The 211,583-nt window shown below is 49.3% G+C and overlaps 8 protein-coding genes across 8 annotated transcripts; 6 read left to right on the forward strand and 2 right to left on the reverse strand.

Moving 5' to 3' along the window:
* Positions 1-1,786: 1,786 nt before the first annotated feature.
* On the reverse strand, positions 1,787-24,979 carry CCNI (cyclin I). The gene is made up of 7 exons (XM_058803018.1): positions 24,639-24,979; positions 12,986-13,142; positions 7,598-7,732; positions 5,247-5,321; positions 4,945-5,085; positions 3,940-4,170; positions 1,787-3,382 (listed from the first exon to the last, which is right to left on the reverse strand). The coding sequence occupies exons 2-7, from the start codon at positions 13,097-13,099 to the stop codon at positions 2,921-2,923; spliced, it is 1,158 nt and encodes a 385-aa protein (XP_058659001.1). The 5' UTR covers positions 13,100-13,142; positions 24,639-24,979; the 3' UTR covers positions 1,787-2,920.
* An 8,658-nt stretch (positions 24,980-33,637) lies between these two features.
* On the forward strand, positions 33,638-40,113 carry CCNG2 (cyclin G2). The gene is made up of 7 exons (XM_058803356.1): positions 33,638-34,007; positions 34,953-35,090; positions 35,823-36,073; positions 36,225-36,303; positions 36,385-36,483; positions 37,566-37,771; positions 38,270-40,113. Exons 1-7 carry the CDS (start codon positions 33,897-33,899, stop codon positions 38,400-38,402), a joined length of 1,017 nt encoding a protein of 338 aa, XP_058659339.1. The 5' UTR covers positions 33,638-33,896; the 3' UTR covers positions 38,403-40,113.
* A 6,294-nt stretch (positions 40,114-46,407) lies between these two features.
* Positions 46,408-66,185, forward strand: LOC131557098 (interleukin-8-like). Its single transcript, XM_058804130.1, has 5 exons — positions 46,408-46,606; positions 64,176-64,269; positions 64,524-64,653; positions 65,164-65,247; positions 65,731-66,185. The coding sequence occupies exons 2-5, from the start codon at positions 64,206-64,208 to the stop codon at positions 65,738-65,740; spliced, it is 288 nt and encodes a 95-aa protein (XP_058660113.1). The 5' UTR covers positions 46,408-46,606; positions 64,176-64,205; the 3' UTR covers positions 65,741-66,185.
* Positions 66,186-67,133: 948 nt separating this feature from the next.
* LOC131557251 (C-X-C motif chemokine 5-like) lies at positions 67,134-67,926 on the forward strand. Its single transcript, XM_058804321.1, has 4 exons — positions 67,134-67,152; positions 67,259-67,388; positions 67,539-67,622; positions 67,705-67,926. The coding sequence occupies exons 1-4, from the start codon at positions 67,134-67,136 to the stop codon at positions 67,727-67,729; spliced, it is 258 nt and encodes an 85-aa protein (XP_058660304.1). The 3' UTR covers positions 67,730-67,926.
* Positions 67,927-68,240: 314 nt separating this feature from the next.
* On the forward strand, positions 68,241-69,651 carry LOC131557122 (interleukin-8-like). Its single transcript, XM_058804162.1, is given in 5 exon segments — positions 68,241-68,318; positions 68,777-68,912; positions 69,172-69,255; positions 69,363-69,407; positions 69,409-69,651. Coding segments are annotated over 5 exon segments (441 nt in total). The 5' UTR covers positions 68,241-68,245; the 3' UTR covers positions 69,512-69,651.
* A 1,434-nt stretch (positions 69,652-71,085) lies between these two features.
* CNOT6L (CCR4-NOT transcription complex subunit 6 like) lies at positions 71,086-91,666 on the reverse strand. Its single transcript, XM_058803116.1, has 12 exons — positions 91,600-91,666; positions 78,831-78,952; positions 78,538-78,724; positions 78,066-78,151; positions 77,638-77,727; positions 76,789-76,857; positions 76,378-76,535; positions 75,854-76,008; positions 75,442-75,593; positions 74,507-74,731; positions 73,843-74,045; positions 71,086-73,746 (listed from the first exon to the last, which is right to left on the reverse strand). Exons 2-12 carry the CDS (start codon positions 78,940-78,942, stop codon positions 73,534-73,536), a joined length of 1,650 nt encoding a protein of 549 aa, XP_058659099.1. The 5' UTR covers positions 78,943-78,952; positions 91,600-91,666; the 3' UTR covers positions 71,086-73,533.
* A 245-nt stretch (positions 91,667-91,911) lies between these two features.
* MRPL1 (mitochondrial ribosomal protein L1) lies at positions 91,912-98,513 on the forward strand. The gene is made up of 10 exons (XM_058803914.1): positions 91,912-92,155; positions 92,286-93,524; positions 93,668-93,776; positions 94,363-94,618; positions 94,802-94,885; positions 95,436-95,507; positions 95,693-95,804; positions 96,230-96,330; positions 97,529-97,610; positions 98,249-98,513. The coding sequence occupies exons 2-10, from the start codon at positions 93,491-93,493 to the stop codon at positions 98,410-98,412; spliced, it is 1,014 nt and encodes a 337-aa protein (XP_058659897.1). The 5' UTR covers positions 91,912-92,155; positions 92,286-93,490; the 3' UTR covers positions 98,413-98,513.
* Positions 98,514-102,720: 4,207 nt separating this feature from the next.
* Positions 102,721-208,194, forward strand: FRAS1 (Fraser extracellular matrix complex subunit 1). The gene is made up of 73 exons (XM_058803272.1): positions 102,721-102,891; positions 105,279-105,310; positions 135,052-135,159; positions 136,465-136,557; positions 137,728-137,887; positions 138,391-138,524; positions 140,976-141,059; positions 141,656-141,757; positions 141,853-142,044; positions 145,226-145,315; positions 146,094-146,241; positions 147,999-148,142; positions 148,428-148,562; positions 153,233-153,376; positions 154,670-154,810; positions 155,244-155,384; positions 156,161-156,334; positions 157,943-158,083; positions 159,589-159,732; positions 165,392-165,544; positions 167,099-167,245; positions 170,027-170,173; positions 170,805-170,945; positions 171,035-171,175; positions 171,410-171,557; positions 171,897-172,157; positions 173,389-173,473; positions 175,157-175,471; positions 177,743-177,896; positions 179,607-179,785; positions 180,627-180,743; positions 182,541-182,655; positions 183,091-183,228; positions 183,412-183,444; positions 184,430-184,561; positions 184,827-184,952; positions 185,324-185,571; positions 186,740-186,888; positions 187,098-187,251; positions 188,145-188,280; positions 188,564-188,760; positions 189,088-189,241; positions 189,560-189,823; positions 189,932-190,120; positions 190,545-190,664; positions 191,084-191,263; positions 192,951-193,075; positions 193,517-193,657; positions 194,169-194,399; positions 194,671-194,784; positions 195,790-195,940; positions 196,403-196,562; positions 196,802-196,964; positions 197,176-197,422; positions 197,939-198,283; positions 198,525-198,685; positions 199,063-199,210; positions 199,307-199,512; positions 199,962-200,118; positions 200,633-200,833; positions 201,405-201,592; positions 201,740-202,015; positions 202,144-202,376; positions 202,662-202,822; positions 203,491-203,705; positions 204,709-204,859; positions 205,127-205,234; positions 205,391-205,550; positions 205,888-206,004; positions 206,096-206,262; positions 206,571-206,776; positions 207,070-207,216; positions 207,607-208,194. Exons 1-73 carry the CDS (start codon positions 102,798-102,800, stop codon positions 208,180-208,182), a joined length of 11,979 nt encoding a protein of 3,992 aa, XP_058659255.1. The 5' UTR covers positions 102,721-102,797; the 3' UTR covers positions 208,183-208,194.
* Positions 208,195-211,583: the final 3,389 nt, after the last annotated feature.

Consider the following 211,583-nt stretch of genomic DNA (forward strand, 5'->3'; position numbering starts at 1 on the left):
GTGTGCTGCTGCAGAGGATCCATGCTCTCATGTCTGGAGGGCAAATCCTTCAGGGGTGCTGGGGGCAGCAGCACCGTGTGTCAGGGTGAGCTGGGATGGCAGCTGCAGGCTTGGGAACACGCAGCAGCGCTCTGGCGGGGAGTGGCTGCTGTGTCGGGGGAGCTGCCTGGGCTTGGGGCACTGAGCAAGTGCTTGGGTTTGGGAATGCAGTGGCTTTATCCCACTGCTCCTGTGGGAGATGCTGGGCTCCTGGCCTGCACTGCTCTGCTGCTCCTGGGGCACAGACCTCGTGTTGGCATCTTGGGCTGCTCCATGACATGAAGCACTGGGGTGCTGTGAGCTTTGTGGGAAGGTCATGAATGTGAGGAGTGAAGGGCATGAGGGAATGTTTCCTGTGGGAAACAAGGAGCCCTGGCAGTGCTCCAGTGCAGGCCTGTGCTCCAGCAGTGGGAGCAGCATAGCAGCCAGCCTGCTGCTGAAGGTGGTGGGGCTGGAGGGGGCAGCTGCTGCACCTGCTCCCGGGAAGAGCAAAAACAACAAGATGCTGTCAGGTGCCACAGCCAGGGATGCACCAAGCATCCAGGGCACATGCCAGGACAGCAGGACACTGCAGAGATGGCTCATCTGGACCAGGGTCAGGGTTTGTGCACAGCACCAAGGAAATAAAACGTGTCTGTCTCTGCAGCCCACTGGGACTGGGGCATGCTGTGTTTGGGACTGGGGAGAGGGAAAGCTGCCTCAGCAGCCAGGGACACTTGAGTCCTGCTTCCCTGGGCTGGCCAAGTCAGCACTGTGGCTTGGCCGGCATCAGGCAGCACAAGGAGGCCAGGAATGGTTTGGGGCAGTTTTGGGAGAGCCACAGTGATGCTGTTAATTGGGTGTGTTTTGGAAGGCAGAGCTCTGCCCTCAAGGCTGGCACGAGCTGGGGCACTGCATGACCTGTTCCTGTCCTGTGGCTTTGGGAGTGGGAAACAGTGATAAGGACACATTTACCTTCCCAGAGTGACACACAGCCATGGCTGCCGCACACCTGGGACAGCAAACTGCCCCAGAGGCACCCAAATATCTCGAGGCCCAGCTCCCCTCCTTGCTGTTCCAGCCAGGTCCCTGCCAGCTGGCACAGGCTCCCTGCTCCCACCCTCATGCCAGCTTCTCTCCCTGGGCTGGAAAGAGCGTGGCGAGGGGAGATGCCAGTGTCATTTAACTGGGAAAGATGTGTAACATGGCATGAGCTGGAAGCAGGGAGCCCAGAACTGGGCTGCATTGTGCTTTACTTGGGGATGTGCTTGTGACACCTTGAGCCTGCTCAGCAGCCTGGCTTTGGAAAACTGAGCCGTGGGATGAGGTGGTCAGGGACTGAAAATTCTGTAAGGATGGCAGGAAGCGCTGGAAGGGAAGGAAGACACACACCCTGCTGAGAAATGTGGGCTTGAGGGGGAATTTTTGAGCTGTGGCAGGAAGAAGCCAGACCCAAGGGAAGGTATCACGGTGGACTGCTGCAGTAAGGTGGCACCTTGGAAGGCAGGGAGCAGGAGGGGCTCCAGGACAGGGACATGGAGCAGCATCCCAGCCAGGCACTCAGCCTGGAGTGAGGAGCACCAGAGGCAGGGCCAAAGCCGGAACTGCGGGAGAGGCAGTGAGTTCGTGCTGGGTGCCTCCCCTGGCTGCCCAGCACCTCTCCTGTCACCTTTCCAGGGGTCTGGCACAGAGCAGCTCCCTGGCAAGCTCTAGGTAAAGCCAAGCCAGGTCTTGGGTGAAAAGCACAACACCAGAGTGGGAATCCAGGACAACTTTCTTTATTGCTACCAGAAGGCTTTCATCAGTACAATGGCTCTGGTTACAATACCTTCCTCAGGGCTGTGGAGAGAGCTTACAGTTGGGACAGGGTGTTCTGAGAACAGGGTGTCACACGGAGGAGACGCGTTACAGGGCAGACTCTTGGTTAGAAGTTGCATGAACACAAAACTCAAGGGTTGGGGTGTTTTGTTTTGGTTCTGTGCCTGATGATGACACATTCCAAACCTCAGGTGTCCACAGCTGCCCCGGCACCTCACCCAGCAGTGCTGGGGAATGTGCAGGGAGAACCGGGCTCTGCACAATTCAAGGGTTACATCTGATGGAGAGAACCAAGCCTTGGTGAGAATCCACACTCAGTGCTACACAGCAAGAAAAAAATAGTTTCATTCTAGTGATGCATAAGCCAGTAACTGCTTTCTGTGTTGGGACAGACAAAATGGTGTAACAGGGAGAAGTCCCTGTGCAAGACACAGAGCACCTTCACACTCCTGCGGGAATTACTGAAGTGTGGACCAGCTTGCAAGCATTGGTTTGGGTTTTTTCCCTGCCTAATCTTTTGTTTAAATCCAGTTTTTCAATATTATCACATTTCAACACCCAGCTATTAATGAAAGAGGTTTTCTGTTTAGAAGGGCAAAAGAAAGCTGTGGTGGAGGTGGGGCAGGACAGAATGTCATGCACAAGACTGGCTGAGAACTAAAAGAGGAGCAGGCAGAAAGGGAGCAAGGAGAGGGTGGGAATGGGATCAGAGAGGCATTAGTTGGTTGGGAAACCCAGGACAGCTCCGCAGGGCTGATGTGTGAGCTCTCGGATGTGGAGAATGGGTTACAACACACAGGAGCAGAAAAACAGTGGAACCGACAACACTAGAAAGGAACAGGTTTTTGCTACTTTTTTTGTTTGGTTTTTGGGTCTTTTTTTAGATTTTTATACTTTTTTGTGTTTTTAAGTGCTTAAATAGTGGAACTATAATTAGCCGCACAAGAAATAAAATTCAAAAAAAGGGTCGGGATTTTTTTTTCCTGGTTTTCTTTTGGCTCCCTTCAGTTCAGCCTGACAAGGTACGGCCCCTTCTCACCCCGCTGAGGCCACGGGCTGCCAGGTCCCGTGGTGGCACCGGCAGCTACATGACAGACACCGGCTGCAGAGGGGGACAGGGGGACACGCTGCCCTCCTGCCGCGAGACGTCGGCGCCGCAAACGGAGCCCATGTTCTCCAGGGCCACCGCCTCCGGAGCCAGCTCTTCGTTGTACAGGCGCTTGATGCCGTCGTAGAAGTCGTCCACTTCCATCTCTTCCACCTTGCGCTTGGCAGAGCCTGCCTTGCAGCTGCCGGCGGGGGCGGGCGGGCGCGGGCAGAGCGCGGCTGTAGCTGAGACGGGCGCTTCTGGCCGGCCGTTGTCCTGGGACAAACCCGGCCCTGGGACAGAGGAGGGCTGGCGGTGGAACGCTCCTCTGTTACAGGTCACCAGGGTCTGCTGGAGGGGACTGTAGACATATACAGAGTTGGGCAGCAGAGAAGGCTGCAGAGTGGAAAGGTGATGTGCCACCAGCTCCCGGCAGTGGATCAGCTGCGAGCTGTCCATCTGGGAAGACAAGCAAAGGTACCGCGGCTGTGGGATCACTGGCAGGGTGAGGAGAGGACATGGGCTCCCAGCGCCCTGGCCACCTGTGTGCCTGACTTGCCAACTACCACGGTGACTTCCCAAGATACACCCCTGCTCCTTCCTGCACCTTGTGGGACTCGTGGGGGGGAGCAGGCAGAATTTTGAGATATTGAAGGATTTCACTGCCTCTTGTTAGCAGCTGAGTGTGCTCCCAGAGTACCTGCAAAGTTCCCTGTATGCTGTGAATGAATGGAAGAGCCACTAACAAGTGGAATTGTTCCCCGATGTGTTTTCTCCTGGTGCAGTAATGGCCCGTGTGTATCAGGGTACATGGCTCCTGCCCCTGTCACACAGTGGAGGCGGTCAGGACTGAGACCTGGCAGCACTGTCCCTCCAGGCTGAGGCCCAGCCATCCCCACAGGAGCAGAACAGCAGGCAGCCATCGGCAGCAAGGAACCACAGAGCCCCAGCTGGCCAGCAGCACCGAGCAGGATGTGCCCCCGCCCCTCCCCGCTCTGTGCACGCTCCCTCCTCACCTGTGCCTTCTGGAGCAGCTCGATGATGAGAGCCAGCCAGTCGGGGAGCAGCTTCTCCAGCTCCAGGCTGACGATGGCCAGCGCCAGCATGGAGCCCTTGAACTGCAGCAGCTGGAAACAGGCCATGCAGTGCAGCAGCTGCTTGGTCAGCGCCGCCACGTGCTGCGAGGGGCTGGGCGTGGGCAGCAGGGCCAGGAGCTGCGGCCTGCTGGACACCGCCACGGCGTGGAACTGCGGGACACAAGCACAGGGGGCAGCTGGCAGCGCTGGCCGGGCTGTGGCACACCTGGGAACAGTCTGCACACACAGGGATGCTCCAGCCTGACCCTGGAGCCAACTTCTGCCCCACGGGGAAAAACCCACCGTGCCAACCCACCAAAGCTTGACACGGCCTTTCTGGTGGGACCTGCCTGGGCACCAGGCTCTAGGGCTCTGCAAAAGGCCTTCCATACACCCTTCTCTCTCCAGTGCACGTGTGGCATTTGGGGGTCTTAGACAAACTCCTCACGGAAGGAGTGAGGATAAAATTCCACAGAGAACCTCAGGACCTCCCTTGATCTCCTCTCATGTGTGGATCTGGCTCTTGGCCGTGCAGATCTGGAGCAGGCATGGATCTACACTCACAGCCCACCCTTGGGGCTGTCTCCATGGCTGTACTCCTTGTTTCCCTGCTGCCTGGTGTTTAGCTTTGAGGAAAACCAGTGGCAGTGAAGAGTTAGGGGCACAATTTCCAGGAGCTGTGAATCTGTGGCTAAACACACCCCAGACCAAGACCCAAGGGTGAGACAGCAGGCTAACGTTTTGGATATTGCACTTCAAGAGTGACAAGTCTCCTCTGGAATTCCCTGGCAAGGCATTTTCTTTCAGAAACTACAGGTACAGAGGAATTCCAAATATACCCCAAGGTCTTTGTTCCCCTACAGGTACAATTTTTGTCTAGGTGCTTCTTGACACATTACCTGCGCTGACAGACACCAGGAAGAACACTAATAGCCCTTTACTTACAATATGAAGGAAATCCAGTGGCGTTGCCATGTGAAGATCCCAGTTCAGTTTATCCAGGATGATCTTCTCCATTCTGCGAATCTCAGCTGGAGAACAACCACAAAAGCTATCCCGAGCCAACACCTTCAGTACTGGAATCCTCTGCAAAAGCCAAGGCAGAAAAAAAAAACGAGAGAACCAGTCATTAGAGAAATCACACCAAATGCTTGTTCCTGTCCTGGCAAGTGGCAGCCACCAGGAGCAAGCAAAGGCAGGGATGGGAGGGCACAGTCCAACAATGCCACGGTAGGAAGAACAGTTACCTCATCTTCTTCAATGGTCTTTGCAGCGAGGAAGAAGCAGCTGATTGCAATACAGTTCAAGTACTTGGGACGGGCCTGTGGGACAGGAGAGCAGAGAGGGCTCTGTGTCAGTGTGATGCAGCAATGATGTCCTGATCCTTCTGCTGGGGCATCCCAAGCCCCAGGTCTCCTCCTGGATGTGCGGGCTGACCTCTGGCTGCGCCCTGGCACTGGCAATCTGGGCCAAGCACAAATCCCTGCTCTGTGACGTCAGACAGGGCACGGATCTGCCAGCCCTGTGACCCACGTGGGCAGCACTGGACTGGAAAGAGCTCGGGTTTAGGCATGCAGCACAGCAGGCAAAGAGAAAATCCTGAGGGGAGCTTGTCCCCTCACAGAAAAGCCACTTCACCTGCTGCAGCAGAGCTCTGCTCCGAGTGCTGCTGTGGGTCACACACGAATGGGAAGGGAAATGGGAATTGGAAAACACTACCTTTGCCTGGGAAAGTATAACTCGGGAAAACTTTTTAAAAAACCCTTGTGAAATTACAAGTGGTAATTTCACACTACAGTTCCCAAAATTGTGGCCCAGGGATTAGTGAGGGAGAGCTGGTCCTTTCCACAAGATGTTATTTAGACAAGGTAAGAGGAATTTGGAGGGGAAAGGGGGATTTTTTGTGAGCTTTGTACATGTGACCACGTCGACAAGGAGCTTCACTCCCACTGGCAGTGTAACAGCCACTGGCCATGGCCACATCCCGCAGAGTGGCTGGGGCTGGAAAGGCAGAGGCTGTTGCTAAACCCTGGCACAGCTGCGGAGCCATGAGCAGCTCCTGGCAGCTGAGCTCTCCTGCCTGTGGTCAGAGATGCTCAAGGCAAAGGGAAATGAAAATCCTGCACTCGCACCCTGCACTTGTGCATGCAGGTGTCCAAGGGAATGAACTCCCTAAGAGCAGAACTGGGACTGGGCCCTGCCAGGGGTCCTGTGCAGTGAGATACAGCAACACTGCTGGCTCTGGGGAACAGCCAGTCCCTGCAATCCCCAAGTCTGTTCCCGCGGAAGGGACTGGTGTTCATAATAAAATCCCACAGAGAGGCCCCTGGTCAAACACCAGGAGTTCAGCTGCATCAGAGGAATAAGCTTTGTGGGAGAGGAAAACTGGGGAGGGAGCACAAAGCCCCAGAGCTCACCCAGGCCAAACCCCTTTCCACCTTCCCACTCACTGCCCAAAGCACACGGTGGGCTCTGGACTCACAGTCCCACGCTTTCTGTACAGACTCCTTGGCTGCTCCAACTTGCTGGAAGAAAACCTGCACTTGAGGCCATTGGCTCCTGAGGGATCTAAACATTAGCCACCTCAGCATTTCAGTAAATCAGCTTCTTTAGATTCTTAAAAATAGTAACTTCCATGGCTTGCATGAAAACACGATCAATATTTATTAGTATTTAAGGGCTGAGTTAATGACTGATGTCACTTGTGTTCTACCAAAGTCTCTCACATGGGAAAGCAAGGGCACAGGCTTGGAATGCATCCTCCAGTTGCCATTTCCTGGGGGATATTGCTTACCCAGCAGGGTGGTGCTGTGGGCTGAGACACGTGCAGATGAGACCATGGACTGCTGAGCATGGAATGTAACTCAGCAAACGTGGTAAGAAAGAAACTTCCAGAGCCTGACTTCACAGCTGCAGGCCAGGGCTTCCAGCTCGGAGCACACTGTGTTTGGTCACTTGGCAGGTGCAAAGCACAGCCTGGCTAAGGGGGCAGAGGGGCAGCAGGGCCCACTTGCAGGGATCCCAAATGTTTTTCCCCCTTTTAAAAGCAGTTTCTATGGAGGAACAGCGTGAAACCCAAAGGGGCTCATCCATTCCAGCTGGGTTCAGCACAGCAGGAGGGCACAGCTGTCACATGGACAGCCTGCACCTCTGTCTGCTTCCCTTTTTCCTTCCCACCTTTTGGACTTCAGTCCAAGATGGAGTCCATCAGGCTGTAGAGCAGCTTGGTAAGGAACTACTCCTCCGAAAGCCACTGTCTGTATTTCAACCTTCTTCACCCATTTTCTTTTCCCCCCCAGTTCCCTGCACCACCATCCTTGGCAGGCTCAAACCTCTCCTCAGTTTTTTTCCTAGCAGGTGCCCCAGCATTTTGGGGTGGTACAAAGGGGAGGAATGCAGCCATGGAGGTGAGCAGGGCCTGTCCCTGGTGCTGCTGGCCTGGGGCTTGTGGCACTGCCTTTGCCTTCCTGAGGCAGCCCAGGCACTGTGGGGCAGGGAGAAGGGGGAAGGAAGCGCTTCCGTCCGGCCGCACCGCTCGGACTGCGCACACCAAGCACGCGCCGTGTCTGTTCCTGCCCGTGCAGCTGCAGATATTTACCTTTACTGCTGCTAAAAACCTGTCCAAGAGGCTGATGGCCAGGGCGAGCGTTTCTGGGTAAAGGTGGAACTGGTACTTGAGCTTGGCCAGCCACTGGATGACCTCATCCCTCTGCCTTGGAGAAATGGCTACATCCTGGGGGAGAGAAAGGATCAAAGGTTTTACCTCTGCAGGAGTGACTCGGCACAGAACAAAGCCTCCTTTGCAAAGGGGGAGCCTGGAGCCAGCCCCAGTCACCACTCTGTCCCTGCAGTTACTTATCCCATCCCAAAAACCTGCCCTGGAAAAGACAACTTTCCTTACAGCAATCTCAAACCTCACTCCAGTGTCACTGTCCTCTCTTCTGGGGAAAAGAGGATGGGTGACTTGTAGTTTGTCAAGCACTGGCAGCCTCAGCTTCAGAGTAGTTCCCAAAAATTTATTATTTATTTAGTGTTTTTTAACCTGCTCAGAACTATGTGGGTGCACAGCAATTCCCAACTGGAACAAAGCCCCCCTTGCCAACAGCAGAGTGGAGGGACTCTGGGGTTTTGTGGGGAAAGGTTTCTTATTTTCTTCAAATCATGGGGTTTTTTTTAGCTCAGTACTTGTTATAATAAAGAAAACTGCAAACATCTGACACAAGGCTCTCAGGGAACTGGGAAGGGGGAGGCAGCAGCTACAGCCTCACCTGCAGTTTGGGTTTGGTGTTTGGTTTGGGTGTTTGGCCCACGTCTCCCCATCGATCTGTTTGGAGAGCAGCTAAATTTCAACCACACGCACAGCTCAGTCACTGACACCAAATCCTTCCCCGTGACCCAGTTCAGAAGTATCTCCAGCTTTCCTAGAGCCTTTCACATCACCTAAGGAACTGTCTGGGCTCGCTCCAGTGGGGATTATTGGGGATGAGCAGCCCAGATGTGTCCAGAAGCACAAAAAGCTGAGCTGTAACTGCCCCCAGTAATGCCATGAGGGCAAAGCAGCAGGAATTTGGGAAAAACCACCCCAACACTGATACCAAATAAAGACTTCAGGCTACATCTGCCACTGGATCACCTATGTGTACCTTGCACTGACCATGAGAGCGTCCCATGTCACCAGCACTGCCTGCTGCTGCTCCACATGGGCCCCTGCTCTCAGCTCTGCTCAGCCACAGCCTGGCCCTTGAGGAAGAAGTACCTGCTCTTTTCTTCAAGGAACACTGGTTCTTCCTGAAATCACTGATGCAGTTCCAGGGTGAAATGTGAGCCCCCTGGGGGCAGGAGGGCCCAGGAGCACAGTGAACACACCACACACCAGGAGAGTTACTGAACGCTCTGCTGCAGGTGCTCCTGAGAGTGGAAGGGGACCTGGGCTGTACCTGGGGGGAGGAAAGGGGAATGCTCGAGGAGGGGGTGGAAACGGCACCTGTGGTGTTCCTGCTGGGGAGGGAGGGAGGGAGGGCTCTGCCTCAGCAGCCTGGGGGATTTCAACACCACCACCCCCCCCCCCGGTCCTTCCATCCCTGGTAAATCCCATTGCTGCTCGATCCCACCTGAACAGGCAGCAGCTTCCACAGCTCTCAGTGGCCTCTGTCCTGGCTGGGTGCTGTTGCCCTGTGCCTGCCAAGGCTGAAGGTGAGGTCTTCTCCGAAAAACAGCATAGCTGGGAAGAGTAAAGACTCTCCCTCTGTGCTGCCTCTTCTCCCCAGCCCTCCAAGACCTGGCCTTGGATCCTGCTGCCCTTTGTGGGCAGCCCAAAGGCACCATTTCACTGAGGGAGCACACAGTGCCTGCAGGGCCCGGCCTTCTGTGCAAAGGGAGGAGCGTCTGACCCAAACCCAGAGCGTAGCTGGGATGGAAATCAAACCAAGCACAGCCCCACAGTGCCTGGGGGAGCAAGGAGAACTGCAAAGCATCCTCAGCTCGGTGCATGCCCAGCACAAGGCTGGCTCCAAAATGCACCTGGCTCCCTAAGAACCATCTGGGGAAGCAAAGGAAAGGAGGGAAAGGAGAGGAGTCTCCAGCTCTTTCTGGAACCCTACAAGAGGAATGTCTACTCCAGACCCTATGTGCAGATAAAGGAGCAGGAGGATGGGAGCACAATTCCCTCCCAGGTGAGTTTAAGCACCAGGAGAGGTTGCTACAGCCTGGTTCAGGGGACAGGCAGCAGGAGTGAGAACTGGTGCTCCTGCCCCCACAAACCCTGCTGCCGCTCCATGCAGGGTGAGGAGCTTCCCACACAAACACCAGGCTCTATCCCTGTCTCTCAGAGGTGTCCCTGTGACACCCTCAGAACACAAATAACAAAATGCAGCACAGGAAAATTAATTAAGCAGCGAGGTCACTGATCCTTAGTTAATTGAAACGAAAAGCAAAACTGAGACACTCTGGGGGCTGAAAGTGAGGAAGTCCCTTTGGGTGGAAAGCGAAGGTTCCTCCTTGGGGCAGAAGTACTTTCTGTGTGTCATCCCTGCTCCAGACAGGAGAACCAGGGGCCAAAACATGGTTGCTCCTGGAGAGCAAGCACAAAGCAAATCATTTCTAGGGATGCTGATCTCTCCCATACCTTGAGACTTATGGAATATGTAGGCTAAAATAAATATTATCTGTGAACTCCAACATGACTCTGTTTTACTGCTGCCTAATTGAGAGAAAACACCTCAGCTGATAATCTTCTCCTTCATGTCTCCTGTCCCAGACAGGTGTTCTGCTCTTTCACCATTTGTGTTGCTGCCTGGTCCCTGTGGGTCCCTGGGGCCTCCTGGGCAGTGAGCAGGTGACCTTTATTAGGATTGGAAATAAACTGAGCTCTCTGAATTCCTCAGGAGGTACAGAGAACAAACGGGGAGACAGAGTGAGCCAAAACAGGAAAGAAAGGAGGCATGACACAAGTGACACTCTCTTTCTAAAAAACATAAATTCAGAAGTCTTCACTGATGCCCCTCTCAGTCACAAAGTTACTCTGTAACAGGCAAAAATCAACCTTTGACCACTCTTTACGGCTCCATTTCTCAAGCCTTAATCCCAAGAACACTCCTGAATGTCACCTGCATCTCATATAACACATGGAGGGGGGGAAGGCAAGGGGAACCAGAAGGGAAAACATCCAAATCCATTCAGAAGCAGGAGGAGGTTCCAGACTCAGCCCACTGTTTTTTTATGCTGAAAAGACCTTTGTGAGATGTGGCTTTGGTATGCTGCACATACCCAGAACACTGGTCTGCATTTCAAGGAGGGAGTAGGACTTTTTAGACAAGTACAAACAAAACAGAGGGATCAGGTACATTAAATCACCAGGAACCAAGTCCCCAACAGATTCTGCACCCCATCCTAAAAGAGAAAGTCTTCCTGCTTCTTCAGCTGTGGGTTTCTTTCTTCCTGTCAAAGACCTCACTGTTCAGGCTTTAAACACCAGAACCAAAAATGTCTTCTAAAGAGTCAAAACAGAAAGTTTACTCCCCAAAAAAACCTCCCTAGAGTCTCCAGTCAGATCACTGGATGTCTGCAGTGGATTCAACGTTTTGCCACTGGCAAAGCAGGTGAGTCCATTAAAGCTCCGTGCAGCTGCTGAACCCTTAGAGCAGGCAATGGGAAGTTCCACACTCTGGCTCGGGCTGCCAGATCTGATCCACAGAAGGATGCAGATTTCCCCATTGCCACGGGAAATGAACAACACTGTCATGCAAGGGAGGTTTTAGGCTGCTGCAGCTGCTTTCAGAAGAAGGCAGTGGATGGTAGGGAATGTGACCTTCTCCCAGATATACAGAAAACAGGACAATTCACATTGCACATCCGTGCCTGCACCATGGCCAAAGTGAAGGCTGGGGGAACACAGGACAGTTGGACAAGCTGGGTGTCCTGAAGCACAGGAACAGAGGGCAATGTGTGCTTACATACAGGAGTGATCTCAGCTGCTCCGTGGCCTCCCAAGTCCGGGTTTCCCCCCAGCAGGCAGCTGTGTTTATGCTCTCCTCTCCCTCTGACCTTCCTACACCTCACACTCACACACGCAGCTTCCACTCCCAGTTAGTGATCCCATACTGCTAGAAAACATTTAGTGGCACAGCACTGATAATGTCACTGTCTGAGCTGGCATGCAGGAAAACAGAAAGCAAAAGGTTACATCAAGACAAGAGTTTTGGGAGTGGAAATTCCAGGAGCAAGGAAAAGCACAGAGGAGGAATTGCTGGGAAGTCTGCCTGAGGCAGGTGGTGGTTTCTGAGCCACCAGAACCAACTTGACCAAGGCAGAAATGCAGGTGCCTCATCCCCATGAAATCCTCACCCATCAATCTGGTTTGGTTACACTCGAGTCCCTACCCTATCTTGTTATCCTGTAATCTTATCTCCCTGCAGTATAATCACCCCAGGAGTACAGCCAGCAGGGAATGACAGGCTGGTTTACCATAAGCCAGAGTCTGTACATGCCTCAAGACAGCCACAGCTACAACACACTCCACACCTCTGACAGCCAGATCACTTGTTTGGAAACCGAAACGGGGATTAACCAAACGAATACTGAGGCCCTTCAAATGTATGTTCTCCTGCCCAAGAGCAGCAGCAGCTCCTTAGCCAGACAGAGAAAAAACAAACACGACAGGGATTAGCTCTGATGGCAGCTGACTTACCTGTGTGAACGTCTCGTGGGGTGCAGCAACAGCAAGCCTGGATCCTGGCCCTCAGTGTGCTTACTTCAGCCCAACCCGGCAACAAAGGGCCAGAAATTCTGTCACCACGTCCTCACATTCCACATTTTGTTTCAGACAGAACTTTGTGGTGTGCACAGGTGTTTGTGAGTGCTCAGGTGAGACAGAGCCACCTCCCAAAGGAGCACAAACCCACTTTGGGCTGGGTGAGGCCATGAGCAGCCTGGTCCAACCTCCCTGCAGGCCAAGAGGGAGCCTGGACTATGAGCCCCCGTGGGCTCTTCCAGCCTGAATTTTCCTCCAGTCCTGTGAGAACACTGCTCACTGCAACAGGCCAGTGCCTGGCTCTGCTCCCTTGACATGAGCTTGCACCCTGCTCTATAAATAGCCCTGCTGGACTCCGTGGGGCTCTTCCTGGAGCACGCATCAGATCAATGCTGCCATTAGTGAATTACTCCAAGAAAATGAACCTGCTTTTAGGAACTGTTGCAGAGTTGGTGCCCAGCAAACAGAGGTGCTAATAATCCACACAGTTTGCAAAATGAATTTAATCAGGACAATGTGTGTGTGCCTAACAGACACCTAATGCCATGTGCTGTGCAGTGCTCTGCACCCCTGGGCCAGGTGTGTCCATCCAGTAAAGAGGGAATCCCTTCCTTCAGAGGCTGATTCCCCAGGTGTCAGGAAATCTGACTGCTCCTGAACACCTCCAGTCCCACACCACCCCTCCATGGACAGTGTCCTGCCTCTGCTGGCATGCATGATGTGAAGGACAGACATTACCTGATTGGGCTGAATTTTCGGCACATGTGCTTTCCACATTTGAGCTTCCCTAGAGATTGCCATCTCCAGAAGGAGAGACAACCTCTGGCTCTCCAGGGGTCCTGAAAACTTCATGGTGACCCTTGGATCCACCTGCCACCCAGCTGGATACAGCTACCTGCAAAACCAAAGACAGCTTGGTGAAACACTGGGCTGTGCCTGTCCAGGCAAAAGGCAGTGAGAGGCGAATAAAGCTGCAGGAAATGGAACTATTGCCCTGGCCCCGGCACAGCCTCACTCACAGGAACATCCTGTCAAAAAACTTGTCTATTACACATGGAAACCAAAGCAGAGACAAGGCTTTTGTCCTTTATTTCTTTAAAGACAACAGATTGCACCGCCTGCTCTCAGATGGAGAAGATGATCTGATGGAAAGGGTTATTTAGGTAGTAGCTTTGAGACTGCCTACCAGCACCATGGCTGCAGATTTTTGACAGTGTTAACTCACTTAGGCAAAACAGGGAAATGGTAAATGAAGGGTAAATCCATGGGAAAGTTATTGAAACTTCTGATTCTTTGCAGGAGACCTTGTGCAATCCCCCCAAGGTGGATACTGGCCAAACACTAACCAGGCATTTTCATGTGAATACAACAGTCCAGGCTGTACTTACAGGAAATAAGCAAGGTGCTGACTCTGAAAAAATAAACAGAATCCACAGGGAAAACAATCCCTTATTATAAATAACAACAAAAGCGGCTCCGAGCAAATGAAAATTCAAGGTGCTTTCCCAGAGCTAAAGGAAACCTTGAAGATCAAGACTGACAGAGAACAACTGCTATTCTTTACTCACACAAACTGCACCAGGTATAAACCACACTGTAGTCCCACTTAAGAGCCCAGAAGGTATCAAGTGGCAAATTAATGTCAGGGCCCTCTGTCCTGAACAGGGACCCTTCCACATGAGATTTTTATGTAACAAACCCTGCTCCATTAACAAGGGACAGCCTGTACTGGCTTGGAGATGTCCAGGTGTCACTGAATAGGCAGAACACCTTGGAACCAGGAGAGCTGAAAAGGACCCCTAAAGCTCTGTGGTGTGTCTCTTCTCACCAGCCCCCAAACGGCCACTGTGGGCTGAAAAATCCCTGTCAAAAGTTCCTCTCCTGCCCAGAGGGAGACTCTGCCTGGGGAAGTGAAACTCCAGAACCTCCAACCACAGCTTCTTTACATGCATTTACTTGATTTTGCATGAGTTTTTTAAAACCTGGGGCTGATCCTGAGGACACTCAGTGTAAATGGGGCTGAAGGGGAAACAGGGACACAGAGTCACAGCCTCCCCTCCAGCTCCTGCCCTTGGAGGCTTCATTAGCATCTCTTGAGCCTCCCATCAGAGCTACAGCTTTCCCTGTGGCCAGTTCCCAAAGGCTGGATCCCTCAGCACCTCATGGCCAAGCTGTGGCAGGCACTGCACCAGCTGGGCCGTGGCAAGGGTGGGAGCAGACCCACGGCAGAGGCTGAGGCTGGGAGCAGTGCTGAGAGCCGGGGGACCGGGGGCAGCTCGCTCCACACTCATCAGGAAAAAAGCAGGAGCTTTATTTAGCCCGGCCATGGCTCCTCCTATGAAATATTGATGGTCCTTCCTTGGTTTTGCAGGAAGGAGAGAGTAATTAGCCAACCCCCAAATCACTGGAGACAACACAGGGAAAAATTTCAGGCTGTTTTCTTCTGTTGTGACTGATAAACATTCTCAGCGTGTTTACAACACAAATGGGTTTCACAGCCTCTGGAAGCAGACAAGATCTCTTAGTTACCCTGATCCCTCTGGGGTGGCTGAGGTGGCTGTCCCTGTCCCAGCAGAGAGCTCAGTGTCCCTGGAGCCAGGACACACCCAGGGCCTTGCAAGGGGCACCTTTAGTGAGCGCTACAGCCAACTGCTCTCCGGTTGCCAAGGGCAAAAGAGAGGGGAAAATAACCTTTCCTTTGTGAACTAGGGCCCTCATTCAATTGAGGCTGAGGCACAATAACCTTTATAAGGGAAAAAGGAGGAATGACGTGCTTGAAAGTTTCCCTTGGAGCAAGAGGGTGCAGTTTTCCAGCAGAGAGCACAGCCGGGAGGCTGGCCAAGCACCCCGGGGCTGAATCCAGTTTGCATCTCCATTTACATAGCTCTCCATCAGATAAATGCTGCCTTTGGAAAAAAACGCCAGCAGGACTGTGTGCAGCCTTCCCAAAACACAAGGGAGCTCAGGCAGAGCAGGCTCTGAGAGCATGAGGAACAGCAGGGCTGGCACAGCTTCCCAAAATCCAGCACAGGGAGCTCCATGGGCTCTGCTCTCTGCCCAGCTCAGGACTCGAGCAGCCCAGAAAAGCGACAGCAGCTGAACTGGAGAAGCCTTGGGTGGGGCAGGGCCAGCAGGAGGCCTGAGCCTGCCCCCACACCGAACATTTCCTCCAGGCAGAAACTTCCCGCGTTTTCCTGCAACCCAGCCCAAGGCACCCACGGCTGCAGAACGGTCCAAGCCGGGACAGTCACCATGACCTAACTCACCCCGGCCTCCTGCTGCTTTCCCTGATTTACAATTAACCTTTAGCTCCAGGATGCTGCATTTTTGGGCTTGGGGCTTTTTCCCTTGTGGTTACTTTGGGAGTTTTTCAACCACTGTTCAAACAGTTCCTAAAGTTCCTGATCTTCACTGGAAGGTCATCTGGCTGAGCTGAAACCTCTTAAAGTTTAACAGTTGGGGAGCTAATAAAGGAGAAGTGAGCCCAGTGAAGGGACTGGCTTTGACGCCTCCTGTGAGGAGCTGCAAGTCAGATCTTGCTCCGAAATCAGAGGGTCAAAACTTTGGTGTGAGGTTTTCACTTGTGAGAGGCATCAAAAAGCACCTCCTTATCCACAGTAAACACCGAGCTGGTCCATAAAATAAAATCTCTCATCTCCAAAAGGTCTCACTTTGGTCCAAGTTTATGGCTACCTTGACTCAAATAAATGCTTTTCAGCTTCCCAGGGGATATTTTAGGCTGCCAAGTGCTGCAGGCTACAGTTTCCAAAAGCAGTTTCTGCAGGAATAGGGGCGGACAAGTCCCTGACCAAATAACCAAATAACACTTCATGGTTTGGGGGGTGCATTTGTGTGGGATGCAAAAGAGAGGAGGTTTTTTATTTTTAGGCTTTGTATTCACTCACAGTGCCTATAAAAAGTGCCTCTGGCACACAAAAGATGCTGCTCCAGGAACACACCATCCACTAGAAGAACAAGCTCCTAACACAGCTCCTGATTTTCTGCCCCCAGTTGCAATTTAACTGTCCTCATACAACTGAATTACAAACAGGACCACTGAAATAATTCAGTAACAAAATCCTCCTTGGTTCCGATTGTGGCTTGTTGTCTGTTTGCTGCAGGGGAGTTTGTTTGTTTGCTTTTTTTGCACAGCTCATTTTGTAAACAACAAACAAGACCTCTAGGGCTAGACAGGCCAAACCCCACTATGTCTGCTGTGCGCATCAACCCAGGTGGGTGCTCTGAACAAGGGGAGTCATTCCCGTAGAGCTGGAGCACCACACAAATTTCTGCAGACCTCGTATTTTCAGGGGCCAGCAGCCAAATCTGCTTCTGCTTCAGCAAACAGCAATAAAACCTCACAGATGACCTGCACACAGATTTTTCTGGGCAGTGAGGGGAAGGCAAAGCAGAAGGAAGAGAGGAGGAGACTGAATTCCTCAGAGCTCCAGCCAGCCATCTGTGATTTCAAAGGATCCAAGCCTACTGCTAGCAGAAATGTCTGACTGCAAGTTGTGATTAGAAATTTCAAAGCTGTGGCCGGGGGCTGGGATGGGTGTTAATTTTAGTACCTGGGGCTTTCTCTCAGCTTAACTCTTTCCTCGTGCCCTGGCAGTGAGGCAGTCTGGGACTCCGTGCTGGCCAGAGGGAAATGCCAAAGCACAGCCTGAGGTGACAGCAATAAATGAGCAGATGACCAGCGTGGGTTCAAATCAACTGGTTTGGGACGTACAAAACAAATGGCCAATGAAAACAGCTCGACAGTGTTGTGAGACAACAACAATTATGCAGGCTGAATGGCTGGGAAAAGTAGGTTTGGGAATAGAATTCCAAATGTTAACACCTAAGTGAGCAAGTCAGTTTGAAGGAACACAGTGCCTTCTGGTCACATAGCAGAAGCAGTCAGAATTCTCCCTACCGAGGGCCTGCAGGGGCTCTCACACCTTTAACCAGCAGCTCCTGTGAGCCCTGCCCCAGCCCAAAGTGGGAGAGAGGCAATTTTCTGGAGGCTGGCACAGGAACAGGCCCTTGCCACTCGCCTGTGTGACTCAGCCCGAGCTGCCTCCCACAACCTGGTACGCAGGCAAGGCTCTGAGGTATTTTGGCAGCATCGCTCAGGCGGGCTCTGTACATCACACGCTCGCCACTGCTTTTCCTCCAACCAGATTTTTCCTGGGAGTGCAAATAAAGCTGACCTCATTTTAGTGCCACTTTTCCAAACAGATGAATTTTTCCAAACATTTTAAAGGAACCTGCCAGCTCAAACCATGGGTCGAACAGGGAATGCAGAGCAGTGTTTTGATGGGAGGGAGGGGAGGGGGTTTTACACCTTGTTTTGAAACAGAAATCCCAGGGTCCATTTAGCAGCTAGGAAGGAGAAGCCCTCTGGAAAAGTGTTGCTCCATAAATGGGACCACTTCTAAGAGATCTCTGCTCCACTTCACTCCCCCAGCCTTGTGACTGACACCAGGGGTTTGCTGTTTACAGGAAACTTAAAATGATATTTTCCAAAGTAGGAACTTTTAAAAAACAAGGTAGAAGATGAACTCCTGACTCAACTTTCAGACAATGGCACCATTCTTCCCTCCTGAGAGATGGGTGTGCTGCTAGACCCATGTCCACCCCACTCCCTGTGCTAATGGCTCTGGCAGGAAGGGCCAGAGCAGGATGAGGAGGAGGAGGTTTGCATTTCATTTTTTGTCTGGCTACTGCCAAGATGAGCCCATTCAAGCAGCCTTTGCCCAGAAAGGTCTTTGGTCAGTAACAGCTTAAATATTCCATGCCACAGCTTTCAAGTGGTGTAAACAGGCTGCTTTAATCCCAGCTCTTTTCCCTGCTGTGGCAGCAACAGACCAAGCAAACTCAGGATAAAAGGGAAACTCAGGATTCAGCCCCAGGAGAACAGTTCCAGCTGCAGAACGTATGTGTTGATACAAAAAAGGAGATGAAACTCTACATATTTCCGTGAGTTCAGCTCCAAGATTTTGGTTTATTTGAACCTAAAAATGAACAGAGATGTAAATTCCTTTTACAGAAATCCTTTTACAGGTTTACAGAAATCAGCCACAGGATAGATTTCAGAAGGAATGGGCCCTGCTATTGTTTGGCAGCAGAGTTTGTCCCAAGGCTCAGGAACAGGTCAGGAATGGGATCCTTTATTGTGTGAACTGGGGTGTCACGTCAAGGACAGTCAGCCCTCGCCTGGGACAGTCACAGGGGTCACATGGCAAAAAGACTGTGCCATCCTCTTGTTCAGAACTGAAGCACCAGACAGAGTAAAGCAAAGAGTAAGGAGTGTTTGCTGAAATGACCCCCATTAATTTCATGCTTTTTCCACTGTAAATGACAGATAAATCCGAGACAGCAATGGCTGAGCCTTGTACAAATTCCCTGTGCACCCCTGGCAAAGGAATGAGCAGCTCACACAGGCAACTGACCATGGTTTGCTTGGCAGCCTCTGGGTTCTGCTCAGGGACTCTCTGGATCTTTTGGGGACAAGCTTCAGGACTACTGGGCAACACCTGAGACCCTCTGAGGAACCTGAGGGGGCTGCTGGTGCTGAGCAACTGAACCGGGAGGCTGAAGGAACCCCAGCAGCTCCCCAGGAGCATCACCAGCTGCCCAGCGTTAGGGAGAGCCCAGCAGCACCTGGGCTGAGTCTGAGTAAGAGAGCTGAGGCAGCAGCAGCTGAGCCTTTTACCAGAGCTGCTGTGGAGGGTGAATCTGGCAGCCCTGCTCCAGGATAACCAGTCTCAGGCATGGTGGTGGCACCTCAAGTGGCCATTTCTCCCCAGGGACTTGGTCCTGCAGAAGGTCTGGCTGCCTTGGAAGAGCCATGGTGCTGGCTGAAGGAGTTTTGGGAGGAAGTGAGCAGGCTGCACAACAGCAGAGTTTCATGGGATACAGACGGGATTTTCTCTGGGACTGGCAGCTTGCAGAGCCTCAAGCCCATCTGCACCAGAGAAGCAGTCAGTGCCTGCCCCCACCATGGAGGTAAGTGAAGTGTCTGGGGACAAGGGGAAGGGTGGCAGTGGGTCACTGCTGGCACTGAAAGGAAACTTTCTGCCCCACCTCAACCTATTTGTCACTACAAAATAGGTTCAAAGTGCGTGCGGTGAGATGACAGGAAGGCATCAAAAAATAACAACAAATGCTGCCTAAGTGGGGTCCCCTTCAGCATTTGCATGTAAGTGTGGCCAAGTCTAAGAGTTTCCATTCTGGAGAAGTCCCCCACACCCTTCCTGGCAGGGAGAAAGCACTGAGGTGTGGGGAGCTAACAAGGAGAGCTGTGTGCAGCTGAAAGGACACAGGCTGTGATCACAGAGCTGGGCTGGGATGGCTCCCGTGACCTGTGAGTGCTGCAGAGCAGGGACACAGCTCCATGGCAAAGAGGAGATGCTGGTGCCCTGGTCCCTGTGGGGACTCCCCATGACTGTGAGCTGTGCAGGCAGAGCACAGGGATACACCCTGGATACAGGGGTTCCACAGGACCCCCACCCTCCTACAAAGAGGGGCCTGTTGGGATTGGGAGGGTCAGAGGCTGCCTTGGCTGCAGTGACTGTGGCAGAGTGGAGGCAGCTGGGGATGAGGGCACACAAAGCCAAAGCCCAGCTGAACTGTGTTTGGCAAGCTATGGGGGAAACTCAAGGGGCCTGAGTACTTGGGTAGGAAGAGGAAGGCCAAGGAAAGTCTGGGCAGGCTGCTGGCTGGAAGCAGGGTCAGGATAAGCAGACAGTGAGGTGGACTGCAAAGTGGCTGCACAATTGTGTCCAGAGGGTGGCAATCAGTGACCTCTGCTTACTGTGAGGGTGATAGGGCTTTGGCTGGGCGGCTCAGGGAGGCTGTGGAGTTTCCATCCTTGGAGGCATTGAAAGAGTGCTTGGACATGGTGCAGAACAACTGGTTTTAGGAGGCCCTGCTCAGGCTGGAGTATCAGATAAATTGACCTTGAGAGGTACTTTGCAGCCTCAAGCACTTGGGGATCCCAAGGGGTAAAGGCTCAAAGCAGCCCAGAGCAGCTTGTCTGTTCTTCAGGCAGCAGGAAGGCTTTAAAATTAAAAAAAAAGGGGCAAACCAAACCTGGCATTATGTAATGTCTCACTGGTAGCCTCCTCAAAGCAACACATGCAGGGCATGATTCACTTCTCCCACCACCAGTGTAACTTGGTATAAATCAACAGTGACTTGAAGGAAGTCACTCCAAGGAAAACCAGGCTCACAAAGTAGGAGGGAGAGCAGTAATTTCACAAAACAGGGCCAGAGGCTTTCAAGCCCATAAAAACTAACTCTCTAGAGGCAAGGGCCAACAGGCATTGGGAATTGAAATCATCATGCAGCACCTTTTGAGTAATAGAATCCCCTGAAACCAAATAAACACAATGCCTCTGCGCGCAAAAGCACAGAGGCAGGATTCAGCAGTACCTCTGTGTGTCTGTCTGTCTGTCGGCAGCAGTCAGTCATTAACATCAATGAGCAGTGATAAAACCAAACAAGTTTATACCCAGTTCAACAGCCACATCCAAAAAATGTCTCACTACCATGGCTTGATTCCTCTTGACAACAACAAAAGAGAATTTTGTCTGAAAGTCTAAGTGCTCACCAAGGCCAATATTTTGCTTTGTAGATTCTGACTGGCTTCAGGATAAATTAGTGATTACAGCTAATATCAGGATACAGTGTGAGGCAGTAAAAAGAGATAATTAGGAGGAAATGAGGAATTATCTGCTGTTGAAACAATAGATCAATTATGAGGTACAGCACAGTAGCTGCAGAGCAGCATTCTTGTGCTCTGAGGGTACTGCCTCCTCTTTCTCATCAACCAAGGAGAACCCACAGTTATAAAGCTTAATTATCCTCCAGGAGCTCGAGCTCGCTGACTAATTAGCCTCTTGTTGAGACAATGCAGGAAAGGATACAATTCCAATTGTCCGCTAAAATGGCACGGCACAGTCCTGGCTCTTCCCTGCCTCTTCATCCCTCCTGTCCTATCAGAGCCCTGATATAACCACAGTCCTGACCAACCCAAAACCAGCCCTGAGCCTGAAATAAACTAAAGCCAGACAGGGGAGCTCTGAGAGGGGGGGACAGACGAAGGGGGGAGGAAGCAGAGTGTCTGAGGCAGCGTGTACAGCAGCTGGAGTTGTGTGAATCCCGCTCTGCTCCTGGCACTGCGTGCACGGACACCCGCACAGGGCTCCCACAAACGGGGACTCAGCTGCATGGCTGCAGTTAGGAGCATGTCAACACCAAGATTTACAGTCAGAATTATTTAAAAATCTGAAGGTTTTAGGAGCCAGGTTCTTGTCTAACAGACCACTGTAGTCAAGTCACCCCAGCCAAGAAACGGGGTCTTGCTGTGTGCAGTGAAAAAGCACCAAAAAGGGCCAAGAGCCTCTGGCAGATGGGTTCATCCAGCAGCTCCCAGCACCCTGGCAAAGGTGTTTGGTGTCTGGGCTGCTGAGCAATATGGAATATCTGCAGCAACATGTTATTGATGAGTGAGCTTTTAGAGGAGTTTATGGCACAGCAAGTGCAAATACCCACTGTGCTTAATGAATGTGCGTTGGTAATACTGGCAGTCAGCAAACACACAGGAAGGGAAAATGTCACACCACATCTGCCTGGTACAGACACTGGGGACACCTGAGATTTCCTTCCATTCAATGGCTTCACTGTGCTCCTCTGGCTTTGGAGAATAGTTTCTGTGAGAATGCAGTGCAATAATAGCTATTCTCCCCTTAACATCCACCTCCTGGATGGCCAGCTGGCTTTCCTGCTGCTTCCCTGAGCATGCTGCTGAAAAGGCTCTGGTCAGTAGCTCCTCGAGCCCCACAAAGTGATGGCAGCAGGGGAAAAAAGGCAAATACAGGCAGGTTCCTGGGCAAGTCAGCACTGCAGGGGAGGAATTCTGATCCCACAGCTGTGTTACACTCCATCTGGAGATGTAGGTCTTGTTCACTCACAGTCTGGTCCAGGCTCAGGCAGTCGAGTCCTAAGGTTATCATGTGGCACTCAAAATACGATGCTCAGTTTTCCTGAGGCCACTGGTCCAGCCTGACCTTTTTAAAATTCCTCAGTGTGGCATAAACTGCAGATGTTTTTATCTATCCTTCCTATCACTCAGTGCAAATGGATAACTAACACTGCTGTGCTGCTGGACTTTATTTGCTAAATATAAAAAGTGCCTTGTAAAATCACAGTGATTAGACCTGTGCATACAAATGTTGCCCAAAATTCAGTTCAGCATCAGGTCAGCACTAATTAGTGCTTTAACCACGGCATGGCTGCAGGTGTGCACGGGAAAGGCTCCCAGCAGGCCCTGAGGGAAGGCACCATGCACCCCAGGGATGCTGCTGGAGGTCTCCCTTCAGTCCCTGCACCAGAGAGGCTGAGGCAGGTGAGCACAGAAAGGCTGAGAATGGAAAATCAAAGGGGCTGTAATTACAGGGAAGATGCTCAAAGCTTTACAAAGCTGTAAACACTTGGACAAGAAGCTTCTCCCAGGACAGTGACAGGAGCAAAGACAGCAGCACTGAGCAGTGTCCTGCTTGGACTGAGCCCTGATTAAACTGATAAATGTAGGTAGGTATTACTGGAACCACCTGAAAACAGGACAACAACTCGTTCACTCACAGACAATGACTGCACCAGGGGTCACTGTAAGATGGGAGACAGGTCTGGAAGCAGGGAAGCACAGCTCCCCAGAGCCAGGCAGAGCAGAGCAGTGCAGCTCCTGCCCCCAGCACGGGCTGCAGCCCTGTGACACCCCAAACACGGAGCAGCAGCACAGCCTGGCCCCGCTGGCACCCAGCAAGGAGGGCTTCGTGTGGATGGGCTCTCACCAGAGCCAGTCAGTGTTTGTAACCAGGGTCCCTGAGCAAACCAAGTGCAGGGCTGGGGAATACACAACAGACACAGCAAAAGCAGCAGCTAGGATCAGTCCTGCCACATCAAAATGGGCCTAAGTTCTACGCAGGGGTGAAGGATAATTAAAACTCTGTGTGTGTGTATCTATATACACACACCCCCCCCCCCCATGTGAAAGTTCAGTTCCTGCTGGGGAGAAGCCAAAAACTCAGCTTCCCACATCCCACGCCGAGGTCTGTGTAGGCACTGATGAGAACGAGCCGTCCTCCTGCCCCACGAGCCAGCCAAACTACTTGAAAACCAAATCTGAATTGTGTGCAGGGATATAAAATCCAACCCTGGAGACAAGGAAAAGGGGCCACGATTTGGTTTTTGAGAGGCTGCCTCACCTTGCCTGACCTGGGCTCCTGGTGCCACTCCTGCAGCAAAAGGGCAGATGCTCCCCTTTCCCAATTGTGTCATGCATCTTGCTCAGTTTAAACATTTTATTTTAAAAAAACTCACCCTTCTGTCTTTAAAAAGGGCTGTGCCACATACGTGCTGGTGCAGCACACCACAGAAAGCAATGTCTAGGAGCAGACAAAGGCTGGTGCTGAAATAATTTTTAAATTCAGGCTTGAATCAGCCTGCCATGTAAGATCCTTTTTTTTAAGAGTGGTAAAATGAGGGATTGTTTCTTTTTCCCTCCTTCACAGGAGAGCAGGTTTTTTCTGTGTTCAATGGATAAGTTTTCACGGGAATTTTTTCTGTCACTATGCTTTCTACCATAGGCACAAAAACCCACGGCGATCTCATTCCCTCCAGTTTCCCCCGCTCGAGATGGATTCAGAGCACACAACGCTGCTCTTCCTTCAGGGAAACTTCGTCCATCGCAGCTGGGAGAGCTAAGAGGGAAGTGGGGAGAGAGTGCAGCCCATCTCTGCAAATGAACTATGCGGAGACAAGCCAACAAAACCCAGAACCAGGAGGCCTACAGGGAAGCAAGAGAGACAGACTCTTCTTCAGGTACTGTACTGATAAGACAAGGAGTAATGGGTGCAGATTGAAAGAGGGTTAATTTACGTTCGGTATTCTGAAGAAACTCTTTACTACGACGGTGGTGAGACACTGGAACAGGTTGCCCAAGGGAGGCTGTAAATGTCCGAACCCTGAAAGAGTTCCAAACCAGGTTGGACAGGGCTTGGAAGAATCTGATCACCTGGAGGGGTCCTGCCCACGGCAGAGGGACTGCGAATACGTCATCTTTAAGGTGCGTTCCGACACCTTACCAATCTCTGATTGCAAATGCCGTGCGTCGCGCTGAGACCAGAGTCACACCTGGGGCAGAGATGCGCTGCTGAGACCCTGGAGGGGACGGGACAGGCACCCGCCGGGCACCGCACCCGCACGGGCACACAAAGCACCGCTGGCAGGATGCTTGGAGCGCTTTACTTTGCGCCTGTATAATCAGCGCGTTTGCAACTATGGCGTCGCCCAGCACACCCCTCACACCCCCGATCCCCCCAGTCCCCTTCCCGGCTCTCACCTCCCCTGCGCGACGGCGGGGTGCCCGGCGGGGCCCGGCCATCAGCACCCCATGGCGGGGCGGCGGCGCCGGGGCTCCTCGGCGGCGCTTCAGCACCGTGCGGGGCCCATGGCCGGGGCGGCGGCGGCCGGCGGGCTCCTCATGTCGCCATGACGGGAGCGGGAAGGGTGAGGGGGAAACTAAGGGGGCGGGGGGGGTGGGGGGAGTTAGGCCGCCACCGCCGCGCGGGAGGGAGGGAGGGGGGGTTAAATTAAAATAAAATAAAATAAAAACGAAAAGGGAGGGGAGGGGAGCGAGAGGCAGCCCGCAGCCAGCCGCTTCCCGGGGGGTTCGGGGAGGGGAAGGGGAGGGGGAGAAAGAAGCGCCGGTGAGGCGGCGCGACCGCCTCTCAGTGCGTAACCGCCGCGCCTCAGCGCCGCCGGCCGCGGACAAAGCCCCGCGTTAGAGATGCGGGAGGCCGGCGGTGGCTGGAGGCGGCTCCCCCTTCCCCGTTCTCCCCTCCCGGTTCACCCCTCCCGGTTCTCCCTTCGGCCCGGTGGCCCTTAGGGGGAGCGGGAGGGCGCGGGGAGGACGGGACAACGGGGACTCTTTTCCTTGGCGGAAGCATCGCGCGGTAGTGTCGGATCATGCGGCGGGCTCTGTGAGGGCGCTGTGGGGGGGACTCCGGGCAGAGCCGGGGACCGTCGGTAAAGTGGCGTTTAAAGCAGCGGCGAAGCGACGGCAAAAGGTGTTTGTTTATAAGTTAATTGCAAGCAAGCCCCGAGCTGTGCCGATCCTAGGCGAAAGTGTCATGGTCTCGCCTGTTCCTTGCGCATCCCCGGTCTCCCAGCCTGTGTGTGCTAGAACAGAGCTGCCTGTGTTAGCCCTGGTGATCTCTTGTTTACTGAGCTGCAAAATATAAATAGGGATTTGCCCTGGGCTTCATTTATTTCCTTAGGCCTTCCCCGGCACAGAGGCCTGCAGCACTGTCCCTTTCCTTGTCGTTTCCAACCTGTCCGGCATTCCCACTGACAGCACAAGATGCCCGAAGTGTGGAAGCTGAGCCGTTGTCACACAGCTCCGTTTATTCCCTGAGACCTGGAAGCTTTTGAGTGTTTAAATCCTTTTGTAACCTAAGCTTTTTTTTTTTTTTTTTTTTTTTTTTTTTTTTTTTTTTTTTTTTTTTAAATGGGTTTGGGGCTGCGTTACAATACTGTACAGCAAAGACCAGGAAAAGAATAAATACTTGGCATGCAAATCCTGGCACGGTGATGAGTGTCAGAATCTTGCCGCACCACCAGCAGTTGAAATGAGGAGATAAAAGCAAGAAGTTCAGAGCAAAGGCAAATTGTTTTCTTTAAACTCCTTCCAGTATCTGTAGTTATTGGCTGTTCAGACAGTGCACAAAGGAGGATTTCCTCCGGAGATAATAAGCACAGTGACATATATCATCGAGGGAGAACATAGATTTTTTTTTTCTATTCATTTTCCAGCAAATTAACTCTGAAGCAGTTCGCTAAAAAATCATCCATCTCGAGCTTTTTTTAACCCCTTCCCTAGTAACATATAAGACTGAAATTAGAGTCTATTTTTGCTGCAGCAGCTCTTCTATGCTCAGGGTAAACTGTTCTTCAAATCCAAGCCTGCCATGTGCTGCTCCCTTCCATTTTTATTAATTTTTATCTTGAAAAAGACTATGAATTTTAGAAGGTGTAGAGAAGGGCAAGTCCTGCTGGAATTTTATCTCGCTTTCACAATCCCATTCTAGGTCTTCTGGGTCTTGTTGCCTAAGAGTCAGTGTTTCAGAAGTCTGTAAAGCTGTGGCAGCTTTCCCAAATCCCAGTGGTAGTTTGAGACAGTGACCACAACCAAGGGATTTAGCAGGATGGAGCATGAACTCCATGTGTTTGCAGGGAGAGATGGAAAGAGGCAATAGGGCTTTGTGTTGACAACAAAGGCAAGGGTTAGATGGGATTTTAGAAGGAATCCTGTGAGGGTGCTGAGGCCCTGGCACAGGTTACCCGGAGAAGCTGTGGCTGCCCCTGGATCCCTGGCAGTGTGCAAGGCCAGGTTGGACAGGGCTTGGAGCAGCCTGGGACAGTGGAAGGTGTCCCTGCCCATGGCAGGGGGTAGGACTGGAATGATCTGTAAGGTCTCTGCCAGCCAGGGATGCAAAGGTGAATGGTGATTTTCATACCCACCCAATCTAGGTGCACTCAAAGTTCAGCTCAGGGAGTTCAAATCACACAGCAGCCTCAGAGCAAGGGGAAACTCACCTTGGTGCCAGGCAGCTTGTGAGGCTACATTAAAATAGTTTAAGCTCCAAGAAATGAAGGAGCCATTTGAATATCCCAAGGGGCTGGAAGCATGCAGGCTTACAAAAATAACTTGTAAAAAAAATAAAAATAACAGCTGAACTGTTTGGGTTCAGCTGGTCAAGTTCCCTCTGTGACAGAGCACGTCCAGTGATCCTTGCAGTTACCACTGTGGCTGTGCTCTGACTCCAGCCATTACGTAACTTATCTATATTTATTGCCAACCTGTGATCCTTCAAGTAGCAAGCAGGCTTTGATCAGCCCAGAGGAGACAGTTTTGATGTTGGTTGAAGAAACAAAGCCTTAAAAAAAAAAAAAAAAAAAGGGAAACAGACTCTGCAGGTTTCTCGATTTTCCAGAAAGAAAGTTAAACTCTGTTTTCTTTGTGAGAGGGACAGCTTGCAAATGTGGAATGCTGGGGAAAGCAGCAGAAGGAAACGAGGAGAACCCTAAAAACATGGTTTGTGGTGAAATTACCTGACAAGGCTTTGCTCAGCTTCCAGGGAGTAAGTGCTTGTCAAGGAAAAATTTTCAGCACAAAGGAATTCTCCCAGGGGAATGAAATGGGGTTTGAACACTGAACTGTCTCGTCTCTGTGAAAACTGAACTATACAAAATCACTAGTAGTTCTTGGAAAACCTTCACCTTTTTCTTTGGGCAATGAATCAATCGATGGAATGCTGATTTTCCAAGTGAGCAGTGTGAAAATCAGTATATACAAATTATTAGGCTCTTCCACCTCATGAGTACATCAGCTGTTCTTGTTCCTACAGGCAATAATTAGCTGCACTTTGGGGAAAAAAAAAATTAACACCCCCCCCCCCCCCCAAACTGGTATTGCTGAAGAATGTGGCAAAGGAAAAAAGGAAACTAGATGCAGGCTCCTTCTTTTCTTGGAGCTCAAGCTTAGCTTTCCAGCACAGCTGTTAAGGAAGGCTGTTGGCCTTGGAAAGCACCATCAGTGGAAGGACAGGAGTGTCAGGTCCAGTGGAACATCTCCACAAAGGCCCCTCAGGACTTTGTGTAGCTGTTCCCACCCTGCTCTTCCTCCCAGCAGGAATTTCAATTATTTACTAGGAAAACAAACCCTTCTCTTTGAGCTGCACAAGATTCTCTTCCTATCTGTTCCCAGCATGGAGCTCCCCAAAACACCAGGACACAGTTCTGCTTTCATCCAGAACAGTCAGATACATGCTCACATTTAGCAAATGAAGCACCTCTTTCACCTCACTCAGTGATTAATTCGGAGAGGGGAGCTGCAGACACTAAATTAACCTTTTTACCTGATTTAGTTTTACTAAATAAACAGCCCCATAATGTAATTTTCTCAACCAGAGCTGCTATTTTCTGCTGTTTGCTTTGCTATTTGGAACGTGTTCTGTTCCAGCTCTATTTCATTGAACTTGGTGACAGCAGTATCTTCAGACTGTCCCCTTCACCCTGGGGATGCCACCAGTAAATCCATCATTCTTCCCAGAAAATAGATTATTAACTGGAAACACATGTCAGAACGTGCAAGAATACCAGCAGTGACACAAATGTGCCTCCTCCTTTCAGCATTCCCAGTTTTACCTCTTTAGTTTTTGCAGAGTGGTGTCATTGAATACAGCTTTTATTCCATTTCCCCCTTCCAAAACATAAAAATTCCTTGATTTTCTCCGTTTTTAAAAGGCAGTTCATGTTGATTACCTGGCCGTGGCTATGCTTTCTTGTCCAGATCAATATTTCTCACCGGATGTTTTGTGTCCTGGCGAGTTGATAACCTTACAAAAAGATCAGAGTTGCTGTGATGGGTGTGGATGTGCCTTTCCCAACGGGCCATTTGCACTTCTCTGTGTGGATGAGGATCACGTTTGCTGTTGGTGCCTCTGAGAAAGTGTGTCTGGGTGATTTCTTCTGGCAGGGAGCAGCAGCGTGTGAGTGAGACGTGCCTGGATGCAGTATCCTGCCACAGAGCTATGCTGGCAATGTTCCTGCAGCTGTTCCTTGGGAAACATCTGTGGGGCTGGCCTGGAGCTTGGTGCATCTCCCTTCACCCCTCTCAGAGCAGCTGGGCTTTGGAAAGCAAGGGGGAAATGGGATATTCCTTACTGGCACAGAGTCCTCAAGACTTGCAGAATTCCAGTGCCTGTTATTTCAGTAGGAACAACTGATCCACCCGACTGAAACTTTTCACATTTACAGCTGGGAAAACCCTTCCATCTGTGATATCTGTGTTTGTGTTGGCTGATAAAGAGAATTATGTACTGGCTGATGCCATCTCATAATTAGTGATTGTCCCTGTGCAAAGTATAGAAGACATTGTCCCAAGATCTCAATTTTAGCAAAGGACATACAAGAATTTAACACAGCCTGGGAAAGGAGGATTTTGTGAGATAATTAAGGGCTTCTCATCTTTTCTGGAAAATGGAAAGTTAAATCAGAAAATAAGTGTTAAATCATAAAATAAATTTACAATACCTGGTCCTTAGAGCTGAATGCTTCCTAGTAAATCATTTTACTCAGCAGTTGCCTAGTTCTACAGGCAGGAAGGTGACTGCCTTTATTTTTTTCCTTGGTTTAACTTTTAATGACTAATTTAAATTCCATTTATGCAGAATCGCTGTGATTTCGAAAACGCCTCCTGAAATTATGCAGAACCACCTTTCTAAAAAAAAAAAAAAAAAAAAAAAAAAAAAACCAACAAAACTTTCCAAAGCCTTAAGTACAACGCTGCCTAGAATTATCCTGTCAATTAAATAAAAGAACCCACTTAAAGACTTGGAATTTCCTTCAAGAATCAGGGTTTTAGCACTGCATGCAATTTAGTTTTTAGCTGTGCTTTACAAGTTTTATGCCAGCTACTGGGAATAAGAACATTTTCCAAGAAAGAAACTGTTTCCCAGTAGATTTTTGGACTTCTCTCTTTTAGGAAACTCATCCTGGGAGTCTTGTCCCAGGACTGTGGTGCAGCTGTGCTGGTATAAGGGCTCTTATTTAAATAAGGCAGTTATTTTCAGTAAACAAAGTATGTGCTATTAGTACATGGTAGATTTCTTTAAATTATAACAGAGATTCTGTCTGAAACTTACTAAGTTACCACAGATTTGTGTTTGGGTCTTGTCAGCTCAAAATACTTTGTGCTCTGAGTTTTCTGAGCAAACAGGCTGGGTCTCTCTTTTCTGCCCCCTCCCTTCCTTTTTCCAGCAGCTGCTTGGAACTTGGGGTGTAGTCTCTGGGAGAGGCACTGTCACTGCTCCTCTCTGCGTTTGTCCAGTGAATCTCTTCCCTAACACCAAGCTCCGTGTAATCTCTTACTGGGATGCCTTGCTCTCCTTTGGTCTCACAGGCAGCAAGCAATAAATCTGAATAAATTAATTTCTTTGTGAATGCTGAACTCGATTTCCAGGAGCACCAGGTGAGAGGTGTGGAATTACACTCCTGTGGGCAGACAGGGGCTGGACCAGAGGGAACACTGCTCCATGGCTACTGGAGGATCAAATGCCACTTTCCCTCAGGGGCTGCTGTCTGGGGAACAAGGTTTAAACTCTGACAGATTTATGGATCATTTCATCTGCTAGACTCGTTCCTTCCAAAGGGCCTGGTGAGGGGAAGCCCATGCCAAGGTTTTGATAGCTTTTATCCCCTAGGCACTGATCCCATTGCTCTTGGAGCAACAGCACCTGTGAATTGTTTCTCAGTGTGTGTACAGGTGGAGCCTTGATGGATGTTTTCTGATATGTGTGTTTTGTACAAAAACACCACTCTGAGACTCCTGCCTTGCAGGTGTGAGCAGTGCTGCTGTCCTCCACACCGGCATAATGGGGTGTGGAGCACTATAAGGGACACTGGGATTCATTTGAGGCTGTAAATCGGTGCAGCTCTTTGCATAAGTGGCTCAAGGGAACTGTTGCTCAAGTGACCCCCGCTTTTCCTCCGTGGGTGTCCAGAGTGGGCAGACAATGGCTGTGTCTGGAGCGTTAATTACTCTGTGTCCCTTAATCACCACGGTTTGTAATCCTATTGCAGTGTGGAAATCCACATGCCACAGGGCCCAATCAACACCTCTGTGTCATCCCCTGCCACTCAACACACAGCTCCCAGCCACCCAGAACCATTCCTGGGGAGTGCTTTGGGCATGCCTGGACAAGTTTTGCCAGGCCATTTTAGCAGATAGTTTAGCCAGGCTGGCCACAACAATCCCTGTTCAATAGGATGTGCATCTTTGGGTTCCCAAAGAATGTCAGGAAGGAACTGCTGCTCTGTAAAGCGTGTTACAGAAGAGGTAAATTGTGTTTCCTCAGAATGCTGGAAACGTTTCTTGTTCTCCCCCCACATTCTCACTCCCCTGAATCCCAAATAAATGCCACATTGAAGGAAAATTATTCCTTGAATAAGGGGAAAAATAGAAAAGAACAACAGATTTTGTTCGCTGACCTCAGCATGACTCCTCCTTTGCCTACAACACTCCATTGTTCTGCCAGGTCCAGGCAGCACAGGGAGCAGACTCATTTTCTCTGGTTTTAATCCCAAAGGTGCAGTCCATCACTTATATTAAGGATCCTTGGGGTTTGGTTGTTTTGTTTTTTGGTTGGGTTTTTTTTTTTTCCTTGATCCTACTGAGCTGTTTTCAACAAGTGAGTTAATACTGAGGAACAAAGATGGGGCAGGAATCCCTCTCTCCTAATCTGGGAAATGAGCCATGGTCTGGTAAGAAATTCCCCCCTTAGGCTACATGAGATATGAGGGATACTTTTTCAGAGTGTTCTATGAGGTTTAAATTAGTAAAAGGGAAGGAATGTATGTGTTCAAGCAGGTATCTGTACTGGTACTTTTGGAGCTGTCATGCTCTGTGCTTACACAATGAACCCTTTTGTCCTTTTAGGTAAACTGGAACATGTGGTGCTTTCCTACAGCAGCTGGAGAAGGAAGAACATCCCTACTCCATCTCTGTGACAGCAAGATGCACTTTGGAATGTGGGGAAGAAAAGAAAGGGAGCAACTGCTAGGGGGATTTTAATACCAGAGACTGGAGCTGAGACATCCCATAAACATTACCTGAAAGATGTCACTGCATGCAGCTGGCTGGAAGTCAGTTCCATTAGCAGCAATTGTTCAGTCTGGAGCAGGTCCATGTCTCAAACAGCTTTTATCCTCCCCAGAAATCAGTCTGTGTGATGGGAGGGATGGTCAGGTATATCTGCTGGTAGCTACAGGAACTCCAGCCCACGTCAGGAACATCCTGAGGAAAAGTCGAGCATGTTTACAGCGATCTCAGAGTCGCTGGCATCAAAATAAATTTGAGGGAAGTGTTGGCCATCATCACTGGCACTGCAGACAGGGACTGTGCCTTGAAGTAGAGCTTGGCAGAGCCCAGCACTGCTGATGGCTCGGTGGAGAAGGCGGATTTACTTTTCCAGCCTGTGACATTTCATAAACATTTTCTGTTTGTTGGAGCTGTGGAACCTCACGAGGTCAAACCCAGCACTAATCTGTCAGAGTTACCTCCCCAGACTTTTGTCTCCAGTGTGTATACACATCCAATCGCTGCACTTTGGGATTGTCCCGGGACATTTATCCCTTTGTGTTTATCCATGAGCACGTTGGAACAGCCCCACAAAGCCTCCAGAAGATATTTATTTTGTTTTTTCTGGTCCTGAGGACTCCATTAAGCAGAGGAGCCCTTTGATTCAGCCTTTGACTTTGGGGGTTGATCCACCACCTCCTTCCTGACCCACTGGGGCTTCGATTCATTCCACAGGAAGGGAAGTTTGGAAGTGCGCATCCCAAAACCACTGCAACACCGAGCTGCACAGAAATCTCTCGGTCTGAAGTAAGACACGGAGGGGTTTTAAATCCAGACGGGTCTTTGAGAACCCTCAAGGAACAACATGAGGAGAGTCCCACAGAGTTACATGGAGAGTTTGATCCATGAGGGCTGAGCATCCTCAGGCTGCTCCAGTCAGCTCAGCGTTCATCTTTATCCTGATTCGGGATACGGGAGCTCTGTGGGACAGGCGGTGTGGGGACAAGGGAGGGCTGAGGAACAGGCGGTGTGGGGACACGGGAGGGCCGTGGGGACACGGGAACGCCGTGGGACAGGCGCTGTGGGGACACGGGAGCGCTGTGGGACTGAGGGCGAGCGCTGCCACCCTCTCCTCCCCCCTCCATCGCCTCAGGGCGCGCGCGCGCGGGCTCGTCGCGGTTGCCAGGGCTCGGAGCACTGGGCGGGGTGGAGGCAGAACTCGGCTGGCCAATCAGGACAGACCCCGCCTCGGGCGGTGGCCAATCGTCGCAAGTAAACAACACTCCCCTCCGCGAGGCGGGGAAGGGGCGGGGCGAGCGGCTCCGCCGGCCAATCAGAGGCCGGAAACCGCGGGCCAATCCCAGCGCGCGAGGATTTGGGCGGTCTTTTCAAAACGGATGAGGAGCCGCTGGTGTCTCTTTAAAGGCGTGATGCGTCCCTCGCTGTGTTCCTCCGCGCGGCCTCCCCGCCCCACTGCAGCAGCGCGGTGCCGCTCCGATCCCCGCTGTGCTGGAGCTCCGCGGTCCGGCCGTGCCCTCCCCGGACCTCGGAGACCAGTTGGGGCGCCCTCGGGCCGCGTGAGTGGGGGGTGGACTATTTGTCTTCCGTGATCCGCCTCACCGGCGGGGATCGCTCCGCGCGGGACAACAGAAGCCGTGGGCGGGGACGCGGCGCCGCCATCTTGGAGCGGGGCCGGGGCCGGGGCCGGGGCGGAGGGGAGCGGCTGGGGATGGTGCCGTGACAGTGCCGTGACTCCCCGCGGGGGTCCAGGCCGCCCTGCCTGGATGCGGGGTCAGCGGCCGAGCCCACCCCCGTCCGCGCGGTGACGGGAGCCGGGCTCGCCTCCCCCTCCCCGAGCGGTGAAGGGCTGCGGGGGGGGCCCGGTGTCCCCTCGGCCCCGGCCTGCGGGGCCCATTTGTTTCCCTGCTGCGGAGGGGAAGGAGGCGAAGGGAAGGGAAGATGAGCAGCGAGGCGCTGTGGCTTTTTAAGCAGCTGAACCTCCATCTGGAGCTGGAGGGGAGGTTCCAGCCCCGCGAGAAGGGACTCAGCCTCATCGAGGGCGCCGCCGAGGTGGGTCAGGGTGTCGGGGGGCTCCTCTGGGCTGCACGAAAATTTCAGAGAAAATTCCGGCTAATGGAATTTAAAGCGCGCTAACTGCGGAAAGTTAATTCTTTTCTCTGTATGCGCCGCTTGCCTTTTGTTTTAATTTTGTATTCGTCTGTAGGTATTAACGTTACCTTATCCAAGCGCTGTGACCTGCAGGGCAAGGCGTTTAGTACTTTAGGTGTTTAGTATTTATTGTTTAAACTTGGAGCGAGCGCGGGAGCGAGAGGTTGTGTATTGTTACCGTCAGGAGAGCTTCCTGCCGCTGCAGGGGAGGTGGGATGTAACAAACAGGGGACCCACTGGCTTTTCATTGGCGCTGTCTGGGGAAATGAACCCAGAACCGTTCAATGCTGAGCAGCAAAATGTAAATAGACCATAAACGTCTCCGCGTTAACGACCAAAGTTCCTTACTGAGTTCGGGGCAGGCTTATTATGTGCCTTCGGGTGCATATGAGTTCTTTGGGAATAGCCTTAATATTTAAAAACAAAAAAAAAAATCCCTGAGATAAGTCTGCTTGTTTGTTGTGAAAGCAGAGCTGTTGCTTAAATATTGACATGCAAGGCAGAGAGCTGTGTGGTCATTTTTAAGGGCGGGAGTCACTGTGTATGCCTGCAGTTGGTGACTTATTTAAGTCTTAAATGTGTCTTAAAAGAAGCAAGTGGAGAGCAGGAGATGTGGTTATGCTGGCTGTTGCACCAGTGAGGCTCAGGACCTGGCTGTACTCTCTGAACCGCGGGTGTGATTTGAGTCCAAAGTGTCTAAATTTATTTTCTTTTCAATTCAAGTGAAATAAAGTATTTAAGGAAAAGTTTGCTCCTGTTTGAGCTAAATAAAAGGCTCTTTAGGGAGTGAGGCACGGCGATTGCTGCTGCCACAGAATAATTCTGAGTTTGCCTCTCTTGCCATAGAATGAGAACGCTCTGTGTCCAAGACAAAGGAATGCCAAGGTGGAAGATCTTTGGAGTCTGACCAACTTCTTTGGATTTGCAACTGAAACGTTTGTTTTGGCTGTCAACATTCTGGACAGATTCTTGGCTCTTATGAAGGTATGAGTGTGGCTCTTGATTCAGCAGCAGCTCTGAGGTCTCCTTTGTGAACCTGCAGTTGAGTGCAGTTCCTTTCACCCCTAAGGACAAGTAGCAGCTTGATTTACTTCCTCTAATAACTCTGTAACCATCACCATGCAGGTGTCTGAGACAGGAGGAATTAAGGGAAACAAGCCAGGAAGTGTTAGAGGCTGTCTCTGGGCGCTGAGCTAAAGCTTAGCTTAGCATTGGGACCGACACCAAGTGATCATTTCCTGCTTGGTTGTGCTGCTTTAAGGCAGGAAGCTTGGACTGAAAGCAGTTCCTCATTATTAGATCAGCAGAGAAAACGAAGTTGCATCACTTCTCTGGTCAGGCTGGCCTTGAAGTGGCACGGAATGTACAGCGGTAGAGGGGAGAGGAGAGCAAGGGCAGGAACAAGCTGTGGAGGGATGGGGCTGCCCAGAACAGGCTCAGACTGGATTTGTGTGGGCTGGGCGAGCACTGCCGCTCGGAGGAGCAGGGAATTGCAGTTCCCACCGCGATGTATTTGTGTCCTGGTGGGGAACAACCTGAGGAGAGGCTGCTCAGCTGTGGGACTTGACTTGCTCAGCCCCAGTGGCGTTTGCTCCAGCTCAAGTGAGGGGACTGCTGATGGCTGGGGCAGGAGCAGGAGCTGGCCAGCATGGGGTTTGGTGGAGATGATTCCAGACACACTTGGTGATGCCTCATGGCTCTTCCTGTGGTTTTCAGGTGAAACCCAAGCATTTGTCTTGCATTGGAGTTTGCTGCATGCAGCTGGCCGCCCGTGTGGTGGAGGAGGAATGCAACATCCCGTCTGCTCACGAGATCATCCGCATCAGCCAATGTAAATGCACTGTGTCCGACCTGAAACGGATGGAAAAGATAATTTCAGAAAAGTTGCACTTTGAATTTAAAGCTACTACTGCCTTAACCTTCTTGCACTTGTACCATACTATTGTACTCTGTCATACCTCAGAAAGGTGAGCTGGTGGTGTTTGCTGAGCCCCTGTTAATCCTCTCTGAGATGATTGCAGCCTTGGCTGTAGAGGAGGCAGCTCCTCAGTTCTTGCTTCCTGGTGAGGGAATGCTTGTTCATGCAGACCCTTCCTTCTTCTCTTGGATGTCTCACAGGAAAGAAGTGTTGAATCTGGACAAGTTGGAAGCACAGCTAAAAGCTTGCAACTGCCGTCTGGTGTTCTCTAAAGCAAAAGTGAGTAGAAGCAGTTGCTTGTAGCTGCTGAGTGGGTTTGTGGTGGCTGTGGTGCTGAGTGCTGTTTCCTGGTCCTTTCAGCCATCTGTCCTGGCCTTGTGCCTTCTCACTCTGGAAGTTCAGACTCTGAAATCTGTTGAGCTCTTGGAGATCCTTCTGCGTGTTCAAAAGCATTCGAAGGTGAGTGTTCTCAGCGGGTTGTTTGGGCTGACATTGTTAATGATGGGTGATGTTGCATTTAGGGTCCCTTAAATGCATCCCTAAATGTGTCTTTACAGGGTCTGTTTGGCTGAAAGAAGCAATTAAAAAATAAGCTTAAATGTATAAAATCAGAGGAACTGCTGACCCAGTGTGTATTCAATGCATGCTTTAACAGGCAGCTGATGGAACTTCTACGGCTCTGGCTGTGTGGTCTGGGGAAACTTCCAGTCTGTTCTGGGGCTGCAGGGCTGCTTATTCTTTTACCTGAATAATTAAACCTGGGGGTACTATTATTATTATCATCATCATCATCACCATCACCTGAGGATTTTCTCCCTGGATGGAGGTCAGGCACTGAACAGGTTTCCCCCCCAGGGAATGGGCACAGCATGAGCCTGGCACAGCTCAAGGAGCATTTCGACAATGCCCTTGGGTACAGGGTGGAATTGGTGGGTTTGTCCTGTGCAGGGTCAGGAGTCGAACTCCATGATGCTTGTGGATTTCTTCTAGCTCAGGATATCCTATGAACTAAAATGGTTTCATGGCCTCTAGCTGTGTGCTGCCTGCCTTGATGGCCTAGAAGCGGCTTTTCACTCTTGCAGTCAGATGGAACAACCCCAGTTTCTTAAGGGATAAAAGTAGTTCCTTAAAGTACTATATTATTCTATTTTAAAATGGTGGTTTAAAGTTTTTTCTTCTGTTTTAAAGCAGTTTAAACAACTTCACTTCGATTTGAAAATGGAATTTTAAAAAACTTTTATTCCATTTTAAAATAGAATAACCTTTTTCATTTTTCCTTTGGAAGCAATAAAGAAAATGGTAACAAGGACTGACAGGCAAACTGTCAGCCTAACTCCACCTTGAGCAGGGACTTGTCTGGAAGGTGTGTAGGAGTTGGTAGCTCACCTTTAAAAGCAACTTTGACAAAGGTATCACAGTTATGACTCACTTCTGTTTGACTGATATTTTTTCCCAAGAAGGTAAAATGGAGGCAGGAGTTATCCTTAGAGCCTATATGTTATGGACTAACTAACTTCTGGGTTTTGGGTTTTTATTTTCAGATAAGTGATAGTGACCTACTTTACTGGAGGGAGCTGGTCTCTAAATGCCTGGCAGATTATTCTTCTCCTGAATGCTGCAAGCCTGATCACAAAAAACTGGTTTGGATTGTTTCGAGGCGCACAGCCCAAAACCTACAGAACAGTTACTACAGTGTTCCTGAGCTGCCAACGATCCCAGAGGGTGCATGTTTCAATGGAAGTGAGAGGTGGGTAACTCTTGGCTGCTTCATTTGTGGGGAATTCTCCTTTTCCTCTATGTAACTATAGAGGAATTAATTGCTGCTGCTTGGGAAATAACAAAGTGCTAGCTCTGACAGTATTGCTGGGCTTGGAATATGCCTTCAGCACATGGAGGGAAGGGGGAGATGTCATTGTTCAGAGCTTCTTGGCTGGGTGGGGGGAGGCACTATTGGGTTTCAGGAAGGCTTGCAAGGGTTTTCAGTCCCCAGAAGGAATTGATGCTTGCTGCCTGGAAAACTGGCTGCTTGCTCGGTAGGGTGGTGTTGGCATCAGGAGGATTGTGCCTTGTTAGGATTTCAGCTTTAGGAGCCCTAAGGAGCTTTAGGCTGAGCAGCATTTATTTAGATGCAGGATGTTGCTGCTAGCAACACAAAGTGTGCAAGAAACGCCAGGATTGAGGAGTGCTTTGCCACTTTGCAGGGGCTGTGCTTTGTTAAAATTACCTTTCCCACTGTTCCTTCTAGTGAAGACTCCTGTGAAGACATGAGCAGCGGGGAAGAAAGCCTTAGCAGCTCTCCTCCGAGTGATCTGGAAGGCACCTTCTTCTTTGAACTCAAACCTAAACCCAAGTGGCAAACTCTCAGCTGTGGCTCTTAGCATTGAGTCTGGATTGTATTAGGCTGAAGTGTTGAATGCACCATAGAGTCTTTTGGCAATAATAAATGAGGTGGTGATCTGTAAACTGTATTAAGGCAAAACTTGCAGTGGTATATCAATGCTTTGAATGCCTGCCTTGGTTTTTTGTTGTTGTAATTTTAAGGAATTAAAAAAAAAAAAAGTAATTCAGGTCCCCAGATCAGCAAAAAAAGAAAAAAAAGTTGTTGTACAGTTCTGTTGTCAACAGCCATGAATGTAGTTCTGTACCTGGTGGTCCAAAACGCTCAGCAGCTCAATACCTGAGCTGATTTCAGGGTCTTGTCTGAGAAGCATGGAGCAAGAGTGACAAGCTTTCCTGAAGGTTAAATGGGAAGCACTTGGTTGATGGAAGAAACTTGCTCCATGGGTTCAGTCAAGCAAGGGAGGGGCCCAAGAGGAACTGTGCAGGTGTTGTCCTGGGATGTTCTCGAGATTCCACATGACAGAATCCCAAGCTTGGCTTGATTTCAGTGTTGACCCTGCTTGGAGCAGGAGATTGGACTGCAGTCCCTCTCGAGGACACCTCCACTCCTTCTGGGAGTGGTGTCCTGGGGTTAGATCCAAGTGGCTGGGTGGGTTACAGGGAGCATGTATGTGTGTACATAGTGCCAGGCTGGAATGGTTTACTCTCCAATGGGCCCAACACTGAAACTGCTTTTCCTTTTCAGCAGGGTCTTGAGTTGTGTGCTCCAAGTAGCAATTTTTGAAGCTTGGCTTTTATAAACTTCAGGGATCCCTATTTCACACCAGGAGTATGTGTGGTAAGCAGGAGGTTTCTAGTCAATATAGTTTTCACTTTGAGGTAGTATAAATTGTGTGGCCAGGAGTAATTCCATGTTTTCTTTAGTACGGATGTTTTTACACTGAAATTCACATAGTATACTTCAGTGTGTTTGAAATCCTAACATGTCAATCCATGCTATTAGCTTAGACTTCTTAACTTGGTAAGCCTTGCTAAGTCTACATTCCCCTGAATATTTAACCCTTGTAGTTGTTTTTCAGTATATTCATGTTATTGATTGAGTCATAATCAGACTTGTTTGCATGCTGATGTAAAGCAGTTAGTGCAGGAGAAGTGGAAATTACGCAGTAAAATATCAGGTAAATGTGATGGTGAAGTAGTTAATGTAATGGTTTTTCTTCTGAACTTTGTTATCAAAGCACAAGTTCCAGTCTAATTGTGTTTCTCCCTGGTGAGGACATAGCTAAAGCAGACTAAAGTAGCTCAGAGTAACGGTGTGAGGTGTGGTGGTGCCAAAGTAGAAATGAAGGAGCAAACAAGCTAAAAGCTGTTTCCTAGGTGCCAGCGTTGCTTTAGAAAGGTAAGAGTGATGCTGTAAGTCCATAACTGTTATGTGGTTTCAGTTTTCTAAAAACACACAAAAGTTTACAAAAAGTGTATATGAAAATGTAAATTTAAAAAAATGTACAGAAAAAAAATTTAAAACAAAAAAAGAGCAGAAAATACTGTATTTTTTTACATTGTATGTAACTTTTTGTAGGTCTGTGGCATGTAGATAGTAATTTATTGTGTACTCTGTATGATACAAATAATGTACCTCTGAAGACTTCTTGCTGCAAGTCTCTGCTCACTTCAGGAGTGCTTGGGTAAGGAACCTACTGAGTCTTGTTTCAGTTGAGAACAAAAATAAACCAAGTGCTCTGTTTGTTACCTGCTGTGGCAGTCGGTTCCTTGAAGCTTTTGGCTTCGTTTTTTTTTTTTTTTTTTTTTTTTTTTGTGCTGTGCAGGGTGTGTGATCCCACAGCTGGGTTCCAGCTTTCCCAGGAGTTGTGGCAAGAACAAGGGGAGACTGCACAGCACTGGATGGAAATCTCACCTCAGCATGAGGTATTCCATGCTCATTGGCACATCCAGAGCTCCTGCCACGGGTTAAGGGTCATTCCAGCTCTGGGTTCTGCAGGAATTGTCCTTGCTGCTGTTTTTTTGCAGTGCAGCCTGGTCACCACACCTGGAGATGCCACTTGGGTCCCCTCAGCACGGCACCCTCCTGGCTCGGGAGTCGGCTGGAGCGCGTGCACCGCGTGGGTGAGCTTGGGGCAGGGTGGGAAGCCACGGGCTGTGTCCTGGGCTTGCTCAGCTTGGGTGTGCCATCCAGCCCCTTTCATGTCTGTTCCATGTGGAGAAATGGGCTTGGGAGAAGGTTGTGGGCTTCACTTCTGTGGCTGGAATGATGGAGGCTCAACTTTGATTCTGCCAGGGCAGGTGGCTGTGGATCTCCCCGAGGAGGTTTGCCTGGCTTCCCCCAGAGAGCGGGGATTTTGGTGGTTGGCTTGTTTGTAATAGCAGAGGTGTGCATGGCTTGTAGGTGCTGTTTGGGGCTTGTGGTCACGGGGGTTTAAATGCCTGCTCATTTTCATAACTGCTCTGTCAGTAAGACTGGTTTGGGTGAGGGCTGAGAGGGCTCAAAGGCAATGGTTTTGTGGGGAAGCCATCCCCTGAAATAACTCCTGCCTGTGTCCACTTCCTGGGATGTTGCTTCCTGTGCTGCTGAACCTATTGGAAGCATAATGCTGAAAGTTCACACAGGTTTCTGAGAGCATCTTGAAATGTCATCCTGCTGCTCTCCTCTGGCTGGACTGGGCCACAAGGGATCTGTAGTGGAAGCACTTTTGTTCCTGGTGAGTTGTCATTGCATAATTAAATAATTCTAACAATGGCCTTTTAAACAGGAAACTTGACTTCCCCACCACTTGATGACATATGACAAGTGACACTCAGCAATAAAGTGTTCAGAATAAATCAGTGCATTCAGACCCTGGTCCTTAACAGCTCCCCTTTTTTTTCCTGATGGAATAAGGAGGATATTCCTGCCAGAGCTTAGAGCACTCTGAATTTAGAGCAGCATGCACTAAAGAGCTCTCTTTGGCTCTCTCTAGGCCATCTCTTTGCTTGGACTAACAGGTGAGTGAGTTATTTTGTGATCCCACTTGGCTGTCAGGGCTTTGGAGCTCAGCAAAATGGGAATCAGTAAATGCTGGCACATATATAGTGTTATTTATCTTAAAATACATGTTGCAGCTGTGGGGTGTCACATGGCTACGCTTTGTGGTGTAAGCCTGTGGCTGGTGTAGTGCATCTCCTGAAAGCAGAAAGTTGCCATAACAACTGAATGAAATCAATTAGAGTAATAAGCAATTAAAATCTCATCCTTAATGTTGCATAAACATAGCATTTCGCTCATGAATTATTAGTGCTCTTGCCTCTAGACCTGTACATTCTGGTTCTGATTTGCAATCTCAACCATTTTTGAATTAATGAAGCGTTTAATTTCTCCTTCAAAGAGTGCTGGTGGGTTTTTTTTTTTTGGCCATGGCAAGTAGGTGGTTCATCAGGGACGTGAACACTGTTAAACTCCTAAATGGAGGAAACGTTTGTGATGGGATTTTTGGAGTGCTCAGCACTGGCTTTGTTTCTACCCAGTGAAGTCAAGAAGGAGAAGAGTAGCCTGTGGTCTAGGGAAATTTAGGTCCTGGGCCTATGTGGAGGGATAGAATGTAAGAAAATAAAGATAGTGCAGAAGGCAGTCTCACCCTGAGGAGCTGCAGCCGTTCTAATCACCAAAGATCAAGAACAGGCCTGCCCTTAACAGGCCACAGCTGTGTCCAGTAAGAAGATGAGTGCTACAAAAGGGTGGGTTAGCTGGGTGAGGGGAGAGCTGGAGTTGGTTGGCTGTGCTGTGAAGGAGGAGCCAGTGCTGCGAGGAGGAGGGGCTGTCCGTGAGAAACCACAGAGAAGGTATGGGACTTTTGCAATAAGATGACAACAGGCCTAGGAAGACAAAGGCAGATCCTTCTTCTGTTCCCCACTTCCTCCTTGGCCTAGGAAGACAAAGGCAGATCCTTCTTCTGTTCCCCACTTCCTCCTTGGCCTAGGAAGACAAAGGCAGATCCTTCTTCTGTTCCCCACTTCCTCCTTGACCTTCTGTGTATTCCTGAGCCTCTTGCTTCCTTTGTTCCCTTTGTAGAACAAAGCCAGGAATAGTTCCTTGCTGTAGTGCTCAGTTCTCAAGGATAAATCAGCTTAAACCAGGGAGTGGCAGAGCTGTTGTGGAAAGGTGTGAGGGCCTGTGGGGAAGCAGGGTTTGCTGACTGTTGGCTTTGCAAGGGCCTGTAGGCTTGTTCTGCAAGAATTTTGTGTGGCTGGGGGTCAAATGTTTCAAAGGTAAGAGTGCAGTTTATAATCCAGAGTCTCCAAGGAACTTAGGAAAACATGTCTATTTAGACCACTAGCTAAATAGTGGTCCTGTCATGTGCAGTGGCTGAGTCAGGGATTTAGGAAGCCTTTGACATCCAGAGCTCAATTATTAACTGGTAGGGAGCAAAAGCACTGGAGGTGATCCCTGGTTTTCTTCTGGCAGGATGACAGAAGCCAAGGCCAGTGGTCTGAGGGTTTGTGCCACAGATGATCTGAAGGTGGGTGTGGTGTCTGTGCCAGCTCCTTGCCCAAGATACTGGCACAGTGCATCCACAGGTTATCTGTGTGGTGCCTTGTGCTTTCCTCAGCTTTTATTGTTCCATTGAATGTAATCCTGCTGCTTTTATCCTGCCTGGGCAATCAGGAAAGGGCCCACACTGAGTGCTGTAAATGCAGCGTGAGCTGAGAAATTAAACAGGGTCTCCTTGAAGGAATTTGGGTTTTTTTTCTGGTCCCAGGATGTGCACTTGGACTGTTTACCTCCACAGCCTCCAACTGGCACTGGAATAGCTGGTGGAGTATTCTTACAAGCCCAGGCTGGGATTCACTCCTGCACTGTCTGATTCCCTGTTTTCAGCATGTTTTCTTTAACCCCAAGCAGGTGGTGATGTGTTCTCCTCTGATCCATGTGCAGGGACACTCTGTGGCTCCTAGTGCCTGTGAAAACACGGATTTCTGCTCCAGAGGGAAAAACCTGTGCACTTACTGTGCTGGGCAGTGAGGAGGGCACAGTCATAGGACGTGTCCAGTGCTTTTTCCACAGTTAGCTGAGTGCTGGGCAGCTATTGCAGCTGTTAACCAGTGTGTAATTCTCAATGTAAGAGATTGGGATGCTTTGGATTTCAGTGGGAAGCAGCTGAAGGCTTGCTTGACTGTCAAAGTCCTATTTAGGCTGTATTGAGGTACATTTTAGTGGTGTTCATCTGGAAATGTGCAGTACTGCCACACTTTTTGGGGAGAGACTTGGTGGAGAATTTACTGACTGCCTTACTCTGTTTAACAGCCTTTGCCCACAGTTGCCATGGAAGCCTTGCCTTCTGTCTGCCCTTGGGATTCATCCCTGAACAAAAGGTCCACCTGGAGTCACAGGGCTGCACTCTTCCTATAAAGCCTTGCCTCCTCAGAGGCTGAGAGCCCTGCTGGCTCTGCTCATAAATCATTTTCTGCTTCGCTGGGGTCAAAGCTTTTATGTTACTCTTCCTTCAGATCCTTCCAGGCCCATCTTTCAGATGCTGCAGCGTGTGGGGCATTTCAGCCTGCACTGGCCATGGCTCGATATTGCTGCTCTGGGATCAGTTTATATCTTTTGACAGCAGGGAACAACTGATTTTAATAGGCAGTAGTAGGTGACAATGCTCTGTCAGCCCTCAACTGATGCCCTGAGTGCCTTGTTACATAAAAGGCAGATAAAATGCTTTGTGAAATGTCTTGCTTCTTGGGGGTGTTGGGTCCTCAGCCCTGAGGATCAAAGTCCTTTTTCAAGTGGCTGACATCAGCATGCACTTTGTGTCCTTCCTCTTGTCCCTGCCTCAAACCCAGCCTCAAGAGAAGTGTGTGTCTGCCGTGGAAATTCACCCAGCTCGATGAAGCTGCTTTCCCACCAGCTTGGAAATCCCCTCACACCTGCATGCCAGGTTGGGCCTGGTCATTTGCCAGGCTCAGTCTAGGGCTGTCACCTTGGCTGTGGAATAGGGAAGGGCTGGATTAGTCCTTCTGTTGTTGTGTCACTCAGGGATAGCAGGATTCACTTTTTCTGGAAAGGCTGAGGTAAGGAACTACACAGGCAGGCTTTTGCCACAGATCTTTCAACACATTCACACTAAATCTTTAATCTGGACCACATCCATTCTGTGCTCCAGCTGCCAGTCCGCCTCCTGGGATCCTGGAAACACCTTGTCCAGGCTGGCAGGTCACCTGTCACCTCCACCAGTAACCTGGACTGGGGTCCAGTTGTATAGTTGCAGTTGGAGCAGGGATTGCTCCTCCAACAAGATGCCTGCAGGTATGGAATTCCTTGATAAGTGCTGCTCAGCTAAGACTGATGAAGTTCCCAGCAGAGGGCATTTAGGAAGGCTGTTTGGATGGCCAGACTGGAGCACCATTTTTCCTGCTGTGTGCAGAGAGGGTGATGCTTCCAGTCACTGCACACCTCCACCTAGCTCTACTTTCTGAAGAGATTTATGAGCTCCAAAATTCATGTCTTGCACATCTTCCCTTATCCCAAAGGGAAGGCTTTGGATGTAAAATACCTAATCAACACCTGAGTTTTGCAAATGGTAGCTTCAGCAAGTTCTCTTTAGTCACAGGTTTTTGGAAACAAGCAAGCAAAGCTGTCCTGTCTTCCTGTGAAATGAAAACGAAGTCAGAATGCTCCTGGACTTCAGGAAGTCTGAAATTCAAATCTGCACTTGTAGCTTGGGCCTGTGTCTTGATTTCCATTTCAGAAGTGGAAATACCCTGCTGTAGATTGAGCCAGGAGTAATTGGCCAGACCTTGTGTCTTAACAGAAAGTTTTGAGCAGACAAGATAGAAGGAAAGATCACAGAGTGTGACATGGGGGATCTCTGACCATTTTATCTCTAGTCACAAGCATTTTTAGAGCTGACTGGCAGTGCTGGTTGTACGTGCAGGGAGGAGGATCTGGGCTGGAGCATGATTTCCAGGGAATGGGGGATTAGGAGAAACCACCTCCTATCCCTTACCAAAGGCAGAGAAAGAGAGATTCTCTGAGTGTAGGACTTTATCATTAAAGGCCTGAAAAGAAACTATTCCAAACACATTTGGAAGGGTACCTGAGCGTGATGGCTTCTTTGAACCTTGTGAGAGCATTTCCATGCCCTCCTGGGGAAAAGGAACCTCCCTGCCAGATAAATCATCTGGGACAGAGGTTTTCAAGTGCAGCCTGCAGGCTGCTGGAGGCTTGACAAGCCTCTACGTGCAGCCTGTCAGGGGATTTGTTTTAAACCAAGGCATTGTGTTTATATGGGGTATTTATGGCACTGTGGGTGAGGGAGATGTGGCACAGGCCTGGCCACATCCCCCCTGATGAAGAGGGGGGCTGTCAATGGGGCTAATCCTGTGGGAGGGCTTTTCCTAGCAAGAACCTGCTACAGCTTTCTTTAGGTGTGAATAAGGGCAGGTTGAATCTTTCTCAGTGCCTACTGAGAGTTGTAATGATATTTCTGAACTCTGTTTCTGGCTGCATCTGTCCTGGGGAACTGCCCCAAAGTGGCTGGAATAGTGAGGAACCCCCTCTTTTGCAGTGTGCATCCTGTTTGTAACAGTTAAAAACAAGCTTGGAGCTGCATCTTTTGTGTGCAAATAGGAACAACTCAAAAAAGTCTGGCTGCAGAGCCCCTTCAGCCCTCAGGGCTGTGTGAAATGGGTCACTGGAAGTGTGGAAGCAGAATGAAAGGAAAGTAAAGCCTGTTAATCCTGGGGTTTTTGGCTCCTTGGGCATAAATTTAATGTTAAACTGCTTTCTGACTTCAGGGATTGGCATGTGCTGAAAAGCTTTGGTACAAAGAGGGGAGAGAGCAGCAAGGCAGAAATGAAAGGGTACTCCTGTGCCTCTGAAAGCAGCAGTGATTTTACTAAAACATTTTGAGAAGGCATGGCAGAAGCCTCTAGGAAAGGACTCTGAGGCTAAAATGTCAGTAACTTGTCTTCTCATTAGCTCAAATGATTTCCACCTGCCTCCTCTCAGCAGGCAGTTGAGGAGGGCAGGGAAAGAAGGTGGTTCTCAGGTGGGGATGGTTTGCAAGGAATCAGGCAGCACGGTCATTGCCAGCTGCCCTTGCAGTGAGCTTCCTGCTGCTTGTGGGAGCCCCAGGGAGCACAACCACCTCTGTCAGCAGAGAGGCCTGGGGGGACAGTGTGGCTCCAGAGGTGACATGGCTCCTCCTGCACTGCTCCTCTCACAGCTGCTGACGTGGCCACACTTCTCTCTGTAAGTACACATGGTTTTTCTAATTGTTTTGCTGTGGTTATCCGGTGGCCCCTGTTGAATTGCAACAGGAATTTGTTTGTTCGTAGCAATATGTGCCTTGGCCTCACCTTGTTTCAGGGGCAGGGAGCAGTCTCTATGTGCACAGTGTTTCTCCTGGCCAGGTGTTGCTTGGAAAAACACAGGCTGGTTGGTGTCAGTGCCACTTCTCATGGAAGCAGTTGAGTTGGAATTCACTCTTTGTTAGAGTTCTGTGCCAAGCAATTTTCCGAATGGTTAAAAAGGTGGTCTTAAGGGAAGGGTTTGTTTTCTCTAATGGATTTGGAATGTGGAGAGCAGTTGTTAGCCTGTAATGAACAGCCTTTTGGGTTTCTTGTGTCTTGTTTTTTCTGGTTTGTTCTTTCTGGGGAGAGGTGTAAGATTTTGTGTGCCTGACCAGTCTTGTCATGCTGGAAGTAGAAGGATAATGAGAGAATGACTGGAGGAAGGAGCAGAGCCAGGATTCTGCTTTTTCCATGCAAACTTTCCCTTTGTGTTTTTGAAATAGCCTGCCTTTCTCAGTGAAACACTGTCTGCAGAACAGAGGGTTAGGACAGCATTTTTATTTCCATTTTAAATGCTTGTAACTTGCTGTGGAAGTTCATTTCATCCCTGGAAATGTGCAAAGCCAGGTTGGATGGGGCCTGGAGCAACCTGGGATAGTGGAAGGTGTCCCTGCCCATGGCAGGGGGTGGAAGTGGATGGGGTTTAAGTCCCTTCCCACACAAACCAGTCTGTGACTCTATGTGCAGGTGGCTGCAGCTGGCCTGCAGTGACCCTGAAATGCAAGAATTTACTCTGCTTACGTGCACCTCAAGAGAAGGTTTTTTCTGTAGGTGTGGCAGTAACGTGGGCTTGAGGCTGGGCAGGAGGATGACTAACCTTAGGAGAGGCTGGGGAGGGAAGGGGTGAGCGTGCTGCTGTTCATGCAAACACGCTGATAGCCGAGCACTGAGAAAAGAGGGTAGAAAGGGAGGGAACAGCAGCAGGGAACAGCAGCCGGGCAGGGCGGATGGCTGTGGTGTCACCAGCGAGGAGGCGGGGCGGGTGGCCCGGGAGCTGCCACGGACGCGTGGTTGGATGCGCACACTCACCTGGATTGCCCCGCTCTCAGGGAGGGCAGCTGGGCGGGGCTGGGAGGACGTGTCAGGAGATCTGCGGGGACTGTGACCTCCTGCACGTCTTCACGTGTCCGGTGGCTGCAAGGCAGGACGCAGCAGCCTTCCTCTCCCTGCCTACAGCTGGAGTGGCAAAAATACCTCGATGGCATTTAGCACCGTGACCTTTGAACGCTTCCACAGGCTGACCCAAGAGCAGAGACAACGCTTTGGGTGAGGCAGGGTGTTGAAGTGAGGGGGAGAACGACCATTGTGCATCGAACTCCGAATTTATTGATCGATCAGTCACTTTAAATAACAGTGTTAACGAACTTCATGCATATTCCAAAATACAGCTTTATGATAGGCTAAGAGAGAAAACTCTAACCACTCCTTTTGTTTTACAATACCGTTGATTGTTTACATCAAACAAAATCAGTGTTCTCACTGTGATACGAACGGTTCTCAAAACTTCCATAACTGTTCCCAGGGTGCCATCTTTTCCCAGAGAGGATGTTACCTTTGTTATGGGAAGACTGCCTGAGAACCTTATTGTTTATACAATGATGCCCGAGAGAGACTAATTGTTTATAGAAGTCAGGCTGGGAACTGCTTTGAAACTGCTTCACAGCTACCTGTTACTTTTCTCTCAGTTGCATGGCTTCGTGGCCTTTTTCTTTAAGCCATGCTTGAACTAAACTCCCGACATTTCCCCCGTCTTTTTCTTTAAAAGAAAGGAGGTTAGTTTGCCACATTTTCTCTATCATCCTACTAACCATCTTTTGGATACAGCTACAGAAACAAGGCAAGATAAGCAAAAGCAATAAGAGTACACCTAATATCCCTATAGCATATTTTACAAGGTTTCTTAGCCATGGTCCCAATCCTAAACTTTTAAGCCACTCATCAATACCCAATCCTTCTTCTTCCTTAAGGCTGTTAAGCCCTAGTCATAGCTCCTTTAACTTAGCATGAATAGATACAGAATGATCAGATAAGTTCATGCAACACATCCCTTCAAACTCTTCACACCCATGGCCTTGTGCTAATAATAAGAAATCTATAGCAGCTCTATTTTGTAGAACAGCGTGATTAACACTTTGTACATCTGAAGTTAACATATCTAATATCTGTGAAGTTTTATTTAGTTCACCCTTAGCCCAACACCCTATTTGTTTTGCTAGAGTCATGGCTTTGCTTGCAGCACCCCATGGTAGGAGAGCTGGAACAATCACTTGTTTAAATCTACTCCAGAACCATGGATCCCCCACTGGACTACAGTCCAAGTCATGTAAGCTGCGCCCTTGCCTGCTTGTCTTATGACTTAATTGCATTAACACAAATATATTAGGGTGGAATAGTGATAACTTGCCTAAATAACAAGGTCCACCCTGAGGTTGGGCTGGTATTCCATTCCAGGCTCTATCTCCACAAACCAGAAATATTCCTGTAGGTAATTTCTTAGGTGTCATGATGCTAGAGCCTTTAAAATGGCTGTAGAGTTGTTTAGACACTATGTTTGGCTTTAGAGCTGAATCCAGAGTAGCCCATGTTTGTTTATATGGATTCATCTTTTGAGGATTAGAATAATCAAAGCTAAACCATCCACTGTTGGAAGTGCTGGTCATGCTAGCATTTGCACTTCCAAAAAGCTCCAACTCCTCAGGTGGAGAATGCAAAGGAGTATTAAGTGATTGAATTAACAGACATTGTTGGTAGCCATCACCCTGACTGGCAGTATACCCTTTCTGTGCAGGCAATTTAATATTTACCATATTGTGCATACATAAAGCACGATTATTAATAAGACTGCAGAATTCTTGAGGAGACGATACTGGCAATGCTGAGACAAAGCGACGACTGATTAATCTGTCTAGCAAGTGTTATTCATACATTATCTCTAGGTTGATTAAACTGTATTACCCTTAATTCTTCAGCTACCACTACACCTAGCAATATAACAAAAGTAAACCTCATTTTTCTGTTTTTACTTTGACCTTTTTTTTCTTATCAGTTTTTAACCTTTAACCCTTTTCAAAATACACTGTACCTCCCACCGATAATAAGCCAAGATTTTCTGCTCATGTGATTCATAAAGATCTAAAGCTGAGGCAGTGTTTAGTCCTGATTCGTTCGGTAGAGCCCACTCCCAATTATGTTCCCAGTTATGTCTATGATTACAGGTATCACACCATAAACGAAAAAGTGACAACTGATCCACCCAAAAGGTCTCATCACAACCTCCACAACACAGTGCAACCCAAGCAGCACAATGTGGGCTGTGACATTCAAGGCAGTTCTCTTTTGCCGGTCCTTTTATATGGAAAGATGATAATTCAATAATGTCAATCAGTTCCCTGGTCGTCCGGCAACATCGTTTTATCCCAAAGGGTTAAAACCACCCTCAGCTGAGCCACAATGTAGGGCCTTATCAGGCATTGCACGGTAGGTGGTAATTGGACTAAGAAAAGAAAGCTGTTAGCTGTTTTCATTTATGTAAACCTGGAGAGGAGGTGAAAGGCAAGTCTGAAAACGATCCTTTCTGTCCTTGAGATTTTCACATCCACCTCTTCCCTGGGTTTCTCAAAAATGTTCAAAATCAGTTTTATAGTCTGTAATCCTTTAGTCATTTGGCTGAAATGGTATCAGCTGGGTAATTCTCAGTCCTTTGTTGATTTGGAGTGGTGAGAAAGTAGTATGCACTTGAAGCACTTAAAATACTTAACTTAGCAGACTTATTTTCAAATTAATAGAACTTAACTGGCTTCAAAATTCTATGGGCTAACTGTGCTACACTCTTTGCAACATAAGAATAGGCAATTCTAATAACTAAATAGTATTTTCAGCTAGCAAGGTTTCTCTGATGTTCACAACAACACTTTGAACACAAGTCATAAAACAAACACCTATCGTAAAAGCATAAATCTATCTAACATCACTTAAACTTAATAGCACTTATACTTAAAATACTTAAAATATTTAAACTTAATAGAACTTAACATTACTTAAACTTATCTTTACTTAAACTTAATAGAATTTTAAATCAACAGAACTTACATGTAAAATCTCTTAATTCTAACAAAACTATAACAAAATTTAACTGATTTTAGACTTATTTGTAAATAATGTAAGATCAAACTTAACAGAATCTAACTTATCTTAAACCTAATATGATTTAACCTTAACAGACCTCGAACTTAACAGCAAATAAACTTAACAAACTTAACCTTAATAGTATTTAGCATTTAATTTAACTTAAACTACTTAATAACAGATAAAACTTACTATAGACATAAAATATAGCATTTACTATAACTTACTTACAGGCCTGATTCTAAAATATTAAGCTAAAATAACTTTGTTCACGTGTTTGCTATAGCATTTCTATATCAAAAAGCACACTCACAACATCTCACTCATACAATCAGTCTAACATATCTTAACATTTTTAACTTTTCAAAATATAATTCTAGAGTCTGATGTTCCACTGACTGAGCCATCTGGGCTTCTGATGTTAAAGTCTCTGCCAATACAGGTGATTTCAAGACAGCATAACCAATGCCAAGCCAAACCGGCCGAAATTTGACCCATGCATACAGTACGCTGATTCCTGTTTCAGTCTCTGCCAGGAAGAACTAAAGTGCCTTTAACTTTCCTTGTTTACCATCACTTGTTTCTTAATTTCAACAGGGATCTTTTCCTTTTGTTGACAAAAGTTACATCCATTAGGCTGTTAGGTCTTAAACTGAAGCTTTTGCCGGCTGTGGGGGGAGGGAGAAACGCTCCCGCTGCAAAAAGCGCTCCAGTCCCGCGGTGCGTGTGTCGGAGCGGGCGAAAACCCCCCCTGCGCTGGGCTCTTTGTTTACTCGCCGGCAGGCTGACTCTGCTGCAGGCACCGCTGCACCCGTGGCTCCCCCCGCGGCAGCTTCGCTCTCCCCCCGCGGTGGCTTCGCTCTCCCCCCGCGGTGGCTTCGCTCTCCCCCCGCGGTGGCTTCGCTCTCTCCCGGGGCGGCGCGCCTCGGCTCCCGCGGCGGCGGCTCCGCTCTCCCCGCCGCTGCCTCCGCTCCCGCCGCTATAGCGCAGCGTTTTAGGCGGTCTCTCACCGCGGCTGCTCCCCATGGCAGAGCGCCCGTGCCGAGTTCAGAGTAGCACAGACTTGGAAGCGCCACGAGCTGCGGCCGCTGTCTTGCACTCAGAGAGATAGTAAAACAGTGCACCATATATCACTCGCCATGGCCTGCTTAGCTTCTTGGCAGTTTTACCACTCTCTAAAGCAGCCTCTGACAATAAATCACCAAATTCACGCAATTCCGTTAACTCGTAAACTGTGTGGGGACTCACAAAGATTCCCCGTTCCAGACCATAAGCCAAAAGACCTTGCAATCCTTCCATAAGTCTATTCCCTTAATTTGCCTGTTTTGCAAAAACATAATAAAAAGTTCATACGCGGCTTGTCTTTCCATACCTCTTTTTAAGTGCGCACTTTCACCTAGCAGCGTTTTCCCAGACTTCTGCCGCACGTATCAGCTGGACCCATCCAATATGGTCGCCAGGGCACGGCGCGTATCGGCGGTTTTCTTTTTTCCTCCGCTTTAATTTCGCGCTTATTGCCGCTCCCGCTGCTTCGGAGCCTGAACCAGTCCTCACTTATCCTTTGGTGTTCGCAATCCCCGTGGTGGCCGCGATCGTCGTGTCCGCTATCACGTCCGGGTGTCACCAATTTGTTGAAGTGAGGGGGAGAACGACCATTGTGCATCGAACTCCGAATTTATTGATCGATCAGTCACTTTAAATAACAGTGTTAACGAACTTCATGCATATTCCAAAATACAGCTTTATGATAGGCTAAGAGAGAAAACTCTAACCACTCCTTTTGTTTTACAATACCGTTGATTGTTTACATCAAACAAAATCAGTGTTCTCACTGTGATACGAACGGTTCTCAAAACTTCCATAACTGTTCCCAGGGTGCCATCTTTTCCCAGAGAGGATGTTACCTTTGTTATGGGAAGACTGCCTGAGAACCTTATTGTTTATACAATGATGCCCGAGAGAGACTAATTGTTTATAGAAGTCAGGCTGGGAACTGCTTTGAAACTGCTTCACAGCTACCTGTTACTTTTCTCTCAGTTGCATGGCTTCGTGGCCTTTTTCTTTAAGCCATGCTTGAACTAAACTCCCGACATTTCCCCCGTCTTTTTCTTTAAAAGAAAGGAGGTTAGTTTGCCACATTTTCTCTATCATCCTACTAACCATCTTTTGGATACAGCTACAGAAACAAGGCAAGATAAGCAAAAGCAATAAGAGTACACCTAATATCCCTATAGCATATTTTACAAGGTTTCTTAGCCATGGTCCCAATCCTAAACTTTTAAGCCACTCATCAATACCCAATCCTTCTTCTTCCTTAAGGCTGTTAAGCCCTAGTCATAGCTCCTTTAACTTAGCATGAATAGATACAGAATGATCAGATAAGTTCATGCAACACATCCCTTCAAACTCTTCACACCCATGGCCTTGTGCTAATAATAAGAAATCTATAGCAGCTCTATTTTGTAGAACAGCGTGATTAACACTTTGTACATCTGAAGTTAACATATCTAATATCTGTGAAGTTTTATTTAGTTCACCCTTAGCCCAACACCCTATTTGTTTTGCTAGAGTCATGGCTTTGCTTGCAGCACCCCATGGTAGGAGAGCTGGAACAATCACTTGTTTAAATCTACTCCAGAACCATGGATCCCCCACTGGACTACAGTCCAAGTCATGTAAGCTGCGCCCTTGCCTGCTTGTCTTATGACTTAATTGCATTAACACAAATATATTAGGGTGGAATAGTGATAACTTGCCTAAATAACAAGGTCCACCCTGAGGTTGGGCTGGTATTCCATTCCAGGCTCTATCTCCACAAACCAGAAATATTCCTGTAGGTAATTTCTTAGGTGTCATGATGCTAGAGCCTTTAAAATGGCTGTAGAGTTGTTTAGACACTATGTTTGGCTTTAGAGCTGAATCCAGAGTAGCCCATGTTTGTTTATATGGATTCATCTTTTGAGGATTAGAATAATCAAAGCTAAACCATCCACTGTTGGAAGTGCTGGTCATGCTAGCATTTGCACTTCCAAAAAGCTCCAACTCCTCAGGTGGAGAATGCAAAGGAGTATTAAGTGATTGAATTAACAGACATTGTTGGTAGCCATCACCCTGACTGGCAGTATACCCTTTCTGTGCAGGCAATTTAATATTTACCATATTGTGCATACATAAAGCACGATTATTAATAAGACTGCAGAATTCTTGAGGAGACGATACTGGCAATGCTGAGACAAAGCGACGACTGATTAATCTGTCTAGCAAGTGTTATTCATACATTATCTCTAGGTTGATTAAACTGTATTACCCTTAATTCTTCAGCTACCACTACACCTAGCAATATAACAAAAGTAAACCTCATTTTTCTGTTTTTACTTTGACCTTTTTTTTCTTATCAGTTTTTAACCTTTAACCCTTTTCAAAATACACTGTACCTCCCACCGATAATAAGCCAAGATTTTCTGCTCATGTGATTCATAAAGATCTAAAGCTGAGGCAGTGTTTAGTCCTGATTCGTTCGGTAGAGCCCACTCCCAATTATGTTCCCAGTTATGTCTATGATTACAGGTATCACACCATAAACGAAAAAGTGACAACTGATCCACCCAAAAGGTCTCATCACAACCTCCACAACACAGTGCAACCCAAGCAGCACAATGTGGGCTGTGACATTCAAGGCAGTTCTCTTTTGCCGGTCCTTTTATATGGAAAGATGATAATTCAATAATGTCAATCAGTTCCCTGGTCGTCCGGCAACATCGTTTTATCCCAAAGGGTTAAAACCACCCTCAGCTGAGCCACAATGTAGGGCCTTATCAGGCATTGCACGGTAGGTGGTAATTGGACTAAGAAAAGAAAGCTGTTAGCTGTTTTCATTTATGTAAACCTGGAGAGGAGGTGAAAGGCAAGTCTGAAAACGATCCTTTCTGTCCTTGAGATTTTCACATCCACCTCTTCCCTGGGTTTCTCAAAAATGTTCAAAATCAGTTTTATAGTCTGTAATCCTTTAGTCATTTGGCTGAAATGGTATCAGCTGGGTAATTCTCAGTCCTTTGTTGATTTGGAGTGGTGAGAAAGTAGTATGCACTTGAAGCACTTAAAATACTTAACTTAGCAGACTTATTTTCAAATTAATAGAACTTAACTGGCTTCAAAATTCTATGGGCTAACTGTGCTACACTCTTTGCAACATAAGAATAGGCAATTCTAATAACTAAATAGTATTTTCAGCTAGCAAGGTTTCTCTGATGTTCACAACAACACTTTGAACACAAGTCATAAAACAAACACCTATCGTAAAAGCATAAATCTATCTAACATCACTTAAACTTAATAGCACTTATACTTAAAATACTTAAAATATTTAAACTTAATAGAACTTAACATTACTTAAACTTATCTTTACTTAAACTTAATAGAATTTTAAATCAACAGAACTTACATGTAAAATCTCTTAATTCTAACAAAACTATAACAAAATTTAACTGATTTTAGACTTATTTGTAAATAATGTAAGATCAAACTTAACAGAATCTAACTTATCTTAAACCTAATATGATTTAACCTTAACAGACCTCGAACTTAACAGCAAATAAACTTAACAAACTTAACCTTAATAGTATTTAGCATTTAATTTAACTTAAACTACTTAATAACAGATAAAACTTACTATAGACATAAAATATAGCATTTACTATAACTTACTTACAGGCCTGATTCTAAAATATTAAGCTAAAATAACTTTGTTCACGTGTTTGCTATAGCATTTCTATATCAAAAAGCACACTCACAACATCTCACTCATACAATCAGTCTAACATATCTTAACATTTTTAACTTTTCAAAATATAATTCTAGAGTCTGATGTTCCACTGACTGAGCCATCTGGGCTTCTGATGTTAAAGTCTCTGCCAATACAGGTGATTTCAAGACAGCATAACCAATGCCAAGCCAAACCGGCCGAAATTTGACCCATGCATACAGTACGCTGATTCCTGTTTCAGTCTCTGCCAGGAAGAACTAAAGTGCCTTTAACTTTCCTTGTTTACCATCACTTGTTTCTTAATTTCAACAGGGATCTTTTCCTTTTGTTGACAAAAGTTACATCCATTAGGCTGTTAGGTCTTAAACTGAAGCTTTTGCCGGCTGTGGGGGGAGGGAGAAACGCTCCCGCTGCAAAAAGCGCTCCAGTCCCGCGGTGCGTGTGTCGGAGCGGGCGAAAACCCCCCCTGCGCTGGGCTCTTTGTTTACTCGCCGGCAGGCTGACTCTGCTGCAGGCACCGCTGCACCCGTGGCTCCCCCCGCGGCAGCTTCGCTCTCCCCCCGCGGTGGCTTCGCTCTCCCCCCGCGGTGGCTTCGCTCTCCCCCCGCGGTGGCTTCGCTCTCTCCCGGGGCGGCGCGCCTCGGCTCCCGCGGCGGCGGCTCCGCTCTCCCCGCCGCTGCCTCCGCTCCCGCCGCTATAGCGCAGCGTTTTAGGCGGTCTCTCACCGCGGCTGCTCCCCATGGCAGAGCGCCCGTGCCGAGTTCAGAGTAGCACAGACTTGGAAGCGCCACGAGCTGCGGCCGCTGTCTTGCACTCAGAGAGATAGTAAAACAGTGCACCATATATCACTCGCCATGGCCTGCTTAGCTTCTTGGCAGTTTTACCACTCTCTAAAGCAGCCTCTGACAATAAATCACCAAATTCACGCAATTCCGTTAACTCGTAAACTGTGTGGGGACTCACAAAGATTCCCCGTTCCAGACCATAAGCCAAAAGACCTTGCAATCCTTCCATAAGTCTATTCCCTTAATTTGCCTGTTTTGCAAAAACATAATAAAAAGTTCATACGCGGCTTGTCTTTCCATACCTCTTTTTAAGTGCGCACTTTCACCTAGCAGCGTTTTCCCAGACTTCTGCCGCACGTATCAGCTGGACCCATCCAATATGGTCGCCAGGGCACGGCGCGTATCGGCGGTTTTCTTTTTTCCTCCGCTTTAATTTCGCGCTTATTGCCGCTCCCGCTGCTTCGGAGCCTGAACCAGTCCTCACTTATCCTTTGGTGTTCGCAATCCCCGTGGTGGCCGCGATCGTCGTGTCCGCTATCACGTCCGGGTGTCACCAATTTGTTGAAGTGAGGGGGAGAACGACCATTGTGCATCGAACTCCGAATTTATTGATCGATCAGTCACTTTAAATAACAGTGTTAACGAACTTCATGCATATTCCAAAATACAGCTTTATGATAGGCTAACAGAGAAAACTCTAACCACTCCTTTTGTTTTACAATACCGTTGATTGTTTACATCAAACAAAATCAGTGTTCTCACTGTGATACGAACGGTTCTCAAAACTTCCATAACTGTTCCCAGGGTGCCATCTTTTCCCAGAGAGGATGTTACCTTTGTTATGGGAAGACTGCCTGAGAACCTTATTGTTTATACAATGATGCCTGAGAGAGACTAATTGTTTATAGAAGTCAGGCTGGGAACTGCTTTGAAACTGCTTCACAGCTACCTGTTACTTTTCTCTCAGTTGCATGGCTTCGTGGCCTTTTTCTTTAAGCCATGCTTGAACTAAACTCCCGACAGCAGGGCTCGATGGAAATGTGCTGTGAATCACCCTCTTGTGTTCCTGTTGGTCTCTCACTCCCAGGCATGTGAATTTGGGGCATCATTTCCTTTAGCATGACGAATTCAGCTGGGGAGGGCCCATTGCTGTTGCCTCCAAAGGCTGGATAAGTGTTGAAGCAGTGGGATAGACTTAAAGCATTGGTTTACATTGGCTGTAGTTTCCCAAATATTAAAATTCCCGGCTTCTGAAGGTGTTTTGCTTGGAAATGCATTTTGTCCACATTCCCTGCAGAGCTCTGCACTCCCTGGGGAGCAGCTGAATGCCCTCCAGTCCCGTGGGGTGACTTTCCCAGTATCACTCCCCTCCAGCTGGAATGATAACCAGTCATACCAGGCAGGAAAAACCAGGTTCAGGGTGGCTGGGGCATAACTGTCAGACAGGCTGCTTCTATCTGCCACTCTCCAGGGCATGCATGAACCCTGGGGGAAGTGCTCCCTCTTTGCCCAGGCTCTCCATCCTTCATCTTTTCTCTCTGGAGCTCTGACACTGCAGGCTGGCACCCGTGTTAGCACTTGCTGTGCTGGGCTGAATGTGTCTATGGGATACAAAACCCCAGGAGAAATAGCAGATGTTTGCCCTGCACTCTCCTAAACTTGGATCCCACTGTTGCTCCTCTTCGGGATTCAGTGGAGAGACCCCAACTGTGTGCTTTGCCAGGATTTAACCACAAACAGTGCAATCACACCCTCAAGAGATAGAAGCAGGCAGCCTGTGCTCTGCTTGTCCAGCTGCTCCAGCCGTGGTGTTTGTGGGTTTGTGTGGCACTCAACAGCTTCCAGCTGTTCCCAGGTGTGCAGCTGGACAGTGTCAAGCTCCTGTCTCTGCTTAGCATTGCTTAACCTCCAGCTTTCCAGCTGGGAATAGGGCCAGGGTGCACAGGCTGGAAAGGCACAGCACATCAGCCTGTATCCTCATGCCTCTGGCAAAACTCTAGGTATGCTAACAACTTGTCTCTGACCTTGGGAAAGCAGGAGTGGTGTGGATTTCATGCAGTCCCTGGCCATGCAGGAGGAAGCAGGCAGCTCTCTGTGCTCCTCAGCTCTGAGGGTGATCCATGCAGCATCTTCCTCAAGGTCCCTTTACATTGCTGCAGGGTCTGCGGGGTCTAACCTGCATTTCTGGATTTCCAGCATGCCTCTCCCCACCCAAAAACCTCCCCTAAACTCTGCTTTGCTGCAGAACATCAAGACAAGCTAGTTTTGCTACTGCTCTTGCCTGGGAATTGGGCAAAGAGCACCAGCATGTGTGTTTTGGGAGAGGAGGAAGCCCTTCTTTGACTTCAGCTCTTGCCTCGTCTGTCCTTCCCCTGGTCTGCGTTCTGGTGGTTCAGAAATGCTTCTGAAAGCTGCCTTTCAGGAAAAAAACAAAAAGCCCGCTGAGGTGAGAGCAGGCAGGTGTAGCACTGGAATGATGTTCGTTCCTTTCTTCTGTACAGTCAGTTAACCTGGATTGTGATCCTCTGCCGGGATCTGCGTGCTTGGGCAGATCCAGTTTTTCCTTGTCCGGCTGCTCTCTGTGACGGCGGTGTCTGCTGCCCCCTAGTGGTCCCGGCTCTGAGCCTGCATGCACTGCAAAATGAGAACCTAGCTGGCGCATATATATATATATATATATATATATATATATATATATATATATATATATATATATATATATATATATAAAATATGTATATATAAAATATATATGTATATAAATAAAATTCTATAAAAATATATTAAATATATATATATAAATAAATGTGTATGTATGTTTTAGATTTAGTTTTACACAACATCCTCCTGCCACAGCAAGTCTAAACCTTGTAACATCCACAATACCAGCATTTAAGCTGCCCTCGTTCCCCCAGCCCTAACCTAGAGGCAAGTCCCTCATTTTGTTGTGCTTAGGTTATAGTGGGAAACATCTTTCCAAGTGCCTTCCTTGTACTCCACACGGCCAGAACTGGTGGGTGAAATGCTCACTCCTGGCTGCCTCAAAGACCATGGGAATGTGGGGTATGGATGGCAGGGCAGATACCCCAAAAGCCTCAGCAATGTTCTGTATCTAAGCCAAGGCTGTGCCCTGGGACAGATGTGAGTCTTGAGGCCTTGCTGGTTTTCAGGGTGTGTGTGGTAGGTGACAGGCAAGATAAAAGCTGAGCAAAGATCAAAGTGGGTTTCATGGCTTGGTGCTCTTGGTTTCACTTTCATGTGTCTCCTGGAGCCTTTCTTCTCTCCCTTTCATCTCCCTCTGCGTTTCTACCTGGCAGGGCGCAGCTTGGTGACCTCCCAGCCTGGGACACGCTCCGGCCACCTTTCTTGCAGCCCCCAAATCTGGGCAGTGCTGGATGGCTTTAGCCTAAGAGGACTCCTTTCAGTATCAATTCTTTCAGCTGCTGAGATTTACATCCTTTGCAGAAGTTGGACTGGAGTTTCTCAGTCTCTTCTGGCAGCATCTCTGGGTGTGAGTGCTGATTCAGGGGTGCTGGTTCCAAGAGAAAAGTTGACAAGGGGCTTTCCAAAAGGGAGGGCTGCTCATTTCATTGGTATTGCAGCTTCCTTCTCAGTGAAGACGTGGATTTCCCCTCCTTGCTGTGTGCACTTCTACTTGCTGCTGGAGAACAGCAGCTCTTGGCTTGTTTGGGGTTTTTCCCAATAGAAAAATATCTACTCCTATGGTGTCTTGTGGGTGAAATGTCGGGAAAACATCTTCCCCAAGGGAAAAATTGGGGAGGCACTTGGCAAGAAGAGATGGGGCCTCAAAACATTAAGTGGACATTAATGAAAGTAACAACCCTAGGTGTAAGCCCAGGATGCATGGTCTAGTTTGGGTCCATTTCTGGTGTGTTTTTACCTTGTGTGTGGTTGAGGAGAGAAGCACTGTTTTCTGTGGATGGGCTGCTGTCTTCTGACATAACCAGCAGAAAATGGGTCAAGGCCATGTTAAGCTCTACCAGATATAGTAGTTACGGGTTATTCTGCAAGTAATGTGGAGACAACTAAATTATGGGCTCAACTAAGATGGAAACCACAAATAATTGGAAAAACATAAAATGCTGAACTGGACTCTAACCAAACTTGTAGCTGCATTTATCAAGATATCAGTCTTCAAGGGGAAGGGGAGGAGACTTTGCCATAACACTCCTGGAGAGCCAGGGCTGTTGTCAAGTGATTGCCTGAAGGTGCTGCCCAGTAGGAATAACTCAGCTCCAGCAATGGCAGCCTTTGAGTTCAGCACAAACTTCCCAGCTTGTGAAGCTTGGGCTGGATGTAGCTGGAGGAGTTTTGGTTTTGTGAATAGACCTGGAATGCTTCTTCCCTAGCCCCAGAAGGAAGTGCTCAAAGCCAGAGGCCTTCCTCCATCCAGCGGGGATGTGTAGAACGCCACATCGTGCCATTGACACGAGGGCAGCAAGGCCAAGTCGCCAGGCACGGCTCACTTAGAACACCCCCAGCTGCTGTTCCTTGGCTCCCTCCTGGCCCAGGATGAAGGTTTCCCTCCTCATCCCCTTGCTCCATGGTTGAGCCCTCGCTGTCCCAGGGTGCCCTGATGCAAATGGCCAACGGCGCCTGAGGGCCCGGCGGCACCTGTGGCGTCTAGACCGGTTCCTGTGCCCACATGCAAATTGTGGGGAGCCAGCTGAGCCACGTGGCCCTGGTGACACTTTCTGGGAAAGTCCTTGGCTGCCATTCCTGCCTGACATCCTCTGTGCCAGGCAGAAGTGGCACTGAGGAGTAGCGGTGCTCCTGTGCTCAGTTTTGGGTTTGTTTTGGAGTGACTCGGGCAGGAAACCAGTGGAGAGCTCTGGAGCAGCACGGGGGTGCTGGGGTGTTCCTCATGGTGCTTTTCTAGCAGCAAGGATGGGCTGCCACAGAGGTCTGGGGGTTTCCTCCTGCGCTTACTCGGTGCCGTTTGCGTCTCTAGGGTGGCCAGGACTTCCCAGAAACTGTCCCCTTGGGTCTGTGCATCCCTGTTTTTGCATTGCTGTCCTTTCAGCAGTAGAAAGCTGCTCCCCAGAGGTCCCCATGATGGACCAGGGAGGCAGTTATGTTTAGGTTTCTTAAGTGTTTAGGTTTTTTAGGATTTAGGTTTCTTAAGTGTTCTGTAATTTCTCTTGTTCTTGCTCCTAGCCTTGCTCCATCTTCCTTATCCAATCCCTTTCAAAGCTGCCCTTCTTTAGCCCTCAGCACACCAAATACTTGGAAAGATGCCAGAGCAGGTTTCTCATGTGCTTGTAGTGGTGTCATGACACCACTGCTGTCTCCAAAAATGGCCCAAACTCACAATTTTGTCCCCTTGCATCAGCAGCAAGTCATGCATCTTCACTTGAAGGCAGCAAGTAAGAGTGAGCTCGATGTGCTGTTCACCCAGCCTAATTTTGGACTGATTTCGTTAGGTTTTGGCTAATTCTGGTGCTGTCATGTTGACACTGAAATGTGTGTGGGTTTCAGGTTTCTCAGGTTTGGGCAGGAAGCATCTTTATCTTTGAAGCAGGTGATGGACCACAAACCACAGTGGTGAAGATTCACTGCACTTGGGGTTTTTGGGGGATAATTTAAAAAAACCCCACAGGTTGGGTTTTTTTTTTTCTCTCCTGCAAGGAGCTCTGAGTGAGTTATGGGCAAAGGAGGAGTAAGCTGAAAAATCACTTTCTCTGAAGTGATTCTCTTTGAGAGGTTTGTTTGCTGCAGATGTTTGTGATGCAGCCTCTTGTGAGTCCTCCCTGAAGGGCTGGAGAGCTGCATCTCCTTGGCACTGACGTCAGAGTTGGGTTTCTGCCCATCCTGGTAAACATGGAAAAGGTTTTCCCTGTGGCCTTTAGGTGCTGCTTGCACCACTTCTTTGGAGGGCTCTGATTTAGGAAGGATTAAAAAGTATTACAGGTGTAAGAAATATTACAAAAATCCAGTGAGAATTAGATAAAAAATGACTAAAATCAAAGTCTTGCCTGCACAGGGGCAGCTGCTGCAGAAAACAGAGAAGCTGTGAGGGTGCTTTGGATGTGTTTCAGTTGAGGCTGGCCTGGATGATGCCACACATCCCTACTTGAGGGCCACTCTTCTGAATTCCTGGCATCCAGGAAGCAGTCAGCTTAAATGCAGACATGGCTCACATCCTCCCCCTGCTTCTCCCTTTGCAGAATTACCACTTGTGCAGAAATATCTGCCACCACCATGGCTGTGGCATTTCCTTCTGAGAAACCAGCCCAGTGCTCATCACTTACATCTTTCTTATCCAGCACAGCACTGTGTCTGCTACCCTGGCCATTCACACAGCCTCCCAAAGTCCATCCAGCTGATGCTTCTGGAGCTCCTGCTTCTTTCCAGGGTGGGCAGGAGGTGGCCACAAATCAGGGACAGGATCTGGCTCATCTTGCTCTGTCTGTTGCATGTGTCCAAGGATAATTTTCTTCTTGTACCAATTTCATTAAGCACTGCCACGAATGCTGCTGGATTCCTCCAGTGCTGAAAGTGCAGCAGCTGAATGGTCCAGCTCCATCTTTTCTGGGGAAAGTTGCTTTCACTTCTCTTGTTTTTTCCCAGTTCTAAAAAGCAGGACCATTTTATAGTTAGGAACTTCAGAAAGATTTTCAGATGTCTTTTATGCCTTCATAGCAGTTTGCATAGGTGACCAGTCATCTCTCTGCTAATATGCTGCCTTTCCCACCATTTTTTCTAAGAGACTCCTGCCACAACCCAGCAAAACCAGTCCTTAGTTGTGTTCCTTCTAATAAGTCTCTGCAAGGAAATTGAGAACTCTGGAAGTGTTAAAGAAAACCCAGTTTTAAGGTCATCTCCTCTTCCACTGCTGTGACAGCAAGGCACCCATTCTTTCTGTAGGATTTTGGGAATAGCTCGTGGAAATTGTCCCTGGCCTCTCTGTGATCCTGGTGTACAGGGAGTTAAACTCCCCACTCATCTCTTGCACTTCACAAAACTTTTGGACCTATCTCAGAGGAAAAACCCAAGATTTTCAAAGAGAGATGTGTAGCTTGAATGAAAGACTTTAAAAAAAATATTTACTATTTTGGTAACAGCTATATAAAATGCTGATGTGATTTGAAAGTTCCAAATGACAACATTATCACACAGCCACATCTCTTTTCTTGAGGCCTCTTCCTTCCTCCTTGCCTCGCCACATATCCCCTTCCCCTTTTGCTTCCCGGCTGGTGACTTCAGTGAATTTATTTAGGGCAAAGCCCGCATCCCACCAACACCTGAGGGCACAGGGTGCTCCTGTGGCCATCCTGGGTGAGTTACTCGCCCAGCCAAGTGTGAAATTTGAAGGATTTGAATGCAAGCATAGGGCAGGGAGATCATGATTGTTTTTCCTTGGCACAGCGTGAGGCGTTTTTGCTGATGAGAGAGGCGGCAAAAATAGCGTGGGGAAGATATAGCCCCAAGAAAGAAATATGTAAATGTCTGAGTATGCTAAAATCCCCCCTGCTTAGTCAGGGGCTTGGGCTCTGCTTTCATTCTGGGCTTTTTTTTGTGGCTGAGGGGTAAATGCTCAAGGGAGTGAAGGGTTATGTGGGGGGGATGTGTGGGGAATCCAAACGTTGCACTGCGTCCCAATGGCTGGTTTTAGTTAAAAATATTGACACTGAGCTTCTGGGCTCTCTGTGGGGAGCATGTGAGAAATGAACTGTGTGTCTCTGCTGGCCGGGTGTGACTGCTGAACTGTGAACTCTGTACCCGTGTCGGGGCGTGACCCTCCCTGATAAATAGGGCTGTTTGTGCTCCTGCAGAGCATCTGTGGGGCTGAGCCTTCCCTGAGGATGGGAGCCCCCCTGCTCCCTTGGCTGCTGCTGCTGCTGCTGGTGTCCCACTCTGCCCACACAGGTGAGCTCCGGTGCCTTTGCTGGCATCATCCTGTACCCAGAGCCACTGGGGAGCTTGGCATCCTCCTGCCTGTTTGGTGAGGGCTTGCCTTGTTGTTTGCCAGGGAAAAAGCACCAGCATCCTTTGCAGGGCTCTGGTTCAGCTTTTGGGAGCGGTGTGGGAGCAGGGAACCGAGCAGGTGCAGGTGGCAGCCTCTCACTGTGGTCCCTGTCAGCCTGTCTGTGCCTGTAGCTGCCACCTTCTCTGTCTCTCAGCCATCCTGGAGGTGAACGGGAACCTGAGCTGTAGGTGTGCCAAGACAACCTCGGAATACATCAGTCCCAAGAAATACGAGAGCATTGAGATAAGGCCCGTGGGCAGCAGCTGCAGGCGCACGGAGATCATGTAAGTGCCGGGGGCTCCTCTGCTGCCACCATCCCGCTTCTGGAATCTAAACCTTTCCAAAAGCGCCACCTGCTTCCTGGCTGAAAAACGTCAGGGGCAGAAATGCGGATCCCCAGGGCCTAAAGGAATCTCTCCAGCAGGGGAAAGCGTGGTTTCCTCGAGCTGGAGCAGGGGTGTTTGCAGCCTGGAGGAAGCACTTCCTCCGACACTGAGGCAGCATGAGCCATAACAAGTTTTCCCAGATTTTTCTAGCTGCTTGGTGTTGATACATTTGTAAATCTCAAGAAAAAATTCTTGGAGCAATGTTCAGGGCTTCAAGTGTCTGCTCCATGTAGGAATGTGTTGCACCTTGCTTGTTCCCAGCCATGCTGTGGCTTTCTCTGTCTCTGGCAGCTGTCTACAATTGTTGGTACTGTGAGCAAAATGTGACTCTTCCCCATCAGCTCTGGCTGCTTGAATCCCTGCCTTTGGAGGGGACAGGAATGCTCAGTAACTCTCCTTGCATTTCAGCATTAAGTTAAGAACCTCTGGGAAGGTGTGTGTGAATCCCGAAGTCCCCTGGGTGAAGAAGCTGCTGAAGCGCATTGCCAGCACGTAAGTTGTTGGGTGGAAACTCCTTTGGCTCAGGTGTCCCTGGACAGCATCCCAGTACACGGTTCTGGGAGGCTCTCGTGGGCCCAGGAGCTCTGGGAGAGCTGCTGCTGTCCAAAGGACCCTCTTCCAAAGCAATGAGGGGCAACACTTTGCTGTGCAAAGCAGTGTTCAGCCCCACATGACCCATCTGTGGGTCGTGCTGCCCCTGGCTTACACACTGCAAGTGCTGCATTTAGATTTGGGGGAGCAGCACGTGGGGAGCAGTGGCAGGAGCAGGGTTTGCTCGTGGCTGGTGCAGCAGTGTGATGATGCTGGGAAAGCTGCCCTGCTGTGTGGTGCCTGTGCTGGGTTTGTGGCCATCCTGGCAAGCGATGCCTGCCCTGGGGAAACAGCAGCGATTTCCCTCGGCTGGGGCAGGAGCTTCCTCTCCCAGACCCCATTTTCTCTGTGTTCACACCTTTCTCCTCTTTCTGCTTTTCACAGGAAGAAATAAAAGGTTTTCTGCTAAGGAAGTTGGTGCCCAGAGCCCCGAGGCAGGTTGGCAGATGATGCCCAGGTGTGCAGACCTGACTGCTCCTCACTTTGCCCTGTGTTCCTCCCCTTCCCAAAAGCCCCACATGTGGCTCTGGTGGCAGTGGCTGTGGGGAGGGGGCCTCACTGCTGGCCCCAGCCCTGTGGCAGGTTTGGGGGGAAGTTCTCCCCTGCTCTTGGTCCCTGGATCAGCGTGAATATGAATCCTTCATTTATTTAGTTGCCTGTGGACTGTGAAACTGTTCCCTGTCAGGGGCTGCTCCTGCTTCTTTAAGAATGACTTTGTGACTTTTTCCATGTGTAGTGCTCGGCAACAGAGTGTGTGTCTGAGGCTTGTGTGGCACAGCGTGGCATGTCCTGTTCTGGAAGCTCAAGTCCAATAAAATGCAGGATTTTTCTTTCTGTTGTATTTTCTCTGGATCTCCTAGCTTTGAAGCTGTGTATGACATAGAATCATAGGACAGCTTGGATTAGAAGTAACCTCAAAGCCCATCCAGTCCCACCTGCTGCCATGGACAGGGACACCTTTCACTATCACAGGTTGTTTCAGGCCCTGTCCAACCTGATGTTAGACACTTCCAGGGGTCCAGGGGCAGCCACAGCTTGTCTGGGCACCCTGTGCCAGGGCCTGCCCACCCTCACAGGGAAAAATTTCCCCCGACTATCCCATCTAACCCTGTCCTCAGGCATTATGAAGCTATCCCCTCTTGTCAGGGGTCCCTCCCATCATAACCTGTTATCTCCCCTGGTGGTGATTTGAGGGCACAATGTTGGTGGTAGGGTGATGGGACACTCCAGCCGAAGTGCTCCACATCCAAGTGATGGAGCTGGGATTTATAGGTGGCTGTTTTAAAAACCAGTCCAGGCCAGTAAGGAAATATGTCAGGAATGAAGGTGAGTGTCTTGGCAGAGTTTTGGGGTAAAAAAAATCAAAAGCAAATGTCACTAGGGCACTGCTGGGTTGTACCTTGCAGGGGGACAAGGTGGCTGTAGGAGAAATGAGTAATACCTGATCGTGCAGGACAGAAAAGCACCCCAAAAAGCCTCCAGACTGGTGGGGCTGTGTGTGCTGAGAACAAAGTTGGAGGAAACGACCAAGAAAGGAAGGGGAAAGCAGAGCCAGTTTCGGGAAGCCAGGCCCCCTGCTGAGCCCCAAGGCACTTTTATCTGCAATTGCAGACTCAGCAGCGACCCTGGGGCCTCCTGTGCCCCTTTACTTCTCCTATTTCCCACTCAAATAGAGGGATGCTGCGGGGCCCGGGCTGGGGCTGGCATGGCTGTGCGGGCAGCCCTGCTGTTGGCCGTGCTGCTGCTGTCCCACCGCCCTGGGGACACAGGTGAGCCTGCCCTGCCCCATGCGTGGCCCTGGGCGTCGTGGGGGCTGCGAGGCTGGCCGGGTTTGGGCTGGGTGATGCAGGAGATGCATTGTCCGGGGAGGCTTTTGGGGTTTTGTGTGAGCCATGGCCGTGTGGTCCCCCAGCAATCCTGGAAGCCAACGGCAACCTGAGCTGCCGCTGCCTCAAGAGAACGCGAGCCTTCATCCCTCCCGAGATGTACAGCAGCATCGAGGTGTGGCCCGTGGGGAGCAGCTGCCGGCGCCCCGAGGTAGTGTAAGTGCTCCCAGGGCTGTGTGCCCTCTGCCCTGCCTGTCCTCCCGGACCTGCTGTGGTTTGGTGCTCATTGTCCTTGTGACAGGGGTGGGAGGCTCAGCTGTCTGCAGGAGGGGAAGTGTTGTGTCTGAAAGGCCGTGTGTTTTCCAGGATTACGCTCAAGAGCCTGAAGAGGGTCTGTGTGGATCCTGACATGCCGTGGATGAGGAAACTCTTGCAGGACCTTCCTCACCTGTAAGCTTCCCTTTCCCTCTGAGCACCAGGGGCATCCCGTGGGAACCTCTCTTCACACATGCTCCCCTTCTGCTTTTGGCAGGAGGAAGAAGAAGGCTCCCCGCTGAGGAAGCTGCCACGAGAGGCATGGCCAGATGTGCTGGGCCCAAAACTGCCTCCCTTTCCCATCCTGCTGTTGCCTTACCCCAGTCCAGAGGGAAGCATGCTGCTGCCTGAGCCCCTTTTAATGCCTTTAAACCCTTAAAAATGCCCATCCCTGCTTCCAGCCTCTCCCCATCCCGTAGCCATGTGCTGCGAGTCCCTTTTGGCCGTGACCCAGCAGGCCCAATAAAGGTGGCAGCCCGCTGTCCCTGTCCCTTGCCTCCCTTCACGTGGCATGCCAGGGGTTGGGGTGCTCGGGGTGGGAGGCATGGGGGGCAGCAGCCTTTGGCCAAAACCAGGTTTGAGGAGGTGGCCGCGGCATTTTCTGCTTTTTGTAGTGGAGGGGCAGGAACAGGCCCCGTGTAGCAGGAGGAAGCAGGGAAGTCTCCTCCCCCCCTCCCCAGAGGGGGTTGTGAAATCCCCCCTGGGGCGAGGGGCTGGCTATAAAGCGGCCCTGGCACAGCTCGGGGAGGGCAGTGAGGATGCGGCTGCTGCTGGCCCTGGCCCTGGCACTGGCGCTGGCCCTGCTCCTGAGCAGCCTGGTGCCAGTGGGCGGTGAGTCCCTTCAGGTTCTGTCCATCCATGGCCCCTCCAAGCGCCTGGACAGGGGTACTGGGTGTCCAGATGGGGCTGAGCATGGGTTTTATTTACTAAGCTTTCAGTTTTGGTTCTTGCCTATCTTTGAGCTTGTCTTCTAAATCCTGTGGCTAAGCTGGAGGGGGTACTGGGGGTGGAGAGGGGGGGTTTGCCTCTTGGGTTTAAACTGCTTCTCTTCCAGACCCCCACGAAATTCGAGTGCTCGGTGGGTGGGCAGTGGGTTTATTTCATAAAATGCTGGCTAAGTTTTCCAACCCTGCAGCTAAACCCCTTCCATATACAGGACAAGAAGCTTTGAGGCTGTGCTGGGAGGGATTAGCCCTGCTGGGTGTCAGGGATGGGATGGGAAGGGATGGGATGGGATATGCCTCCCCCTCGGGGGCCCGAGAGCTGGTGTGGGCTGCCCTGGAGTACAGGTCTGTCACTGGAGAGCCTGCTGACCAACATGAGGTGCAAGTGCATCAAATCCACTGCCCACGTCATCAACCTGGGGCTGATCCTCACCATCCACGTTACCCCGCCGGGCATTCACTGCAGGAGGAAGGAGGTCATGTAAGTGCAAAGCCTGGGAACCAATCCCTGCCAATTGCTCCTTTGTGTACTGGTGCAGAAGTATGTGGAGGGGGGAAGCCCATAAATGTCGGGGTGACTCTTGGTCCCAGTTTCAAGGGTGTCCCTCCCTGCGTGGCTCAAGGTTATCAGGTCAGGGCCCCAAAATGTTCATGCTGAGGGAGCAGGGGCGTTTTCTCTGTGGGTTAGAAAAGCTTTGGGGAAGGGACATGCATGGGGTGAGGGGCTCATGGCCTTACAGCCTCACCCTGAAGAAGAACAGGCAGGTGTGCGTGACCCCCGAGGCGCCCTGGATCCAGCTGCTCATCCACAAGCTGATGCAGAGGTAGGCGATGCCCAGAGGCTGGAAAACACATAGCCAACACCTTTGCAGGACCATCCCTTTCCCCTGACTCTCCTGGTTTCCTTTCTTTCCCTCCACAAACTCTCCAGGAATGGCATCAAGAAAGCGCTGCCACGGCTGCGGCGGGAGGCACCTCCCCTCGGAGACCTCCGCCCCGTCCTTCCCACTGGCCACATCCCAGGAATCCATGGTTATGAATCCCTCGTGGGACAGGAATGACACAGCCACCCTGCCCTGAGACACGCTGGGCCGAGTGGCACAACGCTGGCCCTTCTCTGCTCCTGGGTTTTGGCTGAGCAGGAGCCTTTCCCTGCTTTCCCCTCAGGCACCCTCTGCTTCCTTCCCTTTCGGGTGCCTGCGCTGTTCCCACACGCAATCACAGCCCATCGCGGTGGCAGCAATAAAAGGATGAATGTGCTCCCCCTCCCTGGCTGTGGCAGCTCTTTCTGCCTGGATTTGGGTAAAAATTGGGATTTTTGGAGTGGGGAGTTAAGGCTGGACTGTGGCACCGTGAAGCCTTTGGCTGCCTTGCCGAGGACACTTCTGCTCCAGGAGTCGGTGCCTTTTCCTGACAGCTCCTGGCAGGAGCAGGTAATTGCAGGAGTTGGATATGGTCTGCTGCTGGCTCCTGGCTGTGGAAACACAGAAATGGGAAATTTCCCAGTGACTGGCTGAGGCTTTCTGTGGAGTCCCATTTCCCAGCCTGGCACAGCAGTCAGTGTGCCTCGGCCACACGCACTGAGGTGACACAGGTGTGACTTGTGACCTGTGCAGGATTATCCCTGTTTGCAGTCTGGCTTGGCCATTCTGGGAGGACATGTTTAAGGTCTGCAGGAATCAAATTTGTGTTGCCCGCCCACCCCACTTGATGCCAGTAATGTGTCCCTGGGCAAGCTGGGAAACGCCCACCCAGGCTCTGTATCTCCCTTCTTCCTGCCCTGTGCTCCTCAGGAACCACAGCAGGGATAAGAATGGTTGCAAAAGGGCTGTCTGTTGACTCCAAAAGGATGTGGTGGGAAGAAACCAGTGGATGTTTAGCCTTATCCAATGTGAGTGAGCAATATCCCATCTGCACAATGACCAAAAAAAAAAAAAAAAAGTAATTTTTAAAGGGAAGAAAAATGTAGCAGTTCAGGGTTTGATGACCTCCCTTTCCCCAGCTGCCCGAAGGTCCAGGGCAAGCAGTGTTTCCTCCCGCCAGAGGCCCCCAGGTCCCCAGATGTGAAGCAAAGCTGCTATTCCCATGAGGCAGGGCGTGAATCCCCCCAGAACTGTAGTGTAAGCTTGCCCGGGAGTGACCCTGCAGCTGCCCCTGCTCCACGTGCACTTCCACCTTCTCAGAGATGGGACCTCCTGCCTGCAAAGGCAGCACACAAGAAAAAAATCTGACTTAAAACCCCCTGAGCTCTCAAAGCAACCACTGCAAGGTGGTGTGGGAGCCTCCAAAGAGGATGGACGGACCCCAAGCACTGGGATCACTCTCACCTTCACCATTCCCACAGGGAAGGGTTGTGCCAAACCTGAATCTAGAGGTTTATGATCGCCACCTAAAATTATTTCTAACTGAAGTGGGTTCTTGGCTGATGCTTGGCAGAGAGGATTAATATGTGAGTGGTCCCCACCAGGTTCTCTTGGGATCTGGGTTACCTTGGAACACCAAAGGGTGAGGGGGAGGAGTGTGCGTGACCAAACTTGTGGAAGGTTCAGTCTCCTTGCAGTGAAAGAAGGAAGCAGAAATATTCAGCTGCATTGTACAAAATTCTCTTTTTTTATATATATATATATATGTATATATATACACACACACAAAACCCCGTAATCGGACAGATTCACCAGATTGAGTTTTTTTAAAAAGTTGCTTGTAGAAGGGTGTTGGATTTTGTTTTCTCTGCTGGCTTTAGGCAGCGCTGTTGCTGGGGAGTGGACACCAGGCACCGTGTTTGGGAAGCAAACAGAGGCAGTGAGCAGCAGGGAAGGACCTGGAGCCTTTTTTCCAGGTATTGCCTGCAACATGTTGGGAACCGAGGCCGGGAAAAAAAGCACCATCCCCTCACTGCTCCTGCTGGGAAGGGAAAACCAGGAGGAAGCCACACAGGAGAGGCAGGTAAACATATGCATTGACTGAAACATGAACAAAACTGGGTTTTTTTGTGCAATGTCTGTTAAAAAAACATTTTGTGTTAAAAACCATGTGGCGTGATGAGCGTTGGGAAGTGCAGCAGAGAAAATCCAGTGGAACACCTTGGTGCAACAGAACACTTCCATGGCTAGAAACCCAAAGGAAATCCAGCAGAAGCAGCTTACAACATTTGCCAAGGTTTGGGTTTTCCCATCCTCTTCCACCCCCACATTACAAAACATTGGTGCTGGGTTTGGATTTTTATTACTAAATGGGCTCCTCTGCAGTTCATAGACAGTCACAGGCGAATTGGAAATTCCATTTTGTACAAACAGCTCCAAAAATACTGGGAGTGAAGTATGGTTAGGAAACACTGCTCACGCTGGGACCACTGTGCCTGGAGGAACAGGGGGAGCAGAGCATCCCCCCCTCCCCAAAAAACATACAGCAGCTGAATACAGAAAGGTAATGTCCACAGAATTAAGTTTTTCATGCTATTCTACTTTCCAGTGCTCTCCAATCCATGTGCTATGGCCAGGTAGGGAATGCTGAGGTATATTCCAACAGAGATACCTGCACCCAGAGGAAAATCCATCTCTGGAAAGGGATTTTTTTCCCCCCTTTTTTTTTTTTTTTTTTGGTTTTGGTTTTTTGTTTGTTTGTTTGTTTGTTTTGTTTGTTTTTGGTTTTGCACAAAGCAAGTGCTATGCAGGACTTTCCCCCATTGCTTCCAATTGATCCCAGGCCATAGATGACACCCCCATTTTTTAGGCACTTTTCCAAGGGAGTTGTCACTTTGCTGAACCCATTTTTGCCTTCTGGCCTACTCCACCCCCTCCCTGGCCCCTAGTCAGAGTCAGGGAATAGTTTCTCCTCTAAGTCAAATTGATTTTTTTCCCCCTATGGAAAATTTCCTGTGTATAAAATGACAAAGGAAATGTTTAATTAAAGAGGAGCAGCCTGACTTGGCAGTTTTGCAAGACAGAAGATGGCTCTTTTGTATTTAAAACTAATTTCACAATTCAAATTGGACTTTTTTTGAAGTATATGAATGAGACATAAATATAGGCTTATCAATCTGCTTAAAAATTTCATTCACATCATGGAAAATGCTTTTCATTTATTAAAAATATCACATTTGGAGACTAGAAACAGTAAAGTGCATGAAAAGTTTCAAATAGAAATTCAAGAAAATCTTATAGCAGCAAAAAAGCAGAATAAAGAAAAACTTAAAAACACAGACACGACCTTTTCCTATCACTTGCCTTTCTTTTAAACATTAAGCAGCCAAACAACTTGGTTTTTTTTTTTTTTGTTTGTTTTTTTTTTTTCTCCAGAAAATTGCATCGTGTTTAATGCCTCTTGAGGCACAAGGTTTTGAACTGGCCACCCAGAGCATTAAAAGGAAAGAAAACAAGGATTTCTAACACATCCAAAGAGCATTAACATTTGGGAAGGAACCAGCAGGTTTTTACTTCAGCCCTGACTGACAACAGCTCCCAAACAAATTGGAACCAGGAGGATTTAGAGCTTGAATTTGATCACAGATACTTGGCTATCTTTGGTTTTCTGATAGTACTGAGATGAGGGGCAGGGCCATGCTGCCAATCGTTTATAGTCAGGTAATTAAGTGCTTTGATAATGTGCAAAATTTATGTTGAATGCAGAGTTGAGTCTCCATTTTGGATTTGAACAAACAGTATTTCTAACATTCTTCCTACAATACAAGCATCTCTAGTTTTGTTTTTCTTTCTCCTAAAAGGTTGGCTCAATTTGCCACATTCTGGAAAAAAGCATTACCTTGAAATATGTTAAATGCAAGTTTTTTACATCTCTTTTGTCCATTTAGAAGTGCAGCTTCCTACTGAAAAGAAAAAGCCAGTTTAAAGTAAAATAAAAAAAAAACCAAAACACAAACAAAAATTAAATTAAAAACAGGGAAATAATACTTTGGGGAATAATACTTTGGTTCCAGCCCTAGTGCCAAATGATACCGACGTGCACCAAAATGTGCAAAAATCTCTTCTCAAACACATAAGGAAAGGAGCTCGAAGAAGCAGCTGAAGGTTGGCCATACTTCACTCCTATCTAGAGGGATTTACAAGTGTACAGGTCCGTGGGGCGGGCGGGAGCTGCACTCACTACCTGCGGGAGGGCAGGTGCACGCCGTTCACCAGCGGCAGCAGCGGCGGCTGCAGCTCCAGCTGCGTCAGCAGCGAGAAGTGGTCCGAGGGGATGTGCGGGTGCGGGCACCCCGTGATGTTGTTGTCCACCAGCCACTGAGGGTCCAAAGGGCCCAGCACTCCCAGCACGTTCATGTGAGTGTTGGAGTAGAAAATGTAGTCAATCACACCCTGCGGAGAGAGGGAGGGAGCGTGGTGAGGGCAGGGCCCGCCCTCGCTAACCCCGGGGCAGCCGAGGTCAGGGAGCCGAGCGGGAGCGGGGCTTACTTTGAAGTCGAAAGTGTAATTGGTGTAAGGCATCAGGTTGTTCTCGTAGGCGCTCTTGAGCTGGAAGCCGTGCGTGATCCTGCCCTCCGAGGCTCCGTTCTTGCCGTTGCCGCTGAAGTTCATCAGACACTCGTTGTAACGCAGCTCCTTGAAGTCCTTGTGGTTGTCAGCTACGATGCCATTGCTCAGGTATTCCACTACACCTGTGGGCAAGGGGAAGGGTTTAGGGAGCTGCTTTGAAAGCCAGCTTTGGGATATTAAAAACCAGAAGGCCACCAAGGCACCATGAGTTCAGAGTTAGCAAAGCAACCCAAACCCCCCTCATTGGAAAGTCTTCATCAGGAACTCACTTCTTTCCTACTAATTGCTGCTTCAGGCATGGGTGTTTATGTAATGATTTATTTAAGATCTAATTGTGCCTTTCTACACTTCTGCAGGTGCAGCCAGCTCTCCTGGAGTGTCTAGCTGAGCATGAAAAGCAGGCAACTCAGCCGGAGGACTCACAGTCTCTTCAGCCAGATTTCCAAAGGCAGCAGTTCCTAGGAAAGCTTTCATACATGCCTTCCCTGGGCAGTGCAAACAACCCCCTCACCTTCAGAAGAGAAAGCGGACCTGAACGTTCTAAGAAGGTAAGTTAAAAGTCAGGCCTAAAAGCCAGCCTTACCTGAGTCAGGCAGTGAGTTGAGATCTGCACACAGCACCAGGGGGATAGAGTTGGGATCTGCTGTTGGGCTACTGGGCCTGCTCGAGGCTTTCTCCAGGATGTTTTTCAGTTCTGAGACAAACATCATGGTCTGGATGAGTTTCACATCTGAGTACTCGGGGTCCCAGTGCATGTGGGCATTGGCCACAATGAGCAGCTGCTTGTCCACGTGAAGCGATTTCATACCTGGACAAACAATGTTAGCAGTGAGAGGTTCTGTGTTCCTCCTTGTGCATACTCGGGGTGTAGCTCCTCAGAGCTCAGACACAGCAGCAGATGGGTGTGTTTTCATTGCTTAAACCTGCTGAAATGCCTGTAAACAGCCCAGGGAGCTCCTTCCAGCCTCCTCTGAAGCCATGAAAACCCCAGCCATGGAGACAGAGGAGGGTGACAGAGCCATGGGGACACAGCAGCTACCTGTGTTGGAATTGTCTGCTGCATCTCATCAAACTTAATGAAAATGTAACAGTCAATCAAGAGGCAGGAAAAGATACCTGATAATCTCCTCCTTCCACATCAGTACATTAGCACTGACATCTAATCACTGGGGGAGGGTGGAAGGAGTCAATCCAGGGGAGGAAAAGAGAGTTGAAAATAGAAGTTGAACATTGTTGCCAACTACTGGTAAGAGCAAATGTGTGTAAACACATTGACCTTGGGAAAGCTGAGCTGCTCAAGCAGAAAGTAACAGAGTAAGTAAGCAGGGATAGAAACCTGAAAGGAGAAAAACAAATGCTGGGCTGTGAGCACAGCCAGACCATGTCATCTCTGCCTGTCTGAGCCACCATGGGCTGGGTTTGGCTGCACTACCATTCGGAACAGCGTGGATTACCTAGGAATAACTCATGCCTGTCCCTGGAACTAAGTAGCAGTGAGGACACCACAGTCATACTCACTTGCTCCAAATAATTCCTTGTGCACCTCCAGCACCACGGCAACCCCGATGTTGTCCTTGGTCATCACTCTGTTCAACATGGCTTCTGAGCCCTCCGAGTTGGCCATGGCCACCTGGTTGAACTCCACCGTGTGCTTCTGCACCAGAGTGAACCTGGGCAAGGAGGGGAGAAACACAGTGAGCAGCTGTGACACAGCCCCTGTGGCAATGTCCCCATCTGAAAAACATCCCTGTCTGTTCTCACAGGCTCCCCCTCTTCCAAACCACTGGGCACAACCTGAGAGCTGCGTTCTTCTTTTGCAGTGAAAACTCCGAGAGTTTTCACTCTCAGGCTTTGGGAAGCTTCCATCCTAAAGACTGGGAGCTGTTCTGAGGTTTAAGTGTAAATTTTGGAAGCTGCTGCTGCCCCTTACTTTTCTGTTTTGAAGAATATGGCGCAGCCATCCACATGCTTTTTCTCCTGCTCCGACATGATTTTGGCACGTGACTTTGGAGAAAAGAATCCGTCATATCCCCGTTCTTTCAGGGCTGGCAGGAAAAGGGTGAAGTATTGCTCCGTTTCCACTTCCTGCAATTGTACACAAACACCTCAGGCTAAAGAAGTGAAGGAAACCCTTCCTTGTGCCTGCCCAGGCTTGCAGGCAGAAAAGCTGCACAATCCATGTCCCTTCCTAGACCAATGGCCTGCTGGGAATGGATGTACATTCCTGCATTCCCTGGAATCCCTCCCACAGGCAAAGTGAGAGGTGTATTTTGGATAGCAGCAGACCACACCTGGTGTGTTTGACACTGGAATATGGATATACAGCTTGCATTGGGAAGACCTGGAATTTGCTATCGAGCAGGTGACTATGGTGCTCCCAAGGGAACATTTAATCCTAAAGCTGGAGGTTCAGGTTTGCTGTTTCTGATGGAAAATGTAGTTATGTTTTACTACCTGAAGACTGATGATGTCTGCATCACAGTTGACGATTTCTTCCATGATTCCCTTTTTCCTGTACTCCCAATTGAGTGCCCAGGACGGGCAGTAGCCATAGAGCTGCCGGGTGGCGTACTTATCACACAACACATTGTAACACATGACTGTAAATGAAGCTGCAAAGAGAGAGAGAAAAGGAAAGGTTGTCAGCCTCTGGAGATTGTCTCTTTGGCTTGGACAAGAGTGACAAAGCCCAGCGTGGAAAAGAAATGCCCAGCATCCCATTCAAATGGCAAAAATGGTATTTACAGCACAGCCATATGGTAATTTTTCTAGTACAAATGAACAAATTGCTGTTTTCACTCTGATCCAGGAAAATGAAGTCCAAGGTAAGTTTCCCAGTGTGTCACCTTGTGAACACAGATTTACCTGAGGGCAGAATTTGGTCTCGTTCTTTTAAAGTAATCCATGGCCTTGGAGGCAGCTGCTCTGGGTGAACTGCAAAAAAATTAAACCAATGATTAATTCAGAGTTTCTATTTGTAAGTTACAGTTCCCAAGTCAAAGTGATGACTGAACAATAATGTGTTTTGCATCCCCAACTCCCCGAGTCTTCAGGGGGGGCAAAAATCATTTAAATGAGTAGCTCTAGTAAGAGAAAAAATGTAATTTGTAAGATTGGTGACTATTTCTGTCTCTTCTTCTCAGATTTAGAAGCACAACCAAAATAAGTGAATACTGAAACATTGAATAATCTGCTGAAGAAGGAGGGTAAACCCTGGCATGGTTCAGCCATCCCTTCTCCAAGAACCTTGCCCTGCATCCATCGTTCCTGCAGTGCCTGAACCTGGGAGACATTGAGTGGCAAAGCAGAAGGCTCAGTTACAGAACCACAAAGCAGGACTCAGGTCAGGTACTGGATGTTCTTAATGGCTTCCGTGTTTCTTGAGCTAAATTTGACCTTCGGCTCGCATTCAAATGATTATTTCTGGTGGGGAGAACCAAAATGGCTTCAGCAAGGCAGACTTTGCCCTTGGCTGGTAATTGAAGGGTTTCAAACAGAACAGAGAGAACATTTGGCTGTAACACAGGAGACCCTTAGACAGTACAATCAGCCTCTTCCACTGGGGCTGAGGGTGTGTTTTGGGATATGACTGGAGCCACCAGACGAAAACACTGTGGCAGGGAAGGAATACTCTCCCTGCAGTGGTTCAGAGTCTTGTTTTAACAGCAAATGCTACTTTTAAAGCCTTTTTGCACCAGATCCCTGGGGCTGTACCTGCTAGATTGTCAAGCATGTAGTTCAGTAGCTTTCGGGTTCCGTCTGGATCCTGGTAGAGGCTGAGAATATCTTGGGATAAAGGATTGCCTGTCAACAGCACAAAACAACAGCAGGGGGATCAGCTGCCTGCCTTTCTTGAGGCTTTCCACCCAAAGAAAATTTCCCAGAATGAGAACAGACAAATTAACCCAGCAGGTTAAAGGGTTTATTTCCCTGACTGCAGATTTGAAATGAGCTCCTAAGGAAGTTTAGCAGCACTAAGAAAGAGAAGCATTGTTCCCCCAACTGCCTGGTCATTTTTGCTACCAACTTAATGCTTAAAATAACCTGTAAGAAAACCCTGAGGTAACAGAGGAAGGTTTTGAGGCCAGCCCCCCTCAGGATTCCCGAGAACTCGTAGGAATATAGAATTGGGAAGAGCTCACCTTTTAAACCCAGGGTTTGCAGCTGGAAGAGCCGTCCAAGTTCATAAGGCAAAACCCGTAACAGATTGTTATTTAAAAGCAATTCCCTGCAGCAAATGCAAAAACACTCTGGGTGAGGATTACTGCAGAACAAACTCCTAAGGTGCTGTACACTGCTCATCCTCAAAGAGAACACTTTTCACCCTGAATTTTATTATGGAAAGATATGCCAATCTTCCCATGTCAGAGCAGGACTGAAATAGATTCATTAGGGGGGAAAAGGCCACAAAGCCCAAGATGAAACCAGGGATGGAAACAGTGATATATCAACAATCAGTGAACCCAAAAGTAATTATTAGAACCAAAGCTCTGCACCAGCCTGGAGTTTTTCAGGATTATTTGAAATAACAGGCACAGGAAAAAAACTGAAACTCTCGGTCCCAATCCCACGCCAGAGATTTGTTGGAAAGTTAACCAGAATAATTCCCCTCACCTGAGAGACACCATGTTTCCTAGTTCTGCTGGTAAACTTCTGAGTTTGTTGGATGACAGATCCAGGTAAACCAGATTGTGAAGCTTGGCAATATCAGGTGGAATGCGAGTAAGGTTGTTGTCATTGAGGTGCAGAGCAGTCAGGTGTGTCAGCGACCACAGCGATGTGCTTAAGCTCCGCACTCTCCCTGCAAGAGCAAAGCAAGGAGCTTAAACCTCTTCAGTCTGGACCCCCTCTGGATCTGGAGTGGCCTGGGGCACCAGCTCTGGGAATTTAAACCCCAACCAACTCACCCGAGATCTCTAGTTCAGCCCAGTGCGACTTCTTCCCGTTGGCCACCTCTTCCGCCGACATGATGGTGTAAATTCTGCGAGGATCTGGAGGATCATATTTTTCCTTTGGCATCCCTGTTAGTCTGAAACACCATCACAACTGTTACTGCACAGCATTCCTTCCTTTCTGTCCTGCCAGGAGCTGACCTTTCCCAGGATACCCTGCAACACCACAGGGTTTATGCACAATACCAGAGTTTATAGCAGTTTACCAATGGCAATGGTAAATACCAGAGTTTATGCACAACAACTGTGGGGCTGCCAAGCAGGGCTCACACCTGGGCAGAATCCCAGGATGGAGAAGAGCATTTCATCCTAGGAAGTTGGGGTTTCTGCAGTCACCTGCTGGGTTTCCCAGTTTATCCCCCATAACCCACAGAGTTTTTTGCTGTGTGCAGAGCCTGCAGACAAGATCAGAAACATTCTGCTGTTCCTGGATTGCTCCCTCCTGTAGCTTCCATAGGGAACCAAGGATTGAAGGGAAGGCTCTTAACTTCAGCTTACAAAGTCCCACTTCTCCACTGCACTGCACTCCATCCAGTTCATGGCTCAGAATTGCAGTCTGAGGGGGAATTAGCTCCATTTTCCCACTAACTATCCAGCTTTTGTGTTCTGTCTTTTTCATCCTCGGCATCAGTGAAGACCTTTGTATTCCTAATAGCCCAGGAGCCACAAAAAGAGCTCAGGTAAAGCTCCCATTTAGCTGTTCTGGGGCACAAAGGGCTCCAGCCCAGTGCAAAATGTGAATATCAGAAGCCTAAGGAAGAGCCTGTGCACGCCAAATTCATCCAGCTGTCCTGACTGTCAGCTCTGATGTCCCATTCAAGAACCATCCACTTGCCAGGGGACACAGGGAGAGGTTTTATTCCATGCCTCCCTAGGCTGTTGTGCTGGGCAGGACTCTGTGTGTGATTTAAAAACACCAGTTTGCTGCTGGCTGATCTTCTCCTCCCCAGACACACAAAATGCACGAGCCTTGATTTCGTACAATTCCAAAGCAGCTGCTCCAGAGGATGCAGCTCTTCCCTCATACAGACTCTCCTCCAGCCAGCTGCAGTAGCTGGGAAGTTCTTCAAACAGCTCCAACTTGAATCTCAGGTAACAAGCTGAGGGTTCTGTTCAGCAAGTCCAGCTAGCCCAAGATGCCACTTTCCCTCTCTGAGGGTCAAGTCCTGCAGTGTTTTCCAGCTGATGCTGACAGCCAGACCAGCGTTCTGGCACGGGGCAGGAGCTGGCAGGGCTGTCCCCTGCCAAGGCTCTCACTCACAGGGCTGCTGCTTCCTTCCCTGACCAGGGCCCAAGGGAACTGCAGGGGCACATGTGAGCCCCACATCTATTTATAGCCCCCTGTGATGTCCAGGCGAGGTCACACGGCCAGCAGAGCTATGGGATAAGAGGATTCTGTGCTCACACTGCCTGGCATGGGGCCATGAAGGGAACCAGTTACTTAAGGACAAGGGATTACACCTGGAATCCTTCCATCTTTGCTCCAGAACCCCAAAATCACAACAGCCTTTCCCCCCCAGCACGAGCAGGCTGCGCTTTGGGAGTGCCAAATCTCTGGTGCTTTGCATTTTGCTGGATTTATCTTCGCTCTTCAAGTGCTGGTGTGAAAGTGGGGAGCACTCAGACAGACTCCTCACAGCCACAAGAGCCCCATTCCACCTGCCCTTGCTGCTGCATCTGTCAGATCTCAAACTGATCTGTACCTCTACGGCACCTGGACCCAAGACACAGAGAACTTCGCTGTCCAAACCCAGGATTTGGGTGAGTGCTCTGTGATGAAGTCCTTAAAACCACGGTGCTGAGACCACCTGAGCCACACCCTGCCCATCCACAGCAGCCCAGAGATGCCCACTGAGCCCCTGAGACCATCTGAGAGCTCCAGGAGTGCTCCCTGGCAGGGCACCCAAAGAAATGATGTTGAAATGCCATTGCAGAGCCATGTGTGGCCATCAGGGGCCTGCAGAGGAGTGAGCCCTGAGCTGGGAGGCAAAGGACATCACATTTTTCAGCTATTAGTCACTTGAATATTGCTTTGAAATCGTGGTGAGTCAAACAGGCAGCAGTGTCATTGCCACAGTTACAGAAAGGGGAAAACAAACCTAAATCAAATGCGCTTTTTTTCTCCTCCTGCATCACAGCAACATTGAGCAAGACTTCAAAGTCACCATGTGTAATTTTGTTCTTAGGCAAAAAATGGATTCTGCCCAACTCCTGCCATTCCTATCTCCCACTCTACCTGTCCTGAAACTAAAATAATATCCAGAAATCCCAACCTGGTTTTGCTCAGTCTTCAGGGAGCTGCACTGAGTTCCCTGGATATGTTAACTCCAAAATCCAATGTGCATCAGTGCAAATTTTGGCAGGCCTTTCTCCTAAAGGCTCCCCTTGGAAAACTTCTGAAGCTACTAAAACTTGCTCTCTGCTACAGATCCAGCCCTGATTTTGTGTAAATTAAACACAGAATCTCTTCCTCATTTTGTGTAAATTACAGAAAACCCAGAGAGGAGGACATCAGCGCATTAGTAAGAATAATATTTATAAACTCTGGGGGTTCCTAATGGAATTCTGTGGGTCCAAAAAAACCCAGAGGGGACTGGCAGAGCAGGATTCTTCAGCTGCAACTCTAAATGTGGTCCTGGGTGAGCCTAAGCTGCTCTCTGAGGTGGATATAAAAAGGGCCAGGGGCAGGTACTGTGTTCCCACCAGTAAGTCTGTGCCTGCCTTTTCCTTGGACTTTTGGGCTTTTATGCTGTTTTATTTGCTGGGCTGTTTTTGTATGTATGTATGAGGCATGCAAATGACTATCATTTAAAGCCTGGAGAAAAGAAATGAGTACTGGAACACTACTGAAGGTGTGAGGAGTGTCAGAAAGCAAAGGCTGAGTTACTGGGCTGCAGCAGAGGCTTTAATATGAAGAAATGTTTTTTGGGCAGCAAACAACAGGAGCTTCTGGGTTTCAGACACACAGTCCCTTCCCCAAAGGGTGCAGAAGATGCACTGGTTAAATGACAGTGCCCATAAAGTGTTTTGTTCAAGTTGTTTGATACCTCAGTGCCTCAGAGAGGAGGCAAGTGGAGAAGAGCTGTGCCTGCCTCCTGCTGCAGCCCTGTGTTCATGGATGTTGGGCACAGCTCCACCCTCGCCTGCAGCCCAGTGACATTCCTTGTGACTCTTTCCTTTTCCCCCCAGCCTCTGTACATGGGTGAGTCAAGCTGCCAAAGCATGTTGGAAGCAATCCAGCAGGCAGGCCTGAGTGGCTCTTCCTTCCTGTGAGCACAGCTGAGTGTCCATGCCCTCCCATCTGCTGATCCCTCCCAGCAATGAGCCACGCTGTGGCTGGCAGGGCATGCACGTGTGTGCACACACGTTGTCCAAGGCTGGGAGCTGGGAACAGCACCCTTTGGATCTCTTCATCCCCATGGCCATTCCTCTGCTTGGGAATCAGGCCTGAGTGGCTGCACAGGCTGCTCGTCTGCACTGCTCTGCTTTTAGGGGAATGGGACAAAGTCTCCCCATTTTGGCCTCCCCGAGGAGAAGAGAAGCACAGCCAATACCACAAACACAAAAACTGGATTTCCTCCTCTGTGGGGCAGGAAAACCAGGTGATTGTTCAGGGGTATGGGAAGGGCATTCAAAGAGACCTGCCAATACTGCAGTATGTACAGATGTGTCAGCTTAAGGTAAACTATTTGCTATATCCCTATATACAGCATCTAGTGGGTATAAATCAGCAAGAAAATATTGGAGAATGGGGAATTCTCATGGTCCTTGGCGTGGATCTGAGCTTTTGTCATGGTGCTTTCCTGTAGGACTGTGTCCAACCACCTCTGTGTACACTGCCTCTGCCAGGAATTCAAGGAGCACCCTGAGTCTGCCCTCCCAGGTACTGTGTCTTTCCAGCTTCTTACTCCAAGTACCCTGACTGGGGATAGAGATTAGCAGGGAATCAAATGTAAATGCCTCATCATGTTTTTTTTTAATTGTAAAAACCCAAACAATTAAAAAACCATGTTTGAGGAGATTTGAAAGAATCCCTGAGGGAAGTGTGACACAGAGCACAAGGAAATTCAAGTTGAGACTAGGGAAAGGCAAGAGGTAAGCAGAAACCTCCAGCTGTAAATTTAGTGGTGCTGGGGTCCCAGGGGGCTCCAGGTTATCTCTCTGAGCCCAGAGAAGCACAGACAAGTCATAGAAGCAAACAGCAAAAGCCAAGGGGAGGGGTGGGAAGGGAGGGAAGGAGCTGTATTTGATTAATTCCAGAGCCAACTGGCACTCACTTGATGGAAATGCTAATTCTCCCACTGACATACACCCACCAGTTATTCCCCTCATCTCCTCTAAACGAAGCAGGCTTTTCTTAAATCACAGGTAATACAAGCACATCCAGGTTTCCACCCTTCCTCTTCCTCCATGTCACACCCCTACTTACAGGACCAGCTGAACTATTTACTGCATGGAAATCCTCCACAGCATTACACAGCTGCTTTTTATTGTTGTGCTTGGTTAAGAGTCAGTCCTCCCTCCAAAGGAACAGTTCCTCCCTGCTGGGAGCAGCCTGTTACCTCTCAGGGTGTGCATGACAACTCCTGGAACCCACACCAGGTCTGCAGGTGCATTTTACACTTGGTGCTTCCAGAGCAGCTCTTGGAGCAAGCACAGGGCAGGCTGCTCCCCAAAATAAGGCTCTGCTTACCAAAAATGCATGCAAGGGGCCACTGTAGGGCAAGAAGTGTTCCTGGCAGCCAGCCTGTAAATAAATGTCATCAGAAGCCCCCAAAGGGCTGCTTTAAGCAGTGTGCTTGTTTATTTACACAACTATCTTGCACTGTTTCAGAGAAATGACCCATTTGCAATGCTGCTCCATCCCCTGGGGAGTGCTGGGCTTCTAATGAGATCCAGGACAGAGTGGCTTAAAGGATTAGGAGCTGAAGTCACCAGGAGTCTGGGGAATGAAGAAGCCAGTGCTGGATCAAGACAAAACACCGTCCTGGGCTGTGGGCATGGCAGAGAAGCAGCCAAGGATGGCTGCAGCTCAAAGCAGGAGGTTTTCCTGGGACTGGGGAGACAGAAAACCCCAAAGAGCACGAGTGCTGTGAGCTGGGAGTGCCTGGTGTGCCAGTGTCCCTCTGGGCCAGGAGGGGAAGGGCTGCTCTACTGACAAGGCTGATCTGACACCCGTGCAGTCAGTCACTCAGAAATGACACACAGAGCCTGCTCAGGCACTGTGCCTCACTCAGCTCCTCAAGATCAATACCTGGAGAGGAGTCAGCTATTGACCTGGCTCTTGAGCAAAACTCCACAGGAATTATGAATCCATGCACACTGAGGTCTTCTCAATGAACCAAGCTTAAGATACAGCTGGAACCATCAATACCCTTTCATCCTTCAAAGCAAAGTTTGTGCTAGGAGAAAAGAAATGAGATTATTTCCATGGCCAAGGTGTCATCTTCTCTTTTCAGTGGGAGACTGCCAGCACTTCCACAAAATAAGCAAAGCCCAGCAACAGTTCAGTTACTCTCCCTCAACAATCCAAAGAAAATGTGCCACTGAAAAACTCAATTCAAACAGCTTTAGGGTTACAAGGCTTGCCTTGTTCAACCACAGGTAAGTTTGGATGAGTCAAAGCTCAAGGTTTTAAAAGGAAGGAGGAGAAAAAGGGGAAAAAAAAAGCCAAAGGAAAAAGCACACACTGATAGTGGAAATATTTTGCAATCACTGGCACAATAAATGAGCCTTTTCAGTCTGAACAGGGCCCAGGATGCTCTACAGTGCTCAGAGTAGCTGGGCTTGTATGCTCAGAGAAGAGAGAAGGGATCTGTTAAACCCCCCCAGTTTATAGGAGTAAACCCTCTTCTCCAGAGGGTGTGTTTAAATGTACTTTACATTTTTAAAAAAAGTTTGCCTAATAGCCTGAGCAAAGCATACTATTTGAATATTGAAAGATAGTTCAGCTGCTTCTGTACCTGATTATCCCAGTCTTTCCCATGAGCATTTCCAACTTACTTAAACTTCCAACCAGAATCCCACACCGGTTTGGGTTGGAAGGGACCTTTAAGCCCATCCAGTTCCACCTCTGCTGTGGGCAGGGACACCTTCCAGTGTCCCAGGCTGCTCCAAGCCCTGTCCAGCCTGGCCCTGGGCACTGCCAGGGATGCAGGGGCAGGCACAGCTTCCCTGGGTAACCTCTCCTCAGCTTGTGTGGGCTCCTCTGTGCAGCCATGTGCAGGGATTTCACCCAAAGCCAGGGAATACCTTTGGCAAGTTTCGTTGCAGCTTTTCAAGCAGGTTGGTTTTCTGGTATTTCTGAACATGCAGGTGAGAGGTTAATTACAGAGCTCTCTGAAAGGAAGCTGAAGAAGACAAATGCAGTCCAAGGCCTGGTGCTACCTCCCCTGCTGTCCAGAAGTGGAGAGTAAAGGAAGAGCACAGACACAGTGGGTAGGTAAGGAGTCAGGAATGCTGGAGCCTTGTTGACAGCCTGAGGTTTTCAAGCAGGTAATTTGCCAAGCAGAAAATACTTGTGAGTTATACTCATCTCCCCATGTCCAGGGCTGTTTTGTTCAGACCTGCAGCTGCCATGAAATAAATGGCCAATGACTTAAAACTGAATTATTCCCCCTTTACCTGCACAGGAAGTACCTGGGGGTTCCTAGAGCAGGCAGAAAAACACCTTGCAGAAAAACACCTAGACTCAAACCTCCTGGTCTGTCCACAGGTCTCAAAATACTCCACAGATGTGCTTCTCTCATGCACTCCAAACATTCCTAGTTCCTCTGGTGCACTCCACTGCTTCCCTGTCTTTTGCTCCAGACTGAGGAGGAAGAGGAAGAGGCTCCTTGCACAGGTACAAACATGTCCCTGGAGACTGACCTGCTCCCAGTGGCAAGATATGACTTGGATGGGGGAAAAAAAAAGGCAAGCCCAGCTCTTCCTGGCACCTGGCAATGTTCTGGTATGTGAGAAGTCATCTGGCCCTGCTTTCCTTTTGCTTTCTTAACCTTCCAGAACAAAAAGGGATTCAAGGAAAGGCGTTCACATGTGGGAATTTTTGCCTGGGCAGCCGTTCATCCTGTGCTAGATCCTTCCCACTGCCAGGGCCAGTTGTAAAATAATGCAACACAAGAAGCAGAAATTGAATTTTGAGCTATAGGGGAAGCAGGAAGAGCAAAGGATATTCTCCACATGTCAAGGCTGACTCAGGATAAAGAACTTTTTTTTGGTCTCATACACACCCCTTGTGATCTCACACAGGATGGGGATATCCAGCAAAGCACACAAAGTATGCTCCCTGCTTTCCCCCTTCCTCAGTTTTCCTGTGAGCATCCTATGGAGAAAAAAGAGCTACAAATCTGCAGAAGGAAGGCTTCAGCCCTCTCTTTAGATGGTCCTTAAATCCAGAGCCTTTTGAAAGGGCCTTTAGATTGATTTCTTAGGAAGGAAAAAAAAAAAAAAAAGAAAGCAAAACTAATTTGTGATTAGAAGGCACAAAGATGTTCACTCAGATGGAAGCATTCCTGAAAAGCGAGGGGAAAACCACCCAAGCAATTCATTCAGCTGCCCTAAAGGGTAAACAGCAAACTTGAACACCAGCCACAAATCCTGATTATTATTAACAGCTTGACCAAAAGCTTATGGGTTTTGTACTTTCTTTTGTAGTCCTGGAATCTGATGAACTTAAAAAAATGTGTTTGACACCAGAGCAAGGAGGAGGCTGCCTCTGCAGCAACACAAGGCTAAACATTCCTCCCTCTCCTGCAGCCTGACATGCTGCCTCAGCCCAGGAACTTTTTCTGCCTTTAAAAAATCATGTAAAATGTTTAATTGGGCCTTCCCTTCCAGGCCATTGGAAGCAGCAGTGTGGGGAGCTGTTGGCCTGGAGAGCTGATTGTGGAAGGGCCAGGATGAAGGAGCTTTGCTTTGCATTCCTGTTCCCAACACAGCCTCTGCAGAGCACAGGTGGGTGCAGAACCTGGCAAGGGGAAAGGCCCACGGGATGAGAGCTGCCTCCATAAAAATTCCTGCTGCTCCTGGCTGGGGGCACAAGAGGTTTCCCTTTATGCTTTGTTTAGGGTGTAAGGAATAATCCAGATTCAAATCAACAGGGATGGTGGCAGGGTGTTCTGAAGGATTTGTCTCTTCATGTCTGAAATTTCCCAACCCTCCAGCTGCAAGTGGGGGGAACCCAAAACCAAACTCCTGCTGAAGGGAAAATTTTAATTTAGAACATGCATTTACACCCCAGCCTTCATATCCTGCAAATCTGCATTTGGAGTCTCACAGCCCTTTTATTCACAATTTTTCTGTCTTTCTCAGAAAAACCACCAAGCTCCTCCCCAGCCAGGCAAGCAGAATGGGGAAGACAGCACATCCCACCCAGGTGAATGCTGAGCATAAACGGTGCTGTGCAGTCCCAAACAGCACTAATGACTGCCCTCAGGAAATGCCAGAGCAGGGGTGAGCACACAACACCTACAAACTGCAGGTCAATTACTCCCAACAGCTCACTGGGCTTCTCTTCCCTCCCCTGGTGTGGGTGCAGCTCCCAAAACCCCTGTGCTGGCTGACTGCACCTGACTTGGAGCTACAATTGCTCGGAGCTGCTTTTTGTTGGTCCTGGAGCATTTTTCTAAGTGCTGGTTGAACATCTGCCCCTCCAAGGGATAAAATGTGCTCCCTGTAGGACAGCACACAGAGCATTTCTGCCTGTCTTTAATTCTGTTTGCCATGACCACCTGCCCAGTTGCTTCCTGGTGGTGGCTGAACACTCCAAAAGCTACATCTCTGTAAGGAGATGTCCAAGAGACTGCAAAAATTGTTCTCCTAAACAGGATTCTAGGAAGATTTTCTTCCAGTGCTCCCTTTTACTCAGAGTAACTTCAGTTTGGTTGTTGTTTTGGGCAGAGTGTGAATTTTTTTTTTTTTCTCTCGTTTTCAACTTGGAGAGAGGAATTTTGTCCCACACAGCAGCCCCCCAGTCAGGCTCAGCACCTTGCCATTGGAGGTGGGTGTCACGTAGCCCTTTTGTGAATTTACTGAGCTGCCAGCAATGCCAGTCAGCAAGTTCAGCTAAAGGCCTTCCATGGCGCTCTCTGCATCCAGCCCCGAGATCTGAAGGCACAAATGGGACCAGAAAATCCTGGGCATGTCAAGTTCTTTTTGCCCTTTCCTGCCAGACACTTCAGTTTACTTGAATTTGAACTTTTTGGGGTGGTCTTGTGGTGGGAAGTTTGATGACAGCCCCGAGGTGCACAAAAGACAGGGAAGGAGAGCAGCAGAATTCCAGAAACATTGTCACCACGTAGGGATCTTGATAAATAAACCTCCTTTTTTGCTGTTGTTTTTTGTTTTTAAATCACTAAAGGTGAGATGGAGAAGCTGCACAGACAAATCACGGGAAACCCAAAGAATTAATCAGAAGGTGAGGTTACACCACACTGTCACTGTAACGAGCACCCAAGCCCTGATTACAGCTTGCCACCAAGAGAACCACAGAATCTGGACAAAAAAAAATATTACAAGAGGCTTAGCATTTAATGCTCTAAAGCACTAAATCCACAGCAAATCCTCCTGAATCTAAATATGCCTAAGACATATTTTAACTTATTTTTTAAAGTTTTCACAAATGCCATCTTATGCTCCCAAAAAACTAAGCTCCACTGTTACTTCTGCTTTCTCAGTAGTCTGCGAATCAGGTTACAATCCTGTGCTTCGAGTGCCCTTTTGGCACTCCCCAAACCTCTTCCCACTAAACAGTAAGCAAGTAAAAAGTAAGCACTTATTTGGATTTATCTCCCCTTTTAAGCCCAAGTAACCCAAAAGTGTCCAGCAGATTAGAGCTGATAAAAGCAGAATTTTTGGGGGTGATTCAAGAAAGTTTGCCTGGAAATTATGCAAGTTACTGATGGCTAATTTTACCACCTAAAACCTCGGGGAGGGTTTTAATAAGAAGAAACACATCCCTCCATTTGTGCACACTGGCTCAAACAAAAAGGCCAGTGGCTGCTGTGATCTACCTAACTCTAAGTTTTAATTCTTAGTAGTTTAGATTTAAATTAAGTAGAGGCTTACCCAGTGTGGAAATTAATTAATTTTTCTCCACTGTTGCTTTTTCATTCTCCTAATAGAGTCCACACACATACCTTGGGATCACTTTCTGGCTTTTGTTCTCCCAGGACTGGTGTGAAAGCTAAACTTGGTCAAAACCACGACTGCTAATGGGAAACAACAAAATGCTCCCACAGAATGGAAGTTTTATCCCATGGAAAGAGAACAGCCAACAAGAGAATTCCCACTGCAAATGTGATGGGGCTCCTACAGGTTCTGGATGGGAAGAGGATGGTAAATACACCTGGAGCAGCCTTCCATTTCTCTCCCCTTTCCTTCCCAGGCAGGCAGATCCATGGAAGGAGCACTGCTCCCAGGGCTGGGGAGAAGCACTCTGGAGGCAAGGCAAACAAGCTCTATCAGTGAGAGTGCACTTGTGCAGATAATTGTGCTCCTCCTGCAGCTGGGCTGCTGCTGGCACTGCTCTGGCACTCATGCTCCGGCACAGCACACACAGAGCTGTGCCGGCAGGAGCTCGTCCTGCTGGGTGGGAAACTCCACAGCCACTGCAAAGTTCTGCCTTCCCCATGCTGCAGCCAGGGTGAGTCTGTCCAGCAGGCTGCTGGTGGGGAGTCTCAGCCCTGACACGTTAGGGACTGGCCCTCCAAGGGTGCCACAAAACTAAACTCTGCACAGGAACACCTATGGGCTGCTTACACTGAGTTTTGTCCTTCAGTTAAACGCACAAATGAAAGGAGAAAGAGCCCCTGTAGGAAGAGATAAAAGGGAATAAATTAAATTGTGCTGTACTTCAGCACTCAGAGCAGCCCCTGCTTTTAATAGTAAGGAGGGAACAAAACTGAAAGTGTTTAGCAGGGTTTGTTTAGCAGACAGCAGAGCACTGCAGAGTTTCCACTGCTCTGTGAAACCCTACAGGCACACTGCAAGGGAGCTTTTGGAGTCACCTCCAGTCTCCTCGGCAGGAGATCTGGTGTCTGGGCTGGAGCTCCAACACAAGTTGTGTTTGGGTGAGCCGACCCCATGCTGCAGGCTGGATCACTGTTCCAGAGCACGGAGCAGTGAGGTGCCAGCAGTGCACGCTGTCCACCTGCTCCAGAGCCAAATTCTGCAGCCAGGCTGGAAACACCTTCCTCGGTGGGCAGGGAGCAGGGCTCCGTCCAGGACAGGCTGTGGGACAAAGCAAAACTCAGTGTCCTGCCAGCCTGGATCTGCTGGGAGGCACCACAGCAGTGTCCAGGGATGCTGCCCTCCAGGACAGGGATGTGTGGCAGGACCACTTCCTTGTTTTTCACAGAAATTAAATCCCTGACAGGCCGTGCTCCGCCTTCACCAGAGCTCTGTGGCCCTCCAAACAGGGATACGGGATGATACAATGATTCTAGGAATTCCCTGGGTTGAGAGGAATAATGTGCTAATTTTTTTTTTCTTTTTAAAAATAAGCACGTTGCCATCATTTTCATTATCAGCCATGTCTACACACCATGAACAACTCCTGGGTGGGTGTTTGCCCCTCTGGGTTAGCTCTGAGTTTTGTGGGTGAGCGTCACATTTTAATTGTAAAAAATTCCCTGCTTAACCAAGGCCGTGTAAAATCTTTATCAGCACGGTAACTCAGGAGAAGTTGTACCTCCCCAAAATAAATACTCAGCCTATTCAAAGTTTCCAAAAGGGCCCGATAAAAGCCATTGGTCTAAAGATTTCCAGAAGGTCAGAAAAAATGTGGCGTGGCTGGGAGCAACAGAGCCCTCCACCACCACATTGAACAGGAGCACTGCAGCTTAACAAGCGAGCCCCAGACTGGAACCAAACTCAGTGCTCAAGTGCGTGCTTTCATTTGCGAGCACCACGCCTGGGCTGGCAGCCCAGGTTTTACTGCACTCCTGTCACCCTCCTCCTCCCACGGAACTGCTGCGGACCACGGGGAAAAGGTGGCGAGACCAGCATCTCCCCAAAACACCCTAAGCCCTAAAGTACCCTCACCCCAAAGACACCGTCACCCCAAACACGCTGGGGTCACCCACAGTGCCAGGCCGAGATGCCATCACGGCACGTGGCGGGGATTGGGGCCAAGCCTTGGCCCCGTGGCCGGGATTCGCCCTACGGCCACGCACCACCCTCCAGCCCCGGTCTCCTCACGGCTGGGATCAGTCCCGGGGCTGAGGTTCACCTCCAGGCTGGGATTCACCCACAGCTGGGGCTCACTCCATGGTCGGGATTTACCCCATGGCCGGAATTTACCCCACAGCTGGGGCTCACCCAATGGCCGGGGTTTACCCCACGGCAGGGATCTGCCCCGTCGATGGGGCTCACCTCACGGCCAGGGTTCACACCGGGGCCCGGCTTCACCCCACGACCGGGATTAGCCCCAGGGCCACGGCTCATCCCACGGCCGGGATCCGTCCCCCCGCGCCGGGAATCGGCCCCACGAGCACGGCTCTCCCCACGGCCGCCCCCCCCGGCTCCGAGGCGAGCGCGGCATCCCCTCGGGCAGCTCCGGCTCCGGTGGCAGCGCGGCCGCGGGCTCCGGGGCTGCTCGGCGGTGCCGATCGCCATCTCCCCGCGACGGGGGCTGCGCCCGCACCCCCCGCACCCGCGGCCCGGCCGCGCCGCTGCCGGCGGGGCCCGACATGGCGGCGGGGCCGCTCCCGCCCGCTCTCACCTGCATGCGGCGCGGCGGGGCGGCGGGGCCGGCGGCGGCGCGGCGGGGCGGGCGCACACGACATGCGGGCGGCGGCCCGCGGGCAGCGGGGACGGAGCCGCGGGGCCCGGGCGGCAGCGGCAGCGGCGGCGACGGCGGCGAGGAGGAGGAAGGAGAGGAAGAGGAGCAGGAGCGGCGGCCGGGGCGCGCAGGGCGGAGGAGACGGGGGCGGGCGCGGGGAGGCGGCGGCGGGCGGTGCCGAGGCCGCGGCGGGGGGAGCGCGGGCACTCGCGGGGCCGTGTCAGCGATCACGGAGCGGCTCCGGTGGGGGCACGAAGGAACCCGCCGCCCCCTTTATCCCCTCGTTTCCCCTCCTGTTCCCCCCTCGGTTTCACAGCCGCGGTGGGAGAAGGAAGGGACGCCTGGGAATGCGGGGCGAACGGCGGGGATTTGAGTGTGCGGGCATCTGCTCGGTGTCTGCCACCTCTGTTTCTCCTCCTCCAGGCAGTGGGGTTTATTGGGCGCCCAAGCGTCGGTGGCACGGATCCTCGTGGGCAGCCGGAGCAGGGAAGTGCAGGTAAAAAAAATTTAAAAAATTAAAAAGCACCAGGGAGTGTTTGAGGAAGCAACAAGCGGTCGGGGGAGCACAGGGAGGGACAAGAGATCAGGCTCTGGGGCTTTTAATTGGAATTTGCTTTCTGCTGCAGCTGCCCGAGGTGATGCTGGACCCAAGAAGTTCATTGTTGGCTGGAGAGCGGGAAGGGCCTCAGCGATGGATCAGGGGCTGTTGGTAGGAAACAGACTTTGGGGAGAGTGAGGTGTTTGTAATGGGTGAGCATTATCTGCGAGCCCGTGTATCTCCAGAAATCCGTGCTCCATCCATGCTCCAGGCAGAGACCTGCTGGGTAAAAGGCCAGAGGCTCACAGGGGACTGAGGGACAAGGGACAATGCCAAGTACCTGTCCAAAATAATTTCATTTTACCCCTGGAGCCTTAAACAAACGGCTGTCACTCCTCAGCTGAGGTGTTTTAGCCGAGGAGGGTTCCTTTTCCTCCCGTCGCCCTCCTGCCTCCCCATGTCCATCCTTTCTGTGGACACTGAGCCAGGTGTTGGATTGGATGAACAGTTTTGTTTCAGTTTGTTTTACACAGCCACCCTTGTCTGGTTTAATAATCCTTGCACACAGATCCATTGGGGAGTTCTAGGCAGCCACATATCCCTGATGTAAAAACACTTGGACACACACTGATTGGGAAAGACTAGGAGATTGGAATGTTTTTAATCAAAAGCACATCAGTGTGGAATAGAAGCCCCCTTTAACCATTACAGTTTGTGGTGTGGATCTGAACAGCTCAGGACATGCAAGTGAGTGTTTGTAAGTGGATGCTGCTCCAGGACAGTGAATTAGGTGTCTCTTTTCCCACCCACCCTACAAGGGAGTAGGGGTGCGATGGCAGCCGCAAAATCTCTTTTTGGAATTACACGTGGCTTGCAGCAGGCAATGTTCTCGCACACAGCCGTGGCTGAACAGGTGTCAACGCCCCCATGGCTGAGGGCCGCGGCTCTGACTGCCCTCAGGAGCCGCCGCCATGTTGCTTCAGGGAAGGGGGACCAGTTAGGCCTGCAGCGCTACGAAACAACCCGGGTTCGCCCTGAGGCCCCTCTGAGGCCACTGAAGAAGCGAGCTGGAGGCTTTTGACCAGCCCTGGGCAATGGTCGCCTCTCTCGGGGCAGCGGAACCCGCGCACCCGCGGAACGGTAGGCTCGGGCGCGGCGGGTTGGGGGGACGGCGCTAGGTGGCACACCGCTAAAGATCCCGGGCTTGCGGGCGGCCGGAACGCTTCTTCTCGGCCCCAGGGAGCGAGTTCCGCAGGGAACGGTTCCGGTGGCGCACTAAGGCGGCTCGGCAAAATGGCGGCGCCCAGCGCCCGCTGCCTGTGGCAAGGTGAGGGGGCCGCGCTGAGGGAGCCGCGGGCACTGCCCCGCGCTGCCGCGGCCGTGAGGGGCTGCAGGGGGGACTGTCCGGGTGGGTCGGGGGTGCGGGGGCCGCGGCGCGTGTCTGAGGCAGTGTTTGCTCTCTCCCCTCAGCGCTGGCCCCGCGGTGCGGCTGGGTCCTCCCCGGGCTGCAGCAGCGCCCCGCTGTCCCCGCCGCGGTGAGCCCCGCCACCGCCCGGCCCTACGCGGCCGCAGCAGCCAAGTGAGTGCGGGTCCGGCGTCCCGGGAGGTGTTGAGGGGTGTTTGGGGGGTTTGGTGTCCGCAGGGCTGGTCCGACAGCCGGCTGACCCTCAGAGGCTCGCGGAGAACAGCCTGCGCTCGCAGGGAATGTTTTCTATGCTGATGGCATAGGGAAAGCTTGAGGCTGTGGTGTTGGGCTGTGCTTTTGCGGGTGTAGCAGGGTCGCATGTCAGAGTGAAAGCTGGTGAGCTTCTGGAGTCTGTTTGAAACCCTTCCCGTCTTTTAATTGGCTTTTCATTGTTTAATTTGCCGTCTCTGTAATAACAGTGTGGCTGGGAGAAGCAAGAGTAGACAGGGGAATGAAGTTTTCTCAAGTGCTGCAGACTCTTTACAGAGGGATGGAGGGTCCAGTTATTATTTTAATATTGCTTTCCTTGCCTGGATACCCTCTGAAAATAGGGAGGAAAATGAGAATTGGGTGTTCAACTGAATGCAAAATGCCACGGGAGAGGGAGGAGAAAACCTTGCTTTATAAAATCAGAGTGCTGTGAAAATACGATAACTGATGACGTCACAACGTGCCCGGGGGGGTTTTTTTTTGGTCTTAGAGCTGCCAAAAAAGATGCCAAGAGGAGCCGGCAGGAGAAGGCGAAGGAGGCGGCCAAGGAGAAGCCCCTCCCTCGGAGGCGGCCGCTGATGAGCAAGCCCGTGGACGACGTGTACCTGACGTGGCTCTACAGGAGACCCTCCTATGGGCTGGAGCAGGCCGTGGGCATGCTCAAGAGGTTCCAGGAGCTGGACTTCACCCACCCCAAGCAGTTTGTGTACATCAACGTCTTCCTGGACATGGCACTGCAGAAGAAGGTGGGGAGGCAGTTCTGGCACTCCTGAAGGCTTTGAGGCTGCTCAGACTGAGGGCCGTCCCTCACCTTGTTTGCATTTTCTTTTTTTTCATTTTTAGGGGACCAACTCCCTGTGGTGATGTAATTTACACTCAAGTCCTGATTTCTGTTTGTTTGCTTTAATTTTTTTTTATTCCTTTGCCAGAAAAAAGTGGATCCTTTTTCCAGCGGTGTCGCTCTCCCCCATCGCTTTACGGATGAGGTGAACAAGGTCTTGGTGTTCACAGAGGTGGGTGAGCCAGAATTCCTTCATTTTCATGGGGTTTTGGTGTTCACAGAGGTGGGTGAGCCAGAATTCCTTCATTTTCATGGGGTTTTGTGCTCACAGAACTGGGTGAGCTAGAATTCCTTCATTTTCATGGGGTTTTGTGCTCACAGAAGTGGGTGAGCCAGAATTCCTTCATTTTCATGGGTTTTTGTGCTCATAGAAGAGGTGAGCCAGAATTCCTTCATTTTCATGGGGTTTTGTGCTCATAGAAGTGGGTGAGCCAGAATTCCTTCATTTTCATGGGTTTTTGTGCTCACAGAGGTGGGTGAGCCAGAATTCCTTCATTTTCATGGGGTTTTGTCCTTCATTTCCATGGGTTTTGGTGTCCAGCACACTCTTGCAGCTGTCCTTTGCCAATGAATCATTTTATCTCTGTGAGATGATCCCAGAGGGGTGCCATGGGTTTATTTGGTGGCTCTTTGGACTGAATTGTTTGGAATTCTCTCCCTGAGCTCTGCTGGCAGCTAATTTGCAGTGCAACTGTTTTTAATTCCTTTTTTTCTCTCAACAGAATGAGCAGGAAGCTGAGGTAGCTCGAGAGCACGGGGCTGCCATCGTGGGAGGAGTTGAATTAATCAAATGGGTGTGTATTTTTCTTAAAGAATTACATAAAAATCCTAATTGAAATTGGAGCCTGGAGGGGAGGGGAGGAAGTCTGATGTCCAGTGAGCTCTGGCTGGGAGGCAGCAGGCAGAGAGATGTGTTTCTGTGCTTGGATCCTTTTATAAACCAGCTTGAATGCAAGGAGTGGAATTGTGCTTGTTGCAGATCCTGGAGGATGAAATCCAGGCTGATTTCTACGTGGCTGTCCCTGCCATCATCCCCAAGTTAATCCCCCTGAGGAACAAGCTGAGAAAGAAGTACCCCAGCACCAAGAGAAGTAAGGAGCAGTTCTTGCTTGCAGCTTTTAGCAGCTCCTGAGGGGGCTGGAGCCCTGGGGGTGCCCCTGGAATGGTTTTTGTCAGGATGTGGGGTTACTTTGGGAGTTAGGTTGTGGCTGCACCACTTGTCTTAGTCAAGGGAACTTTAGGGATCCATTTTTTCCTGCAACAGGTAAACCTGGGATAAGAACCCAGGTGCATTTGGCTGCTAGGTGCCCTTATGGTTATTAATCTTGCTAAGAGGGGAAGGAGGGAACAGGGAGACTGTGATCTCAGTGAGGGCACCATTGTCCTCTCTGTGAAACTGTGTTTTGCACTGGTGTTTGCTTTAATGAACAGATTGAATGATCTCTTTCCTGGTGCCAGACCCATCTGTGCCAATAAGCATTGCTCAGCCAGCTTCTTTTGTTTTGTTTTTGAACAGATTCCCTGGGCAGTGACATTCCCAGAATGGTGCAGTTCTTCAGGGAGTGTCACGAGTACTCGGTGGAGGACGAGAGTGTCATCAAGACAAGGATAGCCAGAGTAAGTTGTGTGCAGAGCTCTTACATTTGCTGCCCTGAGCAGAACTGTAGTATTCAAAGAGGGGAAAAAACCATCTCTTCAACCTCTTTCTCAAAGTTTTTGACCGCTTTTTCACTAACCTCTGGAGAAAATAGAACTCTTTTTTGTGTGGCATCTTCAGCTGGTTTTAAACTTTTTGGTTGTTGTTTTTTTTTTTTTTTTTTTTTTTTTTTTTGGTAAGGAATAAACTATGGGTTTGTAAGTCCGTGATCAATATGCAGAAGAGTCAAAAAGTCTTTGCTTTAACCAAATAATTAAAGAATTCTAATTTTGATAACTGGAATTGGAGTCGGAAGCAAGAACTGTTTGTGTTACTTGAAATAGAAAATAATTTTGGCTTATTTATTCATTTTCTCCGCCCTAAGCTCTGGTGGGTTTTTTTGTTTTCATTCTGGTTTGCATCTTTGTAATCCTGCCTGATGTTTGGTGTTCCTCTAATTGAGGGTGGCACAGGCAGGAAGGGTAGGAAATGCCTGGAGCTTTGCCTGGCAGTGCTGGAGACAGATGAGTTTATAAATTCTCAGTAGCTGCTCTGAGCTGTGCATGGGCATTCCAGGGGCTTTCTTGTCTGTATTTTTGTGTGTAGCTGGAATTCTTGACCTTGCTGTTGGAGGAGTCTGACTTAGTTAAGAAATAAGAAGGGAACGAAAGGATTTACTGTGAGAAGCTGGCATCTTCATTTGGGAACTATTTTGGAGTGCTTAGAACCCTCTGAGCATGACCTGTCCTCATCATGGAGCTGATGAGTTGGTTCTTTTGATGGATTTCATTCTGTTCAAGCTCCTGATGCCTCCAGTTCTAGGTGCGGATGCATTTTGTGGCCTTTGACAGCTCCTTCATTTTAGTGAGTTTTTTGCAAAAGCACTTGTGTGTATGTTGGTTTTTTAAGAGTTGTTTTTTTTAAGAGTTTTCAGCCCTTAAAGCTACATGTTGTTACAAAGCCCTCGGAATTTCGTGTCCTGAGTGGAACTAGGGAGAAGAGTGAGCAAATCAGCATTTGGATAAGGCTGTTAATGGGATTTGTCACTCCTTCACGGGGAGCACACAGAAAGGAAACCTATCCAAATGTAGAATAAACATCAACAGCAGTGCTTTCAGATCCATTCACCTGGGCTCCAGGCATCATCACCATTACTAACTTGGCTCTGTCCTTTTGCAGCTGGATATGCCCACTGAGCACATCATTGCCAACCTGAAAACAATTATCCAGGATATCTGCACCTTCAAGCCATCTAATTTTGGTAAGATTTGTTCAGGCTGCAGCAAACCCAAGTGGGAGATGGGAGTTCTTTACTGGCTAGTCGTGCAGTTACCTTGCTGCTCTCCAAGTATCTCTAAAATTCCTGCTCCTCCAAGGGAAAGTTGATTCTTTCTTTCCTTTTTTTAAAAATTTTAATTCCTTAGCCAAAGGAATAATCAAGTCAACTTTAAGCAGAGGGCATCTGCTTAGCTGGACAGGAAATGGTGATTCCTGAAATAATTTTAGTCAAGGAGTTTTGTGTAAGCTAAAATGCCATTTTTTTTGTGTTGATACTTGCTTAATGTCTGCCAGAAGAATGATCTTGCTTCTCTCCCAGTGATGCTGCTCAGAGTAGCTGCAGACACAAGACCATAAAAAGCCAAGTACATGTGCCTTGAGAAGCCCAAATGAAAACTATAAGAGGTTGCCTGACTTGAAATATAAAGTAGGTGCAGAAAGGAATGTTTTGTTTTGATTATTTTTTAAAATGAATTTAAATCAATGTACATCAGCCCATTTTAGTGAGGATTAGCTTTTCTACTGATTTGGAGTGTCAAGCCTGATTCTGGTGGTGTTCTTTCACTGCCTTGATGGCAAGGGGTGGAGTGATCAGTTGGGTGGTGCCCCTTGTGTTTCTAGATCCCATTGTGCAGAGGCTGGTTATCAGATCCTCCACCAGTGAAGGCTTGCTGCTGAACCTCGATGGAATCCTACCTCAGGTGGAGAAAGCAGAGGAGAAAGAGGAAGAAGATGCAGCTGATGAGGATCAGCAAAAAGCTGTCCAGGAATCCGTTAGTACCTGATGTCTTCTCCTTGTGGGCCTGGCGCTCCAGCTGGGGAAGCGGATGTGAAGTGTCACTCAAATCATGCTCTGTGAGAACAAAAAATAAATGCAGCTTGTGGATTTCATGTCTCAATTGGGTGTAACGTTGTCAGGAGCAGGAGCCTGTTGTCAGAACCCAGCAAGTGTTTTCCCCCAAGGAAGAATCGGACGTGATTTATGAGGGGAGCGAGCATTCACCTTGCCCCCATGTTTTCTGGAATACCAGCTGCAGACGCGGCTCTTTGCCGCTATTTTCCGCTTTCTTTCCAGGAGGTGGCGCTCCCGGCCTTCCCTCCTGTGCAGGCGTTGGAATTTCCTGGAATTTCTCCTGAAGTGGTTTTTTTGGGGGGTTCTGTTGCTGAACACTTGTTCGTAAAGCTGCACCCCGAAATGTAAGATGGTCCCAGAAAGGATTGGCTGTTTACCACAGGGATGAGCTGGTCCAGATCTGGAAAGGTTTAAATCATTCCTGTTACTGGAGGTAGGCCTCCTTTTTCCAAGAGCTTACTGGGATCTGGCTGCATGGGAGTTCTTTTAGCTCCCATCAGAAGCATTTGGCTGCTGTCAGTCAGGGTGACCAATTCCTGCCAGGCCACGCTGATTATTTTTGGTTGTGTGTGGGGTGCTTTGCTCAGAGTTTGATCCAAAAATTCCCTTTTAGGTGTGTATAGGAAGGTTTTACAGTGACTTAATAGACTTTGCATGTTGCAAGTGGGAAAAGCAATGCCAGTGCACTGGGATGTCTTTATTGCTTAGGAATTACACATGTAAGGGATATTATGAGGCATTCCAGGGGTTGTGTATTGTTTGTGACCCAAAATCTGAATGTGAGTTAGCTGTTGGTGTAGAAAAGCAAAGCCTGTGGTATTATCTGAATAGATTTCTCTTTTCTCTGTTCTCCTGCCTTATTTCCAAGACTTCATTGTCCATTTTGGGAAAAGATAGGCCTGCCCTCTTTGATGGGTGTATTTAAAAAAAAAGTGATGCTTAAGCAGAAATGCACAGGTGAGCTTAAATCAGAAGCTCTCAGACTGCTGAGTGTGCTCTCAGAGAATAAAAGCATGGAATAACAAAGGTTCCTGCAGGGATCTGCACTTGGAAAATCCCAGAGCTGTGGGGACACAGGAAATCTGGGCCTCTGGATGTCAGGGGGGCAAGAGAAGGAGCTGGTGGGCTCAGCAAGTTTTCAGGTGCAGTTCTGAACTTGTGCTACTGATTGCTGAGGGAGAATGCCCCTGGTCTGTGCCATGCTGAAACAGTGCTGTACAAGCTGTTGAGTGCCTTGGGACTTCTTTTTATCCTGGAATGCTGGATTGGCATGGGGAGGGGAGAGATGGAAGGGATGATCAACGTGAGATGGTTCCTCTGTAATGAGCAGAGTCCCCAGACAGGCAGAGTGGGACTTGTACATGTGGTTCTTGGGCCAAGGTGCTTTAGAAATCCCTATAATTGTCCCACTGAGCATGGCTGCAGTGGCACTGCTGGCTTCTGGAAGTGACTGTGGGATGGAGGGAGGCAGTGCTGCAGCACCTTTAGCCCTGCAGATGATGTATGATGGCTTTTAGGTTTGTTTTTCTGGCCCTGCTGTTAGTTTAACTAAGGAGAAGAGCTGGGATTCAAGCTCAGTGAAACAGAAACATTTGCCCAAAGAAGGAAGAAGTTGTCCTGGGAGCCTGTGTGCAGCTGTGGGGAGTGCAGGGCTGACACTCAGCCTCAACCTGGACTTGTAGGGAATTTGTGGCACTCCAAAAAACCTGGAATCCCTGTGGGTCAAGCTGAGTTCATGGGAGTTGTGCCACGGCTGGAGGAGCAGGGCAGGGATGTTGCAGCTGCCACCAGTGCTGACAGGTTTTTAATGCTGAGATGGGTGTTCTGAATGATTAAATAGGATTTTGTTATCCATGTTCTGCAATACCACTGGTCTTGCCAGACTCTGGGAGAGAGGCTAATGCTGTAGCCAAAACTGTCCGTGTGGGAATAGTTGGATTGACTGAAATAGGACAGAGGAGGGAAAAAAGCTTTTGAGGCTGACAGAAAACGCTGTGAGGGATAAACTTAATTTTCCAAGCAGTTATTTCTGTCAGTACCTCAGCTTGCAGGTGTCTAGAGGCTTCATCCCACCAGGACATGAAGGCAGAAGTGTCAGTGTTTCTCCGGCTTGGAAAACAAGAGGAAAATGCCAGTCTTCCCAAATTGTCAGGTACTGGGAGATGCTGGGTGAAGGTCACACGTGGTGACCCTGCCATGCCATGTTGTTTTTGTGGGCTAATCTCATGGATTTTAAAAAGGAATATTAATAAAATTGTAAAAAAACCCAGTTAAAAGCTGGAAAAATATTTAAGTGTCAGGGGTTCTGGAAGTGGGGAATGCACATGATCCCAACTTCACTTGCCAGAGATGGATCCTTCTCAGAGCCATGTTTGTCCAGCTGTTCTGTACAAGTCTGAGCCAGCACGTGGCCAGCTCTCCAGGAACACAAGGTATGTCTGGCTCAATCTCTTCAGCCAGGGATTTGCCAAGTGGAGGAATGGCTCTTTCACACCAACTTGCAGAAAACTGACCTCTGCCTAGAGGTTTGGTAAAAGGGAGGCTAAAAGTGGTTAATTTCTACAACCCCAGTGACTTTTTGTGCCATTATTTCAAAGATCTGTGGCAGCAGCTGACAGCTGCATCAGTGCTTTGCAAGTTGTTCCCTTCAGGCTTTCAGCCTTTGAACGATCTCATATTTCTCCTGAGAGAGTCTGAAGCTTATTTGATAATTTTATTTGCTGCTAATCTGTAAGTAGACTCAAAACAGAAATGCTGCTTTTGTGTTCAATAGGATGTGAAGGACAAAACTTTAGCAAACTTTGAATTTCTGAAAATTTCAGGTCTTTTGCGCTGAGTGCTAAACTTAAGAAATGCTGGAAATGAGTGCTTGCTAGAGGGAAAATCTGAAAAATTATCTAAGTTATGGGTCTGGAGTTCTCCTGACTTTAACAGGGTCTTTGGAGCAGTGTTGTGGGAACAGCAGGAAGGAAGGTAGGAGAAATAGGGAGGAGTAGGCAGTAGCTGGACTAGGGAAACAAGTTGTCAAAGCCCAAAGAACAGCAGTAGGAAGATGAAGAACAAAAATGGTGAAAAGATGGACTGGACACATTTATATGAAGCTTGTTCTGTATGAAGTTGTTGAACACTATGTGCTTGGCTTTAATATTTTCACCTGTTCTATATGAAATTATTGAACCCTCTGTGTGCTTGGTTTTAATTATTTGCACCTGTTCTTTCTTGCTGGTGTTTCTTTGAGTTTGGTCAAGTTGTCCAGAGTTTCACCTGAGAAGTTAGAAGGGACCTGGGGCTTGTGTGTTTTTTGCTGTGGGAATTCTGGCACAGTGATTAAAGGCATGCAGTCCTGAGGAGGAAAAAAAAACCCTAAAAAATCATTAGGAAGTGAATCAAAAGTGAGCAGATGGAGTTACCACGGGGAATTGTTATCAAATTGAGCTGCCATCGTTGCATTTAATCAGGTAAGCAGGAGATGAAGGCAGCAGCAGCAACCCAGCCCTGTGCAACCAACTGCTCTGTGGGAACTAGGGTACTGCTATGAAGCGGGAACGCTGAAATTGGCAGGGAAAAAAAAAATTTCATTCACAGACTAGTAAAAATAAACTCACTTTCTGAGTTCATTTTAATTTGGGGCTTGGAATGGCTGTAACTTCAAACTGGGGCTGTTTTTCTTTATCCTGTGACTTGTAGGAGCCAAACGTTCATTTGGAAACGTTGGCTCTGAGATGTGTTGAGTGTGCACTGCTGGAGGAAGCTTTTCTTGAATGGACATGGTACTGTGTGTGTGTGTGTGTGTGTGTGTGTGCAAGCCAAGAAGAAATGGACATGGAAAGAGACTAGGCTTTGCTATTTCTTGTTATAATCCTACAACCCAAACTGACACCCAAAACACAACAAATCAGAAGCTTCCAACCCGGGTTGAGAGGGTGACCTCTCCCTTGCAGCCACCGGGATGGATCGAGTCACTGGGGTCAGGTCCAACACAAACACGTTTGATTTGCCTGATCCTGGCACGGCTGCGGGATCGCCGGGGGCTGCTCCATGCCTAGGTCGCCGGTGTGAGGGGGAGGAGAAGCCGGAATCCTCTGCCTCCCCGGCGCAAGGTGCCGGGGAGTGGGAGGAGGAGGAGAGGCTCGGATGCCGGGAGGAAGGAGGGCGCAGCGCTGCCCGGGGCGGGGCGGGGGGCGGGCGGGCTGCGGCGCGGAGCTGCCCCTTTGTCTGCGGGCGAAGTTTGGCGGCGGGGCGGGGGCCGAGGCGCTGCCCCGGCACCTGCCGCGGGCCCGGCGGGCACTCCCCGCTCGCTGCTCGCCGCCAGGGGCCATGGGCGCCCCGAACGCCGCCGGGGCCACCGTGCTGCTGCTGCCGCCGCTGCTGCTGCTGCTCCTCCCAGCCGCGCTGGCCGATGCCGCCTCAGGTGAGTCCCGCGCCGAGCGCGTCCCGGTCCCGCGGGCGGGGGATCCCTGAGGGGAAAGCGGCTCCGGGCGCCTTTTCCCCTGGCACATGGGACGGCTCAGCCTCGCTGCCTCGCTGGTCGCGCTGCCGGCCCGGGCGGGGGTCCGCCTCCGCCCCCCGCCATTTTGGCGGCTCCTCCACAGGCGAGGTGAGGGGCACCGGGGCGAAGCCGTGCCCGGCCGGTGGGCACGGGGAAACGCCGGTCCCGCTCCGGGCTGCCCCTCACGGCGGGCGGGAGGGAGGGAAGGCGGCGGCGCTCGGCCGTGCCCACGTGAGGGGAGCTGCCCCGGCACGGTGTGTGGCGCTGAGGGGCCGGGGCGGGCAGCGGCAGCCGCAGCCCTCGGGCAGCCCGCGGGTGGCGGGGCCGTGCGGAGCGGAGCGCTCGGGAATGCGGCGCCGGGAGCCGGGCAGGGCCGGGAAAGCGTGAGGGGGAACCGGCAGCAGCCCTGCTCCGCTCCCTGCGGCTGGAGCCAACTTGGGCGCTCTCGGGGAGGCACACCGGCATTTGTCTCGGGTGCTGGACGGACTCGTGGCCAGCGCAAGGCTGTGCCGTGCTGATGTTCGGAGTTTGGGGGTGCGGGTTGGATGCGTTCGTGCTCCTGGGTGGTTTTGCAGCCTGTCCTTTGGCTGTAGGTTGTTGGCTTCTGAAGTGGCAGTCTCCCCGAGTCCTGCTCCCACCGTGATTCCCGATTTTAAGTGCTGCTGTTCCCAGTGAACAGCAGCGGTTCAAACCAGCGATGTGCGTGCGAGCCGAGGCGCTGCTAGGTGTGGGCTTGGACATTTGCTACCCAGTGTTAACTCGTTGGGTAGCACTCCGACAGAGTTCACTTTTTCTGGTTTCAGAGATTTAATTTTTGGTAAATGACGCTACCAACAACCCGAATCCAAGATGTCCCCCACAAAAATACCATAGCAATAAGTCCGGGGTGCTTTTTTGGGTGCTTCAGTTTGTGCAAGTCATAATTTGCAGAATGCTTTTCAGGTGTGCTTTGCAACAGGTGGTGATCACACCTGGGGCTTTGAGTTTCTTGGAAAATCAGGGCACTGTTGCATGGCAAGCTTAATTAATTAATGTGTGTAGTGTGTTTGGCTCACCCATAATTGGGGACAAAAGTAAAATTTATTTGTAAGTAAGGATTGTCCAAGTCCTGCTGAGCTGGCTTGTATCTTAGTCTCCCTTGGTAACTTGTAAAGGAGGGAGCTGTGTCTTTGCCCTTTGTGGGGAAGAGGGATCAGAGTTGGTGAATTTGCTTTCTAGTCCTACGTGGTCCCTATTCCCTGCTCTGGCCCCGGAGGGGATGAGCACACTGGTATTTTAAGGAACTCTAGCTGTCAGTGAGCTAAAAATGAAAGGCAGCCAGCCCTGGAGGGGTAAAACAGATGGGTTGTGCTGGTCTTAACTAACTGATGTTAAATTTTTGGGTTTTTTTCCCCCCCACCCCATGCCTCCCAATAATGTGTGACCTCGCGTTTTGCACTGAATTTTGAGGTGGAGCTGGATGATGAACCTTGAAATTATTTTCTCTTGCCAAAAGAACAGCTATTTGCTGAATTTGAGAGAAATGTGGCTGGGCTCCTGTGGCTCATCTTCTTGGCAAGGGAAAATAATTCCTGGGGGTGCCTCCACAGCCACTTGCGGCTGAGCTGAAGACGAGCTCAAAGGAGGAGTTTTTGATTCCAAGAAGTGTAGCTCACAGGCTTTCTGTACAGATTGGTCTAATCTGCATTTCTCGGGAAACTCCACTTTTTGGCAGGGAAATTCTGACTTTTTTGGGTGGTCCCTCGAGGCAGCCTTTCCGTGGTCTCTTTCCCTTTCATCCTGGAGCTCCTTGGGTTATTTTGGTTTGTGTATTCCCCTCACCCTTTTGGGAGACAGATCATGTGCAGTTGCTCCAGGGTGACCATTTCCAGAAAATCGATAGAAGAGCTGTCATTCAGCTTACTCCTGGTTTTACTTCCTAACCTCTGATTATTGGGGTGAAATATGTGAATATATTGGAATATATTGGTTGGGTCCCTGTCCGTGCCTGGGACAAGCTTTCTCTCAGTTAGCAGGGCCAGGACAGCTGAAGCAGGAGAGCCCTGTGAGCCTGTCCTGTTGTCCATGCAGGAGAGGTTTAGGAATGAGGATTCACACTGACTCTTCTCACACTGTTATTTTGGCAGGCCCCCTCTTTTCTCCCTGCCTTTCTGAGCCGGCCAGAGGTCCTGTCCCTTACTCAGAGGTTGCCCAGCTGCCCCAAAACTGTATTTTTTTGTGGCTGCCCAGTTCAGAGCAGGCTCACTGGAGGATGTGCTGCTGCTCTTACTCGTTTCTAACCTGATTTATTTTTTTTTCTGGTCCCTCAGGTGCCTGTGTCTCCCACGGCCTCTTATTTGAGGTAGGTGAGCTCGAACGTGCCGTGCTGGGGAAGGGTTGGAGAGGGTGCTGTTCAATGAACTTGACTCCAGTTCCTGCTTTTTGTCATCCCTGTGGCTGGGGTGCAGGTCTGGCAGCTTCCAGTCTGCTGGAGAACACACATCCCTCTCATGGAGAGGTTGGGAATTCTCCCTGGGCCTTAGGACCCAGCCAGTCCAACTGGGTGAGAAGATGTGAGGGACTTCTGGGGTGTTGGAAGCCACAGATGCGCAGTGCCGGGCAGGATGGAGGTGGTGCTTTGTAAAACATGAGTGAAATGCCAGGCTATGTTCTTTCTATGTGTTTCTTTCCCTGAATTAATGAGCTGTTAATGACAGCAGCTTAACACTTTTTGCCCTCAGCTGGTCACGGTGAGTCTGGTGTACCCTGACTGATCCTTACAAACGCAACACATTTTCTTTTCTGGCGCCTCTAGAAACGTAATCCGTGAGTGACTCGGTACAAGAATCAGAGTTTTTAAGTATTCATGAACGGTGTTTTGCTCGGTAACGCTTGTCTGCCTTGCTCTGGTACTACTCTGGGCTAAAAGGAGGTGCCTGAGCTACTTTGTGTCTCTGGAATGCTTCTGGATGTGTTTGCTGCTCTTCCTGGTGCACTGTGGAGGGTCCTGGCAGCCCCCAGGAGAAACCTGTAGCGACTTTTCATTGTGTTTTAGACGGTGCTTGGAAACACTGTTTTCTTTCAGTGTCTGGTGAGGGTTTTTGTCCGTGTCTGGTGCGGAGGAGGATGATGATGAGAGGGATGGAGCACCCATTCCATGGGGAGAGGCTGAGAGAGGTGGGATTGTCCAGCCTGGAGAGGAGAAGCCTTGGGGTGGCCCTTACCTGAAAGGAACATGAAGGAGAGATGGAGAGAGGCTGTTTCAGGACAGAGGGGAATGAATGGATTCAAACCAACAGAGAGGGGAGGTTCAGGTTGGATATTGGAAAGGAATTCTTGGCTGAGGGGGGGGGTGAGGAGGCCCTGGCACAGGCTGCCCAGAGGAGCTGTGGCTGCCCCTGGATGCTGGAAGTGTCCAAGGCCAGGAGCTTGGAGCAGCCTGGGTTTGAGGGAGGTGTCCCTGCCCGTGGCAGGGGTGGCACTGGATGAGCTTTAGGCGCCTGCCAAGCCGTTGTGTGATTGCACGTGGAAGTGGCTGCAGGTGAGCTGCTCCTGGGTGATTGTGGGAATGCTGTTTGCTGCACAAGTCTCTGAAGTCACCTGGAAAGCCCTTGGTGCATAATTCAAACCTTGAAGTGCAGCGATGCAGGCACTGCAGGTTTGCTGCAATTGTTAATGCTGCACAAGTCCTGCCTCTTGCTTGACTGACTTAGCTCCAGGGTCAGCTGGTGTCTGTGGCTTTGCTCTGAGGGAGGGAAAGCACCTCCCTGAGCGTGATTCCCAGCTGAGCTTCTCTGGCTTCTCCTGTCAGCGAGTTTTCAGCTCCCTTTACTTGGAAAGAGGAAAATCCACTTTACTTGTTCTTAGCTGCAGGCCACGAGGAGACACACTGATGTCACTCTGGAAGTCAGGGTGTGTGGGAGGTGTGGAGCAAATCCAAAAAGCTGGAGGCTTTCTGCCAGCTGGTTTGTGCCAAGGGGGAGGGGAAGGACGGGGCTGTGCCTGGAGGTGCTTTGAATGGTGAGTGTGATTGAAAAATGAGTTTGTGTCTGGTAGAGGCTGCAGCACAGAAGGACAAGTCCAGCTGAGCAACAAACATCCATTTCCATTTTGTCCTCTTTCAAACATGGATGTTATCTGTGGCACCAGCTGCTGGTAGTGCACCCAGGGATGGGTTTCTGGGCTGGATTGTTTTGGAAGTTTCCTGAGACACAAATGGGCTGCTTGGTTTCAACACTAGAAAGCACTAAAGAAGCGTTTTTTGAAAGAAAATGTTTGTAGTCTTTGGGTCAAAAATTGTGAAGAGAATGAAAAGCCTGAGCTTAATTGTACTTGTGCTTCTACCAAAAATTTTGCTTTCTTTTGTAACATCTGTGTGCGTTTTGTTGTCAGAAGTTTAAACAAATCCTGATTTTATGCTTTTTAAATCAGATTTCTGTTTCTATCACTAGTTTGCGCTGGGCAGAATGAGAGTGGAAAGGTAATAAACAAAAAATGCTGGGAGTCTCTTCTCCCCCAAATTTCCAATCTCCCAATCCAGAGAGCTTCTACCCTGAATAAATTCAGTGACCTTTAAAATAAATGTTAGCCAGTGCAAAGCACTTCTGGTTAGGGAATATATCAAATTAGCAGTGGAAAATGGGCTTCATTTTAATTTCATTAGAAAGATAAGGAGTTACTACTGAAAAATGAGATCAGAATTGAATATTTCACTTGAAAGGTTTGCTTGTTAACTCTTATAATGGTGAAGATATTTTTGTTTATGTGATGTGATTTAAATGGCACTACTTAGCCTGGGTCTGCGTCCTCTGGATGTACATGAATGTTTTGCAGCTAAGATTTATGAATACAGTAATGCAATGCCTCTCATGGAGCAAATCTCATCTGCTTGTGGGTTTCAGAAAGCTGGGATCAACTGAGGATCAAAAATAAAAGTGATTTTTGAATCAAGTGTGTGCTCTATGTGTGTCCCTTCTTTGTGTTCCTTGAAAACAGCAGTGAAATACAGAGGGATGGGATAGGCTCTTGATTTCATGGTACCAGGTAAAAGAACCTTAGATGTAAGAGTTTTCCTCTGAGGATGAAGTGAGTTTTTTCCCTTCATCAGCAAATGAAGAGGACTGAGGAAGACATTTTAATACAAAATAATTTTTCTGTTTTATCTTAGTAGATCTAAATGTCACCTCCTTGCCCAAGCAAATGCACCCTCATGCAGCAGCAGCATCTCTCCATTCCCCCTGACGCTGGAGCTGGGCAGGGGTTCAGATCCACAGCCCTGCTGTCTGGGAGCAGCAGTGGCACCTGGAGAGACACATCCCTTTCCATGAGGTGTCTGGGCAGGGCTGAGGCCCTTCCCTGCACCAGGCACACCTGCCCTGCTGCCACAGGAGCACCCATCTGCTGTCTGCTCACCCTGAGGTGATTTATCTCACCAGGTATTCCACAGTGGGCTGCAGGTGCATGGGATTCACCATCCCCTTCCCTACCCTCCAACCCCTCTGAGCCTCTGGACAAATCTCAGTGTTTTTTCTCAGTACCCTCACTGCTCACAAGTTGTTCTTTCTCCTTCTTTTTCTTCTTTTTGGATCTTGTATTCCCGCAGTCCAGAGCCCAGCAGTGAGGCTGTGCCCCTCTTCGGTTGTCTGTGCATGTCTTTGGCCCCCTGTTGGAATCCATGGGGTCTCTTCCTAAACAGCCAGGTACAGGCAAGGTTTTTTTTTGGCAAGAAGGGATTTTTAAAAAGACTCCTCTTTGCTTTGGATAGGAGGAATTAATAAATCTGGAGAAATTCATAAACTACAGAAGAGCTCTGGGAGTTGTTGGGCTTTTGGGCTTTAATCTGACACTCTGGTCTGTTCTCCTTGGAGCTCTGAGTGTCTGCTGGCTGTGATGTCCTTCTTGGAGGCCTTTCTTTTCCATCCTGCTTGGTGCAAGACTCATGCCTTAATCTTCTCTGTGTTGTGGGAGTTATCTGGTATCAGCTTTATTTGGAGATCAGGGTCTGTACAAGAGCTGCCCTGTTCCACATTTTCCATCTGTCTTGGTTTGGAAAGACCGGAGTCTACTAAGGAAGGCAAGAGCCTCCCCTGAAATGGAGAATGTAAACCCACCCCACCCCTCTGAATTGCTATAAATTTGAAATTAAGGGGCTCTCAGGCAATAATATGTGAGCAGGAAATAACAGTTCTTTAATAGGGAAGAAAAAATAAAAGGATAAAATAAACAATGCAGTGCACTAGAACAACACTGACAGAGTCAGAACCCAGCCTGACACCCTGTGGGTCAGGGTGTTAGCGGCAGTCCAATTGGAAATGTGGCTGCAGCCCTCCTAAAGTGTCAAATGTGGTTCTGTTGGAGCAAGGGGGATCTGTAGAGAAGGATTCTTCCTCCAAAGATCCCGTGGAAGAGGAGACAGCTGCTGTTCCTCTGGGGAATCCAGTGGAGAAGCCGCGCTGGTGTCTCAAAACCTCTGGATTATATCTGGGTAGCAATGCTTGGCTCCTCCCTCTGGGCAGAGTATCTCCCAATGGGGTGCTGTAGTTCTTATCAGCCATGCAGTGACATTCAATAGCCGTTATCAGCAGATGTCCCTTCCCAGGGAGGAGTGATTGTGGTCACTCAGAGAGAGAGATAAGGCAAACTGCCACTTGACAGAAGACAACTGCCATGCAGATGGCAATGGAATGCATCTTGCCTTGCACTCTGGAACAGCATCCCAGTGAGCTCCTGGGACAGGAGCTGTTGTGCACGGGCACTAACTGAAGTATGCACATTTAATAGCACAGTGCTGGGAGCTGTGGGCCAGAGCCTTGGCAGGAGATAGCAGCTTTCCCATGGATTCATTCACCAGGACAGGAATTCAGCAAGTATCCAGTGTTTAGACATTTTCCAAGTCATTGTGCCTTCCATCTTTCGGGATGCATTTGAGCAGCTCTTTATCACACCTTATAATTCATCATTTACTTCTTCTTCTTAAATCCCCACCATGCAAAATGCCTTTTTCCTTTGCTGGGTCTCTTCCTCATTCTTTCCCTTTCCTTAACCCCTTCAAAACCTTGGTCATGACTACCATTTGCATCTTCTCTTTAAAGGAGGAGTTGCAGTGTCTAACTAATTGGTAAGAGAAATTTTAGAACTTTGCTGTACCTTTTCAGTGACTTCCAAAGAGCTTAGGGACTTTGTAAGATGGCTGAGGGAAGTGGATCCCCACTTTGCTGACAAATTGAACATCTGGAGAGAAGAAGTTAAAAGGAACTGAATGTCCTCTCAGGCTTTGGAAATAGATTGTTGGTGGTTTAATCCATCGTAAACCTTGGGCAAAACTGGACTGTTGTGTCTGGACAGTGCTCCCATGTGGAATTTCTCATCTCTAGGGTGGTTTTGTGTTCCTTTTCCCCTTTCTTTTTTCCCCTTGAATAATCCCCATCAAAAATGCCATGATAGTTAAATTAGAATGTTCAGTGTTGTCCAGGATACATCATTCCCTGTGCCTTTTCAGCAGACATTGCCTCTCCATTGCTGCTGCTTTAACCACTGACTTCACCCGAGGTACTCCTTGACACTTTCAGGAAGACACAAACTCCCAAATCTGAAGTTATTCCCAGCTGGGTGCACTGATTTTATTTCAGCCACGTGGTGCTGTGAGGTTGGTGATGCCAGGATGCCAATATTTCTGCCAGGCATATTGAATAGCTCCCAGTGGGAATGCAGGCAGCAGGCTTGCCTGGGAAGGCTGCTGTATTTCTCCTTGTGCTGTGGTTTATTGCTCAGCCACAGATTAAGGAGGCCCTTTAGGATAAAACACTCGATTTTGTAATCATTGTATCTACTCCAGAGTCATTCTGTAATGAATCCTCTCACTAACCCCAGGAGCACAGCAGCCAAAGGATCTTTATATTACCAGCTGCTGCGCTGCAGCTAAGGGAGAGTCCCAGGATCTGTGTTTCTGAGGATCAGCCATGCGGAAAAAATCCTCTCCCTCCTCCTCCAAAAGATAAATCCTGAACATGACTTCTTCCCAGATTAATTTGAGTAATTTAAAGCCAGATGTTTTGTTACTAAAAAAAAAAAATAGTTTCCTAACCTGCTTTGTTTGTGTTTTATGGACATGAAAATGAAACTTCTTGCAGGCTGAAAACTGGGAAATTTTAGTTTAAGTGTAATACATTTTTGGGGACATCTACAGGAGCTGAAAGATTGCAAAGATTAGAAACTTTCTAGTTATCAAACTAGAAATCTTGTTTCTAACAGAATGGCTCCTTGAAAATCTGAAACTTTTCCTTTCCTGGGACTTCACCTGTTGTCCTGCCTGAATAGATTTGGTCATGGTCATGTGGAATTAATTCCTTTTGGGTGCTCAGCCAGCTTGAGACTGACATGCCATACATCAGGTGTTGTGGTTCATGGCTGTTTATGTGTTCAGAGGAAACACAGGGTTGGTTGTTTAATTGGGAAAAGCTCCTGCTGCTGGAGACACAGTTGTCATTACTGACATGCCAGGAGACATGTTCTGAGTTAGTGGATGCTGTAAATCCTTTTATGCATCGAGCCTGGAAAAGTGGTTCCAGGGGAAAACATGAGCAAACTTGTTAGCAATTTCTTTCCAACATTTTTTTGCAGTTTTATGGATTCTTCTGTGTATGTGAAAAGCTTGGTTTTCTTGACTGCCTAAGGAATTCTCAGTGTTGTAGAGTAGAAGTAACTTGCTATGCTTTTATTCCAGTGGGTTAATTTTTTGTTGTTATTTTAAAAAATCAGAATTCAAAGAGTGTTCCATTTTGAAAACCTGGGTTTGGTTTTAAATTGAAGGCACTTAAAAATTGCATTTACTCTTTTCTGTCCTGATTTCTCTGTGAAATTGTGAGACCATTGTGGTTATGGAAACAGAACCCTCAAAGTGTCTCAATCTGCTGTTAAATGGAAATATTCCAAACCAAAAATGAATTATGTGCTTCTATGGAGTGACATAAAGGGTAATTCTTAGGCGTCTTTTCCATGATTTATTTAAAACAAAAATTCCCTCAATGAAACAATAAACTTAATGAAAACCTGTTTAAATTTTAATGAAATCCTTAGGACAAAGCAAAGTCGAATATGTTACTTCCAAGGACGTTGGGAGACTTCATATTAGATAAAATGGAACCAATTGAGATACAGTTGATTAAAAAATGAGCAGAATTTGTCCCAGAATTTAGGCTTTAAAGCCTTGTTACCTAAGAGGAGTTTGGCCATGAACGCAGGGCAGTGTTTTGCAGTATGTTTTTCTTTATTTCCATGTTGTAATTTTACTTTCTGAGAGGTTTTTGGAGGCTTGAATGCAATCCATGGAGGAATGCTATGGATGTGTGGTGTGTGATTAACAGGTGTATCTGTGATGGCACAGTATAACTGAGACCCATCAGCATGGGAAAAGTAGAATGGATTTTAAAGACATTTACCTCTGTAACGTTGGGGGTTCCTTTTCTGTCTGGTCCCTTAATACTTGGATTTTTCTGAGCAGACTTAATTAATTAACAGTGGTCCTGCTGTTTGTTTTGGAAGGTGATGTGGCTTTAACCGCCCTGTGCACATCCTGCTGTGCACCTCAGAGTTCCGCTAGCCACAGGATCCTCTGCAGGGGGCTTCAGAAGGATTTGCTGGCTTTAGAAGAATGGTTAGGCTTCACTCTTTGGAGAGGAGTGTGCTGGAGTTACCACAGATCCTTCCCTCTCTCTGACCTCGTTTTGGGGGGGAAGATCTAAGCTCACAAGATGTAAGACTGTCAGTTCTTCTTCTTCATGCTTCGGGCAGAGAAATATCTGTGAGATCAGAGGCAAGCCTCTTGAAATCCCTGGGAAAAGGCATGATCCATGATACTCTGCAGCCTAGGAGCGAGCTGTGCAGTTCAGCTGCTTGTCCTGCTGGGATCAGCAGCCTGGGTTGCCCAGTTATCCCCTTGGATGGCATTTCTGTCTGGGCAGAGCTGCCTGTGGGCACCTGGTGTGTCCAGGCTGCCAGGAGCACTGATGTGTGACATGGAGCCCTCTCATCACCAGTTTGTGAATGATTATGGTGATGCTGATTTCCCTCATTAAAATAGGAAGTGTTAGTAGCAAGAGTAAACTGGGAATGATGCTCTCTAAGCAAAATGCTTTTGCTGGTCTTTTGCTGCTTATCAGGAAGCAGTGCTTGATGCTGTTGAGCCTGTGGCTTTTTGAAGAAAATGCAGGATTGGAATCTAGCACAGGGAACCTGCAGTTTGTTCACGTGTGATGGTTTCCCTCCTTTTAGTCTAGCATGGGAACAGGCATTTTATTCTGCAGGTCTACCTGATGTGATCTTCAAGGTCAAATCTTCTCCTCAGCATCCTGTTTATACAGATGCCTTCATTAGCCTCTGCAAATAGCTGCTAAATCCACATGTTCAGGCTGAGGAGATGATAATTCCTCATCTGGCAGCCTCAATAAGTAACCTCCTTATTAAAATCAGCTGTTGGGCCACGTAAAAGGTGCAGTGAGGTCTCTACACTCAATATTTTTAGTGCATTCTGCATGGTGCCAGCATGTTTCTAACCTTACTGAAGTCATTTCATGCTTCTGTAATTCATTGGGTTTTTAGTGTATTTATAGATGCTATTTTATCAAGCACTGCAGTAGAAATGATGAGAGCATCTGGTGAAATCCATCACATCTCATGCAACAGCCTCTGAAAAAATAACCTTGGTAATCGAGCCTTTCCCCCTTTGGATGGTTCCACTAATGTTTTAAAGGCTTTAGATATTTAATGTCACTGGGGTGCCCTAAATGTCACTTTCTGTGACATCAGCCAGCAGTGACACCTGAAACAGCAGAGCCACCCTTCAGCTGGCACCCAGACCCTCAGCTGTGACCATGTGGAAACCACAAAGCTCTGATTTGTTGGGATTCCTCTTGGGAAACTTCCCTGAGGTGGTGTTGGCAGCAGCATCTGTGTGGGGTGATAGAGCAGGGTTGTGTCAGGAGTGTTGGGCAGGCCAGAGAAATGAGAAATATTCCCCTGTGCTGGCAGGGAGAGCTGTTCCCCTGCTGCATCTTCTAGTCTCTGGGAAGTGATGCCTGAGTTATTTGGGTGGGGATTGCAGCCCTGCCAGCCTGCAGCCTTGCAGAGGAGCTGGAGGGGAGGCTCATGGAAACAGGATCAGCACGTTTCTATTTGGGGAGCCCGCATTCCTGGGCTCCTCTAAGTGCTGCAGCTGCTTTGATGTCAGTGGAGCTGGGCATTTTCCCAGCTGAGCACTTGACCCTGGTGCTGGCAGTCAGCCTTCCAGGCACTGAGCTCATGTCATGAAGCAGGGCTGCAGGCTGGCCACAGCCTTGCCAGTTAGTGTTTTCCAGAGAGAGCATGGATTTGCCTTCTCATTTCCCTTCAAGGGATTTGCAGCAAGCCCAGCTGTGCCCAGTCTCTTTTTCATACCTTGTCTTGGCCCTATATGTGAAATTTTAGCTCTTGTGAGCCAAGCTCTCACCTACACACATAAAAAACTGATTTGGCATTGGACCTGGAAGTTTAGAGAGGAAGCTGGCTTTGGGGGATGAGTTAAAGGTGGGATGGAGATTCCCTTCACGTGGCTGCCTTTAGACACTCTAATGCTCATCTGCCCTGGATGGGAATGCAGTTCCTTGTGTGATTCCTGCACTTCTGGACCACTTCTGTGAGGGGCAGCGTGCTCCGGCATCCCGAGGCTGCAGTCCAGGCTGGAATGCCAGAGGTGTTGGGAGGTTGGTAAGGTCTTTGCTGCACCCATTGTGGTGTCCTGGCTGTGGCTACGGTGCCCAGGTGATGTTCTCATGACTGAGCTGGGCAGCAGGGGCTGTGCTTTGTGCTCTGTGCATGTTCCTGCAGTAGTTCCAGCAGGGTTACTCTCACTCCAGTCAAACAGGACTATCCTTGTCTTCCCAGGCACATGGAGTGCTGGAAATCCGTCCCTGCTTTGCCTCTGGCTTTCTGCTGGCTGTGCCTTGTGTTCGTGTCTCTGCTTCCTGGCAGGGCTCTTGCTGTGGCTGCTGAGAAGTCAAATGAGGTCCTTGACTGGGCTTTCTTTCCCCTCTTTGCACAGTCAGTTTGGTCACTGTGAAGGTGATGATCCCTACGTAAATGGTATTGCAGGATTCCAACCAAAACTGCGTTTCTCTCTCGCCTCCCCTCATTTCCCCTTTCTCCTAATCACCACTTGACACAGATTTCCAGAGGGTTTTCTGATGAGCTTTTGGCCTCCTTATGTTCCAAATGCTGCTTTATTGACCCTGTTGTCAAGGTGGGGACCTCAAAATGAGAGCAGAGCAGTGGGACTGGTGTGCAGGAATCTTTTGGTATCCTCTACACAGAGAGTAAATTTTCAATTTTATCAGTGACAAGGGTTCTTTCTATACAGTGTTTTCCCTGGCATTTCAATGTGAGCATGTATATGAATAAATAAAAGTTCCTGCAGGCATCTTATTTTTTTTTTTTTTTTTAAATAGCTGCACTTACAGGAGCCTGTTTCCAATTTCATCTGATTTTTTACAGACCTAGGGAAAGAAAAGGCCTTTCCTGTGGACTTTAGACTTTCAGAGTTTAAGTCCTGTAGGAGAAGATCAGCAAGGGGCAACCACCCTGACCCTTTGAAGTGTTAAAAGCAGGTGTGCACCTCCTGTATCCAACTTTGGGCAAGGTGTGTGTACCCTTTAAAAAAAAAAAAAGGCAACTTGGAAGCTGAACTAAGCAGTGGTTCGTTGTATTTCTGTGCCCTTGGGTTTGCTGGAGGTTTGTTTTCTGCCAGATGTTTTGCTGTTTATTTTGTGCACACTACATCTGAAGAGTCGCTGTAGGTAGGGCAGTATTTTGGGTAGCTCCTTGGAATAGCATTAAAACAAAAAAACTGCAGAGAAGTCCTGCAGTATTTACCAAACAGAGGATGCTGTGCATCAAGGGGTTTGTTTGTTTTCAAAATATTTTTTTTGAAAGTTTTTGATTCAGGATTTAGGGCAGCTGTGATAAACCTGTCGCCTTTGCTGGGGTTGTAGATGAAGGTATTTGGGAGAGAAAAAAACCCTTCTGGTGTGTCTTGGATCTTAATTTCCATCTTAATTTCCTCAGAGCAGGACATGTCCTAGCCCCAAGGAGAGGAAGAGGTTCAGAAGCTCAGGGCTTGCTCCTCCTTGTCTGTCTCAACCAGATTCATGCACAAAACAAGCACAAAGCTGCATTTTCTTTGGGAAGCAGTGATTTATGGTGTGGAGTCACTAAACATGTTTGCACATGCGTCCTTTGGGCACACATAACAGCTTAGCTGGGGAACCTACCACAGAAGCATTCATTCCTTCTTATCTTGCCCCAGAGGCCAGGGCCAGTGCTGTTTTTGTTTCTGGTCCCAAAGAACTGGCTGCAGGCAGGGGTGAATTAGAGGGGGGGTCTCCAGGCTTTCTGAAAGGGGGAAAAAGAGCTACACTTCAGTATTTTTCACAAAAAAACCCCCACATTATGATATATTACATCTGAATACAGGATACAAACATCCTGGCTTGTACTGGAAATAGTGGAACAGCAGGACCAGAGCAGGGACTGTCCCTGTGTGCTGGCCGCTGCTGAGGCCCCACCTTGCACCCTTGGGGACAATTTAGGGCTCCTGGCTCCAAGGAAGCACAGAGGGGCTGGGACATGGCCAGGGAACAGAATGGATCTGGAGCACAGGTGTGGTGAGGAGTAGCTGAGGGGGAAAATAGGAGGCTCAGGGGGGACCTTCTTGGTCCCTGCAACTCCCTGACAGGAGGTCACAGTGACAGGACAAGAGTAAATAGCCTCAAATTGTACCAGGGGGTGTTTCCATTGAATTTCAGGGGAAATTTCTTCAGTGAAACAGTGGCCAGTCCTGGAAACAGCCTGCCCAGTGCAGTGGGGGAGTCCCCATCGTGGAAGGGTTTAAAAGCCCTGTGGATGTGGTACCTGGGGACACGGGTTAGTGGTGGCCTTGGCAGTGCTGGGTTGATGGCTGGACTCCATGGTCTTGAAGGTCTTTTCCACCCTGAGGGATTCCATGGTTCTGTGACTCTGGGAAACATTCTGGGGGCTCCTGGTGTGTTCAGACTCGAGTGTTAACGTGTGATAAAATTCCTCTGTGAGTATTAGGGGCTTACAGTTCAGAGGGAGCAGTGTTACATGAGCTGGGTGTTTGGCACTGCTGTCACAGCTGGAGGAACATTATTCTGATTTTTCACTGTTCATTTGTGCTGAGATGTGGGGGGGATGCACAGGGATGGAGGAGATCCAGAAGAGGGTCATGATTCCTCATTACAAAGGACTTGAGCACTGTCTGCACTAGTTCTCAAAGGGAAAGTTAAGGGGTAATTTGTAGAATGCTACAGAGGGAACAGAAATTATTATAAATAATCCTCTTCTACCCGTAAGAGAATGGAGGAGCCAGAAAATGAAAGCTAGATAAATTCACCCTAGGAACTAGGTAGGTTTTACTGTGGAGATTGGAAATTGTTGGAACTGTTTCCTGGTGTGTGCTATGAATTATTCTGTATCACTAGAAATCTTTAAATCATGGCTGGCTTCCCCCTCACTGAAAGTTACTCTTTTGTTAAATTGCATCTTTTGGCCCAGAGTCCAGAATGAATTGATTTATTGGCAGAGTCAAGCAGCACAGCCCCCCTGCATTGCAAACCAGGCGGTTTTGGGGTCGATCTGTGGAAGTGCAGCGGCACAGGGACAGCCTCGTGGGGAAGGTGCAGCGTTCATCTCTCCTGCCTTTTCACATCACAACTAAGTGGAAGCTGAGGGAATTCTGTCTTGCTCCACTGACACTCCTTGTGTGTGAGTGGAAGGTAAAGCCCACTCCTGTCCCAGGATTAAAAGCTGTGTCTCGCTTGCACGTAACTCTTGCTGAATAACAGCAGTATACACAGAAATGGCCAAATCACTGTGTGCTGCTTTATTCCTTGTTCTGGGAAAAGGGAGAGGAAGGAGGCAAAGGCATCCTTCCCACCTGCTGGTAACATTCAGCTGATTTACACCCTGTCCCTGTGGCTCTTGTTCTCCACCAGCTGGGGTGAGTGGCCAAATGAATGCCTGGGAGTTATGATGGCATAAAACTGATGTGAGAGCGGAATTATGGAGGGCATAAGCTTGTTCCACGTTGGAAACCAAGGCTGCAGGAACAAGCTGTGCAGCGCCCTGGCTCCTGGGAGGATTAATTACAGATGGTGGCTGTGGCAGCTAAATCAAGTGCCTCTAATGTTGTGTAAACTTCATTAAACAAATGCTGAAGCAGGGCTGTAATCTATGCCAAATGGGATAGGATGGCGAGAGTAGAAAAGGAAAATACTCTGTGGGAAGTTAATAAAAAAGAAACCTCAGTGTCTAAATCCACTGGAGCAATTTCTTCTACCTCTTGTGCTTTAATGGTAGAATTTTAAACCACAAGCTTTTAAACTTATTATCTGGTAAAGCCTCAGTAGCTTGAATTAATAACAACTTTCTGCTAATGCCTTGCTGAATTCCTCTTAGTCAGCAAATCCTGGTTTATCTGATATGCTCAATCCTTCCTGATATTCTGCCACCACGTGCATTTGGCCATTTCTTTTCCACTTGTGGCAATGGCAGAGGAGGAAGCACTGACCACCAGCTTGGTTGTGGCTGCTGTTGTTGCTGGACTGATGTGGTGCAGGGCTTATGGGAGCCCTGGATTCTCATTTTGGCTGCAGGTTTGTGTTTTAATCTGAAAGTTAAGAGCTTCTACATGTTGATATGATATGCTAAGCAATGTTATCTGATTTAAGGTCCAAGAAATGCAAGTTCCTCCAGCTGTCACCTGTAATGGGTGCAGTTTCATTCTGCTCTGACTCGCAGGCACTCGTGTGCTGCTGCAGAAAGGGGTGCTGGCATTCCCCTGCCCCCCTCCAAGGAGGCAGCAGCCTGGGTCAGGGAAAGGGGAATAAATCTCTGCTGACTTAGCAAGTGAAAATCTGCTCAGCAGAGAGTCCCACGGATGGCAGCACTGGGGCTGGGAATCAGGGCACGGAGGAGGGCTGCTCTGGGGAAGAGTCCAGGGCATAATCCCACAGTGGGATTAATTCATCTGCAATTTGTGATTCCACCCCTTGGCAGCTCAGGTATTGACGTGGTGAGGGGCTGAAAGGCCCCTTAAATGAACTGAGCTTTTCCAGACAGGGAGAATTGACTGGGGAGGAAAAGCCAAGAGTCTACTTTAAAGTGCTTTTGGTGGCCAGTGACAGAGTTTTTGTGCTTGTTTAGTTCAGCTGTTTGTTTGAAGTTGGACAGTCAGGGTTGTGTTGGACATTTGTCACTACAGACACTCTCAGTGTGACCCTGTGCCTGGCTGAACAATCAAGTGGATAGCAGCTTGTCCTTAAAGGAGCTGCAGGAGATCTAATACCCAAGGGAGTGCCTTTTTTAACTATTATTTTCTCTCAAAATAATATTTTTGAATTATTTCCCCTGCTGTGTCTCTATCCTCTCCCAGATCCCTGTCCATGTAGGGTGCTTTAAGGTGACTTGTGTAGCTCATTCAAGATCAGGAGCCTGAAGTCAGGCTGTGGATTTAGGGATCCTGCCTGTGATTTGATTCTTTCCTCTGCTGTTTTAGCTGTGTGGTGGCTCCACAGGACTTGTGAATGGTCAGCTGAACATGGGGCTTTTGGAGAGGAGCACTGAACACTTTGATGCATAAATTTAGGCTCAGGAGCTTGATTTAGCTCAGCTGGTTTGGAAAATGCTGACTTTTGAAAATGTCATCTTTCTCTTGCAGTTTAGGAGGGCTTAAAAGGAAACCAATCTTGCCCAGTGTCCCTTTTGGATGTAGGAAGGAAGTTTAAAAGTTGTACCATTTAAATGAAGGTAGATTTCAAGCAGCAAAAATATTTCAGCTTTTATGTTGGCATTAAGTCAGTTTTGGTTTTGAAACGCATTTTTAAGTCTTCTTTAAGGGATCCAGGACTAAAAGCCTGGCCCTGCACTGCCCTGCAGGTAAGTGCTCAGAGGAATTGCTTTTGGTTACCCACAGTTTAGATGCAGCTGAAGAGAAATATTTTGGCCTTTGGGCTTCATCAGATAACACAGCACAGGCTCTGTGATCAGTGGGAACAGCACATGTTCTTAGGGGAAGTGCTGGAATTTTTATATTCGTCATAAAATGCTGCAAAATGTCTTTTTCTTTTCCTTTCCAAGCTGTTCTGCTAAAGGGAATCCTCATTCCTCCTCTAAAGCTGCTCCTTGCAGTAGGAAAAGCAGCACAACAACCAAATATTCTTTGCTCCCTTGTCCTCAGGAGCAGCTCAGGGGTGCACGTGTGTTTTGTGCTCAGGGTGATTAATGCTGAGGAGTTTTACAGAGCTGATGAGTGCAGTGCCAATGGGATCTCTGTCAGCTTGTTTTTCAGGAAGGAGGGATGTGGCTTTCCTCAAACAGGGAGCTGGGCAAGCAGCCAATGGGGTACCAAAAATAAGAAAATCGTGCAAGTCCAGACCCAGCCGAATTGCTAATGGCTTTGAATGGGCCTGCCTGGAAAATCTTGGAGCCACAATGATGGAAAGGTCTTAATTGCTTTTTTTTGAAGAAGCATGTCCAATTCTGACAGTCCAGAAGCCCACATGGACGGGGGGGAAGGACTGATAGATCCATATGTGCAAACATTTAGTCATTGCATTTATTTTTTGGATGCTTTATACCTAAAATGAGGGGAAATTGGAATTAAAAAGTAGTTTGCTGCTGGGTAACACCTGTACATTTCTATTTGCCAAGGCATTTATTTTGTGTGTGAGATCTGTGTCAAGCCTGGGAAATACTTTTCTGCAGATGCCTTGAAAAGGAACATTCCTGAAGCAGTGTTGGGTTTATGATCATCTATTTTACCCCATTTACTTCCTGCTAATTGCTGCTGCTTGGATTTATCTGTATCACTGTGAGTTTGCTTGTTTGGATTTATCTGTTGTTTGGATTTATCTGTATCACTGTGAATTGTCCTTGCTCAGGAAAGGTATTTTCCAAGAAGAGCATTTTTATGTATTGAGGATAATTAGTTTATTTGTTTCTCCTTGAGGGGTCTGTTAAGTCTATTTTCTTTAAAAAAAATATTTTTTGAGTCTTCTTAGCCCTGTTGTGGTGCATTGATGGGAAGTTTAAAAAAAACCAAACCTATAAATCATGGATCCTTTGGGAGGATTTCCAAAAAAATCTCATGGCAGGACAGTTGGGTGGTGCTTTGGAGCCAGGTCTTTTTTTTCCTCCCTTTAAAAAGACTAAAGTAGGTTTTCTGGCCTTCTGGGTAAACCTTGTCCTAATTTGTGTCCCTCTTACCTGCCTTGGTCTACGTGAAGCTCCAAAATGCCTCTAATTAGGGAAAACGTGGTAATGAAAAGCAATTTAAAAAAGAGTTGTTTCTAACGAGGCTTTGACACCGGTGCTGAGGGTGAATTTCCAGGCAGGGGGAATTGCACGGGGAGCTGTGTCTGGCAGGGTTTGATGGATCCTCTTAGCCACTGGAACACGTTTTGCTGCTTTGGGCAACGCTGAATTTACTGTTGGCTCGGCCTTATTTTTTGCCAGCTCTGCCTGGAGGGAGGCAACAAGCCATAGCTGCTTGGGAAAAGCAGCCTGGGAAGCCCAGGAGTTGCTGCTTGGCCCGGGATAAAGGGCTCGCTGCAGAGCTGGGCTGGCCTGTGGCAGCGTGAGCAGTGTCCTTTCAGCGGGGTTGGATGCAGAGGTGTCCCTGCAGCTTCTCCTTCCTCTCCCTAGCCAGGGCCCAGCGCCCTGGGATGGAATCGCAGGTGCCCGTTTGGCACCGACAGACAGCAATGGGAACGAGCGCGGCCCAGCAGCTGTGCCTGGCTCTTAATTGCAGGTCCCTACAAGAAAGTGGCTGTTGGATACGGTGCAAAGGAATTAAATCCTAATGGCCCGAGCAGATGATACAAAAGGCCTGTGACAACTGGATGGATGGTAATGGTTCCCTCGGTCACTGGAGATGTAAACAGGCACTTCACACCCCATTTTCCCCGCTCTAACTCCGCTCCTAACAGAAGGATGGGCTGCCTTGAATTTAAGCAGATGCGAAGCGGCAAGGAGGGGAGAGGAAGCCTGTGCTTGCTCACGTGTCTGTAAAATGCTGAACACACAAAGATGGGGTAATTGAGACAAGCCAAATGTTTATACAAGGGCATTTCTGGTGCGCCCATCCTTAGCAGGACCGGAGTTCAACTTGCCTGGGGGAGAGGATGAAATGAGACCAGAGACTTGTTTTAGTTTGTTTATCCGCAGGAGAATCAAAGCAGGGCAAGGGACAGCTTTGATGCGGGTCAGACGTGGGTTTTGTTAAGTGCGGGGCTTGGTTTGGATTCATTAGCCGGATGCAGAGGGAGGAGACCTCGCCCGGACGAACACCAGCAGGAATCATTGCTTTGCTGGGAGAGGAAGAAAATCTAACAGTGGAGTCAGGGTGGGTTTCTGCTGGCTTGGCTGCGCTGCTGTGTTTGGGCAGTGAGGAACCATGGCTTTATTTCTGGATTGCCCAGTGGCAGGCACTGAAATGGCCTTCTGCCTTTAGCTGGTCCCTTTTAAAGAATTTATTGTGGAGCACCTCCTCTTACTCCTTTTACAGTCTTGCTCTCGGGTTTTTTTCGAAGGGACACACGTCTCCTGATGAGGAAGGTGGTTTTGCTCACTGTCATGAATTCCCTCCGAGCTAACAGCTCCTGGATGAGTTTCAGTGTGGCACCCTGCTCGTCGCCAGAACAGCCAGGGTTCTCAAGCTGGCAGCAAATGTTCCTGACTCCCACAGACAGAGATTTTGGAGAGATCAAGCAAGTTCCATTGTACTACACTAGCAAATTATTGGTGCTTAATACTTGTCTTGAAAAAATTGCTAACAAAGGGCATATCACAGCCAAAACTTGCACAGGTTTTGGCTGCTCCTGGCTGTGTGATCAAAGCGCCTTGGGAGGATCAAAGATCCCTCCACCCTCTTAATGGGGGTTTGGCTCTTGGGCTGGAATTGCCATTCAAGGGGACACTTGTTTCCCAATGGGATTTAGACCTGTGGCCGTGCAGGGGCAGAGCTGACACTGCCAGCTGGCTTTGTGAAGGTCACCAAGCAGGAGTGGCCGTCATTCATTAACAGCCTTCTGAAACACAAAGCTCTGCTTTCCTGCCCGTTTCCTGAGAGGCTCCCTGCTCCCTCCTTCCTTGGAATTCGTGCGGTTTGCTGCTACACTGGAGCAGCGGACAGACTATGAGTATTGTGTGTGACAGGCTGCTCCTCCTAGGACTTCCATCTTGCATAAATCACTTCTCTTATGCCTCTCTATAAAATTTAAATGACATCTGAAAGGAAGGGACTTGCCAGCCCCGTCCAGCTGAAATATTCAAGTTGTTTTACATTACATTGGTATTGCTCAAATCAAAATCTCAGCCTTTAGGATGGGACTTGTGACCACCTAAAAATTAGGGCACAGCATCCACAGGAGAGATTTTGGAGAGAAAATGTGATATTATTTCTTACTGTAAGGGTATGTGAGCTTTTGATTTTCTTCTGGTATCGCACTGGCTGCTGTGTCTTTTCATTGAAAGCAATAATTGCTTGCAGTCCTTGGGTTTTGGGTCAGCAAAAAGGGCAGGTTTGGGTCTACTTTACATTCTGGTCCATGAATAAATTGTCCCTTGTCTAAAGTGATTTTCCTTTAAACTGTTAGATCTTGGAAGCAAGTGTTTTTATGAGACAAGGTGGTTCACTGGAATACTTCACCCTGTTTTTCCTCAGAGGTATTTCAAAGCACCAGTAAAATGTCATCTCCTTTCAGAGTCTCTTTATGTTCTGGGAAGGTTTAAAAACTCAAATATTGAAAGATAAACAGGCTTTGCAATCTAAAAATTGTAAAGAGATTTGAATGCTGAGATGGTAACACAATGGCAAAATTTGGTGAATGCCACAATGGCACAGTGGTGAAGCTGGTGAAGTTTTGGGAAGTTACAGCAGTTAGCAGAGCCCACCCCCAAAACAAGCAGGAAAAGGTAAATGATATGAAATGGGCTGAATGTTAAGAATGTAATGAATGATGTCTGTAAGAAGTGGAAAAATATCAGGGAGAAGAAAGGAGAAATGACAGGAAAGAAGGACATGCTGGGAAGATGTGGAGAATGCTTCCCTCCCCTGTAGCGAAAGCATTTTAAAATAACTCCTGCCATTGTGGATTTTCTCAAAGTCCTTGGTGCTTTCCCAAACCAGCCCTTTGTCAGGCATGGGGATTTCAGTTCTCTGCCCTGAGTGCATGCAGCAGGGCTGCTGGGGGTCATGGCAGGAGGCTGGATTAACATTCCCAGCAGGCTCTGGGGTTTGGATAGTCTCTGTGATCTTTCCTTATCCCCTGCCATGTGGTGGGAACCATGTGCTGATGATTCCGAGCAGGTGATGTGGCTGGAGGGGATTATTGGAAGCACAACTCCCTCTTCTTTAGCATGGCCACGGCTTGGAGGTCCAGCAAGGAGCCTGGGGGCCTGTCTGCTGTCCTTCTGCCCCAGGTTTTCCTCCTTTTTCCTTCTGGAGACAGAGATACTCACTTTAGCATGGCAACACAAGGAAAACCCCATCCTTTCCTGCCATCCTGGATGACATTTCCTTACCCCTGCAGACCCAAGGTGGAAATGCAGTGATCGTCTGCATAAGCTTGCTACAAAAGCTCCAGTGGGATGGCTACTCCTTGTCCCTGAGAGGAGAGCTCTCTTTAGGTACAAACCTCTGTTTTTCCAGTGCAGATGCTGGGGTGGGGAGGGTGGGGTGGACACGACAAGACTTGTGCACGTAGCTCATGGGCACTTCAGTCTCGCTGTGCTCTGCCTGCAGACGTGGGAGTGGTGCCCAGGTTAATCATCCAGGCAAGGGGAGGGAAAAACATCCATGGCTTGGCTTCTTTTCAAGTCAGGTATGCTCCAAGCTGGGCTCTGAAATTCTGCCTCCCTCCGTTCCTCATCGTGGGGAGGGAAAGTTCTGCACATTAACAGGGGGTGAAGCAATTTTTTCTGCCTTTGTTCATCCTCATTTCCAAGAACAGTGTGTCTCGGCTGTCTCAGTGTCTCAGTCCTGTGGGAGCTGGTATGGGCTGAGGGATTTGGGATTTCCCTGGAGCAATCTGCTTTTGCAGGGAGGGCCCTGACTGTCTTGAGGCTTTCATCAAGCATCTTCCACTGGCCTCTTGAAGGTGAGGGGAAGCTGGAGCATCTTTAGTGTGCTGTTTAAAAAGAGCTGCAGGCTTGCTTTCCTCTTTGTTTTTAGGAGCCTCCCCTCAGTGTGAGGCTCTCTAGTGTGTGTTTTGAGGAGGGGATGCTGGATGGCTGCAGTTCCCACTGGGTTTGGCTGCTGTTTTAGCAGGTTTGTCCTGGAAGGTGATAATGCAGCCACTTCCCACTCACCTGTCATGCACATCCTCTGTTCAACATCCCCTTGTGCAAGGTATTCTGTGTATTCCTGGAAATAGGAAACAGTCATAAATGACATCAGTGACCTAAAGCTCAGCCATTTCCAGCCCCCTGCCATGGGCAGGGACACCTTCCACTAGACCAACTTGCTCCAAGCCCCATCCAGCCTGGCTTTGAGCACTTCCAGAGCTGAGGCAGGCACAGCTGTACTTGCCAGAAGCTGAAGGTTGCATTCCTAGCAGGACTTAAGCAGCTGTCAGGTGGATTCCAAGTGCAATATTTACTGCACTGTAGAAAAGAACACTGAAATACTTCATGTTCCCAAGCTCCTGAAAAATGGGCTGTCTCATGATGGCAGTTTCTTCCCAGAGCCTGAAACAACATTGCTCATGGCCCTGAGAGGGGAACACCAGGCACAAGGTGAAGGCTGTGTTTTGGGGCAGGCTCTCCTCTGGGCTGGTGCAGTGCAGGAGCTGTGGCTGAGCCGGGCACCACTGACCCAGGGAGCCAGGGATGTTTCCCTTCAGGCAGGAAGGGAGGGAGCCTGCTGCCAGCTTCACTCTGGTGACCCACACATTGCTTTCCTTTTTTTCTTTTTAAGATAAAGGTAACTCAAGATGCAGGGAAGAATGTGGCCTCTGGAGGTCAAATGAAATGATGGATGCAGGTGTTTGGAAAAGCCATCCATGCATGCTGGTGTGCACAGACCTCTGGGAAGGGTGCCAGTGCAGAGGAGTGGAAGAGCTGTGCAGGAAAGAAAGTTAATTCATAGTATCCAATCTCCCAGCTCAGTTTTTTTTATTTTGCTGAGGGGGAAAAAAAGGAGGGAAAGGGGAGGAAGGAAAAATACAACAGAGTATTTTTCTAAATCCCCTACTCTTTTTTGGTATCAGGTTGTGCTTTGTTTACATGCTGCTGGTTTTGAAAGCATAGGGAGTAACAGGTAGGGAGACACCTGAAAGTGTTGGAAGCACCAAGGCCTTGCTGATGGGAATTCCCACCACCATGACCTTCAGGAGAGATGGGTGTACTGAAACCAGGATTGTGATTGGAGCTGCTCTAAGTATCTGCAGTTCAGGAAATGTTCCTTTGTGCTTTGCTGTAATGTTCTTAGAAGTAACTCTTGTGCAGCACAGGAGACTACCCTGCCTTTTCTCTGGAGGGCTTCTTCCTTAGAACTGAGTTAATCCCTGCAATCAGGTGGATCCCATTCATCCCTGGTGTGGGATTTCTGTATCTCTAGGAAGGTGCCAGGCTGGTGATGGCATCAGCTACAGTCATGGCACAGACGGGGTGAAGGTGGGGAAGGAGAGTGTGGAATCATCTCCCAGGTTTTACAGCTGTGTTACAGGGGAACCTCTCCCTCTCCATCCTGGGCTTTTCCTTCCTGACCCATTCAGTAGAGAGGACACTTCCCTCAGGAGTGTTTCCTGTGCTGCTTTTCCAAAATCTCTGCATTCTTCAGGGAAGCTGTGACTCGTTCAGGGAACAGGCAAGCCCTCAAGTGTGGGACTCTTCTACTTTGAGACCTTCTCCAAGTAGATGCACACGAATAAAAACTTAAAACCTGAGGATCCTGCTGGAACCTGGAGTTAAAGGCATTGTGAGATGTTTCTGAAGAAACATGTGAGATGTTTCCATGTAGAACTTCATGAACAAAATATTGGAAAATGGGATTTCCTTCTTTGAGGAGGAAAAAAAATTAAATTAAAACTACCTAAGCTGCGCAGTGGTCAATCTGTTTCACATCATCTTCGAGAAGGAAGAGAAGGAGATTACAAGGAAGAGTTCTGCCCTATCACAGTGTCATGATTAAATTTGTAATGAGGCAGCAATTATTTCTAACCAAGCGTGAAGCAGCCTGACAGGAGTTGGCTCACACCATGTCAGGGAGCAATCTTCAGCCTGGCAAATATCCATGGCATGGAGAGGGATGTGAGCAGAGCCCTGTGCTCCTCCTCTCACTGAATCTGTGTGGACAGTGATCCCTGAGGCTTCATGTGAGCCAGAATACACATTACCAAGCACTGCTGCAAGCTTATTAAAGAGGGAGTGTTAAAATGGTTAACAAAAGCACTTTCTCAGGTATTACCTGGTGTAATACCCACCCCATTCTTGCTGCCTCAGGACGGAGGGAAGATGCATTTTCTTCTTCAGCCTGAACTTAAGGGATGCATATGCTTTGCCTCTGCTAAATATTTCTTGGAGCAGCTTCTGTAGATTGAGACATCACTACAGTGAAGGAGCCAAGTGCTTTGATATAAAACTGTCCCTGTTTTACACGATGGGCACTGGAGAGATTTAGGAACCTCCCAGTCTGCTTTCAAGAGTCTAAATAAGTGCTTGTGCTCCCTCTTAGCCTTGCTGCTGCAGCCCCCATGACGGGCTTGCTGTGTAAATTGTTCCAAGATTTATTCTGAGACAGATGTTCAGTACTGAGAAGGGGGTGAGAGACAAAATTCATGTGCAGGAGCTCTAGAGGTTATGGTAATCTTTGTCCTTGGCTTGCTTCTCCTGTGGACAGTCAAATTTTGTAAAATCAGTTTTTCTATAGAAGGGTAAAGGGAACAAATTGGAGAGATGCTCCAGGTATGGATCATGGTTATTTCCAGAGCAACTCCTGACATCTCCCTGGCACTGTGCTGGAAATCAGGTCCAGATTCATGGTGGTGTGCACTCATCAGAGTCATGGTGGTGTGCACTGAAAAAATAAATATGCTTTACATAGGATTACAGGGCTTCGATTTTAAATAAATATTTTTTTTTGCCATGACCCTACACACGGTGCTTCTGAATAATGAAAGCAAAAGGAATTGTTCCAGCATGAGCTCAGAGACATGTGCAATTTGCTTCCTGCTGAATGCTGCCACTTAGCAATGGATAATATGGTTTATTTCTGACTGATGGCCAATCATGCTAATTAATAGACTGGTACTTCGTCTGCTGAGGCCAACCCATGCCCTGTTTCTCTGTCCATCTTTTATCTGCCTCACGGGAGGGAGTTTCAGTGCCTCACGGAGCTGCTTTTTATGCCTTCTTCTCTGGAAAGCCATGGTTTGTGATCCGTCTGACCAGCCTTTCCAGCCCTGGAGTTACTTTTTCCTCCCCTGCACCTTCTGGCCATGGCTGCTTCCCTGTTGGTGTTATTCCACAAGTTTTGCCTCTTCTTCCTCAGTCTGCTCACCACTCTTGGACAGGATAAGCTTTTGTAACCCTGGCACTTTCATTTCATAGAGAGAGGGGCAATTAGCTGTAGTTCTGCTGAGTTGTTTGGTGGGATTTTGTTGTCACTGTAAAAAAAATAATGATAATTTTTAAAGCACGTGTGATCCAGTGAATGCCAAGAACTGTGCTGCTTAACTTCTTCCCTCCTTCCCCTCATGCTGGCCCTCTTGATCCCAATGAACTTGATTCCACTTCACAGCACTGAAGCACACAAACACATCTATCATCTTTGTCCTCTTCAGGATATTTTAAACCTGATTTTGTTTTTTGGGCCTGTAGTTTCCGTGTGCCAGAGTCAATTAATTGACTCATTTGTAAGAGAAGGCAGCAAGGAGCCTGTGTTTGAGTCAAGCACTGAGGTGTCACCCACTTTCTGCTGCCATTATTTCCATTTGGTTTTGGACATAAGACTGTCACCTTCTTGACTCTCAACAGCTCCCAGTGAACCAGAGCAATACTGGAAACAGTTCTGGAGGACGTGAGGATACTCTGCACATTTCCTTATTCTACAGGCTTTTCTTCATCATTTTTGCTCTTTAGTGAAGCCTTTGCTCTCCAAGATTAATGACTGTGCAGGGGTCCTCTTTCCCTTTGGAAGGGAAGGGAGAACCACTTCATTAATCTGCTGCCCAGGGAGCTGAGATGGAAGATAAGGACATAAAGGGCTGTATTTTCTGGGGGCTGGAAGGGACATTACTGTGCTTGGACCCACAGTGACAACAGCAGGATTTGAGGTGTGTAATTCCTTGCTTGGAAAGGACACTTCCTAAATATCCAGCCTGGAACTGGAGATAGCTCTACATTTGCTGACGTGGCTTGCAGAATTGCTCAGGAGTGGATTGTTGCCTTCAAGAAGTAGAATTAGAGTTACCTTTCACCTGGTGCAGAGCTTCTGAGGGCCATGACTGGTACTGAAGGAAATTTCCTTCCTCTGCTGAATCAGCTGCAAGGGTTTTCATGGCCTGATGGGATTTTTTTTTTTTTTTTTTTTTTTTTTTTTTTTTTTTTTTTTTTTTTTGTTATTATTGTTAGAAAAGGGATAAAAGGCTTAGTCTGTCTTGTTCACTCTGCCCTGGCTGAGATGATGCAGTTAGCATGGCAGCATTTGGCCCCCCATAACCTGCATTCCAAATTGAAATCCCACATCCCCCTGGCAGTCTCACTTCACCATTTGACACATCTGTCACTGGCTGATGGCTGCTGGCATCCTGGTGGCTCTCCCAGGTTCAAGTTTGGAGCAAGCAGCATCACTTGAAGGGGACAGAACATGACCTGCATCCAGAGCATCACAGAGCAGAGATGGGCACCCCTGCTGCTCCAGAAGTAGCCATTATGCTGTAATAAGTGCTATCATTAAAGCTGTGATCTAGTTTAGATTAAATTATTCCTTTGCCTCCCTTCTTTTCCACCGCTGTTCAGTCAAGCACTTTGGGTTTGACATCCATTAACAGTTTGATATCCACTCACAAGTCATTTTGGGGGCAGGATGTTTGAAATTTGCCAGTTGGCAGGTTAGGAGCTACTTGGGCAAAGGGGAGAAAAACCAGCAGGAGGACCCCAAATGTTATTCCTGCATGCTGAGGAGAATTTCTGGTCTGTGCTGTTCATCAAAACACACAACTGGGCATGGAAAAATTCTGCAGCATAAGAAGATGGGAGAAAATAGTAATTGTTTTTCCTATTTAGTCCATTTATAGATTGATTTAATGTGAGAATAAAATTTGCAAAGAGGCTGCAAGTTGTTTTGGGTGAATCTAATAGTGACAAACCAAAAGGCATTAACCTTTCTAAGGGAACACTGCTGCTCCCAAAATATTGAACAAAGACCTCTGTGTGCTGATTTAAATCCTGGTTAGAACCAATAATTTGAAACCATAGTTTTACATAGTGCATTTGGTTCATTTGGGGCCCTTTCCTGGTGTCTGTGTGAAAGATAGGATGAAGATTACAGCAGTACCTAAGTATTTGAAGAATATTTTGGAATATCTATCCCTAAAATATCTCAGGACTGCTGGGAAATGTTATTTTTAGACTCTTGATTTTTACGAGGCTGGTACAACTGGTGAAAGATTATCACAGTTGGAAAACGTGGCAGACTGTTGAACTGTGAAAACAGTACCTTGTTTTACTTTATGTAACTTCTTAATTCTCTGACTGGAAGAAGGGGAGAGCTGGTTCCCTTTCCTGGAACAGTGTGTTCGTGTTGCTGTGCTGTTAATCAAGCCCTGTGCTTTACCTTAGCCGCTCTGTGCTCTCCTAGGACATGGGACTGCGGCTGTTTCCACGGAGAGGAGCTGAATTTCCATGTGATTCCCGAGCCCTGTGTTCCCGTGTTGCTCTCTGGCTGTGGGCATGCTGGAACGAGCCCATTAAAACCCCCTTGTCAAGGAGCTTCTATTATCTGCCAGCAAATACCAGATCTGAAAAACACACTCAGCAGAGCAACAGCTCCCCGTTGCCAGAGATAAAACATCAAATCCAAACCCAGTGGACACTGGGAATCCTTTATGTGGCTCTGAATTGCTTTCATCTCCTCATTGCTCCACTAATGGGTATCCCCACAGACCATGCAGTGCTCTCCGTGCTTCCCCCTCCTTGGGGCTTCTCCTGCCAATTTTCTGGCATTGTCAGGTAATTGGAGTGGAAATGACAAATGAAAGCGGTGCTGCCAGGGCTCCTCGCCTGGCAGCCGCTGGGTGATGCTGGTAATTGCTACCAAAAGTGTAATTGCTCCGGGCTCTGCCTGCCTGGAATTCCTCCTCTGAGACACCCGATCCCTGCCTGTTCTCAGTTGTCTCTGGCACAGGAACGACTTGGGAGGTAAATCCCACCTGGCACTCGGACTTGGAGCTCCCTCGGGGGTTTCTCCCCGTGGTTTCTCTCCCAGGGGTTTCTCAGCTCCCTGCTCCCCAAAGCAGAGTCTGGGGCAGAGCAGCCTCTGGGAGAGTTACCCGCAGAATCCCAGAATGGCTGGGGGTGGGAGGGAGCTCTGCAGGTCACCCAGTCCAACCCAGGCAGGGTCACCTGGAACAGGGATGGGTCTGGGTGAGTTTGGTCCCTGGGCAGCTGTCCCAGTGCTCTGCCACTCTCATGGAAAGAAGCTCTTCCCCATGGTGAGGTGGGACTCCTTGTGTGTTAGTTTATGGCTGCTGCCTCTTCTCCTGTCACGGGGCACACCAAAAACTGGCACACCTTGGAGATACTTGTATGGATTGATGAGATTCCCTCTCAGTCTTCTCCAGGCTAACCAGGCCCAGCTCCCACAGTCTCTCCTCGTGGGAGAGGTGTTCCAGACCCCTCATCACCCTCAGGTGATTGGTGGCGGGCAGGACAAGCAGCAACCGCCTTGTTTTTGCTGTGACAGCACAAACGTGCGGCTCGACCCCTGGCTGGCACAAGGGCTGCAGCTGTGCTCTGCTGCTGTCACCCTGCTGAGCAACTGCAGCCATGCCACCACCCCAGGGACCAGCTTCACAGGTCCTGCGTGCTGCAGGGGACACCCCAGCACCCAGGGACATTTCAGGCATGGACTGGATATTTTCAGGGAGCCATAAGAGGATGCAAACCAGCTGTTGTGTGCTTCTTGTTTCCCCTGTCGCTGCACCAGAATAGCTCCCACAGTGTTATCTGGTGTGATGATATCCTGAATACATTACTGAGGCTTTTCACATATTAATAGCAGACTGGTTATTTGTGATTTGTTGGGTGGGGTGGGTTTTTTTTTGTTGTTGAGGTCGAGGAGGGACAGGTGCAGCTGTCTGAAGTGCTGATAGCCAGTTGAAAAAGCACTGCTCCAAGAGATTTAGGTCTTCCTGTGCTCTGGTTCATGTGACAGGGTGGCAGCAGCAAACCAGGAGCACTCACAGCTGCTCTGGGCTCCCTTTGCTCCATGTCTGCTCTTTGGAGCTTTTTCTTTGCTTTTACTGCTTGTTGTGTTCTTGCCTCCTACTTTTATCTTTTTCTAAATCCTCATCAGTATTCTCCAAACCCATCACACTGTGCTCCTGTGTCTCCAGTTTTATCTCATTTTGTCTTGGTCTGGCTGTCTGCAGGCTCAAAAGGTTTGGGAGCATTTCTTGGTTTTTTGGCCCCTGTTCTGCAGGCTGGCCCAAGTAATGTAGATGTATCTCTTCTTGCAGCGTGGTGTTTTAAAATTCAGTTGAATTAGGTATCATTTCTTCTTTTGATGTAGGGAAATCCAGGGAATTAATAAATTATAATGGCACTGCTTGGTGTTTAAGGAATCCTTTCCATCTTCAAAGCGCTCTCTGCATGGTATTTCATTATTTATACTGTTAATTATATTAGTACTGGTAAGGAAAAAGCCCCTGAAATTGTCATTGATAAAAATACACTCTCAACAGGATTGGAATCCAGCACCTATATTGCAGCAGATAATTTGTCCAGTGAGGTGCAGAGTCTTGGAGAAGATGCCAGGGAGGTTTCCAGCAGTTCTTTGGGTCCTCCTCTATGTTTGGAACTGCATTGCCTGGGAGCTTTGAGGTGTCCTTGTGCCTGCTGGGTGAGCACCAACAAACTCATCTCACAGCAGGACAGATAGGTGGGATCCAGACTTTCCAAATTGGACACTTTAGGTCTGCTGCCAGGAATCCTAAGCTAAATGTTGAATTGTCCAAAGAGCTGGACACTGAGACCCGTGAAGTGCTTGGGAAACTCTCATATCCCAACAGATCAGGTGGTACTTTCCTGACTATTAACTAGATAATGAATTTTTTAAAACTCTGCAGGGAAGTGTTGGTTTTGATCCTCTACCTGGCAAAAGGAATTTAGAAGCAGCTGATTTGAGCCCACAGACAGGAGCCAGCCTGCTTGGGCTGTGATAGAAACCAGGGGAGGAGGAAGAGCAAAGAGGAGTTTTCTTACCACAGACCTGAGCATTTAAGTCTAAAAATGTGAATAAGGATGGCTCTGTGTTGACATTGTGCCATGAGGTTCCTTTGGTTATTATTTCATGGAGAAAATAATTTTCCTTTTTTAAAAGTTTTACTAAGCATGAGAGATCAGAGGTGAAGGCTTAGGAGAACCAAAGGATGGGGCACTGAGTCTGTCCCCTCCCTTCCCACTCCTGGTTACCCTGTGGCTGCCTTCCCTGCCAGCTTTCCAACACAGAGCTCTGCTGAAGCCAGCAGGATGAGTTAACTCCAGTGTAGGTGTTAGCTACAGCTTGGCACACACGTCACTTAACCTTCATTTCTTCCCTAACTGCACTATCAATCTGCTGGCAGAGATGATGTCAGGGTTTCTGTTCTGCAGCCCTGTGTGAGCCAGGGGAGAGCCAGCTGTGTTCCTGAGCAGGAATTACCAACCCTCTTTGCCTTGCCCAGGGGCTGTGCACCTTCTAAGGTCAGCATTGCCACTGATGTGGGAGAAATGCTTTTGGAAAGCAGGGCAGAGACCCAAGGAGGTTTTTTTTTTGGTAATATTTTTGACCATCCCACTATTTGCAGATTGATGTTCTTGAAGTGCCTGAGCAAGTGGCCTGGTTTTTCAGGATATTTTTTCTCTCATTAAGCGTCCTAATGGGCCTTTAAGGCACATTTCAGTATTTTATCATTATGCTTAACAGTTTTAGTAGTTAGCTGTAAATGTGCTCGTGGCAGTCAACTGTTAATCATCCTTCCTAAGTCCTGCCTAGCACTGTGAGTATATTGAGGTAAATCACTACACGGTGTAAATGAACAGCAAGGTCTGGTCTCCTTAGAAAAGAGGCTGGATGACTGGGCTGGGGCCTGTCCATCCTACCCAGGAGAACATCCTGTGTGGTGCCAGTTTAGCCCAGTGTTTGTCTATACAACAGGGACAGGGATTGTCTAGCTGCAAGCAGTGTTTCAGCTGAGAAACTGATCCTCCTCTTGCCCTTTTCTTGTGGAGGCAGCGTGGGATCGTGACCTCTGCGGGGAGGGAACGGAAGGGGGTCAAGCACGGCTGGTGGAAACCCTTGTGAATTAGCTGTGGGTGTTCCAGCTGGGTGCACTGATGGAGTGGTGGTGACAGCTGTTTCCAGATGTTTCAGGCTCTCTGCATGGCCAGAGTCTCCTCCGTGGTGTTTGGGAATACATGTGCCCAGGTAGAGCAAAGCCCAGGAGCGGCTTTGCCTCAAAGCCACCTCTGCTGCCTCAGCACCACCTGGGACCACCCTGCAGTGTGGGCAGTGTGAGCCTGATCACAGGGAAGTTTTCCAGAGATGTTGTACTCACCTGGGGCTCTTGGAGGTTGGATTGTGTTGCTGTTGGAGCTGATGATTGGCCCTGCATGGCCTCGTCTTTCAGCTGTGTTTTGGAAGCTGCTGAGTGACAAGTGCCAACACAGGGCCTGAGAAGCGTGTGGGAGGGAGGGGCTCTGTTGCAGTCCGTCTCTGTGGAGCTATTTGAGAGATGCTGTCAAGACAGGACGTGCCCTGTGCTGCATGGGCCTGGTTTCCAACTTGCTTTGCAGAATAACACCTCCTGGAAGCCGGATTCCTGCCAGGACTGCCGGTGCCGGAGCGGCGTTGTCACCTGCCAGCCTACAGTCTGCAGAGCCCCTCAGTGTGACTTCCAGAAGGTAAGGGCTGAGTGCCTGTGGCTGCCCAGAGCCAGGCACGGGCTCTGAGTCCCTGCACTCCTCCTTGGAGTGACAACACATTGTGGGGGAAGCCTTTGTCCTTTTGGCTGCAGCCAGAGGCCGGGTGTTGGAGCAGCTTGATCCCACAGGAAGCCCCTGAACTGGGCTCCAGCCTCCCAGCATGAGCCTCCCTTCCTTTGGAGGTGGGGCTGGGGCTCCCTGGAAGGTGCAGATGGGCACTTTCCACTCTGCTGAGCAACAACAGAGCTGAGATTGTCTGTCCTCCAGTTTCTTCTTCCTTGTGATGGTTGCTGAACTTTCCTTGTCTCCTGCTTGTTTTTGTCTGGGTCTTCGTTAATTTGCCATGGGATTGGCCTTGCATTAACATCTGGATTGCTGGGGTAGAGTGCACAAATAGCAGTGAAAAAGAGTGTTTTAAAGAGGCTGTCAGGATAATTATAAGGCTTTGTGAAGCAGGTTAAAATGTTTCCCAATATGACAGCACTAATGAGGAAATAATTTTGATTCTTACTGGTTTTCCCCATTATTATTGCTGTGTATTGATTAAAGCTAGACTGAACGAGTAGGAATTTTTGTGCTAAAGAGGAGGGAGATCAAGTGCTGTCATGGCACATGTAATAATGAGTGCACTAGATAAAATAATAAAAATCAGATAAATGAAAAGGTAGCTACTTTAAAGCTCATAAAGGGAAATAGGTTTATAGTGTCAAGCGAATCTGTGTGACTCCTCGACATGGGCAATCTCCAAGATAAAATGTTTAAGTGTTCCAAAAACATCTGGTCATTTAAACATTGAAAAGGATCACCAAGGATCTCAGAAGAAAAAAATCCTTTCATGCTTCAAGGCTAAACCACCGACAGAAAAGCAAGGTCAGAAATCATCGTCTTTCTCTATGGTTTATTTCTTATCTACTTATTATGAGATTTATGCAAATATGGCTGATCTTGTTTCAGCAACATCTGTCCCATGTTTCTCAGTGGCCTTTTATTGAAGAACCTTGAGTTTTGTTTTTCATTCCTTGAAAACTGGTTCAGCTGAAGAATACCCAGCTGTACTCTTGGGAGTGTAAATTCTGCTGTTATTTTGAGGGCACAATGTCAAACACACAAAGTGCTGTGCCACCTCTCAGAAAGGCAATGTAGTGCAGCAGCATTCTGTATTTCACCTGAAACCTCTCCTTTCTGAGCTGAGAGCACCAGGTCCAGCCAGGCCTCATGGCTTCACTTTCATTTTAGAGTCCCTGTTTGATGTCAGCTGCTTATTGGAATCCTGTCTCTTTTCAGGGAGAAGTGCTCCAAATAGCCTCCAACAAGTGCTGCCCCCAGTGTGCCTCCCGAGCCGAAGGATTCTGCCAGCACGAGGGACAGATCCACAGCGTGAGTGCCCTGCCCACTGCCTCAGCAGGGACCATCCTTACCTGCTTTTAGCTCCCTGTTTGCTGCAGCCAGTGGAGGCTGCTGAGCTGCTGTGCGGGGGAAGGATGGATCTCTGCATTTGTATCCTGTCACTGCCAGAGAGTAGAATTTAGCAGGAGTTTGGTCAGCAGGGTTTGCAGTTGCTGAGCAGTTGTGTGTCCTGCGTGGCTTAGTGGGAGAAATTCCCCCACTGATTCCTTCCCTTTGCTGTTTCTGTGCTTGGCTGAGGCAGTGCAGTAACATCAGAAGGGGAGCAAAGCACAGAGAGCTTGACATATTAGCTGTGCTCAGAGAAGCTTTCCTCTCAGCAGCCACCTATGCTGCCAGAGATTGATTGCTGCTCTGCCACCTGGGTTCTGTGTTCTGTAATCCTGAATTATTCGCAGAGCAGGTTCTGGGATGTGGTTTCACCCAGGGGGGCTGAAAGGCCAAAACAATCAGAATAAGTGTCTGGAGATGAGGAAAAAATCAAGATTCATGGGTAATAGTTAATGAATCATGTCAAACAACTGGCAAATGTAGAAAAATGACTTAACAGCAAACTCAAGTCCTATGTGTGGTCTCTTACAGACTTTTCTGTTTCACAAGAAGGAAGTCAGGTCCAAACTCAAGAAATATGCTAAAATGCCCAGACATATTTGCAGGGCTGTGCATATTGGAGGGCTGTGCTCTCCACACCTGAGATGGATGTTGAAACCCTCTGTTCCAGCATGAGGCATGGCCAGCATGAAGCTGGTACAAGCTAAACAAAATCTGGAACAGGAGGGGTAGCATACCCATCCTCTTCTCGTGTTTCTTTGTGCCTGTCATTTGGTGGCACTGTGTTTTATCATAATACATTACATTTCTTCTTGTGCTATTTCTGCATTTTCCTGTGCTGTTCTCCTGCTGCAGCTTTTGTCTTTTGGCTCTTTTTGAGCCTGTTCTTTGGGCAGGCATCCCCACAAAAAAAGGTACGGATGTATTCGTACCTCAATTGCATTTCACATCCCAATCCTGCTGCCACGTGGTCAGAAAACCACTTTTTATCAGTGCCAGGCCTCATCCTGGAGAGAGGAGGAGCTTGCAAGGGGACAAGGCTCATTTCCAGCTCTCACTGTGCCCTTGGTTGTGTTGTTGTGTTGTGTGCAGCATGGCACGCAGTGGGCCAGCTCGGCATGTGTGCGCTGCTCCTGCGCCCACGGGAAGGTGACCTGCAGCCCCAGGACCTGCCCAGCCCTCACCTGTGCCCAAGGGGAGCTGCAGGACACTGCCCAGGGCTCCTGCTGTCCCAGATGTGTGGGCCCTGGTGGTGAGTACTGTCTGAGCTCAGAACCTCCTTTTAGCCCCAAATCTGGAAAGCTTTTCTGTTTTTGTGCAGTTTTGTTGGGGACACACTGTGATAAATTCCCTTTCTCTCCTGCTGCCATCTTTACATTTTTAATGGCTTCACTCATGGGCCAAGAGGTGGGGGCAAGCTTTGAGCAGGGAGCAGATGTGCCTAATGTTGTCCTCATTTTGGAGATTAAAACGGGGAAAGAAACCTCAGGTATTCCCTGTGCACGTGGAGTGCAAGTTCCAGAAATGCTTCTTCAGCTGTTGGGTGCCTTTCCTTGTAGAGTCCCAGTGGGAGTGATGCATCCAGAGCTCTTAACTCACAAGCCCCTTGGAAACTGGGGGAATTGTTGCCCTCTTAACCTGCTTTGGCAGTTTGGAATTCTGAGATGCACAGGAGCTGTGTTTTAACTATGGGTGACAGAAAGGGATGAAAGGGCATTGGAAAATAAACCTCCTCCTTGTTTTCCTGTCCCTTAGAGCCTTGCTCCTTTGATGGCCACGTGTTCCAGGATGGAGAGGGCTGGAGCCTGGGTCAGTGCTCCAGGTGTGTCTGCAGGGATGGTGCAGCTCAGTGCTCCACAGCTTCCTGCCAGCCTCTGCTCTGCAGCCAGGTCAGCACCCTCCAGCCTTCTGGGAATGCTCCTCAGCACCTCCCTTCCTGTGGGCAGCGTGCATTTCTCATGCTGGGGAGCAAACCAGCAAGCAAAGCTCCTGGGTGACAAGTGGGTGGTTTGGAAAAGAGATATTTGCCCTGCAGAAATGGTGTGGAGTGACGGTGAAGCCTGTGTGTCTGTTCCCTAATACTTTCTTTCCTCATCATTTCATTTTTATCATCCCTTTGCTGGTTAATTAGGCAAAAATTATGTATAAAGAAGCTACTTTTTGTTTCCACTAAAAAAAAATTGATCTGAAGTTGATCAGGAAATGTTTTTGTTTTTGTTGGGTGAAGGAATGAAAACACAAGATTTATAATGGGGTTTAACTTTACAAATTTCAATGTTTGGTTTGCAGCTGGAAAGCTTGATCTGCAGATTTTGTTACTTTTTTTTTTTTGTACAAGAACTCTAGAAGTGCATTTGAGAGTAGTCAACTGTGGGTGAAATTCCCCTTTTGCCTTCAGAAAAACAAGGCAACTTGAGCTGAAAGAAAAGTCTCAGAGCAGTGTTCCTTCTGTCTCTGTGTTTAGAAAACAACAAAACTGGGAAGAGGAGTTAGGCAAGCTCATGGTTTTAGTCCAGTTAGGAGAGGAGGGACACTGCTGTCTCCAAGGTCTTTGCTGTGGACAAGTGATGAGTTTTTACCATTTATGCAGGGATCAACACAGCCAAAACCCTACAAGACTCTACACAGCATTAACACAGGGTTAGGAAAGGCAGCAAACTGTTCACAGTACTCCGGACTCAGGGCAAATCACTTAGATTTTGGAATTCTTGTTGTTGTGTTGAAGGGTGTGACTGTGCTCTTTGGATCTTTTTCATGGGGCCCATGGTACCCTGGTTTTGGGCCCCTTGGTGTACTCCTTTGCAGCAGCATGCCTGGAACTGCTTCCCTGGAAATCCTTGTCTCTGACCTTGACTTTATGTTTTAGGGACTGCCATTTTTCAAGTATTTTTGATATATCCAATGATGAATCCAGGAGCTCCCTGAATGAGAACTCTTCACTGAGAAAATCAAAAGCAGTACTGACAAACCTTTTTCTCTATTGATGCATTCCCAGCTTTCTGTTACTGGACAGATGTTTGGACAATTAACACTTTTTTTTTTTTGATAGATGAAACCCCACCTGTTAGTGTGTGTGTATGTGTGTGTGTTAATTGTGTTTTGCTTTGTCCTGAGATATTCCATTAGTATTCATTTACAAAGTACTGTGCATTAAAAGGAATTTTTGCCCGCTTTAGATCCCTCCTTTCCCACTCCAAGTGGGCTGGCGTTACCTGCTGAGCCATTGCACTAATGTTTAATCAGCTAATCATTAGGATTTAATTTATGGAATCAGGAGTGACTGGGTTGTTGCTGGGATGTATTTGAGAGTAATTGGGTAGCAGCATCCAAGTTAATGCAGCAGAAAGCCAGTTCTGATGGTGTTCCAGGCATTTCCTACCAAGGACATGTCCCACTGGAAGGGACATTAGCAGGGTGTGCAAAGAACCTGTTCTGATCTCAGCCAAACAAAAGATTTTCTTGCATGGGCCTTTATCTCTGTCCCTTCCTTTATTCTCCACTCCACAAAAGCCAAGACAAAAATTCTCCCAGGATTAAACTCTCATCTTCCATCTTTCTGATAACTTTGCTCTTCCCTAGGAGCTGAGGGAGAAGAATGCCAAAAATTCCAGTTGCATGCCACCAAAATACACAAAAAAGGTCCTTTAACTCTGCTGGAAAATTTTGCTTGGTAACTTTTGTGCAAAGTCTTCCACTGTTTCTTTGGGAACTCAGGGTTTGACTGATGAACAGTGCTGTTCCCAGCTGTAGGAACTGGGAGCAATGGAATTAGCCAGGTTTTGGATGGTTGGAGTTGAGGCACACAGGAAAATTAATATTGGTGTGAAGTGCCAGCATTTTCCAACATGATTTAAATCCATCATAAAAAAAATTGAAATTGGAAAAATCCAGTTTTAAGCAAAATTTAGCATCTGCACAGACAGTATGGATGGATTTAACTAAAACAGTGCAGATGCCTGAGAGGTGGTGAGTGTAAATCACACCTTCAAAACTTCAAAATGTGGCAATTCCAGAAAAAAAATTCTCTCATCCATCTCCTGCTTTATTGTGCTTCCCTGCAAGCTGTATAATTATTTTTTTCCTCTATATACCTGAATGTAAACACTTTATGTCATGTGTATGAATTTATCTGCATCTCTCCATCTATTCACACCTCAGCTGCCATCTAAATAAGCACAGAAAATGAGGTGGAGAAAACATCTTTAAAGCCTTTTACTCTGCTCCTGTGGGGCCAAAACGAAGCCCTGAGTGGCAGAGGGTTATCCCATGGATGCTAAATGCCTGGAATTCCAAGCACTGATGTTCATGCTTTCTTTCCCTTGTCTCTGCCTTCTGTTTAGGAGGAAGTCATGGTTCTGCCTCCTGGAAAATGCTGCCCAGAATGTGTCCCCAAGCCCTGCTCGGTGTCGGGAAGAACGTTCCAGGTGACTTGTGACAAACCACACCAAAACCACTCCCAATTTTTGGCACACCTCTCTTTTCCTTCTCCCCAGCCTCTGACTTTGTGCCAGCACTGATAGCTTACTACAAACACTGCTTTTTTCCCTCCTGGCAAGGCAGGAGAGCTGAAAGAAATCAGGACTTAATAAGAATTTGCTGGCCAAAGCAGATGAGGCACTTTCCTTCTGCATTTGTTTTGAAGGAGGAAAGCAGAAAGCACTGGTGGTCAAAGTATTTATAGCTTTCATTGTGTCATCTGGAATTAATTGAGTGCATTATTTAATGTATGTGGGATTTTCTGTCAATGATTCTTTTTGGCTAATAATAGTAGTTTAGGCCTCCCCAAAGCCACTAGCTTGCAATTAATGAGAAATACACATCCACAGTGTGATCTAGACCTCAGCCCTCTCCTTCCTGTTTGCTGAGCACGTAGAGATCAGCATTTTCTAAGGAAAGTTTATTATCTGATACAGACATGCAGAAGGAGCCATCATATTCCATAAGCAGCTCAGGTTTCTGAAAGGAATTTGGTTGTTTTCCAAGAGTGTTTAACAGCTCTATCCATGTTCTTTTTCAACAGCACGGGGAGCAGTGGCAAAAAAATGCCTGCATTACGTGTGTGTGTCAGAGAGGGGAAGTCAGGTGTCTGAGGGAGACCTGTGGCTCTGTCACCTGTGAGGAGGTACTGAAAAATCACCCACCTCTGAGAGCCCAGCTGCACTTCTGCTGTGCCAGGGGCCTCAGAGAGCCCTGCTCACGGCTGGGTGCTGTTTCCAGGGGCAGAGCAAGGTGCAGCGCCCTGGGAAGTGCTGTGAGGAGTGTGTATCTTCCAAAGGGAGCTGCTTGGATGGTGGCACCATCAGGTACCACGGGGAGATGTGGAACAGCACCCTCTGTGACTTCTGCATGTGCCAGGAGGGGGAAGTCACCTGCCAGGGAGCTGAGTGTGCCAAAGTGGAGTGTGCCAAGGTGAGAAAGGCTTTCTTCTCAAGGCTTGGGATCTTATTTTTTCCCCTCCCTTTTTTCTTGTTTCTCAGCTTGAGGCACTTGAAGAACCAGCCCTTGTTTTGTGCAATCCCCTCAAAAATATTTCACAGAGGATAGCAAACCTGGAATTTCCCATGCAAGTTTGCACAGTGGGCTTCCACTGTGAAGCAAATCCAGTTAATTTAACTTGGATTCCCTCTCATGCTGTGTCTGCCTGCTGTAGTGGAGGGTCAGACACACAGGGGATTCAGTGGTGATCACTGGACTTAACAGGAGCTGAACATGGGGAAAATGTGCAGGTCAGAGATGGTTTAAAGCCTAAGAAATGTCCCTTTTATCTTCATTCTGCATGCTGCAGTGGTCTTCAGGAAGGTAGTTGGACATGGAAGTCAGTGTTCTACTTTTCTTCATTTTTTCCATGTCACTCTCAGCATGGAAGTGAGGCTGGCAAGGTGTTTTATTCCCAGTGCTGTTTACTCCAAAACTAATACCCTCCCTGCCGGGTTATGTTATATTTGCTCTGCAGTGGATGTGCAAAATGCATTAGATTGGGTTGAATGCTTCCCCCACATGCTTTGAATTGGCTTTTTTTGTAGTGGGATTAGACTTCTGTGTTGTCTGTGACTGCACAGGCTGAGAGGATGGGATTGGTCATCTTGGAGAAGAGAACGCTTTGGGGTGACCTCATTGCAGTTTCCAGTACCTGAGGGGCTCCAAGAAACATGGAGAGACTTTTTGCAAGGGTCTGGAGTGACACAATAAGAGGTCATGGCTTCACACTGGAAGAAAGTAGGTTTAAATTGGATATTGGGAACAAATCCTTCCTGTGAGGGTGCTGAGGCCCTGGCACAGGTTGCCCACAGAAGCTGTGGCTGCCCCATTCCTAGAAGTGTCCAAGGCCATTTGTCCCTTCCAGCCCAAACCTTTCAGTGTTTCTGTGATCTGTTTCAATTGGTGGGTTCTTACCTGTTTTATGCCTACGGCTCCACAGTGTCAATGAGGAAAAGGGAAAGAATTGTGGCCTCCTGGGTTTTCTGCCTCAGTGGTGATGCTTTTCTGGTGACCCTGCCTGTGTGTGCTAACTCTTGAGCAGCAGCAGCAGCACCCTTGTGGTGTGTCTGAGGTCCAGCCAAAACCCAGCATAACGGTTTCACTGGATTAGCTTGTTTTAATGAGTGTTCAGAGGAGTAAAAACCCACACATGGGCTCCCAAATGGGACACAAAAGGGTGCACCAAGGCATAAAAGTGGATGTTCACCTGTGGCTGTGCCTTTGAAAGAGCCAAAATGCCCTGAGTGTGGGACCCAAAGTCACCCCTGGCGTGGTGCTGCTGCTGATCACGGGAGCTGAAACTGCTCAGAGAGATTTTGCTGGATGAAAAGTCGTGGTTGCCATAAAATCTCGTGCACTTGCAGCTGTCTGAGCGAGCTGCCTGCGTGCTCCTGGCTGTAAATTGGATCATTTACACTAATGATGATGGCCTGCTGTCAAGGCTCAGTGGGGAGGATTAGTTAATATTCATGCTCACATCTTGGGTACTGACAAAAAAAATCCACTGTTCAGAAAAGCCAGGGGTGTCTTGCAGAACAACAGCTGGAGATGTTAACATGTAGGTTCAAAACCCCTCAAGTCATGTTCAGTCCTGGTTTGCCTCAGTAGTGCAAGGTGTGCATTAATTAATTACAAGAAAATGTTTGCTTAGAAAACAATGCCATGTTTTCTTTCTCCTTTTTATTTTCCTTCTAAAGTTGCAGATCTGTTTGCTCAGGCACCTGCCTCAATAAACCAGAGCCAGTGTGAAGCCAGGAGCTCTTGGATTTCTCTCCTCACAAGGCGCTATTAATTTCCTGGTCACATCCTCCTACTGGAAGTGTAATGAGGCCACAGATAGGAACTGCAAGTGGTTCAGCTCCAAACCCTTTCAAACAAACTCGCCCGGCAAAGTGTCCGTGGTGATTCTGACCTAATCCTCAAAAAGCCATTTTCAGCAGGCTGTGAGCATGTTCTCCACCTGGAATATGATCAATCTCTCTGCAGCAAAGCCACACGTTATCTCCCACAGCCTCTCCCTTTTCTGAGCCTTGGCAGAGCAGCACAGCTGCATTTTTTTGGGGCTAGGCAAGCTGTGTTCCATGGATAGCTGCACCCAGTTTTCCTACAGCCTCTGTTTATGGATGTGGGTGGGGATGGCAGGGTTTACAGTACACAGCAGTGACATGAGATCCAAACCCTGCCAAAGGCATTTTGGAGTAATTGAAGAGCAGAGATGTATAGAAGCAGCAGGGAGAGATTTGGGCTGTGTGTGGTCCTCAGAGACTAGGAACCAGGTGGTTCCTCCTCTGTTTCCCTGCTCAGGAATGCCAGAGTGTGGCCTGGCTTAGGTGTTCTTCCTTGGTGACCCTAGCAATGACCAGTGCTGCTGCTGCCCTGTCTATGTCCCACACAAAGATTGAGTGTGCCAGTGTGGCACAGGGAAAATGATCCTGGAACAAACACCCAACTGGCATAAATCAGAAAAACTTACTGGTAATCCTGGAAACCAAAGCTGTTTCTTGTGAGCTATGTCCTGGTTCCCTAGGAAAAAGAAATCTCTCTCTTTTCTAAATATTCAGCTTCCACTTGGGCACAAAGAGTCGTAGTGAATTGGGGCACTTTATTCCTTTCTCCTGCTGCTAAATTCTTATCTTCAAACTGAAGTTATTTAAGTGGAATCTGCGGAGCTGTACAGTTGTGACAAAGAACAGGCTTTTTCCATCTGGGATAAATAGAGCATGTGCTTTGAAATTCTCTTGGGGAAGTAAAAGTAGAACATTGAAAAGGAAGGTAAGCCTCTATGCATTGAAGTCCTGAGGTTGGCCTGGTAAAATCCCAGTGATCCATGGGAGAAAGGGGGAGTATTTCTCTGTGGGATTTGAGGATGAGATAATGGCCTTAGCGCTGAATTCCGAGGCCTTTCCTGGGGTTTATTCTGCAGCTGCAATATTGGCCAAGCACGTTTTCCAACCTCTGCCTACAGAGGTGAAGTGGGATAGGGAGAAGATAAGATGAAATTAGATATTGGAGATTGCATTCCAGGGCAAGAGCTGTTCTGCCTCGGCATTCCACAGTGGTTTTGGCAGTGTTGATTCCGTTGGAATTGCTGCAACCTTTCTCTTCTTCACAGGGTGAAGAATTAATTCACTTAGAGGGGAAGTGCTGTCCTGAATGTATCTCCAGCCGTAGTGACTGTGTTTACAAAGAGCATACCAAAGCTGTGAGTACCCTTGTACAGGATTGCAGCAGGGAATAGTGAGTTCTGCTCACAAAGGTTTGGAGGGGCTGGCTCTCCCCCTCTGGTTCTGAGAAGGATATTATTTGCAAGTGTGGTAGCAAAATAATCCATTAATATAGTCTGCAGATTGCTTTTGCAGTTTGCAGAAACACTTGTGTGCATCTGCTGCAGAATTTCAGTTTTCCTTGGTCTCCTCTGTGCAGCTCAATCAATCATTTTCCTTTAATATTTAATATCCCTACTCAGAGGTTTCCTGCACATTTCATAATGATAGTTGATTTTAATCCTATCAAGCAGAAGCTACAGAGCTGGGGCAGTCTGTAGCTTTCTGCCAATGTATCCCACTGATTATAATCTTCACTGCAGCAGGAGCCCATTATTAATATTTTCAAGGAACTTCCCTCTGTAGTTAAAGAGAAAAGAGGGAACATTGATTTAAATATTAAGTTTAAATATGCCAGTAGTGGACTATTCATTGCCCTCACTGATGAGGGCTGGAGCTGACAGCTGCTCCTTGCCAACAAAAGTGGGAAATGGGAAATTTAATGTTGTGGGGGGCTATTTTTTTAGACACTGAGCCTTTCTTTGCTCAGATCCCTTTCTCTGCCCCAGGTGAGGTAAAACACTGAGGTGTGAGTTTTTTCCCAGTTGGTCGTGGCAGAAAAGCTTGGTGAGCCTTTGAATTGCCTGCTGTCTCCTTTCCGTGCCGTTCAGCGCCGGCCTGGCACAGGCGGCTTCCTGAAGGCCTGTTCTCCTGCAGGCCGCGCAGCGCTGGGCCGAGGGGCCGTGCCGCGAGTGCGAGTGCCGGGACGCGGCCGTGACCTGCTTCCAGCGCTCCTGCCTGCCCTGCCCGCCGGGCAGCCGGCCCCGGGAGGCCAAGGGACACTGCTGCCCCCGCTGCCAGCCAGGTACGGAGCCCTGCCTGCTTCTGGAACCCCTGCCGCCCTCCTTCCTTCCCCCGTCGCCGCTCTCATCCAGCCCCCAGTCTGCAGGCGCTGATTAACTCTACGGTTTAGCTCTTAGATAAGTTTGAGGCTCCCAGTGACTTCCCCTGAAATGTTTTGTCTTTTTTCTTCCACTGCTCCTTTCTTGAATCCTAGCGTGAGTTTTGGAGTTTATGGGCTCCTGATTATTTCTTGGGAGTGGGAAGAAAGACTGTGCGCACACTGTTAATGCCACAAGCTCACCCGAGGCTGACTGGCTGCCAGTTAATAATTGTTTGGAAAGACTAGCCTAGCCTTGGCCTATATGATAATTTTGCCTATAAATTCCTTTTTCTCCAGGATATTGTCATTCCCTTGGATTTACTTTTCATGGTTGGGAGGCTTTAGCTGTGGGTTGCTCGTTCTTTTTGGTAGCTCTTCTTGTTGCAGTCACATAACTTTGGTTTTATCAGGGTGCTCCAGTTAATGCTTTATCTCAGTAAAAAAGAAAATAGCTTCACAGTTTAATTGTGCTGGAGTGCCCGGGCACATTTGCCATCTTCTTGTTTTAAAGCTTGTTATTTGCTGCATGCTAATGGAAATGCAAAGCACTAGAGATAGAAAACTGAAGGAAACAGGCTTTAGAAAGTTCTGATGGAATTGTCCTGGATTTTTGAGACTAAACAGCATCTGCACAGGCTGCTGAGGAAGAGATAGATGATACAGTATTCTCAGCACCTCTCCCTTCTCCTTATCAAGAATTGCCTCTGTCTGCTGGTTATCCTTGAAAAAGTGGTCATTTAGCTTCCATCATGGTAGCATTTTGGAAAACCTAGGCTTTGGAGTCCTGGTATTGGACATTCAGAGCCAAGCCTGCATTTTTGTGTCCTGAAAGGTAACTGACAGTTTCCCTCATCCAAACCTACTCTTTTCCCTCTGTGTTTCTTCTGTCTTGCAGTGGTGGGGGATGAGAAATAAATGCAAAGTACAGCCTGCAGCAGTTTGATCTGTGAGCCCAGAACACCAGCCCCTGCTGCATCTGCTTCCATAAAGCCAGCAAAAATTGATTGCTGCTTCTCAGAGATGTGCTGGAAGGAAGAGGGCAGAGAGAACCCACTCCTTTTCAGCCAAGAGAAAGCAAAAAGCCCTGGGCACTGCTATATTTATGTTAAAACCAGCAAATATTCCCTCTCACTGAGAACCTTTGGCTTGGAGCCTCTCTGAGAACACTTGGCTGGGAGCAGAGGGGCTTTTTTGTAGCTAGAGAAAAATTGTTCTGTTCTGAATCTCTCCACTTACCTGTGGCCAGGAGATCCTTCTGTGGTGCTGGGGCATCAAGGTTTTTGTGTAGGGGTAGCAGTCTGCCAGCTGTGCTGTGATCTGGCATGGACACAGAGTCATGACTTACTGCAGGGTTTGGCTTTAGGAGTCTCAAATTCAGGTTGCTTCGGGCCATTGATTCCTGGTGACTTACAATTTTCACTGCTGAGAAACCATGTGGACAGTGAATATCCCTTTAATCAACTGCCTAGAAAATCTGAGTCTCTATAATGGCTCATCACATACTGAATAGAGCAATAAAACATTTAGCCCCTTTGAAATAATCTAGTGTATAAAAACCCACTCCAAAGCTAGCATACCACCCAGGGAAACAAGCCGTGAATTTCACTTGGGTTTCAGAGTTGCTTTCTTTTGCTCCTTCCTGGCTGCCAACACTGCTGTGTGTGTTGCCCCTGTGCCAGGTGGGTGCCACCCAGACTGTGTGAGCTGCTCCCAGGCCTCTGATCGCTGTGACTCCTGCCGGGACCCCAGGAAGCTGCTGCAGGACGGGCACTGCGTGGAGATGTGTGCAAGGGGCTTCTACCTGCACGGGGGGGCCTGCCTGGGTGAGTTCTGCAAGGGGCTGGACCCCCCTCCTCTGCTGCATGCTGTGCTTTGGGCTGTGGGATCCCATGGGCTCGTCCTGAACAGGTTGGGAAAGCATCCAGGCACGTGCTGTGCTGTATCCATGAGACCTTGGGAGGTTTCAGATGGAAGCAGAAGCAAATTCTTGAACTCTTGAGCTAAAATGAGGCAAAATAATCTCATTTTGTCAGACCGGGGGTGGGGGGGTCCTTCTGCATCAGGGATTTGGGATTGATTTTCCTTCTCTCTTTCCTTTCTCCTGGCAGCCTGCAATGAAACCTGCTCAGCCTGCAGCAATGGATTTGAGTGCTCCTCATGCCTGGCACCCCTGCTGCTGAAGGACGGGCAGTGTGTGCCTTCCTGTGGGGAGGGCTACGTCCAGGATCAGCTCCTCTGCACAGGTACCTCCGAGGACAAGGGGCTGCAGCCCTCTGGGATGGCAAAGCAGCAGCAAAACTTTACCTGGGCTATGAGAACCCTCTCTCTTGAGGCATCTGCTGTTGACATAGGTGTTAATGTTCACCCTTGAGTAAAGGAAGCAGTGAGTGAACAGAGAAACCAAGCCATGCAGGGTAACGTTGATCACTGCTTGCGGAAATATTCGTGACAATTCCTCAGTGGATCAGTTCTGTTGTGTGATTCTTTGACTTCAGTGCAGACTGCCTGTAAGTGCTCAGGATATGGTACTTTGATGTGTATAGAAAATTGCCTGCAGGGGTGGGGGATTGATAGAACTCAGGAAATACTTTCTGGGGAAGTTTCCTGCTTGGTTTTGCTGTTCACTCAGTCCATATCATGTGCTCTTCCTGGAAGTGCACTGAGCTCGCTGCTCTCAGGAAGCATTCTTACAAGGTAAATTAGTAGTTCTATAAAACACTGAGCACTGTCTAAATAATTTTTCTTAGCAGTTGGAAAGACTGAGAATAAGATTGGAAAGTTAGCTTTCTCTTTGATGGGACTATGACAGTGCTTTTATGAGCTTCCCTGGCTCCTTTGAAATACTTTAAACTCTTCCCAAACTGTAAAGCAGCTGCTTTTTCATCATGGCAGTTTAATTGTTTTCTCTAAAATTAACACTTTTCTCATCTTGATGTTGGCCTTTTTAGAAGGCTTCTAATTATTTCTGCAGTTCTGATTCAGCAGAGGGGTGGAGCAAATGCTTAACTTCTGAGCCATCGCTTCAATTTCTTTGGAGCTAACCCTCCTGCTCAGAATTAAATATAGGCTGAGGGCTTCTGGCACATTTCAGGGCAAAGCACTTTAGAGGGTAAGTCCAGCTTCCTTTTCTGAAGTGGCTTCCCTTGAAGAGCTGACTACTTGTTTCAGGTTGTGAAAGTCTGAAAAACCTCTGTCCTCCAGCAGCCACTACAGCCCAGGGTACCATTGTGGATGTATAAACAGACAAGAGAGACCCAGTCCAAAGGAATTTGTAGGCTTAAGTATCAAATAATCTTCTCCTTCATTTGGTTTTATTTTATCATTTACTTTCCACCTGCTGGTGGTGGTTTAATTGGCAGTGCCCATGTACTGCTGAAGGGGTAGGGAAAGGCTAATGTTTCATTTTATTGCTGGTTTGTAGATTACTGATTGTACACTCCATCCAAATTTGCAGTCACGCATGCTTGTGGCTGAATGTTGCTGGGAAAATTTGTTCCTCTTTCCTCAAGGGAATTGAACCAATTTGCTTTAGTTCTGCATGGCTGCATTTTCTGCATAAAGTTAAACCAGTGGAGAAAGTCTTAAGTTTCAGATGCTGTCCGTAATTCATGGCCATTCACTCTTTTCCTTGTATCCTCTTTATTGCTGCAAATCTCTAATCAGATTGTCGAGATGGGCCTCAGACTGCTCCAAAAGATTTTCCTCATAATGGTTTTAACATCTACAATAAGCATGGTCCAAAAGCACAGAAAGGATGAACTAGACTGTGTTAATTGCTGTAGCTCCAGTAAACTCCCTCTTGAGGAATTTGCTCTGGACTTGAAAGAGACTTAACACCAGGTTTCTTGCTCTAGCCTCTTGTTGGAACACTGTTGTCTGCATTGTAGAAAAACACAGTGAATTAGCCTTTCCTTTTGTTCATGTTTTATAACAGCTGGTTTAATTGAGTCTCTTTTGAATTTTTGATTACAGTTGTTTGATCTCTGCCCTATTTGAATCCTACACTGGGGTTGTTTCCTGCCCCCATCCCTCCACTTGCTTTTGTGAAGAATTAAAACCATTAAGAGAAAGTAGAGTTGAGAATAAAAGGTAATAAGTTCAGTTACGTAGCAGTGGGTTTAAAGTTCACGGTTGAGTTTGTGTCAGGCAGAGTGGTGGGCTCTCCCTTGGCAGAAACAGAACTCCCTTACCAAAGGCAAAGCAAAGGGAAGCAACAATAAACTATGTCAGCATGGTAGAATGGAAGGGCTCAAAGGAGTCACAGTGTTCAATGCTCTCACTGCATTTTTCTTACTTAATTATTTATGTTTTCAGGATTATTCAAAAGCCCAGGCAGAACTGGAGTGTTCCTGCTTTCATCTCCCAAAATGCCAATGTTGAAGTGTGTAACTTGACACTAACAGACCCTGCTCGCTCTGGAGCAAGGCACTTAGATTCCTGCTGCCTACATGTTGCTTTTCCCTGCTGTCCCTGGGCTGTGGGGGATGCTCCAGGATCCAGCACAGCTCAGCTGAGCTTGCCCAGCTCCCAGGGAGGAGTGCAGGGCAGAGGTGGCACAGATCCATGGCACCCCAAAGCCCAGCAGTGCCTTTGTGTTCTTACTGGAATACCACTGGCATTGCCCTCCTGTTGTGGTCACACCTGGGAGGGTTTCAGGTGTTTGCAGAAGTTTGGTGAGCTACAAAAGAAGCCCCTACAAATCCCAACTGGAAATAGTCAGGGGGGTGGAATCAGCTTCCTGGCTGCGCAGTCACTTCTGTTGATTTATTTTCACACAGCCACTTGGTTGCTGCAGGCAAAGATGTTTGAGCTGACAGTGGCTCATGGAATGCTTCCATTTCCCCCCTGTTCTTTCTGTGGACCTGGTGCCTGGCTGCTTGGGTGAGGAGCAGCTGCTGAGCCTGGCAAGGATCCAGTGCTGAGGGAGCCAAGGATTCCGGAGTCAGGGTGTGTAATCACAGAATCAGGGAACCACAGAATGGTTTGGGTTGGAAGAGACTATAAAGATTATTGTGTTTCAACTCCTCTGCTGTGGACACTTATCTCTATCCCAGGTTGTTCAGAGCTCCATCCAATCTGGCCTTAAACACTTCCAGGGATGGGGCAGCCACAGCTTCTCTGGGCAGCCTGTGCCAGGGCCTCACCCCCTCACAGAGCTTTGCCAAGGGCCAGCAAGAGCCAACTGGGAACTGTTCAAAAACCCAGCCAGGCTGCCAGCAGGGAAAAGTGTCTCCTGGAAAGGAGCAGCACATCTAGGGAAGAATTGAGAGCTTTGCAAATGGCTGTGAATGTTCAGATGTGCTGACATACTGAGGCAGGTTAACAGGCAGGGGTCCCAGCTGTGCACTGGGAAGTCTGCAATTAAAAGATCCAAGTCCTGGCACCCACTCTTTAAAAAATATGTTGAAAGTTAGAGTGAGCTCAGAGAGGAACAATACAGGTCTGGAAGGTGAAGTGAGGACATTTCACTGCTTAGAAATTTACAGCATGAACTCATACTCTGCAGTCAACTTTGAGAAATCATCCAAGCTGGAATGAGATGCAGGTTTTGTATCAGCAAGGGAAATTATCGACTGGAGCAGGAACTGTGCTCAAGCTCTGCCTTGGGATGGGATGGTTGGTGTTTGTGTGTTGGGATTGTGAGAGGAGGATCCTACCCAGTACAGGATGCCCAGGGTCCTTTTGAGACACCCCTCACATTGGGGTGCTCAGGAACCACACAGAGGAGCCACAGCATTCTGGAAAGATCAGGAAGGAGGTGCAGGGAAAGAAGATGCAGGAGGGTGAGAAGGACGAGAGCAAGCAGCTAATCAGGACAAGGAAAGGGAAAATAAACCAGGGTGGAAGTGTGGAGAAGGAGCATCCAGAATGCCCAAGGACCAAGGGCATGAGCTCAAATGTCCTGTGTCTTGCCGCCTGAACACTCCCTGTTCTAACCCCAGGTGTTCAGTTCCCTCTGTGGGAGATGGAGCTGATAGCTCTCCCCTGCCTAGGGCAGCAGGGAAATCCCCTGGGATGGGATGCTGTGCCCCTTTGTGCCATAGGACTCATGTATAATGTGCTCTCAGTGCTGTGGATGAGCTGCTGCTGTGCCTGCACGTCCCTGCATTGCGCTGATGCTGCTCACACATGAGTTTTTCTTGGGTGGCTGCAACTTCAGGGCAGTGTTGTCAGGACAAACATCAAGAAGTTCCCTTTTCTCCCACCTGCCACAGACTGGGAGCACAAGCATTGGGACATATTTGGGTGTAATTGAGGGAAAAAAAAAACCAAACAACCTTAACAGCTTCAAGAATTGTAATTTGCACTGTTCCTGCAACACTAGTAGCACAGGATTTGATAGGAGTCTGTGTCCCATATTTTCCCCAGGAATTACTCAGGCTGAGCATGTGAGGTTTCCTCATAAGTCAGTTCCTTCTGCACCTAGAAGGACAGCAGGAGTTGTTTCTAGAAGCAGGCTGGCTTGTTTTGCTTTCTGCCAAACCTTGACTGCAGCCCTGCAGCACAATTCTGTGCTTGTGCCTGGAGCTGGGTTACTGTCAGCAGCCACCCCGAGCATCTGAGTTTTAAGGAGCCTCTGATGGGATCTCTTCCTATTTCCCTTTGTGCTCCAGGGACTTTAGAGTGTTCCAGCACTCCTCCTGGGGTGGGAACAGCTACACCATCTTCTCTGCTCTGTGCTGCTGCCATATTCCAAAACGTACAAAACACAGCGGGGAGTTATCCTGCTGGGATGGCTTGGATGAAAGATTCCAACCTCAGAGCAGCAGTGGGTTGTGTTGGTTATTTTTCATCTTCTGTAGCAGTGAAAGGCTGAGCACACCTGAGAGGAAGGGCAGTGGTGCAGGCCCTGGGCTGTAAGGAGCTGCTTGGAGGGGGTTGTTGGCTAATCCTGCGCTTCTCTCCCCTGCAGCCTGCCATGAGTCCTGCTCCTCGTGCTGGGGAGCTGCTGAGAGCCACTGCCTGTCCTGCAGGGACCCATCACACGTGGTCCAAGCTGGGCTCTGCCTGGCCAGCTGTGCCCAGGGGTTCTTCCCAAAGGATGGTGTCTGCACTGGTAAATACCTGTGAGAGGAGTGCTCTGTGCAAGCAGCAATCAATATTTCATTTTGCTGTGCAGCAGCTGGGGCTTTATTCATGTCTGACAAGCCAGCTGCACCCTGAGCATTCATAGGGGATGAGGGAAGCTGCTGTTTGTTTGTGAGATTATTAATTCATTTGCACTAATCAGATGCTATAAGGTTTGAGGGGTTTTTCCTTGCTGAACAGCTTGAAAAGCTGGGCTCTTTCTGAGGGCTTGACAAATCCATTTGTCTGTGGAAAGAAAAATGGCCTTTGCCAGCAGCTTTCTGTAAATTTAATTATAATTCAGCATCACAGTAACTAATACCTGCACAGCAGATGTGCCTTGGGAGATGGGAAGGTTTGCTGGGAAAAAGGGAGAAGAGGTGGCTAGAGGGGATTAAAAGACATAAGTCAAACAGATCCTGAAAGGGAGAAAAAAGATCTCAGATAAGGAACCTGGCATTTGCCACATGGATTCCAGTCCAATCTGGATTGCTGTTGGCAGCCACCTCCAGCTGCTTGGGAGGACTGTCTATGGTCAGTCAGGGCTTGTTGGGCTTCAGGTGTGTGGCTCACACAGGTGTGTCTGGGCTACAGCTCAATAGAGAGAGCTTAAAAGCTGGAACATGGCAGCAAAATTGTTGCTGTTTGTGCTTATTCTCAAGGACCAGATTCCCCTTCATTTTGGTCAGTGTTTGTACCAGGCAGCTTTATTCACCTATGTTTTAAGTGTTCAGGCTTGAAATCTTAGAGCTGAAAATAATTTAGGCTGAAAAGGAAATTTAGCTCAGGTTTGGTTCTTATTGCCAGTGGTTTCTCAAAACCCCACAGTTGTTCCTTGAAGCCTCTGAGAGTCAGACCTTTCACCTTCTACCAAAAACCATACATTTTGATACCCAGCTGGAGAGCTGCTTTGTCTAGTGAAAAGAAACAGAAATTGTTTAAGTAAAATGCTTGACTCTTCTAAAACTCCAGCAGCATATTGCCTTAGGAAAGCCATGTCCTGTTTCATGGACAACAAGTCAGTTCACTTCAGAGCTGATTGCCTAGGACAATGTATGGACCACAGGAATTGATAAGAAAAATTATCATGCTGGAGTTCAGCTGCATTTTCCCACTTTGAAGAGAAGGTGGAGGGAGGAAATTATCATTTTTTTAAATCACCTTTCCCCCCCCCCTGCTTCCTTCCTGAACAGTCTGGTAACTGCTGCTTGTGAAAATGTATGGGGTGCTTTCCATCCATGGGGAGAGGCTGATGGCTTTGCTGTTCTTCTTCTCGTGGCAGCTTGTGGCCAGTTCTGTGAGAGGTGCTCTCCAGAGGCAGGCAGGTGTGTGAGCTGTGCTGCAGGGAAGCTGCTGCACCAGGGGGAGTGCCTCCCTCAGTGCCCACACGGACATTTCCCCAGCAGCACTGGAAGGTGCACAGGTAAGAGGGGTATTTTTGCAGGTAAGAGGGGTATTTTTGCCCTTTTCTAAGCTCTCGGGGCACCCCCCTTGTGTTGTCTGCTCTTCCTCAGTCATGGGGAAGGAATTTTGAGAGCACAGAAATGGGAGTGGGGACAGGGAATTTGACTTTTTCTGGTTGTTTTCTTTGGTTCCCTTGTGATGGATTGTCTCAAATAACCTCTCTTCCTTGCCAAACATGCTGAGGTACACATTCAAAACATCGTGTGAGCGAGAGTAATTACTGGTAGTGCTTATTAATACATGGGCACTTCTGCTCTCATTAGTTCACCTAGCTGAGTCTGACTCCAGCTGGGAGTTTTCTGCAGCTGGAGAAGGCTGTAGTCAGCAGCAGCACTACTCTGAAGGAGTGGAAATGGGAAGTTTCAGCTCTGTGCGCTCTGTTTCTCTGTCAGCTTGTCACGCTTCATGCTCCACATGCCAGGGACCTCTGGCCACTCACTGCACCTCCTGTTCCTTCCCTCTGGCCCTGCGCCAGGGCCAGTGCCTGGAAAGCTGTGGAGAGGGCTTTTACCAGGATCACAACATCTGCAAGGGTAAGCTCTGCACTTGGGATAAGTTCCCCAGCTGCTGTAAACCAAGTTTTGTTTTTCCTGTATCCTGTGCTGAACCAGTCAATGCTTGATTCCTGCCTTTCCTGCTGATTGTTTTCTGCTTTGAAAAAAAGTGAATTTTCCCACATACTTTCTGATTTCACACCCCCAGGATTTAGTGATTTCTGGGACTTTTTTTTTTTCCCTTCTCTGTGTACATTGCTGAAATAAATGTACATTGCTCCCAGGTTTTTTTCAACACTATTTAAGAGGTGGGTGAAATTCCACATATACCTGGTATGAAATTCCACATATACCTGATATGAAATTCCACATATACCTGATATGAAATTCCACACACATCTGGCTGATTTGCAAAGACTGAGGTCATCTTTGCAGTAGTGGGAAAAGAGAAAATTGGAAAGGTGAATTTCTTTTTTGTGTGAGCCCTTCACACAAAGGGCTTTTCTCCTGTCATTTCTTGCTGTCCCTCCTAATGAGATTGAGCTCACTGTAGCAGTTCCAGAAATTAAAGGAGAATTGGCTGTCTGTGGCCCAGGGCTGCAGTTTATTATTTGTTCACCAGCTTTGCTCAGGAAAAGAGCTGCTCCTTGGAGGTGTGGGGGAGCAGTGTCAAAGTGTTTTTCTCAAATCCTGTTCTGTTGTAGAGAGCAGGACCACATGCTGCTGAGACTTGTCTGTTGGGTCTCTGGGAAGCTGTCCATGCCCTTCTCCCTGGGAAAGCTGTGGCTCTGATGGCTCTGTCCCCCTGTGCCCAGGTTGCCACCCATCCTGCCACTCCTGCGCCGGCCCGGGGTCCGCGCAGTGCCTGCAGTGCCGGGCACCCCAGGATGTCCTGCAGCCTCACCTGCCTGGGGAAGGAGCTCTCCATGGCCTTTGCCTGCCCCTCTGCCCATCCCATTTCCATGTGGACAGCACAGGAGTCTGCAGAGGTGAGAGGGGCTGGTCAGAGCCCTGGGGTTTGGGTGTTATGGGGGAGCTTGTAGAGCATTTGATTTGTACAGCCCTGTGCTTGCCTCGTGACTGCCATGATTGTTTAAACTCTGTAACTTTCAAAATGACACATCCTAGTGCTTTTGAGGGAAAATGTAATCTACATAAGTCTCCTGACTAAAGGACTCAGGTACTTTCTTTTTGAATGCCTGTGTTCAAGCCTGCACAGCTCAGCTCCTTTCCATTGAAGCTGAGTATGTGATTTTTAGCACTGACTTACTTTGAAGCAGGATCAACCCTTAAATCCTTTTCAAAAAAGACTGAGCTTTCTCCTTCTTAGCCCTTGGAGCAGGTCAAGACATCCCACAGCAGTCTTTTCTTTTGAGGAAGCTCTTCTGCTACATGCCCTGCAGCACAACTGCCATTTCAGCCACTCTCCTGAAATACCAACTAGGAAGCTTTTCCATGAAGGCTGGACTTTGGAAAAGGGGGTGATGGGATGTACACTGGGGATATGTGTGGTATCCCACCAGTCAGAGAGATAGTGACTGAAGTAAAGTAGTAGTAATAACAATAGTAACAATTCTACAGGTGACTGTTTCTTCCTGTTAGGAAAAAGCTATCTGTAAAAGTGGACGTAATTTAAAATCCAGGTTTTTTGATTTATAGTGCTTTGAAAAGCAAACTCACAACATTGTGCAGAACAGAAGTATGTTCATATACTTATATATATATATACATAATACATAATCATATACATGTACATAGGGCAAAATGCTGGTTTTATAGAGTCATAGAATGGCCTGGGTTGGAAGGGAACCCTAAAGATCTCCCTGGCTGCCAGCTAAGTGTAATTGTATAAATTACTTTGTTTCATTTAATTTCCTTTGTCCAGCCCTGTGTAGTTGTATAAATTACTTTATTTCATTTAATTTGCTCTGTCCAGCCCTGTGTCGTTGTATAAATTACTTTATTTCATTAATTTGCTCTGTCCAGCCCTGTGTCTTGTCTCCCCAGAGTCCAGAGGTCTGCGTTCAACACACACAGTAGAACCTGTAGCCTCCAGCCACTCTAATAAGTGTGAGGTTTTTGGCTAGTGAGTTTATGTATTTATTTAATCAGATGGCTTAGCTGAAGATGGTTTGGTTTAGGGCCAGTTCCAGGAAAGAAATGCAGTTTTTAACTGCTCTCCTCCTTCTTGCTAGGCCACCCTTGTGGTGAGTGTTTGTTTCAGGTGGCCAGTCCACCTCTGTGGGTGTTTGCTCCAGAATGGATGATAACTGTGCAGTGATAGGAAACCCTGCCTGGAGTGGCTGCAGGGTGATAACAGAAGGTGACCTCAGCAGCTGGTGAGTTTGCAGAACCCCAGAGCTCTTCCAGGGAGGACAAGAGCTTCACATGGTGTTGGGCAGCTCAGCTTTGCATTTCAGTGGGTGCAAAGAGATATCAAATCTGCAGCTGTCTCTGCCTGCCCCTTATCTTCAGGAACTGCTCTCTACTTTGCTTTCCTTCCTACCTCTCCCAAGCATATTTTGAGGCAGTAAGGGGCGAAATAAGGCGGAATTAACGTGGCTTTCTGTGTGTTGTTGTGTCTCCCTGTGCTGCAGAGTGCCACTCCTCCTGTGCAGGCTGCGTGGGGAATTCCTCCCAGGACTGCACGGCCTGCCCGGCTCCTCGCGTGCTGCTGCAGGGCAGGTGCCTCCCCTCGTGTCCTGAGGGGCTCTTCAGCCACAGGAACCGCTGCTCCCGTGAGTGCACCTGCAGTTACAGAGGCTGTAATTCCTCTGAGGGTGTTTAGGTATTTTCAGTCCGATTTCAGGGAATGGAATCTCCTCCTAATGGGAGAGAGAACGTCTGCCGCTATAGCGTGTGAAATGAAACGGCGCGGACACACGGCTCGCCAAGGTTAAAAAGAGGGAAGTTGAATTTCTGACTCCAACATTTATAGATTTCTAAAAGTGACAGTGGATTGGGGGATGACAGTGCCACCTCTCCAATGGCACTGGACAAACCAGCAGTCTCCATAAAAGAATTTCTTCTCCATAAAAGAATGCAAAACAATAAGTTATTTACATAAAGTGTGTGAGAAAGTTCGTTTCAAGAATGTAAACATCAGAAGGCTTAGAAAATCTAAAAAAACTAGGGCAACAGACATGCACTTGGAATCATAAATTGCAATAAGTTTTGCTCCTCAGGACTGTTTCCCTGAAGATATTTTGAGCTTGATTTCAGGGTGGTGTTCCTAGCTTGTGTGCTGTGGGAAAAAACTCTTTAATGAACAACACCAAAAAAATAAAATGCTTTTATTTGGCAAAGCCTCAGATTTAGAGAGAAAAACCTTTCCTAAAAAGTCCATTGCTCTATTTATTTAATTTATTCAGCCAAGGAACAACTCTATAAATAGATTTATTTGGCAGGCCATTGTAAAGATTCATCAGTTCTGAGGTGTGCACTGCCACCTTAGAGCTGAGGTAACTGCTGAGTGCTGCTTTACGCCGTTTCAGGCTTATAAAAATGTCTTAGAAACAAAATTTTGGTGTCAGGAAAGTGCCATCTTGCAAGCTGTGTCCTTTTATTCCTAAAGAGCTTTGAAAGTAGTTTTTAAGAATTTTTTACTGACTGGTAGCCGTAGTATTTTTATCTCCCTCAGATCTGTAGCATGGAAATCTGACATCTGTCATTAAAGCTGGGAGGATACAAAAGCAGCCCATGAAATATTTTTGAGTGCTCTTAAGCCACTTTCTCTGCCATGTCTTTGTTGAGCTTTTGGCAGACAGAAGTGGCTAATGAGCTGGCAGGGCATTCCTGCTTCAGAAGTTTCAGTTTGGGAGGGCTTGGTGGAAAAACCATTCCCCAGTTTTCCTCTCATGCATATCAAGCACCACAGTGATGTTGACAGAGTCCCAAGAGAAGTTTAATTTATCTCCCCTGTGCGTCCCACTCTGGTTTTTTATATGCACAAGCATATGCTGGAGGGAGGAATAACAGGGCCAACCCATCTCTCTCTCTCTCTTTTATGTTGTGTCTAGATCTATACCTTGATTAATGCAGGGAACAAATCACTGACAACCCATTTCTCACCTTGTTTATTCAAAATGAGCCTTCCAAGCCACAACCCTGCAGTCCCTGGTGCCATGAGACCACTTTGTGCCCATGTTTTGTGGGAGCAAATGATGGTGGGAGCTGGTTTTTGGAAAGGGAGGGGAGAGGGTTCACCGGTAGCCTAACCAGGAGTGTTGATTCTCTCCCTCAGCCTGTCACCCATCCTGCAAGACATGCCATGGCCCCTCTGACTGGGAATGCTCCACCTGCCACCCCCATGCCACTCTGGATGGTGGCAGGTGCAGGACAGGCTGCAAGGAGGAGCAGTACCTCAACCTGGTGGGCTACTGTGTGGGTGAGTCAGGGCAGCTGCTGGGGCATGAGCTGTCTGTGCCATTGAACTGCTGCTGCACACTGCCAGCAAAGCTGCTTGGGTCCTGCTCAGAGCTTCAGGAGAAGGAGCTAAGTTGGAATTTGTGATCCAAAGAAGCAGCTGATGGGGCCCTAAAGAAAAGCTGGCGCAGCAAGAGTTGCTGTGTGCATTTTTGGGAGGTAATAGGATTTCTGGATGGGGGTTGTGCTGTGTGGGTGCTCACTGCCTGCACTTAAGCCCATCATCTGAAACCACTGATTGCATTTATCTGTTTAAAAAGAAAAATCGCTTTTAATCCGTCCCACAGACACGTATAAACATATCCTGGGAACTGCTCCAACCATTTCTGAGCTTTATCAAGCCTTTTCTTTTTTCTTTATCAGAAAAAGCTACGGTGTGTGAGGCTTAATCCAGGCTGAACAGTTCCAAATGAGATAAGGAATCCTAAGAAAAGGGAAAAATGCATTAGGAGTAATAAATATATCCATTGAGAGGCTATTGTTCTCAGTTTAATATGATTTCCCTTCACAGAGCCTTCTCTTTGCTGAACATCTATGTCCTGGATGTTTTTTAATGAAAGACTTGTTTCTTTGCTCTCCACAGCTTAATTCTATGAACCATTTCTTCATCTCCCTTTTAAACAACAGTGACTGTTTTGTCTGCAGGGACAAAAAGAGCAGGAAAAGTGTGTGAGGAGCAGGAAACTATCCTAAAAGTACTGTACAGCTCCTTAGGAATTCAGGCTGGGGAATCAAGATAGAGCCAGATAACTGCAAACTGGAAATAATTCAGCATTTCAGTGTAAAGAAGTGTCTCTGTCCTGTACAATTTTGTGGGATACAGTGGTACTTACTAATGTCCTGGCATGTGAGAGCTCTGTATTTCTTCCACCTTATTTCCCCATTAATTTGCATTATGCTTCCTATGAAAGAAGTCCTGTGGAAAAGTGGCCTTCCCCTGTGAATTGTATTGGGAAAACCTAGTGCCATTTATCATCAGTCAGCACTCTTTCTGAGGAGGATTTATTCTTTAATTATCCCTTTGTTTGGTGTCATGGACCAGTTCTCCTGCTCCCCAGTCCCAGTGATCATCAGGGAGATGTCCCAGGAACTAGAAGCAGTGTGGAGGGCATTCCTTGTGGCATGGGAACCTTCAGTGTCCAGGTGTTTCTTTGTCCCGCAGAAACTGTGAGAACCCTTGCAGAGCAACATAACTGAGGTTTTTCACCTTGACCAAAAAGTTGTGCTCTGGCCCAGGATCTGCAGTCGGAAGTGTGTTGCTCTTTGTGCTAAATTTATGTCTGGTGTTTAAGGAAAGGATGTTTGTGGCCAGTTCTCCTGGAGGTAAAGTGCTCCACATCCAGATTGTTAAGTTTCACTCAATCTTCTCATTTAGCACTGATTGAAATGCTGAATTTGCCCTTGCAAGTTATTAATTACCAGTTAAAGAGCAGCTGTCCCATAAAAGAGCACATTAAAACTCCTGACACCCTCATAAGATATGATTTGCAACAGAATCTAACAAAGCTTTTTCCTTCACCTCCCAAAGCAATATATTTTTACAATTATCTTCCCATTTATCTTTAATTCCCCACCCTGCAGGCAGAATTGTGTTATGGCTTATAGGGCCTGCTGTGCATCAGAGTCACCTGCCATCCTTTATGGACCTGGAGGGGGAAATCTTTCACAGAGGCTGGAGAAAAGCAACTGTCACTCCAAACCATTGCCTGGGAATTAATGGTGTTATTGTGACTGTTACCTGAATGAGGATTGGAACATTTGCCTTGTTAATAGGAACAAAAAAAAGTCTTGTTTTCAGCAGTTAATCAAATAAGCATTTTACATTTAAGCAGAGGAAAGATAAAATGTCCTCAACTTTCAGAAAATCAATGAGTCCCTGAGCTCTGTTTTAGACACAAATTGAGCAATTGGCAAATTGGCAAATTTGTGCCAATTCTCCCCTGAGAGTGCTCAATTGATTAATTTCACTTTATAGCCCAAATGTACAGGAATGTGCTTGAGACTTGAGCCATCCCCCGTTGGATCTCACAGCTTCTGTGGTGTTTGTTTTCCCAGTTCCCAGATGTCCCTCTCCCTCTTGCTCAGCTTGACCTCAGCTTCAGGAAACTTTGCAATCAGCACTCTAAAAGTCCCAATCACTGCGGAAAGCCTTGTCCTGCTCTTGCTTTTCTGATTTGAGGTTTCCCTGTTTATCTGGAAGCTTCCCTGGCTTTTCCTGACTGTATGGAAGGGCAGAGGGACTAGTGTGGAAGAAAACTGTGCACCCCAGCTGATAGAGAATCCATCTCAGCCTGGTTTTAACTCCAGCTGCAAGGGAGCTCCCACTCCCTGTGTTCCTCAGGCCCTTGCTTTCTTAGCCTGTGTGCAGTTGGGAAAACCTTCAAAGCTAAACCAGAAGAGCTCGCTCAGGAGGGGGCCTGTAACAAGCTTTGCTGCCTTGCTCTTAAAATTCCAGAAGGGACACTCTGACAACAAGAAATATCCTCAGCTCCTTGTAAAATTAATGAGCTGTTGCTGTCCGTTTAGAGAGACACTGATATCATCACAGAGAGCTGGAGCAAGAGGGGCTCAGCTCCACTCCCTCACTGCTCTGCAGCCTCCTACAGAGCCAGCAGCTGAGCTGCCAGAGGAGGGAAAACCCTTTCCCTGCTTTGCTCTGGGCTCCTTTGTGCCAGGGACCTTCCAGCTGGGTCTCTCACCTCACACTGCCTGGGGAGGCTCTCCCAGAGCAGGCAGATCCCTGCAAACCTGGTGTCACTTCACCAGGAATTCACTTGGCTTCTTTCAATGACAGATTCCCTCTCAGGTCTTGGAAAAGAGACACAAGAAAAACATTCCAACAACCAAAGCAAGCCAAAGATCCTGGTCAGTGTTGCATATCCTTCTAAACCAACCACACTGACTTGCTTTCTGGAATTACTGTAAGACCAGAGGCTTTTTTGCCCATTGAGGTGACTCTAAAGTGTGTGGTGTTTTCAGTGCTGATTTTAAGTCATGCTCTGTTGTAAACCTCAGGTCTCACCTCAGAGCGCAGCACAAAACTTGCATCAGGAAATACTTTCCTGTAGAGCCCCTAAGAGGGATGATGTGTTTCAACAATATATGCTCAGCAAGTGGTGGAGCTGAGAGGCAGAAATGCCACTGGTTTCCTCTGTCAGCATTCACAAACACTTCAGAGATGGTTGTGTCTCCCCAAGAGCCTCTTTTGTCTTAGAACACCCTGTAACAGATAATTTCCATATAGGAAGGGCACAGTTTTCTTGCTTTATTTGCTAAGAGGGTGTGGAAGTCAAGTAACTCTGGAAATCCATGTAAGTACTTCCATTCTGCTTTGCAATGGAAGTAGCTTCACAGGAAGATCGGTGATGGGGGGGTTTTTTGCATAGAGGTGAGGAAGAGGGAAATCAGAGTCAGCTGGCAGGGGAGGAGGAAAACATTTTGCTTGGAGAGTGGGAGGAAAGTCAGCAGTCTCAGAAAGATGAGGAGGGAGGCATTGGGACTACCAACTAAGGGGTGACAGAATTCCTAAGAATTCAGTTGGAAGGGATCTAAGGGAATTAACTAACTAGTGTGGCACTGACCTGCAGCCAGCTGGAGATGTGAAGGCTCCAGAAAACCCAAATCCCACAGGCTGTGCCCGCTGGCTGAGCTGGAGGCAGGACTGACAGGGATAAGGCAGAAGCAGGAAACAAGAAGGGCTGGGGAATGACTGAGAAGCACAAGGAAAACATCCCCCTTCTGTTAGTCCTGGCTTCAAAGGGAGCCTGCTGTGAAAAAGTGAAATCATCTCTCCCTAACCAAAGCCCTTCAGTTCTTCCCTCGCTCTCTCACTCACTCCCCAATGTCCCTGAAATTCACCATGTGCAGCAGCCCTGGGTTTTTTGTTGGCGCTGTGTGTGCTTTGATCTCCAGGCTTGCAAAGGAACAAGAGAGTGATGGGGCTGATTCATCCTAAAACAGTAACTGAGAAAACTCTTGCCACTCGCTGGAGCAAAAATAGAGGCTTGTGAAGGGAAAACTCTGCTGCAGCAGCACTGAGTTTTGTAGATACTTGGATTTTTGAGTGTTAGTTTGTGAGAATCTGGGTTTTTGCTGCAGATACTGACTGTGTGGATACCCTGCATTTTCTCAGCCTCATTTTTATGCTCTGTGTATGAAACCTTTTGAGCAGATTTGTTACTCATTATACCCTGCCAAAGCTCTTTATTAGAGACCAGGGTCTCTAGCAAGAGATTCAACTGGAAGAGTATTATTTTAGCAGTAAGGAGAGTCAACATATTACCAGGTAAATGTGGAAGTACAAAAAACTAATTGGATTTTTGGTAATTTTATTTGTTATAAGTACATAAACTTCATCACCCCACCTCCAGCCCATGCAAATCACAGGTACTCAGGGCCTTTGGGATGATCTCCCAGTCCTTGCTCCCTAAGGTGGGCTGCATGTGATCCTTTCTGGCTCCAGGGACTCCACCTCTGTACCCCAACTCTGGCTGGTCGTTTCCCAGCTCCAAGGCTGAGAGCACAGGGCAGAAACTCCATGGGTTCTGCACCCTGTAAAAGCAGGAGCTGAAGGAGGCAGCTCTGTAAGAAGCTTGGATTCCTGCCTGCAGTCAGGACTGGATCAGTTTCTGGGCTGCTTCTGGGCTTTTGCAGCAGTGAGGGGTGAGAGTCTCCTGTGTGTGACATGCAGGAGATGTCAGCTGGGGCCAGGCTCCTGCAGCTATGGATGCAGAATTCCTCCAGGCTCCCATGTGAGCCTGTGCTCAGCTTGTAAATCTAGATTGCCTGACAACCTGTAGTAGTGCTGTCACAGGAGACAAAAGACAGAAAGGTGAACCTGCAGCAGAAATCTGACAAGAGGCCAGGCACTCCAATCAAGCCTCATTGTTACATATCTTTCAAGACAGTTGTCATTTCCTTTATAATTTTCTCGATTACCATAATGAGGATTAATTTGGCTTCCAAGTTGCCTTACACTGCACCTTTGTGCACACAAAAGCCTTGTTGTCAAACCTTGTGAAGCACCTAAGTTCAGGCAGAGGTCAGGAGACGCAAGCTTGCATCCTGCTGGGGAGAAATGGAAAAAGGAAAAGGTTTTGAGGCACTCTGATGCCACTCTTGGCCTGGCTTGGAGGGCTGCTGTGGCTGTTTCAGGGTGTGGATGGCTGGTTTGTGTGGGAAAATGGGAGCAGCAGGAACTACAGGAGAAGGTCATGCAGCTGTCCAGGTCCTGCTCCTCGTTTTGCCATGGTGGGAGCAGAGGGAGGTGGGTGCCTGAGGCCTCCGGTGGGGCTAAAGAGGAGCCTTAGGCAGAGGCACTCAGCATCAGAGAAAGGGCTTGGGAAGCAAAGGCCTTTGAGCTGGCTTTGTGCAAAACTTTCCCTTAAGCTCACTTAAGGATGGAAAGAGGATGCTTCAGTGGGGCAGGAGGGATACAGAGGGAAAGTGAAAATGCTGTGGTGCTCAGGAAGAGCACAAGATGAGGAGGAGGCAAGAGGAAAGGACGCAGGAGTTTCGGGTGGGGGGATTTGCTCTCCAAGTTCCATCTCTGCTGCCCTGCTGCCGTTCTCAGCCGTGCTCTGTGCTGTCCCTCCGTGCTCAGTGTCCCTTGTTCCCTGCAGACTGCCACCCCCTGTGCCAGCGGTGCGTGGCCGACCTGCGGGACAGCGGCAGCGTGTGCCTCAGGTGCCAGCACGGGCGGCACCTGCTGCTGGGGGATCGCTGCCTGCCCCGCTGCCCCCCGGGACACTACGCCGAGCACGGAGCCTGCAAACGTGAGTGCCTCCTGCAGAAACCTTGGGGAGCTGCAGGGAGCTGCCTGCACCCCTGGGACGAGTCCCACCAAGTGGTTCCTGTCCAGTGGAGAGGCTTTGTCCAGCTGGCAAGACGCTGCGCTGGAGCAGTTTTATTTTCGTGCTTGTAGGAGTTTTTTCAGGATGTTTTGCAGCCTAAGGTCTGTTGCTGAGGCTTGTCTTGGTGCAATAATGGCCCTGAAGGTGATGGCTTGTAGCAGCTCCCAAAACAGAAAGCCAATTCCATTCAGCTTTCTAGGCTGGTGCAATGGATGCAGCACCCAGGGCACATTTCATTTTCTGACACGTGCCTGCATCTCCTCCACTTGTTGTTGTTGATGTGGTTTCATGTTCCAGTCATTGTCTGAGCTGCTTTCTACTCCCTGGGCTCTTAGAAGGAAGCAGATTCCTTTTCTTGATCTGAGCCTGACAGAGAAGTGGTAAAGCTCCAAGCTGAGCAGAGGGTATTGCACTTCAGTTTGAGAGAAAAGAACCCAGAGCAGAAATTCAGCACAATGGAGATGCTCCTTTTGCAGGAAGTGGCATTTCCTAATCTAGTTCAGGGCAGGTAATATTTCAAAGCTTCTCTCCAGCATTCTGGGAGCTGTGTGTTTATTTACCTGGTTTTGACAAATGAGATCTCAGAGCTATGAAACATACTCTATGTCACTTGATTGGAAAGGCCCCTGAGAGAGAGAGGTTTTGCCTTCCTGGCAGTGTAAGCCTAGGGATAACATTTCTTCCCTTTGGTTTGAAGGTTTGATTTAAAAGGAGTTGTGCATTTTTCAGACTGTGTCACAGCCTGTAGGATATTTTGTTCTGCCTTTTAAGATCCCCAGCAGAGCTTCTGATCCCTTTGCCCCCTCTTTCTCATGATTAATTTTACACCTATCATGATAGGTGTAATGATGGCATCAATCTTTAAATAAAGGCCTGTGAAGAAGTAAAACAGATTAATCATTTTGTACGTAACCTCTCTGGAGAAAGTAATAGGGTACATTGGCCTCAGCCCCTGTGATATTTTAAATCCCTTTGGTCAGACTAAGAAATGAGCCTGAAAAGTCACGAGGGAAATGTGGAGAGGGTGCATGGAGGTAGTCTGGTCTCCATCAGTGCAATTCCTGCTGAAGGGATGGATGTGAATCTTCAGGGAAGTGTGGAGCTGTCAGAAAAGCACTGGATGGCTCCTGCACAGACACAGAGGATCTAACCTGAATCTAGCTGGGAGAAAGCATGAGGAGGAGGTATGTGCTAGCCCTTTTTTCACTCTTCTCTGTTAGACAGGTCCTGGCCACATCCTGCAAGGGTTTTTCTTAAGAAGGAAAGGCTGAAGAGAAGAGGGTAAAAAGAAAGAAAGGAGAGGATCCTTTCTTGGGTGGGGGGCACTGTGCACCACTGAGGGCTTAGACTTGGCAGGAGCTTCTGGTGCTCACCACCCCTGCTCCCAGTCTCAGAGTGTTTCTGCTGAAGCCTGTGACACTTGCCCTGAGACCTGTTTTTCCTTGATCAGAAGCCTTGTTTTTGCTGTCCCTGCAGCGTGCCACCCTTCCTGTAAGAGCTGCACTGGCGAGGGTCCCTTGTCCTGCTCGTCCTGCAGTGCCAGCCTGGTGCTGTCCCACACGGGCGCGTGTGCTCGGCTCTGCTCCCTGGGCTACTACAGGGATGACAGCAACACCTGCAGACGTGAGTGCCTCTCCCCCAGCCCCCTCTCCTTCCCACAGTGCCTTTTCCAACCTGGCTTTTCTTGCTTCTTTGCTCACCGTGGCTGTTGCCTGGGGAAAAAAAAGGGTTCAGGTGCCTAAAAATGTGATGTGAGTTGACAGAGGTGATGAGCTGCCTCGGGAGCAGAGCCTAGAGCAGGGCTGAAATTTCAAAACAGTTGCAGTTTTGTTATTGACCTCAAAAGACAAGAGGCTTTGTGTCCTGCTGTAAAAATCTGCAGGAGCATTTGTGTAGGTTTCCCTGTAATGGATCCTGGATTTGATGAAAACTTGGCAAGTTGAGACCAGTTTTAATGAGTCCTTACTAAGGCAGACCCCCTCCCCACTGCACTGCCTGCCAGTACATGCCATGGAAGCTGCACTGGAGCTTTTATGTCCATTTCTCCTCATGGGAAACCCCAGGAGAGTTGAGGCACAGCTTTGTAGACACAGACCTGAGCTGATCCTAATGATCTGGTGGAATTGATCTGGTGTTAGGCTATGTTTTATCCCACTATTGGTATCCTTTATGCATCTCTCAGGGCCTCTCTTTTCCTTTATTATTTTGTGTTCACTCTGACCTTGGGTTATTCCTCTCAAAAATTATTTGGCTTGATGTTCTAAAATTCAAAATTATATGGCCCAAAGATACAAAAAACTGGAAAAAGCCCTGCTTGAATTGTCCCACTATAATACACATACCTAAAAGTGAGTGAATGCTGATGTGGTTTGGTCACTGTGAACCTGAACACTCAGATTAGTGAATTCCTGTGTCACCCTGATTCAAATTCTCCCAATTTATGATAAAATAACTCTGTTGCACTGAGTCCAGGTATCAGTGTCATCCTACCTAGACCAAATTTTGTCACTGATGAGGTCCTGTAGGAGGAAACTGAAGTGGTTGTCAGCTTTACCTGCCTGTTCTTGAAATAGATGGTTCTCCTGAAACTATTATTTCCATCTGATCAGCAGAAATGGAGACACCTTACATAAGTTCAAGGAAATACTTGTACCATTCTTCTGTTGTGGAAAAAAAAAAATGAAAAAGGGCATTCAATAATAACAATAATAAAAAAAAAGGGAAAGTAATAAAAAATAGGAATTAAAAAAATGTTCTGGCTGGCTTCTTACAAGCTCAATAAAATACTCTCGGTTTTCTCCAGCAGTAGGGATTCTCTTCTTGCTTGCTGCACCAAATTATCTCCCTTCCTAATGAACATGTCCCTTTCTAATGAAAGCTTTCCTGTTGATAGCTCCTGCCTCAGGATATCAGCCTAGACTGGGAATGTTCATGAGGCCTGCACCCTTCCTGAATTTGGTTCAGGGGCTCAAATAGATTTTTTTTTTTTTTGCAAGCCAATTTATCTACTCTAATCTCCTTATTGCAAATGGCTTTTTAAGAAGTGTTTGTAATCCTTGGAGCAGGGGGCTCAAGGCCAAGTGTGTTGGATTTTTGTCATTCCAAGTGTCACTTGTGCCTTTTCAAGTGGTGCTGATAAGCCAGGGAGATACAAATTGTCCCAGGCTGCTGGGAAACTGCCACTTGGAGGGAATGAAGATTGTTTAATCGGAGGTTGGCTGCCAGGCTGAGAAAATCTGGTCCCTTTTCAACGTTTATTTTAGTCTCTTTGCACTTTTGAGGAACTCAGGGTTGGAATGAGGTTCAGAGAGATGCTGAGTGCACGTATGGGCCCTGGGAGATATTTTTAAACTCAAAGACATCCTGGCCCACGAACAGTGAGAAGCTTAACGGGCTTAAAAATGCAGATAGGGAGTCGTGCTGATAAAACAAGCAGACAGGTTTGCTTCCAGATACAGTTTTTGCTTACTCTTCTGGCATGCCTCCATGGGTAGCCAGATTCCCGTGGATTTAGACCTCATGTATAATGTTTTACTGTATTTTTAATAGTTGGTTCTTTGGAGCACTTGAAAAAAATAATTTTTTCATGTAGTGTTCTTAAGTAAAGAAAAATCAGAGTGGCACCAGAACACCTAAAAGCAGCTGCTCGATTCTTTAAGTAAATATTTTGCTAGAAATCATTTGTAGATCAATAAAATGCAGACCTTCTGTGACATTTTTTAGAGTACTGTTTTGAAAAACACTGTGTTCCTGCTTCAGGGAGAGCAACATGGGTATTTTCACATTTACTTTGGAGGATTTTTGGTTATAAAACTGTGTTTTGAATGAACCTGTCAGTATTTATCACCCAAACTGTTAGTACAGCTTCCCGCAAAGTTTAGTTCCTGGACATCAAAGAGGTGAGTTGAAATATTCTGAACCTCTGGACTTTGATCCTAGATTCAGTAAATCCCTGAATTTTTTTTTTTCCTGGCATCTTTTTTGCTCCCTGCAGCTCCAGAATTTCACACTGTGCGCAGATAAAAAGGTACAAACGTTAAGTGAAATTAAATGGGCCTTTGGTCCCACCAAGGATTGCAGCAGTCTACTCTGCTCTCCAAATTTGTGTGTTTCAGTTGTATGAAAAAGGAAATTTAAAAAAAAACACAGGCAGGGAAAGCTCTTATTTGGGTTTTGGATTCAGGGTCCATGTTTTGCCCTGACCTGTCCAGAGGAAAGTAAGAAGCAGCGTGAGGGGACATTCCAGCCTACTCCAAATGGAACAAGGCTCTTTACACTTTGGAGATTGCGAAAAGGAGCAAAACAAGCAAAACCCCTGGAGTGTCCACAGAGGATAAGAGGGGTAGCAAGGCTGCAGGGTAACCAGAGTGAGGAATGAGCCTGTTTTACCTTGTGTTCCCACAGCCTGCAGCAGCCAGTGCCGGAGCTGTGACTCGGCCGCTGGCTGCACGTCGTGCAGAGATGCAGCCAAGGTCCTGCTCTTTGGGGAGTGCCAGTACGACAGCTGTGCTCAGCAGTATTACCTGGACTTTTCCACCAACACTTGCAAAGGTGAAAAATGCCTTGCTGGTATCAAGGGAGAAAAAAAAAGGAAAGAGAAAAAGGAATAAATGCAAGTGACCTTGGCTAAGAATCCGTTAGATGGCAGCGGGAGCTGTGCAGGTGGCCTGCTTTAAAAAGGGTGCAGGAAGGGGAAAATGGTTCAGTGACAGGTTGCTTGCGAGGTTTCTGCAGGTTTTTTTTGCTTTTTGGGCAGCCTGCTGTCACATACTTGAGCCTTTCAGTGGAACAAGATGATTGCAAACCACTCTCTTGTAAATGATTTTGTAACTGAGCCAGCAAAGTTTCCAGGGGTCAGGTCCAGCAATTCATTTAGTCACGGGTCAGCTGATAAGGAGTGAGCTTGCCAGGCTAAGTCTCTTTGCAGGGGCTTATCTGGCCTCCTGTACTTACCTGTCTCTGTCTTACTAAATCCTGCATCAGCGGATGGCTGCAGAAACAGCAGTTTGGAGGGATTTAAAAGACACGTGACTTGAAAGATTTCCAGAACTCCCCAGCAGAGTGTTCCATGATGGAAATAAGTGATGTTTTCCCACAGCTTGTAGACCCCAAGTGCTAAGCCCTTGTGCAGGGTGAGCACCCCAGAAAGGGCTGCCCTGAACTGATTTCTGTTTTCTTCCAGAGTGTGACTGGAGCTGTAACGCCTGCAAAGGTCCCCAGAGGACTGACTGCCTGCAGTGCATGGAGGGCTACGTTCTCCATGAAGGAGCTTGTGTGGAACAGTGCCCTCCAGCTTTCTACCGGGAATCAGACACATGCCAGAGTGAGTTTTCATGGAGCATTCCCTCCAGCATGTTCCCTGCTTGTCTCCCAAGAGCTGCCATGCTGAGCTCTTTGCCTGTGTCTCTTCAGGGTGTGACCAGCCCTGCCTTCAGTGCCACCAAGCAGACAAGTGCAGCCTCTGCCCAGCCCCGTTCTTCCTCCTGGGCAGTGCCTGTGTTCCCAAATGTGGGCCGGGATACCACGCAGACGAGGCACAGCGCCAGTGCACAGGTGAGCACCATGAGCTTGGTGCAGGCACGGTGGGCAAATGAGGAAGGAACTGCTTGCCAACTTTTATCATAGCTCTTTGCCCACTGTTTTGACTCTTTTTGTCAGGTAGGTAAGACACACATAGTGGTATTTCTGCTCTGAGCCTGGGGACAGCTCTGCGTGCCAGTGGCTGTGCTGGTTTTGAGACTGAGACTGGTTTTGTCTCAGTGGGGTTGTGCTTTCCATCCCATGCAGCTTGTCCTCCTGGATGCCTGGAGTGTGACAGTGGCAGCCTGTGCCACCTCTGTGACAGCAGCACGTTTCTGAAGAATAAGATCTGTGTTTCTGCCTGTGGCCAGGGTTTCTATGGCAATCCATGGACCAGAGAGTGTGAAGAAGGTGAGTGCTTCTCAAGAGACAGCACCATTTATCATAGTTGTAAAGCCAGTGACAAAATGTCTTGGGGGAAATCCCTTCCTGAATCAAACTGAGTGGTTACTTATCCATTCTTTATTCTAAATGAAGATTTACTAGTCTGTCTGCAGCTGGCTTTCAGTTCTGTGACGGGGAAATCAAGGTGGGAAGTCATTTGCCCAAGTCGTGGTGGGGATTGGGATGGCTTGCAGTTCACCTGGGTCAGGAATGAGCAGGCCACCCAAAACCAGTGCTGGCAGGCACGATGCCAGCACAGCCCGTGGTGGTCCTGCAGTGACAGCTCTCCCCCTTTCCCTTCAGGCAGCAGGCATCCCCGGAGCTCCCGTGTGGGCAGCACCCTGACGGTGGGCATTGGCGGGGTGCAGCCCCTAGCCCCGGCCCTGCTGGGCTGTGATCCGGCCGGTTCCTGGCGCCAGCCGCAGTTCCAGCTGGACAGCATTCCCTCCAGCGGCCGGCTGGTGATGCTGCGGGCCGGGCGGGAGGCGCCGCTGAGCCCCGGGCAGCGCTTCGGCTGCGCGGACCTGCGGGACAGGAGGGTGCGCTTCGTGCACGGCACACAGGAGCCCAGGTGACTCGGGGTTCTTTACTGAGCTCTTGCCTCACAGAAAAATTGCTGTATCTTGAGAACGGCTATTTCCTTTTCTCTTGGAAGCATTCCTACGGGGAGGCACACTTCCCACTGCTGCTAAATCGACTTGCAGCTTCTTGCACTGTACCGTGGTGTAACTGGTGCTGCAAAACTTCTCAGTTCGTGGTGGAAGAGCTCACTGTGACCCGATCCCAAACCTTCTGTGCTTTTGCGGTGCAGGGATATGTCCCATCCTCAGGGCACTCAGCTGAGAGTTAAAACTGGCGTATTAATCTGATTGTTACCATAGTTTGTTGACATTGTTAGGAGGATGCTCAAGCGATGTCACTGCTGTGCTCTCGGCATAGTTTGCCTTCAGCCATTCCTTGTTTGCCTCCAGGGTCAGCTCTGTTAGTACCCTGGAATAATTAGTGGTGATTAGTAGCTGGCAAAGCTCACACTGCAAGGGTGTTGCAGGGAAGCAGATTTTTCCTGCAGCCAGGCAATAAGCCAGCCACCCTGCCAAATCTCACACTTGATTTGCATCACCATAAAGCCTTGGCACCAGAGTGACATGGGTGCAACTGTTCTAAATTTCTGGCTGTTTAAATCAGGGAGGTCTTCCATCTAAATCAGATCTGAAGAAGACTTTCAGGGTGTCCTGATGCCAAGGGTTAGCTGGTGCTCACCAGACTTCAGGCATATGTTCCTGTATTTCCTGTATCCTGCTTTTTTTTTTTTTAGTCTACCTGATAGTCACCATGAAATGTCAGCATCTTGTCTTGAGAAACAAAGCTGCTTTATTACCAAATATCACTCTATTTATTATTTATACTGTTACTTTAAACCTCAAGGTGTTTGGGGTGGCATCACTGAAAAGTAAATGGGAAGAAAAATTCCTGGCAGGTCCTGAAGCCAGAGAAGTGAGGTTTTTCTTTAGCAGCATTTAGAATTGGTGCTTTATCTTGGGGATGCCATCTGATGTTACTCAAAGGGAGATGAGGGTATATTATCACACAGCTAAAGGTGCTTTATTGTCTGTTGTGACTGTTGTGAATCTTCAGGAAAAAATACTATAAAAATGTAATTGAAGGAAACTTGAGCTAAAGCTTCTGTCACTGAGCCAGTCACTTTTGCTGAATATATAATGTGCTTATCATTGCTGAGTCCTGGAAGAGTACTTCATTAATTTATATTATCCTGTATTTTGCCTTGCTGGGGACCTGTTTAGGAAAGGACAGTTTTCCTTGAAGGTCAGTGACCACGAGTCATTCTCCCACCTTGAGGTGATCAACATTCAAGCCTTCTCAACACAGGTAAGAAAGCATGGAAACAACCCCAAATTTGGTACCATTTGAAGCCCTGGTTTCTTGCAGGGGTAACAGAGGAGCCGGGCACAACTTGAGCAGGGGCTCAGATCAGGCAGGTTTGGCTCAGCTCTCCCTTAGGGCAGCAGCCAAGAGTTACATGGAGGAAAAGAACTTGGGGAATTGACTGGAGAGGTTGGCCTGTGCCATTTTGCCTGTGCAGGGAGTGGCAGCTGTGCAATCACAGAGCAATTATCAGTGAGGGCTGAGGAATCCCTACTGCTCCAGTTGTCCTCTGGATCTGCTGATGCTCCCATTCAGCCTCTTGCTGCAGGCCAGTTGGGCCAGGATTGATCCTGACTGCAGGAGAGCTTTGACACTCAGGTTCAGTGCTCTGTTCTGGGGCAGCTGGGAATTAAATCAGCGTGAGCTGAGCTAGTTAAAGCGTGTCTCTTAAACTTCTCACCACTTCTGGGCAAGGTGATGATGCTGCCAAGTGTCTCCTGTGCTATTGTTATTTAAAGTCTGTGGACAATCTGTGGGTCTCACCCCAGGGAGGGTACAGGCACCTGAACAGGTTCCAGGTTTCCAGGGGGGCTTTGCAGCTTACACTGAGCTTTTTCCAGTGTGGAAAGCTCTATCAGGAGTTGTGGCTACTTGGCATATCCTTACAAATAGAGATCCTAAAGTGCAAAAGAGAATCTGCTACTCTTAAGGCCCATTTACATCCTAAGAGGGGCACCAAATGACTTGACAGAACTGTTCTAGTGCTGGCTCCTTCCTGCCTACAAGCCTGGCTCAGCCTCCACCCTCCCCATGGGTAATTTATATTCCATAGTAGTCATTCCCATAACTTCTGGAAATTAGAAGTGCTCTAGTTTGTCCTTTAGAATAAGACAAACTGTGGGTTTTGATCCTGCAGTGTTTATATTGATTCTGGCTGGTGCTGAGATCTTGGCTCAGCCTAATCTCTTGTTTGCCTCAGTAGGACGTTCACCTGAGTAAGAGCTGCAGTCACTGCCCCAGAATACATAAGTGAGGTTTAATGATAGGAATTCTGGCTGCTGATCCCTAATAACCCTGGGAAGCCGTGCACAGGTGAGGTGGCTCCCTGGTGGATGTTCCCAGGGCTTTGCCTTTGTCTCTGTGGGAACGCTTCCCTCCCGAGGCAGTGCATTACCCATGGCAAATGGTGTTTATTGGGATCAATAGACACTGCAGATTGAAACTTTTCTTGATGACAAAGAACTTGGAGAACTAATTTAAACCAGCAGAAATATGGCCTCTATCAGGTTTTTGGTATAAGTTGAGTAAGGCAGTGGGGAGTGTTGGGAATGAAATAAATACTGATGATGAAGACACCCGGTTTTGCTGTCATCTCAAAAGGCTCATGAGGATCACCTAGAGTCACATGCTTGCTATATAAATGTCCCAAGTTTTTGCCTCTCCTAAGCCAAATGTGGCATGAGAATCTTCTTTTAAAGGGACTAATTCAGTTTAAATGCTAAATATTCTTAGATCTGCCCATTGGGGGAAAATGTGTGGAGAGCAATTCTCTGCTGCTAAGAAATAGGAGATTTCCAGGGATGAAGTGAGCTGATGTCCTTATCCCCAAACTTTTAATTCCAGCCTTTGATCATGATCCAGCCTCCCAGGCTCAGCAGACACCTCAGAGCTGCTTTTGTGTTCCAGGCGCCGTTCGTGTTCAGGAACGAGCCCCTCCTCGTCGGCAGGGGGCAAACCGGGACCATATCGGAGCTGGTGCTGGGTGTGGGGGACAGTGACAACCCTCAGGACGTGGTGCTGGTGGTCCTGGAGCCCCCAAGGCACGGCAGGCTGCTCGGGGCCCCTGGGGACCCTGCCACCTTGTCCCTGGGTGACCTGGCAGCAGGGCGGCTGCGCTACGCCCACGACGGCTCCAACAGCCGGCAGGACGCGGCTGTGCTGCAAGTGAGCGACGGGTACCACTTCCAGAACATCCTGCTCCTCATCAGGATTGCTCCCGAGGTATGTGCTGGCACATGAACCCTGGCAGGCACGCTGGGGGTCTGGAGGAGGGCCACTCTGTCCCTGAGGTGTCACTAATTCTGAGTAACCAGCCGGAGGAGGTAGTGGGTTGAGTGGGTTTTGGAGGTTGCCTGAATTTTTGGTTTGCCGCAGCTCCAGTCGTGCAGCTTTGCTGATTCAAAGTCCATAGTTACTTGATAAAAGGTAGTAAACTGTAATAAAGCAGAAGGAAAAAAGCTGAAGATATGTTCATTCCTTCCTAATGTGAAAGAGTAGCAACAAGTAGAGCTGTCATTAGAGGTCATGGTTTGCAGTTTTTTATGTAGAGATCTGACACACTTTCTTGGAGTTCCCCACCTTGGAAGGAGCTAGGAGATGACATTGCCCCCCTTTGGCCCTCTCTGCCGTATGAGATGTCTTTCACAGCAGCTTGGGCAGGACAATTTAAGGGAGCTTGGTGAGTGCTCTGTGTGGCGGTGGAGCTCTGCAAAAGGAGGCCCTGATCCCATTTCGACCCTGCAGGTTCCCCTAAAGCCATGGTAGTAATTAATGTTAATTAGTGCTGTGACTCTCACAGCAGCCTGAGGATGAAAAAGGGATTGTTTTCAAGACTGGTGCTGCTATTAGACTCCTGGAATAAGAGGAGCCCTGCCTGTGGTTTTCACCCAGACCGCTTCCATGGCCCTAAGGAGCCTGAACAGTATCACAAGGGCAGTGGAAATGCTTGGACACCACTCTGTGTTCTTTGTAACACCTTCTTTTCCCCACTGCTGATTTAGCACCTTCCTGTAAATGCCAGTGAGGGTGAATAACTGAGAGTGGTTTCTTTTATTAACCTGTTTTGTGCTCCCTTGTCTCTCCTTATAATTCCACATTTCTCTGTGCAGCACTTGGCTACGGAGGGGAATGAGGGTGGTGACAGAGGTGAGAGCAGGGCAGCTTTTAGGGCTTTTCCCAGTCCCTTTGGTTGCTAATGGCTGCTTTTCCCATCCAGACCCTTTGCTGGAACAGTTGCAGTTCCAAGGGACATGGAAGACTTTCTTTTCTGAGAGGCCAGGGGGAACACAGAAAAAAAAGGCAAAAGATGTTTATTTTAGGGGTACCCTGGACCTCTAGAGATCCAGCTAAGGGAGGCCTCCAAGGTATTTGCAAGGCAGCTGACCTTGCCCTGCCTGGAAGCAGGTAGATGTAAACACTTCTACATTTAAAAAATATTTTTAAAATAGATTACCAAGCAAAAAGGGCTGTCTCATGAGTCTGTTCTTATTAACAAGCAGCATCAAAGCCATGTGGGAATGGTATCACAATGTGCTGGACAGGTTCGATGTGGCCAGTGAAGGAACATTCAGTTATTTAGTGACCTAAGAGCTGAAGGTTTCCATGTTTATAACAAACCCACAGTGTAAGTGCAGTACAAAATAGGTGGGTGCACAGCAGACATGCCAAAAAGGAGGTCAGGAATCATCCTGTAATGTGGTTCCTTTTCACAAACATCGTTTTAGCTTTCTCTCCTGTCTCTGTGGCAGATCCAGAAGAACAGAGCAGTGAGTCATTTATCAGTTTTGGGGCTGATTATGTGGAGTAGCAAGTGAGGAGGGAGGTGATCCCTTAGATGGAGCAGTCAGGATTTTGACTGATCACACAGTTCAAGGCGAACTGCAGCCACAGCCAGTTTCAAGGTGAATGTGCAGAAATCCATAAAGAAGTCACATTTACAGCAGCTGGGCTTATACAAAGGAACCATGGCATGGAAGAGGTCACAGGGATTTTGGTGACCTGTCCAACAAAGCAAATTAGAGCCAAAAAGCTGATATAATCATTGAATGCCAGAGTAATGTTACTGAAATAAATGGAAACTGTAGTGAAACTATTATTGCAATCCAGTGCTGACATCCACATTTCAGGAAGCTTAAATTAATATTGGGAAAAAAAATTTTAAAAGCCACAGGAATAGTTTGAAGGTGAGGAAACCCACAAAGTAACTAAAGACTTGGGTAGATGCTCAGAGAGATTGAGCATGCTGGTAAAAGAAAAAATTATGGAGGGAGACTTGAATTTAGGGTCAGCAGCAGGAAATTAGGAATTAGAGGATGAGGTCAGTTCTACAGGCTGGGAATGGGGTCTGAGGGATACAGCAGAAGATTTCTTCAAGCAGACAACCAGGGTAGAATGCCTAAGAAATTCCAGAACTCTCCTTGATCCTCTCTTTTCCCTTGGAAGTGCCATTGCTGACGTTGCAATCCGTCTTTCCCTGCTGTCCCCTGCCTGCAGGGCGCCAGGAGCCCCCGGCTGGTGAGCAATTCCCTGGTGTGGGTGCCCCAGGGAGGAATGCTGCAGATCTCCAGGACAATCCTGCACGCCGAGCTGCCCGGTGCCAGGGACTCTGACATCACCTACACCATCACTGAGGGGCAGCCCACACATGGTAAATGCCCTGCAGCCCTGCTGCCCCACAGCAGAGCCCTTCCAGGCTGTTATGTGCACGTTTGGGGGAATGTTTCCTTCGGATGGTGTGGTGGCTGAGTGTGCTGACCTCATCTTTTTCCACTCCTAATGGCTGTACAGAGGAACAAAGCACTTTTGCCCTTCCTGATCATCTGTGTTCCTCCAGTTGTGGTGGAATCCTGGCGTGTTTACAGCCCTGAGAGAGCAGAATGTTAGTGCCAAAAGATAATCCTCCATGGTGAATGCCTGCCTTGAGAAGCACAGAGCAGTATCTGCCTCTGGAAACTGCTGAGCAGAAATTTACCTTGAAGAATTCCCTACATTCTGTGACATTTGATTTAATTTGGCCCAGAGGAAGGGGTTGCTGACCGAAACAGGATTTCTGGTGTTGTTTGGATCTGTAGATAATTCTTGTCTCCAGATTCCTTCTGAGAGACTCTGAGCTCAGCTCTCAGAGGAGTGACTTTCACCAGAAACCCCATGCTTAGGGAGGATCTTCTGGGTACAGGGTAAGGAGGCTGTGGAAAGTTCTGGGATTTGTGACTGAGCCATAAATGGAGAAACATGGGATGAAAAAGACATGTCATGTGGAGGGAATTGAAGTATGGAAAGAAAAGAAAAATGCTTCTTTCTTTCTCAGCATCACTATTTTCTTCACAAAATCCATGTGTTCAAATAACATGTTTTGCATTTCTAAGAAATGATACTGCATATAATTTGCCTGTCCTCCCAGCAAAAGAAAATAAAAATTTTTTTTATTTTCTTTTGCTGGGAGGACAGGCTGGTTTCCATCAGCTGCCAGCACCTGATGGAAACAGAGATAATGAGAGTTTTGCAGTTTAGAAGAGAAGTAATTAATTTGTATTCCCCCTTTTGCTTTCTGCAGATGAAGGTCTGTCTTCCAATTTTTAATAAGCATTTACAGGAATACAGGAGTTTTCCCTGAGGAGCTTGTCTCCTGCTGCCTAACCCTAACTAAAATTTATAATCCCGTATTTGTATCACCATAATTATTGCTGCTGTGATTAATTGCAGTAATATAAGCAGGTTTGTAGCTGCAGGAAGAAGCAGCAGAAATCAATGATCCCCAGAATTTTATCTGAAATACTGTTTTGCAGAAAGGGAGGGAAAAAGTAAGAGAGAAATTTGGAAAATTGGTCCTGAATCCAGGAGGCCTTATCTGCTTAACTTAGTCTGTGAATAATGGGAAAGATATTCATACCTATAGAAAATATCGAATTTGATTTTTAGGTTTTTAGGGGAACTGTCATAAGCAAAACCATAATATCTGGAATGTAATTAGGGTACTGAAAAAGGAATTTTAGCCCAGAGTTTGATGATGGAATGGAAGTGTGATATTGCATCTTGCTGAACCACTTTTTTTTGTTGCTCCAACTTTTCAAGGGTGGTTTGAGGAAATGAAATGGGAGAGCTTATGATGGATGATTCACATAACAGAGTGATTAATTATCAATCAGCAGAATTATCAACCCGTTTAATGGAATTAATTAACAAGATTGCCCAATGTCACCGGGATGTCTCAATGACTGCTGATGGCTTTTGGGAGCCCTGCTGGCATTTCTGTCACTTGACACTGCGTGGAAAAAAGCTCTGAGTGGGTGGGCATTTGCCTTGGCTGCTCCTTGGCTTGCTGCCTGTGTTCTCCAAAGCTCCTGCTTGCCTTTCCCAGGGGAAGTGGTGCTGCTGGTGCCCATGGTGGCGGACGGCCCGGCGGGCTCCTGGCAGCTCCTGCCCGATGGAAGAGCGGCCTCCCCCACCACCTCCTTCACCCAGCAGGACATCAGCGACGGCATCGTGTGGTACAGGCACTCGGGGGCTGAAGTGGAGAGTGACTCCTTCCAGTTCCAGGTATTCCCTAGAAATACCACGTGGCAGCTCTCTGAGGTGACTCCACTCGTGTCCTGTGGAGTCAGGACACAGCGCCCTCTCATACAACCTAGAATATTGACACCGAGTGAAAAACATTCCAAGTGACTTTTTAAATATTGGTGAGCCCCAGAGTCACACAGCCCTTGGTTTCTAAGCTAATAATTTCATTTTGGCTTCAGAGTCCTCTGTCTTGCGTACAGGCCAAAAGGTAGAAATACTCCCCAGCAACTGGGAAACTGAAATAAATCCCCACTCCCCAGAGGTTTAAGAGCCATAAAATTGCTCAGACAGGCCCTTGCTGTTTTCTGGGAGGGTTTCACAGCCTGCCCTCAGTAAGCCTACGTGAACACTGGCACACAGTGTTTGTTACATCTGGTTTACAAGGCAGGAGCAATTACTGTAGCACCGCAGAGGCAATTAAGGTAATTTCTAAAGTAATTAACATAAGTGATAACGAGGAATTTGTGAGCGTCAGTGTTGAACAAGCTAATCTTTGGCTTAATTGCTGCATTCCTCTTAGAGACTATGCATTTTGCATGAGTTGAGCGTTTGGGTTCAGTATCTCAGTAGCAATAACTGCACAGAGAGCTCAGAAGGGAAGCTGGGAATACCTGGTCACATCAGGACACCATGGCACCCCTGTCCAAGTCCAAGCCTTGAACTTTGGCTTGGGACATTTCATTGGTTTTAGGACAGAGCAGGTGCAGCAAATGGCTAAAATGCATTGTTCCTTTCATCAGAGCTTACATTTTTATGCATTTTCTAAAAATTAAGGCTTCAGGATGTTCACTTATCCATTCCTGTGGCCTTTTCTTCCCAGGTGTCCAGCTCTGCCAGTCCACAAGCCAGCCTGGAAAGCCACGTGTTCAACGTTGCTGTTCTGCCCCAGACACCCAAGGCCCCTCAGCTTTCCCTCGGCTCCTCTCTGCACATGGCTGTAAGTGACAGCACCACACATATGGCTGGAGTAGGAATGGGAAAAAAGCAGATTAGAAGAGTAACTGGGCTGGGGGATGCAGATAATACCCATGAAAAGCTGAAAAACTCAGCATTAAAAGTAATGAATGTACAGACTGGAAAGGAGAGGGGGAAAGAGAAGCAACATCAATGTTTTATGTAGTTCTTACCCTTTCCTGAAAAGCCAGGAGGAATGGCAATAGAGAAAAACTGTGGCTTAGACCATAATGAGTGGGGTTTGCTAGTAGTTCCACTGTAAACTTGATCCTACCTGCTGCTCTGGGAATGACTATTTGAATGAGAATGGTCTCTCTAAGCTGGTTCCTTCCCCAGCTGTGTTGTTTGGAAAGATGATCATAGAGTTTCAAGTCAGTTTTGTGGGCTCTCAGGCTGTGGTGCAAGCTTTCCCTGTGTGTCCCCACCACCTGTGGCTGTCCCTTCTACTTTTCCTGGCCTGCATGCCAGGCATGGGGCCAGGAAAGGCACAGGAAGCAAAGGAGAGGGATTAGTGGGAAGCCCATGGCACAACAGCACTGTCAAGGTTTGAAATAGTGGCGACCTTTCCCGGGTGATAATGAAACATGGTCAGACTGCTACTTGGAGCCATTCATCTTCCTGCTCCTGACTTTTTGTTGTTGTCATTATTGACAGAATTGATGGGAGAGATGTCTGGCAGAGCCACACAGCACTGGGTTTTATAGCTAATTACTCCCCACAAAATTCAATAGGGCCATAAAACACCTTTTACCTCACCACCTACAAGTCCCACCTTTGGGAGAGACAAATAGGCCTTGGAGGCAGCGAGGAAGAAACATAACCTTAAATCTTTCTGTCAGAAAATCTCACTTCCCTACCCCAGTGTGATGGAGTCCTTTTCATTCATCTTCAGACTCCTTCAGAATGAGACTTCCAAAGCTGAGAGGAAAGCACAATACTGTGAGTCCTCCCATCCCTCTAGTCTTGACTTGGACTTGTGCTGCTGGGAAAGGTCCAGAGAAGTTTGATGACTCTTTTGTTAAACTAGACACAATGTCTATATTGGTTTTTCTTCAGTCAAGTAAACCTCATTCCCCCATGTTGGTAATCTTTCATGTTCCAAAGCAGGTTATTTAAGTGCCCAAATCCTTAACTTAGCTTGTTCTCTCCCTGTTTTTGCTCAAGATTATGAAATGAGCTGGATGCTTTTCATACCCAGCTGAGCAGTTTAATTTGTTAATTCTTCAGGATTAAGGTTCATGAACATGTGGAAATTAACTGGTTTTGGGCATTTAAGTCTCTTCAAGTAGCACTGTAATTCCTTTAAGGCCCTGCCTGCCTTTGGTTCATGATAATCTTGTTATGGAAGGATGAGAGCAATTTTAGTCAGGTTTAAAATAAAAAGGAGAGCTTTGGTTCCTCTATATTCCAGTTGAATGGGCTGAGTAATTTTCAGTAGTTTTCTTTTGAAAGAGAATGAAGTCCAGCCACATCAGACTACATGAGAAAACTACACAGACAATGAACTAAGTGTTTATCCAGGGGATTCTTGATCAAACTAGGTTTTCCTTTCTCTCTGTTTAATTACTGTAGGCCAAAAGAGAAACCTGGCCACCTGTGAGTGTGGAGGTTGTGCATCTGCAGGGGACAGGGGGTCAGGGTCAGGTTTCAGAACTGGGCCTTTACATCTCAAGACTGCCTTATATTTACTAGAGCAAAGCAAATTCTCTTTCAATGCATTTTTGGGTGAATCTTCCCCTGTCTCTGGCCTTGATGCTCATGGTCTGATGTGTTTATTGAGGTGCTGGAGGACCGTGTGACAGTGATTGAGCCCCATCACCTCTCCTTTGTAGACCCGGAGGTTCCCAGTGAGAAAATCCTGTACAACGTGACTGTGCCTCTCCTTCCTGGGCAAGGCAAGTGTACCTGCTGCATGCCACATTTTCTGAGCACATCTCCTCCTTCCCTCAGAGCATCACTCTGTGGAGGCACCTGTTAATCCATTTGGCCTCTTTCCTTGGCTTTTAAACACCTTGTTCCTTTACCCAGCTTGTTCAGGAATGTGCTGCAGGGTTCAGACAGTTTTTGCTGCTGTCTGAATAATACTGAATGTTGTGTCCCATGGCTTTCTGCTTCCCGCCTCTCGAGTGAGTGGTTCTGTGAAGAAATGCCTCAGTGAGGAATCATTGTTTTATTTCTCTTGACCTTAGAGCCCATCCTCCATGCAGTTGCATCCGTGTGACTTGTTCTGGAAGCAGTACAAGGAAGTACCCAAAGGAGAAAAAGCAAAGGAAGCTGTGGAATCAGGTAATTAACCCCTCCTGGTAATGCTGGTGTCTCTGCACCCACAGGTATTGTGGAGCACAGGGACAAGCCTCTGTCCCCAGCCAGGTTCTTCAGCCAGGCCGACATCAACCACGGCAGGATTGCTTATCGCCCGCCGGCCGCCGCCCCTCACCTCCGGGAGATGACGGCCTTTTCCTTCGCAGGTGAGCTCCCAGTGCCCCTGCAGGGCTGGCACAGCTGCACTGCTGCTGCTCCTCCCTGCTGAGGAAAGGCTCTGCCCAGTTCAACATCAGCACTTCAAATTCCCCCCAAATCCACTGAGTCCCCGTCAAGGCGTGCTTTCCCGTCCTGACCACATCACTCTGTGCTTGTGTTTGTCCTGCCAGGTCTCCCGGAGTCCGTGAGCTTCCGGTTCACAGGTATGTCTGTTGCCAGGCTTGCAAGGGTCTTCCAGGGTGAGAGAGAGACGAGAGTCTTGATTCCATGATCAGAAGGCTGGATTTATTATTTTATGATATATATGTTACATTATGACTATGCTAATAGGAATAGAGAGAAAAGTCTCAGAAGCTTGCTATGCTAAGAATAGAATAGGAATGAATCAACAAAGGAGCTCTGATTCTGTCCCCGAGAGAGCTCGGCCTGTGATTGGCTTTAATTGTACACATCCAACATGGGCCAATCACAGGTGCACCTGTTGCATTCCACAGCAGCAGATAACCAGTGTTTACATTCTTCTTCTGGGGCCTCAGCTTCCCAGAAGGAAAAATCCTAAAGAAAGGATTTTTCACAAAAGATGTCTGTGACATATGTCAGCCGCTTTTTCTTTCCTGGCCACAGCAGTTTTCATCCTTCTTTTGCCCTTCCCATTGCCTGTTGCCCCTTGGCCTTTGCTCTGCTGCAGGCACACCTGTGGGCACTCAGTAGGAATTTCTGGAAATGCACGTGCCTGGGGAATATTAATTTGTCAGGTTCCCAGCAGTGCTTTACAGGAGCTGAGCTGCAGCTTGCTAGAGACATCTTTTTCCAGTGATTGCCTGGAATCAGTCCTAAAAGCCTGATTTATCCCCATTGTCCCCCAGTGTGAACAAGGAGTTTTACGCTCTCATTTTCTTTAATACAGCATGGAGACATTTCTGCAATTAAATTGCCACAGATAAGCTGCTTGCTTGTTTAACACATCCTTCTGTTTCCATGTGCTTTCTGGCTTCCACTAGCAAGGAGAAGTCCATGTTCTGAGTTAGGGGCAGAGAGAAATGCTCTTGGCCTGAGTGAAGCGTGTGTATACTCACAGATAAAGGTGGGAGATGAGTCAGCCACGTGGAATGGTGATTTTTGTACAGACAGGTGAATTTCCCAGGTGAAGGGTCCCTGCACTCAGGCATGGTTTCTGTCTGTGCCTAGTGTCTGGTGGGGAGCACACAAGCCCGGAGATGGTGTTTGTCATCCACCTGCTCTCTGCTGAGCAGCAGCCTCCAGTCTTCCAGATCGCAGCTCCCTTTCTGGAGGTCAGCCAGGGGGGCAGAGCCACCATCGGTGAGTGGGGTGCATGGGGCACGGGCTGGGGCTCAGTTCTCTGCCAGGAGGCCCAGCTTCATTTGCCCAGGGGTTGCTTGAGAGCTAGTCTAGGAGAGAATTCCCTGACACAGCCTGAGCATCATCAGGGCACAAACTATTTCCATGGAACTTGCAGCTCTCAGGCTGGGGAAGCTCCAGAATTATTTACTTTTCTTGTACTGACTGAATTACAGGTTTTTTTTGGCTCCATTCACATCAGCTATGCTCTCTTTCCCTGGCACAGGGATCCAGTTGGCTGTAAGTGACACGGATACAGCTCCTGAGGGCCTTTTCTTTGAGCTGGTGAAACCTCCCCATCATGGCATCGTGCTCAAGTACAGCGCAGATGTGCAGGAGCTCATGAGAGCAGGTGAGTGGAGCAAGAGTTTCCCTCAGTGCAGGAGAGGGGTCAGCCTGGCTGGTTTATATGAGCAGGGGGAGACAGATGCTCCTGGCAGATCAGGATGCATCCATAGGGAAGCCTTATCTAGCTGTGAGCTCAGGAAGCAGCTGGGAAGAAAAGGAGGGTTGGTGCCCTCCTTGAGAATCACGAGGAGTCGCTGGCGCTGGGAAGGTCACAGCTTTTCCTCTTCCCTGCCAGCTCCTTAATGAACGTCCTCATAACCCACAGCCCTGGCAGGGTGGGATGAAATGCCAGTTTAGTTCTTGATGAAGGTCATTTGAGTTGGATTCCTGCTCTGAGCAGGGTCTTTCTGACTCGCGTGTCTCCTCCCTGGGCAGGCGACACCTTCACCTACGAGGACGTCACCCGGAACGCTCTGCAGTACGTGCACGACGGCTCGGCAGCGGCAGAGGACAGCATGGAAATCTCTGTCACCGACGGTGTCACCACGGTCACCACGGTGCTGAGGGTGGACGTGTCCCAGCTGGACACCCACGGCCCCCAGCTGGCCCTGGGCTGCCTGTTGGCTGTCACCGTGGCCAGCAAAAGCTCTGTGACCCTGTCCCGACAGCACCTGGCTTACACGGTGGGTTTGCATCTGCTCCTAAGCCCAGGGAATGCTGCCAGGCTCCCTTTCCTCATCCCCCACACACCTCCCTGCTGTCAGCATGGATTCTGGCTAGAGAGCTCAAGTTTTGGCTGCTGCCAAAGAGAGGATAACAGACTCTTTCATCCCACAGGGATTTAAGGTTATCCCCATTTGACTGTACCAGAGGTGAACTGCCATGCTAAACATGAGAACCTAGTTAATCCCAGATTTTTCTGTCAAACAGTCTTGCTAGTAAAGCACGTGGATTTGCCAAGTGTTAATCCCTTGAAAACTTCAGCCTCCTCACCCACCTTTTTCTGGGCAGATCGGAAGGGGGAAGGAGTAAACAAGCCTAGGATGCTGCAGAGCTTGGTGGCTTGAGTTGGTCCCAGGGCTTGTGGGCTGTGCAAGAGTTATCCTGCTGGTGACATTCCCAAGAAAGCTCTGTACTCCTTGCAGATGATGTAATACCCTCCTGAGGGAGGAGAGATCACAGTACAGATGCAAGGCTGGAGAGACCTGAGCTGAGAGAGGCTGGCTCTTAGATTATTGAGAATTTTTTTTGTTTTTTTTTTAAGGGATCGGAATAGTCTGAATACAAGTCTGGAATCTGTCCTGTCCTCCTCTTAAGGAGGAAGGCTGACTAGGGAGATGCTCATGTTTAATCTGAATAAGATAGGGAAAAGAAGATTTCACTTCTGACCCATATGCTCAGGATGTGTTGATTTCTGCTCTGGGCCTTATTTTTCAATCACCTAACAAAACTCTTCTAAGGAAGATGACATCTGAGTTGTGATACCACAGTGTGGTTGTAGCTAATGTGGTTGAAAAGAGACAAAATCAGCTTTTAGTTCATTGTGAAGTACTTTGAAAATGAAAATACCAGGCTTATGTCTGGGAGACTGTGTTAACGTGACACAAGGACATAGAGAAAGCCTTGCTGAGCTGAGAGAAAATGAAAATACATTTCGTGGTATGCTTTGAAAATGTCAACCCTCCTGACTCTCTTCTCATCAGTAGAGTTTCACTTAATATTCATCTGTGGGTATGACCTAACTAGGCAGGTATAAAACTATAAAACTTTTATTCTTCCTTCCATTTTTAGTGGGACACAGCAATGGCTAATTCTGCACTGTTTTCATTTGGTTTGTTTCTTCATGCTTAGGACAACAACTCCCCTGACTCAGAGATCAGAATCCAGCTGATATCTCTGCCAGCCTATGGGACCCTCCTCAGGACATCAGGCTCCCACAACGAAGAGCTTTCCAAGGTTTACAATTTCACCATGGAAGACATCAACAGCCAGAGGATCAGGTAGCAAAGAACACTGTTCTCCCTCAAGCCATACCAGTTAAAAGCTCACTGAGCTTTTCCCCAGGGATCTCTGGGCTACTTCAAAGAATTCAGGGAACGAAAGCAATGGAGGGTTGGGAACTGAGACACCACCTCTCTTCCAAGAGGATGGGATGGATGTGCCTGGGGGTCAGTGAGGCTCCCTGACTCCCCATGTGCTCATCCCTCAGCTACTCCACCACGTTTGAGACCAGCAATCAGCCCGTGACTGACATCTTCCACTTCTCAGTGCTGGATGCTGACAACAACAGGCTGGACAGACAGATGTTCACCGTCACCATCACCTCCGCCCCTGCACTCATCGCCTTCGCTGACCACGTCACCGTGAGTGCCTGGGCACAGGGATGTGGCTCTGGGTGCCTGGGCACAGGGATGTGGCTCTGAGTGCCTGGGGACAGGGACAGCCATGGCTCTGAGTGCCTGGGGACAAGGACATGGCTCTGGGTGCCTGGGCACAGGGACAGCCATGGCTCTGAGTGCCTGGGGCAGCCATGGCTCTGAGTGCCTGGGGACCGGGATGTGGCTCTGAGTGCCTGGGGACAAGGACAGCCGTGGCTCAGATGGGAGCAGCTGAACAGTTTTCCTGGACTGAGGGGAAGTGACTGAATAAAGTGTAGTGTTACTTGTGCCCCCCAAAAGATGGACAAAGCACTTGGAGGCTGGAGGAGGCTGACAGTCCATCTGCATCCCCAAACCTCATCTGTTTATATCTGTCCACTCAGGAGCTGCTTGTCCCTAGGGTGTCTTCTTGATATCAGTGGAACAAGTCACATTTAGCCCTACTCAATATTTCATCCCTAATTTCACCAGTGTATGTGTAAGAGACTCTTTAAGTCTGAGGACACCTGGTGCTTTGGGCTGACACAGATCATTTCACACTCCTTATCCAGGCCTTTGGAAGTCATCTCCCTCCTTTCCAGCTGTGCATTCCCCCTCTCTTGCCTTCAAAAGGCTCTCCACAACAAGAACTGCAGGTCTTGCCTTCCAGGAGGTCACCATGACACTGACAGTTCTTTTCCTGTCCTGTCCACGCTCCTCTTGGAGGCCAGATGGGCTTTGTTCTTCCCATCCCATGTCACCTCACCTCACCTCCCTGCTGAATTCCTGATTAACAGACCCAGGGGAGGGTGGGACAGTGCTCCAGCACCCGGGCAAGCCTCTCCCAGGGAGGCAGCCTTGTTCAGTAAGGATTTGTGTTGTCTGCTGTTGCTTCCCAGGTGGATGAGGGGGGCAGGGTCCCGCTGCTGGCTCATCACCACTTGACTGCTGACTATGACACTGCTGCCAAGGAGGACCTGAGGGTCACCATGGTCACTCTGCCTGTGTATGGCTGCATCGAGAACACCAGGACAGGTAAAACTGCTGGGCACTCCCTTCTTTCCTCCTCTGGGCTCCTAACAGGATGACATCTGTCATATCCCATGAAGGGGATGGCTTGTGCTGCAACAAAAACTGCAGCTTCCCCAGGGCCCACTCTAATACAGCAGATGTTTTCTCCCTCAAAGGCCACTAGGTGTGGGAAGCCAAGCTGTAGAAGGGAGCATCCCTTCCTCTGCAGCCTTCACAATGTGCTGGGTCTCTGTTCAGTTTATCAGCCATTTGAGCATCTTTTCACCAGCGATATTCTGGTTTGCAGGAGAGAGCTTTGGCCCACAGAGTGAGTCTGTGGGGAGCACAGATGTGTCCTTTTCTCTTCATGATGTCCTGGAGAAGAGCATTTACTACTTCCAGAGCGTCCATGAGAGCATTGAGCCCACAAGTGACGCTTTCAGCTTCTATGTGAGTGATGGCTTCAGCCAGTCAGAGGTGCAGAGCATCAACATCACAATCCAGGTATGCCAGTTGCCGGAGCCCTCTCCTTTCACACAAACTCTTTTTCAAGGCTTTACTCCTTCCTTTTTAGTATGTGGGAAGGGGAATTAAAGGGAGATTCCTTCCTCTAGCACAAATTTACCTGTGATGCCCAGGGACAGTTGTGCATTGTAGCTTCTTCCCCAGGGCTTACTGCTCTGGTGTCTCCTCCGTCTTGGAAGCAGCCGTGGTGCTGGATAGGTTTGGAGGGACTGGTGATGCCAGCTCCAGTTCTGTCATTTGGGAGCTTGTGTTTCAGTCAGGTGGGCCTTTCCCTGTGCTCATGTTCCTTTTCCTGGCTGTGTGCAGCGGCAGAATGACGAGCCCCCCAGGATGGTGCTGGAGCCCGTCCGGGTGCAGGAGAGCTTGGCCGTGGTCGTGACCAACGCCTCCCTCAGCCTGCAGGACTTGGACACGCAGAGCAGCGAGCTGGTCATCGTGGTCAGCCAGAGCCCTGAGCATGGTACGTCCTGACAGGCTGGGGCTGAGAGACAGGGAGTCTGTCTGTCTGTCTGTGTGTCTGTAAGAGCCCCTGCTGCGAGAGGGAAGCCTGTCATGTGGGAAGAAGCACAATCTGGACCAGGACTACGCTTGAGGAGAGCCCTGTTCTTGGCGGGCTGTCCCTGCTCTTTGCCAGGGAGCACAGGGGTGGTGCAGGTGTTTCCCTGGGGATTCCCTGCTGGCAGGTGCCTGTCCCTGCAGTGCCCAGGGCAGGCAGGGTGCCAGGTGAGGGCGGGCCCTGTCCCCAGCGCACTGTGCTGAGCCGTGTGTGGTTTGGCAGGCCAGCTGCGCAGAAGGCAGAGTGCAGCGGAGGCGCCGGAGCAGGGCCGGCCGCTGTCCCGGGGCTCCTCCTTCACCTACCAGGATGTCCTGGAGCGGCTGATCGTGTACACCCGGAGCGGGGCCGCTGCACACACCGACGGCTTCGGCTTCTCCCTCAGCGACGGGCTCCACACGCAGGCAGGGAGGCTGGAGTTCTCCATGGAGCTGCCCAGGACGCTGCCACTCACGGTGGCTGTCAGCAGGGACCTGCAGCTGCCAGCTGGTACGGGGACAGGCGTGAGAGTGGCATTGCTGGGCACTGCTGTCGCTTGGCCGGGCTGCCTGAGGCTGCCTCTGAAGCTGATTGTGGGTTTTGCTCTCTCTGGTGCAGGCTCTGCAGCTCGGCTCACGGCTCAGCACCTGAAAGCAGCAGCTGGACATTCAGAGGACACGGCCATCAGATTTGTCCTGAGAAGGGACCCCAGCAGGGGCCAGCTGCAGCTGACCACAGCTGATAGCCCAGTCCAGATCTCTGCCAAAGGACCCCTCAGAAGTTTCACCCAGGCTGATATAAACAAAGGTGAGAGTGCTGGATTTTAGGTAGTCACGGCAAGTATATCAACCAAGCCTGGTTTAAGGTAGTCCTGTGAGGAGCAGGGAGTTGGACCTGATGATCTTTATGGGTCCCTTCCAGTTTCAGATATTCCATGACTCTGTCATCTTTATGAGAGGGGAGTGATGAGCTGAAGTAGGGAAGGGAGAGGGAAAGAAGTAAGCTCAGGTTGTTAAGTTAGAGCAGAACCATGTATCATTAAATATATGTTAAAAAGTCTCTCTCAGCAGAAGAAAGAGAATAAAGAGAGAAAAAAAATGTTGAAACCCAAATCCAGGAGCCCTGTCAAGCCCCAGGTGCCTCAGCTGATGGTGCCAGCCTGCTTCTAAAGTAAGGATTAAAAGCTGCAGCCTGTACTAAAGCATCTCTTTTCTGCTCTCCCTCTCCCCAGGGCACATGGTGTACAGCCATGGCAAAGGGGATCCCGGCGGAAACTTCCCCTTCATCTTTGATGTGATGGATGCAGATGGCAACAAGTTGATGGACCAGGTTTTCCACATCCATGTAATAGGTAAAAAGTTCTGCTGAAGTTGTGTTTTCTTTGCTGCAGAGCTTGAGCCTGCCCACAGATCCCCATCCCACATGTACTGCAAGGCAAAATGGAATTTTTGAGCTGTGGTTTTGATGAGCTGTCAATTCCAAGGCCTTTGAAGTGAGGGGCACGGGGAGATTTTGCAGATGCAAGGGTTCATTCTTTGGCTTCTGAAAAACTCACTGAAAAGGTAGAAAAATTCCTCTTAATGCCTTCATGCTGTTTAGATAGTCTTTAGGACATTATAATGTTACCATCCCTGATAAATGGGATGGCCCCAAGTTCCTGTTTTGGAATTACCAAAATGTTTGTGCGTGTACTGTCTTTGCTTGAGCACAAGTACCTGAGGGATGGAGTGCGACTGTCTCCTAACTCAGCTTTGTGTTTAACCCTTCCAGAGGACAGATTTCCCCCCTCCATCATCACCAACAAGGGGCTGGTGTTGGATGAGAACACAGCCAAGGCCATCACAACCCTCCAGCTCTCAGCCACTGACCAGGACAGCGAGGCCTCCCAGCTGCAGTACAAGGTGACCCGGCAGCCACAGCTGGGCCATCTGGAGCACGTGGCCTCCCCAGGTGAGCAGGGAGGTGCTGGGCCCTTGGAGCAGCAAAACACTGGAGCCTCTTGAGCCCTAAACATTCACTGCAGGAAAAACGTGCCCAGAGGCAGCAGCACGGAATTCCCAGAAACTGTTAGAAATCAATCCACAGAACAATTCACAGAATTGTTAGGAACCAAAGGGCCATTAGCCCAGAGGGTTGGGGAATAAGGTGAGTGGAGGCAAAGCAGCCCAATAATCCCAGTTGAGGATTTATGTGAGTTTATGGCCCTACTGCTGCTTCTACATGTCAGGAAAACCTTTGGCCTTTGCTGTGAACAGCACAGTGCCCCAAAGAATCCATCCCTTAAAGTCCTTGGAAACAGCCCATCTTGGTGAACAGATGACTTGTCCTGCACATGTGATCTGAATTTCAGAGCTGCCTTTCATGCCTGCTGACAGTGTAAGTGTGCTGTCCCTCTCTGATGAATTAATGTGGTGTCACATTATACGCTCTTCTGATTTTATTATACTCATCTAAGATTATATTTCTTGTTAGCTTTAGATTTCTCATTAACATGAGATTAAAGTGGAAATATCTGCTGTGTGTTTTCAAGATGCAGACAGTCCCTGTACAGCTCAGTTTGAGTGTGGGGTTTGCCTCATATTCTCACCAAAAACGTGTTGAAAGGGCAGGAATAATGAATGAGTTATAAAACTTCACTGCTGAGAGTAAATTAGAAACATGCACTGTTTTTGCCTAAATTGCAAACTAGCCAGTAAATCTTGTACTTTGGAGACTTCAATTAAGGACTTTATTCCTCCTATTATTTAAAATCTGATGATGATTCTGATTTCTGTGTTTTTTCATGTCTGTGAGGGACTAATAAAGATACAGAGTCACAGACTGAGGAGTAGTTGTAATCATGATTTAAACAGCCTAAACCTAAGAAGAGAATACTGAAATGTTCAAAAGAGAACCCAAACCTTCACAGCTGATGAGCCATGAAGAAATATTAGCTGAATGTTCCATTTTGGCTCATTTATTTAAATCAGATCCTGGTGTCTTTTGTAGTGTGGCCAGCATCTGTCAGCAGCCATTTAGATATATTAGTGATAACTTCTTGTCAGGGTGTTTGTTGACAACAGCAGTAAAACTGTTGAACACAGCAACGAGATTTAAAAAGCTCAAGTGCTTTTTGAAATGCTTGTCAGGTACCTTTCTGTGGCTGTGTCACACCTAATGGCCTGTAAAGATGTCACTATAAATCAGTGCTGAAAAAGGAACTTGGTGCGAAATGCAGGGGTACAAGGAGGGGCAGAGAGAAGAGACACTTGGAAGGCATTTTGGAAAACTGCTGTGAGGCCAGGAGGCCTTTAGCTCATCCTCAGCGATGCCTTGGTTGGGTTAGTCCTGCCCAGCAGTCACAATCCAAGTGTTACATGGGCCATTTTTCTCCCAGCTTCTCTCCCCCTCTGCCCCAGGAGGCTCACTCCCAACAGGATGAGGTCAAAAGAAGCCTGGACTTCTTTCGGAGAAGGAGATTTTAGGAGGCTCTGTGCCAGCTTAAATCCCTGGCTCCACTGAGATTCATGGGCCAGCCTGACTTGGATCAGAACCAGCCAAAACTGAGTGCTTATTGCTAAATATGTCCTGTTTCCTGTAGTTTTTCCTTGCCTTGCTCTTTCTGTTGCACATTTTCCCCCTGTTGTTCATTTCCCAGGGACAAGAATTAGTTCCTTCAGCCAGGCAGACTTGGCCTCTGGCAGCATCCAGTACATCCACACCAGTGACATGGAAAAGCACAGGGACACCTTCACCTTCTCTGTGTCTGATGGGACAAACGAGGTCAGTCCCAGCCTGACCTCTGCCTGAGAAGGAGCCTGGGCAGAGGTGGCTGTTCCTCCTCCTCCTGCTGTGGGATTCCCCACATCCCTCAGGGCAGGGAGTAAGCCCTGTGCAGGGAGCAGGGAGCCACACAGTCAGACCCTGGAGAAATGCCTCTTTGCTGCTTTCTGAAAGAGCTGCACGTAGAGGGAGAGGGGCAACACAGACTGAGAAGACGGAGGGAGAGTGCATGTCCATAAATATCACAGAAAGAGGGAGAATTAATTAGTGAGGAGGGATAAAGAAGGGCATGTTCATGTGATCTGGGCTTAGCAGCTCAGATTTACTCACCAGACAAGGCTGAAATGAAGTGACCCAACCTGAAGATTGCTGTGCTCTTGCCATGAAGTCGCACTCTTGGAAGGCTGAGTTCATCAAGAGAGGTTTTTCCTCCTGTGCCAGGTGAGCCAGACCTTTGACATCACCATAAACCCCGTGGATGACTCCTTACCCGTGGTGCAAATCTTTGGGATGACGGTTCAGGAAGGGGTGAGAAAAACCATCACTGAGTTTGAGCTCAAAGCAACAGATGCTGACACAGAGGTAAGGCAGGACCCCCCCAGCCTCCTCCCTCCCCTCTTCTGCTGCACGTCTGGGCTGTTGGGAAAATGGGCTTGTGTTTTAGGATTCATAAACACTGAGTTTATGCTTAGCATGGATGAGAATGGCACTTCCTCTTCTTGCTGGGTCTGGCCAGAGGCTGAGCTGTCTGACCCTGGCTCTTCCTCACTGCTGCTTCCCCTGCAGCAAGAAATCCGGCTGCCTGAGCCAAAATCCTGCCCCAAAGGTTTTTGCTGCTTCTGCCCTGGCAGAGTGGCAAGGGACACATTGCCCAGCATGGCTGCAGGGCTGGGGGCCGCTCTTGTGTTCCTGGAGCTGTCCCGGGGTGGGAGCTGTCTCCAACCCGCTGAACCAGGAGTTGGGTGGGACGTGCCTTGCTTTGTCGGGAGCCGCCTTGGGAGAGGGATAAGGCCAGGGCGGGGCTCAGGGGGAAGCAGGAACGTGCTGGCCCTGAGGTGGTGTGCCAGCCTTGGCCCTCCCTGTGCGGGCACAGGTGGAGTCCATCACGTTCCGGGTGGTGCAGCCGCCCCGGCACGGGCTGCTGGAGCGCGGCGGCCGCGGGCAGCGTCCCCTCCCGGCCAGCACCTTCACCATGGCTGACATCTACCAGAACCTCCTCAGCTACAGCCACCACGGCGGCGGCGCCGCGCTCAGGGACCGCTTCACCTTCACCGTGTCCGACGGCACCAACGCCCTCTTCGTGGTGCAGGAGGGCCAAAGGAAGGTCAGGGGGCACAGCGGGTGGGAAGGGGCCTTGAGAGCGCACAGGGAGCTGCCTCTTCTCGGGGCAGGGGCCTGAGCTGCTGTGGCTGCAGGCAAGGGCTGAGTGCTCTCCTTTATGTGATCCCTTTGCTCCTTCCCCTCCCTGCCCTCTGGGTGTGCAAACTCACCCCAGGACCTCGATGGCAGCAGAGCTGAAGGGAGCTGAGCTGGTGATGTGTTGGGGGAGGCTCTGCCTCCCAGAGTCACCCCCTTTTATCTTGAACTGTTGTCAGGTGGTGACCGCAGCGCCGCAGCGCTTCCAGGTGGAAATCCTCCCTGTGGATGATGGGACACCCAGGGTTGTCACCAACGTGGGCTTGCAGTGGCTGGAGTACACGGATGGCAAGGTAACACCTGCCTGGCCTCGGCCTGGGCTGCTTCTCAGGCTGCTCCAGGAGAAGGGGCTTCTCAGGAAAACATCCTCATCCTTCAGCACTTCTGTTTTTGTGAGGGAGAATGCCCACCCCAGGGTACATTTTTAGCTTTGCTGATGGTGGAGATGGCTTGATGATGTGCTGTAGCAGCCATGGCAGAGATATGTGGCTTTCCAAGCATATGGTGCAGGAATTTCTTGTTGTGACATACCTTTGTTGTGCTGAAGTCCAAACAGAACCCCAGGAAACTCTTGGCTTGTTTTTGAGGAGCCAGTATTAACTGTAAAGAAACACTTTGATTCATCCCAGAAAAAAAAAGAGTGGAAGATGGTGCAGTAAGAAATTGTATTAAGAAATGGCTATCTCAGCTCAAACTCCTCATTTCAGGAAAAGCACTCCTGCAGCCTCAAGCAGTTCAATTTTCTCTCTTTCTCCTGCTGTTAAAAACATTTTGTTTTTGAAGAGGAAGCAAAATGTGGTGGAACTGAATCAAATCCCTGTGAGGGCATTTGAAAGAGGCTCTCATGGAGACTCAGCAGAGCTGTGTGAACAGTCTTGAGTGAGTCCTTCAATCTGAGGCTGTTTGCAGATTTGTTTTTTTGCCAAGCAAGGCCTCACCTGAGCATCAGCACAGCTCATGGAATAGAGGTGTCTAAGAGAAACCCAAAGATTTGTCCTAGCTTTTAGCTCCAGCTAAATAAGGCTGGGCAGCTGCTTTGGAATTTGCTTTTCTTTGAGCTGCATTTGTCTTTTAAATTCAAGTAACCAGATGTGAGGCAAAATTTGAATCCTTCCTGTGTTGTCATACATGTTGTGGGTTATCTCTGTTCAAGGCTGCTCTGTACTTCCACATCCCTAGATCTTCCCTCATGGAGAGCTGTTTTGACAGAGGGATGGTTGGGCTTTTTGTGTGAACAGTCAATCAGACTTGCACTGCTGGAGCCTCAGTTTTACTCCCTTGATTTGGCTTTAATCCAGGCCACCAATCTCATCACTAAGAAGGAATTACTGACGACAGATCCTGACACAGGTGACAAACAGCTGATCTATGAGATAACAACTGGTCCCAGGAATGGTCATGTGGAGAACAAGCTGAAGCCAGAGACAGCTGTGACCACCTTTACACAGGGTATGGACCTGGGCTGTGCCCTGCTGCTTTTTTTTGCATCAGTTGATTCAGTTTGTTAAAATAAGAAAAAAAAAATAGGTGGGAGGGAAGAAAGCCAAGGGGCAGCATGTTGAAAACAAGCATTGAACTTTGCTGTCAGTTGCAGAAATCCTACAATTTCTTAGAGACAACAACCTGTGTCCTGTAGGTTGTCCCAGGTTCTCCAGGCTTGTTAGAGCTGGAGATGTGACTTGGGGCAGTAAAGAGAGGTTGCAGATCTTGCAAGTGCATCTGATCATCACCGTCTGGCAGAGGTGCAGCTGTGCAGAGTCAGCACTGTGGGGGAGGCTCACTCTTGCAGGGCTGAGGGGGTAACTGCTTCCTATGCCACTGGGATCCCCAGTCCCAGCAGATCCACACTGCTCATCCACAAAGCTGCCTTTGGATTCCTGTGTTGACTCACTGGCTGTTCCCTCCTGGCAGAGGATGTGAACCAGGGCCTCATTCGGTACGTGATGCACGAGGAGAAGGTTCAGGAGACCACGGATAGCTTCCAGTTCCTGGTGAAGGACGGCAAACCCAACGTGGTCAGCGGCAACGTCTTCCACATCCAGTGGTCCCTCCTCAGCTTTACTCACTCCAGGTAAGTGCCATGAGGGTCACAGCACTTGCCTGGCAGCTGGGCTCTTACCTGAGCTCCCTACAATGTGGGAAGGAAATCCTGCCAGTGAGGAGAGGGCCCTGCCAGGCTGAACCACGGAGCAGCTGCCCAGTTATTTCCCTGCCTCGGATTTTCCACGGAGCCTCACCCTCAGTGTCACACAAACACGCAGGGTTTGCTCCCCAGCCTGTTCCTCACGTGCTTGCTTGATCCCTTTCCAGCTACAAGGTCAGGGAGAGCGCTGGCTCTGTGAGCGTCACCGTGAGGCGGCTGGGGAACCTCAACCAGTACAGCATCGTCCTGTGCCGCACCGAGCAGGGAACGGCCGCCGCTGGATTGGGAGTACGGCCCGGAGAGGAGGACTACGTGGAGTACGCGGGGCAGGTGGGTGGCACACAGCAAAGGGACGGGCTCACCATGCCTGCCACCAAGCCTGGAGCAAAGAATGGGTGGGAAGTGACCAAAACACCAAGGAGGGTGTGTTCTGTTAGTAAACTCAGGCGGGTTGTTTGCTGTTGGAAGAGGGAGCACCTCAGGAAGGACGGGGAGCTCCAGGTGGCACTCCAAGGACAGCAGTCATCTTGCTGCCCTGTAGGTGCAGTTTGAGGAGAGGGAGGACACCAAGGCCTGCACCATCGCCATCCACGACGATGATGTGTTCGAGGGCACGGAGAGCTTTTCCGTGGAGCTCAGCATGCCGGCCTACGCCCTGCTGGGCAACGTCACCCACGCCACTGTCACCATCGCCGACCCCGAGGACGAGCCCACGCTGCAGTTCGACAGGAGCACCTTCCACGTCAGCGAGAGCGCTGGCTTGCTCTCGGCTCCTGTGCAAAGGAAAGGTGGGTTGGGCCGTGCTGAGCCCCGTGGGAGGGACACGTGCAGAGGGGGAACCCTTGGCCTTTGTCTGTTTATGGTTTTGGAGCCTTCTCCCATGTTTTGGAAGAGGTTCTGGAGCACAATGCAATGGCAAGCAATGCATGGGGCAGCGTTGTTTATTTTTTTAACCTTTCCTGTCTCTGCTGTTAAAGCCTCTTGGGTTTAGATTTGTTCCAGCTCCCGGCATGAGCAGGAGCAAACCTTTGTATTTGTTTGCTGCTTCTCTGTGAGCTAGGCAGTGCTTTATGTGGAGCCTGTCAGTGTCTGTGTGTTCTTTAACAGGCAAGTGCCACCTCTCGGCTTCCTGAGTGGGGTTTAGGAGCTTGCCTGGAAGTCATGTCTAAGCCAGCCGCTATCCAAGTTCAGCATTTCATTCCTCATCCTCTTTTCCAAATGCTGCTTTATTATTTAAGTGAAAGGTGTCTCCACCAAGTAGATTTAAAGTATTTCCACTATGGAGTTTTCCTATTGCTTCCTAGGGGATGCCAGCAGCACTGTGTCTGCCATCTGCTACACCGTCCCCAAATCAGCCAGGGGCAGCAGCCTTTACATGCTGGAATCTGGCTCCGACTTCAAGTCCCGGGGGCTGTCAGACGAGAGCCGCCTCGTGTTGGGGCCGGGGGTCACTGTGGTGACCTGTGATGTCACTCTGATCGATGACAGCGAGTATGAAGAGGAGGAGGAGTTTGAGGTGGTGCTGGCCGACGCCTCGGACAACGCGCGCCTTGGCAGCCGGGCTTCGGCCAACGTGGTCATTGCTGGTCCCAACGATGCCTCCACGGTGTCCCTGGGGAATGCCACCTTTACTGTCAGCGAGGCTGCAGGTGAGGAGCAGAGGGCTGTGTTGGGATGCTCCCTGTAGAAGCTTTCACCATGAAGAGGTGTCAGAAGGAGCGATTCGGGGCACAGCAGAACTGCAAAGATGTGCTGCAGAGGGGCTCTGTGCTTCCCTCTGTGCCGAGGGGGAGGCTGGGGGCAGGAGCAGTGCTGAAGGGAAAGGGGTGGGCTTGTGGAACGTGGCTGCTCTCTCAGTTTGTTCTCTGTCATGTGCATCTGGCGCTGCAGGACGCATTGAGATCCCAGTGCTGCGGCAGGGACCCGACCTCTCCACGCCCACGTCGGTGTGGTGTGCCACTCGGACATCAGACCCGCCCTCGGCCAGCCCGGGAGTCGATTATGTGCCCAGCTCCAGGAAAATAGAGTTCAGGCCAGGCAAGACAGAAGAGGTGAGGAGCCACTTGGACTCTTGCTGAGTCTGCTTTGCCTGGCAACACCTGTCTTGTGTTTCTGTGCATATCTGCTATTTGTTTTGAAAATCCTCTCAGGGCCACTTGAGAACTGTTAATGATTCTGCTAGGCACAGATTCCCCATGCCATCAGTACTCCAGCCTGGAGAGATTTGGTCCTGCCACCTCTTCCGGGGCAAGGATCGCTGCCTGTTCTCTGAAATGATAGGCTGAGTTTGTGTAGAACATTCTTTACATTGATTAGTGGACTCAGAAAACATAATTACATAATGGCTTTGCACTAGACTCCCAAATGTGAGTGCTGGGAAGGATGAAACTTTGTATGTCTAACAGCAGGAATTCCACTTTCCTCCCAGTTCTGCCCCCTGACAATCCTGGATGATGCCCAGTACCCAGTGATAGAAGGACTGGAGACATTTGTTGTTTACCTCAGCTCCCCCCACGGAGCCGAGCTGGCAAAGCCCTTCCAAGCCATCGTGGCCATCAATGACATCTTCCAGGACGGTAAGTCATCCCTGGCAGCTGTGACTGCTCCCTCCTGGCCCCTTGGCTCCCTGTGCAGCCCCAGCACTGCTTGGCTCTGTTTCTGCCCCCCTGCAGTGCCCAGCATGCAGTTCAGCAAGGACAGCTACACGGCCAGGGAGAAGGAGGGCACCCTGCACGTCCCCATCTTGCGGGCGGGGGACCTGAGCTACGAGTCCTCCGTCAGGTGCTACACTCGGAGGCTGACAGCGCAGGTCATGGAGGACTTCACCGAGAGGAGGGATGCAGAGGAGTCTCGCATCACCTTCCTCAAAGGGGAGAAGGTGAGCTGCACCTGCCTCCTGGGGGAGTGAAGAACCAGTGCTGGGAGAGGTTCACATCTCCTCCTTGGCCCTCTGTCACCAGAGGGGCTGGCAGACTGCTCCGGGCTGGTTTCAGATACAAATTCTTGTCCTGGCAATGTGACCCACTCTGAAGGGGTTGGGTGTTCCAGGATGGAACTGGTTAAACTGTGAAATGCAAATCTGATGCATCAGGAGGACCCAGGATTGTTGTACAGAGAGCTGTGGGTTTGTGGAAGGAGATGCTTTTGCTTCTATGTCTCATCATGTGACAGTGTGGTTGGTCCACACTGAAGGAGCAGCCCTAAAAATGGAAGGGTTTCTTCCAGGATGGACAGCACTCCAATGTGCAGCCCTAGATAGGGAAGTACACCCTGGCCTTTATCAGATTTATCAGAGTTTGCTGCTTTCTCCTTTTCACTTGGCTTTAGGTGAAGAACTGCAGTGTTCACATCAGTGACGACTCTGCCTTCGAACCAGAAGAGCAGTTCCAGGTCTATCTGGGGAGCCCCCTTGGAAACCACTGGAGTGGAGCTAGGATTGGGAAGATGGATGTGGCAACCATAACTGTCACCAACGACGAAGATGGTGAGTGAGGCTGCTCAGCAAAGGTGTCTGGGGTGTCCCGGGGAGTCAGCACAGCCCCGTCGATGTGGATGCCTTTGGTGCCACAGTCACAGCCTTGTGTACAGGCCACTGCTGTGCACTGGGCTGGGCTAAAGGGAGAGGCTGGATAGGAGTGCTTGGACCCCCCACCTCTCCTATTTCCCACTCCCCTGCAGCTGGAGTTGCTGTGCTTCCCTTGGGAGATGTTCCTCTCCCTCCACAGCAGCAAAGCCTGGAGAGATCTGTGGGGGAGAAGAGGGATGCCAGGCTGGATCACCAGCACGTGGCAGGGATTTGGGGACGTGTGGGAGGCAGGGATGGGAGAATCATTTGCCATTCTCTGTAGCCCAACACCCTCCTTAGGTTTTACCCTAAGTCACACCCAAGCCTTTTTGACCCCCGCTTTGAGGAGCTCCTTGCCCTGAAGGTGCGGGGATGAGCCTGAAAGGTGCCAGGGTGCAAATCTGGGGCTTTTCCCTCCGTGCTGTGCCCGCAGCCCCCACCATTGAGTTCGAGGAGGCGGCGTACCAGGTGCGGGAGCCGGCGGGCCCCGAGGGCGTGGCGGTGCTGAGCATCCCGGTGGTGCGCAGGGGCGACCACAACCGCACCTCCCACGTGCGCTGCAGCACCCGCGACGGCTCCGCGCAGGCTGGCGTGGATTACTACCCCAAGAGCCGCATGCTCAAGTTCAGCCCAGGTAAAGGGGCCCCGAGGGGAGGGTTAGGGGTGGGGGGCGTGGCCAGAACGCCCAGGGATGTGGGAAAAGCCACTTGTCGCAGGAATTTTAGCTGATGTGTTAAACGAAGGGTGATGGGACCAGAGGAAGGAGCACTGGCACCTGGCAGAGTGAAGTCCTCCTCGGGGAATGTAGGGCTGTGAGCACCTCAGACCATGTTGCTGGACCCTCACTAAACAGCTCTGCACACCTGAGGGAGAGGAGGGATGGCAATGTGCTTTGCATCCCAGGCTTTTCCTCCAGACAGCTAATAGAAGACAGTCATTATTAATCCTCAGTCAGCATCTGCTAGTAAATCTATCACCAGATCGATTGGATCAGTTGTCATAGCTGGAGTTTTATGTTGATAATAGACTCCTCTGGGTAAATTATTAGCAGCAATGAGTGGAAATAAAATTTATAATGTGTATTTTATCATAATGTCTCTGTGGTCACAGCCTGGAGCAGCTGTGCAGGGCTTGGACGAGAACTTGAGAGCAGTCTCTGGTGATGAATCAACTTCCCTCTGTTTCCCTTGCACTCGCGCCCCCAGGTGTGGCCCACATCATGTTCAAGGTGGAGATCATGTCCAACGAGGACCGGGAATGGCACGAGTCCTTTTCTCTGGTGCTGGGCCCAGATGATCCAGTGGAAGCAGTCCTGGGAGACATCAGCACTGCCACAGTGACTATTTTGGATCAGGAGGCAGCAGGGAGCCTGATTCTCCCAGCACCTCCTGTGGTGAGCGGATGTGATTTAGTGCCCTGCAAGTACAGATTGGAAACCACAGTGGGATTTTGGAAATAAAATGTAGAGCTGCAGTGACAACGTGGGAGGGAAGGATGGCATTTTCCACCCTCTCCCTCAGCCCCTCTTGCCTCCACACAGGTTGTCACCCTGGCCGACTACGACCGCGTGGAAGAAGTGACCAAGGAGGGCGCTAGGAAATCCCCCTCCCCAGGCTACCCCCTGGTCTGTGTGACTCCCTGTGACCCTCACTTCCCCAAGTACGCCCTGATGAGGGAGCGCTGTGCTGAGGCTGGCATCAACCAGTCCTCCATCCAGTTCAGCTGGGAAGTGGCCGCCCCCACAGACAGCAACGGAGCCCGGTCACCTTTCGAGACCATCACGGACAACACCCCCTTCACCAGCGTCAACCACAGGGTACGCAGACATTCCAGACTAAAGTCTCCTTGGATCTGAGGCCTGGGGGTTTGGGTTTAGAAAACTGAGTGCCGTTTTCCCTTAGCCTGCTGGAAGCACCAGTGGTTTCCCCCTCCTCGTTCCCTCAGGTGCTGGACAGCATCTACTTCAGCCGGCGGTTCCACGTGCGCTGCGTGGCCAAGGCTGTGGACAGGGCCGGCCACGTGGGGACGCCCCTGAGGAGCAGCGCGGTCACCATAGGCACAGACAGTGCCATCTGCCACACGCCCGTGGTGGCGGGGACGGCCCGAGGCTTCCAGGCACAGTCCTTCATTGCCACGCTCAAGTACCTGGATGTGAAGCACAAGGAGCATCCCAACAGGTATGAGGCTGAAGAAAGGGGAGTGCAGCCCTTCCCCAGCCCCCCTGGGCTTACAGGGGTGCCCGGGCTCACAAGCACGATGTGTGTGTGAAACACATCCCTCAGGCAGTACGGGCTGCTCGGGTTCCTGCTCCCACTCTCGTCTCACAGCCTGCCCAGCTGAGGGGGTGCCCTCCCCCGCAGCAGCGGGGAGCTGGGGGGACACAGCTTAAGGCTGTGCTGCTGGGGGGATCCTGTGCCTGCCAGGCTGCTCTGTTCTGCTGTCTCACGTGCTGCTTGTTCCAGGATCCACATCTCGGTGCAGATCCCCCACCAGGATGGGATGCTGCCCCTGATCTCCACGCTGCCGCTGCACAACCTGCATTTCCTGCTCTCCGAGTCCATCTACAGGCACCAGCACGTCTGCTCCAACCTGGTCACTGCCAGGGACCTCAGAGGCATCTCAGGTAACCTTCAAAGCTTCCTGAAGGTGGAAGCCTGGAAAGAAGTCAGAGAAAGGGTCTTTGTCTTCCTCTGGGCTCTCTTGACGTGATGTAAATAGCAATGAATCTTCCTGGTCTCACAGCAGTGACCAGAGTTGCCCCATTGGAGATGGGATTCCAGGCATGGGAACATTTGGGGTTGTAGGTTCATGTTGTGCTAGTGGTTTTCTGATTTTTAAATCATTTTTGTGATATCTTCCCGGTTAGAGAGGGATCTGCAGGGCTGGATCACTGTGTCTGGGTCACTGAGGTCTCCCATGAGGCAACAAAATCAATTCACTGCTGAAAGAAATATCAGAGCTGAAAAGAACAGGCAGATTTTGTTTCTGACACTCCAGGGAATTAAGTCCATGCTAGATCCAGGCAGGATCTTGTACTTTGTTCTGATAATCCCACACTTAACCCATTCCTCATTCCTTAAAGGTTAACTTCAGCCCTGAATCAGTCGGTCCCTAAGTTGGATTATTAGGATGCTTGCCCCATTCCTGTAACGGTTTCCCCTGTGAAGACCTGAGTGTGTCCTCCAGGATAAGGAAGGGAGAGGAGCTCTGGTGATTCAGGAGTGAAGCGAGCATGTGGCGTGAGGCAGTTTAAAGCCGGGAGGGGTCACTGTCCTGGTTTGTGTCCCTCAGAGGCAGGGTTCCTGGCCGAGGTGGCCCCGGAGAGCTTGGTGCTGGGCCCGGGCTATGACCGGCCCTACCAGCTGGACCCTGCAGTGCGGGAGCCCGGGAGCATCCAGCTGTACCAGCACCTCAACCTCAAGAGCTGCATCTGGACCTTCGACGCCTACTACGACATGACCGAGTTAATCGATGTCTGTGGGGGCTCTGTCACTGCTGACTTCCAGGTGAGAGTCCATCCCCAGCTCTCCCACTATCCCAGATCTCAGCTCTCAGGCACAGCTCTGCCTTGCACTTGAGTGTAGCTTGCTGCTCTGCTCTGTACAGGTGGAGTGTGCCTTTCCCTCCCTGTCACCTGGAAGAGAACAGTGCTGTGTGCATTTATTTAATGTATTTTCCTAGGAGTATCACAGGTTTTATTCTTTTAATTTCAGAGCACCAGAAAAATATTTGTTTTTTTTAATGTATAGCCATACTGGAAATATAAAACATTCTCAGCTGGGCTCTCTTTTATAATTTTGGCTGTGTTCTCAGCCAGTAGAAATGAGCCAAAAACAGAGCAGAAACAGCTTAGTTCATGCTCTACAACAGAGCGAGGCCATGGGATATTTTAACTCATTTCCTAATTAACAGGCTGGCAGACCAAAACCCAGGAATGTTCCTCCATAAATGAGTGGCTTCCACTATGTGAGGTGTCTCACCGCCCTCTCGTGGCTACATTATCCATGTGCAGCGCACTCCACCTCCCCTAAGCTCAGGCATTAAATTCCCAGGCACTTTGCTAGGACCAGTATCATCTCTTTTAATTCCTGCCAGCCTGGACTGCTTCATTAAGTTTCCTTTTATAGCTCCAATTGTTTGCAGAAGCCCAGAGAAGCTACTTGGCCTGAACAAGTGCCCACTGGAGCATGTGGAGCCTGGCACCAGCCAGGCTGGAACATCTCCCTGAATTCTCCGGGGCCTGCAAAGTGCAGCTGCACTCTGCAGATAATTAATGGAGAGCTCTGGGAGGCCTGAGCAAGCAGAATTGCTGATTTTTAATTCCCAGCCTTGGAAGCTGGGGGGTTTTGAGGTGAAATTGCACCTAGAGCTCCTCTGTCCCATGGTCCCAGCGATCCTCAGCACTGCCCCTGAATTAAAACCCAGGTTTGTCTGAGGTAAAGAATACCCAGAGACACCTCTGACCTCCCCTGAAGGTGCCTAACCCCCTTTTTGGGGTTTTATTGCCAGGTGAGGGACTCTGCCCAGTCCTTCCTGACAGTCCACGTGCCTCTGTATGTGTCCTACATCTACGTGACGGCGCCGAGGGGCTGGGCTTCCCTGGAGCACCACACGGAGATGGAGTTCTCCTTCTTCTACGACACCGTGCTCTGGAGGACAGGTGAGCACTCCAAGGGCTGTGGAATAAGTGGCTCCTTCGTGTTTCCCCTGAGCTCCTGCACTGCCACCAGAGTCCCGAGGGAGTGGGCACTCGGAATATTCCTTCCTTTATGCCTGTGGGGGACTTAGCCGGGGGGGAGGGAGGAAGTGTGCAGCTGGCTCAGTGGAGGATGATGCCAAGGAAACCCTGCCTTTGGGAGGTCTCCCAGAGCTCCTGGGGCTGGCAGAGGCCAGCTGAGCAGCGAGCGTGGCCCCGCTGTGCTTGCAGGGATCCAGACGGACAGCGTGCTCTCGGCCCGCCTGCAGATCATCCGCATCTACATCCGCGACGACGGCCGCCTCGTCATCGAGTTCAGGACACAGGCCAAGTTCAGAGGTGAGGGCACTGATCCGGGCAGGGACACACGGCAGGGTCACACACAGCTCTGCTCTGGCACCACGGGCAGCAGAGCAAGTCCCTGCCCCACCAGGAGCCCCTCTGTGCTGACAACATGGGACCTCTGTGCCCTGTCACCTCCTTGTCCCCCCCCAGGGCTGTTTGTCATGGAGCACCACAGCCTGCCAGATGTCAGGTCCTCCTTGATGACTCCAGAGCACCTGGGAGGGATCGAGTTTGACCTGCAGCTGCTGTGGAGTGCTCAGACTTTTGACTCTCCCTACCAGCTCTGGAGAGCAACCAGCTCCTACAACAGGTGAGGGCTGGGGGTCCAGTCCCCTTCAGCAGCTTCCCACAGCACCAGGCTCTCCCTGGCACCCCTCCAGCAGCCACTGCAGTAGTGTGGAATGCTCAGGAGCTTGGCCAGAGCTTGGAACACTGTTCTACTGAGAGGAAAACCAGCTCAGCCTTTTGTAAAGGAATTTTTCCAGCAATGAAGCATGTGGATAGGCTGATCCCAGAAGTGACGGTGCATTTCAGGTCACGTTCGTCCCTCAGGGACTGCTGGAGGACATTGCCGGGGCAAGACAGAGCTGCTGCCCTGGGTGAAGAGCTCTGAGCTCTGCTTGGTGACTGCTCCTGTCTGTTCCCAGGAAGGATTACTCTGGAGAATACACCATCCTGCTGATCCCCTGCACGGTGCAGCCCACGCAGCCATGGACAGAGCCTGGAGACAAGCCCCTGCCCTGCACGGCTCACGCTCCCGAGCGGTAAGGAGGCCCCGGCCCCAGGGCAGGGCCAGCCCCTTTGAGCTGCACAAACCTCATCTCCCCTTTCTTTCCTTCCTTCTCCCAATTCCAGGTTTTTGATCCCGATTGCCTTCCAGCAGACAAACCGCCCGGTTCCGGTTGTTTACTCCCTGAACACAGAGTTTCAACTCTGCAACAACGAGAAGGTTTTTCTCATGGATCCCACCAAATCGGAAATGTCTCTGGCAGAAATGGATTACAAAGGGGCTTTTTCCAAGGGTAGGATTTACCTCACCTCTTCTGCTTGTTCCCACTGTTTTTCCCTGCACAGCTTCCATTTCCTGGAGAGGAAAGGGCAAAACCCAGATGTGGCTTTGCCTCTTCCACAGCAATAAATGGCATTTTGAGCATCTTACAGCCCTGTAAAACAGCAACATGCTCTGGCACCTTGTTTTGTCACTCGCACCCCCCAAGCCCTTCCCAAACAATCCAAACCCTTCTCAGCACAGACTCACCTGTGGTCTGGCACACTTGGCTCTGGCAGTGTTCCCCTGGTTGGGGGATCACCTGCTTCTCTTTGTTCCCAGGGCAAATCCTGTACGGGCGTGTGCTCTGGCACCCGGAGCAGAACCTGAACGCGGCGTACAGGCTGCAGCTGGAGAAGGTTTACCTGTGCACGGGCAGGGACGGCTACGTGCCCTTCTTCGACCCCACGGGCACCGTCTACAACGAGGGGCCCCAGTATGGCTGCATCCAGCCCAACAAGTACCTGAAGCACCGATTCCTGCTCCTGGTGAGTGTTCTGCTCCCGCTTCCCCTCTGGGATTTCCTCTGGCAGCAAGCAGATCCTGACTGCAGAGGGATGAAGAAAGGAGCTCACTGGATCTTTTGTACTGCTGGTGCAAAGTGTGAGCACAGGACTGGTTTTTCCCCACCCTTTGTCCACGAGTGTCCCTTAATCCGTGCCTGCATGTAGGTGTGGAGATGGGGCATTTGCATTAGAGCCCTTACCCAGGTAGTGCCCTGCCTTCCAGCCTCTTTTGGGAAAGCAGACAGCATCCCTCAGGACACTTCTCTGCCTTCCAGGACCGAAACCAGCCGGAAGTGACGGATAAGTATTTCCACGATGTGCCTTTCGACGCCCACTTTGCTTCTGAGCTGTCCGAGTTCCACTCGGTCAGCAGCATGCCCGGAGTTGATGGATTCACTCTCAAGGTGGATGCTCTCTACAAGGTATGTACCCAGTGCTTTTGATAGCCCAACACTGCCTTGTCTGTCCAGGACCTCCCAAACACTTCATGAATTGCAGGCTCTGGGCCCTCAGAATTCACCTCTGACACAGGAAATGGAGATTAGGATATTTTTCTGGTGATTTTATTTTTTTTTTCTGAAACATTAATGAAAAAGCTCTTTAAAAGCATATTATTCATGTTCCTGAATAAATTACTGCCTCTGGCAAAGGCTGGACATCCCACTGGGTGGTCTATATTACTGCTTAGAAAAACCCACTGAGATGAATTTGTCAGACACAGGACACAAAAGACACCAGCTTTTAACAGAATCACTTGATGTAAAACCCGACAGATGTTAATGACATCTGTCCGTGCCTTCTCTTTGGGAAAGGTGGAAGCTGGGCACCAGTGGTACCTCCAGGTGATCTACGTGATCGGCCCGGAGGGCACAGCCGGGCCCCGTGTGCAGCGCTCGCTGGCTCGCCGCTGGCAGCGCGGCCGCAGGGACCTGCCCGAGGCGCTGGATGCCTCCCTCGTCTACGACAACGAGGGCGACCAGCTGAAGAACGGCACCAACATGAAGTCGCTGCTCTTGGAGAGGGAGGAAGCTGCCGCCGCAGCCTCCTTGTCCCAAGCGGGCGCCTCCCTGGGCAGCGCCTTCGCCGCCCTCACCCTGCTGCTGCTGGTGCTGTCCGGAATTTGCCTCCTGGCTAGGGAGTGCCGCAAGCTGCGGAGGAAGCGGAAGCGGGAGGCTGCAGGCGGCGCTCCCGAGGAGCACCCCTTGAACACCAAGGTGGAGCTGCCCCGGGGTGGCCCGCAGGCCGTAGGCAGCCGGTGTTGCACGGTCAGGAACGTTCATCCCCCGCGGGACTACGGCGGCAGCTGCCAGGGGCATGGCAGGAAGGTGAAGCAGGTGAACTTGGAAGTCAAAGTCCACAGCAATTTGCACGACGGCACGGAAGTTTAACGGAGCACACGCGTTGGGAAAAGCTTTTTATAAACTGTAAAATAAAGATAATCCCAAACTGAAATGCCATGTGGGTGTTTTTTTAGTTTGCTGAGGAGGGGCAGCTGTCAATTCCCGCTGCTCCTGTCCTAGCGACTTTGCCACATGGCATCGCTGCCCTCTCTCGGTGCTGCTCTAGCTCGGCGGGCTCCAGCTCTCCCCGGCGCTGGGCAGCGTGGGGAAACAATCCTTCATCCCCGGCATGTGGGAGCTCTCAGCCAGTCTCTGCGTCCTCTGGAAGAGAGTAAAGCTGAAATAAAAACTTCACCCCGGGTGCCCGGGCTGTCCTGTCCTCTGCCGCCCTTACGGTCCCGTTCATTCTCCTGGGGTGCGGCGGGAGCCCCTCGGAGCTGCGGCGCCGGGGAAGGGAAGGAGGGAGTCACGGGCTGCTCTGGCCCGGGGGCGCCGCGGCCTCGGGGGGCACCGGGCCGGGAGTGCTCCGGGGTGCGGTGCCGGCCCTGCCCCGCACCGCGCTCCGTGTCCGCCAGAGGGCGCCCTGCGAGGTCCCGGCCCCACACGGCGGCTCCGCGCCCGCACCGGGGAACGGCCGCGATCCCGCACCCGGCAGCGCCCCGTGCCCGCGGCCGTCACGCCCCCAAACCGATCCCGGGACCGAAACCGATCCCGATGCCGCCTCGGTTCTCCCGACGAGGGAGAGGCGGCACCCTCCGGGACCTCGGCAGACCCCGGCAGGACCCGAACGCCCCATCCCGGCTCCGGCTGTGGGCTCCATCGCCCGCATACGGTCACCGTGCTCCCGGCATCGTAGCAGGAACGGGCATCGAGCCCAGGCTGGGCTTTGCCCAGTCTCAAGCCCAGTCCGGCCGAGAGCCGCGACCCTCCCGCCGGGGCAGAGGCAGCACCGCCCCTCGAGCAGGCACCGGCAGGACTCGGTCTCACAGCCCCGTCCCCAGTGGCGGCCGAGGTGATTTAGACCCCGGAAATCGCCTCGATCGCCATTTGCTCACTCAGAGCACGGTGCGGACAGGAGCCCTCTGTGCGGGCTCCGCAGGTGAGGCACGGAGGCTTCGGCCTCCCCTTCTGTCCCTCTCTCTACCCCTCCCTCCTTCTCCGCGTATTCCCTTTCTTTCTCCCCCTTTCCTCTCGCCCTGAAACGCTCCTTTCCTCTCCTCCCAAACTGGACCCACTCCCACTGCTTCCCATCCTGTCCCTTCTCCGCTTCTCCCTTCTATTCCTCCGCTCTCCACCGTCCCTCTTCTCCCCCTCGGCCTTTCCCTTCCTCTCCCTCCCCGTCCTCACCACCCCCATCTCTCCTGTCTCCCCGTTCTCCCCTCTCCTCCTTCCCTCGCAGCCGCGGGGCTCGGGGTGCCGGGCATTAATAAAGCCCTGAGGGCCGGAGCCCGGCGCCCCCGCCCTCGCTGGGGTCCCCACACGGGGCCGGAGCCGCTCTGCGGGTCCCCCCATTGCAGTGCAACACAGCGCCCCGCACCGCCGGGGCTCCGGCTATCCCAGCACCACACTGGCGGGGGGTCCTGGGGCGGGGGGTCCTAGTTACAGGGGCCTCCTCGTTAGGAGGGGGTCCCAGGGGGAGGGGTCTTAGGAGGGGCCGTCTCCGGAGGAGGCCGTCCTGAAAGTGGGCGGGGGCTGGGGGCTAACTCCCCCTCCAGGCCCCGCCCACTCCTCCGGCCCGGGTCCCGCCCCGGCTCCCTCCCGAGGATCCCCCTCCTCCAGACCGGGGCCCGGGGGCGGGAGGGGGCAGGGCCACGGCCGACGGTCGTGTGTCAGGCAATTCCCCCCCCCCACCCCCCCCGTGTGTTCACGCTGCAGAGTGACGTATCCCCCTCTGCTTCCCTCCCACCTCCGGGCCTCCCTCCCCCCGGGCCCCGGTCCGGAGGAGGGGGTCCCGGCAGGAGGCCGGGGCGGGAACCCGTCCGGGGGAGGGGCCTGGGGGTAACTCCCCTTCTGGGCCCCGCACACTCCCCCGGACCCCTCCTCCGGAGGGGGCCCCTCCCACCGACCCCCAGGGAACCCCCCAGTGTGATGAGGGGACAGCCGGAGCCCCGGCGGTGCGGGGCGCTGTGTTGCACTGCAATGGGGGGACCCGCAGAGCGGCTCCGGCCCCGTGTGGGGACCCCAGCGAGGGCGGGGGCGCCGGGCTCCGGCCCTCAGGGCTTTATTAATGCCCGGCACCCCGAGCCCCGCGGCTGCGAGGGAAGGAGGAGAGGGGAGAACGAGAATAGGGGAGCAGTGAGGTAGGTGACGGGAAGGTGGGGAGAGGTCGGGATGTGCAGGGCAGCAGGGGAGGGGGCTGGGAGGAAGGCAGGGTGGAGGAAGGAGCAGGATTGAGGGCAGGTGGGGAGCGACTGGGGGGGTTAGGGGAGCAGGGAGAGGGGATGGGGGGAGCTCGGTTGGGGAGGGAAGGAAGAGGGAGGGTGTTGGGAAATTTAGGTGACTAGAGAATGGAAAAGTACAAAGCCATGGCTAATTCCAAGTTCTGCACCTGCTAGATAGCGTGTCCTTGGGCCTAGCTGTAGTACAATAACAAATAGTGAAAGAGACATGAGAAAAGAGAGATGTAACCCCTAAAGAATGAAAAAGAGTTCATGGTATAGTTTAACCAATAGATTGCTTGGCTTACAGAATATTCATAACCTTATTATTTGCTATATAAGTGTTTAATGCTTTCTTCAATAAACTGGACCTGTGATGAGCCAGCTGGTGTCCGGGTCCCCTTCCTACGACAGGAGGGAATAGAGGAGTAGGGTGGGGTACGGTAGGGGAATAGAGACAGGGGGGCGGGGGCCGGCCGTAGAGGAAGAGGGAGGGGAGGGCTTGGGGGTAGTTGGAGAGGGGGATTTGGTGGGGGGGAGGGTGTAGGGGAGGGGTGGAAGGGAGGGTAGGAAGTAGAGGTATAGAGAAAAAGAAATACAACAGAAAAGAAACGTAAAACAAAAGAAACGTAGAGAAGAAGAGCTATAGAGCCTCGGGCAGCAGCAACCTCCCCCATCGAACACCGAAGGGCAAATAGCTCAGCCGCTTCCTCCCCGCGCCTTAAATCCCCCAAGGCGCACTGGGGTCCCTTGCACCTGTGCCGGCCCCGCCCCCGGGGCCCCGCCTCCCCCCCGCCCATAAATCCCGGCGGATCCGCGCCTGTCCCGCTTTCGGCGGGGGATGCTCAGCTCGGGATGGGCGGGAGCGTTGGTCAGAGCGCTGTGCGGAGATCCGGATCGGGGAGTGCTGCTGCTGCGCGGAGTTCAAGACGCTCAGGAGTCGGGATCTGGGCCCAGGAACCCGGGTCCGGACCCTGCCGGTGTTTCCTGTGGGAGCTGGGCCGAGCCGCTTCTTCCTCGGTGGTCAGGGTGTGGGTGGTGGGGCCGGAGGATGGAGGTGGGATTGGGGCT

This window comes from Ammospiza caudacuta, chromosome 4, assembly GCF_027887145.1.
Source record: "Ammospiza caudacuta isolate bAmmCau1 chromosome 4, bAmmCau1.pri, whole genome shotgun sequence".
NCBI lineage: Eukaryota > Metazoa > Chordata > Aves > Passeriformes > Passerellidae > Ammospiza > Ammospiza caudacuta.

Bases quoted from the DNA above. Each gene is read 5' to 3' on its own strand.
- LOC131557098 (XM_058804130.1), top strand. From the start codon at position 64,206: ATGGGAGCCCCCCTGCTCCCTTGGCTGCTGCTGCTGCTGCTGGTGTCC. The intron at 64,270-64,523 runs GTGAGCTCCGGT...TCTGTCTCTCAG, and splicing joins GTCCCACTCTGCCCACACAG to CCATCCTGGAGGTGAACGGG. The intron at 64,654-65,163 runs GTAAGTGCCGGG...CTTGCATTTCAG, and splicing joins TGCAGGCGCACGGAGATCAT to CATTAAGTTAAGAACCTCTG.
- CCNG2 (XM_058803356.1), top strand. From the start codon at position 33,897: ATGAGCAGCGAGGCGCTGTGGCTTTTTAAGCAGCTGAACCTCCATCTG. The intron at 34,008-34,952 runs GTGGGTCAGGGT...CTCTTGCCATAG, and splicing joins TCATCGAGGGCGCCGCCGAG to AATGAGAACGCTCTGTGTCC. The intron at 36,074-36,224 runs GTGAGCTGGTGG...GATGTCTCACAG, and splicing joins CTCTGTCATACCTCAGAAAG to GAAAGAAGTGTTGAATCTGG.
- MRPL1 (XM_058803914.1), top strand. From the start codon at position 93,491: ATGGCGGCGCCCAGCGCCCGCTGCCTGTGGCAAG. The intron at 95,508-95,692 runs GTGTGTATTTTT...TGCTTGTTGCAG, and splicing joins GAGTTGAATTAATCAAATGG to ATCCTGGAGGATGAAATCCA. The intron at 95,805-96,229 runs GTAAGGAGCAGT...GTTTTTGAACAG, and splicing joins GTACCCCAGCACCAAGAGAA to ATTCCCTGGGCAGTGACATT.
- LOC131557251 (XM_058804321.1), top strand. The intron at 67,389-67,538 runs GTAAGTGCTCCC...TGTGTTTTCCAG, and splicing joins TGCCGGCGCCCCGAGGTAGT to GATTACGCTCAAGAGCCTGA. The intron at 67,623-67,704 runs GTAAGCTTCCCT...TGCTTTTGGCAG, and splicing joins TTGCAGGACCTTCCTCACCT to GAGGAAGAAGAAGGCTCCCC.
- FRAS1 (XM_058803272.1), top strand. From the start codon at position 102,798: ATGGGCGCCCCGAACGCCGCCGGGGCCACCGTGCTGCTGCTGCCGCCG. The intron at 155,385-156,160 runs GTAAGCTCTGCA...CCCTGTGCCCAG, and splicing joins GGATCACAACATCTGCAAGG to GTTGCCACCCATCCTGCCAC. The intron at 202,016-202,143 runs GTACGCAGACAT...TCGTTCCCTCAG, and splicing joins TCACCAGCGTCAACCACAGG to GTGCTGGACAGCATCTACTT.
- CCNI (XM_058803018.1), bottom strand. From the start codon at position 13,099: ATGAAGTTTTCAGGACCCCTGGAGAGCCAGAGGTTGTCTCTCCTTCTG. The intron at 5,322-7,597 runs GTAAATATCTGC...CCTGTCCCACAG, and splicing joins GGTTTTTAGCAGCAGTAAAG to GCCCGTCCCAAGTACTTGAA. The intron at 5,086-5,246 runs GTAACTGTTCTT...TGGCTTTTGCAG, and splicing joins AGACCATTGAAGAAGATGAG to AGGATTCCAGTACTGAAGGT.
- CNOT6L (XM_058803116.1), bottom strand. From the start codon at position 78,942: ATGCCAAAGGAAAAATATGATCCTCCAGATCCTCGCAGAATTTACACC. The intron at 75,594-75,853 runs GTAAGGGGCAGC...CTCCTTGCCCAG, and splicing joins ATATTCTTCAAAACAGAAAA to GTTCACTCTGGTGCAGAAGC. The intron at 74,046-74,506 runs GTAAGGCTGGCT...CCTTGCCCACAG, and splicing joins CAACTCACTGCCTGACTCAG to GTGTAGTGGAATACCTGAGC.